Source organism: Phascolarctos cinereus, unplaced genomic scaffold, assembly GCF_003287225.1.
Source record: "Phascolarctos cinereus isolate Bilbo 61053 unplaced genomic scaffold, phaCin_HiC Scaffold_2;HRSCAF=192, whole genome shotgun sequence".
Taxonomy (NCBI): domain Eukaryota; kingdom Metazoa; phylum Chordata; class Mammalia; order Diprotodontia; family Phascolarctidae; genus Phascolarctos; species Phascolarctos cinereus.
Window position 1 is genome coordinate 218,836,911 of NW_027555625.1, and position 288,358 is coordinate 219,125,268.

Consider the following 288,358-nt stretch of genomic DNA (forward strand, 5'->3'; position numbering starts at 1 on the left):
ATTTGTCAGAGTCAGGTCAAGAACCTTGTGGAATCATATGGTACTGATCCTCCAAAGGTAATGCTCTGACTGACATAAAGAGCTTCCTCGGGCAGAGGCCACTAGATCATCTTGGTAAAGGGAACTGTGCCTTTGGACCCACCACACTGTAGAGTCATGGCTCCCATGTCCAGATTGATGATGAACCCAATCCTCAGTTTGATCTTGTGAAAGCATCAACTTGGGGATTCAATTCAGCGGAGGAGTATTATGTCTCTGATAGTTACTAACATGTCTCACAGACAACTGTATGCTATAAGAAGTATCAACCAAATTCTTCCACTGATCCTGATCCCAAAGTAGAAAGGTTTTAATTATCTAATTCTGTTCTTTCTAGGCCCCAGACAATTCAACCAAACCCATAAACACTGTCCATGAATCAATAAAAATGTTTAAAAAATTATCTGCTCCATCCCTCAAGGCTTTTGCATGGGCCAACCATGCAGCTTGCCCCCCTGGAAAGACTTACTAGGACCCACATCTTCAGGCTTCATCCCCATTAACCAGTTAATTATATACCTTTTAGTAAGAACCATCAGTAAACCCATCAAAATGATGTGCTTTAATAGTTGGGACCTCATAGACAGGTCTCTCTTGGGCCTATTGAGTCCCTGTCTATCAGATGGTAAAGCATTGGGTCTGGGACTGGAGGTCTCAGCCATTGGCAATGTCACAACTTGTTCACAAAGGGCATAAGTGACTGAACATGATATTGAATGTACTGTTTCAATGTAGCAAAGTGCATCTACTGTGCCCTTCCTATCTTGCTAGAGGACTTATCTTGTGTAACCCAAATCATGACAGGCCATTCTGGATGAAGGATAATCAGATGGCTTTGTGCCATCATTACAATAGCAACCAGGGCTCAATAGCATGAAAGCAATTGTTTCTCAGACATAGTATAGCGAGTGGCTGCTTTAGGGAGTTTATGGCTCCAGAAGCCCATGGGACATTTAATTCATCTACTTTTTTTGTGTGTGCCTGGCAAAGTCTCCACTTAGCCTGGCCCTTATAAACAGGGATTTCCAGTGTAACCTGAGCCCTTTAGGCCCATGTGTTTGAGACTCTCTCTTCATTAGTAGAGATCAATGCTCTGCACTCATGTTGGGGCCATACAGAGTTGGGGTGAGCAAGAGAGAGGAGAGATCCTGTTTTGTTAGTCTTGTTAAGCACTTTGTTGGCTTCTGGCTTCAAGAGAAAAGATTCATGATGCCATATTCTCTCTTCGGGCCATGATAGGAGAAAAGGACTCTGGGAAGAAGCTGATGTGAAAGGATCTGGCAGTCACCATTGTGACCCTATCCCCAGCTTACTACAGTAGAAATTGTGAAGAATTTCCCCCAAGAGTTGCTGAAGGAAAAGATTCTGGAAAGACACGAGAGGAGCTGGCAGCCTTCATCATGTCCTCATTCCCAGCTTGCTGTACTAGACACTTTGAGGATCCCATTGAAATCTAGGATTCTCGTTTGGATGAGCTGGGTTTCCTCTCTCCTAATGGCAGAGGTCTTTCACTCTGTTTTCTGGTATACATTCTCTTGTATTTACTTTCTCTGATTCCTGTTTTGCTATTGATTTGGATAAATGGGTTTTTTTGATATTTGCTATGTGGGTGTCCATTATGGAACTAATATTTGGTGGAAAGGTTGGCTAAGTTTTAGATCTAAAGCTTGGGGTACTCCTTTCCCCATTAATGAGTAGTGACTAGAAGTTTAGCTTAAATCTGCAAACTACATCTTCTAGACCAGAGGTATTAAACTCGGTGTCTTTGGGCCTCAAGCAACCTATAAAACTCCCCAATGTGGCTAAAACAGATTTAAATGTAGTTGAGAAATGTTTAACAAAATACAACTTAAAAGTACAACATATATAATGCCAATTATAGTTTTCTAAGTTAATATGTAGCCCACAGAGATCCATTTCTATTTGAGTTTGTCATCATTACCCTACACTAATAATATATATCTATATCTATATCTATAGATATATAGATATATAGATATCTATATCACCTTTTTGGTGAGGCGATTGGGGTTAAGTGACTTGCCATACAGTTAGTAAGTGTCAAGTGTCTGAGGCTGGATTTGAACTTAGGTCCTCCTGATTCCAAGGCCAGAGCTCTATCCACTGTGCCACCTAGCTGCCCCTAGACTAATAATATTTAAGGGAGATATAATCCTACCTCAGTAGCTCTCTGTCTGAGGAGAGCAGAGCAGTAGCCTCCAGTCCTAACTTCCTGCTTTCTTTCCAGGCAGGAATTAAAGTTTGGAGAAGGTGGTGGGGGGAAGAGGAGCTTAGAAATGTCCATTTTGCCTTGTTTTGAGCCACACAATGATAATCTCATGTGAAAACACTCTAAAGCCCAATGCCATTTGGAGGTAGTTGAGGGTGGGGAGTGTTCACCAAAAAGAATGATCTAATTACACCTGAAACAAACTGGTCATAAAGAGTGGGAGGTGATGGGGAAGGGGCATAAATCCAGCCCACTAAATCTAACTCTTTAAAAAATTTCAGGGGCAGCTAGGTGGTGCAGTGGATAAAGCTCTGGCCTTGGAGTCAGGAGGACCTGAGTTCAAATCACTCCTCAGACACTTGACACTTTCTAGCTGTGTGACCTTAGGTAAGTCACTTAACCCTCATTGCCTCACCAAAAAACAAACAAAAAAAAAAATCATCCCCTCCCTTGCCATCCTCTGCTCAAGAATTCGTTGCAGAGGGAATTCATCTTTGAGACCTCATGTGCAGACTTCTCTACTTTATCCACCTGAAAGGAGTAAAAGGAATCAATTGATTCAACTGATTTTGTAGGAGCAAATCATATATAAGTTGTCCCAATCAATGGAATTCTTCCACTGACAAATAATCTAAAACTTCTCCATTAGACTGTATCTTCATTACCTATTGTTCTTAAATTTCATTAATATGTGGCTTAGATTTCTCTTACCACTATCCAAGTTCCTCAATATTAAAAGCCTGGGGCATTTAGGTGGTGTAGTGAATCCAGCACTAGCTCTGGTGTTAGGAAGACCTGAGTTCAAATTCGGCCTCAGATACTTACTAGCTATGTGACCCTGGGCAAGTCATTTAATCCTGATTGCCTTCCCCCTCCCACAAAAAAATGTTAAAAGCCTGACCACTTGCTGACTCTTCTACTTTACTCCATCCCCCAATCAGTATGGGGGGGAGGGTAGTAATAGGATAAGTTGGAGGCTCTTTTACCACTTGCTCTAGTTCCAAATTATAATTACCCTCACATTCCTATTTTATAACTCAATTCCATTGAGTTCAAGGCATTCTCCAGAATAGCATTTTTCAAACTTTTTAGTCTCAGGACCCCTTTACATCCCTAAAAATTATTCAAGACTCCAAAGAGCTTTTGTTTATGTGGGTTATATCCATGGATATTTATCATATTAGAAATTAAATCTGATAAATGTTAAGGCACTGTATCCATTTAAAAATTCATTTTAAATTAATAAACCCATTATATATCAACATATAACTTTTTAATGAAAAAATAAATGTCTTTTCCAAAACCAAAATATTTAGTGAGAAGAGTAGCATTGTTTTACATATTTTTGCAAATCTTGTTAAAGTCTGACCTAATAGAAGACAGCTGGATTCTCATATTTGTTTCTGCATTCAAGCTGTGGTGATATGTTGTTTCGGTTAAAGTATTTGAAGAAAATCTGGCCTCACTCAGGTATGTAGTTGGAAATAGGAAGAGTATTTTAATAGACTGATTATATCTTAGTATTATTATGAAAAGAGTTTTGACCTCATGGACCCACTGAAAGGGTCTTGGGGAGCACACTTTGAGAACCACTGCTTTAGAGAAATCTCTGGAGCAAAAAGCTTACATTCCTCAAATAATTCTGGCTGTCCCTCATGCCTGGAATATTCTTCCTTCTCATCTCCAGCTCCTGTCTCCCCTAGCTTCCTTTGAGTCCTAACCAAAGTTCCATCTTTTAAAGGAAGTCTTTCCCAACCCTTCTTAATTCTAGTGCCTTCCCTCTCTTAATTATTTCCTACTTATGCTGAACATAGTTTGTGGATATTTGTTTGCATGTTGTCTTCCCCATTAGAGTGTGAACTCCTTGAGGGTAGAGACTATCTTTTTATTTTATATTATTTTATTTTAAATATATGGAATAAAACAAGCATTTCCATAACATAAATGATTGTACATGAAACTGCAAATCTGCTATGCACAACTTGCTATTCCTTTCAAATATGCAACAAAATAATCATGTAAATTTCTTTTTTTTCTCCCCCTTCCCCACCCCAGAGATGGTTATCATTGGACACAAATAAGTATATATGTGTATAATTATTTTATATATACTTCTATTTATCAGTTTTTTCTCTGAGTGCAGATAGCGACTTTCTTTATATGTCCTTTATAGTTAAGTTGGATATTTATAACAGTATAAAATAACTTATTTGCTCAAAGTTGTTCTTAAAACAATATTACTGTTACTGTGTACAATGTTCTCTTGGTTCTGCTCATTTTGCTCTTTATTATTTTGTGCAAGTCTTTCCATGTTTTTCTAAAATCACTGAGTTCATTATTTCTTATAGCACAATAGTATTCCATCACAATCATATTCACAACATGTTCACCCATTGAGGATAGGGACTATATTTTTCCTCTTTTGGTGTCCCCAGCACTTAGCACAGTGCCTGGCATATAGCAGGTGCTTAATAATTGGTATTGAAACAAATAGAAAAAGGCAGAAATAGCTAATACTTTACAGACCATAGTGCAATAAAAATAGAAATTGGTTCAGGGGCCATAAATAAAAGGTGTAGACCCAAATGGAGCTTTAACAACAAAATTCTAAATAATGAGCAGGTCAATGAACAAATCATAGAAATAATAATTGTGTTCAAGAAAACGATAATGATCATATCCTTACAAATATACATTAAAAAATAGAAGAAAAAAGATGAATGAACTGAATATGTATTTTTTTCTTTTTTTTTTGAATATGTATTTTTTAAAAGTTAGAAAGCCAACAAATAAACAAACCTAAAATAAGCACAAATGAGGAGATATTAAACATCAGAAGGGGATTAGATATTGGGAATGAAAACACCCATAGAAATGATAAATAAACCTGAAAGCTGGTTCTTTGAAAGGAGTATAAAATTACCATATCCTTAGGCAATATGATTTAAAAGAAGAGAGCAGAAAATCAGATCAATAAATTAGCAAATGAGCAAGGTGAAATCACAGCAAAACCAGAAATAAAAAGAAAAATCAGCACATATCTTGCACAGTTATACATTAACTAAACTAGGAACACAAAGAAATAGAGAAATGCCTTCAAAAATACAAAATACCCAAACTATCAGAAGATCAGATAGAGATTTTAGATAATCCAACCTCAGAAAAGGAAATAGGTCTAGGAGGAACTCCAAAGGGGAAAAAAACCCCAACTCCTAATCCTGATGGACTCACAGGGGAATTCTATTAAACTTTTCAAAAATATTTTTATTAGTATCTTTTTTAAAAAAATCACTATAGTTTGCCCCAGTATCCTTTCTGCTTCTTCTCAGAGATTATTCCATTTAACAAATAGTATTTTTAAAGACAAAAAAAAATAGTGGGGAGGAGAATCAGTGTAACTATCTATCAAACTTTTAAAGAACAGTCAATACACATGCTTCACAAATTATTCCCAGAAAGCCCCCTACTAAAATCCTTTTATGAAGCAACTGCCTAAGAAAGATAAAATACAGAAAAAAATGTTTGTTGACTGACAAGTAACCCTCATTAACATTGACCTCTTCACCTGAGTAATCAATAAATTCATCTGTGGTTCTCTGACTTTACTAGTTTTTAAATTAAAAACTCATTTACCTTTACCTGTAATTGCTTAATCTTTAAAGACAACTTATATTCTTTCTCTTTGCTTTGGCAATATAATTTTCCACAGATGACAGCAGGAACCAGATATTGTTTCCAGCATTTCTGGCAGCATTTTCTTCTATGTATCTTAATAATTCCGCTGCATCAGTAGGAACCTTCTCCTTATTCCAAAAAGGAGCTTCTCCATATGTTCTAAACAAGGTTTTGGCAATGAAAAAAAAACCTAACTCATTATACAGGGTTCCCTTTCTTCTATAGCACCTTTTCCCCATTTGAAAAAAAAATGAATTTAAGCATGATGCTATTACAAGAACCAAAATGAGCAACAATAATTTTTTAAAGTTCTCTACTGAAAGCACCAAATATTGTTGGTTAAGCCTGAATTTAGTTCAGTCTAGAAGGTTCAAGTTATTTTAATGCAATAGTCACTCATGAATTATAAAAATCCAATTAAAACTACTTCAATAATTGAAGTTTAAAAGCACATAATACAAGAATAAAAAGAACATAAAACACAACTTCCCTTCTGTACTCAGGAGCTGAAGAAAGTGCCCTGCAGTCAGTTTAATATCTGGAAAATATTTCTGACAAATTCTCTGCCTTAAATCCAATCTTTTCATATTTCAGATCACTGAGCTTGAAAAGAAATAGGTGGGGCCTGAGACAGGGGTGGGGAAGAGGATGAGCTGTGGCCACTGCAGCTTTTGCTACTCCCTGGAGACTGCCCAAGCTCCTGCTAGACCCCCTGACTTTCTGGTCATGATGGGGAAATTGGAAACTCCTTGGTTCGCACTGCTACTTCCAGATTCTTTCTCCCCTACCACCACTTAGCAGCAGCATCCTTCTTTGAGGTTCGTTCAATCCAAATTTATCACCTAATCCAGATTCTTGTAGCAGCTATTTAGCTGCAGGAAATACTCACTCCTTATACAACAACTTCAGTGCTTCCTTCCCATCTGAACTCTTGCCCTCATTTTTTTTTCTCAGTCAGTTAGCAAGCATTTATTTATTTATTTATTTTTATTGATCAGCAATCACTTCCATAAGCTTTCGAGTTTTAAATTTTTCCCCCTCCCTCCCCAAGATGGTATGCAATCTGATATAGGCTATACATATACATTCCTATTAAGCATTATTTTCACATTAGTGATGTTGTAAGGAAGAATTGGAACCAATAGGAGGAACCATAAGAAGTAAAAAACAAAACAAAACAGAAGAAAAAAATAGCAAATAGTATTCTTGCCCTAATTTTAGGGAACTTCAACATACATGTTGATGTTCTTTCAAGTATTCTAACTTCTCAAGTCCTCAATCTCCTCATCTCTCATGACTTACTTCTTTTCTTCACTTCAGCTACATTCAGGGATGCATATACCCTTGATCTTGACATCATCCACAGTAATTCTCCTTCCATGTTCAAGAACTCTGATCATAATTATTATTAATTAATAATAATTAATTAATCATTATCTGATCATAATCTTTTTCTCTGTTCATTATTCTCTATGTCTTACCCTTAATAAATCTACTCTTCATCCTTACTATGACTTACAATCCCTTTATTTCTCAGTACTGGCCCAGACTGAGGTATATGGGATGTTCAGGAGGACCAGCACCTCTGGTGTGAAGGCTTGCTGGCCCCTTTTCAGGTCTGGTCATTCACCTTTGGTGTCCCCTTTTCACCTCTGGCTCCAATAAGCTGTAGCATGAGCAGTGGCCACAACCTGATAAAACCGTCTAGGCAGATGGGCTAAACTAGGTTGAGTATAACCAAACCTTATTGGTGAATTAAAGGACATCCACCTCAAGCATATGAAGACTTCTCTTGGTGGAATGGGCAGATGAAAACAATTCATTCCAACAGCCATGAAGGTGGCTGAAGTGCTTTGGAGCACTTAGAGCTTGGTAAGACATTGAAAATGACAAAGTCATCCATTTCATCTTGGGCCATCACCAGTCATCTTGACTATTTTTTTTTTGCTTTTAGGAAATTGGGGTTAAGTGACTTGCCCAGGGTCACACAGCTAGTAAGTGTCAAGTGTTTGGTCTGAGGCTGGATTTGAACTCAGGTCCTCCTGACTTCAGGGCTGGTGCTCTATCCACCACGCCACCTAGCTGCCCCCATCTTGACTATTGTCTTGCTACTGGACTTTGTTAACTCAGGAAAAGAGAGTGAGGCTGATGACTTTTTGCAACTCTGCCTTACTTAAATCCAGTTCATGTGGAAGTCAAGACATCAGCCTATGATGTCATTGGTACTCTTCAAAAATGAAGGACAAACAACAACAACTATCCCAGATCATCACCTTTTCTCTAACTATAAACTCTCTTCCCTCCCTAATCTTGACCCTCAGTGGACTAGTCCAACTCTACAGTATTCTCTACTCTTGAACCTCTTGGTCCCTTGTCTTACCATGCTTTACAAACTCCCAACCCTGAATGTTCCAACCATCCACCTCCTTTGGTCCAACTCACATGCTATTGAACAGAGCTAGAGTACATCACTAAACAGTGCTGAGTTTCTATCACACTCATCACAACAGTTATTCCAAAGTTTTCTCTCCTCAATCCTTCTCTGCTTTTCTCTCTCCCTACCTCATATTATATACACATACACATACACATACACATACACATACACATACACATACACATACATATACATATACATATACATATACACACACATATATATAATATACACATACATATACATATATATATATATAATAAAATATACATATACACACATGTGTATCATGCTTTATACTTCACCAAAAGATTGAGGTCATTAGCTAAGAGTTCTCTTTTCTATCCTCTACCTCATTTCATATCCTTCTAGCATTATTGCCCACCTTCTCCTCCTTAACCAATATCACAAGAACAGATTGTCCATTTTTCTTACCCATGTCAATCCTTTTTCATGTAGTCTGGAACCCACCTCCTCCTGTCTTCTCAAGGAGAATGTCCCCGCCATCATCCCCACTGTCTCTCTAATCTTCAATTTCTCATCTACTGCTTCATTCTCTATTGTCAACAAACATGTCTAAGTTTCCCTATCCTTAAAAAACCCCACACCAAATGCTTGTTGACTTGACTACATCCTACATGCCTGCCAGTTTTCATCCTATATCTCTTCTCTCCCCAATTAAACTTGAGAACGCCATTTACAATTAATGCATCCATTTCCTCTCTCTTGCTTTCAAGACAAAACTTCTGTAATCTAACTTACAACTTCATTATTCAAACAAAACTGCTTTCTCTAAAATTGCCCGTGAACTCTCCATTGCCAAATCCAATGACTTCTTTCTGACCCCCCATTCCTCTTGACTTCTCTGTAGCACTTGACTTTGTTGAAGACCTTCTCTTTAATTTTCTTCTCAGAGTTTTTGTTTGTTTGTTTTTTGGTTTTGGTGAGGCAATTGGGATTAAGTGATTTGCCCAGAGTCACACAGCTAGTAAATCCTCTCTGAGCTTTTGGGATGCTTATCTCTCTTGATTCTTCTACATTTCTGAATATTCCTTAACAGACTCTTTGGAAATCTTCATCTACATCATGCTTACTAACTTAGGGTGTCCCACAAAGCTTTGTCCTGGGTCCTCTTCTCTTTTTTTCCTCTATGCTATTAGTTGGTGATTTTCTCAGCTCCTATGAGTTCAGTTTTGATTTCTGTGCATATAATTCCCACATCTATTTATCCAGCCTTAATCTCTCTCAGTCTCCAGTTCTGCACCACCAACTGCCTATTGGATATTTTAAACTGTGTGTCTTAGGCATCTCAAACTCAGTATTGTCCAAAACACAGCTCATCAACTTTCAATAGGCAACCTGGTGGGCCAATAGATAAAACATTGGAGGTGCAATCAGAAAGACCTGAGTTCAAGTCCAGCCTAGGCACTCCCTAGCTGTGAGACTCTTGGCAAGTTACTTAATCTTTGTCTGCTTCAGTTTACTCATCTGTAAAATGGGAATAATAATAGCACCTAGTCTCCAGAGCTGTTAAACATTTTGAAAAATACTTATATAAATGTGCTTAAAGTACTAATAAATGTTAATTATTATTTTTCCCTGCCCCCATCCTCCCTTCTTCTGAACTTTCCTATTACAATTGAAGGCACTGCTATCTTTCACTGAGACTTAGGATCTTGGTGTCATCTTCCACTCCTCATTGTCATTTGCCCCACATATCCTATCAGTTGCCAAAATTTTGCCGTTTTTGCCTCTGCAACATCAGTTACATCTGACCCCTTCTCTCTAATCATGTAGCCACCATCAGGTGGCTCATCACCTCTTTTCTGGATTATTGCAAACTTAATTCATCTCCTAGCTTCAAGCCTTTCTCCACTATAATCTATCCTCTGCACATCTTCCAAAGTGATTTCCCTAAAGAGTGCCAATGTCACCCCTACTTAATAAACTCCAGTGGCTCCCTATTACTTCTGGGACAAAATATGAAACTTTTTGTCTGGCATTTAAAGATTTTCATAAACTATAAACTTTAATAAACTATATTCTTCTTACCTTTTCAATTTTCTTACATTCTATTCTCTTCCATGCACTCTACATCCAATCATACTAGCCTATTTTCTGTTTCTCATATATGGCACTTCATCATCTCCTGTGCACTGTCTACACAAAATCTCTAAGTCCTGAAGGGATTGAGTAACAGCCTTGTGTTGGGAAACCAACCTGTCAGCAAGAGTGAGATAGTGGCTCCATAGTATACACTGTTTTGTAAAAGTCCTGAAATATTTCTATATTTTATGTCAAATACTGGGGGGAAATAGATTCATTCATGATGATTATAGCAGATAGCTCTTTTGAATAACTATTTTGTTCTTGGTTTTGTAATTGTATTCATTTTCTCAGACTCAAAAAGAGGTTTTCAAAATTATAGTCTAAATATGCCCATTTTCCTTTTCAAAATCATTTGAGACATTGGATTTGTTTTTATCCTCTGTTTTGTTTTTAAGCAGCATTTCTAGAGTTTGTATTAATAGGGATTTTCAGTGACCTCAGGGTCTTCAACTTTTCTCTCTTTAGATTTTGTTAACTCTTTGATTTCATCTGATATAGGCTTAGAGATGAAATTATTTCTTATGAATACTCTGAACTGGTCAACGACATGTTATGGTATGATTTGGAGCTGAAAGTACCAGTTACAGAAAGTGGCATGAAACTCTTGACTTTTACTAATAAAAGTTTCTGATTTTGTTGAATGAATGAAGGAAAGTATTTATTAAGTACTTACTATGTTCCAGGCATCGCGCTAAATGCTGAAGCTATAAATACAAAAATCAAGACAGTGCATACCTCTAAGGGACTTGCATTCAATAAGGGAAGACAACACAATAAGAGTGGTAGCCAGGCAGGAGTGTTTGGTTGGGGAAGTCACAGGGAAGGTGAGTAGAGCCAAAAGGTGGTTTGATTGGCATGTTCTTTCTATGATTGGTAGAGTTAACTTGATTATTGTTCCCAGAGGTTAGAGGAGGAAAGTGGCGTGTGTTGAGGAAGAAGGGGTAAAAGAGGAGATATGGGGCATATTGGAGAAATGTTGCAAAGGTGAACTCAATGGGTGTTGGCAATAGCTTGGACATGGGGCAGGGGGAAGGTGGAGTGAGAGATAATGAGATGACTCCTTGGTCATGAGCCTGAGGGATGTTGTAGTAACAGGGAAGTTAGGACGGGAGGAAGAGTTAGGGAAAAGATAATAAGTTCTGTTTTAGACAGGTTCAGTTTGAGATGTCTATTGGACATTTAGTTTGAGATATCTGAAAGGCAGTTGGAGATATGAAATTGTAGGTGAGCAGACAGGTTACAGCAGGATAGGCTGGTTTGAGAATTTTCAGCATAGAGAAGGTAATTAAATGCACGGAAGCCAATGAGATCAACCAGTGAAGTAGTATAAAGGGAGAAGAGAAGAGGGCCCAGGACAAAGTCCTGTGGAACACTTATGGTTAAAGGGCATGATCCAGATAAGGATCCAGCAAAAGGGACCAAGGAGTGGCACATGGGTAGGAGGAGAATCAGGAGACAGTGATGTCCCAAAAACCTAGAGTGAAGAGAGTATCAAGGAGGAGAGGGTGATTAGTGGTGTCAAAGGTTGCAGAGAGGTGGAGAAAAATGACGATGGAGTAAGACATCAAATTTGGTCATTAAAAGAGCAGTGTTGGTGGAATGATGAGGTTGGAAGCTGGATTGTTATGGGTTAAGAAGAGAGTGAGAGGAGAGACAGTGGAAGCACCTAGCATAGGTGCCACCAAGGGCAGAAGAAATATAGGACAACAGTTAAAAGGGAAGGATGGATGAAGGGAGGATTTTTTGAGGATGGGGAAGGCATGGGCATGTTTGTAGGCAGTAGAAAAAGAGCCAAAAGACAAGGAGAGATTCACTAAGTGAAAGAGTGGGGAAGACAGAAGGGGCTGATGGATGCCTGAAAGGCAGTTGGAGATGCGGGATTGGAGGTCAGTGGAGTTTGAGGCAAGAGAGGTGGGCCTGCAAATCATTACCATAGAAGTGGTAATAAGTGATCGAGTGAGGATGACAGAGGGGACAAGCTGTTGAAGGAGACAAGAAAGAATGAGATCGCTTGTGCAGGTGAAGGGGGTTAGTCTTGATAAGGAGTAAGGCTTCTTTTTCAAGTGAAACAGAGGTGAAGGAGGAGATAGTGGAAGAAGGCATCTGAGTGATAGGAGATGACAAAAGGAATTTTTATTAAAGTCCTCACACATAATGAAAATATTCATGTGTTCAGTCCATTTTATACACATTGCTGGTTTGCCACCATTAGTGTTGAATGCCATTTTTACTAAGATAAAGTACTAATCTACTAGTGAGTGTCATCTTTCTAGCAAATGGGATATTGGTATTTCTGGTTTGTCCTAGTGTATCTTTCCTTCTTGTGGTTCAATTCAGTTATTCTTCAGTCATGTCCAACTCTTTGTGATTCCACTTGAAACTTTCTTGGCAAAGATACTGGAGTGGTCTGCCATTTCCCTTCTCTAGCATGTTTTACAGACGAGAGAACTGAGGTAAACAGGTTTAAGTGACTTGCCCAGGGTCACACAGTTAGTAAGTGTCTGAGCCTGGATTTGAACTCATAGAGATGAGTCTTTCTAACTACAGGCCCAGCATTCTGTCCACTATGGTGCCACCTAGCTACCCTTCCTTCTTGTGGTACCAGAGCACACAGCAGTACCACTCAATCTATTCCATCTTAAGCTGATCAGCATGGTGATTTTGAATAAGGCCAGCCTACAATCTCATGTCACCTCATCAATTTCCTTGACTCAGGAATAGTGGCATCAAACTGACCAGGTTTCCAAAGCAATCAGTAATATTGCTAATCCCAATTTGACAGAGTTTCAGGGGTCTTCCAGGCCTTCAAAGTTGCTGTAGTAGTCTCTGGGTATATATACCCCCACTATATGTCACCTTGACTAATACTCTCCTATTTTGTTATGCCATCTTCCCGAAACCTCACCTTTCCCCATTCCCTTGATTGCTTTTTTTTTTGGGGGGGAGGTTGAAGTCCTTTTTTTATTAGTTATTATTGGTATTATTATTTTATTGGTATGATTTTTATTATGATCAAAGAAATATAGAAATGGTTTCTGACTTCCTAGAGCTCGCAATCTAGCTGGGACCATCTAGAATTACACTCAGGAAACAGTTGGGGAGCAGTAAAAGATAATATAGTAATTAAGGCCTAAATACCACAGTAATGACTTCAAGTATGATTAGGACACTGAGAAGGGAGAGAGATTTGTCTCAACAGAGTAGTCAGGGAAGGTTTTGTGGAAAAGGTAAGACCTGAAAAATGGGTAGGGTGTGGAAAGAGGAGGGAGAATACCCCAGCAAGAGGAAAAGGCAGGAGCAAAGGTGTGGAGTTTACACAGCGTAGAAAGAGGGTGTGAAAGAGACCAAGGTCAAAGCACTATAATTTTTCCTTTGAAAACATTTGTTGTTGTTATTCAGTCATGTTAGACTCTTCATGATCCCAGTTGGGGTTTTCTTGGCAAAGATACTGGGGTGGTCTGCCATTTCCTTCTCCACCTTACTTTATAAATGAGGAAATTGAGGCAAACAAGGTTAAGTGACTTGCCCAGGGTCACACAGCTGTTAAGTGTCTAAGGCCAGATCTGAACTCAGAAAGATGTCTTCCTCACTCCAGGCCCAGAGCTCTACCCACTGCGCCACCTGGCTGCTCTTTCAAAACATATAACGAGATTAATTTGAATCCATTTTGGAGGACTGCTATGAGGTGATATGGGGGAGGAAAAAAGATCAACAGGCAAAATAACCTGTTATACTCATTTTAGCCCCAAACCCATTTTTTGAAACCTGAAATGACATTGTACAGCCAGCTGCACTGTGTCAGTCCCAACTTACCCAAAATGTCACTCCCTGGAGGGAAGCAGGGAGCTGCTGGCACTGGAGCCCTCCTTTTTCTCTCCTGTTCTTTGATGTTGGGTCTTGCAGGAGAAAGCCCTGAATCTAGAGCCAGAAGACCCTGTTTCAGATCATTCTTGACACTTGTCACCTGTGTTACTTTGGATGAGTGCCTTCTCTCCCTTCTGAGCCTTATGTTTTTGTCATTTATAAAACTCAGGGACCTTTTTCATATGTGTTATGGACCCTATTGACGGTCTGGAGGAACCTATGGATCCCTTCTTAGAATAATTTTTTAAAAACATAATTGAAGGAAATACTAAATTTCAGCCAGAAGTTTATAAAAATAAAAGTGCATCTTTTCCTGTCACAGACTCCTTGAAATCTATCTACTCCCTTGAGAAGGGGATCTGTTGATTAAATAGAAATAGCTAGCATCTAAATAGGAAAGCATAAAAATAGCTTTTAAGTTTTGCAAAGAACTTTACCCATATGAGCTCATTTTATCCCCATAAACCCCCTGGCAGGCAGGTACTATCATTATCCCCGTTTCAAGGTTGAGGAAACTGAGGTAGACAGAGTTTAAGTGACTTTCCTAGGGTCACATAGCTAGTGAGTGTCCGAAGTGGGATTTGAATTCATGCTAAGTGCCTTGTGGTGCTTAGCTGCCTAGATTGGCCATTTCTAAGGTCACTTCAAGTTCTAAGTGAATCCTATGATCCCATGAAAGAAGACAAGAAATACAAGTTTCCTGAATACCTTCATCTATGAAACCAAGCTACCTGCCCCGGAGGTGACTCTACACAAAATTCTAAAATAAATGTGATCTATTAGGGCCTCTCACCCAGGTGTCCCTTCTCCCATATGTTTCCTCTTATCTTCTTTTTCAAATGGACCTCTTGGGAAAAGACTGAACAAACTCTTTTACAATAATAAATGACTAATGAGGTTTGATGTGTTATCTTTCCCAGAGGTATTTGCTACAAAGAAGAAGGCCAAAGGAATGAAACTGTTATGGTGGTATTTCAAGAACCAGTTACTGAGTATGGGGCAAGAAGGTTTCTGAGAACCTCTGACATCACACCACACTGTATAACCCCTTTGACATCCCTTTCAGGAAGGGAACTAATAGTTCCAAAACAATTACTAGTGTTTCCATCTATGTGACTTCTTTTGTTCCTGAGTTAGAGAGGAAAATGTTAAATCAGCATATCTTCCGCCCACCCCTACCCACCACCCCCTTCCTGTGACCTATCTCAGATCTTCTCATGTTTTTGCTCTTCCCTTCTCTTGAAGATGGAGGCTGCAGTAAAGGTTAGCACAGCTGGAGCAGCTGACCTAATATAGAGGAGTACACATGAGGCATTCTCCAATCAGGTCTTGGAGCGTGTCCACTCTTCTTTGTGATGGCTCTGCAAATACCTGAAGACAGCTCTTACACCAAATCTCCCCCTCTACTCCACCCCCATTGCTAAGTTTTCTCTTCTCCCAGTGAAACATACCCAGGCCCTTCAGATCACTGCTATGGCATAGTCCTTTACCATTCTGGTTGGCCTCTTTTACCTGAACTCCAGTTTGTCAATAGCCTTCCTAAACTATAGTGTGCAGAGATGGACATAGCACTCTGGATCTGGTCTCACTAGGCAGAGCACAGCTGGATTATCTCCTCTCACCCCGGCTCCTGAATGTCTGTTAGTACAGTCCAGGAATTTACATTTATCTTTACTTATTTTATTAGATTTGATAGATCGTTCTGGACTGCTGAGTTCTTTTTGGATCTAATCTCATCCATGCTGGTGTTTTTTGTCTCTTCTATCTATGTCATCTGCAAATTTGATAAGCATGTCCTCTACAGTCTTCATCAAAGTCATTGGTAAAAACATTGAACAGTTTAATGCCATAAGCCATATGGCCAAAGATATATCCTTGGAACACTATAGTGGAACACTTCTACATTGACACCATCCCATTAATGACTACTCTTTGTTGGGGTCTGGTCATTCAACCAACTCTGAATCTACAAATCTCAAGTATTTTCTGCCCCACATCTGTCCATCTTGTCTATGAGAATAGTGTAGCTTAGCGACAAAGATAAGGAGTGGTTTTAGTTTTCTTTATTATCTCTGGAGTATAGAACATAGTAGGTGCTTAATATATGCTTGTTCCTTTCCTTTTCTCCATGCTAGCTCTTAGTGATCAATGCTTCTCCAGCTACTGCTTCCTTCCTCTCCCTGACACCCCATACATTACCTGGTACTTGCTATATATCTATATGTAACTCTCTCTCTCTCTCTCTCTCTCTCTCTCTCTCTCTCTCTCTCTCTCTCTCTCTCTCTCTCCCCTATTTATATGGATTCATATTGTTATCCCCATAGAATGTAAGCTCCTTGAGGTCAGGGGCTGTTTCACTTTTGTCTTTGTATCCCCATGACTGAGTCAGGTACTTGCCACACTTAATAAACATTTGTTGATTAATTTCTAAATAGTTACAAATCACCCCTTCAATAGAACTATCCTAAAACTCTGACAAGAATAAAAGCCAAAACTCTCTGGCCTACAGTTTATTTGTTTTTTTTTTCTTTCTTGGCTAGGCAATGGGGTTAAGTGACTTGCCCAGGGTCACACAGCTAGTAAATGTTGTGTGTCTGAGGCCAGATTTGAACTCAGGTCCTCCTGAATCCAGGGCTGGTGCTCTATCTGCTGTGCCACCCAGCTACCCCTTTGACTATAGTTTAAAGACGAGCCTTTCTTTCTTCTTTGAGGAAAAAGCCCTCTTCATTTCTCTGCCTCCTTTTTCTTTCACCTTCCTGCTTCCCCATTCCCCACTCAGAATCACAAAATCTGAGTGTTGGAAAATAACTTTGTGGTTATCTGCCTAGCCCTTACACAAAAGGATTATTCAACAAGCGGTCATATCCAACCTCTGCTTGAAGACCTCCAAGGAGGGAGAACCTTACACCTCTGGAGATAGCCCACTCCTCACCTTTTTTGTCCCTTCCTTTTTTTTTCTCCCCATCTTCCTTTATTCTCCCCTACCCAGTGATGACACTTGTACAACCAAAACAAAGAGTTAAGGGCTCTAGGGCTGGGCCTATGTAGTTCTGGGAAGGGTTGCCTCCCCATCTAGGAAGATTTTCTACCTATCCCCACATGAAAAGTGTCCTTTTTCTGAAAGTAGGATGCTCAGGGTCCCCAAATTTGAGATTGGGATACTCCAGGGAGCAGTCTGCCCTGGTTCCCACCCCGTCCTTCCCACATCTGGAGAGCTGTAAATATCCTCAGGGTACAGCAGGAGCTCCCAGAGCTCTTGTTCTAGGCCTGGTCAGGATGCTGGGGGCTGGTTTGGGAAGGGGAGGGGGGGAGTGAGCATTGAGGAAGAGGGGAGTGGGAGGGTTGATTAAGGCTGAGTCAGCTCCTCTGCCTCAAGGCCCCAAGGTGGGGGTGGGGGGCGGCGCCTAGGCTCCCTCCTGGAGGAAGTTCTTTCCTTCCACTTACCTAAGTAAACTCACAAAAACTGTGCTTAATGAGCCTCCTTAATGTGTAGAAAGGGTGGCTCACTGGAGAGAAGGTCTAGGGATGACAGTGTGGAAACCAGGAACTTTGAGTGAGCCCAGCTGAGCCTGGGACCCAGATCTGAATTTCACTGTATTGTACAAGTGTGTCATTCACCCCTAGGAAACAGCGCTGACTGGTTAGGAAGAGGGGGAGCAGTTCAGAAGATGCTGATATGCAGGGAGGGAAGGAGGAATACTTATGCAAAATCCCTTTACTTAGAATGGGCACTAATGGAACCTTGGCTTCCAATGCCTGTGTACAAGTGCACAAAGTTAAAAGGAGGCAGAGAGCTTAATGCAGTAGGAGAAGCTCGATGTCACAAGTTATCACTGAGATATACTGCATGTGACTCATGCCTAGAACATGGCAATGAAGAGTACAGAGATTCAAAAGAGACAGATTGAAGGAGGTGGTGGGATACCATCATATGTAATGATAATAACTGAAAATTTGTAAAGCACCTTATGTGCACCATCTCAGTTAAGCCTTACAGCAATACTATGAAGTAGGCGCTACAGGTATTATTATCTCCATTTTACAGATGAGAAAACTGAGGCTTAGACACACCCACACATACATGCTTACACTTAGGTATACTCATGTAAGAAAACATGCAACATGGCGAGAAAAACAAATAATATTGTGACAGGAGTAGACTACAGACTACTTGGGCTGGAGAAAGTGGGGGGAATTCAGGAAACAGATCACAATCTTGGCATCAAAACATCGCATAGTAGTGATTCAGCAGCATCTAACATCTGCTCTCCTAAAAGAGAATGAGATAGCTAAAAAAATTTTGACTTGCCTTACTTGGGGCTCTGATTGGTGAGTTTCACTCATTTTGGCCGGAATGAGGTCTCCACTTCATTTTCTTGCCATTTCCAAACCATGCTTGGGGGTGTGTGTGCGTGTGCATGTGTGTGTGTGTGTGTGTGTGTGTGTGTGTGTGTGTGTGTGTAACTCTCCTTTCTAGCTGCTGTATCCATGTACCTTCTCCCCCATGAGAATGTAAGCACCTGGAACACAGAACAGTCTTATTTTAATGTATATGTATCACCAAGTCGTTAGGACAGTGCCTAGCATAAAGTAAACATTTTATATATGATTTTTCATGAATTCATTCATTTGTTTGTCATTCTGTTCTTCAAAAGGTAGAGGATGTAACAAGGGTTGCTGCTACCTGAGTTTGACCTCCAAGAAGAAGCTAGTTGCTGAAGTAGAATCATTATGGCATCCTAGCGATGTGTGGTTACACTGACCTTGGATATCAGGAAGCCTGGGCTGAAACCTGACACTTCCTACTTGAATGAGGGCAAGTCACTTGCCTGCTAGGTACCTCACTTTCCCTATCTGTTAAATGGGGATGCCAATCCTTGTCCTTCCTAGCTCACCAAGTTGTTGTGGGAAAAGCAGTTGATAAACCTTAAAGTGGCCCAGTGGAAAGAATTCTGACTTTGGAGCCAGAAACCCTGAGTTCAAATGGTGGACTCTCAATTACTTCCTGTGTGGTATTAGTCAAGTCACTTCTTCACCTCTCCGGGCCTCATTTCCTCATCTGTAAAATGAAGAGGTTGAACTAAGTGACTTGTAAAGACCTTTAAGGCTCTAAATCTATGATCTTATGATTAGAAAGGCTACTATAGAGAAAAGAAGACTGAACTTTTATGAAAGAAAAGCCTAGATTAAAATCCCACCTCAGAAACTTGCTAGCTGAGTGATCATGAGAATGTCACTTAATGTTTCTGTGCCTCAGTTTGCTTATCTGTAAAATGGGGTCAACTCTCTTAGTGCCTACCTCATAGGGTTGTGAGACTCAAATGGGATAATGCATGCATAACAGAGTCTGATACTTGCCTAGACCACCTAAGATAGAGTCATCCACAGGGAAGATGCTGGGGGAACCTGCTTCTGGAAGACTGGAGCATGTGAGGACATTCTGCATTGGCCTCCCCTGTGGTTGGGAGTAGCCTTTTGCCAATGACAGACTATATCTTTAAAAAACAACCTAATTAAGCAATAGCCAGGGGCCTTTTCTGGATTTGGATCTGAGGGTGAAGGATTCCTTCCCTCATACCATATGGTAAAGGGGAAGACTTAAGGGCCAACTCCTCTCCGCCCCCTCCTCTCCCACTACTCCACATACTCCCAAGAAGCCTCTCTGGGGTTCTGGCCTATTCTGTCATTTTTTTTCTTTTTTTGTAGGGGCAGAGAGTAGACTCCAACCAGTAACTGTGAGCCGTAGGGATAGAGGAATCCAGGTCAGATGTTATATAGCTAGCCTAGTGGGCCTTTGGACTTGAACTTGTTGGGACTAACGCCTTGTAGGAATAGAACTAAACTGAAAGTCTAATCCCCCTTCCCTCCCCAGAGACTGAGGTGGTATTGAGATAACTATGCCTTAAAGGTTTTGTGTATGTGTATAAATGCTATATATAAATGTATATAAATGTTTGTTCTTGCTATAGCTTTGAATATTTAAAATATTAAAATAAACATAAATAAATACAAAGAGAGACTTTAAAATACCTAAACTAAGCTGGCTATTGCTTAATTAGGTTGTTTTTTAAAGATGTAGTCAGTCATTGGTAAAAGGCTACTCCCAGCCACAGGGGAGGCCAATGCAGAATGTCCCTATGTGCTTCAGTCTTTCAGAAGCAGGTTCCCAAAGTGTCTTCCCTGTGCATGACTCCATCTTAAGTGATCTAGGCATGTATCAGATTAACTGGTTCTGTAGAACTGGGGTTCTAGTCACTGGGACCCTAAAATGAGGAGAACAAAAAATTAATACGGGTTGGTGTCAAACGCAGAGGGGAAGAGAGAACTCAGTGAGGGATAAAATGTGAATAGGCTTGGCCTGAGCAAAACCAGGTTACCCCTGGAAAGTGTAAATTAAATAAAAGGAGCCATATCATAGACTTAGGGCTGGAAGGGACCTCAGCAACTGTCTCAGTCTTCTTTATTTTTTAGTGAGGAAACTGTCATGGAGGGAAGCTGGGGACTCCAAGTTAGGTAAATATGGAAGTGGAGGAGAAACGCTGTGGCTGGGTTGTTTCTAAAGTTATATATTTTTAAATAATAGTAACAAATGCCCTTCATTATGGACTTTTGAATGAATTAGTGTAAGATCGAAAGTAATAATAATATATGAAGTGTCATCTCTGATTTCATCACTGTGGAGAGTTCCACCCACTTGTCAATGACATAGTACACAAATCCTAGGGAGTTGCCTGAAGCCAGTAGAAACTAAATGATTTGCCTAGGGAAAGAAAGCTGCTTAAAGTCAGAGGTAGGACTGATTTCAGGTCTTCTTGTCTCTAATACCAGCTTACTGGAAATAATGACTGACATTTATACAGTGCCTTAAAATTATGAATCTAGAGTTATGTATGGGAAAGAGCTCTGAATCTTAGAATCTGATGTTCTGGAGGCAGTCATGAGCTCGAGTAAAGAAAGCTGGATTTGGAATCAGATGATTTGGGTGAGATCTCAGCTCTGCTGCTGACTGCATGTGTGACTCTGCACAGGTGAATTAACTTCTCTGCAGTTTCCTCGTCTATAAAATGAGAGGGTTGGGCTAGATGGTGTTTGGGGTCTCGTTATGCTCTAAATCTAGGATTCTGTGATTTTTATCTATGCACTGTTCCAGTAGGTAGAAAAGCAAACTGTCTCCTGATGTTCCCAGGGCACCAGGGAAGAGATTATTTATTGATGTGTAGGGCAGGCTGGAGGAGGAGAGGGGTGTCTCAGATGACATCTCACTACATGAGCCTCCCTGTTCAGTTCTCCCAGCCTCTCCACCTCCTCTCTGCCAACCCGATGGCCTAGAGAGGGGACTGATAAATCACTCTGGCTGTCTCTCAAGCCAAAAGGCCCTAACAAAAATAGGTCTAGGGCCAGCTAGAGAAAAGGTATTTCCCGACACTGACTTCCTGTGTCACTTGAACCAAGTTACGTCCTTTCCCTGGGTTGTAGGGTCAGAATAGGAGCCAAAACAAATTAGGAGTAATAATCATGCCCTTTACTTTGAAGGGCAGAGCAAGCTGGGACTCTCCCCCATCCTTTTTCTCTCTCTCTTTTGACTCCTCTCCCCTAGCCCTGTCTGTTCTTCTTTCTCCCTTCCTTCCTTTCCCTAGCATTCTCTCCTCTACCAATAGCCCCTTCCTCATCTCTTTCTCCTTACCCTTCTCTTGTCCCCTCCCTTCCACTGCCCTTTCTTTTTCTCTCCCAACACTGTCTCCTCTTCCCCATCTCTTTCCCTTCCCCAGACCTTTATTCATTCCTCTCCTTTCCACTTTAGTCTTCTCCCTTGGGCCTACTCCTGGGATCCAGCCCTTCTACCAACTAGACTGAATCTCTCCTGTGGGACAGAGATTCTAGAAGCACATGGAGAGTTTTAATTGTCCCGGGGAAACAAGAGAGGAGGCTGGGGAGAACTTGGGTTTTTCAGTGCAGGAAACTCTCTTAATGTGCAGTTTTCTGAATTAGGAAGGGGAAAACGTGAGGAAGAAATGTAGAAGGAGATTGGAAGATATTGCCTGTTCCAGAGGTCAACGCAAGTCTTATAGACCTACTGGAAAAACCAGACCTCACACACTTATATATACACAAAAAAAGTAAGGAATCAATCAGTCTCCAAGCATTTATTAAGTTTCTACTATGTGTCAGGCACTAGGTTAAGCCCTGCAGATACAGAGAAAAGCAAAACATTTTCTGCCCTGAAGGACTTCACATTTTAATGAGGGAGACAACATCCATTAACTATGTACAAAATATATATGTCTATATACACATATACATATGTGTGTATAAACATGTGTATGTATGCATGTGTGTATATATGTATGTGTGTGTGTATATATATATACATACATAGTGCTGGAGAATATGAGATGGATCACAGGATCACCTGTGCATTTAGAAGGGTTTGCCTAGGCAAGGAGAAGGGCCAGCTCTTTATGTAAGACAAGAGAGAAAGAGAAAATAGTGGCAGAAAGCATCTGAAGGACTACAGCTCTTGGCAAATAGCTTTTTTTAGTGAAATATGAGGCAAGGTTCTGCTGGGGGAGTGGAGATAGGTTGGTTTAAGAAGGGATAGAAAGGTTTGGAAAAGCTGCTGCTGTGAGTGGGAAGGTGACTAGATTAGGGAGGTGTAGAAGAGCTGCCTTCGTGCAGTGAGGGCCCACTTGAGGTGATGTAATGTAAATTTTTAATGGACCTAGTCAGCTTGGTTTTGTTGTTTTTCTCCAGCTTCATTCAGCAACATGTGAGTCAGAGCAAAAGCAGTGGGTAATCCAAGACTGAGGCTCGACAGGATAAGATCAGGGATAGGATAAAGGGGCAAATGATTTGAGAGGAGAGGATAATGTCAAGTTTAACCGGTTCACCAAGAGGTCGAGATGGGGAAGGGAAGAGAGTATAGCCAGTGCAAGAGTGATGGCCTGGGAAAGAAATGAGGGATGAAAAGATTGTTACAGATAAAGAACAGGGTTAAGAGTTGTCAGATGGAAAGATAGAATGATAAAATATAATGATCAGATAAAGCAATTTCAAGGTCATGAATATGGAAGTGGAACATTTGTGTGGATGATGATAAGATCAAAGGTACCATCATTTCCATGTGTAGCTGAATTGGATGGAGGACTAGGTCATGGGAAATGAATAAATGGAACAACTGGGAAGTTAGGGGCATTCAAAGGTATATCAATATACTGAAGCTCTTTAGTATAAAGGCAAGAGCTGGGGAGGAAATATTATATGCCAGTCACTGAACTTAATGAGGAAGGAAGGAGTGAGGTATACTTGTTATCTTTTTATACTGCTTTACTGATATAATCATATTGCCATCACTACATAGAATCATAGAATATTGGAACTGGAGGGGACCTTGGAAAGTGTCTAGACCAATCTCCTTCTCAAACCACCCAGCCAGAAATGATCTCTGCTTCCCCTGAGCTCCCATAATACTTACTACTCTGAGAGGTAGTTATGCTGGTGAGTCTTCGAGGTTGGTAGAATACAACTACTGGAACCTTGCTTGGGTGATAAATATGGATTGAGTGAACGTCAAAGGAGAGGTTCCTGAAAGATGGTGGTAGAGGGAAAGTACAGAAGTGGCAATGGGAAGCAAGGAGTATTCCAACTCTCCCACTGTGACCAGTGAGGTGAGCATATGTCAGAAATGGCAGCCTGTGCCAGAAAAAGTAGCTCTCGGTGCCAGGTTATCAGGAAAAAGCCAGGTCTCAGTAAGTGCAAGAAAGCAGATCTAGTTAAAAAAGGAAGATTCTAAGGTGAAAACAAGCATTACACATGGATTCAGGCATTCTAGAGAAAACAGTGGAAGGAGTAAATAAGACTGGGGAGGGTCTTTGGGGCTGGGGTAGGGTTGAAGGGGATTGAAATAAGGGAGTGGGCAGTGAGCAGTGGGGAACAGGGTTTGTACAATGACAACTGAGGGTTCAGAAGTATTACAGTGGGGAGAGGATGACGGGGTGGGAGTATGTTAATCACTGAACAATAAGTTCAGGTAGATTATCATCTCCTGGGTATTATTGTCCCTATTTTCCAGAAAATAGATCTCTGAGAAGTCAAGTAGTTTGTCCATGGTCACACAGCTAATGAGTGCCAGAGATGAGATCTGAACTCAGGTCTTCTTAGTTTCAAATCCAGCAGTTTAGTCCTCTACCCACTGTGATCTGCTACATAAAACTAAACTTTTTTTTTTTAGAAATGAAAACTGCCTATCCTCTCCTTGTAGGCCAGGTGTTTAGAAAACTAGACATCATAGTGACCATTGAATCATAGCATTTAGAACTGTAGGGGCATCCTAGAAATTCTCTCACCCAATCCTCATTTTACAGAGGAAGAGACTGAGGCTTAGAGTGTTTAAGTTGTTTCTCCAAGGTGAAACAGTGAGGTGTACTTGTTATCTTTTTACGCTGCTTTACTGATGTAATTGTATTGCCATTGCTACATAGAATCATAGAATCACAGAATATTGGAACTGGAAGGGGCCTTAGAAAGTGTCTAGACCAACTGCCTTCTCAAACCACCCAGCCAGAAATGATCTCTGCTTCCCCTGAGCTCCCATAATACTTACTACTCTGAGAGGTAGTTATTGCCAGTATTATTAGCTATGTGGCTTTGGGGGCAATTTATTTTCTCTCTCCAAAGCTTAGCTTCCTCATCTTGATAAATGGGCATAATAATTGAAGGGGCTTGTACTCTAGCATGTCTTCTGATGACAAGTTTGGTGAGCTTTTTACCCTATGGGACTTGCCTCTTTTTTTGTTCCCTCCCACTTTTCAGGTCTGAATTTTCCCCTTCAAATCATTTCCTTTTCCCAGGTATCTAGTACATTCGTGCTGCCCTGCCACCCCTCCACTGCTGGGCTCTATGATGGCCTGCCTTCTCTTGTCAGTGCCCTGGCTTTGGACCCCCGTCACCTGTCTTGCCTTCAATTGAAACTTACCTCTTACGTCTCTGTTCTTAGTTGGCCAAAAGGGAGCCGATCGATGAATTCCTACCCAGAGGCTGACATTAGAGCAGGCTAAATGTCTTGCCTTTTCCAGACATCTACAAGGGACTCTTTCTTTGACCGAAAAGACTGGACTTCTAGGGTCCCCTCTAGCTCTAACTTCAGGCATCAGCTATAGGACAGAATGGTGGGACAGAAATTTTGGACACATGGGGTTGTCCTGCACCAAGAGGAGACTATTTACTGTACCTACATATAACACTGCTCCTGGCTGTGACCAATGATGTAAGTTACAGGAGGATATATATGAGGTAACATGACCTGGTAGATATCTACTGCTCAGGAAGGGCGCTGTGCACATTGAGTACCCAGCTGTCTATGGAGCCCTTCCCTGACCTTCTCAGTAGAATAACATGACCAGAACTTAGCTGAGAGCTTTGTGCTAAGCCTTTTGTGCCCTGACAAGACAGCTAAGAAAGGGCAGCAATGAAAGAAACAGAATTCATTTGACCAGAGTAGGGAAAGTCGAGAAGAGAAAATTAATGCACCTCTCTGATGGGATTTTTTCCAGGCTTCTGGGACTGACCTCTCTATTCCAGAGTGAAACCAAGGGACCAAGGCTTAGGATCACAGATTTTGATCTGGAATGAACCTTAGAGGTCACCCAGGTGAACCCTTTTGTTTTACAGAAGAGACAGCTGAAGCTGAAGGAGGTTAATGTGATTTGCTCATGGTCACCCAGGTGCCCAAGATGGCAGAGCTAGGGATTCAAACCCAATTTTTCTGACTGCAAATCTGGCCCTCTTTATACTCAACCATTCAGCCTCCCCATTTGTTGTCTCTCTCATGGCTTATCTTCTTTTGCCTAGAGGCTTCTAACAGAGTCTTAGTTCTATTTTCAATTCAATAAACATTTATTAGGTGCCTACTATGTGCCAGGCAGTGTGCTAAGTGCTGGGGATACAAATATGAGAAAAAACAGTCCTTGCCCTCAAGGAGCTTACAATCTAATGGGGGGAAACAAAACGCAAAAGGAGGCTGAAATGCAGCGGTAGACAGAGGGAAGACAAGATACCCAGCACTGGAATATGGTGAGGTCAGTCAGAGAAATCCCGAAATAGTGCAGCCAGGTGAGAAATGAGGTGACAGTTTTGCAAAAGAAATAAAAAAAAGCAAGCTGAAGTTTTCTTGCCAATAACCCTCTCCTCTTTCAACAGTATCCAGGCCTCTTGTCCAGTAGATGTATTCTCCTGGAGGGGTGGAACTGTTTTCATTTTTGTCTTTCTATACTCAAAGTCTAACCTAGTGCCTGGCACATAGTAATTACATAATAGATATTCAATTAATTGAATCAAGCTGTTCCCAGCAGAAATCTTCAGCAGCTATTTGCTGGAGGGCAATCTGTTCTGTCCAATAGATCTGGATTACACTATTATTATCATTATTTCAATATTTCAAGGATCTATGGTTTTGTTAATGTGGGTATTCCCTGTAACAATGCAGATGTTATGTTTTTAAATCTTCGTGAATAGTCTTTAGAAATGTTGTGGCCAAAAACTTCATCACTCTGTGGCCATACTGTCAACAAACTTCTGAGCTCTGGACTGGCCTTAGATGAAAAGCTAGCTTCTCTTCAAAGCATTCCTTTTGTTTTTTCCAAATGCGCATAAGATCTTAGAAAGAGAGCAAGAAGGTGTCCCAGAAGAAAAAAAAAACAACTTTGGAAGACTAAAGAATTCTGTTGATAGCAAATAACTTCAGAGAACCTGTGATGAAGCATGTCACCCACCTCCAGACAGAGAAGTGATGGACCCAAAGAATGTTTGTTTGTATGGTAAGTTCACAATTTTAAAAATATGAGAGGAAAACCAAACCTTTTTAGCATCATAGATCTGGAGCTGAAAGGAACCCCAGAGCCCAGCGAGTTTGCAGAATTGAGGCCAGTTAGTTTGCAGAAGAGAGAAAAGAGGCCCAGAGACTGAGTGACCCGACCAACGTCATACATGTAATAAGTATCACCTGTAGAATTTGAACTGTGGACCTCAGACTCCAGAGTCGCTGCTCTTCCTATTATACCAAGTTGTTTTATTCACGTTCTTTTTTCTTTTTCTAAACATTCCATTACTTCCTAATGATTCCCTTCCTCCTCCTACCCCATCCCAATAAGTTCCTTCTTCATAAAGTCAAGTAAAGGAAATCATCCTATGCGCCATCTGTGAAAATGTTATATCTTGTTCCATAGCAATAATCTACCACCTCTCTGCTGAGTGGTGTGAGGTATGCATCATTAGTCAAGATCAGTCATGGCACTCAATTTGTTCGGAATACTTCCAGTGTAGTTGAAGCCTTTATACCTTGATAGGATCTACATGTTTTTTGCAGGTAGGATTTGAACCCAGATTTTCTTGACTCTAAGGTCAACATTCCACCTACCCTACTACACAGCCTACTACACTGGTGAAGCTTTGGCAAGTTTTTCAAGCCTAGTATGTAAAGACGACCCTGGATTCAGAAAGACCGAGCCAATACAGGTCCTTCCAAACTGAAAAAGCTTCAGCTATGGACTGGGTAGTGGACTTTTGGTCTGTTATTCAAAGATAGCACTAGCTAATTTCAAAGACATGTTATAGCCATCAGAAAAATGATACCAGGCAATGAGTTTTTGAAGGAGTGGAGGAGTTCCGTTCTGTGTTAGTGAAGAAAGTGCCTACAACAATGAAATAGTGGCTCTTTAGCATTATTGGAGAAATGTAACATGGTACAATGGAAGAGGCATTGTCTGTGGAGTCAGGAAGACCTAAATTAAAATCTGGCCTCAGACACTTACTAGCTGTGTGACCCTGAGCAAGTCACCTAACCTCCATCTGTTTCAGTTTCAGTTTCCCATCTGTAAAAATGGGGATAATAATAGCATTTATCTTACAGGGATGTTGTGAGAATCAAATGAGTTAACATATATAAAGTTCTTTGCAAACCGTAAAGTGATATATAAATGTTATCATTAATTTTTATTACTACATTTAGACAGCATTCTGCATTCTCTCTTCAGTTCCCTCATTCCCTTTTCCTGACAGTGGTAGTTTAAGAGATAATAATAATAATAACAACAACAATAATAACTCTGATTTATATAATGTTTTGTATGGGAATGTTTTCTTCATAGCAGCTCTGCCAAGTAGGGAAATATGAATATTCCAGTTTTTCAAATGAAGAAATCAAAGCTGAGGAAGCAAAGTAACTAGCCAAAAGTCAAATTTAGGATTAGAAAGGACCTGAAAGCCATTTAGTCCAAGCTCCTAATTTTTTTTTTTTTTACAGATAAGGACATTGAGGCCAAGAGATGCTACGTGACCTTCTCAAGGTTATGCAGGTCGAGCACAGCAAAGCCTAGACACACACTGTTCTTCAGAGGCCCACAGTTACTAAGTACCGGAAATGTGAATTCCAGGCCAGGTCTCCTCGAAGTCTGAGTCAGAGATGTACTGGAGCCAGCTGGTACCGGCTAGCAAGAGCTGATTGTTTAATTTTCGTTGTGAACATTTATACTTTTGAAATGGGCAAAGGCTATAAATCAGGGTTTGATTTGTTGTGGGTTTTTTTAAATTGTCTAAACTTAAGGAAGTGATGGAAAAAAGTTAATAATTCAGATTAAACTTAAAAGTATACTGTATGCACATTCCCCTTCCCCCTACCCCCAAAAGGTGATTACTAAACATTTATCTGCACACTCCTGCTGTTGCCTCCCAAACACAGGTACCTTCAGAGCAGGGCCTTGAGCACAGAACTCTGGCTGGGAAGGACTCTTTATGAAAGGTAATATCTCCTATAGTTTTAGGTGCTTTTCTATCCATTTTTGCTTTTAAATTCCTGTTAGGCCCTAGGCTCTAAGGTTCACAGTGAAACATCTAGGCTTTTTGAGAGGGTACAGAAACTTCTTCAGATATCCCCCAGCCAGACTTCAATGATAGCAGAGGTTCTCTCAGGATTTTAAATATGGGCCTCATAGCCTGCAAAAGGCTGTGCTGGTTAATATGAATTAAACTGGTTCCTTCCCTATGTAGAGACCACCCTATAGTCATCACTATCCAAGTGCTAAGGATACAAATTAAAAAAAAAAAGGAAACAGTCCCTGTGAGCCCTCAAGGAGCTTACAATCTAATGGGGGAATACAAAACACAAAAGGAGGCTGAGAAGGAGGGAGGAATACCCAACACACAGTGGACAAGTCGGTTGGAGAAGTCTCAGTACAGTGGAACCAGGGGAGAAACGAAATGAAGAAATGTCTGAGCTGAGATCTCTCCTTAAATGGAGATCTAGAGTTCATAACTCCACCCCCCTCCAGTCAGAGAGACTGAGAGTAGCGATGAGGTGGAGTCCCAAGGCTGAGGAGATCTTGCAGGATGTCGAGGTAATCCCAATAATCAATCATCTTTCCTGGACGTGGTGAAGTGGGTCAGAGAAATCCCAAGACAGTGCAGCCAGGTGAGAAACGAGATGTCTGATCTGAGGTCTCCTCTGGCATTGGGGTACGATAAAGTCCTCCCTTTTACCCCCAACTTAGGGTTAATTGAGTGGACCTCAATTTAGGCAAGAGACATGTAATTTTTGTGTACCCCTGATTTGTTGGATTGAAAGCCAATCAGAGGCTTCCCATGTCATCCTGAAGGATTCTTCAGCTAGAGGCACATTCCAGCCATCTCCTTGATCTTCCATCTAACCCTTGCTACCCCAACCAGTGGAATTCCTGAGCCGAGTCCTTGAGTAACAATCTGCTCAGCTTTGTAATCACCACCCTGGAGTCACGCTGTCTGGATTCTGGAGTCAACCAGTTGCCAACTCACATTGTCAATTCTATCTACCAGACCCCAGACAGCACTTCATATCCCATCCAACCATACATCCCAGCCATCTGCCCATTATGACTCCTCTCCTACTCCGCCCTTTCCGTCTTTCCTGCTTTGTACCTCTTGTTCTGGGAAGAATAGTCAAATGAACACTAGCATGGCTCCTTGAGAGGGCATGCCAATTGATTCCTGTATGGCTCCATTCATTGTCCCTGTGAATTCTCAGACCTTCCTTGGCCATCGCTCCTTTATATGTGTCAGTTCCCCCTACTAAAATGTAAGTTCCCTGAGGTCAGGAACTGTTTTGCACTTAGCACAATTCTTGACACATAGAAAGTGCTTAATAAATGTTTTTCATTCATTCAAAGCTCTGTATCAGGTTAATCTAAGAGTAGGGAGGCTCTTTTGCCTTTATTTTTAAAAAAAAATTTGTCTTTGATTTTAAATGGCTCGCAAAGTGGTGATTTCAGGAGACCTAGCCCCAGAATGCTGATGCTGTTCCCTGAGGATTCCAGTGGTCACCAGACATTGAAATTAATGATCTGGATGTTGGCAAGGGATGGGTGAGGTACAGAGAACCCTGGGGGAGTGCCTTTGGGGGAGGAGTTTGATATGAGATAGTTCCAGTGGGAGATGATGCTTAAAAGACTCTGGACACAAGGTTTATAGGGCTCTCTTCCCTCCTGGAGCATCTCTCGGGCCTCCACACCATCACCAGCACCACGCCAGCCACGAAGCTGGCAACAGCAGCCAGCAGCACGGCCCAGTAGGGAACCCTGGAGGACTTGTCGGTTTCCTGTGGAAACAGCCCACTATTCCTCAAGGTATAGAAGTAGGGGTTATCCTGTGAAATGAGCATATAGTAGGGTTCAGAGGATTAGGAGTTCACAAGAATAGCTATCAATCAATTGATTAACATTTGTTTAATCGAAAAGTATTTATTGAGAGCTTACTCTGTGCCTGGCATTGGACTAAAAACACTGAACCTAGACAAACAAAAGGGAAAGTCCTTCCCTTAAATGAGCTTGTAATCTACCCTGGGGAGAGAACATCTACATATAAAAGGGCGGGCAAGCCAGCTTGATTGGAACAGCAAGAAGTCCTGAGGGAGTGATATGGAATGGCATAGGGCAGGCAGCCCAAATCCACACCATCCCTTGGACCAACACCTTCTCTATTAGACTCGGGTGGAGATCCCTAGGGCTCTGACCCCTCCCACCCAAGTCCCGTGAGCAGCAGCACCCTATACCCAGACCACTAGCCCTGATTCCAGCCTGATCATCATCCAGGGAACAACCCTTTTGGAGATTTGACCTGGCAAGAGGTTGAATCTCCAGCCTCTGTAGATGCTATAGCCCCTGCCTCTTCAGCAGTCAGGGCTACTGAACACCGAGAAAAGGTCCTAACACCATTAAGTGGTTTAACACCAGAAACCGATATGGTTTTATCAACCAGACTGACATCAGTCCTGCAGTCAAAATCTCATACTTGTGTTCTCTCCCTGCTCTTGGCGCTCAGTGATTTTGTCTTGTTTTTCTATTTGTATCTCCGGCATTTTGCATAATGCTTTGTACATAATGCATGCTTAATAAGGGCTTTTTTTCATTCATTCATTCATTCATTCATTCATTCATTCATGCCCAAGGATCAAAGTGGACTTGAGAAAATGGATGATACAGCCCAACTGGAATAGTAACTGCTTAGTAAATACTGAATTGAAATAAGTTATAAAACTAGAGATAAAGACCCTGAAGATGGGGGAGATTGGGAATGGAGGTGGTCTTCTTGCTCCATGCACATAATTCTCCTTTTGACCCTGTTCTTGGTAGCTCTGCTCCCTAAATATCTAAAGAACAAAAGCACTGATCTCCAGCTATCTGCCTGCTCTGGGGACACTCACTTGCTTGGCTGGATAAGAGTGAGGATCACAGAATCATAGGATTTAGAACTGGAAGGGACTTGAGAAGCCATCTAGGCTAACCTCATTTTACAGAGGAGGAAACTGAGACCCAGGGAGGTCAAGTGACTTGCCCAAGGTCAAATCAGGGGAAGAGGGGAAAGATTAGGGAAGGGAGGATGGAAGAGGAGGACAATTAAGTAAGGAGGAGGGCAGAATCCCAGCTGCATATCTCTGAGTCACCTGTTGGATGCTGCCTTACTGGTCACCATTAGCTGCTCCTTGCAGCAATTAGTGGTTCACAAGGGTATTTCTTCTGCCTAACACTTCTTTCCAAATGCCTCAGTTAAACTATAGTAAGTTTAGCCTTTTCACCCTATGGCCCCAAGAAGTTTCAGTAGCTGTTTGTAACCTATGATGTGTTTTTTCCCCTTGTGGGGTGGTGGTGGTAGTAATAAATTAGTTTATTTCTAATCTCCTCGGGGGAGAGAAGAAAGACAAGTAGGCCCTCATTCCCATATGCCCTATCTCATCCATACCTTCATAGGATCATTGATGGAGCTAGAAGGAACCTTAGAGAACATTTAATCCAAACTTATTTTACAGATAAGGAAACTGAGTCTCTCCTGTCCTCTTTGCTGCAGATACTTCTTAAGGTCTTTAGTAAGAAAAGACAGAGCTGGTCAGCCAAGGTTTGGAGTGAGGAGGGCTTTCAGGAGTGGGTATGGTAATGGTGGCAGGTGTGTATAAGTGTGTGTGTGTGTGTGTGTGTGTGTGAGATAGCTCAGGGACAGCAGCCTGGTATAGCAGATAGAATGCTGGATTTGAGCCAGGAGGACCTGAGTTCAAATTCTGCCTCACATAGTCACTAAATGTGTGACCCTGAGCAAGTGACTTCCTCTCTGCCTTAGCTTCCTCACCAATAATTTGAGAAGATGAGACTAGAGGATGTCTAAGGTTCCTCCCAGGTTTAATCTATGAACCCACAATAAGTCCTGCTCTGGCTAGGTTCTTCATATTCAACCTTCCCTCAGTGAAATCCCAGGACTGCAGGAAGTAGCATTAGGAGTTTGGGGGAAGGGCAGTCTTTATTTCCTTGTTCTCTTTCCCCCCCTCTCCCATTCGATCATCAGTAACAAAGCTCTTTGCCTTGGAATCTCTAAGTACTTTCCATCCAGACTTTCCTTTTAAAGTGCATTAAAAGTATCGCCTCTTCTTGACTCCCTCCTCTGAAAGCATGGGGAAACAGAAGCTGTAATGGGGAAAGGAACGTGCTGACAGTGAAGGTGACAGGAAGTGGGTGATTCCAAGGGAGCTCAGCCAAAGGTCCGTGCACCTCTGCTACAAGCTGCTGTTCCAGTCCCTCAACTCTGGAATTCAACATAGCTACTGAGATTTTTCAAGGTTTGAGAGTGGAAGCTCCAGGTGAGGACCTTGCTCATGCTCAACCCATCAATCAATCAATCAACAAACATCTATTAAGCCCTACTATGTGTCAGGCCTTGACATGAGACCTGACATGTAGGTGCTAGGGATACAGAGGATAGCCTGCAGCAGAGTCCTAACCTTTTTTTTTTTTTTGAGATGGGGAACCCTTGGGCAGTCTAGGGAAATCTATGGACCTCTTCTCAGAATAACGTTTTTAAAATGAACAAAATAAAGTACATGCAGTTACAAAGGCAATTAATTATGATTTGATATAGTTAATAAATTTTTTTTTAAAGTTTCTGGACCAAGGTTAAGAAGGCCTGGATTTATGGTTTATCAAGAGTCTAACCAAAGAGCCTTTGGTCACTTGGAACTGAAAACCCTTCCCCCATTGGACAGACAGTAAAGAAAGATGATGTCACACAGGGAGGTGGGATGTGGGGAGGGAATGGGGGGGCAATGAGAGCTGGATGGACTTTTACTTACAGATGTTGGACACCTGACTTTTGTCCGGCTGTAGGTAAAGTTGTTGTAGTTCTGCTTCTGGCCTACTGGTTCCAACTGAAACAGAGCACAAAGAAAGTGGATCCTACTGACTTCACTTATCCCCAGAGCTGCCTGACTTAGAGGCCCACCATACATACTTTCTTCTGCCTCTGATAGACTGGGAAGAAATTGATAGAGTGGCAGAAGTGTTAGAGGAACTCAAACAATATAACACTCAAACTCTTACATTTTGAGAGAATTCCTGGAAACCAGTCCATCAACTCCACATCATCCTTGCATGAAAATAAAACTAAGTGTGAGGAGTCACTTTCAGTGTGGTGGTAGAGGAATAAAAGTCAGTTCCCTGCTTTGCTTTGCCCCTCTCAGAGAGAAGCAGATTTTTCTTCTATAGGTCAGAGGGCTTGGTAGACTGGTCTTGGAATCAGAAGACGTAAGTTCAAAACCTGGTTCTACCACTAAGTAACTGTGTGACCACAGGGAAATCATGCATTCTCTCTGGACTTCAGTGTCCTCATCTTCAAAATGGAAACAATCACACTGGCATTAATTACTTCACAGCATTGTTGCAAGAAAAATGTTATATAAAATAAGTTATCAAATTATCCATATCAAAATTTTAATTGTGTGTGTGTGTGTGTGTGTGTGTGTGTGTGTGTGTGGTAGTAATGAACTGGGAACAAAGTAGTTGCCTATCCATTTGACATACGAATGTAATGGTATATTGCTGAGTTCTAAAAAATGATAACTATGAAAAATTCAGAGAAGCTTGGAGAAGTCTTCTATAAACTGATGCAGAGTGAAGTAAACAGAATCAGGGAAACTATACACAATGACTAAAGCCATGTAAAAAAACAAAAAAAGAACAATGCAACAATGAAAATGATGAAATTGAATGCTGTGTAATTATAATGACCAATCTTGTCTTCAGAGAAGAAATGAGGAAATGCAACTTCCTCCTGTCTTTGCAGATGTGGAGGGCTGTGGCTGTGGAACAGTTCACATGCTGTCAGACTTGGTTGATGTGTGGGCGAGTTTACTAAACTTTTTCTTTTCTCTTCCTTTTCCATTACAAGAGATAGTTTGACGGTGTGGGTGAGAAGAAAGCTATAATTGGAAATGATGGTAATGTAAAAGATATCAGTGAAATTTAAATCTTAAAAGTGAGTTATTATTATAGAAAGATAACATCAAGGCAGTGGGGGAGAGGGTAGAGAATGGGGGAAACCACTCAGAGGGACATGAAGAACAGACTAGCTAGAGCTATAGCTTAAGAAATTATCACTGATGTTGATGATTGTGGTGAAAGGACTATGCTGATGAAGCTTTGATGTACTTCAGTTTCTCCACCTTTAAAATGGGGATAACAGCTCCTTATCACCTTGAAGTGCTCAGTGTTAGACAACTACCGTTACTGAGGGACTAAGGGAGTTAATGATCATACTTTATGTATATATGTATGGTCCTTAAAGAAAAAAAAAACTTCCTCAAAGCACTTTTCCCATCTGTTATTTCCATTTACCTTTCCCCAAATCCAGTTGAAGTAGGCATTTCAGGGCAAATCTCCTATTATTTTTCCTTACATAGAATCTTACAGTTGGAAGGGACTTCAGAGGTCATGTAGTTTACCCCCTACCTTAACCCTGAGCCTTTTTCACAAGATCCCCAACAACTGATCATGCAGGGACCACTTGAGCACCTCAGGGGACCCCCTGAGTGAGCTGCTGCTTCTTCTGGATGGTTCTAACTGGTAGGGAATTTTTCCTTACTTTAAACCAAAAGCAAATCTGACTCCAGTTCTAAATCACAGCCTTTCAAATGCTTGAAGAGGCTTTTGTGCCTCCCCGTCCCCCACTCTTCTCTTCTCCAGGCAAATGATTCCCAGTTCCTTCAGCCAATCTTTGGATGGCATGATCTCCTGTTCTCCCACCATTCTGGTTGCCTTCCTCTGGATTCACTCTAGGTTGTCAGTGTCCTTAAAGACTTGCAATTAGAACTGATCCCAGCTATGGTTTGATCAGGGCAGAGTTCAGCAGGACTATTCCCCGCCCCCCACCTTCTTTTCTGGACATTCTATTTCTCTTAGGACAAACAATGACTTCAACAATTTTTCTTAATGTAGTCTTAAGATCTTGTTAGTGTTTTGGCAGCCACAGATCATACTTTATAATTCCCTAAAACCTTAGATCTTTTTCTTTCCTTTTTTTTTTTTAACATGAACTGTTTGTTGTTATTCAGTCATTTTCCAGTCATGTCCGACTGTGGCCCCATTTGGGCTTTTCTTGGTAGAGATACTGGAGTGTTTGCTATTTTCTTCTCCAGCTCATTTTACAGATGAGGAACTAAGACAAGCAGGGTTAAGTGACTTACCCAGGGTCAAACAGTTAGTGTCTGGGCCAGATTTGAACTCATGAAGATGACTCTTCCTGACTTCATGACCCAACACTCTATCCACTGTGCCACCTGCCATACCCCCTCTAGCTACATTTCTTCCATCTTGTATTTAATACAATTGTTCTTTTTTTAAAGCCAAGTGTAGGATTCTACATTGATCTAGATTAAATTCCATTTTATCATAAATATAAATATGTAAGTAAGTTTCCAAAAGCTATCCTTCCACTAGGGTATAGTCATAGAAAGAAAGGGGCAGGAAACAAAGACAATGAAGTATTAATGTTTTATATAGATTGCAAAGATACTTTTTCACCATGTTATTACTTTCTGAATTATAAAGAAATCTCCCTAATGGAACTGGAAGGGAAGCTTTGGCTAACTAGCCAAAGACTGGCCATTTTCCATGGTGGCCTTTAAAAAAACTAAGCTTGCCAATCCTAGAGTTAGTTGAGCTTAGTGTGACCGTTGCCAGAGAGAAACAGTGAAGGGAAGGGGAGTTCTCTCATCTCCCCTGCTTCGATGACCATAGAGTCTTTAAGTGGAAGTACTCTCTCAAAATAAGACATTGTATCCAGAGGTGGGGTGTGTGTGTGTGTGTGTGTGTGTATGAGAGAGAGAAGAAGAAGAAGAAGAAGAAGAAGAAGAAGAAGAAGAAGAAGAAGAGAAGAAGAAGAAGAAGAAGAAGAAGAAGAAGAAGAAGAAGATGCAGCTGCTGCTGCTGCTGCTGCTGCTGCTGGATGAGGGAGGGAGGGGTCAGAGAGAGAGAAAAGAAGAAGGAGGAGGAGGAGGGAGGGATGGAGGGAATGAGAGAGAGGAGAGAGAGAGGGAGAGAGAGAGAGAGAGAGAGAGAGAGAGAGAGAGAGAGAGAGAGAGAGAGAGAGAGAGAGAGAGAATTGAACTTGTTGGCAGGGCAGAGCAGGAAGCAGATTCTCTAGTGGTGGTAGGGAAGAGAGCCAACTTTGTATCCAAGGGAGAATTAGCCCTGGTAGCTGAGCCATAGAGAGGAACAGGTCCAGGAATTGATGAATGGTTCATGCAGCAGAGATACTGTGCCCAGTGGGAATAGCATAAGGACACCAGCAGGGTGCTGGTAAATATTTAAGAATCACTATGTTATTACTTTCTGAACCAACATACACACACACACACACACACACACACAAACATACACACATACACATATATACATATATACACACACACAATTGACTAATACACACACGCACACATATGCATGATATACTTTAAAGTTTAATCTGCATCATTAACCTTTCCTCCATCACCTTCCTAAGTCTAGATGACCAGCAAAGCAATAAATCAAGCCCCAATTTGTAGAGTTTGATAATTTCCAAGGTGAAATGCTTACCCTGAAAATTTAACCATCAGCTGGTTTGAGGTAGCTCCAGCACACTCCTGGCAATATACTCTAAGTTTCTGTTCACTCTTCCCACTGATGCCATGTGCATTTGTGGGAGAGTGTACCCCAGGTTTATGAAAGGCAGATATTTTATACCTTCTCTTCTTACTGTCCCATCTTAGTAAATGTTTCTGCTTCCAACTAATTGTGTCTACTGGATGACTATTAGATGTAAGGTCTTTACTGGTGGAGGGTGGGGTTGTGAGCTATAGTTTTAGGTGCATGTGTAACTTTCCAAGGTAGGTGCTATTAGTATCCCCATTTTACAGATGAAGAGACTACGGCAGACTGAGACTAAGTGACTTTCCCATAGTCATATAGCTAGTAAGTATCTGAGGTCATATTAGAACTTGGGTCTCACTGACTTCAAGGCCAAGTGACTCTGTCCACTGTGCCATAGAACATTAACAACAAGGCAGAAGTTATAGATTCTAAAGAGAAGATGATAGAGTCGATACATCATTGCCACACTGTGGTACACCAGGAGCATAAACCAATAATTGAAATGATGCTATAGACTGGCATGATAATTATTAGACACAAATTCAAGGGGTAAATTTGGGTTATTCTAGAATGAAGGAATTTGATGTTACTTTAGCTTTGTAAAAAGAGAGAAATGTGGCATATTGGAAACAGTATCAATCTAGCTGTCCAGAGGCCTGAGAATCTAGAAGACCTTGGTTTTTTACAGAGGGAGTGTGGAGAAAATGCTGGACATGGAGTGAGAAGAAGCCCAAGTTGGACTCAGATACTTAATAGCTGTGTGACCACAGGCAAGTTAAACTTTTCACCTCAGTTTCTCATCTATAAAATAAAGATAATAATGCCTGTGATAGCTGCATCATAGGGTTGCCAGGTCTCATTATTATTATAGTTCCATCTTTTCCTTCAAAGAGTTTCTTGACCTTGAGTAAACCACTTCATTTCTCTGGCTCTCAGTTTCTTTATCTGTAAAATGAGGTGTTTGGGCTAGATAGAGACCAAGTTTCTTTCTGACTTTATGAAACTCTTATAAAGCATATGGCTTCTACCTAAACTAATCTACTTACTCAGTGCCATCCCAATTAAGCTACCAACAATTATTTTTAGCAAGGTAGGAAAAACAATAACAAAATTCATTTGGAAGAACAAAAGGTCAAGAACATCAAAGGAATAAATGTTAAAAAATGTAAAGAAAAGTCTAGCAGTTCCAGATCTTAAACTGCATTATAAGGTAGAGATTATCAGAACTATCTGCTACTAGCTAAGAAACAGAATGGTGGTTCAATGGAACAGAGTAGATGGATAGTACACAATCGTAAATGATTATAATAATCTTGTGTTCAACAAACACAAAGATCTAAACTTCTGGGATAAGAACTCCCTATTTGGTAAAAATTACTGGAAAAGCTAGAAAGCAGTCTGGAAGAAACTAGGTATAGACCAATAAATATCTTATGCCATTTGCCATGTTAAGGTCAGAATGGATATATGACCTATGCATAAAGGGAGATATCATAAATTAATTAGAGAAGCATGGAACATATTACCTATAAGACTTATGGATAAGAGAAGAATTTATGGATAAACAAGAGATAGAGAGCACTGTGGGATATAAAATGGATAATTCTGATTACATTAAACTGAAAAGGTTTTGTATAAATAAAACCAATACAGCCAAGATTAGAAGGAAAGAAGAAAGTTGGAGAAAAAATTTTACGACCACTTTCTTGGGTAAAGGCCTCATATCTGAAGTATATAGAGAATAGCATCAACTTTATAAGAATATGAATCATTTCCCAATGGATAAATGGTCAAAGGATATGAATAGGCAATTTTTGGAGGAAGAAATCAAAACTATATACAGTCACATAAAAATGCTCTAAATCATTATTGATTAGAGAAATGCACATTAAAACGGCTCTGAGATATCATTTCATACCTATCAGGTTGGCTAAAATGATAGAAGGGAAAATGACAAATGCTGGAGGGGATGTGGAAAAATTGGGTCACTAATACACTGTTGGTGAAACTGTGATGATCCATTTTGGAGAGCAATTTGGAATTATGTCCAAGAATTATTGAACTATGTATACTCTTTGACCCAGCAATACTACTATTAGGTCTGTTTCCCAAGGTGAACAGGGAAAAAGGGAAAGAACTTATATGTTCTAAAATATTTATAGCAGCTCTCTTGGTGGTGGCCAAGAACTGGAAATTTCCATCAACTGGGGAATGTCTAAACAAGTTGTAATATTTGCTTCTGATGGAATGCTACTGTGCCAAAAGAAATGATGAGCTGGTTGGTTTTAGAAAAACATGGAAAGACTTGCATGAAATAACACAAAATGAAACAAGCGTAATCAAAACAATGCTGTAAATAGTAACAGAAATATCATTTGAAGAGTCACTTGTGAATAACACTAGGCCGTTCTGAGTAATATGATCATTCACATCAACTACAAAGGACTTACGAAGGGAAATGCCATCCACCTCTAGAGAAAGAACTGATATATGGAAGTATGTATTGTACAGTTCCACATATATTTGATATGAAGTGTTGGCCTTCTCTAATGCAGGGTTGGGAGGAAGGGAGGGAGACAGCTCGTAACTCAAAATGTTACAATAAATTAAAAAGAAATTTTTAAAAAAATAAAGCATGTGGCATTCAGCAGGAGGGGCATGGGGGGTGACATACAAGCAAGGAGAGAGCACCGAGTAGTTTGCAAGATTCCATCATGTTATCTCTGGGCAGATCTTGAATGAAAACATTCAGCTTTATCTTCTTTTCCAAAAGTAAGAAAATAGGTGGGGGAAATATATTCTCCTGGTGAAAGAAAGGCTATGTCCTAGCCCTGTAATGCAAGGTCCTTGATGGATTAGGTCTGGAGATAATAGAAGAACTCGCATTCACGTAATGGTTTGAAGTTTACAAAGAGCTTTCCTGCCTACCTCTGAGCCCAACAAGGTGAAAATGTCAGGATTATTATCTTAGTTTTCTAGATGAAAACCAAGAGGTTTAAAAATGTGCCCATGGGCACAGAGCAAATAAATCTCAGATTCAATATACTCCCATCCAGATTTCTAGTCTCCAGGATAGTTCAGATTTCCTGACTCCAAGTCTAATACATTACACCACCAATTCCTTCTCCCTGTGCATGGAGGAATAAATGTGGTTCTGAGGCAGGGGGATTGTCAGCCTGGTTGTTACTGTCCAGTCAAGGAAGTACATATCCAGGACAACCTCACTCACACTTGGGACATCTGTGCCTTACCTCAAAGGGTTGTGGTGAGGATTGAAGGTGATGATGTATGTTAAGTGCTTTTTACAGTCAAGTATTACTGTGATGACAAATCTCAAAAGAGGAGTGGAAAAAACAGAGATAGGGAGTACAGTTCTTGGTATGTGACCTTAGGCAAATGACTTAACCTTTATGGGTAGGTGTAGCATTAGAAGTTCAGAACAGATGATCCCTAGGGTTCTTGCTCTAAATCGTATAGAAGTTGAGAGAAGAATGAATGATTCAGCAATAACCAATAGAGACTCTAGACAACTGATGAGGAAATATAACTCTCTTAGAAAAGAGGTTGGCCAAAGGATCATATACGTACTCCAGCCTCCTCATTTTACAGAGAAGGAAACTGAGGCCCATAGAGGTTAACCAAGAACACTGGAACCAGGAATGAAGCCAGTCCCCTGACTCCAGAGTTAGTGGTGAAGAAGGAGGCATAGGCTACCAGATACAGTGAGTGTTTCAGTTTATTTTTCTTAAGTACACTTCTTTGCTATGAGATAGAGTTTATTCTGGGGGAAAGGGAAGCATGGTATTGGAAATGATAGCATTGCTAATTTTTTTAAAGTACCAATGTAATGATTGCGCATTATAACCTATATCAGATTGCTTACCATCTCAGGGAGGGGGGAGGAAATAGAGGGAGAGGTAGAATTAAGAACTCAAAATTAAAAAAAACTGAATGGCAAAAATTGTTTTTACATGTAATTGGGGGCAACACAATATTATTATTTTTAAAAAGTACCAATGTGATCTTCCCTCCCCCCCAAAAAAAAAACAACGGATGGGAAAGGAGAAGGAAAGGTAACGGGAAAGAGGAAGAAATGAGGAGAAGAAAAAAAAAAGTGTTTCTGGTTTTAGTACTTGAATCTTTTGATTTCCCTAAGTTCCCAAGAGAAAGAAAGGAAGAACAGAATAGGGTGAAGCATCTTAAAAGGAAACAAGACAAATTGGTTGTTGAAGCAGAAATGGTCATCCGAAACAGATTTAGGGGAGAAAGCTAAGTATCCAGTGGATTGGATTATGAAAATGCTGCTGATAACATAACTGTTGGTGACTCATAGATGTCCTGGTGGTAATTTGGCTCCCAGGGCTGAAAGAATGGCGTCAGTCTTCTAAGTGGGATGATGTTTAAATGACATCATAATACCCTTTGGAAGAAATAATTAGATAAAAGCAGTGTGCAGGGCAGGCTGATTTTTGTGGTAACACCATCAAGGCAGACTGAGATAATACTCGCCTTTGGCCACAATCCCCTGTTAGTAGCTGAGCTGAGTCAAGAATACAGATGCCCTGCCATTCATTTCTTGTGCCATTTTGCTTCTCTGCTCTTGGGCTGCAGCTGATATCACACTGTGGATGTTTTATTCACATACAAAAAGGCTGCTGGAGAAGGCACAATTAATCGTAAAGCCAAAGAGAAAGCCTGTGTTATGAGTCAGCCAGGCAAACTATGAGACAGAAGTACTGGGCTGACAGATGTGGGGATACAGTAACATCTGGCATGCATCATCATCATCCATGAGACCCGAAAACACAAAAAGGGAAAGATAAGATTGCAGACTGCTTAGTTGCTATGGGAAAAGATGATGGGATGTACTCAACAGGTGAAAAGGATCAGCTTACCACTGAGGCCAGATGAAAGGCAGGCTATAGACAAGAAGGAGATTTTATTTGTCCTTTTGAGAACACAAGTGTAAGGGTTATCATGTGCCCTATGAAAAACAGGAGATAGCACTATATAATTATAGCCAGTATTCCGATAGGGAATATGTCCATTGGAATAGATAATAGCAACAAAGATAAATAAATTGAGAAGATAAGAATGTCCATAAAGTCACACAGTTGTTGACCATGAACCAAATATTTGTGAAGTCCTCAGTCTAGTCATTCCATCATTCACTTATTCATTAAAACACACACACACACACACACACACGCACACGCACACACACACAAACCAACCCAAACCACTTAAGTGATTACTATATGCAATTCACTTTGCTAGGCTCAAGGCACTTTTCAATACTTGGAGAAATACAAAATCTCATCAGTATGGGTATTCCCTTCAGTGGTACTGGTCACAGTGCATTCATATTGTCTCATCTTGTATGACTGAAACATGTTCTCCTGTCAGTCTGCCCTGGGAGGAGAAGGGGGTCACCTGATGTGCTAAGAGGCCTTCCACTATACCTCTTAAAATTGTGTGAACACAAATGAAGCATGATGGTTATCCATCAGTTGTCCCTTGCTTTCATTGCAGGAACGGCCAACCTCAATTTCTGGTTATATACTTCTCTGACAATATCCTTTATACCACTTTCCCTGCCCAACTCCTCCTTGGGAACATGATTCAGCTTGCCCACATCTACCACGCACCTTTTTCTTCATTGTTGTTTGGGTGACTCACAACTTTAATTTTTCAGTGTTAAGGATATTCCATGATATGTAACCATGATATGATATGTATTCCATATGTAGATATGTAACAACATTGGCTGTTGATGTCAAAAAGATGGGCCTTTGTTTTAGGGAGAATCTTGAGGTCATTAAAAGTACTATGCAATTTCCCAAAGGTAATCCATCCTACTCTTTTCTTTTGATTCAGTTCTGGTTCTAGTTCATGCACAGTATCTATCTAATATACACCCATATAATATACATATATGTATATATATATACGTATATGTATTGTGTATCTCCCTCTATACATGTTATATATATATATATCCATATCTGGATCTATATCTGTATCTGTACATATACATATATCTGGGGCAGCTAGGTGGAGCAATAGATAAAGCACCAGACCTAAAGTCATAAAGAACTGAGTTCAAATCTGTCCTTAGATGCTTATTAGCTATGTGATGCTGAACAAGTCACTTAGCTTCTATTTGATTCAGTTTCTTCATCTAAAAAAACAGGGAAAATAAAGGAGGACCAAATGTTGTGACAATCAAATGAGATAATAATTGTAAAGTGCTCAGCATAGTGCCTGACACGTAGTAAGTGCTATGTAAATGTTAACTATTATTATCAAATATCATACTAATTATGATCAATATTACATATATATGGATTAGAGATATGAATTATCAATCCTACTGGTATGGTATGGACAATAGGTATTCTTCATCCACTTAGTTTTTCTTGGAATAGACTCTTTTGAGTGATTATAAATCTCATTTAGTAGACTCTGCAATGTTCTAGGATTTGCTGCAATCAGAATTTTTACCTGTAAACAAGATCATATGTAGGACATCACCATCTATAAGGAAGTTCTTCAATCTGTACTTTGCGCTGGGTAGTTTTCATGACAGTGACAGACATCTCTACTGGGCATGTGTCTCATTGTTTTATGCCTTTCTTGATATTAATAATTATAAACAAGTGAGTCTATATTCTAAGCACATGTTGCCTTTGGCTGTCACGTATTTTTGGTTGGCAGAGAGATAAATGTTTGTTGACTATGGCAGTTTCTAGGTTATTTTGATCTCCTCCCTGTGGTGATTGATTTATTATCTGCTAAAAATCTCCTGGGACACAGCGATAGTCTGTGTCAATATTTATTCTTTTATTCACTTCCCATTTTTTGGTGGCGATGGCTTGTTTAAATTGGTCAGGTTGGAATAATCTCATTCTATTTCTCTATAGAGAAATAGTGTCTATAGAGAAATAATCTCTACTATTTCATATTTTTACTTGGTATCAATTTTGATCTATATGCTAACAATTTTGTGATATGTAAGAGATCAGGCTTTCTCTCTGAGTTTGTTGTTCAGTTGTTTCAGTCATTTCCAACTCTTCATGACCCTGTTTGGGGTTTTCTTGGCAAAGATACTGGAGTGGCTTGCCATTTCCTTCTCCAGTTCATTTTACAGATAAGGAAACTGAGGCAAAGGGACTTGTCTAGGGTCACACAGCTAGTAAGTGTCTAAGGCTGGATTCAAACTCATGAAGAGTAGTCTTCCGGACTCCAAACCTCACAATCTATCTACTATCTGGCTGCTCTTCTCTTTAAGAGGGGAGACATTTTTCTTTTCCTTTTCTTTATTGTTTGGGATTGGGGAAGGGCCTTTTTGCAAGCAACAATACAGGTGGTAGCCTATTAGAACTTTGTAAAGGTTTGTTTAATTATATCATTATGTATTTGGAAGTCTGGGGAAATATTAATTACTGGATTTGGTTATGAACCTTACCATGCAGACTTTTCCCAAGATGTCTTAGTGATAAGGCTCTGGGGAAGGTGGTGTTGCTACTGCTTGTCCTTTGTTCTCGAAGAGGACCATGACATCAGGAAAGTGAGGGAAGGAGGGCAGTGCAAAGTCACCGGCCTCACTTTTTCCTCTGGAGCCATCTGGGTCCAGTGGCAAGATATAGATCAGGACGACTGGAAATGGCCCCCTTTGTGGAAGGTATCCAAAAGCAAGCTGAGTATCCCCAAATCACTAAAAAGATAGCCAAGATTTAATCTTTGCCAAACACATTCCAGTAGATTTGCTGAGGACAGCAAATATTAAAACTGGAGGGAGAGTGCAAGGGTGGGGTTGAAACTACCTCACTGAATTTTAGTGTTGCTATCTTCACTAGATGACAAGTCTCAATCGATCAATCATAGACTTAAATCAAGTCAACTGGAATGGATTACACAAAAATTGTGTTTGGATTGGCCAAGAAAACTTGGCCATACTCCAGGTATCATCTATAAATTATCAACCAAGTTGAGAAAGGAGGATTTCCAGAGATTGGAGCAAGTGTGGCTTTCCAGCACATCTCTGGAGAGGGAACCACTTGGGGAGGAGAGGCTTTGGTTTCAGGCAGGGATAGACCATGTAAACTTCAAAGAGCACACAAGATTCTGGATTTCCCATCTTTCTAGCCTCATGCTGAAATCAGTGGGTGGCAGTGTCTGCACAGGGAGCCAAGGACTGATGGTCAAAAATTTATTACACTTACAGAGAAATTCCCAAGTACTCCATGAATGGGAGAAAAGGATTTCCAGCAGCAAGGTGTGGTGAGTCATCCTTTTGCCACATGGTCTCTAAGCTTGAACCTACTTTTCCATGCACTCTGTGTGTACTTGCTGCAGATAGTTTATATTCATAGACCCAGTAGTTTGTAGATTAAATATTTTTTCTTAATTTTTTTTTGTATTGTAAATTAGTAAATGCCTTTCTCTAAACTCTACTTAAGGAGGGGTGACTAAGTGATTCTCAACTGGTAATATTTGGGGGAAGGGAAAGCACACAGGAATGTGGGCTTTAGTCAATGACAGTAGAGAATCTCTCTTCTGGGGTATGAACCTAGAACCCAAACCAATTCTAGGAACTTGATTTGTCAGTGGCAATGGGAGTTGATATAGGGCTCCTCAGAGCTTTCATGGGCTAGATAATATACAGACACAAGATTTATACGTATATACATATACACACATATACATACATACACACATACATATATATTTACATATACACATACATATATATACATATATACATACACACACACACACACACACACACACACACACACATACACACACCCAAAATAATCTCAGATAAATAGTCACAAGCAGCTAGGGGGCTCAGGAAAGGTTCCCTGAAACTTGAAGGAAATAGGAGATTCCAAGAGGTGGAGAGTATTTTCACAGCATGTAGATTGGCCAACATCAAGACAAGGAAAACACTGTTAGAAGAACAGCAACAAGGCCAGTTTGACTACACCACAGTGTGCATGCAGGGGAGTAAAGAATAAGAATGGAAATATAGGAGTCAGATTATGAAGAGTTAGTTATATAAGAACAGTTATTAAATGCTAGGGATATTAAGTAAGGCCAAAAAAAAAAGCTTTAAATGCCAGAAATATTATCCCCATTTTAGAGTCGATGATACTTGAGACTCAGAGAAATGGTGACTTGCTCATGGTTATATAGTTTATGAGGTAGTCAGAAGTGAAATATAAACCTAGATCTTCCTGATTCTAAGACTAATATTCTATCTACTATACTACACTACGAAGGATATAAAATATTTTTAAAAAATGATCCCTGTCCTCAAAGCGTTTATAATCTAACAAAGATGAAAAGATATGTACAAAATAATGATAATATAAATTAGACTAAATACAAAAAAATACAAAATTCTATAAGATGAAAAGAATATGAGAGTCCTGTATACATATATTCTGTGATTTATAATACTTTCCTTTTTTCTCCCCCAATCTCCTCAGTAGAAGGTGAAAGAATTAAGAAGAGCCCAGTAGAAGCCACAATGTTATGATGTAATAGGGAGAAGGTGGATCTCTACTTTCATATCTATGCCAACAAAAGAGATTGCTGAGGGTAAGTAAGGGGATTAAAGGGAATCAAACGAGAATTTTTTAAAGGAGAAAGGTAAGAAGAAAAATAAAGGAAGAAGGGAGTGGACTTGGAAACTTGCTGCTTTTGTTCAGCTGTTTTGAAATGTGGATGTTTAAAGAAAGAATGGAAAGTAATTGATCTTACTAGGGATACGTTCAGGCTTGCCTTGTAGAAAGGTAGACCTGGGCCACATGTGCATTGTAGCCCTATATTAGAAGCAGGGGCTCTTGGGACATGTAGTTTTCCCAGGTGGTAATAGAGACTGAAAGATCATAAAATGAAGGAGTCTTGTGGGAAGGAGAAGCCCTGGGGCCTCTCCATTTCTTCCAAGCTCCAAAGTTTCCTGCCTTCCAGAAGCTCCATCCTTCAGTGACTCCTTCTACCTGGGAAAACTATACTTCCCAGATGCCTCTGCTGCCAATATGGAGCTATTTTAAATAAACAAACCTTTGAGGACAAATAGGCTTAGCTCTACAATCAAATTAAGCTTTTGGAAAGAAAGGCTCCCCCCACCATCACCATAGCTGCCCAGAGCGGAGAGGGAGTGTTGTGGCACTGGAAAGCATTCTCAACATGGAGCTGTTCACGGTAAAGCTGAACCATTGCCCCCCCTTCCCCGCCATCACTTACCATGTTGTTCCAGAGGGCGATGGCCATCTCTGCATGTCCCCTCTCAGAGAAGTGGAAACAATCCACAGAGAAGAAGCTCAGGTCTGGCTTTCCTTTCTGTGAGCAAACACAATGGAATTATCTTCCAGGAAAGAAAGAAGTCTCTACACTTGAAGGTGAAATGGGCATTTATCCTATTCACCTGTCCAAGCTTTGAAGCTAAGGAAGACCTGCCAACCAATTTAACCATCAACCCACTTATGCTTAGATAAAGCAACTTAGATAAAGCAGAATAAATGTGGGTTTTCGAAGTTTTTCTTTTAATACATTGGTCTGAATGCTGACCATCTGCATACCACTTGGGTCCTTCCTTCCTCTTCTTCTACACTTTTACCTGGAGAGGGACCAACCATTTAGGTAATGGTTTAAGTCTAACTCAAACCAATAACCACTAAGAGTTTGGCTAGGTAGCTCCTCCCCTAAAGATTTCCCTTGCACCCGCTCCCTGCCATCATCATGTCCAACTTTGCAGAGAGGCTTGGGGAGGTCAATTCAGAAAAAGCTGTACTCATGTCTAATTTCACAGTCAGGAGGGGACTCTTGGAGAACAAAGAGTCCCATGTGACATAATGCATCTGAACAGAGTTACCTCCTTCCACCCTGGAAAAGCCCCAAACTTACATCATCAAATGGGACCATAGTGTTTTGAAAGAATGGCTGCACCACCACAGCAAAGTCCTCCCGCTCCATGTATCGTTGGCTGTAGGCGATCATTGAGCTGCCGCTCTGGGAGTGGAGGAAAGAGGCCCCAGATGTCAGTTTACCTTTTGTGCCACCCTGAATCTTCCTGAAGTCCACTGCCAATCATTTGGGAGCTCTGCTTGCTAATAGCTGATTGGTCAGAGGTTCTGTTACTGCCAAACTTGGATTGGGCTGCTGCTTGTGCCTGGAATACTCTTCCTCCTCATTTCCACCTCTAGGAACCCTTAGTTTCTTTCTTTCTTTCTTTCTTTCTTTCTTTCTTTCTTTCTTTCTTTCTTTCTTTCTTTCTTTCTTTCTTTCTTTCTTTCTTTCTTTCTTTCTTGGCTTGGCTAGACAATGGGGTTAAGTGACTTGCCCATAGTCACACAGCTAGTAAGTGTTATGTGTCTGAGACCAGATTTGAACTCAGGCCCTCCTGAATCCAGGTCTGGTACTCTATCCACTGTGCCACATAGCTGCCCACCCCACTTAGCTTCTTTCAAGGCTCAGCTGGAGTACTACCTCCTACCAGGAGCCTTTCCTAATTCTCCTTGCTGTGAGTGCCCCCACCTTCCCCCCACCAGTGTATTTTTTTGTGGGGGCATTTATTTATCTGTGATTTGTTACTTTCCTCTAGTAGAATGTAAGCTCCTTGAGGGCAGGCACTGGTCAGACTTTTTGAATTGCATCCTCAGTGCTAAGTACAGAGTCTGGCATACAGCAGGTACAGTACTGAAGAAATGCTTGCTAACTGAAGGAACTATCAACGTACCCTTGGCAAGTAAGGGCAAGGGTAGTATTCAAGGGCAGAAGGGCTGTGGTTTCCATCCCATAAATCCTCTGTAAAGCTGGGTCTGTAGAGCTGACCTGGTTGTGTGTGTACATGGTGACCCTTGATCTTTTTTAAAAGATAGAATTATATTGATATCTTTTGTTTTTCTTATTTATCTTTGTAAACCCAACATTTAAAGTACTGAACTTGGAGACAGAAAGATCTGAGTTCAAATGCTGCTTAAGTTGTAGCTATACCCCTAAAACATACATACTCTTTGATCAAGCAATGCCACTGCTAGGCATATATTCAAAGATGTCAAAAAAGAGAGGGAAAATGCACACAAATATTCATGGTAGTGTACGCTGTACTGCAGCAAATAATTGGAACTGGGGTGGGCGTATTCATCAATTGAAGAGTGCCTGAACAAATTTAAATCCTGTCTCAGATGGTTTACTAGCTGTGACTGTGAGCAAGTCATTTAACCTCTGTCAATCTCATCTGTAAAATGGAGATAACAATGGCATCTGCCTTAGAAAGTGGTTTTGAGGACAAAATAAAATAACATATGTAAATTGCTTTGTAAACCTTAAAGTGCTATGTAAATGCTGTCTCTTATCGTTGCAGTTGTTGTTATTCACTGTTAGAAATAATGAATCTAGGGGCAGCAAGGTGGCGCAGTGAACAGAACACTGGCCCTGGAGCCAGGAGGACCTGAGTTCAAATGCGGCCTCAGACACGTAACACTCACTAGCTGTGTGACTCTGGGCAAGTCACTTAACCCCAATTGCCTCACACAAAAAAAAATGAATCTAACAGATTCAAAGCAACCTTAGAAGACTTCAATGAATTCATGGAGTGAAGTGAGCAGAACTGGGGAAACAATTTACATGATGATCACAATAATGTAAAAGAAAACAACTTTGAAAGACATTTTAGGGATGAAACATTCCGCCGTCCCCCCATCCAATATCTTCACAGAGAGGTGATGGACTAGAGGTGTAGTAAAAGACGTATATTTATAGACATAGTCAATTTATTGATTTTTTATTTTGTTTCATATTTATTGGTCACAAGAGATCTTTTATTTGAAAGGAGGGGAGTTGTGGGATAGTAAGAGTGATGTAAGAAAAGTACATCAAGGAAACACTTTAAAATACACAAAAGTGGGGGCAGCTAGGTGGTGCAGCAGTTAGGGCACCAGCCCTGAAGTCAGGAAGACCTGAGTTCAAATCTGGCCTCAGACCAAACACTGGATACTTACTAGCTGTGTGACCCTGGGCAAGTCACTTAACCCCAATTGCCTAAAAATTAAAATAAAATAAAATGCACAAAAGAGCAGAAGGAAGTTTAGAAGGGGGCATAGACAACCAAGGCAGGATTTGTTCTAGCATGTTAAAGTTAATGTAAAATTTTAAAACTGTACATCATAGAAGTTCATGGTTTCAAATACACTTTTCTACTGATATACTGAAATGTTGGCCTTTGCTAATATTTGGTAAGTTCAAAATAATAAATAAAAATTTAAAAAAAAAAGCCCAGGGACTAGCAGTATCATAAATATCTATTTCTTGCCTACGTCTGTGAGTGAGAGTGAACCATGGGGTAGGGGGTGCTGAGATAGAGATTTAACTAGTGTATCATCCTGGGTTTATGCTGGTAAATAATGTTATTCACTCCATCAGGACCATTATTGGCCTCTATGCTTGGAGGGGAGTAAGTCTGGGCTGGAGCTATAGGCAGGCACTGGTGCCCCAAGTACCTGAGACTTCTATTAAGTCAATAAACAAGAAAAGGGAGTGAGAGATAGAGATAGGCTGGCTACCTCTACCATTTCCCCTGCACACTTTTCAGGCTATATGTATCTTTCCATGACATCTTTGTGTCTTCTCTTTCCATCCATTCCATCCATTCCATAGCCATCTTCATCATAAAGGCTAACATTTAAATAGTGTTTAAGGTTTGCAAAATTCTCTCTATACGTTACATCAGTGGTGTCCAACTCAGATGAAACAGGGCCCACTAAACCATATATAAAGATCCCTGTGGGCTACATATTGACATAGTAACATTATCTATGTTTAATTATATTTTCATTCACTTTGTTAAATATTTCCCAATTACATTTTAATCTCATTCTGGCCATACTTGGCAGCGGCCTGTTGGGCATCTGTATTGTGTCATTTGATCTTCACAAAATCTTTGTGAGGTAGGTTCTTATTATTATCCCCATTTTACAGATGAGGAACCTGAGCCTGAGAGAGGTTAAGTGACTTTCCCAGCGTCACACAGTTGGTAAGTATCTGAGGCAGCATTTGAACTCAAATCTTCCTGTCTCCGAGTTCAACACTTTAAATGCTGGGTTTACAAAGATAAATATGAAAAAAGTCTTTGCCCTCAAAGGAGCTTATATTCCACTGGAGAAAAAACATGTAAACAGATAAGCATATGAATACATATGTATATGTAATAATAATGTTATATATGCACATATTATGTCAACATAGATATATTATATTTAATTACTAATATAGTATCTAATTATAACATAATTAACAATTAACACATACATACATACACATATATTTGTTCCAGACATGCGATCCATTGGTGTAGGTAACTACTCCCCAGGGAGGAAACTCCCTCTGCTGATGCATAGTAGCAACTGCTGTTCCTCCGGGAGGAAGCCCTGGAGAGTTCACTGCCAGTATGTATGTATCTGTCAAAGGTGGGGCCTGAACCAGGGGTTCCTAACTCAGAGGCAGGCTCCCTTCACTGTACCCTGCTACTTTCCTTTGCAACATATACAAATTATATACCAAGTACCTAGGAAGATCTTCAATTAATTAATTATTTAGGTCGGGAGAGCAACGATTGAAAAGGGGAGTATGATTACCTTTTAAATCTGCCACTTCAACCAGGTTTCACCTGATGGGTGTAGGGACATACGTGTAGTATCATTGGCCAGTCCTCACCTTTGCTAGAATCAAAGTTTCAGAGCTGAAAAGAACCTTGGAGATCTTCTAGTTCAGGGGTGGGGAACCTGAAGCCTCGAGGTCACATGTGGCCTTCTACATCCTTGGATGTGGCCTTTTGACTGAGTCCAAGTTTTAAGAACAAATCCTTTTATTAAGGGGATTTATTCTGTGAAGTTTGGATTCAGTCAAAGGGCCATACTCAGAGGACCTAGAGGGCCACATGGGGCCTCAAGGCCTCAGGTTCCCTATCCCTGTTCTAGTCCAACCTCTTCACTTTACATTAGATGGGAAAGAGACCCAGAGAGGCTAAGTCACTTGCTCAGAATCTCACAGGACTAGCAAAGAGCTGTCCTAGAATTCTCACCGAGTTCCCTGACTGCAGACCCAGCACTTATCCTTTCATGCTGCCTTGAGAATGGGCCTGCTCTCAAAAACATTTCTTGGACAGATAACTTGGGTCTTTCTTATATGATTAAGGAACTACTCATTCCTGGGACAGGGAAAAGGGAAAAAACAATGAAAGAAAAGTTTGGAAGCTTACCTGGAATTGTCTATTAATGTTCTGCATTTCTTGCAATTCAGAATCATCCAGGGAATATCCAAAGCAAGGGCAAACGAATCTGTGGAGTAAGAAGCCTTGAGATAAAGAGTTCCACCAAACCCAAGTCCAGGTTAGCTGGTCCCCAGCCTGGCTCAGTCTCACTTAACAGGCTGACATCTCCACCATGAAAAAGTGCTGATTTCTACCACATTCCTCCCCAGGTGGTTTCTGGTCTCACTTTCCCCTGAATTCTACTAGTTTAGGGACTTGCTGAAGGTATATTTGGCCACTTACTCAGTCGTCACTTCACATTTTTCCCCTTTTATCTGACGTAGACCAACCAGCTCCATAATTTGTACCACGTTAATGAAGGTTCGAGGCAGCTGTAGGAGGTACAAGAATGGACTTTGTTGATTCTCCAAGAATAGCAAGAGGAATGGGGAAAGAATCTTATGGAATCACAGAATTTGAGAACTGAAAAGGACCTTGGAGATCATGGAATCAGATTTAGAGCTGAAGGAATCTTAGAGGTCATTTAGTAAAACCCTTCATGTTACAGATGAAGAAACTAAGGCTCAAAGTCACAAAGTTAGTTCCTGCCAAAAGGGTTGCTGGACTCCAAGTTAGGTGCTCTTTTTAATTTTAATGGGAGGCAGAATAGCGACTATAGGGATGTTTGGTTTTAAAAAAATTAATTTTTCAAAGAAAATGAAAATACTGATTTAAAACATTTTAAATGAGATTATTAAATAGTTATTTTTCAATAGCAGCAAAACACCCCTCTGTATAAAGACACAACTATTCATGAAATAAAGTCTAATAATAATAATAGCTCACATTTACATAGTATTTTATAATATACAAGGTATTTTTCTTATAACACCCTAGTGAGGCAGGCAGTACAATTAGCATTATCCCTACTTTCTAGATAAGGGAACCAAGATTCACAGTATTTCCATAATTTACCCACAATCACATGGCTAGTCTCTTCCATAACTCATCCACCTCCCACACCTTCCAAGATAGTCTTCTAACACAGTTCTTACCGTGTTACCTTCTGCTTAAGAAATTTAAATGTTTCCTCATTGTCTTTAGGTTAAAATACAAGCTTCTGTGTTGATCATTTGAAGCCCTTCCCCGTATGACTACAGTCTATCTTTGCAAGGCTGATTGCAGCATTCCATCTCTTACCTTTGAGTTTCTGTCTCTTGGAACCTCTAGATTCCTTCAAATTCTATCTTCTTCCAGGGGCTTTTCCCATAGTTGTTCATGCCCCTCCACTATCACTGTGGATTTATTTCACCCATATCCAGTATTTGCTCATGTGTAATATGTTGTCCCCCTAACATAACATAAGCTCTTTAAGGCAAAGGACTTTTGTCCTTTCTGTCTTTGACTCTCGTATGCTTCCCACACCATTTGGGACACAGTAGATATTTAGTAAAAGCTTGCTGATCAATGGATTGGGAAATGGCAGAGTCGGACTCAAAGCAGTCTTCTGACTCTGGATCCAGGACTATTTTCACTACCTAACATTGAGTCTATTTCTATTCATATAATATTTGAAATAACATATTCATGTAACTTTTAAAAAGGAAGAGGGAGGTGAAGATTGAGTCACTTGCAAAACCCAATATTTTAAATAGTTCATGTTGATTTGGCTGAAGGAAGTATTTTTAAAATCCCCTTCTATGACTAAATAGTTAAAACACACCAAAAAAATCCATAACTAATTTTGTGCTAGCTGACACACAGATCTTGCTTTCACATTGGCCAAATGTTTCTCATGCATTTTAAAAATTTGAGCCTCACAGCAACCTAATGAGGTAGATACTACAGATATTATTATTGTTGTTGTTGATAATTTATAGATGAGAAAATGAAAGCTCATGGTTAAGTGACTTGACCATTATCATACAGTTAAGTGTCAGAGGGAGGATTTGAACCTAGATCTTCTTGACCTCAAGTCCAGCCTTCCATCCATTTCAACATGCTGACCATACAGAGAATCATGGGATCACAGGGCTAGAGTTTGAAGGGACCTCAGAAGCTCTTTACTTTAGTCCAATCTCCTCACTTCTAAAAATTTAATTTAATTTGTTTTTGAGACTGATTTTCCTTATCTTGCCCAGTCTGAAAGTACAGTGGCCACTTACAAGCCCAATCCCACTATTGAGGAACTTTGATCTGTTCTATTTCTAACTTGGGGTGATTTGTCCCTCCTTAGGCAGCTTGGTGGACCCCAACTCCAAGGGGTTTACCATGTTGGTAACAGAATGAGTGCAGACACCAAACTAGCTTAGCCCACCATAGCTCATAACTCCTGAATGTACAGGCAAGCCTCTAGCCTCGGCCTTCCAGTAGCTGGGATTATAATCACTCTCCTGACCAGCAACCCCCTCAATTTACAGATGAAGATACTGAAGTCTATGGAGGTTAAGTGATTTGCCTAAGGTCACATAGGTTGTGTCAGACACAGGATCTGAACCCAGATCCCTCTGATTCCAGAATCAGTCCTTTTTCCATGGTGTCATGGTTTTCTGTTGAGGAAAATAGATAGAATATGCAAGATTGTTGTTTCATTAAATAAAATAATTTGGATGACTTGTTTTTAGGGGTGTTGGTTTTCCTATTAAAACAAGGCAAAAATCCCTCAACTATCCTCTACTGACCTGTGGAATTGTAGCTAGCTCACTGTCCATGACTTCAAAAGCACCTTCTCAAATTAATCTTGGCAAATAAAGTAAGAATATCATCACTGTTTTCTGCTGGACATGGAAAATTCAGCTGGAAAAAAGTCACATATTCTAAAAATGAGATGGGCCTACATATCTGATTTAGAAATTACATGAAAATAACAAGAAGGTGCTTTCTGTAGAAAAAAAACAGTGAGCTTTTCTTTTTGGCTAGGCAGCAGGGTTAAATGACTTGCCAAGGGTCACACAATTAGGAAGTGTTATGTGTCTGAGGCTGGATTTGAACTCAGGTCCTCCTGAATTCAGGGCCAGTGCTCTATCCACTGCACCATCTAGCTGCCCCCAGCAGTGAGCTTTTCTAAGGAGCAGCTTAAAGCAGTGTTGGCTGGGCCAATGTGATAAGCAGGCTAGAAGAAAGACAGGAGGGCACAAGTTTCATGCTCTGTTCTATTCCTTAGGAATCCACTAAGATGGAGGTGGTGGTTGGGGTGGCATTTGATTACAGTTGAAATGGATTTAGAAGGATGACTATTAACTGGAATGTACGCAAGGCCAACTATACAGGCATACATAATGATGTGATGGATGCCTGGAAACATCTCCCTTTCCACCTCACCCATATCTTCTGTCATCATTGATGATTAACATTTTCCTATTAGAGGGTAGATTTCTGAGCTCATAATTCACATATGCAAACAACCCTTATTATGCTAGGTCTCAAGAGTTTGTGTCCTTTATTTTGAATTGTTTTATTAGCTCTCTATTTTAGTACAGCCCTGTGTTGAATGACTGGTATATGACTGGTCAATTTAAATAGGGTGGAAAGATAGGTCCAGAGTTGGGGCACTGTCTAGGAGAAAGAACAGTTCAAGTTGAAGGATGCTGAAACTGGAGATGGAAAGGACCAGAAGATAATCACCACCTACTTGACAAGGGCCAAGACTAGCCTTGTATGTGGGGCTCTTCTGCAGGGGGTCCTTGAAGTAGGTCACTGAGCCCAGCCATTTAATTTGGAAAACTGGGTTTCAAGCCTTGAAGTTCATGGCAAATCAGCTGACAAAATTAGGTCCCTTGTAGGCCCATAAAGCTGATTTTAGGGATTTGTAGCTGACTCATAGGTTTTTTTCCCACGTAAAAAGTAACTAGTTCACTCAAAACAAATGAGTCACAGTGGAAGAGTGGGATTATTTCTTTGAATTGTTTCATCATATCCCTTGAGCCTAGGATGGTCAGGGAACTATTTAGATCAGTAGATACTAGGGCAGTAAATATTCTCCTTCTATGAAAAACATCTCTACCAAAGTTGAGGAGAGGTTCCATGTGCAAATAGGGAATTAGTAGTTAGGATTCAATTCAACTTTATTAAGTACCTTCTATGTGCCAGGTACTGTGCTAGGCACCAGGGATACAAGACAAAGAATGAAACAATAATGCCTCTCAGGGAGCTTACATTCTACTGGGTTGGGGGGACTCCAGGGTTCAGATGTATATGTGTTGAGGGGATGAAAGATTGGCATTAAAAGAGTGGAGCATAAACAAAAGGGATCAACTATTTTATGGGGACTCAAGACTCTGACTACATGAGGTGGATTGACGTTTAATTCTATGGAGGCAGTAAGAAGTCAAAATAGATGAAGAGACAAGTTACATACCAGGGAATAATGACAGTCAATCAGTACACTGGAAAAAATGCAATTTCTCTTGCAATAAAAAAAAAATGCACATATTGGGAGTTTTAAGATATTGCATCTACCTATTACAGTAGATGTTAACAGTGTATCCTTTGTACTCGAAGAAGATCAAATGACATCATGATGTTGAGGTCAAGGTACTGTGTGTTTGACTGTGGCTGATCAGACCAATGTGATCTCAGAAGGCTCTATCACAGATCGGGCACCAATAGTCCATTTCAACATTTGGGATGGAGATTTCTCTAGATCTGCCCATCTCATATTTCTTTTATAGTAAAACGAAATTAAAATGGTGAAATGTAAAATTGGTGGGACCATGTGGAAGAGATACTTTTTTGGTAGCATTAAAAATTGAGTCTTTCTGACTTGTATGGATTGTTGGCAGGTGAAGTGAGCAGAACCAGGAGAACATTGTACACAGTAACAGCCACATTGTGTGATGACTAACTTCGATAGACTTAGCTCTTTTCAGCAATGCTAGGATCTAAGATATCTCCAAGTCTCATGCTGTAAAATGCTATCCACATCTAGAGAAAGAACTATGGAGTTGGAATGCAGAATGAAGTATACTATTTGCTCTTTTTTTCCTCTTCTGTTTTGTTTTGTTTCTTCTTCCTTCTAGTTCTAATTCTTTTTTACAACATGACTAAGGTGAATACACATTTAATAGGAATGTATACGTAGAGCCTATGTCAGATTGCATGCCATCTTGGGGAGGGAGGCAGGGAGACAGGGGGAGAAAATTTAAAACTCAAAAGCTTATGGAAGTGAATGTTGAAAACTAAAAATAAATTAATAAAAGAAAAAAAGGGGAAAAATGAGTCTTTCTGGAGGATAACCTAGCAATGGGTAACAAGAGTTGTAAAACTATTTATGTTCTTTAAGTTGATAATGATTTTTGAGGATAAATTCCAAGGAAATAACTTAACAATCACGTGCAACATATGCATGTACCAACACTTTTAAAGAATGGAAGATAATTTGGAGTGACTATTTAGAATAGTTGAACGCTTATTAGTTTTACTCTTATAAAATTGCTTATGTTCATATATCATCATCATCATCATCATCATCATTATCATCATCATCATCACTGAAATTGAATTACTCATAATATTAGGTCATTCTGTCTAAATTTCCTTACTTCTTAGTGTCTTAGTCATGGCACAAAGTGCTTTCTGAGTATCTTCTACCCAACTCCTCTCTTAATTTCAGTGAGTGAGCTCTTCCTTGTGGGCTCTACTGGCTTTGTACTATACCTTTTGGTATCTATTACTCTGAACATGTGTGAAACTAACTGCATCTCCATAGTCCTTCTTTTATAGTCTGTAATGTGAGCTGTGTGTGGAACTCTTCTCTGCCTTTGCCTGTGCTATGCCTGATGCATGAAGTGCCCTCCCTTTTCCTCTTTGCCTATTGATCTCTTTCTTCTTCTCCTCCAAACCAATAAAAATAGCACTAAATGCGTACTATGTGAGTCATTGTCCTAGTTCTCTCAGTGGACGCAAAGATGAGTAAGACAGGGGCAGTGGATAGAGCACCAGCCCTGGAGTCAGGAGGACCTGAGTTCAAATTCGGCCTCAGACACATAGCACTCACTAGCTGGGTGACTCTGGGCAAATCACTTGACCTCAATTGCCTAGCCAAAAAAAAATGAGTAAGAAGTTTCTACCCCCAAAGAAGCTACTTCACTCTAAGGTATTAGTGATTACCTCTTGGAATCTTTATCAGGAAATCTTCCTCATAAGCAACAATCTTCCCCTCAAAGCTCACATAGCACTTTGTTTTGGGTCTCAGTGCATTTATCATATATTGTGCATTACAGTTATCTGCATTGATGCCTTATTTCCCTGCAGCTCCTTGAGGGCAGGGATATGTTTTACCTAAATTTTGTATCTTCTCCCAATGTTTAGCATAGTAGTTAATAAATATTTGTTCTATTATCTCTCTGTCCATCCCTCTTTCATTCCAGTCATCTGTCATTTGCTATGCTCCCCCTAGTCTTCCCAATGCTCCCTGTCAAATCACTGTTCTTCATATTTCATGGCCCTGAGCTCATGCTTTTTGTATGGAGGTGTCTGGTAGCTTGGATTAGTATGTTATTTAAGCCTAGTCTAGGGTGCTTTTGGAGGAGTGGTCCAGGTCAGGTTATGAGATATGACTACAGATATATCAAATCTTGTAGCAGCAGCAGCAACAGTGAATTGCTAAAACAGAGATTACTTTGTTCAACAATCCGCTGATTATCAATAACGAGTCAGGCGTAAAACAAAGAGAAGCATGCTCGTGAAAGGTGTTTGTTACTGTCCTGGCAAATGTACAGCATGGAATACAAAAAGAAGAATCTCTCCTATGTAGCCACTCCTTCCAGTATCACAGACCTCAACTCAGCTATGCTTTCTTACCTCACACAACTTTTGTCTTTCATGTCTTTCCATAAGTCCTCTGTAGGGATTCTTGATGGGCTGAAGGAAGGCTTTCCTCTATAGAGGTCCAGTGTAGCCAGCCCTAGTCATCTGTCCATTTGTCATCCTTCCCTGTTCTAGATCTCTTTAACACCTCTCCTTGTGCAAATCATTGTGGGTAATACATTACAACCAGTTTATGGCCACTAGCCACCCATTCCCTTTATCATTCTTACAATTCTGATTCTTCAGAGACTGTTATATTCCATGATTTGCAGCCATCTAGTGTCATGGAAAGAATATGGATATTGACAAAGATGGGTTTTTGTTTCAGGAATTAGCTCAATGTTGTCAAAAGGACTGCACAATTTCCCATTTGTAATCTAACCTGTCATCTTCCTACCCTACAAAGGCTCATTGTCCACCTGCAGGGTTTTTCCAAGATACACATACTGAAGGACTAGTTCTATTGGTTGTCCATCCAACTGTATGTCAAAGTCCAGACAATGAGCATCCACTTTATTTTTCCCATGTGAATGGCTAGGATGAACCCTTTCAGATATTTCCTCTAGAAATTATTGAGAAGACTGAAACATTTTAGGATTTGATACAATCAATATTACAAATAGGAAAATTAAATTTGTATTTCATGCTGGACTTTTGCCAGGAGAGTGGCAAACACTTTACATGAGCATGTGTCTCCTTGTTTTATGCCTGATTTGTAATTAATAATAGTGGATTGTTGAACAAAGTGGTCTCTGTTACATATTTCAAGGAATCCTCTATGATACTAACACATTAGTGGAAGATAGCCTTTTGGAGGAGAACCTTTAAGGTGAAATTTTGGTCAGCCAAATCAAATGCATTTTTGCAGTCAATGAACTTAATAAGCACAATAAGTGGGATCTTGTATCCTCTATATCTTTCATCATTTGTAAAGAGGTAGTCTCCTAGAGATTATCATTTAAGAAAACCTGACTATTCATTGTTATGATTTCATTAAAGATACTATTATTGTTTCTACAAAAGGAAATCATTCACCAAAGGAATTTATAAAGATTTTTTAGAAGGTCTGTGAGTAGGCAGTTTTTAATGTTCTTTCAATCATCCCTCTTGGTAGCAATCCCTATACTCCAAATTGGTGTTGCCCTTTGCTGTCACATCTCTCCACTTGGAGGAGAAAAATTATTTGTTGCCTGAGGTGATTTGGGGACTTTTATATTCTTATTGTGGTGCTTGCTTTATATCAATTAAACTTCCTCAGGAAATGGTGGTGGTCTACATTGATCGTGGATCTGGAGCTAGAAGGGATCTCAGAAGCCATCAAGTCTAACCTGCTCTTCATGAGGAAACTGAGACCAGAATGTTGAAGTGAATTGTTCAAGGTCACACAGGTGCTAGGTGTCAGAGGTGAGATTTGACCCAGGACCTCTGACTCTTGAGTTGGTGCTTTCTTCAAAGCCAAACATCAAACCAAAAGTGTTCTTTCTTCTGAATCAACTAACATGCTGGCTCCGTATCTGTTTTTTTTTTTAATCTATTTCCTAATTTTTGGCAGCAATAGCTTATTTGAATAGGCCAGATCAAAGCTGTTTCAACATCTTCTCAACTACATACTTTCCTTTACTTTGATTTTGCTTTTCATTTTTGCTCTAACAAATTGATGGCTTGATTGTACACAGGTAGCTGATTTGGAAATAACTTCTAGAATGGTAACCAGTCATTTCCTGTATGTTAAGATATAGTTAATTTCTTTTTTTTCCTTTTTTTTTGGGGGGCATTCTTTTCTTGAAGCAAGTATCCATTAAATACGAGCATTTGGCTTCCTTTGTTTCTTGACCCTGATCCATTATTTCCCAGAATACTTTTTGATGTCATCGCCTATATTCACTTTTGCATCCAAATTACCAAGTAATAAGACAAATGCAAACACACAAATGGATTTGCAGTCTCCTAGACTTGGAAGTTCCCTCCAATGATGCAATTTGCAAACCATTCAAGCTTGTCCATCTTGGGTGATTATTGTCTACTTCCTTCTAGCAGTTTGCTGTGGGGAGGTCAAGGAAGAGAAAAAGGAGGGTCCACTTAATATGCTGGAGGCCTTCCTCACTTCACCCTGGCACTGTGAAAGAACCAGTGGAGCCACTGGCCATCAGCCTGCTATCCTTCACCTTTACCACATGACCATTGCATTCTCTCTTCCTATCATATAGCTCCTCAATGATGTGAGGGAATACTCATGGGAGCATAGCTTACTATGTACAGAGACACGCAGGTACCCTTTGTTATAACTGGGCCCTCTTGCCTTAGGGCAGGGACTTTTAACTTCCTCATGTCAGGTCGTGGACTCCTTTGGCAAACTGATAAAGCCTATGGTTCCTTTCTAAGAAGAATGTTTTTAAATGCATAAAATAAAATAAATGGGCTTACAGGAAACAAACAGCAGCTTTTACCTCTTTGTAGAAGATGTCCAGTGCTTGTTGGAGGGACTCTACGTAATTTTTCACTGAGTGGGCCTCCTACAGGAAAAGAGATGGAGAGGTCACCTGTTAAATGTTCATTCTCTGTGAGAAAGAAAAGAGAAAGGCCCAAGTTCTCTAAGATGTTTGGACTCAATGCTCTTTGATGCAGGGCAATTCAAAGGAATGCATGACTTCGGTTTTAGAAAGAAGATAGCAAGTTCTCATTAGGTTTGAATTCAGAAGTCCTGGGCACAGTGTATATGTTCAATAAATATTATATTCAATAAATAAAAATTTCAAATAAATATTTTTTGGTTGATTCAGTAACTGTCCCACTGCCCTTGGGGGCAAGAGGTGTCAGATGTACAGATGATCAGGTAAGCACAGAAGAAGGCTGTAGATCTGTGGGAGCTAGCAGTGAATTTGATGGAAAAAAGAGAAAACAGCTTCCAAAAGGGTAGGAGAAGGCTGTCTGCTTTATCCTCCACAAGCACAAAGTGTAAACAAGACCTAGGCACCCTTTTCACCACCTTTGTGCACGGTTGTGGTTTCTCCTTCATTCTTGAAGAGGATCATGATTTCAGGGAAGTGATGCCATGATATGCAAGTGAGTTGGATTTAAATGAGGGAGGACTGTGCAAAGTCACCAGCCTCACTTTCTCCTCTGGAGCTTCTGGGTCCAATGGCCCAGCCAATAGATCAGGACAACTGGAGATGGCCCAGCTTCCCCACCTTTACTTACTCTAGGATTAATCAGAGAGAGAGGGAGCATTTATGCATATAGTGAGGTGGGGCGGGAGATAAAAAAGAGAGTGAACAGATATCAACCTGCTGTCCAGTGGGCAGGACCTGGCAAGAAAGTATGCCAAGTAGTAGCTGTTACCTCAGAAAAGGGCGTTAGGTATGCTGCTTTTTTGTAGGTGCTAGGGCTAGCTTGTTTCCTGAAACTAGGCCTGATGCCTTTATATCCCTAACCCCATCCTGGTATATCTACACAGAGGGTTCCATCTTCTTTTTTCTCCACTCTTCCAACACTTCCTAGGGCCTGCTAGAACCAGGAACCAAGGGATTGAGGAGACAAGTGTGGGATCAGAGGGCTCCCCAGTAGCAAGGGTCTGCAAAGGGAAGACAAAAACCAAATCTGAGATCTGAGTTGAATGGGCCAGGGAATGAAATACTGCTTACTTAAGGAATTGAGCCCATTCCCTCCAATTGGTTTGGACTAAGTTCACACCTACCGGTGGCAGCATTGGAGTGTTTCTGATAAATGCTAAGGAACTAGGATTAGAGTTTAATACACTCTGCTGGTATTCCTTGGTCACTAGTCACACTTTGCTAACACAAGCAATAGAGTCAAATGGATATCTTCAGAGACTTAGAACATAGGGTCATATATTTGGTGCCATAAGGTATTTAGAGGGCACTTCATCCAGTCTCTTTATTTTACAGGTACTTAGGTGATTATATACTTGTCATTTGAACCCAGGTCCTCTGACACCAAATCCAGGGCTCCTTCCATTACTCCCCAGAGTTACTGACACATTATGGTCAAGGAGTTAGGTGTCTGTACAAAATAATCTACCCTTTTCTTCATTCACTGTTCATTCAACAAGGATTTAATAAGTACTTACTATATATTCCACCTCCCTGTGAGGCCTTCTCTTGATCTCTCCAGCTGCTGGGGCCTTCCCTGTTCCCTCTGAAACTACTTTATACATATTTTGTGTCTCCTTATTTATTGCATGTTGCTTTAAAAGGCAAGTTTCTTGAGGAAAGGTACCATTTAATCCCTAGAACCTAAAACAATGCCTGTCTCATAGTAGGTGATTCGTATGTAAGGGAGGTTGGTGTAATTTTTACCTTCCCTTAACCTCTCCCCTCCATTGGTGTAGTAACAGAATAGAGTCACACACCGTAAGGTTTTAAGGTATTAACAAATTGTAACACCCTCAGATCCCTTTATGAGGTATGAACACGGCTCTGATTGAGTTAAGAAGGGAACAAGTTGATTGAGCAAACAAATTAGTCATGCCTTTGGGGATTTCAAATAGCTAAGACCTGGATGAATTTCAGCAATTTGAGAGTGGGAGAGATTGCAAGCTGGGAATTGCTTGTGGAAGGGGGAGGGATGTGAAAGGGAATTTCTCCAGGCCATGTAACTTTGAAGGGGAGTTCCTGGGCCAGGAAGCAACATTGCAGATATTGTGTCCAGTGGGGAACAGACATAAACATTGGAGACAGAAGGGATACAGAGACAGTCACCCATGAGAAGAACTATTGTCAAGGAGCATAATTTCTGGCAGTGTGCACTTGAACCCTAAGAATAGTTGTCTCTCTAGGGTTCTAAATTGTGAGTTGAGGGATGACTATAGAGGGGGTGCTGCACATAAATGCTTTTTGGTTGATAAGAACATTCCCTGCCCTCCAGGAGCTAATATTCTCCTGGTAAGAACATGTACATTTGCAGATGCTACAGGGAGAGTCTGGAATTATTAGAATTGCAGCATCTCATAGCTGGAAAGGACCTCAGAGGTTATCTAATCTATTTTATATCTTCCCACCAATCACCAAGGACTTGTAGTGTCTAACTAAACTCCAGTCATCTTGGGTAAATGGTAATGACAGAATTTGTAGAACACCTTATACCTACTAGGTGATCAATTAGTGTTTATTGAATTGAATTTATAAATATGAAAGGGCTTTGAAACACTAAAAGCTTTGGAAAACTAAAACATCAAGGGTAATTAGTATTATTATCAAGCTCCCACACAGGCTTTTTACAAACAATGACTACTAATGTGACTGCTCTTTGTGACCAGCCACATACTAGTTACTTCTTTCAGACTATGTCTTGAGAATGACTATACGCCTGCCCTCTCTCCCTTCGGAGTTGTCTCTTTCCATTAAGATAAATACAGGCAGGCAGCCCCCAACTTGCCAGTGGGACATGCAAGTCAAATCTTATAATTCAATTCAACAAACATTCAGTAAGCACCCACCACGTGTAAGGTAGGGGACTAGGCACTGGATATACAAAGACAACCCTTTTCCCCACTTCCAAAACCAAAACAGTTCCTGCCCTCAAGAAGTTTACATTCTATGACTAATATTGTTAAACTGAACCCTTCGCAGCATTACAAGGATCTAAGACATCTCCAGAGGCCTCGGGATGGAAAATGCTGTCCACATCCAAAGAAAGAACTATGGAAGTCGAATCGCTATCACTTATTTTTACCTTCTGTTAAGTTTTGTTTCTTCTTTCTGATGGTTCCTCCTATTGGTTTTAATTTTTACTTACAACTTCACTAATGTGAAAATATGTTTCATGGGTATGTAAATGTAAAGCCTATATCAGATTGTGTGCCATCTTGGGGAGGGTGGGGGGGAGGAAGGGGGAGAAATATTTTAAACTCAAAAGCATATGGAAGTGATTGTTGATAAATCAAAATAAATTAATAAAATTTTTTTAAAAGTTTACATTCTACTGTCATTTATAAGTCAATTGTTAGGAACTTCAAACACCTTTTTCCATAGGAACAATGTCATCCAGGGAAGGTGGGCTTCCTGGCCTCTATTGAAAAAGCCTATGTAACTCAGACTGGGCCTGAAACATAGTACAGTTTTAAAATCCCAGACCTGTAATTTCATTGGCATAGAGATTCCCATGAAGAAGCTTTCTTTCTACCAATGTGAGTCAGCATCTGTTCTCCATTATGGTCACAGGATTGCCCGGAGTCAGTAACCAGGCATGTGTCAGGGCAAAGATCTGTATTCCCACTTTTCTGATGCTGAAGTCAGTTGTCTCTCTCCACTACATCAGGCTGACTCTGATGGCCTGGTTCTCTTGGTAGGAGCACCAGGAGAGAGGGACTCTTTCTGAACATTGGAATGGCAGAGGCATAAAGTAGATATCCTTTCCTATTGGCCCAATTGTTATTTGCTAGACACAACATGCCATCATTCCTTTCTGTGCATTTTTATAGGCTGTTCCCCATGCCTGGAATACTCTCTCTCCTTAATGCTCCTTCTTGGAATCCCTTATTCCCTCTACGACTCAGTTCCAATGCCACTTCTTATACAAGGCCCTTCCTGATTCTACCAATTCTTAGTGCTCTCTCTCCCCAAATGACTTTGTATTTATTTTGTATGTTGTTGTTGAGTTGTTTCAATTGTGTCTGACCCAATTTGGGGGTTTCTTGGCAAATATATTGGAGTGGTTTGCATTTTCCTTCTCCAGCTCATTTTTACAGATGAGGAAACAGAGGCAAACAGGGTTAAATGACTTGCCCAGGGTCACATAGCTACTAAGTATCTAAGGTCAAATTTGAACTTGCGTCTTCCTGACTCTAGGCCCAGTGCTCTATTCACTGGACCACTTAGCTGCCCCAATCTATATATTAATATATTTCACATGTATTATATATTACACATATCATATATCTCCATATTATATAGTTTATATATTTCACATATATTATTGTCACATTTATTATATTTCACATATATATATTGTTTTTATATATATCTACATGTATTATCTATTTTAACATATATTTGCATATGTTATATATTTTGCATATATTATATATAATTTTGCACATGTTGTATATTTACTATCTGTGTGTAAGGTCCTGCCCTTTTGTATGTGAACAGTTTGGTGGCTGAAAATGGCGATGAAAGAACATTTTATACAAGGAAAATTGATAAAATCCATTGTGAAGAAACAGCCTCTCAGGTAAACATCGAGGAGACACCGACTGCTCTATGAAGCAGCTGGAGAACTTCCCCTTAGAATTCAGCACTTCTTAAACTGTGGGTTGTGACCCCATAGGGGATCAAAAAAAAAATAAGGCAACAGTAGAAGGTTTCTGAATGCACAATAGCCAAAAATTAATTCAAAATCAAACGTGCAGTGAACACAAGGCGTTTCTGGCTGTGCTTGCATGTGTTGCATCACACAACTTCCCTGCAGCCTTGGTTCTGAACACACAGCATGTGCACTTTGCACTGTGCATGCCCTCAGGCCACACAATGCCAATGAATGCTCCAAAATGCAGTGGAAAAAGTGTAAGAAGCCCTGCCTTAGAGGAATGTATGTAGAGAACCTCTTTGAAGGTAGGGTAATGACTAGAGTTAAGTGGTTTCAGGTCATTGTGACCCATTAGTTCATCTACATTGTACTGTTTTTCAGACTTTTAAAAGTTACAACAGACAAAATTATAAATCAAATAACTGTCCAAGAATGTTGGGAAGATTTTATAAGGACTGGTGGATTCATACTTAACAGAAACGCTTATGAATTTTACCTGATAAGGTATGAGTCACTGATGACCAGGAGGCTCTGATTTGAGGCATTAGAAGCTGTAAAGATGCCAGAGAAGAAGCTACAGGAAGAGATAAACAGAAGAAGAAGCAAGAGAGTAAACTGAACAGGTGAGGAGTCACGATGAGGTGGCAGCATAGAAGGCTGGAAACAGCTGGCTCTTCAGCTGCTTTGCCGCAGACTTACTGATTAGAAGAGAGGGATAGCTTTGTTGATTGGCTAGAGATAGGTTGGAGGGAATGCTGGAGGAAGCTTGCTGGAAAATAGTTAAATCCTGCTTGTGCAAAGAGCTACCGGGAGCTTATTATTCTCTTGAGTGTCACCTATAAAGTACAAGTGGGGAAACCTTTCAGGAGTGCCTGTGTTGCCCTCTGCTCACTTCTGTGGCTTGAAAAGAGGAGATAAAGGGGGAAAGATAGGCTTTGTGTCTATTTTATTGTGAGCTGTGCTTTGCTGTGAGAAGAGGCTTGGAAGCTATTGGATAAAGTGGCATCACTTGCTACCTGAGGAGCCTAGAAGTTCCCTGGCTGAAAGGAGCTGTTTGTCAGTACAATAACATACCACTTTCTCCATGCCCTGTTAAGGGTGTCTATGAGTGAAAAGAGCATGTCACTGCTTCATCAGCTCAAGAGCAAAAGAAGAATGGCTTTGCTCTACAGGTAAGTAGTAAGGACCAGAAGGAAAGCATCCAGCATAGAATCTTCTTTGTGTGGTGTACATTATTCCTGAAGGGACCAAGGAAATCAAGGCCTGCAGTCTAGAGTTGTGAGTTGCCTCAGGCATGGGTTTCCTCACTCATGTGCTTCCTTATTATGAGTCTATAAATGTATACCTATTCTTCCCTGTAGACATTACCCATATTAAAGGAAAAGTGTGACCCAGATTTATGGGTAGACTGTGATGTTTTGATTATTCTTGTTTTAGCTTTCTATTAAGCAACTATGATGTTCAATTATGATTGCTTTTGTCTTCTGATGAGTAAATGTCATGATTATTCCTTCTTCCACCTTGTCATTTAGTAGATATTTTATATCTGAGAATTAATGCTATCATGGTGACTGATTTGGGGTAAATGAGGAGTACGCTGGTGGGGGCTCAGGAGCTATGGTAGTGAATAGTAGGACTACATCTGCCCCACAACAGGGTTAACTCTGGAACCCTGTAGCAGCATAGTGATTGACCCTCTCTTAGAACCCTACACTTGCCAGTTTGAATGTAGGTTGGGTGAACTAACCAGCCCAGAGATTGAAGGTAGAGAGATCCACATGAGTGTTCTTCTCCTACCCCAGGTAGGAAGCAAGATCCTCTCAAAGGTACAAGGACTGCTTCTTTTTTGTCTTTCTACATCCAGGGTTTAGAACAGCATCTGCCATTAGTAGGCACTTAATATATGCTTGTTGAGGGGCAGCTAGGTTGTGCAGTAGATAGAGCACCAGCCCTGGAGTCAGACACTGGACACTTACTAGGTGTGTGACCCTGGGCAAGTCACTTTACCTCATTGCCAAATGTGTGTGTGTGTGTGTGTGTGTGTGTGTGTGTGTGCACGCTTGTTGAGTAGAATTGAATATCGTAAGGCATCAGTATGGACTCTTTCCATTCAGTATAAGAAAATATATCTCTTTATACCTCTACATCTTCAAGTGATAAAGATACCTTTCTAGAGAAACATTGCTCAGCAATTCTAAATTGGAGAACAGAGGTCTGTGGATATTTAGGGAATACAGGAGGCTAAGAACTAGATTACTTGTTTCTAAATGGAGTATTTGTAAATCTGGGAGTGATTAGTACGGTTACAGTTTTGTAAGGGAGAGGAATCAGGGAGAATTAGGTACCAAGGGTTCCTTGGCCTGGGATTTGAGCTAGTGCTTACCGGGTTTTCACAGTAGTGACAGAGGTCATTGCTTCCAACAAAGATGGTGATTAGCTTCCAGTCTTGTTCCAGGTTGATTTCCTGAGGGGATGGAAGACCCAGAGGTTTAGAACTCAGGGGTGTGAGGGGGGCCTACAATGGTGACATCTGGGAGGCAACTTTTCTTCCATTTTTCACTTTAAAGTAAGATCCAGGGAAGAGCTGGCTCTTCTTTGGACAGATCCTGAAGTGAACAATGAGGGGAAACCCAGAATTTATCACCCCACCCTGACTCACTGAGACTAAGCACCACACAGTGAGTGTCATGGCGCAAGTGCATAGATAAGGGGAATGGGAAACAGATTTCATGCAGAAATTCCCTTCAGAAAGCTTCTGGGTGAACAGCCTGGCAGCTGCTGGGCTCAGAGACTTTTCCTTGAACTTACAAGGGTTAGGTGGACAGAGATGACCCAAGGTCTCACAATTGCTGTGATATTGGGGCCAAAGGGGAAGATGAAAAAGATGAACATAGAAGCAAACCCTCCAAGATGTCTCTTGAAGAAGAGAGAGTAAGCAGAGAGAGGAAAGGAACTGGTGCTTTTACAAGAAATATTGGAGGGAGAGGGGAAACCTCCTGGGTCCTGGTGCTTGAGAAAGACCTCAATGAGGTCCTATAGCAGGGCTGGGAAGCTTGTTTCCCTTTTAGCTGCCTCCATAACAGAAGCTTTGCTGCTATTGTCAGGAGCTAAATTCCAAAGGATAAGTCATGGAGAAAAAAATGTGCCTGCAAGGTTTCAGGGGACAGGGCTGAGGAGCTGAAGGAGGGGGAAAGAGGAAGCATGGAATGAGAATTCTATTTTTAGAATGCAGCTTTTACATAACAGGTCTGAATGAAGTAAAATCATGATTAAGGTGGGAAACAGCTAAAGTCCAGGGCCAAGGAGACAGTCCCTCGCCAATCTCTTTTTTTTTACAGTCTGTACTCTCTCTTCCCCCAAAGATGCATAACCTCTAAAAGTTAGACTCATAGAGAAGGGAAGCAAAGTCCAACATGCTCTGGGGAAGGTGTTGCTTTTCTTGCTCCCTGACTCTCTTTTCTTCTCACTGTTCTCTGAGAGACGCAGAAGGTGAAGTTGGGGGAGAATCCCATGCCTTTCCCTAATTCAAGTCGCCTCCATACCTTCCCAATGCTGACCCCAAAGACAAGCACTCACCAAACTGTTCTTCATTCTATCCACCAGTTCACGGGCCTGGCTTGGCATGTCCCTATTCAAGGAGAGAAACAAGAAGAGCTTAGATGAGGTTCAGAAACAAGGGCTGCCTAGGATAGAACTGGAGGTGTAATGGTTATGTACAAAGGGCAGTGGATTCAAAGGCTAGGAACAAGGGGTTGTAGACTCCCACTCTGCTGTAAACTAGCTGTGTGATGTAGGGTGAGACACCACCCCTCTGGTCTTCAGCTGCCTCACTGGTGAAGTGAGATTGATGTCTTACCTGCCTAAAGGCAGAGGTTTGGGTCCCTTCTAGCTCCAAGATCTCTGATCCTCTGGCTTGTGCTATAGGAATACTTACATTCTCACTAGCTGGTTCCAGTTATCAAAGGGAAGGATGAAAGTGGAGAATGGGTATGCTTTAGGATAGAGCTACAGACTGGGCCTGTGAGTTCCTTTTATATTTATTAGAGGTGAAAGAGCAAAAGATTGGAAAGCAGAAAATCTGGATTCAAATCCCAATTCTGATACTTACTATTTATGTGATGTTGAGAAAATCATTTCACCTTTTGGTTTTCAAGTCCCAGCTAAAATCTTACCTTCTACAGGAAACCTTTCCTAATCCCCCTTAATTCTAGTGCCTTCCTTCTGTTGAATATGTCTAATTTATCCTGTATATAGCTTGTACATCATTGTTTGCAAATTGTCTCCTCCATTGGATTATGAACTTCTTAAGAGCAAGAATAATCTTCTGCCTTTCTTTGTATCCCCACTGCTTGGCACATAGTGGATGCTGGCACGTAATAGGTGCTTAATAAGTGTTTATTGACTGATTGACTGGCTTACCTGGGCTTAAATTTCCAGGTTGATTTGTAAAATGGAGGATGGGGTGGGTGGAGTTGGATTTTCTCCAGGGTATCTAACAATCCTAAATCCTTTGACCTTGTGAGGACTAAGATAGGAAAAGGTAGGAACATGAATGAGAAGGAACAGAAACAGAGAATTTGAACAATCAACACAGTGAAGAATCAGCTTCCTGGATGATCAAGGCTTAGCTTTATAATTATATTAATAATGAGCAACAACAACACGCAGAAATATAGTGCCTCTGAGACGCAGCTTATTTTGTGAGAAGGAAGCTCTCACTGTTTGACATTGAAGAATTGCCATCTTTTCCTCTGGCTCTGGAACTCAGAGGGTGGTACAGTCTGAAAAGAACACTGATGAGAAAGGGGAAGTGAATCAAACCAATTAGATTTCCCCAGGTGATACAAACTCAGTCTTCCAAAAGGCAAAGAATCAGCATGTCTGGAGAAAAAAAATCATTGGACTGTGTCAAGCTTTCCAGTTTTAATTAATCAGTACAGTTGTTCACAGCAGAAAGGAAGATTAAAAACAAGCAAACAATTGCCCATGATCTTTGGGAGGCTCAAACAGTTAACTCTTTATTGGTAAATATGGTTGGTATGTGGCTAAAAGCATTGAGGGACAGAGAGACATGGCAGAAAAAGGGGGAAACCTTGTTGAAGATACCATGGTAGCATGCAAAGGGAAAGGACAAAGGAATCAAATTGAATGCTCCATAATGACAATGACCAAGCTTGGCACCATAGAAAGTTTGAAGAAATGTATCTACCTCACTTCTTGGCCAATTTGGGGGACTATGGGTATGGAATATTGTACATTTATCCACAGTTAATGTATTGGTTTGCCTTGCTAAATTTCTTTTCTTTTTAAATTTTCTGTCTTTTATTATCTTCATTACAAAGAATGATTTGATGGGGAAGGGGGAAGGGAGGGATCCATTTTGGAAATAAAAGTGAGATAAGAACAAAAGGAGTCAATAACAATGGTAATTTTTTAAAAATCTGGTTGTATTGATTAATATTGCTGCTCCCTAGTTCATTTAGAGATAGCAAACTATAGATGCCAACTTCACTCATTTTCTAATCCTATAACTTTGGGCATAAGGTCAGAGGGTACAACAAGGAATAAAGAGGAAGTTCAATTCTACCCTTCCACCAAACTGGCTTACTCGCTGTTCCATGGTGCTGCTGCTCTCCCCTTCAGACTGGATCTCCTGAGACGATGTCCAGTGGGGTTAAGACACCTAACTCCAAACTCCCACCCTGGGACCATGCTTCTTCCCTCCTCTCCCAGACACCAAGATTAACACTGGAAAAGTTACTGAAATCAACACTACCTTGCTTCTGGAAAGGCCAGGTCAATCCATAGACTTATTGCTCAATTCATCATCCCTGAAACTTCCCAGCCCAAAATACATTTTCCTGGTCACCAGTCCCCAACCTCTCCCTATTAGAATGTAAGATCTTTGAGGGCAGGGCCGTCTTGCTTTCATATTTGTATTTCCAGGGTGCAGCATAGTTTTTGTAACATAGTAAATGCTTAACAAATGCTTTTTCAATCATTTTTTTCCATTCTCTAATTCCTCATAGGTTGCATTGTACCTTCTACCTCCCTGGCTTTCCAGAGTCTGTACCCCACTGCTGTGTTCTACCTACTTACTTTTTAGTATTTGTAGTTTCCTTTAAGGCTCAACTCAAATACCACCTCCTACGTGAGTTCTATTCTGATCCTGCAGTTGCTAGTGCCCTCCTCCCAAATTACTCCTTGCCCTCTACCTTAGCTACCCCTCTTTTCACTGAATCAAAAACCGTGCCCTGAGGAACTTAATGCTTTCAGCTCTGGAGCTCTTGTCCTAGGGTCCATGATACCCTAACTGACAAGTGTTGCTCACAGCCCACCATATGGAAGCCTGCTCTAGCCGTCTTTACCACTACATACCAACCAGCCAATCAACCATCCAACCACTATCCCTTCTCCCACCCTTCAGATAAGTGGGCATGGTCTGATCAATGCTATCATTGATAAAATCGTTATTACCATTACTATAGGAATGAGTATCAATCTATATCTCTGTGGCCCCACTTACCATTCATGTGACTTTCCAAACTGAACCACTCCTCCCCTTTGCTACTTCCCTATATTTGTTGTCATCTATTTAGAATACAAGCTCCTTGAAGGCAGGGTCCATCTAGGTTTTTTAAAATTTATATCCCCCAGGGCAGATAGGTGGTGCAGTGGATAGAGCACCTGCCCGGGGGCCAGGAGGACTCGAGTTCAAATGTGGTCTCAGACCAGACACTTGACACTTATTAGCTACGTGACCCTGAGCAAATCACTTAACCCCATTGCCTAGCCAAAAAAAATTATATCCCCAGTGTTTAATACAATGTTTTGCACCATAGTGAGGATTACATAAATGCCTTTTCATTCATTCATTCGTTTGGATTTTATATTTATGTGTATACATGTTTTTCCCCCAGTAGAATGTAAGGTCTTTTTAAGGGCATTCACTATTTTGTTTTTTTTAGGCTCATAGTTTGCGCTTAATAAATATTTGTTGGAGAAATAAATGAAGATAAATGAAAGGCAGGGTTAGGCTTGATGGAATAACTTCTAACAATTAGAGGCATTCAAAAATAGAATGAGCTGCCTCAGCAAATTGCAAGCTCTCTCTCTCTCTCTCTCTCTGTCTGTCTCTCTGTCTCTCTCTCTCCCTCCTTCTCTCTCTCCCCCGGAGGTCTTTAAGGAAGAGCTAAATAACCATTTGAAGGCCATATTGTAGAGGGATAGAATAGACAGGTGTTGAGGTCCCTTCTAACCCTCAGGTTTTGTGATTCTCCATTCAGATTTGGAACCTTGGAAAGGAACTGAGAGACCATCTAGTCTAAATATCTTCCTAATGCACAAATCTATATATATTTTCCAACAAGTGCATGTTCGATTTCTCTTGAAGACTTTAGAAGTCTTTTATAACCTCCCTGAGCCTCAGTTTCCTCAACTGTACAACAGTAGTAGTACAATAGTAATCTGTACAATTCAATTACAAAAGTAATAACCTTACTTGTAGGGTTATTTTGAAGATCTAATGAGATAAAAAAAGCACTTTGTAAACATAAATTGTGTTACAAATATAAAGGATTGTTATTGTAAAGGCTTCAATTACCCCACATTTGACCTCATTCTCCACTATACAAATTAGGGACAGCGGGTCTGATTTATGAATGCCAACTACTTGGCCATTGGGCTATGGATTTGCTCTCATTAATTAACTATCCGGGCCTGGAAACCAAGAAACCCAGACTTTGATTTGGGTTCTTTCACTAATTTGCTATGTCCTAGGTCACTTTATCTCCTGGGCCTCACTTTCCTCATCTGGAAAAGGAGATGATTAGCAGAGATGATCTCTAAGGTCCCTTCCAGCTCTATCAACCTGGGCTTCAATTTTTCTCCTCTAGCTGCCTCAATGTGCTCTCCATTTAACTCTCTATTCCCCTTTCCCCCTTTTTTCTTTCCCATCCTTCTCCTCACTGGATCAGAAATTGTTATATTTAGAGCTATAAAGGATCATAGAGACCATCTAATCCAATTGCCTCGTCTTAGAGAAGAGGAGAAACTGTGATGTAGACAGGATGAATGAAGTGCCAGAATTAGAATTTGAACCCAGGTCCTCTCACTCTGAATCCTGAGTTCACTCCACTGCTTCCATTAAATTTACTCACTGTGCCACGGCTCCTCCTGCTGCTACATTTAGTCCAGCTGTCTCTTTCTGGGTGCCGGTGGAAAATCCATGGAGATGGGGGTTAAATTTCTTCAAAATATCTTTTCAAAAGGGAAGAGACAGATAGTATGAGTGAGAGGCAGCAGGAGACTCAGTGAACTTGAATTAGAGGGTCTTGAGAAATGACAGTTCTTTTGGAGCTCAAGGTTTTTAGGTCTTTCCATTTTATAGAGAAAGGCCCCCCTTCCCCCCCCTTTTTTTTTTGGTCACAACCTTCCAGAAGGCAAGGCAAACTCTCTAAATCTGGGTTTCCAGAAGGGGTGTTTCTTGCTTATGTTACTTACTTGGCAAAGTGGTGTGAGTTTCCAAGACTCCATCTCCTCCAATGCTAGGGGAAGAAAAGTAGAATCATTGAAGTAGAAATCAGTAAGCTTTCTCTAAAAAGTCAAAACCTCCAATATTTTTAGACACCTGCTTTGTATAATAATCCCTGCCCTTAGGGAGTTTATTGTCTAGTGAGGGATAACTATCCTCTCAGTGCCCCCAAGCACCCTAAGACAAAAAAATTGCAGATGATATGCTAACCTTCATTGGCTGTGGGAGTTCCTCACCAAAACTCCTTATATGGAAGAAATCACAGGTTCAGTTTTTAAAAAGGAGGTAGGGATTCCCCTTTCCTTGAAGAGGTGGGGGGCTATGGGTTTAGAATATTGCATATATCATGAAACATAGGCTTTATTCTTTATGACAAGGAATGGCTTTCTGGGTAGAGGAAATGAAGGTAATGTAAAAGCAAAAGATATCAACAAAAAAATATGATTAAAACAAAACAAAAAAAAGCAGTTCAATAGATGGGAATAGGTATAGGGTATAGGGTATAGGGAATAGCCTGGGTGGGGACATGGAGATGTAAAACTATACGGCATTTTGAGGGAATTTAAAGAGAGAAATGCCCAGTCTGATTAGAGCATAGTGTGCAGGAAGAGAAGTAACATGACACGAGGCAGGGAAGGTATACAGTGGTGTCAAGTAGAAGGCCTTAAATGCTAAACCAAGGAATTTGAACTTTATTTGCATGGCAGTAGGGAACCATTAAAAGATTTGGAGCTGAGGAATGACGTGACCAGATTTATGCATAGGAAAGATTGTTTTGAAGGGACTGGAAAGCTGGATTAGGGGAAGACAAGAGTGGAGGTGGGCTACTGTAAAGAGGCTGTGCTATAGTTGGAAAGGAAGGCCTTGAGGTCTTGAATGACGATGGTAGGAGTGGAAACAAGGAAAAGAGAACAAAACCTCTTTGAAGAGACAGGGCTTGGGTCTTATTCCTGCACAAAGTAGTCAGTGGGTTGAAGAAAGCACTGTGTAAACCTTCAAGTATTTTTTAAATGTTTTCATTCTCGAAAGAAGCGTTCGTTGAACGGAATACCTTCTATCCTGGGCTCCCCACGCAGATTCTGAAGCCCTGACTTTGCTACAGGCTCCATTTCTTTATCTAAACCTGTGGACCAGCATCCCTTGCAACATCCCCCCTCCCCCACCCCCAAGATCTAACACGAAGGAAGGCTCCTAAGGATGTCTGGAGGTACCTCAGTTCTGGATAGATGCTAGGCATAACTCATATTCATATTGGGCTTCAAGGTTTACAAAGCACTTTCCTCAAAACAACCCCATGAGGTAGGTATTATTGTCTCTATTTTATTAAATGATTAATTAACAGCTTTATATTATAGATGAGGAAACTGAGGCTGAAAGATTAAGTTGCCTGTCTAGACAGATAGCAAGTGTCAGAGCTAGGATTTGAACTCAGGTCTCCTGACTCCAAATCCAGAGGTTTCTACTAGATCATGCTGCCTCTTAAGGATCCAAAACCTGCCTTTAAGAGGGATAAGGAGGGGCAGATAGATGGTACAGTGGATAGAGCACCAGGCCTGAAGTCAGGAGGACCTGAGTTCAAATCCAGCCTCAGACCAAACACTTGACACTTACTAGCTATGTGACCCTGGGCAAGTCACTTAACCCCAATTGCCCCCTCCACCAAAAAAAGAGGGGTAAGGGATAATTTCCTTCTGCTCCAGATGAAACACAGCAAAGGTGCCCCTAAGGACCTGAATCATCAACAGAAGAGTCAAGAGGAGCCTCACCTCCAGGACAGTCCCCTCCAAGCTGTGGACAGGTTAGCGACGTTTTCTGCTGCAGCTCCTACAGCTGTCTGGGAAAGGCAAGTGGAAGAGTTTGTGAGTAGTGTGGGCTCAGGTCCTGCTGGAGGGGACTGAGAAAATCCTTGTGCTGCAGATGAACTGACTTTGGCTGAGTGGTATGGCAGAGAGTGTCCTGGGCTGGGAATCAGAAGACCTGGATTCTAGTCTTTGCTGTGCCATTCACTACCTGTGTGACCTTCAAGTCACTTAACTTCTCTGGGCCACAGTTTACTCATTTGTAAAATGAATGGGTTAGACTTTTATGTTTTCTAAGGTCCCTTTCAGCTGTATATCTATAATCCTAAATACTAGAAAAACAATTCAGTGGGCACTTGTTCAGTTGTGTCTGACTCTTTGTGACCTCATTTGGGGTTTTCTTGGCAAAGATGCTGGAGTAGTTTTCCATTTCCTTCTCCAGCTCATTTTACAAATGAGGAAACTGAGGCAAACAGGGTTAAGTGACTTGCCCAGGGTCACACAGCTAGTAAATACCTGAGACCAGATTTGGACTCATGAAGATGAGTCTTCCTGACTCCGGACCTGGCACTCTATGCACTATGGCTCCACCTAGCTGTCCTGTCAATAGGCACATCTGACTAATAATAGTCAACCCCTGCTTGATGTATAAAATATTTCCCAGTGTTATTATTCCTTTTCCTTCCTCACCAGGAGTTCTCTTCAAATAGGGATGTTGTTTGGCTGTGAGTTTCCTAATCTTTCCTTCTCACCACCTGAAATATGACTGTGTCTACACCCAATTTCTTTTCCTCTTGGACTCATCCTTTCTAAGGCTAACCCTTCTGCCCTTCCCTTTTCCTAATCTTAATTCCACCCCTTTCTACCTCCGAGTCTTGATTTTCTCAATTTATTCCATTCCTTGCTTTCATTTTCAGTCTCTTCCTCTCTACTCATTCTCTGCCATCAAACATGCACAGTTCTATACTCTTGAAAAAACACAAAAACAAACCCACCCCCTCCCAAACCCAAAACTTTAAAACAAAGCCAACAGCCTTTCACTTGACCCAGCTTCTTCCTCTGCATAACCACTGTAATTTCTCTCCTTCCTTTCGCTGCCAAATAAATTTCTATAAAGGTTCATATTTATATCATTCCTTAAATGGTCTAAACCAGCTGCTTCTACTTGCTACCTCCATACCCACTTTTTTCTTAATCCCTGTCATACACACACACACACACACACACACACACACACACACACACACACACACACACACACATTTAAATATGAAAAGAAAAAAAAGAAAAAATATGAAAAGAATACTGGTAGTAGCTATGTTTTTACTGCATAAGTAACTCCTGGTGTGGTAAAGTACTAACAAGGTTCCCAAGTAGGTCTATTTCTATTTAGTGGACCATTTCTAAGCAAATTGTCTGAGGCCCAAAGAGGTTAAGTCATTTGTCCATGGGTCATATAGCTAATATCAGAAACGGAAAGTGAACCCAGGTCTTCCTGACATTAAGCCCAAACTCTATTCATTACATCTATTATTAGTAAATTTCTATTATTCTACATGATAATCATGATAAAAAATATTAATAGGACCTGATATTTATATGGCACTTTAAAGTTTACACAATGCTTTACACATTTTACTGAGATAAAAACAACTCTCAAAACCTCAAAACTACTTTTTGAGATAGGTCCTGCAGAAATGTCATCCCATTTTACAAATGAAGAAACTGAGGAACAGAGAGGTTAAGTGACTTGCCTATGGTCATACAGCTTAGAAGTATAAGAGATGGGATTTGATACTACATCTTTCTGACTTCATCTCTAGCACTCCATTTAATAAATGTTTAATAAAGAGAGTTAAGTAAAAATAAAAGATAGTGGATGCTGAGTGACAACTCAGAGTTCATATAGCACCTGCCATAGAAGATCGGTAGCATTTGACCCTGCTGACCATCTCCTTAACAGCTCTTTTCTCCTTTGATTTCTATGACAACACAATATTCTGGTTATCCTACCTCTTAATCCATCTGTTTCTTCTCTGTCTCCTTCAAAGGCTCCTCTTTCTGCTCCCTAAATGTAGGTACTACTCAAAGTAGAGTGCTAGGCCCTCTGATCTTTAATTCTCCCTATCTATTAGCTTTTCCCCTACTTCCTGTAAACATGCCCCTATCTTCTCCATTCTTCACAACAAAACAAAACAAGCAAACAGAACAATCCTCACTTGATCCTATTCCTTCTACTAGCTATCATCCTGTATTTCTCCTCCCCTTCTTGGCTAAACTCCTGGAGAAAGTTGTCTTCCTTCCACTCACTTCTAAACCTGCTTCTCCAAGAAGCCTTTTCTGATCCCTTTCAATAACTAGTTTCTCCTCTCTGTTAATTATCTCCAATTTTAAAAAATTACCTCTCCAATAAAAAAAAATCTTGTTTATACATGGTTTCCACTGTAGATTGTGAGAGCCTCTAAAATAGGAGCCATTCTTTTACTTTCTTTTTATCCTTATCCATTACCACAGAGCCTAATGCTTAATCCTTGTTGACTGACTACAGTCTTGCTTCCAACCTCATCACCAACTGAAACAGATGTCTCCAAAGTTAACAATGATCTCTTAATTGCCAAATCTAATGGCTTTTTGTCAGTCCTCATCTTTTTGACCTCTCTGCAGCCTTTGACCTTGAGGAACACGGTCTTCTTGATATTCTCTCTTCTGTGGGTTTTCCTGACATTGTTCTGTCCTGGTTTTTCTCTTTTTTTGTCTAACTATTCTTCCTCAGTCTTTTTTGCTGGATTTTTGAGGTTATACCCTCTGACTATGGGTGTTACCTAAGACTTTCCAGAGCCCTCTTCTCCCCCTATACTATTTAACTTGGTGATCTCATCAGTTCCCATGGGTTCAATAATCATCTCTTTGCAGATGATTCAAGAATTATATATCCAGCTTTAATCTCTCTCCTGAGTGTCAGTTATCATCATTAACTGACTCTTGGACATCTCAAACTTCAACATATTCAAAACAGAACTCATTTTCTCCTTCCCCTAATCCTTCCTCTTTTCCCAACTTTCCTAATATTGTTGAGAGTGCCACCAATCTTCCAATCACCTAGGCTTACAACCTTGGTGTCATCCTTGACTACTTACATTCTTCCCACATATCCAATCTGTTGTCAAGTATTATTGTTGCTACCTTTTCATGTTCTTTTTTTTTCTCTAACACTGCCAGCACTCTGGTGCAAAGCCTCATCACCTCCTGGACTACTCCAATAGCCTTCCCATTGGTCACCCTGCCTCATCCCTCCCCATTCCAATCCAACTTCCTTTTAGCTGCCAAAATGATCTTCCTAAATTTAGTGCAAGTCTATGTCACCACTCTACTCAATAAATTCCAATGTTTCCTTATTACTTCCAGGATCAAATATAAAATGCTCTATTTGGTTTCTAAAGCCCTTGCTACCTTTTCCATCTTCTCATACTTAAGCCCCACCCTCCACCCACACATACTCTGTGATTCAGCTACACTGGCCTGCTTGTTCAGGGAACTCCTGACCGGGATGTTCTTTCTCCTTGCCTCCACCCCCTGGTTTCCCAAACTTCCTTCAGGACTCAGCTTCTACCTTCCCATCCACCCCTGTCTCTTCCATCTGAGATTACCTTCCATCTACACTGTTCATATTGTATATACAGTGTTATTTGCATGTCGTCTCCCCCATTAGAATGTGAGCATCTCAAGGGCAGGGACTGTGTTCCCTTTTTCTTTGTATTCCCAATTCAGTGTTTTAAAGACAGCAGCAAGGAAGATCGCTGAGATCACTTAGTAAGCTCCTCCCTTAATGAGTCAAGACCATCATTTTCACCCTCTGGTCCCGGTTCTGTCCTTTGGAGCCAACCAGAATAAACTGAATCCATTTTTTTACATGACAGCCCTTCATAGACTTGAAGGGGGGCATCAGATTCTCCTCAACCATCCACTCCTTCAGGCTGTGCATTGCCAGCTCCTACTATCTATCAGAGCAGGGAATGGTCTTTAGTCCTTTTGGCATTCTCATCGTCTCCCTCTGGGTGCATCCCAGCTTGTCACAGGATCATAGATCTGGAGTTGAAAGGGCCTTTAGGAGCCCTTTGCTCCAGCCACCTAGTGCATAGTGGAGCTGAGATTTGAACCCAGTTTCTTTAACCCTAAATTCAGCATTCATTCTATCATTCCGTGCAATGGATACTGTTTCTAAGAAGAGAACACAATACATTAGCTGTGGCAGAGGACTATGGGACCAATATCTCCCTTCCCCCTCCCCACACATTGTACTTCTCTTAATGCAACTTAGGTTCATATTAATTTTTTTAGGCTGCCATGCCACCATTGACCTATGAGGCCAGGTTGAAGGCAATGGGGATACTCAGACTGGAGAAAGGAAGACTTAAGGGGACAGATGTCTTCAAGTGTTTGAAGGGCTATGAGGTGGAAGAGGCCGCTTCACTTGGCACCAGAAGGCAAGCCAGGAACAATGAGCAGAATTTACAAAGGGAGAAATTTAGGTTTGAAGTCAGGAAAGACTTTCTAAAAATTAGAGCTGTTCAACAGGGGTATAGACTTCCTCAAGAGGAGGTGGGTCCCCTTTCCTCCTTTGGAGGTCATCAAGCGAAGGCTGAATGACCACTTGTCAGGTACGTTATAGTAGGATTTCTTTTTCAGGTATGAGTTGGATTAGATGACCTCTGAGGTGCCAGCCAACTCAAAAATCCCATGATTCTCTGAACTTGTAGTCCACTAAGTCCCCCAGATCATTTTTGCAATACTAACTGCCTAGCCATAACTCCCTCATTCTGTGTTTGGGCCACCGATTTTTAAAAATCTAATTCTTGTCTTTGCTTTTTGTCCCTATTAAGTTTCACCTTATGAAATTTGCCCCCTCCTTCTAGCCTATTGAGTTAAGATCCCATTTCTGTCATCAATGCATTAACTGTCCTCTCCAGCTTAGTATCATCTGTGAATTGAATAAGCACGCCGTTTCTGTCTTCGTCCAGTCCCCATCCTCCTTCCCAGCCTTGCACTCCCTGATTCTCTTGTACAAAGTTTCTTTTCCAAAGAAACCAGCCTATTTCATGTCACTGAAAATATTTTTCATTTTTCAATCATTGTCTTCAGCTATCTAAATCCAATTTGCCCTTTAAGTCACCCCCATCTTCCCTGAATCTCTCAGCTCCAAGTGACCTCTCTTTTTTTCTGTAACAGCTGTTACTATTCTCATTTAGTATTTATCACACATCACCTTTCCCCCTCCCCCTCCAACTCTCTACTTGTGCAAATCTTTTTCTTTTCTTTTCTTTTCTTTTTTTGGTGAGGCAATTGGGGTTAAGTGACTTGCCCAGGGTCACACAGCTAGTGTGTATCATGTGTCTGAGGCAGATTTGAACTCAGGTCCTCCTGACTGTAGTGCTGGTGTTCTATCCACTGACCCATCTAACTGCCCCAACTTGTGCAAATCTTGTTTTTCAAAATGACTATAGGCTCCTGGAGGACAGGGGATGTATCTTATTCATATTTCTCTTCCCTCCACCCCCACCCCACCATCCCAGGCTCCTTTGCATGGCAAAGGACAGAGCTTGACATCAAGTAAGGATCCCACAAAATATTTGTTCAGCAACTGATTACGTTGCAGGGCTAAGGATGGGCAAGGGACTGACTAGCTACTGGTTGGCTGACACCTAAAGTGTCTGGTTCCCCAGGGCAGGTGAGGGTGAAACAAATATTTCAGGCTTAGTACTTACGGTCAGTGAATCTCCCAGAGCTGAAACCACCTGGATGTCAGCCGGCCCGAGCTGGTGGACTGAAGGAGACAACAAAGCAGGACATTTGCTGCGCTGTCTAATCTTTAGAAGATAATGTGGAAAGGGAGGGGATGGTAGGAGTCAGGGCTGTCTGCACTCACCTGATGTGGGAGCACTGCTGGATAACTTCTGCTCAGGGCACAGGAAGTCACTGCCCCAATTCTTTAAAAATAAGCAAAAGAAGAGAAATCCACTTTGTATGTGAGAAGGAAGGTTATTATGCATTATTATATTATGTTATTATAATAGATTATTATGCATATTACAAATTATGATCAACATTCCCAATGTAGAGAGATCAGTTCCAGCCCAGAACTACCCACCAATCTTTAGCTAAGTCCAGACCTTGGCAAAGTAGGATTGTATTGGTGTAGGGAGCATATAAGGTTAAAAGCTATATTTAAACATTCTGATACAGTGCCTAGAGAAGATGGAATGGGTGAATGCATCCCACGTGTAGATTTACTTACATCACTCTTCTAAGTCTCTTATATTTTACAATGCCCTCTGCTTGACATTTCAGGCCTTCCACGACATGGATCCCCCCTAACTTTATAGCTTTTGCCTCACATTCCTCCCATTTGTGTTTACCCGTACCCCAGCCATTCTTTGAATATATTCCCTGACTTTCCCACCTCCATGTCTTTGCTCTCCCTTATCCTTAGAATGCCCTCCTCACCAGTTCTGCCTGTTGAAATCCTACTCACCTTTTAAGGCTCAGCTCAAATGTCACCTCCTTTTTATAGCTTTGTCATATCTCAGGCAGCAGTGACCTCTCCTAATGCCTGCTTGTACCTCTCTCCTGCACTCTCACACTCCAATTTGCATAATGTTTGTGTACCTTTCTTAACCTCTTCTACAATTATTATAATTGTTTGCTCCTCAAGGGGTAGGGCTTTCTTTTTATCCACTTTGGTGTACCAGCTTTGTGTATTGTAGGCTTGCTGGATTGAATTATAAAGGCCTGGCAGTATCCCAAGACAGGCAGGGGCTGGTCATTGGTATTTTGCATAGTGGATAAGGAGGAAAGAAACAAGCATTTGTTAAGTACCTACAGTGCCAGACACTGTGCTAAGCTTTTACAAATATTATCTCATTTGATCCTCGCAATGACCCTGGGAAGTATATGCTATTATTACCTTCCCGTCTTCCAGTTGGGAAAACTGAGACAGATAGACATTAAGTGATTCGCCGAGGGTCACACAGGTAGTAAATGTCTGAGGCTGGAGTTGTACTCAAGTCTTCCTAACTCCAGGTCTAACACTCTTATCAGCTGCAAGAGACTGATGCTACATTATCATCAATTTCGTAAGACAGCACCTTGCCGTATTCTCTCCGAGGAGAGTTGTCATTATTATTTTTATTTTAAAAATGAAGCTAATTGCAACGCCGAGGCCTAAGCAAGAAATAATTTGTAATTAGGAATTTTTATTTCTTGTGCTGGTACCACAGAGGTACCTAGAAGAGGAAAAGAGGAACAACACCACTCCATGGAGGAAGACTGAGACCCTGGAAAAGCATTGAGTCTGTCAGTGAGGAGTCTGCTGAATGTGAGGGGAGGAACAGGCTCAGAAGATGCAGAAGTAGCCCCCTCCCCACTCACTGATTGGTAGCTTCCTATTTTAACTGATTATTCTTACAAAGTAGCTCCTGAGCACCATTGTTTCTAGCTGTTGAAGGACTACAAGAGGTGTCAGAACCTTGTAAATCTGATGCCCTGGGGCAAAGCCCTCATTGTGCCACCCTAGTTACAAGAAATGTTTTTAGAAAAGCATGAAGATTTCACAAGCATAATGCTACCGGCTTTTCCACATATTCTTGGCTGTAGAGTTAAGCAGTGCTATTTCTCTGGACACACAAACTTAGGGATGAATAGAGGAATTCCTGCAATATTGTAGCTTCATCCAAACTCGAAGCAGTGTGCTTGTCATACCTGAAATTCAAGAAGCAAGTTTTTAAAGTGACAGGGGCAGAAGCTGGTGAAGGTCTTCAGATGGGTGGTGGCCAAAGCTACACATGCATCAAGGCCCTACAGCATCAAATAAAGGGTGTTATGCTGTGGGCCTCCCTCTTTCTCCTGAAGAGCCACTCCTAGTGGCTGCCGGACTTTAAGGCACACAGCAGATTCTACACAAATGCTTACTGATTGAGGATTTGATTTTCTAGGGGGGTCCAATGGTCAACACCCTTTGATGCATTCTTTTCTCTATTTAAAAATCTGGCTGAGCCCAATTTTGTTAAGATGTCTTAATTAGATTATGGGGCATCAAATATGTAATCAGTTTCAAATAGATTTAATTTAATCTCACTTGGGGCAGCTAGGTGGCACCGTGGATAGAGAGCCAGCCCTGAAGTCAGGAGGACCTGAGTTCAAATCCGGCCTCAGTAACTTGACACTTACTAGCTGTGTGACCCTGGGCAAGTCACTTAACCCCAATTGCCTTAAAAAAAAAAAAAGAAATCTCACTCTGATGTTCCCCCATCATTTCAGGTTGTTTGGAAGGTTTTGGGAAGATCTGACCCATCATTTAGCTTGTTCTTAGAGACTGGTCAGTTTAAACTCAATGACATATTCCCTATGTTAGTCTTGAAAACTAATCCAAATAATGAAGCTTGGTTTTAAATAAGAAATGCAGGAAGCAGGGGGAGCTAGGTGGCACAGTAGATAGAGCTCCAGCCTTGGAGTCAGAAGGACCTGAGTTCAAATTCCTCCTCAGATACTTGACACTTACTAGCTGTGTGACTCTGGGCAAGTCACTTAACCCCAACTGCCTCACCAAGGAAAGAAATGAAGGAAGAAAATAGGGTTTTAACATAATATAACTATCAGCACTGGAGAAATATCTCAGTGACTTGCTTTTGGCAGGGCAGTACAAATTTCCCTGCATCAGATTAATGTTTATGACGTTAACCAGGCTACAGAAATCAAGAGGGTACATGGTTCTTCAATGAGGTAGAATGACATGTTGTATATTTAGCAAATGATCTATATTATGTATACATGGCAGAGAAGTAAGGACTGCCTTATCTTCACTAGCTTAGGAGATGTACAAAGTAGCTTGGTAGCTCAATGAATAGAGTGTTAGACTTGGAATCAGAAAAACTCGAGTGCAAAACCTGCCTCAGAGACTGTCTAGGTGTGTGACCTTGGGCAAGTCACTTAGCCTCAGTTTTCTCAACTGTAAATTGGGGATAACAATAGCACCCACCACAGAGGGCTGTTTCCTGTTAATGTATGTAAAAAGCACATTGCAGACCTTAAGGCACAGTATAAATGCTAGCTATCTGTATAATTACTGATTCAATTCAACAAATACCTACTATGTACAAGGGACTGTGAGAGGTACTGGGGCATCTCTGTCAATCTGCTGTGCTTACATTCTGCTGGTGGGGATGGGATTTCATGTATATATATATGTGTGTGTGTGTATATGTGTGTATGTGTATATATATGTATTTGTATGTATGCTTGTATGTATATGTAATCTATCTGTATGCCTACATACATACATACACACAGAAGAGTGAATAAAAAGTAATTTCAGGCGAAATTAACCACTAACATCTGGGGAAAGGAAAAAGGAGGTGTGTAGGAGGTGGCATTTCAGCTCTGAGAGAAGCTGGGAATTCTGCATTCCAGACATGGGCCTGGACAAAGGTGCAGGGGTGGGAGAAGGAATGCCATGGGCAGGAAAAGAGCTAGCAGACCAGTTTTACTGGAATAGAGACTAAATGATATGAAGTAATATGAAATAAGACTGGAAAGGTAAGTCCCCAACCATCCAGCACCTGGAGGCTTAGCATTTCTAGCAACTTCCGAGTTTTTTATTCATGGCTACAATCAAATCTTAGGCTCCCTCTCCCAGAAAGAGCAACTTTATGCTACTTGGCTTCATCCTCAGAAAGGCAAACAGTAGGTCCTAGAGAAATCTTCTTACGCTGTAATCTCCCCTCCTCCCTGCAACTTACTCTATGATGCAATGACACTGGCCTCCTTGCTATCCCTTGTACAAGACATTCTGTCTCAGCACTACATATGGCCTTTTCACTGGCTGTCCTACATGCCTGGAATTCTCCTCCCTGCTTTCCTCTGCCTCCTGGTCTCTCTGGCTTCCCACGAGTCAGTTAAAATTCCACCTTCTGCAAGATTCCTTTCCAAGTCCTCCTCAATGCTTCTACCTTTCCTGTGTTGATTCATTTCACTTTATCTTGTATAATAGCTTGTTTGTATATAGTGTTTGTATGCTGTCTCCTCTGTTAGATTGGAAACTCCTTGAGAACAGGAACTTTTTTTTTAGCCAGCCTTCTTTCCTTCCTTTTTTTTCCTTCCTTCCTTCCTTCCTTCCTTCCTTCCTTCCTTCCTTCCTTCCTTCCATACCTGGCACATAGTAGGTGTTTGATAAACTCTAGCTGACTTATTGACTTTTCTGATTCTAAATAGTCAATGAAACAAGAAGGAAGCTTGTTATGGATCCAGCAATGGGGATTAAGGTTTCTTTTAGCTCAGCAGTCACTGAGCAGGAATTCACTGAAATTTCTCCCCCAGCTCCCCACTGACTCCTCCAGAAAGGTTAAGCTTGCCTGATCAGAAACAGATAACTGTGAGAACACAGTTGCAAATCTTAAAGAGTAATGGCTAAAGTGGTATTTTTTCCAGCAGTAATCAGGAAATGGACGATGACGATTCACGAACATGTTCAGACCAGTGTTCCAGTATTTACTTTCTCTGATGTGGTCAGATCTGAGTGTATTCTGCTCATCCTGCCTGCCTGGTACCTCACAGAAGAAAAGGACATTTCCAAGTATGCAAATATACCGAACTATTCGATCAGAACATTGCCAGGTGGAAACAATTGGACCTTGTGAAACACGAACACATAACCTTGATCAATTACCTCAATAGTAGGATTGGCTGGGTATGTGTAGTTACTGTTCCTGTAGGTCCTCAGGAAGGGCTCCTCCTGTTGGAAAGAGATGGCTACAGTGACTGATCATTAAATAGCGACAAAGGTGAATAATGAGAGAAAAAGAAAAAGTATCTAATAATGAGGAGACTGATCTTTGGATGGATTGAATCCTTTCTGAATAGCTCAAACTTTCATATTCAATTCAATTCATTCATTCATTCCATAAGTACTTATTTATTAAGCACTTGCTGTGAGTGAAGGATTTTGCTAAGTACTGGGCCTACAAAGACAAAACCAAAAGTTTCTTGGCCCTACATATGGATTTCCCTGATGTCCTCCAGGTGCTCATGTTCCCCTACCCCAACTATCTTTATATACACATGTCGTCCCAAAAGCCTGAGTGCACATCTTCCACTGAGTATAAATTCCTTCAGGGCAAGGATTGTTTCACTTTTAACCTCAGAATTTAGCACAGTTTCAGGCACATAGGAGGTGATTAATATGTGCTTGTAGATTGATTACCCTCAAGGGGCTTATATTTTAATGGGGGAAACAATGCATATGCAGATAAATATTGAACATGTACAAAATAGCAGAGTACTTTTGAGGGGTGCAGTGGAGGTTAACAGTTTATGGGGGGGGGGAGACCAGGAAAGGCCTCCTGTAGGAAGTAGAGTCTGAACTGAGCCTTGAATCATTCCTTTCAATCTTTTCTGTCTCCCTAACCTTCAAACCCTTCTTATTTCTGGCTCCTTCTTAGCTGTCTATGAAAATACTCAGAACTATTTTAGAGAGAATTTCATTCATTTTAGAGGGTTTTTACTCAACAGCTTTGGCTTGGTGTTTTACAATAAGAGGACCTAAAAATTTCACTTAGTACATGCCAGAATGAAGGCTCCATTCACAAAGCTTAACATGTCTCCATATCCCTCTGTTACATTTATAATGTTCCTAAAAGAAATGCATTCCAAAAATGTAATGCAAGAATGACAGGAGGTCCTTCCCCACAGCAGGGGATGGTTCTATCAGTGAAGAAGGGTTATTTAATATGGAAGGCCTTGGAGTGTTGGGGACTTGGAGACTCATTCATTCTCTAGATACCTTCTGCCCTACCCCTGCTCCTCGCCCCAAAGAAGCCTGGTGAGAACTTCTGCTTCTATAAGCACTGTGTGCTGGGATGCAGATGCTTCTTCCACCCTCTCCTTACTGACATTCACTTCAACAGGATGCAATACTAATATCAATAACACTGCAGATACCTATCTATTGTGCCCATCCCCTAGGTTTCCTCTTCTCTCCATATCTGTGTAATACAGTAGAAAGCTGCCTTAGTGGAGAGGCAGTAAATGGAGAAGTGGCTAGAGCGCTGGCCTTGGAATCAGGAAGACCTGGGCTCAAGTGTTGCCTCTGACATGTACTGGCTGTGTGACCCTGGGCAAGTCACTTAAGACTTCTTAGTGTCCTCAGGTGAATCTCTGAGTCTAAGTTGCGAAAGTAAATGCTAATCAGCTTTGAAAGAAGTACCTTACTGGCCGCTCCTACAGAGATGAAGTCACAGGTGAAATCTAAACAATCACAAAATTAAAACTGTGGAAAGAGCAATGGCTCTGGGTCCAGAGGCCCTGTATTTAAAGCCTACCTTTGTCTCTTACCACCTACCAGACTTTGGGCAAGTTAACTTCTCTGGGCCTCAGTTTCCTCATCTGTAAAATGACAGGATTGGACTGGGTGGTCTTTGAAGTCTTACTTATTGTTCTAAATCTGTGATCCTATGATTCTCATTTCCCCCGTAGGGAACAGTTTTTTTTTCCAGTAGTGCTGTGATTCTATGTTCAGTTCTCTGATTATTTTTGAGCCATTAATTTTTTTTCTTTGAAAGAATAAATCACATATAAATTTGTGATCTTAAAAATAGTTCATTCTTCATTGAAATCCTTCTCCAAGGCCTCATTCACTCATTAAGCATTTGTTAGGTTGCCTACTGTATGCCAAGCACTGTGCTAGGCCCTGGGGACATAAAGACAAAAATGAAATAGTCTCTGCCCTCTAGGAGATTTCCTTCTATTGGGAGAGGGGGAATCAATAGTTCTGGAGATAGGTAAATATAAAATGCAAAAAAAAAAAGTGCTAACTTGGGGCAGGAGGAAACAGCTCAGAGGATCAGGAAAAGGCCTGGGGTAGGAGCTGCCAATTGAGTTGAGCCTTGAAGGAAGCTAGAGATTCTAAAAGGTGGAGGTGAAAATCAAGTACATGCCAGTCATAGGGCACAGCCTATGCCAAGGCTTAGAGATAGAAGGATATATCTGGGAAACAGCAAGGAAACCAGTCTGGCTAGAAAGCTGAATATGTGAAAGGGAGTCGTGCCATTAAGGCTGGAAAGGGAGGCTGGAGCCAGATTGGGAAGGGATTTAAGTGCCAAACAGAAGGGCTTGCATTGTATTTTAGAAGCAAAGAGGAGCATGTCGAGGACTCTGTCTGGGTTCTCAAAGGCTCTGCCTGTGGAGTGAGTGCAAACCTCAGCAGCTTCTGGAAAAGGCGCATTGAGGTGTAGTAGACAAAGTGGGTGCATTGCTTAACTTCAAGTCAAGAAAGCTGGAGTTAAAACCTGCCTCTGGGGCTATAAAATTCTGCATACCCTTTGATCCAGCAATACTACTGCTAGGTCTCTATCCCAAAGACCTCAAAAGAAGGGAAAGGGACCTATTTGTACAAAAATATGTATAGCAGCTCTTTTTGTGGTGGCTAAGAATTGGAAATTGAGCTGATGCCCATCAGTTGGGGAATGGCTGAACAAGTTGTAGCATATGATTGTGATGGAATGTTAATTATTGTTCTATAAGTATTGATAAGCAGAATGATTTCAGAAAAACCTGGACTTACATGAACTGATGCAAAATGAAGAGAACAGAACCAGACCATTGTACACAGTAACAGCAACATTCTCAGTAATACAATGACCCAAGACAATGACAAAGGAGTAATGATGAAGCACACTACCTGCCTCTGGAAAAAGAACTGATATTGTCTGAATACAGACTAAAGCATGCTACCTTTCACTGCCTTTTTTCTTTCATTCTTTTTTTTTATTTAAGTCTTCTTATGCAAAATGACTAATATGGAAGTTTTTTACATGATTGTACATGTATAAACTATATCTGATTGTTTATTGTCTCAGGGAGGGGGAAGGGAAGAGAGGTATAGAATTTGGAACTCAAAACTTAAAAAAATTACTTTTTAAAAATGTTTTTAAATTGCTATTGCAGAACACCAAGTGTAAGGTAAGAAGCCTGGATTGTTGTAATAGCAGAGAATGGGATGAAATAGAAAGGAGAGACTTAAGAGACTTTAGGCAGAAAGAATCACTCCTTGAGGGCAGGAGTAGTTTTGTATCCCAAGCAAGTAGCACAGCCATTGGCAATAATAAGTAAATGCTTAGTAAATACAATACCTGTTGATTCCTGGGCACCTAATGGATAGAGTACCCAGCCTAGAGTGAGGAGGACCCGAGTTCAAATCCAGCCTCAGACAGTTACTAGCTGTGTGACCTTGGCAAATCACTTAACCCTGTTTGCCTCAGTTTCCTCATCTGTAAAATGAGTTGGAGAAGGAAATGGCGAACCACTCCAGCATCTTTGCCAAGAAAACCCCAATAAGGTCACAGAAAGTCAGACATGACTGAACAACAACAACTTGTTGACTCACTCACTGACTGACAATGGGTTAGATAGGAGAAGCCAATCAATCAATAAGCATATATTAAACACTTAGGCCCAGGCGGATACAAAGACAAAACCAAAACAGCTCTTGGTTATATTCTATGGGCTGGAGTAGGAGGATTATAAAGGATTTAAAAATCCAAACTGAGGAATTTGAGTTAAGGTGACTAAAGTTCTCAGGCTGGGCCAGTGGTGTAAGGCAGAGTAGGAGACAGATGGGCCAAGGAGGGTCTAGTTCTCAGAGCATATACAAACAATGTCCACACAAAGTCTTGGGGAGCCTGCTTCCAGAAATGCGTGATGGAGGGACCTTTTCCCTTTAGGCTTTAAAATATGCACAGGTATCCTCTCACTGTTTCTTATTGGCTTACTGTGCAGTGATGAAAAGCCCTTAAATGGGCTGCTGAGCTGGAACTGTGCTCATAACAAAAGGCTTGGACAGAGGAACTCTCCCTTTTCCTCTACTTCCTTTTTCCCAGAATTTGATCCTACTCCAGTCACACACACACACACATACACACACACCCTCTGAGTTTCTCTCTAAAACATCCCTGCTGTGAATTCTATGATTGCTGTGTCTTGCAAGGATATGTTACACTGGGAAAATAGAGTCTTATTAATAAAAATATAGAAAGTCCAGTGTGGGGTAGAGTTGATTTTGAGAGGAAAGTAAAGGGCACATTGAGTTTGAAGTGACAAGAGGGCATCCTTCCATCACTCTCCTTGTCTGTCTCTGTCTATACCTCTCTCTGTCTATTTCTCTTTCTCTTGTCAGTCTCTCTCTGTCTGAACTTCTCTCTGTCTGTCTCTGTGTCTTTGCATCTCTCTTGCTTCTCTTTCTGTGTACCTGTCTCTTTGTTTATTTCTGTCTGTGCCCATGCCTCTCTGTCTCATTCTCTATCTGTGTTTTTCTGTCTCTGTCTCTCTATCAAACCCCACCCTCCAGCCCTGATCTTGAATTAGTTTCCTTTCTGTCTAAGCCAGGAAGAAGAACAACTCTCAAGGTCTTTAGGGACTAAGGCCTCCTCACAAGGAAGCCAGTCCAAGTCTTACTAGAAGGACCATCACATATGTAATTGTGGCTATTTCATAGAGTTCCCATGGGGCTAGGTGTGAGGATAGATCTGTGCCCTGGCCACTTCTGGGGACTTGTGCTCAACACTTTTGGTGAGGGGAGGGGGGCAGGGGGAGAGACAGCATTTCATAGGTAGCACCCTATTCAGAACATGTATTCCTGGAAAAAGCAGACGTGATGTGGCCCCAGACCTATCCCCTTGCACGCTCCATGGGATGGCCACTACTATATATAGATAATCAAGAGCCAGCTTTTAAAAAGTTGCCCAATAGAAAGTGCTTTAGAAATAGCTAAAAATGAGAAGCCATTCTGCCTGGCACAAGGAGAATACATCTACAGCTTGATTAGGGGTAGGAAGAGAATGAAAGGACTTGGCAGCCACCTCTTCCTCCTCGCCTACCCCTACTCAGGTCCTGCCTGTTACCTCTATGTTTAGATTTGGTTCCATTTAAAACGCTTGCTGCCTGGCCCCCTAACACACATGCAGATTTATATAGCTTTACATCACAGAGGAATGTAGCAGACGGAGCCCACGGCTGCCAGAGTGAGTTGTCTTATGTAGCAAAATATGTGCTTGCCAACAGATGGACCCTCTTGGAATGGATTCCAGAGTTACTTAGCAACCATGCGTCTTTGAAATGGACCTCTATAGGTTACTGGAAGGAGGATGTGCCCACTGGACTTTGTAGCCTTGGACTTGCTCATCTCACAGGGGAAAGGGATGGCTATATTGTCTTTCAAAGAGATGGGGGGATGGGGGTAGGGAAAACAGAGTCAGGGAAGCCCAGGTTTAAATCCTACCTCTGACACTAGCTGTATGACCATGGGAAAGTCACTTAATTTGGGGGCCTCAGTTTCTTCACACACAAAATGAGCCTATAAGATCCTTTATAAGATCTATAGTACCTATCTCACAGGGTTGTTGTGAGGTTCAAATGACATCATGTTGACAAAGTGTTTTGCAAACATAAGTACATGTCAGCTATCATCAATGGGTTATCCCAGCAGACTTCTGGGAAGGAGGAAAAATTAGATTTCTGGGGCATCTCCCCTTTCCCCCACCAACAGTGAAGACTGTAATGGTTGCCTAGAAAGGCAGAGGTACTGCTTGCTGACCAATACTTTTCCTGCCTCCAGGCAGAATGACTATCTTGGGATCATTGCTTAAGCCCAGTAGAGTCTCTTCAAGAACTGACTCCTCTGGAAAGCAGCAAGTTTCCAAGAAAAAGTAGGGTGGTATCTGTGAGTGGAAGGAAGGGAATGGATGTGAGACACAGGGGCAAATGTGTGGATGAAAGAAAGTGACCAGCTGAAGATGACACTGAGGTTGTGAGAACTTTGGTATGTAGAAAGATGGTGGAGAGAGAGTTGGGCCTGGAGTCAAGAAGACCTAAGTTCAAATCCAGCCTGAGACACTTATTAGTGACCTGACCCTGGACAAGTCACTTAGCCTCTCTCGGGTCCAGTTTTTTTTATCTGTAAAATGAAGATAAGAGCCCCTAACTCATAGAGCTGTTGTTAGAATAAAATGAGAGAACGCATTTAAAGCGCTTTGCAAACCTTAAAATGCAATATGAATGCTAATATTTATCTTTGTCTCTTCCGCAGGATCTAGCCTTGCATGTATTTCTAGAAGCTTGTTTCATAGGTGTGGGTGCCACTCAAGCTCTGAGAGAGGCTGTGGCAGGAAAGATCTACCCCCAGTAGACCACGCCATGACAAGATTCTTAAACCAAGGCTGACAATTGACTTGAAATCCCTTGCCAGTCAGCCTGGTGTCCAAAGTCTTTCCAGCTTTGCAGAGCTCCAGAGCTACAGACTTCAAAACTGAGTGCCACTGGCATGCCAGAGTGTCAGAAGGGAGATTTGAATGATAGACCTTGCACAGAGTAAATGCTAAAGAGATGTTGGTTAAATTATGGAACAAATGATGGCTTCCTCGTGTGGCTCTATTATTATACCCATTTTAGAGACAGTAAGAAATTAAATAATTTGCATGATGCAACCCATTGAATGTGGGGCAAAGCCTGTTCTCACACAAGATGGTAGGCGGTGGGCAGAGGGCAGAGACCAAAACCTCCTGGCTGAGCTTGTAAAGAATAGGGGAGGGCAACAGTCCAATCAAAAGGACCACTTATACATATCGTGTAGTTATTTGCATTAGAATGTGAGCTCCTTGAGGGCAAAGAATGTTTTACTTTGAATCCTCAATGTTGAGTATAGTGTCTGACGCGTAGTAAGTGCTTAATACATGTTCATTGACTGACTAAAGATTTGGCAGCTAGTTCAGTCCTCCATCCACTCAGTAAGGCAGCAAGGCCCACAACTATTACCTCTTCCTCTACCTTATAAGACTTCAAGCCCAACTCCTTTGTTTTACAGGAAATTGAGGTCTAGATCAAAGGCTCCCAAACTTATTTAGCCTAATGTCCCCTTTAAAAAAAAAATTACTTAGCACTCCACTGGAAATCTACTTCCTTTAACCTTTAAATGGCCTTTATTTTTTTGAAATTTGCATAATTTCAAAAATATGTACATATTTTTGAAATGACGCATCTTAAATTTAATAATTCATTGTAAATTTGTGGGGGCTTTCCTGCGTTAAAATTTTGATGATGTACTACTGAGTATCGTATTGTAAACAAATCATTACGTGCACATATGTATTTCTGCCAATACATGCTGGACTGCCCACAAGCTCGTTTGCCAACACTTGCTTGTTAAGACCTGTTGGTGGACCTGACCACTGATCCATTATAATTTGCATTTTGTGTATTTATTTGGAAAATAATGTAATCACTATGACTTTAACTGTTACACTACAGATGAAAGGTTTTTCACATTTTCTTATCTTCTTTCCTTATGTTTCCACCACCCCCTTATTTTTATTCAATGTCCCCCAATTGCACCCAAGGCTACTAACACCCCCATGGATTGTTAGTCCATCAGGGGGGCCATATGGCCCACTTTGGGAACCTATGGAAATGACTCTTCCTCCTTCCCTCTGTCTCCTGACTTTGACTTCAAGTCTCAATTAAAATCCCATCTTTACTGGAAGCCTGCCCTAACTTATCTTAATCTTTTACTGGAAGCCTTCCCTAACTTATCTTAATTCCAATGTTTTCGCTCTGTTAATTATTTCCTATTTATCCTGTACACAGCTTGCTTTTTTTGTTTGCCTGTTGTCTCCCCCCATTAGACTGTAAGTTCCTTGAGGTCAAGGACTGCCTTTTGCTTCTTTTTGTATCCCCAGCACTTAGCACTTGTGCCTGGCACACAGAAGGTGCTTACTAAATGTTTATTGATTAATTGATTGACTAAAGTAACTTGCTCAAAGTCACAGAATAAGTAGTAGAACTGGGATTTAAATGGAGGTCCTCTGATTGCAAAGCTTACCCATTTTTCCATTGTATCACTCTATCCTACATCTTATTATCTCTCTGATTTTGACTAAATTTGGTTTCTAAAAAAAGCTACTAGAGGCAGACTAGTTGGGAAAGCCAGAAACACTGTGAATTTCAAATTAGTCTCCTAACCCACTCCCATTTCAAAACCAGTTTTTGAGTCACTGCTCAAATACTCGTCCTTAAAGAGAAGGATTCTTTCCAACCCTTCTAGTTTCTCTCTGCATACAAACAAACAAAAAACCCAACTCCTCCAGACTCCATTTCTCCCTCCTAGAGGCAATGGGGCATCACTAGGGTTTAGAGTGATTCTTTGGTATTTTGCTCCCGACCAACTACCCCAAATGTGTGTTCGCTCATCCTCTTCCAGCCAGCTTTACGAGGAGCTTTCTGGGCAGATTCTCTTATAACATCACTCTGCTTCTCAAAGGCCTGCCCACATTTCTCTTTCTTTTTTTTCTCTCTGTCCTACTCACATCCCCTGGATTATAGAAATCTTGTCTTAAGTTGCTTTGGCTCTGTTCTCCCATTTCCAAAGCTATATTTACCATTCCCTTCTCAACCAAATTCCTTGGGGGCCTATCTCAAATATCACCATTTCCAAACAACCTTCCGCAATTTAGCAGAAAAGGGAAAACTAAGGAAATGGGCATTGGCAGTATCTGAAGGTAAAAGGGGTTGAGATAGGACAGATGAATGCAATCAGTTCAAGGGAAAGGGGATCCCTCTGAAAAGAACTTTATTACCTGGGTTGGGCAGGATAGAGCTGTATCTGCTGCCAAATCCAGGAAATCTGTCTTCTTCCCTAATGGTTCAAGCTATAAAAAGGAAAAACAGAAGCAGTAGTGGAGATTAGTGGATTTGTTTCCTCTGACATTTCCTTGGCCCTATCCCAGGTAGAGGGTTCCTCCAGGAATTGCCAAGTTCTGTGGAGCTGGGCTTCTCAACAAAGCCATTCCAGAGGGGGAGAAAAATTTTCAACTCAAAAGCATATGGAAGTGATTGTTGATAAGTCAATAAATTAATAAAATTGAAAAAAAAATTATTTTTCCACGTGTAAAAAATACATATATAGCAGCTCTTTTTGTGGTGGCCAAGAATTGGAAACTGAGGGGATGCCCATCATTTGGGGAATGGCTGAACAAGTTGTGGTATATGAATGTAATGGAATACTATTGTACTATAAGAAATGATGAACAGGCTGACTTCAGAAAAACCTGGGAAGACTTAGATGAACTGATGCTGAGTGAAGTGAGCAGAACCAGGAGAACATTGTGCACAGTAATAGCCACATTGTGCGATTACTAACTTTGATAGACTTAGCTCTTCTCAGCAATGCAATGACCTAAGACATCTCCAAAAGACTCATGATGGAAAATGCTAACCACATCCAGAGAAAGAACTATGGAGTCAATGTAAATGGAAACATCCCATTTGCTCTCTTTTGTTTTGTTACTTTTTTCTTGTGGTTCCTCCCATTCATTCTGATTCTTCTTTACAACATGACTAATGTGAAAATACATTTAATAAGAATGTATATGTAGAGTCTACATCAGATTGCACGGTGTCTTGGGGAGGGGAGAGGGCAGGGAGGCAGGGAAAATTTAAAATGCAAAAGCTTATAGAAGTGAATGTTGAAAACGAAAAACAAATTAATTTTAAATTAAAAATAAAAATAATTAATTTTTTTAAAAAAAAGCCATTCCAGGCTATGTCCATCCTAGAACAGAGGTTCTTCATCTGGGGTTCATGAACTTGTTTTTTAAATATATGATAACAGTATTTCAATACTATTGGCTTTCTTTGTAATTCCATGTATTTAATTTACACATTTAAAAATATCATTCTGAGAAAGTGTCCACAGGCTTCATTAGACTGACAAAATAATCCATAACAAAATAAGGTTTAAAAACCGTTCTACAATATTCAGAGGCAGCTAGGTGGCTCCGTGGATACAGTGCTGGTCCTGGAGTCAAGGAGGCCTGAATTCAAATCCTGCCTCAGACACTTCCTAGCTTTGTGACCCTGGGCAAGTCACTTAACCTCTATTTGCCTTAATGCACTGGAGAACAAAATGGTAAACCATTCTAGTATCTTTGCCAAGAGAAGCCCATGGATGGTATTTGCATGCCATAGTCTATGGGGTCACAAAGAGTTGGACATGACTGAACTGCTGAATTATAATATATACTATTCAGCTATGGTGTCTTCCATCAATACTATATTCCCATGTCAGTCCATGAGGCCAATCTATACATTGTCTCCTCTCTTCACTCCATCTTCTCTAGCTTGACTGGGAAGAAATCCATCTTCTTACTCCTTTTCTCTCTGTGTGCCATGATTTGATTGGCCAATTATGTACCTTCTCACACAGATGAGAGCCCATTCTTATTTACTATACATATAATAAAAAAAAGTTTGAACAGAAAGAAAAAAAAGGTGGGATGTTTACATATCCAGATAAGGAATAATCAATGAATAACTCGTGTGTCTAGAGATACGCATCTGATGTCAAAGGTCTAAGGCAGGGGTTCTTCACCTACTTATGTTTCATGAAAATATGTGATTCCCTTTGGCAGTCAGTCTAGTGAAGCCTATGGGCCCCTACTCAGAATTATGGTCTTAAATGCATAAAATAAAATACATAAGATTATAAAGGAAACCAATTACATTGAAATACAGTAATCTAAATTTTGCCATCTTGGGGAGGAAGGGTGGGGGGTAGGGGGAGAAAAATTTTCAACTCAAAAGCATATGGAAGTGATTGTTGATAAATCAAAGTAAATTAATAAAATTTTTTTTAAAAGTTCATGTAGCCCAGGTCAAGAACCCCTGGTCTACTAGAAAACCCCCAGCATGATAGATAGACCCTCAGTGGTGAATCAATGGGAAGATTGCTGGATCATGAGATCACATATTTAGAGTCAGAAGAGATCTCAGATGCCATCAAATCATTTTATAGATGAGGAAAATGAGGCCCAGGGAGGTTAAATGAGTTGCCTAAGGTCACACAGGTGTCCCAGTAGCAAAGCTGGGACTTCAACTTAAGTCCTCTGAATCCAGAGTCAACGCTTTGTCTCCTGCGCTGAGCTATCACCTCCCACTAGGACAAGGAGGCATGGTTGGATTATGATGGGCATCATTGGAAGGAATACCGATATCAGTGAGATCACAGATCCAATAGTGTTGAAGTATTCTCTAGTCACATGACGGCAATGAACTTGGGGATTCTGACTTGTAGTGTGACCCAAGTATCAGTCGTCATTATAACCCTCTGGGAGCGTGGCTCCTCATGTGCAATGGAAGGGTCAGAATGAGATGTCTCTTTTGCACAGAGTTTGGGGAAAGGCTAGAGATTTAATGTCATAAACTTGTTCATCTTTGGCATAAAGGTAAGCATGCTGGTCATTTACCATACTGTTCCAAAGGGCTCTGGAGAGCTGGGAGTGGAATTTCTGATTTGGGTGGATACAGTCTGAGGCAAAGAAGGAGACATCTGGGCTTCCATCCTGATGGGGGAAATTAATTAAATTACACTTAATTAATCAATTAATCAACATATAAGAACAACAAAAATTATATGCTTATACCAATAGGTACAGAAGGCTTTTTTTCCTTTTCTTTTCTTGTCTTTTAGTGAGGCAATTGGGGTTAAGTGACTTGCCCAGGGTCACACAGCTAGTAAGTATCAAGTGTCTGGTCTGAGACCGGATTTGAACTCAGGTCCTCCTGACTCCAGGGCTGGTGCTCTATTCACATGCCACCTAGCTGCCCTAGAAGAAGGCTTTTGACAAGATAAAAAACTCATTCCTGTCTAAAAAAAAAATCACTAGAAGGCATAGAAATAAAATGAGCTTTCCTTAATATGATAAATAATATCTCTTTAAGACCAAGATACAGCATGATCTGTAATGGAGATAAACTAAAGGCCTTTCCAGTAAGATTGGGGTCCATTACTACTATTATTATTCTACCTAGTGATAGAAATACTAGTTATAGTGATAAAAATAAGAAAACAAGATTGAGGGAATAAGCATAGGGCAAGAAGAAATAAAAATATCGCTTTTTTTTTTTGCAGGTGATAAGGTTTATTTAGAGAACCCTAGGGAGTGAATTAAAAAAAAACTAATTGAAAAAATCAACAATGTCTGCAAAGTTGCAAGATATAAAATAAACTCATATAAATCATCAGTATATATGCATATTATCAACAAAACCTGGCAGGAAGCAATAGAAAAAAATCAATTAAAAATAATTACAAAAAGTATAAACTATTTGGGAGTCTACCTGCCAAGATACACACAGAAGCTATACAAATACAAATACAAAATACTCTTTGCACAAATAAAGATAGACCTAGGTAATTAGAAAATATTACTAGCTTCTGAGTAGGCTGAGTCAATATAATAAAAATGACAATACCATTTAATTTATTTACTCAGTATTATACCAACTACCAAAGAATTACTCTGTAGAGCTTAAAAAAATCATAATCAAATTCATTTGAAGAAACAAAAAGTCAAGAATTTCAAGGAATACAATTTAAAAAATGGGAAGGAATGGGGCTTAGCAGTACTGGATCTCAAAACTATATTAGAGACCACTTATTATCAAAAAAACTTGGTGCTGGTTAAAAATAGAAGGGTTGATCAATGGAACACACTGGGTAAAAATAAGATACAAACAAGCACCAAACAAGTAGTGTTTGGTAAACCCCAAAGGGTAAGAACTCACTATTTGACAAAACTGTAGAGAAAGCAAAGAAGCAGTCTGGTAGAAATTAAGTCTAGACCAATATCTGACACTTTACACCAAGATAAACTTCAAATAGGTGCATGACTTAGAGATGACATCATAAAGTAGAGGAGCAGGAAGAAATTGTCTGTGAAGTCTATGGCTGAGGAAAGAGTTCATGAGCAATCATGAGATAGAAAGGATCACAGAAAATAAAAGACAATTTTGATTACATAAAATTTTTAAAAGTTTTTGTATAAACAAAAGCAATGCAGCTATAAATAGTAGAGAAGCAGGTAAATGGGGAAAATCTTTGCAGCAAATTTCTCTAATAAAGGTTTAATTTCTAGGATGTATCGGAACCAATTCAAATTTATAAGAATTAGAGCCATTGCCAGGTGATAAATAGTTAAAGGATATGGATGGACACAGACAGTTTTCAAGAAAAAAAAAATCCACACTATCAAAATCTACATTAAAAAATGCTCAAAATCATTAATAATTAGAGAAATGCAAATTAAAACAACTCTGAAGTTCTACTTCCAAAATAAAGAAAAAGGGAAAATGACAAATGTTGGAGGGGCTATGGGAAAACAGGTACTTTAATGCATTGTTGGAAAAGCTGTGAACTAGTCCAAGCATTCTGGGAAACAATTTGGAACTATGCCCAAAAAGCTATTAGGGTGTGCATAACCTTTGACACACTCATACCACTACTAGGTCTTTATTCCAAAGAGATTAAAGAAAGAAGAAAAGGTCCCATATGTATAAAAACAGTTACAGTAGCTCTTTTTTTTTTTTTGGTAGTGGCAAAGAACTGGAAACTGAGAGAGTATCCATCAAATGGAGGACGGCTGAACAAGTCGTGGCCTATGTATTTGATGGAATACTACTGCGTTACAAGATATTGAAGGGAATGATTTCAGAGAAATGTGAGAAGACTTGCTTGGACCAATATAGAATAAAGTGAGCAGAACCAGGAGAACAATTGATCTATAACTATAATCTTGTAAAGACCAACAGTTTTGAAGATTTAGTAACTCAGATCACTTTGATGACCAACCATGATGTCACAGCATGCCTAATGAAACATGCTTACCACCTCCTGACACAGAAATGATGGAGTACAGATTAAGGTAAATTTTGGAGGGATATAGACAATTGGGAAATTTGTTTTATTTAACTATTCATGTTTGTGACAACTTTTGTTTTCTTGCTTTCTCAATGGGGAGGGAAAGATGGGAAAGAAGGCAGATTTTCACTGACTAAAAATACAATGAAAAAAACCCCAATGGATAAGCATGTATCACAAGCACATACCACGTATAAGGGACTGTGAAGGGCACTAAGCATTCATTCAAAGACAAAAATCGCCAAAAGGTCCATGAATTCAAACAGCTTACATTCAGTTAGGTTATACAACATGCAGCTACAATATTTGTTTGTGGGGGCAGGATGTACTAACAGCTGAAGGGGTGGGAATTACGTATTAAGCATCTATCATGTGTAAAGGCTCTGTGTTAGTTTGGGAAAAAGTGAGAAGAGTAAGACATAGCCCCATCCTGAAGGAGATTATAGACTAATAAGATAAATTCTATACATAAAGAATATATAATACCAAACACATACAAGGGCATGAGAGGTACAAGCCAAAATGCTTTTAGAATTCCAAGGGAGAAAAATGGACTTTTGATTGGAATTCTAGTATTTAATTTAAACAAACATTTATTAGGTACCTACTGTGTGAAAGCTGCTTGAGATTCAAAGATTAAAAATACACGGAACTGTCCCTGCCCTAAAGGAGCTTCCATTCTTCGTACTCTGAACATAGGTGGTACCATGTAATATTCTGAAGGCTAATGAGGATGGACAAGCAGGCTAATATCTCTACCTCTCTTACAAAAGATTTGTGAGTCATTAGCCCCTTTACAGATCGGACTTGTTTTAAAAGGGAATCATTTGTTCTCTGTTTCTGCTCAAAAAAAGAAAAAAAGAGGGAATCGTTAAAAAGTTCCATGCTTTGACAGCCTCAAGTGACCTACTTAAGCATCAGATGACATGTCCTCCTCTCTTCCTTTTTTCCTTTAATTTCCCTTTTAAAATCCAGGAAAAACAATTCATAATTTGTTAGGCACATAATATCCCACCCTAGGGCACAAGTGAGACAAAAACTGTTCAGTCCTATGGGAAAGCAGTTTTCTGCCTTTGGCAGCCAATCAGAAGAGATATATTATGGCCTTAGGTTACTTGGCCCCTGGTGGCCTCAGGTTAGGATAAATGGAGGCTTTGGCCCAAGGGACAGAGCCAAGTGGAGCTGTTGTGACTGTTAGTTCTCTGCCCCATGCCCATTCCCCATTCTTTCTCACTCATTTCAAGGACTTGATCGTACCCAACATGAGCAGTCAGTGTTACTCATTCCTCCTTCCCATCACCCATCACTGAAGAGTGGGTTTAGAAGGGGTGGAGGGAGAGGAGGGCTCCAGGCCACTTTTAAATCTCTCTCTCTCATGTTCTGTTTTTCAGTCCTGAAAACACAGTAGACACTTTCAGATCTCTCTCATGTTCTATTTTTCAGTTCTGAAAACACAACAGAGTTGCTCCTTTACAACCGAGAGATTTCCTGTTTCCATTTCCATTAAGTAGTTCATGCTATCACTTACTCTGAGAACATAACTTCAACTCATTTGAGCTTTGAGCACAGTGCTCAAAGCTGGGGATATTGAGATGAAAAGCAATGTGATCCTTGCCTTCAAGAAGCTCATGCTCCTAATGGTTACAGAATTAAGTGTGAGAGGGGCAGAGGAGAGGTCTAGGCAAAGTGCTCTGGGAAAGCAGAGCAGGAAAGAGAATATTTTTAGCTGGGGAATAGGAGTTGTTGGTGGAGAATCCCAGAATCTCAGAGCTGTTTAGGGCCTCAGAAGCCACTGAGTCCAAGTGCATCTGAACACAAATGCCTCTACGATACTCCCAACGAGTGAACATCTAACTTCTGTTTGAAAACCTTCAGTGAGTTGGAGCCCACCATCTCTGGAGCGGCCCATTCTAACTCCTTAACGGCTGTACTTAGAAAGTTTTTTCTTATGTGATGCCTCAATTTGTCTCTTTGCGACTCCTACCCATTCATCCCAGTTCTGCCTTGTGGGGCCAGGCAGAACATGTCTACACCCTTGTTCACCCGACAGCTCTTCAAATACTCACTTATTGTGTCCACCCAGGGGAATGCTGGGAAATATTTAACAACTGACTCTTCCAAAAAAAATGCACCAATGACACACTTTAATGTGTAATCTGTATTGTTAAGATCTTCATCACTCCAATCACTTTGTTGATTGCAGACAGTCAAAAAAAACCATAAATCAAGCCCTGATTTGTAGCAATTTCTTAGGTGAAAATGTCGCACTGAAAATCTGACAACAATCTCTCCTAAGCTGGCTCCATTCCATTTCTGCCACCCCTCCCTATTTTTGCACCCTAGCAAGTCTTTTTTTTTTCAGAGGCATCTAGTTGGTGAAATAGTGGGCTGAACCTTGAGTCAGGAAGACCAGAGTTCAAATTCTGCCTCGATACTTACTAGCTGTATAACCTTGGACAAGTCACTTGACCTCTTTAAACCTCAGTTTCTTCATCTGCAAACGAGGTTGTTTGAGGATAAAATGAAATAATATTTGTATTGAGCTTTGCAAGCCTTAAAATGTTACATAAATGCTAGCTATTATTATCCAGGGCCCAGTTCCTTTAACTAATTCTCATGTGGTAGAAACTCAAGGCCTTTCACCGTCCTGGTTGCCTTTCTTTGAATGTCTTCTAGGTGGTCAAAGTCCTTCTTAAAATGTGGTATCCAGAAGTTAAAATACTCTAGATGTGGACATACCACGGCAGAGTTATAGCAGGACTATTACCTTCCTAGTCCTTGACACTAATCTTTCGATATAGCCCAAGACTATATTAGCTTCTTAAGGCACCTTGCAATGTTGTCGACTGATGATAAGTTTGTGGTCCACTGAAATCCCCAGGTTTTTTTCCCTCAGAAAAACTGCTGTCTAACTATGCTGCTTTCATCTTCTACTTGTGAAGTTAATGTTTTGAACCTAAGCGTAAGACTTTGCATTTATTCCAGGGCAAGCTTCATGGAGAAGGTGAACTAGACTTTGAAGGAAGAGACATGAAGTTATAGAGGGAGTATAAAAAGATGAATTCAAGTGAATCCCCCAGAGGAAGCTTGCTGGTGAGCAGTAAAGACAAGAGCAGAAGCAGGAGAAGGTACCATACCGGCTGGAAGGGAAGGCTGGTATTTTCCAAAAAAGGCTGCAGTACCACTGTGAAGTCCTCTCGAGTGTCATAGCGGCCCGACTCCACTAACTCTCGAATACTGATCTGGAACCGGGAAAGAGGAACAGCCTGGTCTCAGTGCCCATGTTAGCATTTCTGGACAGGAAGGCCCTTCTAGACATCCTGCTCCCCAGGCCATCAGCTCTTCACAGTGAGAAAGCTACCCCCCATCCTCATTATGCTACGAACCACCCACATCTGGGAAGGTGGTACCCCTACCCACTCAACCTAAACCTCCTTCCAAATCCTCTATGCCCTTGTTTCCATCCAGCATTGGGACTTGGCTCAGGAACACTTCTTGAGCAAATTCATTAACTCTTAAGTGGAGATAGGTCTGGTCACCCTTTTATTTACGGTTTTACAAAAAGCTTGTGGGCAGCATGAAATGATAGAAAGGGACCTGGATTTAAGGCAGACTACCTACGTTTGAAGGTGGCTCAGGCACTTACTATTTTTGTGATCTTGGTCAAGTTATTTCACTTGTCTGGGCCTCATTTGTAATATAAGGGGATTGGACTAGATGACTTCTAAGTTCCCTATTAAGTCTAAATCTATTATTCTATGAAACTACATGAGTCAAGGAGAAGGGCAAATGGGTAGCCTTTTCCAAGAAAATTGTCATAAGCATCATAAGTTTATGACATCACAAGAGCAGAGGATTTAGAGCTGGAAGGACCTAAGGAATTACTTAGTACAACCTTGGTTTTACAGATGGAGGAACTGAAGCCCAGAGGGGCCTCACACAAGCTTACCCAGAGAAACCTTCTCAGGGCTGAGCTTGGTACAACCTTGACTTTCTGCTTTTCCCTGCTCCATCTCACCTCATCCCTTCTCAGGTGGAGAATCCATTTGTGGTGTGTTTTTATGGACATTTTAGCTTGATAGTACGTTTCATAGTAAACTTACCAGCTGAACCTGCTAACTCTAGGACTGAAAAGGGCCAGTGATGAGGCAAATTTCATTACATGGAAATCTGGCAGGAAATTGCAGCTTCAACTAAGAAAGGCAGATCAATTCTATTAAGTTCAACATTGATTTAGAATCAATACCTACGATGATTTGCACAAGGTGCTGAGTAACAGCAAACCATGACTCAGTGAGTGCCTGCCTTCAAGGAGCTTACAATCAAGTAAGAGGTATGTGACACGGACATAAATTTAGAAAATGATTAGAGAGCATGGGGTGGCCTGAGATTCAAGGAGGAAAGGATTACATCTGAGAAGGGGGGATGAAATGCCCATCTCATATAAACAAGTTGATGTCAAGAGGGTGCTGAATTGGTGTGCCCTCAAGTTCTATTAACTGGCTCTTTCCCTTTCTCTTGGGGGTCCCAACAGGGGTAGTATTGGTCAGTGGATGAGGTGGACATAAAGAGATGCTCTGTCTCCGTATCTTACGTGATAGGACTTGATGACTTCTTTCATTCTGGCCAGTTCTGGAGAACCTTCTCTGACTGTCAGGAGGCAGTTACATGAAGAGCTGCAATATAATGGGAGAGGAAGAAACAGAAAGGCCATCTTGGCATGAAGGAAGACTGGCTTTGGGCCAGGGCACAGAGTTTTGGTTGCACTTGGAGATGTTGCCCAGAAAGCCCCCTCAGGGCTCTACTGGGGGCATTGGTCAGGTCTGGTCCCTAGACTACCACGTGTGTGCCTTAAAATGTTTTCCTGACATAAATGATATTAATCACCTTTCTGGCAGCTGAGTAGTCTATTGAATAAAGATTGAATAAAGGGAAGTCAACAGATTATAAAAATAGACTGTCATGCAAATTAATTGGGAGCCATTGAATGTTTGGATATTTTTAGGATCATAGATTTAGAACTGTAACAGATCTGACAGGTCACCTAGTATGACCTCTTCATTTCATAGATGAGGACGCTGAGGTTTGGGCTTTACCCAAGGTCATTCAGGTGGGAAGGAAGTTGGACACCTGGGATTCAAACCTAGGCTTTCTACCTCAATATCCAGCCTTTTAAAATATATAAATATATATGTATATATATGCACATATATATATATATATATATATATATATATATATATATACTTTTTTTAACATTCATTTTTTAAAAACTTGAATTCCAAATTCTCTCTCCTTCCAAACCCTCCCTTACCCATTGAGAGGGTAAGGATGAGATCCCTGTTATCCGTGCAATGTCATTATCTAGCACTTTCTACAGCACCATTTCATGGCTGTGCTTCAAGGACTGAGAGGCAACCTGTATTAACAGTAGAAAGTGAATGGCATTTGAAGTCAGAGGAACTTTGTGACTTTCAATTTCTTGCAGTCTCAACCCTCTCATCTGTAAAATGAGGAGACATGGTGGCAGCCCCTTCCAACGCCCAGTCTAGGGAGTTCATAATTTCATCTGGTGTCAGTGCCCCTCCCTCCAGGACAGATCCATGACTGCTGCACAAAATTAGGAGATAGCTTTCCTGAATTGCCCTGGATGAAAATATATCCCACATGGGCTAGCCTTCTGGTAATAAGCTTCTCTGAGCCTTGCTAGGCTGGGCCTGGAAGGACAGTCTGTTATTACCAGGCCTGACCTTGGTGCTTTTGTAACTTGGTTAGAACCTGCTAGAGCTGGAGCTCCATAATAAACCTTTCAGAACTCAGGGTCACCTCCAGACTGTCAAAAGAGAACGTGAACAGAGGAAACATTTTAATGCCAATTTAAACTATCCCCTTCTCACATTAGAACATCTCCTGGGCTTAGCCCTACTCCTCATGTGAGGGGCTTGCCCTTCCTTGGCATGTCCAGATCCCTTAACATGGAGTAAACCTGCATCTTGCCTTCTCCTGCTTTATGGGTGGGAGTGACCTCTTTTGACTGGCTGTGGAGACAGAACAGTCTGCATCCTTAAAGCTGGCCAGACTGAGACAGTCTCTCTTTTGACTGCTATTACTATGTTCAGAGGGTGAAGATCACAATTCACCCCACAAGATGAGTGCCATGGACTGAACTGGGAGGAGGGATAACTTCCCTCCCTCTTTTGTCCTTGCCTTCAGCAATGGACCAGCGGGTGTTTGTTTCTCTTCTGTGTCATTTGTCCTTCTCAGTTTCAGGTGCTGGACTACCAGAACTATGGGATTTAGGATATTGCAGCCAGCAGCCCAGCAGGGAAGCTTGGAGAAGCTGGGGTACCTGGGATTCAAACTTGGGAGAAGGGGATGGACTTGGATCTTAAAATGCTACTCTACGGGAACCGAGCTAAGCTGTTTGTACATCTTATTATATCTTAGAAATAAATATTTCTTCGTAAAAGCTAAGCTATTAGTGGTTAAGTGGAACTGGAGTACAGAGGATCCACCCTTACCCTTGGGAATGTCATCCCTGGGAGCTGGAGCTATTGGCAAAGAGCCTAGACGTGCCCAAATATCTCTAAAGGGACCAGAAAACCGTGGAGGAGGGGTGAGATATAGCAGACCTGGCCTTCAGGCAGTAGAAGCCAGAATGGTCAGTGTTGCACTAGCAACTCACGTTAGTATTACCAATCATGTTTTACTCACAGTGGCCCTATAAGGTAGACACTGTAGGTATTAACTTCATTTTACTGGAAACTGAGGCTTGGTGAGGTTAGGTGATCTACCCAGAGTCATATCAGTAAGAAGCAGATCAGGTACTTGAACTCAGCTCTCCTTAGGCTAAATCCAACATCTTTTTTATTCCATAATAATAGCAATGGCAATAATAACTAATGTTCACATGATGCTTTAAAGTTTATAGGGCAGCTAGGTGGTGCAGTGGACAGTGCTGGGCCTCGAGTTAAGACCCATCTTCCTGACTTCAGATGGAAAGAGGTAGGGACAACTTTGTCAAGCTAGGGAAAATTTGGACAGGAAAAAAAAGCCCCTAAAATTCACTGGCCAGATGCATCCAGAGTAGTCACATGTGCTATGTAACACACATGTAGCATGTAGCATACATGTGGTATGCAGCATACATGTAGTATGCAACACACATGTAGTGTGCCCACTATTGTGCTCTGGCATGCTGTCATGTGCCAGTATTCTGTGTGACTGCTACTGCCCCCTCTTTTTTGATAACTCCATTCCGCAAGCATTCAAGAATCCTTTCTGTTCCCTAAAATCCATCTCCAAATTTCAAGCCTTTGCAGGAGCTATTTCATGTGCCATGAATTCACTCCCTCCTCCTCTCTCCTCTTCAGGATTCATAGCTTCCTTCCTCAGCTCACACACTACATGCTCTGCCTAGTCCCCCTATGTGTCAGGGCCCTCTCCCTTTTCAACTTATCATATAAACACTTATTTGTATGCATGCTGTATTCCTCAGAAGAATGTAAATCCCTCAGGGGAAGGGACTGGTTTTCATCCTATCTTTGTATTCCATATGCCTAACAGATGTCATTCAGTTGTTTCAGTCCTGTCTGACTCTTTATGACCCCATTTTGGTTTTTTTTTGGGGGGGAAACATACTGGAGTGGTTTGCATTTCCTTCTCCTGCTTATTTTATAGATGAGGAAACTGAGGCAAAGTAAGTGACTTGCCCAGGGTCACACAGCTAATAAGTGTTGGAGGCCAGATTTGAACTCATGAAGATATCTTCCTAATTCCAAGCTCAGTACTCTAGCCACTGTGCCATCTAGCTGCTGCCTAGCAAATAGTGGGGGCTTAATAAATATTTGTTGGGAATTGGATTCCTCCCTTAAAAATCATCTTTTGGGGGCAGCAGTGGATAGAGCACTGGCCCTGAAGTCAGGAGGACCTGAGTTCAAATCTGACTTCAGACCAAATACTAGACACTTACTAGCTGTATTACCCTGGATAAGTCACTTAACCCCAATTGCCTTTAAAAAAATCATCTTTTGCTTCAATCTTGTGCACACAGATATAGATGTCCCCAGCCTGGCATCTTGGGTGTCCATAATCTGTGCCAGGGCCCATACATCAGTGAGAAAGGAGTAGGACCAGCATAAATCAGAATAGGTGGTTCCAGAAGTCATAAGCTCCCTCCAAACAGCTGGCTTCCAAAAGGGATGGAGCACGATATGTAGAACCAGATGAGCCAACAGCTGGATGCCAGCAACCCTCATGAACCAGACCAGCAGATACAATCCTGCTGCCAATACTATGCTTACCTCGCCTGCAGTATTGGACACTTATCTTGGTTACCCAGGAACACCTCCCGAAGGATAATTGGGTTCATAAAGTCCACGAGGTTGACCAAGGCTCTGGGTACCTAAATAGAATGATGTAGCTGAAAGGTGGGCCACAATTGCTTCAAATCCCTAGTAATTACATCTCAAATTGATAGTTACTTTAATTTTGCAGAGTGCTTTTCTTACGACAATGGCAGTGGGTTGTCCAAGTATTGTCATAAAATTTATTCTACAGAAAGGGTAAGCTGAAACTTACCTTTGTCAGAGAGATAAAGTGACTGACCCAGGATCCCACAGCTAGTAAGCGAAATCAAATACTCTGTGAAATCCATACTCAGACTCCAAGGCCAAGAATATAAAACACTCTTTCTTACTTAATAGCCCTAACATGGGATCTGCAATAGGGTTCTTTAAGACCTGGGTTCATATCTGACTTAGATTCCATTTAATAGCTGCGTGTGACCCTTGGAAAGACACTAAGCTTCTCTTGGCCTCAATTTGCTTATCTGCAAAATGTGGATGATAAGATTTGTTGTTCTTACCTCTTTGGGTTTCTGTGAGAATAAAAAGAGACAATGTGCTTTGCAAATCTTAGAACATTATATAGAAGTCAGTTATTATTTTTGTTGTTATTAATAGAACAGTGGAATAGAAGAGTGGAATGGAATAGTGGGAAAACATCTTATATTCCACTGACTGTTGAGTATAGCAAATAGAAAATTCTTAAGTTTGGCTGGAATGAGTAGCATGTAGGGAATAGTCGCGTGAAATCAGTCTGGAAAGATAATAATAACTAGTATTTATACATCACTTTAGGGTGTGCAAAGTACTTTACACATTATCTTGTGTGATCCTCATGACAAACCTGTGAGGTAGTTGGTATTATCATCCTCATTCTATATTCAAACTTGAATATTCCTGACTCCACGTCTAGCACTGTATCCAATGCTTCCAGGGATGCAGGCATTTATAAATTACCTGGGAAGCCAGAGGGATTTTCTTGAGCAACGTGGTCAGATCATTGAGCCTGGTGAAAAGATGACTCCCCTTGACCTCCCACCCAAAGCCTAACCTCACAAAGCTTGAAGATGCTATTCAGAACTAGATCGATTCCAATTCACAGCTGGGTCCCTTTGACACACATTTAATTGCTTCAACCAAGGAGCCAAAGGGCCTCACTGGGGAGGGTCTTTGAAAGTTCCAAAGCATTTTTCTCACAACCACTTTGCAAAAGATGTTATATATTATTGCCCTTCCTTAATATTGAGAGAGATTAAGGCTGAAAGAGATGAAGGGGACTTCACATTCAGCTGTTATGGGATCCTTCTAATTCCAAGCCAAAACTCACAGCCTCCAGGAGGCGTTTGAGCTATCGGCTCTATTTCCAGGTTTGGAGGTGGAGTGAGGATTCTTTCTTTCTTTCTTTTTTCTCTTTTGGTGAGGTAATTAGGGTTAAGCGACTTGCCCAGGGTCATTCAGCTACTAAGTGTCAAGTGTCTGAGGCCACATTGTAACTCAGGTCCTTCTGACTCCAGGGCTGATGCTCTATTCACTGTGCCACCTAGCTGCCCCAGGACTGGGGATTCTTTTAGGATTCCTTGCAGTGCTGTCACTGGGGATGCAGACTCAGCCTGTTGTGCAGGAAGCCGGAAGAGTACAGGTAGACCTAGTGCCAAAAGCTCAGCTGCAGGAGGCCCCATCCTGGTTTTTGTTGTTCAGTGGTTCAGTCCTATCTGATTCGTTGTGACCCCCTGGACCACAGCATGCCAGGCCCTTCTCTCCTCCCCTGTCTCTCAAAGTCTGTCCAAGTTCATGTTTAGTATTTCCATGACACTATCTATCCATCTCATCCTCTCCTCCTTTTGCCTTCAATCTTTCCCAGCATCAGGGTCTTTTCTAATGAGTCCCATCTTCTCATTATGTGGCCAAAGTATTAAGCTTCAGCTTCAGTATTTGACCTTCCAGTGAGTAGCTTGAATTAATTTAAGTATCAACTGATTTGATTTCCTTGCTCTCCAAAGAACTCTCGGAAGTCTTCTCTAGCACAATTCAAAAGCATAGATTCTGCAGCGCTCAGCTTTCTTTATGTCCAACTCTTACAGCCATACATTACTACTGGAAAAACCACAGCTTTGTTGACAAGGTAATGTCACTGCATTTTAGTATACCATTCAGATTTGCCATCGTTTTCTTTCCAAGGAACAAGCATCTTTTAATTTGATGGCTGCAGTCACCATCTGGAGTGATCTTTGAGCCCAAGAATCTGACAGTACTTCCATTTTTTTCTCCATCCATTTGCCACAAAGTGATGGGGCCAGATGCTATGATCTTAGTTTTTTCTTCTTTCACGCTGGAGAGTCAACCAAAGTGGCCTTCACTCTGTTCTGCACTCATGATGCTGTATCTCCCATCTCTGTGCTTTTGTACTGATGGTTCCTCCAAGCCATGAATGCCCTTCCTACTTACCCCCGCCTCACAGAGCCCCTCTTCTCCTTTTAGGTGCTGCTCAGGCACCAGATTCTGTACGAAGCCTTTTTTGATACAGTCAGTTGCTAGTGCCTTCCCTCCCAAACTACTTCATATTTAAATATTTTATGTGTATGTGGATTTTTTTGTATATATACACACATGCATATACACATATGCATACATATACATACATACTGTGGTGCTGCTAATGTTTCTACATGTTCTTGTCTCCACAATTTTTGTGAATGGGGAGTCTTTCATTCTTCATATTTGCGTCCCCAGTGCCTGGCTTAAACTTAAATAATTAAACACTTGCTAATTGAGTGCCTGATTCATCCCAGCTTTCAGAATATGTGGGCTTTTTTCTTTCTCTTACAAGATATGTGGTCTCCGAGAACCAGGGTTCCAAAGAAAAGTAGGAAATACGTAGGGATGTGAACCTCAATGAGCTGCACGTGAACCCCAGCCCTCTGCTAGCTTCCCCTGGTCCATCAGAACATAAAGTTGAGCTCTCCCTGATGTATGAATTCCTGCTAGGGAGGCGAAGCTGCTGAACTCACCTCTTTGTGCAAGACGTCCAAGGCGTCTCGGAGGTGAGCAGAAAATTTGGTGGCTGAATATAAATTCTGGCAAAAGAAAGGAGGGAAAGAAAGAGATGGTTAGGGTAAGAGAATATGAGAGATGATTCAGTCTTCATTCATTACTCTGGAACTAAAACCTTGTTCTCTGCTCCCATCTCTGGCTATAGCCAGCTGATCATGCTTCATCTCCAACTGGGTCTGGAATCACAGGAATATAGTATTTACAGCTAGAGGGGACCTCAGAGTTCAAGCTTCTCATTTTATAGATGAGGTTCTGAGAAGTAAGAGGATATGCCCAAGACAAGAAATAATGACAAGATTTGATCCTGTATCCTCCGATTTTAAATTGGGTACTCTTTTCTTCTGTACCAGGGACAGGACCCTTGAGGAAAATGATTGAAAAACAACAACCAAAAATGGGAGTAGCCCAGGAGGCTGCTAAATGGCCTTGAAAGAATTTTATCTGAGAAGCAGAAAAAGGCAGGTTCTCTTCACTGAAGTCTACAGCAACAACCCACAGTTTTAGTTCACATATACATAAATACCCTCTTGTGACCACAAAATACCTTCAGGATAATCCTCACACAGTCATTGCAAGCAAATCACTTTGAAAATGTTAAAGTCCACTTGTGTCTTTTCATTGTTGTTATGCTCTCCTTGGATACTCATAGCAATGCTTAGATGGACAGAGGGCGAAGAAGAGCTGTCATTTTACAGATAAGGAAACAGGGACTCATAGAGGCTAAAGAATTTGCCCGGGACCGTGCAACTTGTAAATAGCAGATTCAGGAATTAAGACCTTAGTTTTCCAAAGCTCCCAAGTCCAGTGCTCTTTCCAATATACCCTGAGTTCTTCCTTTCCTGTGGGTCCATCAGAACTGAAGGGATGACAAGTATATTAGCACTTAGCTAGGGGCATGAGCAGGGGCACTGAAGTGGTTCCCTTGTCGCAGTGTTGGGATGCTTTGAGATTTAAGGCAGCATGATGAAGTGCTAAAAGCCTTGGATCCAGAGCTGAAGGACATTGGTTCGGATCCTGCCTCTGCTATGAACTGACCACTGGTAGCACTTAGGCAGTCACCTCTCTGGTCTTTGGTTTCATCTGTGAAATGTTGGAACTAGATCAGATGACCAAAAAATTCCTTGACAGCTCTAGATTAATGATCATGACATCTTTAAGGTCCCTTCCTATGGAAAGTTCTATGACTTCGTGATGGTTTATTTATTCAGGTAATAGAGTAAAATACAAACTTTTCTGTGTGGCGTTAAAGGCCCTTCACAACCTGGTCTCATCATATCTTTCTGCCTTTATTATACATTATTCTCCTTCATGCGCTCTACATTTCAGCCAAACTAGACTTTTTGTTCTATCCCCTGCCTCCATACCTGGAATACACCCCCTCCTCACCTTCATCTCTTGGAATTTCTAAAAGGTCCACATCACTTCTTGCATGAGACCTTTCTTCATTCCCCATCGAATTACCTTATATTTATGTATTTATTTTATACATCTTTATATATGTGCATAGTTCCTCGATTAAAACATAAGTTCCTTGAGGGCAGGATTGTTTCTTTTCTGTCTTTGTATCTGCAGTGCCTAGCACAGTGCCTTGAACATAGTAAGCTTAATAAATACTTATTGATTGATTGAGGCAGTCACCATGCTAGGTACTGGAGGAAAACAGTGAGTATACAGATAATAAACAATATAAAGTATGTACAAAATCAATACAAGGTAATTTCCAAAGGGCAGCTGAAAGAATCAGGATAAGTCTACCTAAAAGGAAGCACCAGAGCTGAGCCTTGAAATGAGATACCTGATGCCAGGGTTAGGGCTAGGGGTGAGGTAGAAGAGTGAAGGTATCTTGTGAGTCAGGCACTGATGAATTGGGTTCTAGGGAATTTTCCCAAAAAGTTTTCCCAGGACCTGGAACTCTACATTGAAAGCCTAGGCCAGAGAAGTCCCTAGTGTGGTTACTTACTGAGTCAGTACAGTAGTTGCAAAGGTCTTCAGTCCTGATAAGCACAGTGACCACCTTCCAGTCTCCTGGGAAATCAATTCTCTAGATGAAGGAAGGAGAATGCTAAACATATCATTCCATTATACCTTTGCTATCTGATAAGAGAAATAGTGTACCCCAAGGAGTCCACTGAGCCCCTTGGGACTTTCCAAGCTCACTCCTTAGAATGTAAGCTCCCTGAGGGCAGGGACTATTTTTATTTTTGTTCTTAATTGTCATCTCAGTACTTAGCAGAGTGCCTGACACATAGTAGGTGCTTAATAAATGCTTCTTGACTTCCCAAAGCAGCACCAAACACATAGATACCACTCTATATATCTTTGTTGCATTAATGCATAGAATTGCAGTTCTGAAAAATATGACAGCTGTCATCTAGACCTTGTAGGAAGCCTATCTTCAACAGATCTCTTAATTAACTCCCTGGGCCCCAATTTCCTTACTTATAAACTGAAGAGGTCAGTTGAGATGTCCCCTGAGGTACCCTTCCTGCTCTAGAGCTATGGACCTAGGGACAGCTCTGGCAGATGCTAATTCATATTTTGCTTGGGTGTTTCCAGTGTGGGACAACCACTATTTTTAAGGCAGCTCATTTCTGCCCTCCCCTTTTATTTGGATGGATTAAATTTAGGAACTTTTGTTTTTGTTTTTTCATAAAGCAGTCTAACTCTAACTTACCTGGTCAGTTTTCATCTTCTGCACCAGGGTCTGGACTTGCTTTATAAGTTCCCTGTGGAGCAAAGACAATTGTTCTTTCTGATAATGGGGAAAAAACAGACTCATCTTCTTAGCCTCTCAAGGCCACTGCACTGGAAATCTCACTGGAATTATCTCCTTTGGCAGGCAGAAGGCAGAAAACATGAGACCAAGAGGTGAACGCCACTTGCCTTGGTTCTGATGGTAGCAGGAGTAAGACTGAAGCCTCCTAAGTCTCAGACTAGGTCGTGTCACCTTCAAAAGTCTGAGCTTAAGTAGATAAATGGGACAATCCTAAACCCTGTTTGGGGAATGGACTATGGTGGAGTCTAGGGGGAGAGATTCCAATCCAGGATTTCTGATTCCCAATCCGGGGCTCTCTCCAACCTACACTGTTCTTTGTTCAGGCCAATCTGCTAAAAATAGTCTTTATGTGTTTGGAGCAGGCCTGGCTTTAGTACTTACTACCTATGTTGTGCAATTGTGTAATACAACCGTGTATTAAATGTATTACATTTAATACATTTAACCTTGTGGAATATACATCCAACTTCACTGTGACTCAGCGTCCTCATCTGTAAAAGAAGGGTTTAAATTACATGAGCCCGGGGCAGCTAGGTGGCGCAGTGGATAGAGCACCGGCCCTCAAGTCAGGAGGACCTGCGTTCAAATCCGGCCTCAGACCAAACACTTGACACTTACTAGCTGTGTGACCCTGGGCAAGTCACTTAACCCCAATTGCCTTTAAAAAAAAATTACATGAGCTCACAGAATCTCAGCCTTGGAAGGGACCTCAGAGACCTCATACCTTTGGAGTTGGAAAGGACCTCAGAGGTCACCTAGCACAACCTTTTCATTTTACAGATGAGGAAACTGAGGCCCAGAGAGGCTAAGTAACTTGCCCAAGGTCATACAGATGGTAGAATCAGGATTCTCATCCAGCCTGTCCTGAATGAGCATCTCCCTTCCACATAACTGACAAGGATATGCTTTAAAAACCTCCAGAGAAGGGTGAACCCACTATCTCCTAAAGTGGTTCATTCCACTTTGGGATAGTTTCAATCATATGAATTTTTTTTTTTTGCTTATAGTGAGCCTAAATGTACCTCTTTGCAGCTTCTACTCACCACTCCTGAGGTGCCATCTAATTCTAGATCCCATAATGCTATGCTTTGCCACAAACAAGGCTCTGAAGGAGAGGGGATCCCTTTAGCATGATTATGCCATGCTCTTTAGATGGATTCTTTTTGTAGTTCAACTCAGTAGAGGATTTTTTTCTGTAGTTGCTTAACTCAGACAGCCAGAGAATAGGGCCATGTTGGTCCCTGAGTACCCTCTGGGACATGAGGTACGATGATGCAAGGGGAAAGGGCACTGGATTTAGATTCCGCACGTGCTTAGTGCATGATTTTGCTAATTACAATTGATTTCGTGGTCTTAGGCTTTGGTCTTGGCTGGGCTGTCTCGAAAATACATTGGTTGTAAGTGACGTCAGTCAAGAGAGTGATTAGAGACTATTGAGGGGGAAGCCCTGTAAAGCCCATGTGAAACAATAACAAAAGGTGAGGATTGCTGTTACTATCAGAAAGGGGCTTCTATGATGAGCCATTCCATGTCCCCTCTCACCCTTCCCCCAATGCCATACTCAGCCTTTGCTCCTGGGACCGCCTGATTGAGGAAGGTGTTGGCATCATCAGCATTCCCCTCGCCCAGTGCGAAGCCTGTTAGGTTCCCATTAAACTTTCGTAGGATATCTGGTAGGGGGAGGGGGAGTAAAAAGCAAGCAACTCTCAACTGAGGAAGTTATGAGATCAGAATGAGCATCCCTTCCCCAAAGCTGAGCTTTATTTTTAGCCCCATGTCCCAGTGCAATAATCCATTGAAAGGCAAGGAAGATAAAGTATCTGCCAGGTCTGGACCAGAAGCCATCAGCTGAGCAGACTGACTCCAAGGACTGGTAGGTATGCACAGCACTAAAGTGTTCCAGCTATGGAAGTGTAAACTCATAGACCAGGTTCTGGAGATAAATGGAAAGAGATCATTCTTCCTCCCCTTTAAAGGCATTCAACGTTGTGCCTTTCTTGGCTCAGATTTGCTCTCAGGGTGTCTAAGTCAGGAGAGCCCACACCCAAATCTCTTGATAGACCCAAGGGCCAAGTCTTTACTTACTAGGCAAGGTGGTCACACTTTCTAGTGAGGCATCACCTCCTGCACTGCAACCAGAGAAAGAAATACTGTCAAGACATGCATTTCCTTACTAAATTCCAAGCTGGTTGGTGGCAAGAGTTATGTCTTAATCATCCCCTCCCTAACTCCATCTCTTCCACCTCAATGCCTGGCATATAATAGGAGCTTAAAAAACACATGTTGAATTTCCTTTATGGAAAAGCAGAGTGTGACTTAATACAATGGGCTCTTCTTGGTGTCCAGATGAGTACTGAAACACCATTTCTAGTGGCAGCTAGGTGGCAAAGTGAGAGAATTGGGCATGGGGTCAGTAAGATCTCAATTCCGATACTGTCTGTAGACAATTGCTAGCAGTGTGACCTTGGGCATGTCACTTAAAACTCTTTGAAACTCGCAATCAATGAACACTTATTAAGTGCCCACTATGTGTCAGGGACTGTACAAAACCAATTAGGGGTACAAAAAGAGGCAAAACAGACTCAACAACATTCTCATCATGGTTTAGCCATCCTAATCATCGCCAATTTCGAGAATGGCAGTTATAGCTGTGGTCTTTGGCTGTTCCTGAGAAACTTATTCAAGTCATAACCCATAATTTCGGTTTTTCAAAATCTGGAATGTTCAATGCTAAGTCAGGACTAAGCCAGCCTGTGAACTAAAGTGACTGGTCTGGAATTCTTCAGAAATCAGATGAATTTTTGTTTGTCTGATAGAATTCTGCTTGGGGGGGACCAGGAGAATAAACTATCTGACATTAAACTCCCTTTCAGTAAAATGACCCCAAGTCAATCTGATTATATTTAACTTAGTATGGCAAATGTTCTTTAAATGCCTACTATGTGCAAATCAATGCTCTAGGTAGGGTCTAGGATTATTTTGGGGGGGGGATAGGGTCTGGATCTATGAATTCATCGGTATGGAGAATTCCAAGTGTGAGAGTTCCCTTCACAGACATAAATCTTAGGATCATTAATTTAGAGTATTAAGGACCTCAGAACCCATTGAGTCCAACTCTGTAATGTTAAAACAGAGGAAACTGAGGCACAGAGATAGCCCAGATTCACATAGCTAGTAAATGTTTCAGATTGGATTTGAAACTAAGATTTTTCTAATACAAATCCAATGCCCTGTCCACTAAATATCATGCTGCCTCCCCGAGCCTCAGAGACATTAAGTGATTTGCCCAAGGTCACATGGATTATAAGCATCAGAAGTGGGATCAGAAGTCCTTTGGCTCCAGAGCTAATGGTCTTTCCACTGTGCCATTGCTGAACCCAGACCTTCCTTATTTCAAGGGTAGCCCTTCAGCCACCAGATGCTCTGCTTCTCACTACACATCAAAAGGCACTGGGCATAGAAAGATGAACCCAAACGAGATCCTACACTCAAGGAGCAAGAACCTGTAGTTGATCTCAAACTTCAATTAAGTCTCTAACTGCATATAGGTCAGGGAGAATAAAGAGAGAAACATCGAACTCCCACATTTGCAAAGTACCATTTTTCACACGTATACAAATACTCTCCCTTAGCCCCAAGAAAATGCCTCTAATTCCCCAGTTTTTGAGAAACTCAGGGACAATATTCTGTGGTGTAACTCTCACAGCACTCTCCTCCACATATATTTGCTTTTTCCCAGCTTTGAAACAGAAGCCAGACTTTGAGCAGAGGCCCCTCAGAGGCTCGAAGATCTAGCTTCTTCACAGCTGCTCCTTCCATTGAGAAGCCTTTTGAACAGAGCAGGCCGCCCTTTGTGAAAACCCAGAACAGGGGTTAAATCCTTGAATTAAGGCATCAGCTGCTCCAAAGAGGGCGTCAGCATTCACTCTTTTCCTTCCAGCCGAGAAGCTTCCCCTCTGGCTGTCTCTAGTCCAAACCAACAAGCATTTACGGGGTGTTAAAGCACTGGGGATATGAAGGCCCAATTATTTATTGAGATAATGGGGGCCATTTGCAATGAGATCTCTCTCCTCTCCTTTACATCTCAGACCCCATTCCTTTGCCTCATTCCCTATCTGCTCACTATTTATTCCAGTCTCTGAAGAGGTGGCCCATCTCGTCATTGCTTCTGCAACCATGCAACCATAGCCCATTTCTCTTTATATTGTTCAGCCCACTTCCACTTTGCAAAAAACTCTTTTCTTTATCTTACCTCCTCTAAAGCTATCATTCTCAATCTTTTCTCCATGTTATAGCTAAATTCTAGGGGGAAAAAAAGCTGTCTATAGAGCTTGCATGCAGCTCCTCTCCTATCACTTGTTAACCCTTTGCACTTTGGTCCCTGACCTAATCTTTCGACTGACACTGGCCTCTTCAAAGTTACCAATGATCTCTTACTAGGCACATAAAATGACTTTTCCTGCTCATTCTTTATTTCTGCAAAATCCGACACTGCTCCCCATCACTTTTTCTTACATACTGTTTGCTCTTACTTGGTTCTTTTTCCGGCCTTTTTAGCCAATCCATCTCAGGCTCCTTTGCGGTATCATCATACATGAGTCATGGTTGCCTTTCTTTTCTACTTGTATGTCCTTCTTCTTGGGGATTTCATCAACTCCCACAAATTCAATGATACTCTCTCCCTTTTCTGAAAACCCAACTCTTCTTCCTAACTTCCGTATTTCTCTTATGGGAACCAATACTCTTGTTTATAACCTAAGAGGAATGTATCATTGACTCCACTCATTCACCCCCATGTCCAATTATATGCTAAGTCCAGTAATTTTATCTCTTCAATATCTCTATCAATCCTTCTCTGACAGCCATAACTTCAGTTCAAGCCCTCTTCACTTCTTGCCTGTCATATTGCAATGGCCTTCTCGTTATTCTACTTCCATTCAGTGTTTCCAGCTCATCCTCCATACAACTACCCTGGCTATTGCTCTAAAACTCAGGTCTGGCCATGTCACTCCTCCGCTCAGAATGTTCCACTGGCTTCCTATTGCCTCTATGATAAAGAATGAATTCATTTGTTTCACATTTAAAGTCCTTCACAATCTGCGTTCAGTGTACCTTTCCAAATTGTACTTCATTTCCCACAGTGAACTCTACATCCCAGGCAAAATGGTAGTCTTCTATAGGTCATGTCACCTTTCATGCTTTTGAACATTCTGAACAGAAGGCCTAGAATGCACAACCCCCTTGCCTCCATCTCTTGGGATTCATACCTTCCCTCAGAGTTTATTCTAAGTACTACCTCATATGTGACACTTTTTCAGCTTCTTTTCAGCTGTTGGTGCCTCATTCAACGCACTACCCCCGGCCTTCCCAACATCATTAAGTTGTATTACTTTTTATGTGTTCTTTATTTGCTTGTGTGCAGGCATGTTTCTCTCAACAGAATGTAAGGTCCTCGAAATCACTGACTGAACTTTTTGGCTTTGTATTTCCTATTTCTGGAACATCTATTGTTGATTTTTTGATATAACAGTCCATGCCCTCAAAGATTCTACTGAGGAGATACAAAGTGGAAACAGGTAAGAACATACATAATTATTTGAGGTGAGACAGACAGAATGGGGTGGGGGGAGAGAAGAGGGAGAAAGGGAGAAAGAGAGAGAGAGAAAAGCTCTGTATTAACAAGTAGTGATCAAAAAAGGTTATCCATAGGAAGCTGCATGTGAGCCAAGCCCTGAGATGCTGATGCCAAACTTGACTTATAGTATTTGGGCATAGATTTGTGGTTCTGAGGAACTTCCAACCACTAGAAGAGATAGGGCAGGGAACTTGTATTAGCTGCCCACTTCTTTGAATCAAAGAACTGTAGGCCTCGAAACTGACACTTGAAAGGAAAGGAAACCATGGATTTAAATACATACACAAATATACTTTGCCATCTCCATTTCACCCTACACATTTTATACATATATCTGCATCTCACCATTACAGCCCTACATACTCCTATAAACACATCATCATGCCCACATTGACACCCTTAATGCTCAAGAAATTTCTATCACAATTCCATGTGGACAAATTTTCCCCATGCTAAGATAATGGTTCTGGGAGAATAGAACCAGTATGCTTGGAGTAGTCCTCTGCCCTATTGACAGTAAAGGTTAAAAAAATTGTATAAAGAAATGTGGTTATTTGGAATACTTTAACTTTTGTACCAATTATATAAAATGTGAAAGGAGAGAAAAAGATGGCTCAGATTCTTGCAAGTTCAGTGACATAAGCTCAGATTCTGAATTAATGAGGCAGAGAAAGGAATTTCAAAATGGTGATTTTTATTTTGAAGCATTTAAGCAACCCCAAATCAAGCAATTTATTCCTATGCAAGGCAAGACCGAGCCATAAAGACCCCAAAACAACTTCAGAAGGATTTAACCCCTTGAAGACAAACCAGTAGTTATTTTCCAAAGCAGCAAGCCCAGCAGGTATATTCACAGCCAAATTGCATTCTGAAGGTCACACACAGTAATAACCAGCTAAACATGAATTCTGGCTACATCTCTCCTTTCCCTATCAGTGTAAAACTAGCTGCCTCTCGGCTTCCTGTTACCCAGAAGGAGTAGGTTAGTCTTTTCAAACCGTTGCTTCCCTTATCATTTCAAAAGCTCCTGATTGACTTTTACCCAAGCCAGGTGTGTGTTTCCCTAAGTGGCACCCTCTGACTGAGTGCAGTCACTTTTTGTGCACCTGAATCTTGGGACAAGATGATGTCTCTGTAAGTCAACTACTCAACTTTCTGCTCATATATTACAGAAGTTGAAAGGACCAATGGCAGATCAATGATGGATTTTAGGAGATTAGCTGGGTGAGTCAACTCGTCCACCCATCACAGACTTCTGGTTCATCCCTAGTTGAAGATGGGGAATTGGTTAAAAAGTAAAACTCTTTACGGACAATACTTGGTGCAAAAGGTTGAATTACTCATATATGAAAGCTGGGAAGGATCCTTCTTGCAGTAAGAATGGGCACACTTACTCCTTTCTTTTGACTGCCGCACCATTTCTATCTTCTTTCACCAGTTTGTAGGGCTCATTCATTCATTTGGGCTTTACTCTCAAATTTCTAGCACCATGATATGACATAACTGCCATGTTAAGGCTGCTCAGAACTTCTATCATTGTCCTGACTTCCTTGGTTTGTAATTAGTTTGGGGTCATTAGTTTTCTCATACTCTTTTTATTCTAATGGCAAAGATGTCTTATCTTTAGTCACAACCATGAAGGAGAGGAATAAAAAGAACCGGAATTGTGAATTCAGAACTGAAGTGGAATGGCTTGGGCATCCATTTGAAGTACCAAGTGTTAGTCTCTATTAGCCACTTGATAAAAGAACTACCTCCTAAGGATGGTGACATGCATCAAATCCAGTGGTCTCAGCTGCCATGACACTTAGGGGACTGATACCTTGTTCATTACTGAGAGAGTTCTGAAGCCTGAAAACCAGAAGCCTCCAGGTCACTTTCCCTGTCCACCTCTCACTTTGAGACTCTCCTCAGGTAGAATCAAAAAGCATGATCACAGAAACCCCCAATATTCTTTTTGATTTTGGAGGAAAATGGGTTTCTTTTGAATTAACTCTGTAACAGAAATAGGCTGGAAGAAATCACTAAAGAAGAGACAAGTAGTTCCTTGTGTTGCCAAGGCTTTTATGACCACCTTACACCATCTTGGCTTGTTTATCTTGTTAGTTGAGGAGGGATACTCAGATCTATTCTTGGACGGCTGCTTGGTGAAAATAAAGTTTCTCAGGAGAGAAAGAAATCTTAAAACCATGGATTTCCTATCTTGGTCTGGTTCACGGATGGGGTAACGGAAAATGTCCTGGATTTGGGGTGAGAAGACACGTGTGTTGAATTCTTGGTCTTGTTACTAACTATATACGTGACCGCCATAAGCCTATTTCCCTATTTGGAAAATAATATTGGGTAACACGTAGCTCTTCAAGATTTTGTAAAATGCTTTATGTGCATTATCTTATTTTAACCTCACAATAAATAACAGCACTATAGCTGCCATCATCCCTATTTTAGAGTTGAACAAAATGAAAAAGAGATTAATTGACTGAACCAGAGTTAGACAACTAGATAATATCTGAGGCAGGATTTGAACTCAGAGGCTCTTGACTCTGTGCCTTGCATCCACACTACTATGCTACCAAGTAGACAGAATGGGCCTAGATGACCTTTTATTTTAAGTTCCCTTCCAGCTCTGAATACTATGCTACTATGAACGCAACATAAAGCTTGCACATGGGCATAGGTATGTGTATGTGTATATGTAGATTATTTTTATATTTCAATAACTATAATCAACAGATGAATAAATACTAATAATTGACCAATACCAGACCCAGAGGGATTTCTATGAGAATATAAATTGTGTAATGAGTTTATTGTTGGCCTTTCTGACTTGGGAATCAGGAGGAAACCCTTATTTTTTTGTACAATTGAAAAAATATGAATAACTTCAGGTTATTAACGAGATTTTGCCAGAGAGGAGGGATGCCAGGGGCAGAAAGCTCTACCCACTGTCAGACATAGGCCCTATTATGATTGTTGCTGAGCATTTTTTTCTTCATTACAAAGGAAGGTTCAATGCTGCAGAGCAGGGCAATCAGGACAATACTGTGATCTAAAAACAAAAGGCATCATTAAACACAACTTCCAATATGAATTCCATGATTAATCACGGTACCATGGCTATTTTCTTTCTTTCTTTCTTAAAAAACCGACCCCAGCCCAATCCTTTTCCTTCGATGCCCACCTTTTTCTCCCCCTACAAGAGTTAAGCCGTTCCAATTCCTGTGGTGGGGAGGACACTCCTCAGATCTAGTAAATCCAAACTTTGTATTACCTGTATGATAGTCCCCGATATTGAGTAGTGACATCAGAAGGATCGTCTGGTTTCGAGCGAATTCCATTTCCAGCCTTAAAACCCCAAAAACCCAACATGTGAAGACCAGAAGAAAAATCAGAGAGGCAGTGAAAATAGAGGAGTGAGACCATAGCATATTGTGAAGGGTGCCAGAGTCAGGAGGACCTGGGTCCAGATATGACCCTGGGCCAAATCATTTAATTGCTCAGTACCTCAGTTTGCTCATCTGTAAAATAGTGATAATACTAACAACAACTATGGGACTGTTGAGGCTCAAATGAGATTATTTATGTGAAGTGCTTTGCAAACGCAAAAGCATCAAATAAATGCAGATTTGGTGGGAGTGTTAGTTATTGGTATCAACGGTATTATTTACTGGGGGGCAGTTTGGTATAGGCATAGCACCAAATTAGTACTTGAGAAACTTGGGGCTAATCTTATTTCTTCTGCTAACCAGATAAGGTGTGAGTTAAGTCATCTAGCCTCCTTATGTATCAAATTCTTCATCTTAAAATATGGATAATAATAACTAGCTTTTACGTAATGCTTTGAAGTTTATTAAGTTTTCCATAAACATATATATGATCTTATTTGAGAAAGAAAAGAATGTCTCATTTAAGCTTCCCAACATCCCTGCAGGGGGTAGATATTATCTCTCCATTTTAGTTAGGGAAACTGAGGCTCAATGAATTTAAGTGACTTGCCCAGCTTCACAAACTAAGTATCCGAGGTAGGATTAGAACTCATGTCTTCCTGACTAAAAGTGCAAAACTCTATGCCTGCTCTGTCTACTTAACGGTTTTGCTGTGAGAATTTAAATGAGATTAGGAATTATAAAATCATTTTGAAAATTGTTCAAGGACATACAAACACAAACATTCTTATTTTCATCACCATCAAAGCTTTTTATATCCTAGAAGAATGTACCCTTTGGACTCAGGGAGGCCTCTTCCAAGATTAAGTCACTGTAAATAGAGAGGTTTAGCTTAGACATTTAATCACCTCCCCTCTTTCTTTCTGTGTCATTCTGTAATGATGTCATATAGCCTTGGGAGTCTTGCCAGAAGCAGTGGGTGTTTCTGGGAATGGAAAAAAAAAAGGCCTTCTTTCCTCAGATAATGGGAGTTTAGCTGTGTATAAAGCAGCCACCACCTGGCTCCTTCCTGGTGACAAATCAAAGAGGCTAACAGATGGGAGAATGCTGACTGAAACTATTAGGAGGCAGTCCTGTCCATCCCACCCTATTACACAAAAGCTTGCCAATGGCATAAATTTCCTTACGGTCAGAGAATCACCCACAGCTGCAACAACTTGAATGTCTGCTGGCTTCAGAGCATGTACTAGAAAGGCAAGTGGACAAGTATGAGTCTTTAGGAAAGAAATAGAAGTCAGTCATTGCTTGTTTAACAGAGATAGTAGTCAGTGGGGCTGTCCTGGAGGCAGTGGGGGAAGCAAGGACATTAAGGGAGGCTAGGAGTACAAAGGGTACAGGTAGGTGGAATGGAGGTGATGCTAATGAGCTAAAGATGTAGATGGCAATTTTCAGGAATAAGCAGCACCAACATAGGCTGAATACATATGAGGATAGTCAACTAATTTCTGCCATTAGAGGGTAACGTCCACAGGTTCAGATAGGAGACTTGGCTTGACCATTAAGCCAAATCTTTGAAGGGTCTATCTGTACTGGGTTTGGATATGGGTGAAGACTTGGGGTCAGGAAGACCCGAGACCATGTTCTGTTTCTGACACATATTACATATATGACCATGTGTATGTATGTTACTTCTCAGCGTACTTAAGTAATCCTCTAAAACTACAAGAGTCGCAGAGGAATTGCAGATCTGTATCAGTGGAGGACACTTCCAAAATGGGAGTTCCTCACAAAGATGAAATCACTAGATGCTGTCCTCCTCCTCTCCATCCCTTCCTGACCCATCCAGTTATAGAAAGTGAATTTGTGCCTAAGTTTTGCCACTTGGTCACATATGTGACCTTGGGCAAATCACTTAAACTCTTTAAGACTCAGTTTACTTGTCTGTAAAACAAGTGACTTGGACTAGATGACTTCTGAGGTCGTTCCTATATCTAGATCTATGATTCAAAGTGGAGGGAGAAATCTATGCTTTTTACTGCTTACTGTTCGGAATTGACAAGGAGATCCTCAGTAAGTCAATGACCTTTCCCTTATCGCTCTCAGTGCCTTTGTTCATGTTGTCATTAAATTTCTACACACACATTAAAGTGCAGCTCAAATAATAATGCCTTTCTAGACCTATCCCCCCAAAATTTCACACAAAACTTTCTACTGGATCTGTTACATGCATTATCATATCATATCGTGCATTATTTTTATAATTTCTATTTGTGCCCAATGTTTGTATCTATTAGATCGTTAGTTCCATGATAGAAAGCATCATGTTTTATCCAAACTTTGCCTCTCCCCCAAGTTATAGCAAATGTCTTGCACATGTGAAGGCTGGGATTTGTCAGTATAAGGAAATATATCTGAGTTAGAGGAAGCTTAACGCTTTGGCCTTGATAAGTCCTAGGTACACAGAGTTTAACTGACTCTCTCAGGGTCACACAGTGAGTACATAACTTAGGTAGGAACACTACCAACTACTCCTGTGGTCTCTTTCATGCACACACAAATGCTTGATGTCAGCACAATTTTGTGGCACAGGGCTTACTACTCAGTGGAAATTACAAACAAGGAAACTTTAGGAAGATGTAGAGAGGCCTCAGGGGGCTGACCAAAAAGAATGTGAGTTTAAATGATGAAGCAGGAGAAATGTACAACAGCAAGAAACAAGATACTTTTTAGGGATAGGTAGGTAGATAAGCAGTAGCCAAGACTCATAATGGATAGGGCTCAACCTTGGAATGTCGCGCACGTGTGTGTGTGCTGTGTGTGTTCAATTGGAGCTCAGTTTTAAAGATACACAGGTCAAGTGGACACTAGACAGTCTCTAATAAAATCAAAACACTTTGATGGAATGCTTTAAATTAATTTCTGGATTTCAGCAACCTAATAATGTTGATGCTGCCTGGGAGACAGCAAGAAGTGATAGGGAAAACAATGAGCTTGTGTTTAGACAACTTGGGCCCTTCTACTTAACTTGTATTGCCTCAGCCAAGTCACTTCATATGCCTTTGCCTTAGTTTCCTCCTCTATAAAATTCAGGATTGAAGAACAACACTGAAAGGCTTCAGAACTCTGATTAATGTGGTGGCCAGTTGTGACTTTAGAAGTCTGTGGTGGACTAGGGGTACAGACTGCAACATGTATTTTCCTTAATGACGAATGCATATGGGTGATTTGTGCCTGACTTTTCTTATTTGTTACTATTCACTGGGATAGAAGAGGTGCATAGGAAGGGTAATAATGTAAAAGGAAAGATCACTAAAATATTTTCTTTAAAAAGAAAAAAAATCAAAGTGGTTGAACCAGATTACTTTTAGACCCCTCCCCCACCTTCAAACTCTAAAATTCCATTATTTTATTACTCTCTTTTGAAGGGATCCAGGACTTTACAGACCCCACCCCACCCAATAGACATATAGTTTTCCTCCCACATTCCTGCAGAGTAAACAAAACTGTTATTCTCAGGCAACAACTACTATTTTAGAGAGAGAGGTTCCCTAGGAATGGGTGCCACCTCTAGATTTATTACAAAATGAAGTCTGCACCAACTGGATGCTGACTCTACTGACTAAATGAGATAATATTTATAAAGCTTATAGCATGCTGTCTGGTATCCAGTAGGTACTGAAATTGAGCAGGCCAATGAGTGACTCCTCTTGATTACCCCTAACAGGCTGAGAAGACAATGGAGCCCAACTGCTATGGGCCCTAAGAGCCTTGAGGAGTGGACAAATAAAGCAAACAAAGGTGGGCAGAGGAGAGCCACACAGTGTTCAGAATTGCTACTGGGGTCTACTGGAATTCAGGTCATCTTCAGTGATCCAGACTGGCAAAAGCAACTAATTCAGCTTTAAAGATTTAATTAAAATAGTAATTTATGCACAACACAATTGCTCCAAGAGCATTGAAGAAACAAGCATTCAGTCGCTGTGTGTCCTAAGGTGCTTACCTGAGGTGGGAATCGAGGTAGAGGGGGTTGTGTCTTCACACTTCAGCTGGCTCCCCAAATCCTAAAGGAACAGAAGAAGCTGAATGACATGGGGACAGGCAGGGATAAAGACTCATCACCAGCACAGCTGAACACCACACAGAGCTTCCCACCCTCCTTTGGAAAGGGAAAGATTATTAGCTCTTCTGGTGTTGACAAAAGTAGGATTCGATCAGTTGTGTTGGGCAGAAGGGTTGATAAAGCCTTGCCTGTTTTACTCATGTCTAATGTCTCCCCTAGTCCATCTGGAGGATCAAAGATTGAGAACTGGAGGGTATCTTCAAGGTGAAGGCAGCAAAACCTCCAGGTTTACAGATAAAGAAACTGGGGCCCAAAGAAGTTAAATGACATGTCTGAGGTCACCGCAGGTAAAAACTTAGTTCCTCTAGGTGAGTAGATAACGACACTGCAATCTGTAGTACAAACCATTCAGATGTCACGGACAAACCATTCAGACAGGCACGCTGGAGGCCATGCTTTATAAACCAAATAAAACCAAAAGAGCAGTACCAGGTTAGGGCTGCTGGTTGTTGGTGTTGCTGTGGGTGCTGCTGCCGTTGGATACGTGTAATTACTGTTCTTGTAGGTTCGAAGGTAGGGCTGATCCTATAAAAAGAGAACGGTCAGCTGCTAGCTACAAATGAGCAGATTTTGTCGGCTTCCTTCTGAGACCTGACGTGACCTTCCTCCCTGATAAGAACTGACTTTTACATGAAGCGCTTGAAGGTTGTAAGATCATAGATTTAGAAACATTCGTCAATATCTATATTGCTACTGTCATACTTCTTGTTATTTCTAATGATGCTTTTACCAATGTTATTACTGTTCTTGTGACTGTTGTCACCCCTCTCATTGTTACTATTACTGCTTTGCCATAATTACTTCCTAATCCAACTATTGTTATTTTAGCTATTGCTACTAGTATTATTTACACTATTACTATTATTACTGATTAGTGTTGCTATTGCTACTTCTGCTATTACAATCATTGCTACTATTGCTATTATTAGTTTTTTCGTTTTTTGGCAAGGGATACTATTCCTACTGGTTCTGCTATTGCTAGCACTGCAGTTACCATAATAATACTACTGCTATTATACTTTACTGCAAGTACAACCACAACTACTATTGCTAATACAAGTCCCATCAGTAGCTTTATAGATTAATACTGCTAAAAGTACTACTAGGACTTCTGCTGTTATTGCTATTACCATTTTTATGTTCCTCTGTCATTGACAGATTCTAAACAGTAAACATAAATTAGAAGGCCCTTAGACATTGACAGAACTCTTCACATGGATTATTTCATTTTGGTGTTCGTAACAATCCTGAGGAAAACACAAAAGTTTTATTCATCTTCATTTTACTGATGAAGAATCTGAGGCTGAGAGTGGTTAATTGACATAAGTCATGTAACAAGTAATAACAACAATAATAGCATTAATCATATGCAAAGATTCTTCTAGACACTGGAGGAGACATAAACACTCTCTGCTTTCATTGACCTTTCAGGCTGGTGGATATTACACATGTTATTCAAAGGAATATGCACACGTATGTAGATAATGAGGAGACAAATTGTCAGGTGGGGTCTGAAAGAAAAAGCTCATTATTTTAAGGAGCTGAGAAATTGGACTGGGAGAGAAGATGGAAGGTTTCCTGAAGGATGGGACTTTGTGATTTGTGTTGGGCTTTGACGGATGGTTAGAAATTCAAGAGAAGACATTTCAAGCTTTGGGTTCAGCATGAATGAAAAAGCATAGGACATGGATGAGGAAGACAATGGCCAGTTGGTGAGAGCACAGAGTGAAATGATGGTAGCAGTAGGAGAAAAAAGCTGGCAATGTGTGAGGTGCCAAGTTTTATAGGGATTTGAATAACAAGCTGAGGAATTTGGCAATAGGGAGCTTCTGTCTTCCTGGGCCACCTCAGCATCACTTCCAGGTACTCACATGAAACACATTAGTTATTTAAGATTATGAGTAATGTGGGCCTAATAATAATAGAACAATGTTTCTCAGAGTGGCACTGGGGACAGGTAGAGGGCTGGAGTCTTCTTTTAAGACTTTGGAGAGCATTGCAAGAACTCTAAACAACAATTTAGTATGTGGCTGTAGGAGATGCCACAATAGAGTAGGCTGGCATCAACAACTCAACTTCCGGGGCAGCTAGGTGGCGCAGTGGATAGAGCACCGGCCCTGAATTTAGAAGAACCTGAGTTCAAACCCAACCTCAGACACATAACACTTACTAGCTGTGTGACCCTGTGCAAGTCACTTAACCCTATTGCCTAACCAAAAAACAAAACAAACCAAAAAAAAAACCCCAAACAACTCAACTTCCTATGGTGCTCCAAAACCCCCAGCTTCCAAGTTGGGAATCTGCACTTGGACCTGCTCCTAATACCACAACCCTCTCTCTAGTCCGGGACACCTGATTCTTAAATCTTGAGAACTATCAGTGAGCTAATAGTCCCTGTTCCTGCTAAATTAAGTCTCCCTCACTCAATAACTTGCAACCTGTGCTTAGCCCTAATTCACAGGTGGGCTTGAGAGTCAGTGACTGACCTTAGATCATCCTGACATGCCCATGCCCATAGCAATTGGATAAAGTCTGGCAATATGCCTTGAGAAGTTCCCAAGATCTCCTCTACTATCTGCTATAGTGCTAAGGGAGCTACACAAATAGCCATTTTGCTTGAAATCAACTGAACAGTTTCATAGTCTCCAAGTTGGGACCTTAGACGTTATCCAATGTGCTATGGGATGGTGGTGGTTATGGAATGAAGCACGGTCCCAAGTTACCCAACTAAAGGAGAGGTGTAGAGAGACAAATTTCCATGAAAGTACAATACCTGACTAGGGCAAATTAGATCCATAATAACTTCAAACTGAACTTCATCATTCTTCTCTCCAACTGGTTCCAGCTACGTGAAGAAATAATGGAGAGAAGAGTAAGAAAAATGGAAATCTTGTCATTCAGCCTCTGCTTGAAGACCTCTAGTGATAGGGAAATCATCACCATTTGAAACCTGCCTTTTGAAGAACACTTAAATGGTAGGAATGAAATCTCCTACTCAGTTTCCAGCTTTGTATTCTGGGACCAAGATTACCATGTCTTTTGCATGATATTGTTTCAAATACTTGAAAATATCTCACATATTTTGTTTCCTAAATTTATTTTTTTCCAGAAAGTTCTTTCAGCTAATCAATCAGTCAACAAATGCCTGGTCTATGACAGTGAAAAGGCATTTATATTCAAATAGACATTTATTGATTTTTTTTAATGCTTTATATTAGTATTTGCTCCCATATTTCCTCCACATGGCCAGGACAGTCCTTTAAAGTTAAAAAAAAACACAAACAAACATGTAATACTTACTCTGTGCCAGGCCCTGGGCTAGGTGATACAAAACAATTCCAAAATAATGCCTGCCCTCAAGAAACTTCCATTTTAATAGAGCTTACATTCCAGTTTCCAAAATAACCATCTCAGCCACCCTCCTTTTGAATGGACAGTAGTTTTTGAACGTCCTTCCCAGAACTGGGCATCATGCTACAGATGTGGTCTGTCTTCTGACCAGAGCAGAGTAAGACAGGACTGTCACCACCTTCATTCCATATTTGACTACACTAATATTGATATAGCCTGAGATTGCATTAGCTTTTTTCCTTTTTTTTGCCACGGCATTGTTGTCTCATGGATCCTGTAGGCCACTAAAAGCATGGAGGTGCCAGTGAATATTTACCAGCTCTTAGGATTGGGGTGGGAGAAATGTGCGTGTAATACACTTTAAAATTTAATATTATTAACATTTTCTCCATGATTTCTTAACACTAGACAATTAAAAAAATAAATCAACCTGATTTCTAAACTGTAGATGCTTCTATTAAAAATTTTAGAATTGGTTCTTGCTGGCCAATTCAAACTCTAATGCTCCCCCCTCCCCACCCCTGTCAAATCCCTGGGGGCTTTATGAAACCAAATGTGGTTGCCCCACACCTACTCCACCCTGTACCTAACAGATGGATTTTCTGAACCAAATATACAACTAATTAGGTCAAAAAGGTCAGGATTGTGAACTGGAGGTGGAGTAGAGAGGAATTGCATGGATTTATTACCTGCACTCATCTCTATAGTTTTCAGGGCAAAGATGATGAGCCTTCAAGGCAGGCAAAAAGAATTTTCTCATTGCAGGACAGATGGTCCATCTTACCATGTTGTTCCAGAGAGCTCTGGCTGAACGTGCATGTGTCTTGCGGTCAAAATGGAAACAATCTGGGGCAAAGAAAGAGGTGTCAGGCAACCCCTCCTAGTCACAGAAAGAGGAACATTGAGAATCAGGGAAATCATGTGGCCAAGCTCACTAGAGTCAAAAAAGACAAGAAAATCATGTTCTGAAGTTCTTTTTCTTTACCGTGGTCTTGGGCATATTCACTTTCTCCATAAATGGCTGCAAAACCACTGTGAAATCCTCCTTAGTATCATATCTCCCACTGTCAACCAGCTGATGAGTAGCCACCTAAAGGGGGGGGGGAGGTGGAGGAGAACAAAAAAACAAAAACAAAAACAAACCTAAAACAAGAGCCAAAGAATTTTCGCAGATTCCCCTGGGCACTACCTCTGATCAGGCAGTAGGGCTACACCCCAAATTTCATTTGGTATTGCCTGAAAATAAAAAATTAGAAAACTTGAACCCTAACGTATACCACCCACTAGCCAAACAGCCAACCAAGAAAAAAAAACAGATGAGCACTTCTTGTTGCGGATTGTGACCCCGTTTGGAGTTCTGCCAAAGATACTGGAATGGCTTGCAATTTCCTTCTCCAGCATATTTTACAGATGAGGAAACTAAGGCAAACAAGTATAAGTAACTTTCCCAGGGTCACACAGCAAGTAAGTGTCTAAGGCTGGATTTGAACTCAGGTCTCCCTGATTCAAGGCCCAGCTCTCTACACACTACACCACCTAGCTGTCCTAGTTCAATTATTCAGAGCCCAATTACCTAGTCTGGGGATTGTCTGTACCTCATACTTTTGTCCCCAACTGCTTTTGATCACACGTGTTTCATATAATGGGGTATAAAAAAGAGAGGGAGGAATTAGACATCACAACCTGGCAATTTTTTTTTTTTGAGGCAAACAGGGTTAAATGACTTGCCAGTGGTCACATAGCTACTAAGTGTCTGAGACTGAATTTGGACTCCTGCCTTCAGGGTCAGTGCCCACCCCCCCACCCTACAGGGGCTGCTATATAAGGGCTCTGATAAAAGGCTTAGCATGAGAGCAGGTAGAAGATACAGACACAAACACGGTTTTGTAATATCTGTGCATTTCCTTGATGCACACTCCCTCTGTCCTTCCTTGGTACAAAATATCCCAACCACCTATTCCTATGGGCAGTTGGAAATGTTTTGTTGCATTGAACAGAAAATTCACCAGATCCCAGCTTTGCCAATTCCCATCCCTATCATCCCTTGGGATGATAATTTCCCCACTATTGGCCTTTCATGCTTTAAATCAATGAGATTCAGAAGGCCTTCAACAGTCCTGTTCCACATAAGAATCACAAATCTTAGCAGCTAATGGATATACTGTCCAGAGGCATAGCAGGGCTAGGTGGTGGGACAGATCCCTTACCAGGAGCAAGAAGATCCCATTTCTGCTCCCATTTCAGCCTAGAATTTTCAGCAAGTCACTTCTTGTATCTGATCCTCTACTTCAGCTGCTGTAAAAACTGAGGAGATGGGACTGAGTGCATCCTTCCAGCTCTCAGAATCAATGAGCTTTATATCCAAACAGCTCACAGCAGTATTTACCTCCTGAGCCAAAGTCAAATTTCCTTGAGCATTAGAAGGGCTCTTTGAGGAGTCCAGAATTGGAAAATGCCTTCACCCTAATCCCTTAAGCCAATCTGCCTCCCTTCAATCTTACCTGGTATTGTTTATTCAACTCAATGAGTTCCGCGAGTTTCGTAGAATTGTCTTCAGAGCTCACCACACAAGGGCAAATGGTGCTGTGGGATGAAACCGAGAGGAACCCCCCCACCCAACCCAGGACATCACATGGAATTTGTGTGGCTACAGGAGAGGCAGCAGCTTTCATTTCAAGCTCAGCCAACCAGGGCACAGGGGCTCAGGAAAGAAATCCCTCTGAGTTGGGGAGGCTGGGGGAAAGTTGGGATAAGAGAGAGGCATTTCTGTATTGGCTCGGGAATAGGAAGAAAAGAATATATCAAACATGTTGGAAAACACATAACAAAAAGAGGTGGGAGACAGAAAGAATGATCAAGGCCAATTTTCTTCATGAGGCTGAATCTCTTTCAGTCTTTGGGGGAACAGAGTTCCATACCTGAGTAGCCATTTTGGACAGTTAACTTTCTCCTCCTGGTATAGCTCCCTCAGGCTGTCGATTCTTAGCACACTTACAAGATTCACAAAGGCTCGGGGAACCTGCACAAAGAGTAGAGTAGTGATTACAATAATGCATGTTCATGTGACAAAAATAGCTAAAATTTGGATACAACTTTGCAAAGAACTTTAAATATACTAGTTCATTTGATCATCAAAATGACCCTGTGAGGTAGATGCTATAATTTTATCCTTATTATACAGCTCAGGAAACTGAGAAGGAATGGTTAAGTGACTTATCCAGATACATATAGCAACTAAGTATTTAAGCAGGATTCAAACAGGGCTTCATGACTGCAGGCACTCCTCTATAGTCACTGTACCACCTAGCTGCCTCTATTACATCACAACAACATTATGAGATAGGTAGTACAAGTATTATTCTCATTTTACAGATAAAGAAACTGAGGCTAAAAAAACTGAGGTAAAAAGCCTTGTCCATGGTTACATAGATAGTAAGTATGACAGCTAGGATTCAAAGAAAAACCTCTGGACTCAGACACAAAAGAACTCTGAGGAGCTACGTAGATCTCTTCATTTGTGTGTCAAGACATCGTAGGCTTGGCCTCCCTTGGAAGTGTGCCTCGTTTCATAGAGGCCAATGACCTTTAACCACCCTGAACCTATTGTTTCTATCCTGCTTTCTCTGCTTTCCTTCCTTTATCCTCAGTGACTTTGTGTCAGCCATTAGATTTGTCTGCCAGTCCAAATGCCTGGTGGTAATGATTTAAGGATGGCAAATGGCAGTTTTGTGACCTATGAAGTTTATCAGAGGTGTAATTACTGCAGAATAAAAACTACTCAAGCTGTGGGGCAAAATAGAACAGAACTACAATGAACCATGAGAATCATCAGGTCCACCCACATCATTTTATTGATGTCCATCAGTAAATAAAAATTTATTAAGCTCCTATTATGTGCTAGGCATTGTGTTAAGTACTAGGGATACAAAGAAAGACAAACACGGCTCTTAAAACATGCAAAAAGTTATGTACAGATAAATTATTTATAATTTATAAGATAAAATATAAATAGGAATTAAGAAAGATTGTGGACAGCTACTTGAAGAGGGTGGATTTGAGCTCCGATTTCAAGAAAGCCAGGGAAGCCAAGAGAAGGAAATGAGGAGCAAGGGCCAAAGAAAAGGCCTGGAGTCAGGAGAGCCACTGGAGTATATTGAGTAAGGAGATGACATAGTCAGATGGGTGGTTTAGGAAGATCAATTGTAGCAAGAGACTTGTATCAGGAAGACGAACCAATATGCTATTGCAATAGCATAAGGTAATAAGGACCTACATTAGAAATATGAGGCCTAGGTGACCTGTCCAAGGTCACCTGTGAATAGCAGAAGGGGAGCCAGGTTTTCTGCCTCCAAAGTCAGCTTTCTTTCCATTGCAGCAGACCACTGGAGTTGGTATGCAGGGCTGGTATGAACCAAGAGAGTGAAGGCAGAAGTTCATTAAGAATATAAAACATGGATTCCATACCTCTTCATGGAGGATGTCCAGAGCCTTCCTAATGTTTCCTGAAAAGTTCTGAGGAGAATAGCGAACCTGTGGAAACAAGATTCTTAACTCTTTGGATAGATGCACAGTTTTCAAAATCCACTTTTCTCTCCTGGATTCTGCTCTTTACTGTTATCTGAGGACTGAGTAGAATTGCTAAGTACATACTAGTTTAGCATCACTTTCAATCCCTCCAACCCTACTTGTGAGCCCAGAACTACACTGAGACCTTTGGAGTGCCTTGTATCATCTCATTTGAACTTCTTAATAATCCTGAGATACAGGTATTGAAGAGAATGTTCTCATTTTACAGTTTAAGAAATTGAGGCTGAGAAAGATTGACATTGTCCATAGCGACATATAGGCAATAAGTGGGATCTGAATCTGGTACTGCAGCCTCCATGCTGTGCAAGTGTGCATAGCTAATATTGATGGGTATGTGAGGTTATAGGGAGGCAGATTTGTGTTCAATAAAAAGGAAATAATGACAACAGAATAGTTAGTACTTATGAGGTACTAAGCTCCCTGCCGCTGAAAGTATTCAAGGAGAACAGGATGAGCCCCTTCTAAGAGATATTGTAGAGGGAAGGGACTCCCTACATGGGGAGTGGGGAGGGGACAGTTTAGGTGAGATGAGCTCTCAGCCAAATTCTTTCAACTTTGAGATTCCATGATTCTCACCTGATATATTATTTCAACAGGCAGCACAAAGGTGGAGAGGGCACAAAGGACATGGAATGCAAGAGAGTAGAAGGGAGGAATCCTTTGTCTGTTTATCATGATTAATAAAGAAATTAAAGCTTTCCCATGATCACCAAAATGTTATCTCGTTTTCTAGCAAGATATGATCAAACTGCCATTATAGAAAGTTATCAGAATCAAAACTATGATATCTATTCCTGTTTTATCTACCTAGAGGTGAATGACCTTCCTATTTCCTTGTTAATGACAAGGCTAGGAGGGCACTATTGGATTTGTATACGTGACTAGCTGAGGTGCAATGAGCCCTGAGTCCTGTATTATCCCAAACCCAACTGTGCTATTCCACAAATCTGCTAATCAGAGGCTATGGAAACCCCTTTCCTGAGAGTGGAATATTGGTTCCAGGTTCTGTACATAGAGAACAGGGACTTACCAGGTCATTGCAATAGCCACAGAGGTCATTTCCTCCTATAAAGAGGGTTATTATCTTCCAATCCTCTTGGAAATTGATGCTCTGAAAAGATTTTAAAAGCAAATGAACAAAACACACAAAAACAAGTCATAGTAAAAGGTGAAATGAGAAATAGCTGAGCCTTCAGGAGCAATATGATCTTAGCAGAAAGCAAGAAGTTTAATGACCTTAATGACTAACTAAATCTAAAATGAATTTGAAAACCCAGTAATAATAAGAGCCATTCAATCAACAAACAAGAAATGGCACAAGGCCTGAATTTAAATCTTGAAAGTGCTCCTAAATTACCTTCATCAACTGGGCCAAATTACCCAACCTCTCTGGGGCTCTCACTTTTGTAGGATCACAGATTTAGATCTGGAATGGACTTCAACGGCTGAGTCCAATCCCTCTGCTTTACAAATGAAGTAACCAAGTTTCAGAGAGATTATATAACTTGCCCAGGATCATATAGCTATTAAGTGTCTGAGGTTGGATTGGAACCCAGGTCTTCCTAATTCCAAATCCCACTTTAGCCACTACATTCATTCTGAATATCATTTATATAATGATGGTGTTGGACTAAATCAATGGTGTAGAATGTCTGCAGGCTGCATTGTGGCAAGAAACAATCCAGACCAAGGCTATAACAAAATGGAAATATCAAGGGAAAAAGTTTAACAATAAAAATACAATAACATAGATAATGTTAATATTGGCCACTGTTTCCATTTGAATTTGACAACACTGGACTAGATAATACTATGGGGCACTTCTCAACTCCAGATGGATCTTGCTATGGTAAGGCTGATAGGTTTAACTTTGCAGTTCAGAACTTTATGTACTGAAAGTGGAGACAGATATTTGAGTTTTGCTAGGTCTTGGACGCTTAGGTATATACGATATCAAAAAATTCTAGAGTTCTAAACCTTAGATATCATCCTGTACATCTCATTCCTTTACAGATAAGGAAATTAAGGTTCAAAATGCATTAACTGACTTGTCAAAGCTCAATTCCTTCACTAATTTAAAAGATGCTGTCATCTCCTTGTGGTTGCTCACTCCACTGGTACAATACACACTGCAAAGCTTTTTCATGATTTTCTATCAGATCCTCACAGAGGATGGATTCAACCTGAGGTCTTTTATGAGTTCTTTCTGTGGTTTTGCTGTTCAGCTGTTTCAGTCATGTCCTCTTTTGCGGTTTTCCTGGCAATGATACTGAAATGGTTTGGCATTTCTTTCTTCAGCTCCTTTTACAGATGAGTAAACTGAGGCAAACAGCTTTAAGTGACTTCCCCAGTATCACACAGCTATTAAGTGTCAAGAGGAAGGATTTGAAATAAGGGATCTCTGGCTCTGGCCTAAAACTCTATCCACTGTGCCACCTAGCATAGTTCCCAGCATTAATATTCTGCTTATCTATTGTCTCTCAACTTCACCACAGGACTGTTCCCCTGCCAGCTACAGTCATTCACATACCTTTTATTTCTTTTATGCTACTTGGCATGCACAGGTCATCCTTGTCAAACACACTCCATAACTCTATTTACACTCGCCATGAGTTATCCTTTTGCCATTTGGGTCACCTGGAAGCATTTTCTTTCTCAGATTGAGCTACTCCATGATAGTGATAATTTCATAAATTAACACCACAAAATGTTGGTGTTAAAAAGGTTGGCTTTTGTAGCAGCAAGCAGTTAGGTATCACTTAAAAACTCTATACCATGGACCAAATGGCATCCAAATCAATCCTTTTCCGTTGAGTTCTGGGCCCAAATCAATGTCGATCTGTATAGGCTGATGGACTGCTTTAGTGAATTGACCCTGAACCACATGCAATAATTTGAACAATGCATCTCTCAGCTCTTTGTCTTTTTTTTTTGTGTCCGAATCTCATTGAGAAGGCACCATAGTGTGAAAAATCTTGCTGCACTCAGCATGATGCTGGTTGAAAACAACAGGATCTGTGAGAGGAACTCTCCATCAAAAGGCAAATTGTACACCCTGGTGACAGTGGGCAAACTCCTTTGGTGAGCACATACGTCACGATTTGATGTGTTAATTGATCATGTTGACGTTGAAAATTATTGAACAACGCTGTAGCTGTGGTCATATGTGTTATGGTATTTTATACAGTTACTTTTGGATGGCATTAATACATTACATGTGTGGTAGATATCTTGCCCAAGAATTGATGGGTACCAAGTGGTTGAGTCAGGATTTGAAGCCATGTCATGGGGATGAAAAAAAACAGGTGGGCCTTAAAGGCTTGGCAGCAGTAGCTGGAGCAGGTGTATTGGGCATGACAACTGGTCCTGCAGGTGATTCTAATCAGCTACACCCAGTAAACAGGCCAGTGCCAAGCTCAGGGCTGCCAAATCACCCAGGCAGCCCTCACTCCCTCGAACACTGACACATGCCCTAACGTGAATGCAGATGCCCATCCAGAGTCATTGTTTCTGGAGCTCAGCCAGGATGAAGGGTGCGGTAGGAATTACCAATAATGGGAAGAGTATAATTTGGCAGGAGATTACAGCATGCAGAGACTTATGAGATAATATGAAAGGAACCTTCAACCTTAAGGGAGGTTGGGAAGAAGTTGTTCTCTAGTGTCCTAGAAACCAAGATTTTCACTTTGAATGAAAGGAGAAAGGCATTAACTCCTATTGAAGTCCTTCGGAAATGGCCCACTGAACCTAGAGGGCTGTAATCATTCTTACAATTTGATACTAATTGAGAACTAAGACTGTGGGGTGCATGGGGTTGTGCAGAAGACAGTGAAAGATCCAGCCTTGCTAAATAAGCTAACACTTTGGATTGCTTGCCAGAGTTGAAAACACCTTTCCCTTGGAAAGCACAAAGAAATAGGGTGTGGTGGGTACAGGATTGGTCGGGAGGGCTCCATCTTTTCTCTAGACCAAACTGCTCATTTCCAGAATGTGGACAGAGCACCATCAGGACGGTAGGGAAAATTCTGCAAAGCCCTTGCTATCCCTTTATGCTGTATCAGCTCTGTGTAACCTTGGCCTCTCTAATCTGTCTTCCTTAAAGAGGGTAAGGTGCAAAAGAATTGAGGGGGAAAAACTAACAAATGACTACATTAATGGTAGCAGGAATGCTGAAATAATTTAAACACTTAGACAATACAGGCTATTCAAGCATTTCAACAATGTACAACAAAATGAATATTCTTTTTTTGACAGACCTGGGATTTCATTTGCATATGGAATTCACAAGGGAAAAGATTCTCTCTGACAAAGCAGATCAGCAACTATTACACAATTTATACTTTTGGAGAGTTGCCTGTAGTATGGAGAAGTTAAATGACTTGCCCAGGTTCACACAGCCACCTTGTGGCAGAGACTGGTCTTGAATTCATGTATTATTCTAGCTCTCCAACCATTACTACGTGATGCTTCTCAAATAGATACATAGCCTCTTAATTATTTCTTTGATCTATTTGATGTGGCCCCAGGAAAACATTTTAACAGGGGCTAACAGGACTAATTTGATGACAGCAGAGAAGAGAGCAGGAAAGCTTTTTGTACAGATGTAGGATTCATTTTAAGTTTCAAATAGGCTGCTACCTATTCATCCATTTGTCCATTGCTCCATCCCACAAATGGCCTTCATCTGTGTCTCTACCTGACCCTCAGGCCTAGCATTCTATTCAAGGCATTCCATAATCAGTAACTTCAGAGGCACCATTCAGTCATTCACTGAATCCATACTTACTGTATCATTCTTCATCAGGTCCACCAATCTTCTAGCCTGGCTAGACAGATCCCTACAACAACACAGAAAGAGAGATACTTTAGAAGTAGTGATGATAACTTGGGATTAGAAAGAGGGAAGTTATAACAGAGAGAAGTTAGATATACAGAGTCCAGATGCATGTAGACAAAAGGAGGATCTGGAAAGAGGGTGCCTGGTGCACCTAAATTTTGGTGGAAGGTGAAAACACAAAGAACAAACGGATGGGACTAGAAATCCCTATGTAGTCTCTTCTGCCACTCCTTGGGTCAATGCATAGTTTATTATAGCTTTCTCTCTGTTTTTCTAAGTTAAGCTTTCAAAATGTAACATGAAGGGTGCCACATACTCTGCTCCTGCCATCTTGGACATAACAAGCTTCTTAGTGCCTATAGATTTAGGAGAGTAGGTGAGCAGTATTTTCTGTTGTGTAAAGAGGTAGTAGGGAGCTGGATTTAGAAAGCTGAAGTAGAGATTAAGACCTGGGTTCAAATCCTACCCTGACACTGTAAGACCCTGGCCAAATAATTCTAGTCTCTCTCAGCCTCAGTTTCCACTTCTATAAAATGAGGATAATAATACCTGTAGCTCCTACCTCAAAGGGTTGTTGAAGCTCAAATACGATAGTGCTTTACAAACTCTGCAATACTATGTAAATGTCAGTGATAGACTGATACATGCACATCTTAGGAAGAAATACTACTTTCACCTTTTGACCATTTCAACTCAGCTAACTTTTAGTTTATTAAACAAATTGGTTCATCCCCAGAATTCCTTGTACAAGGAGGGACCATGCCCCAAAAGAAAAGAGGCCATGTTCCATAGATATTCTAGCTTCACTGAGATGACTCTTCATGTCTCAGTTCCTCAATCTATAAAATGGGGAAACAATTACAAATCTATCTCACAAGGATCTAGTACTGAGTATAAAGTGCTTTTGAAGTTTGGGGGAAAAAATTAATACTGAAATCCACTGCATTAATATAACTACAGACAGGTGTACTCTCTGCTGGAGATATTGATTCTTTATAGGAAACATTTAATCCCGTCACAGCTTCATGGGCCAAGCAGGCATCAGGGCGTCATCCCCTTCAACATTTTCAATTGGTGTGGGCTCAGGGAATGCAGGAGATTCTCAATATTAGCCTAAACCAAATAGACAGGCAGATCAATCCACTATAAAAGGAAATCACAGAATTCCTAGCAAAGCTTTAAAAAGCTGAGCCAGAAACCTGTCAGCCACTGACTTGTGTCACTGTTCCTTTTATGGTACAGAGGGTGAAGAGTTGGGTAGATCATGTTAGCACAGGTGACTGCACCTCTAGATCTATTCTAAAGGTCTCCTGGAGCAAATCTGAACCAGGGGTTAAGGGTTTGGTGTAAGTTTACGTAGTCAGTGAGTGAGTGGAGGTGGTGGAAATTGAAGCCAGGTCCTGTGAATCCAAATCCAGCATGCTTTGTACTACCTCTCAAATAAAAGCAACTGGCAGTGACCAAAAAAAAAAAAGGTGTGGACACATTGCAGAAATTAAGTTTATTCTGATTCTTCTTCTTCTAGCAGTAGAGTAATAACTATAGAAAATATACTTTTCTTCATTTGCTGCACTCTGCCTTGGCAGCTGGTATACTTGGGCTGCCCCTTCTTGCTTGAGCAGGTAAAGAAAGGCTTCCACAACTTGTTAGCCAGGTCAGCCTCAGCTCGGTGGCTGGGAAGTCTGTTCTGACTGGATGAGGCAGCAATCATTTGAGTGAATAATTGGCTGGAGATAGTTTGATTAAATTTTGCAGTCCTCCTGGTGTAAACAGAAGGATTAATACTATTAAAACCTGAGGTTTTCTAAACTCCCTTTAAAGGATGAGGGCTTATAAAAATGCTATCTTCATATGGAGAAGATGAGAAGTGATGAGGGTGAACTGCCATCCAAAGTTGTGCTTTCCTCTTAAGCCCATGTGTTTGACTCCCATGTCTACCCGCTTCTCTGAAATTCCTCTAATGTGTATCTAGTTTTCACCACCTCTCAGGTGAGGTGCTGTAGCATTAAAAAATTATGCACAGGTCATTTTCAGTCTCAAAACTGTCCATCTGAATGTGGACATTTGAAAATTGTTTCTTCATGCACATTTAATAGCAGGCTATGGTGTGTATTAAGAGAGCGTGACGTGTATTGTGATTATGCCTTTTGCTTTAACATTAATATCTATGGAATTTATTTGGCCTAATTGTTAAATAAATGGTTATGTCTGAAAAAAAAAAGAAAATATAGAAGACACCTTCCTTCCCCCTCTGACTTCCACTCTGAAACCCCTGCCTCCTACACTTGGACACACAAGTTATGCATATGAAACACATATATAATATATGGATGGACATTCATACATGCACAGCCACAAAATGCATAGAAACATAATATATCCAAAAGCATAATACGCATGTGTACACATGACGTACATATAATACACATGCACACTAAAGATGCTTCCAGCAATGAGCCAAGGGATCCCCTGAAAGTGAATGCTCTGACTATCCTGATACTCCCAGATCTCCCTTGTGCAGCCATAATCTAGTCCAGGAAGCTGCCAAGCAGTGCCCCCAAGGCCATTACTTACTCTGCTCGAGCTCCTGCCACAGCCTGATTTAGGAAGGCATTTGTGGTGAGATGGTTTCCAGTGCCAGTGGAGAAGCCAGTCAGGGATGGGTTGAATTCCCTGAGGATGTCTACAAACATAAGAGCAAACTTATGAATTCTGCATGAAAGCTCCCTAGGAAATCGATTGAACTTGGAGTAGAAATGGAGGAAGGAAGGGAAGATTACCCCGAATTTCTTGCTTCAAAAGGAATGGCACACAAAGAATGCCCTTAGGGTGGTGAAAATGTTGGGAGCAGATATTGAGGGGTACAAGGAAAGAAGCAAAAGGCAGAGTGACCGGGCTCTAGGAGAGAACAGAGTTCGATCTCGGTTTGGATCTTGCTGGTGTGAACTTGGTCAAGTAATTCAACCTTTGTGGACTTCATCTCATTAGAAAGTTAGGAAAGGTGATTTCATAGGCTCTGTCCAACACCAAATCTATGATCATAGACCTTAAACTGAAATAAAAGAAATCCCATCTACTTAGGAAAGGCACATGGCTCTGGCCCTTCTTACCCCTAACTGACGACCATTTTAACCAGTTTTGGTTTTGGTTTGGTTTTTTGGGGGGGGGACCCAGTGGGGTTAAGTGACTTGCCCAGGGTCACACAATTAGTAAATGTCAAGTGTTTGAGGCAGATTTCAAATCCGGTCCTCCTGACTCCAGGGGAGACCGGTGCTTTATCCACTGAGTACATAGCTGCCCCTTTAACCAGCTTTTTAAAGAGCATGACATATAGAAATGGTGAGAGGGAACAGTTAAAATGAACCACAAGATGGAAATAAAGGTGGTCTAAGGTCTGAAAAAGGTTATAACTAGAATATTTGAAAGAAGATCAACTGTAAAAGACTTTAAGTTAGCATCACGTGGCATACTTCTGAAAGTACTTCTGAAATTACTCACATTAACACAATGACCCAAGACCATTCCAAAGGAGCCATGATGAAAATGCTATCCACCTCCAGAGAGAGAACCTATGAATTCTGAGTGTGCATTGAGAAATACTTTTTAAAAAACTTTATATTTATTGTCTTATTTTTTAGTTGTCTTTTGCAACATGGATAATATAGAAATGTTTTGCATGACTTAACATGTATAATTCATATTAAATGGTTTACCTTCTCAAGGACAGTGGAAGGGTTAGAGGGAAAGAAATTGGAACTTCAAAATCTTTAAAAATGGATTGTTAAATGCAATTGGGAAATATTTAATGAAACAAAAAAAATTTTTTATAAGTTATTGCTAAAAGAGGACTGGGATAGCAGGAATGAGCAAGCTCCAGGTAGGGGTTTGGGGGATCTCATAAAACATCAGGCTGCATAGTTGGGGTACTGGCACAAGACAACAGTGAGGCAAATATTTCTAGAAGGGTACAATTATAAGGTTACATTAACATTGAATCGAGAAAAGGAAGAGTGGCTAAAAACTTATGGACAGAGGCAATTTTCCCAAAGGAACACAAACATGTGGCTTCTTCTATCATAGAATCATAAATTTAGAGGTGAAAAAGCTGATCCCCAGAGATTAAGTGACTCACCTAGGGTGACACAGCAAATAAATATATGAATGAGGATTCAAACCAAGGTCAAGGGCCTTATCCTCTCCACCACATTGGCTTTCTATCTGCAATATAACAAGGCCCAGGATATTCTCCATCAGAGCAGGGCAAGGGCCTAGCTGAATGTGGTATAGTAGAATGTGCTGGAGTTGGAGCAATGAAGACCTGGCTATTTATTGCTCTACTAAAAATAACAGCTAGAATTTATAGAGTCTCAAAATTCATAGTTCATTTTTAAACTTTAATAGCTTAAGCTAAACAGCCTTAATACCTTAAATTAAATAAATTTTGATAGCTCAAACTAAAATGCTTTTTTAAAACCACATTATAGCTTTTTTTTGACACCCTGTAAAGCACTTTCACGAAGCACTTTACACAAACATTATCACACTTGATTCTTACCACACAACCCGGGAGGTAGGTGCTATTATAATTATTCCTATTTTATAGTTTAGGAAACTGAAGTACACAGAGGTTAAATGACTGTGGAGGTTCCCACAGGTACTGAGTATCCGAAGTCAGATTCAAAATCAGGTCTTACTCTCTCTATCCATTGGTCAACCTAGCTGCTTCTGCCAATTACTAGCTTCACGATCAGGAGCAACTCACTTCACCTTTCCAAGCTTCAGTTACTTAACCTTTACAAAGCAGGAGTTGGACTTGTAAAGTCCACTGGCTAGATGTCAGAGGGATAGAAATGGCAGGAATTGTATCTCCTGTAGTAGTAAAAATTATGCTGGAAATACAAATGTTAGGTCCCAAGAAACATACAGGAATGGACTTTTCTAAAGCATCTACTTCCATCACAACCTGGTTCTCTCACTGGTAAGGCAAAGAAAGGAGGTGGGGGGGCTGATTCGATAATTCACATTAGGGCAATAAGAAATACCATTAAAAAAAAAAAGAAAAGAAATACCATTTCATGAGGTAATTGCTCACCTTACCTAACCGTGTTTGTAATGAACATGAGCAAAGGAGCAGACAGCTATAGTGGCAACTTAACGTAACAATCGATGTCTGCTGCAGTGGCTGAAGTAGAGAAATTATAAGGAGAACTTAAAAACATGAGCGTCAAGCTCACTCAAAGTATACAACAATAAACATCGAGTCCACCACAAAAATAGGCAGAGGAGAAAGAGGGGCAAAACATTGGAAAGTAGGATTCAAGAGAAAGAGATAAATGAAGTCAAAGGATTTAGTGTCGATAATTTAGTTATGAAGAGAATTGGAAGGTATTGTTGAGTGCTATCAAGCATGACAAAACGAAAATTGGCTGCAACCATTAAGATACAGTTTCTTAAAAGAAAAGCAATAGGGCAGCTAGGTGGTGCACTGAATAGAGCACCAGCCCTGAAGTCAGGAGGACCAGAGTTCAAATCCAACTTCAGACCAAACACTTGACACTTACTAGCTGTATAACCATGGGCAAGTCACTACTTAACCCCAATTGCCTTAAAAAAAAAAAAGGCAATGGTCTACATGTAGTCAGACCATTTACTGGTTAGAATGGAGGTGAAAGTAAACACTAAATTAAAAGAAAATAATAATATATGAAAATATTGTGTACAATTGCAGGGCCTCTAATAAACTACTGACTCTGAAAATTAGTAAATACTTTTTCCATTAATTTTGATTATAAACATTTATTAGTGTTCAATATAAATCAAATATCAATATAGTCATCACAACAAGAGGCCAAATGGAGCCCACAAAACACCTTCGACAGCAAATACATTATCTTAATTATGCAGTATGTAACTTAGAGAGACATAGCAGCCAAGGGCAAGGTTTAAGAACACAAGTTCTTCTTCAAACAATTTGAAAAGATGATGACAGATGATAACAAACACAATCATCTCACAAATAATGAAGAGCAGGCAAAAACAAGTCTGTCCAAAGTTTTAGCACAAAGGTCAGCTGAACCAAATCATCCCAAAAGCATTTCTTGTAGAAGTAGGAAAACAAAAAGATGTGGAATGGAACGGGAGTCCCAGTACTTTTACAGTTGTCACCTCTCATTGCAGAAAGTGGAACCACCACATTTGAGCATTTGTATTCAAAGTGGTGCTTGAAAATGTATGACTAGAACGCAAAAGTATGAATTCAGACTATTGTACTATAAGAGATTATGAGTAAGATGCTCCATACTATGTACAAAGTAACAGCAATATTTTAAGATGATGAGCTGGCAATGACTTAACTATTCTCAGGAATAGAATGATCCAAGACAACTGTGAAGGACGGATGATGAAAAATGTTCTCTATTCCCAGACAAAGAACTGATACTGCCTGAATACAGATTGAAACCCCTTTTTAAAAACATTTTTTCTTGTCCGTGTTTTCTTTCACAACATGATTATTATAAATAAGTTTTGCATGGCTACATATGTATAACCTATATCAAATTACTTACCTTCTCATGAGGGTGGGGTAGGGGGAGAAGTCAATGTTTTGAAATGAATGTTGAAATTGTGTTGACATGTAAGTGAGGAAATATAGCCTACTAAATAAAAGGTTAAGAAAAAGAATGAATTCAATAAGGGCATCTTGACATTACCAAATATATTAAAAAGATCATGCAGAGGTAAAGATCATAGAATCGCAGGGTTGTAAGACACTTCAGAGGCCATCATATAGAACCCTAACTTGAATAATGTCTACAACATTACTGGAAAGTAGTCATTCAGCTTTTCTTTAAAGACCCACAGTGAAAAGGAAGCCCACACCCTATCATTAAGAGACTCTACTTTCTTCCAACATTTGAGAAATTAGAACAAAACATGGCCTCCAAGCCTATTTCGTTATACAGTTCAGTAGTTCAAAGATAACAGACAGTGGTCAGCTGTCAAATCTTCCAAAATATAAATAAACTCAGGGCAATATTTTCAACATATCTTAAAGGGGAGAAAACTCCTCTGAATGGAAGAGATATCATTACTCCTATAAAGGCAATAGGAGAAAACTGCTGACTTGTAGGTGTTATTTTGTTCAAATCTAGTGTATATCCAAGGTATCCTTGATAAAAACATGAGAAGCGAACAAAAGCAGGCTGGCACAGATGATTCACAATAGCAATTCACATGTTCCTAGTTACACAATTGATTGAGGAGTGTGGCTAATACAAGATCCCACTGCTTTTATTTTTTAGTGATTTTAAGAAAGAACAGGCAAATTTATTGGGAGAACAAAAGGCACCCTTAAGAGCCTTCCTTCAACAAGGTATTTCCCATTCATATGTGACAATTACAATAAATTCCTCCACAGATACAACCACTAAGGAAATTTTGTTCAAATGATCTTGTTATTGATAACAAATGAGGCATAAAACAGGGAGACATGTTAAAAAAGGTATTCACCACTACCGTGATAATGTTGACCACTAGATCCAAATGGCAGCACAATTCCCTATAGATGGTGAGGTTCTTCAAATGCACCAATGTACAAATGGCTTTGGGTGGTTTACATTGACCCACCTCCAGAACATGGCAGCATCTCCTTAATGACTTCCATGACCATTCAAAAGAGAACAAGGGGATGAAAAAGGCCAAAAGAAGTGAATGAAGGTCTTGACTTACAACAGATTTATAGTGTTATTTATTGTGTTAATCTATCAATGTAAATGTCTTGGACCAGCACTAAGATGTATAATGAGCTAGCCTGAGTGTTAAATATGATGAGGAAAAAAAGCTGAATTTAATTTGGGAAACCACACAGGATGCTCCCTACTGTCAAAATGCATGTATGTGTATCAACAAAGGCAGGTATTGTCTTTTTTTTTTACTACCAGAGAACTCTGCATATAGAAGAAGTCTAATGAATGTTTGTTGAAGCAAACTGAATCACTATGTAACACTTCAGATTGTTGGTTGAGACTTTTAGAGGTAGAATTTACTTTAGACATCATCTTCTGGTCCAACCTCCTCATTTCACAGATTACAGAGCTGGAATGGACCTCGTAGGTCACAGTCACTCCCTTTATTTCACCAAAGAGGAAACGGAGGCCTGATCACACAAAATAGCAGAACAGAATTCTCAAATCAAAAATCAATCAAAATTCCAAGTCAAGTCTGCGGACTTGAATTCCAGTGTTTTTTTTTTTCCAGTGGTGACACAAGGCTCAGACTGCTCAGGCTATTTTGCCTTCTCTACTCTTTGAACAACGTCTTTGGTTAAAGCCCTTTGAATTGTAGGAGTCTTTGTTCCTGTTTAACCCAGGCACTACAAATCATTATTCAAGATGCCAGCATAAAGCACAGACTGCTCTGTTGACTATTGGAAGGCCTTGACAACCTGACTGTAATCTATCTTCTCAGGTTTCTTACACATCACAACTATTCATCAACTCCACAGTTTAGCGAAATAGGTCCTTTTGCTATTGCTTGGAGAAAACATGCCATCTCTCATAGTAAACCTCAGCACAGCCTGTAGAGCTTCCTGCCCATTCCTCATCCCTCTTGCAATTCCTAGCTTTTGTAAAAGCTAAGCTCAATTGTTGCCTCCTACAAAAGACCTTTCTCCTCATCACCCCAGCTTGGTATTGCTTCCCCCATCAGATATTACCTTGTATCTATTTCTATAAGTTATCTATAACTTGCATTTACTTACATGTGCATGTATTATCTTCCCTGATAAGACATTACTTCTTTGAAAACAAAGATTCTTTCTTTTCTTAGTCTTTGTTTCCCTACTGTTTAGCAGAGACTGTTTCTTTTTTGCATCTGTATTCCAGAGTGCTTAGCACAGTGCCTGGCACGTGGTGGGCACTTAATAAATGCCTGATGATTGATGGAAAAACCAGCTGCTCTGGGCTTTAGCTGCCAATTCAAACTACAGCACACTCTGAAATGGTTAGCAGCAATGATGCTGTATAGGATGCTGATTGTACAGTGACTCACATTTACAGAGCATCCCAAATAAGCCCTCCACACCAGAGCTTATTTATAGCTCATTTGTACAGACCTTGAAATGAAGAAGTCAGGGAATGCATTTGGGCACAGAATCATGCCTATTTCAATTCCCAGGGTTTGGGTTGGCCTCCAAGGTCTTGTCGGTTCTGTTTACTCTTGGTTATGACATCATTTTCTGTTATTAAGGATCAAAGTCTTAATTACAGATTTTCAATTGGCTTAAAGGTATCATAGCTTGCAAAGAAATACTATAAAGGGGGTTAAAAATAAGGATTGGTACACATAGAATTCTCCTTATGAAGAATGCTAAACGATTTAGGAAGGACAGACTGTAGTCAGGCTTAAAAATGAAACATGAAATAGTTGGAGGCTTGTGATGGGCCCCAAATACGGCTATGTTTGCAGAATGAGATCAAGATAACAGACTCCCTTCACACCTCACTGCTGGGAAGACAACATTACACGATGCTTGGTACACACACCACATCAGTCTTAGCTCTTTGTTTTTCCAGGAACCAGGGTTTCATTGCACCCAAAAACATTCTAGCATTACCACCCTGTAGATGGTAGTCGTCATTTGTTTTCTTAAGTACAAGGGGGTAAATACTCCCACCACCTTCCTCAATCATCCCCCAATCTCCTCTCCCTCCATCTTTTTTCTCTTCTCTTTTCTTGTTTTCCTTTCTTCCTTCCTTCTACCCCTATATGTAGAGTTTAAAGGTACCTCAAAGGCTATCTAAGTGCAAGCACTCCAATAAATAGATGAAGCCACTGAGGTTAACTGACTTACCCAAGCTAACACAACTAAATAAGAGGCAGGGTTAAAACTTGGGTCTTGGGACTCCAATGATGCCTGCCTTCCTTCCCTTAGACTGTAAGTTCCTTAAGAACAGGGACTGGGTTTATGTGTATATGTATGCATTAGAGGAGGAAAGGTGCTTTTCTTTTTATCCCCAGTGCTTAAGGCAGTCTCTATCACATAGAAGGTGCTTCATAAATCCTTTCCTCTCTTCACATTATCTTCCCTTTCCTTCTAGATTTCTGTCTTCATTTATGTCCCAGACAAGAGGCAATATGTAATATCCTCATTTCACTCTAGGCTGAGTTGATGCCCTCTTCTTTCATTTTCTTGTTAAGAAACTGTTCGGGAAATTACCTCCCCACCTGCTCACACATACTCAGTCACAGGTAGCATTGGGAATCCCAAAAGCCCAGTCCAGCTTGAAGGGCAGGGAGAGGGGAAGTGGGACACCAGAGCCAGAGACCACTGCCCCGCGCTGCATTTCCACAGTTCCCAGAACAGGACCCACACTATCCATGGGTGGCAATTTGTGCGTTGCAACGTTGGAAACACTGCCTCAAGCCAGTGTGTTGTAGCCTGAAAGAGGGATAACCCTTTGCTGCCAGATGCCTGGACTAGAGCTACCTGGGTTGCACAGGCCACCCGCAGTATAAATCGTCCCACAGTTCCCCAGCAGCAGGTACTCACTTGGTAGGGTACCGACGGTAGTGATGTTCTCATTCCCTCCAACACTGTTCCAAGGTGACGATGGGGTGGGAAAGTGGGGATAGAAAACAGTAATTAGAAATACAGGAACACTCTAAAGAATCACTCCCAGGGGAAAAGACACTTCTTGTCCCTGGGTTAACAATATGCATTCATTCTCTTACCTATTCTCGCAATAAATAGAATCCCTTTTCTACTCCTGCTTACTCTCCTCAAAATCTGACTTTTAGATGTTCAGGTTGGAGCTAACATTTTAAGATACTTGAAACCTTCTCGTTTTACAGACGAGGAAATTGGGGCCCAGAGAGGTTAAGTGTCATGTCCAAGGTCATAAGGCATAAAGCTGGGATTTAACCAAAATTCATTGCCTTCAAATCCAGTGTACTTTCCATTACTCAGTGTTTGGAGCTTGGAGTAAAGAGACTAAACTAAGTAACACTTTTTCCTTTGCATTTGAAGCCGTTTGCCTTTCAGGCTCTTGTGATGCACAGGGGCTTCCTATCACTTGAGTTTCCACATAGTTATTAGGAGGGTGGGGGTAGGAGCAGAGGAGGACACCCTGGGGCAGGTGGGGAGTTAGCTGGGAATGCTGCCTGGGGTCATTTCCTTAGCAGAAGGTATGAAATTCAGGGGCAGCTAGGTGGCCCAGGGGATACAGTATCAGCCCTAGAGTCAGGAGGACCTGAGTTTAAATCCAGCCCCAGACACTTGACACTATCTGTGTGACCATAGACAAATCACTTAAGTCCAATTATTTCCAAACAAAAATCACGAAATTCAAAATAGCATCAAAGAGAGGATGCATTTGGAGTTATGGACCTGAATCAGAATCTCATCTGCTCTTCTATGGCCTAAGAGACATTGTGTAAGTCACTTTAGAGCTGGGCTTCAGTCTCATTGGTAAAATAAGGTGGTTGAACTAGATGCCTGCTGAGGCACCTTCTACCTCTTAAAATTCTATGATTCCCTTGGAAGGGGGACATCTTTAGGGTCCCTAGAAGTCTAGGACACTCATAAGGTCTGTTATAGGAAGAAATCCTTGGAAGCAGTGAGAGGCCCTGGAAAAGAGTAGCTATGTGATTTTTCCAGGCCAAAGCTTTCCCATCTTCTGCAATTGGTGCCCCCAAATTAATGCTCACATCTCAGTCCCAATCCTTGGGGTTGCTGATCACATCTTTCAGGTGATAAGAGGATTTCATCAGTTTGAGCTCAGGGTGAAGAACATCTGGGCATGTCTTCCTTCCCCCTTTCCCCCAGAGGAGGCTCCTCCAAAACACTCCTTATGTCACAAAGAGGGGAAGGTGGTGTCACACTCACCTCCAAGACAAACCTCGGTACTGAGTTAGGACATCAATGATATCGCCAGGCTGGGATCCTGCACCATTACCTGCCTGACATTTAAAAAGGAGAGAAAGGGAAGTGAACTCCATAGAGAGAGCTCATATTCTTGTCCATCCAAGAAATGCTCATGTATATTAGGAGGCGATGATTTGCCATATTGGGACTTGGTGTTTCGCCTTTGTCCTCCCCAGGTCAAATTCTTTGACTGAATGTGTCAACCAATACATTTAGAGATGGAGAGGAATTGGACCTTCATATTCATTACTATGAGAAACTTTCTCTACCAATAGAAGTCTGTATCTTCTTTGCAATTTATACTTTCCAGGAGTTACTGATATATGTATACACAGCACACACACACACACACACACACACACACACACACACACACACACCCCTCTATTTCTATCTAAAGGTGGCTATCTCTTGGGGAGGGAGGGAAGGAAAAAAGGATGAGAAATTTAAATGTTAACTGTATTATGTATTGAAAAGGAATTTTAAAAAAAGGAATAGCAAGTTATACATAATAGATTTACAGTTTCCTGTGTAATTATCTTTTTTATACCATGTTAAAGAAATTTCTTTTCCATAAATTGAAAGAATTAAAAATTGCAAGAAGCAAACTTTTCTTTGACCTTTCTGTCCTGGTTTGGTGTCCAAAATGGAAAATACAAGTGTTTCTTAGCCAGGCCTGTCATGCTTCACTACAAATAGTTACAGTCTACCAGAGAAGTTAATAACCCCTCAAAGCATACACCTTGGTGGGGGTTAGATGTGAGCGAGGGCTGTCTTCCTGCGTGGGGCCAATTCTTTAGCTAAAGTTCAAAGTAGGATCCAGTGGAAAGAAAATGGAAGTTGGAGTAATAGAATCTGAGTTTTAATGCCATCTCTGTTGTTTACTACTGCAAAAAAACCCTGAGGCTATTAAGTTTACTGCTCACTTTGGTCTGACTGTTAGTGGCAGCAGTTGGGGTTTTCCTGGCAGAGCTACGCGAGTGATTTGCCATTTCCTTCTCCAGCTCATTTTTACAGATGAAAAAAATGGAGAGAAACAGGGTTAACTGGGTCATATAGCTATTAAGTGTCTGAGGCAAGATTTGAACTTGGGTCTTCCTGACTCCAGGCCATGCACTCCATGAACTAGTCATAGCTCTGTCACAAATTAACTGGGGGACACAGTTGCCTATGTCTTGCCATCCGTAAAATGAGGGCGTTGGATGGTGTGAGATGTTCTTAAATTATGATCCACAGATTTCTTTGGGTCCATGAACTTGTATGGCGAAAAAAGAAATACTTCGTTTTCACTGACAACTGAAATATAGCATGAATGTAGGTAATGAAATGTCATTCTGTAAATTGGGTCCATAGGCCATGGTGCAGATGGCCAAGGGAGTCGACCACACATACAAGGTTAAGACCCTTGTTAAGATCTGTGGAGTCTCTCCCAGGTGGAACATTCTACATATTTTTAAGCACTCAAAACTGGCATGCTGTGCTTTGAAGAGTAATCTGATCTCCTAAATAGAGGAGGGGAGGGAGGAAGCTCAGATCTGTTGTTTTCCCCAGGACTCCTGCCTCTTTCCTCCATCACCTAGCTTCCCTGTTCCGGTTATGCCAGGAGCTGTTGCTTCATTGGAGAAACTCCTTGGCAATCATCCAGAATAAAACCTATAAAACTTCGCTGAAACCTGGTGACTCATTACCCAGCCTGAAAGGATGGTAAAGAAGGCGGGGGCGGGAGGGGGAAGAGAAGGAGGCAGCAACAAGTGGAGGGGCCCACAACCAAAGCAGCTCACACTGTTCCCTCTGCTTGGGTAAGAGCTGCCTGTCACCATGAAGGGGGAAACCTCAGAAATCTAATGAAAAGCATTCAGCTGTTTCTGCCTGGTGGAGGTCAATGTGGCATTTGTAGTGTATCTAAGCCCATGCTTGGGGAGGGCTTTCAAAGCAGAGAAAATGGTATCAAATTGCCATCTGAAGACCTCTGTTATCAGAGGAGTTATGAATCTCCAGGAAAAATGTACAAATAAGCCGAGAAATCTCCCTTCTACGGATGGGGCTTTTTCCCATGTTGAGCTGCTTCTTGATATACTTAAGGACTCCCCAGATGAATGAATCTGTACTGTCTACATAGTTTTCTCCCAGAGCACCTGGAGAGGTACAGGTGGCAGGTAAAGTTCCTTTTAGAGGAGAGTGAATGAAGAGTTTGGTACAATTTTATTAGAATCACCCCGTCATCCAAACACCCTGCTTACCAAAGCAGCCTAGGAGTGTAGTGGTAAGAGCACTACTCCTAGACTTAGGAAAATCGGATTTCAAATCTGACAGACACTGACTACCTGTGTGACCCTCGGCAACTCACTTGACTTCTTCATACCTCACTTTTCTCATCTATAAAAGAGAGAAAATAGTGAGGATCAAATGAAATTATATTTGCAAACTTTACAAATTATAAACTATATAAATGAGCTATTATAATTATGATTATTATCATTGCTAACCATTCATTCCTTATCATTCTATACCCCCTGACTAATCCCTATCTCCCTTATCCAAGCTTTAGATTTCAAAACTACCTTCCTCCCCTGTACCACAAACTGACGGTGGCAGAGGGTTGATGTGAACAGCATGGTAGGGATGAAGGAAAACACCTTGGAAGTTTAAAGTATAAGAGGCTTAACTACTGCAGTTGAGAGGGATTTGCTCTGGAATAAGCTTTTGTTTCCAAGTTTCATATTAAGACTTCCTCAACCTAGCCCAAACCTAATGCGTGGGTCTGACCACATCACTCCCCTACTCAAGAAACTTCAGTGGCTCCGTATTACCTCTAGAATAAAAGACAAAATGCCAGTTTTGCATTTAAGACCTTTCATTCTCTGGCTTCTCCTGCCTTATTACATGTGCTTTTCTCATGCCTAACCAGCCAGCTTGCTGGTTTCTGTACAGAACATTTAATCTCCAATATCTAAGCCTCTTCAGGAGCTGTCACCTATACTGGGATGCTCCTCTTCCTCATATCTGAGTTAATAGTATCCCCCTCCCAACCCTGAAATTACCTGGTAAAAGTATTTTATTATTTACTTATCTGTATACACACTATTGTTGCACCAGTAGACTATAAACTCCTTGTTGACTGATACTGTTATTTTTTCATTATACATCTGCACAGTTTAGCACAGTGTCTGGAAAACAGTAGACACTTAACAAAAGCTTATTAAATTGTATTGAACCCAGCCAGCCAAATTCCCCTGCCCCCAATCCAAATGACTTACGGTTAGTGAGTCTCCCAGCGCTCCTATCACCTTGATATCAGCAGGTCTCAAATTATGAACTGAAAAAAAAAAAACAACGGAGGTAATGGAAAGGGCTTAGACCCCATGAGACCTATGGGACACTCTACTGCCACAACTAATCAAGAGGACCTAGAAAATTTGGAAGAATTTTTTTAAGTGCCTTTCAGCGAAGATAGTAGATAAAAGTTTTCTTTACTGCATTCACCTTCAGGATGGAATCACGGAACATGAGAAATTTGCTTTAGTGGACTGAGGTAATGAGAGCTGACATTTACATAGCTCTTTAAAGTTCACAAAGCCTATACCTGGGATAATACAATCATAAACCTGGAGGTGGAAGGGTCACCTAATACAGCTTTCTCATTGTACATTTGAGGAACCTGAGACCAGAAAGGCTAAATCAGGGCACACTGTTTATAACCATGGGAATTAAGCATCACAATTTAGTCTCTCTCAACCTTCTTTCGCCCTTCATTGGAGCCGCTCAACAATCTGGGGACATTGGGACTGGGTATATTAATTATTCCCCCTCTTACAGTGAGGAAATGAAGGTTTAGAAAGGGGAAGTGACTTGCTTGTGGTTTCATAGCTATGATAAAATCCATAGTGGAATCACCAAATTGGCACTTTTTCCATTACGCCATGTTGCTGCCCTTGGTGGCTGATCCCAAGTGTGGGGGTTAGAAAAGGTGAACACATTTTCCCAAGTGTGGAAGACTCTTTGATGATAGCAGATACTATAAACTGAGTACTCATTTTTCTAATATGAGGGAAGTGGTATAGTTGTAGTAAGGGCACCATGCCCAAATACCTATTTCTTTCATCCACCTACTATCTTAGAAGCTACATAAAATCTATACAACAAAAAAAGAAAATACTCATATTACCTACATTTTCTTCTTTCTGTCTCTGGGTCTATCTCTGCCTTCATTCCTTCTTTCTTTCCTTCCTTCCCCCCCTTCTCTTTCACTTTCATCTCTTCTTTCCTTCCTTCCTTCCCTCCCTTCCTCATGAGGCTAAAGCATATACTAAATAAGGCATGTAAATGTGATTGGTGGCAACAACACAGAATGTAGAATCAGCAGATCTGAGAGGTAGCAATGTAGAGTGCAAAAGAATGCCAGATTTGGAGTTAGAAGATCTAAAAGGTAAAGCCCTGGCTTTGCAGTCAAATAACATGGGTTTAAGTGAAGGCTCTAACACTAATTGTGTAACTTTGGGCATGTTTCCTAAACACAAGCTTCCTAATCTGTTAAATGGGTAGAGGTGGACTAGATAGCTTCTAAAGTCCTTCCTTAGCCCTCAATCTATGATATTACTTACTAGCAAAGTGACTATTCAAATTATTTTACCACTGTGACTCAATTTCCTCGTTGGGCAAAATGAAGATGATACATACCTCATTGGGATCTTGGTGAGGAGAGCATCATATTCTCATAGAAATGAACTTTGAGATCACAGTCAAGTAATTTAATCCTCCTAAGTCATCACATTGTCAGCATGATGTGCTGAATTTGGAGTGCTAAGGGCTAGATTGAAATCCTGATTCTACATGTATCAGACTATGCTTTCACTTAACCTGTCTGAATCTGTTTTCTTATCTAAAAAGAGACATTTGGATCTGGCCTCAGAGGTTGCTTTGTGCTCTAAATTCTGTAATCACTCTCATGAAGTGTTCTCTCTGCCTTTCTTAATCATTCAACAAGTCAGTAAATATTTGATTAAGTACCTACTATGTGCAAGGCACTGTGATAAGCACTGGGGATACAAATAAATGACAATCCCTGTCATAAAGGAGTTTACAGTTTAATGAGGGAGACAACATACAAATATCTCTTTACAAGATTAATTGGGAATAATCATTTCAGGGAATTATTCAAATTAACAGGGATTTGGGAAAGTCTTCTTGTAGAAGCTGGGTTTTAGCTGGGATATGCAGGCATGCTGGAAGTGGCCCCCCAAGATGCCTCATTCACACCAAAGCAGAGTCATAGACGCTGGGCTAACACAGAAGGCTTACTGGTTTAGTTGCCAATCAGTCAATTGGCATTTATTGAGCACCTAGTTTAAAGCAAGCAATTTGCTAAATGCTATAGATACAATGGCAAAAATTAATCCACACTCAAGGAATACACAGTCTAGTTCTCATATACAAATAACTATATACAAATAAGACATATATGAGATAAATTGGAGATAAACCAGAGGGTAGAAACCTGCATTAAAAGGGATCTAGAAAGGCTTCTTCTGGCAATTGCCCAAGACAGGAAGATAAAAACTGCTAGAACATTGAAGAACATTGTCTCCAAGGAGGCTCACTTTCTCCTGGCAAAGAGCAAACCTATTTCATAATACATGAAGAATTACAGCAAGGAACTAGATCCTTCCAACAGGACAGGACAACAACATGCGAGCTCAATAAAATCCCAATCCCAGAAGCATAATTATATTAACTGAGGGGCAGCATTAGCATTTACTGAGAGAAAAGTTCAAAGTGTTCCAAGTTGAGACTCCTGGCTATAGAGAAAACTTGTCTAATTTCTCTGCAATCTCAGCAGCGAAGAAGATCCTGTTCACTTCAAATCATTGCTTTCTTTGGGAAAGCAAAAGTCATTTTAATTTTTTTTCATGGCAGGAATGAAAGCCAGCTTTCACTGTCACTTCTGTCAGAGCTCTGCCCTTTTGGGGGCCTAAATTACTGCTTTTCATGTTTGATTTAAAGTTACTGACAAGAGCCATCACTACTAATTCTGTTGTGCAGGGCAAAGAAGTTAAGGGTGGGAAGCAGACCTCAAATCTAGGGGAAGAGGGAGAGACCTTGGACTTCAGGACACAAGACCCTATCTATGTAGCACAGAGGTCTTGAGATATTGCTCCATAGTGGGAGATCCAAGAACCCAAGATATGACAGAAAATCATGTGGTTGCTGCAGGAGAGAGCACCACCAGGAAAAAGGGGCACAGTGAGATTATGCTGAGTCAAGGAGGCACTTACTTTTTTTGGGAAAGAACATTTGGAAGAAGCTGCCACTGGATAACTTCCCCCCCCCTTTTTTTTAGACAATTGGGGTTAAGTTAATCCTTGGGTCACACAGCTAGTAAGTGTCTAAGGCTGGATTTAAACTCAGGTCCTCCTGATTGCAGGGCCAGTCCTCTATCCACCTAGCTGGCTCCTTAAAGAAATATTCTTACTGAGGAAGTATAACTATGTTTAAATGTTGGCATCTTCATGCGAAGCCCCACTCAACCTGTCCTAGGTATGATTCTCACTGTTCAATGTTCAAGACTAACGTGGATAACTTAAAAAGACTGATGTACCACCATTAGTTCTTCCTACAAAGTCCATTTAAATATACTAACACCATTTATTAAAAATAAGGATGGGGCTAAGGACTGTACCTATAATTTCATTGATATGAGGAACTTCCCAATGAGAAAACTTCCTCAGAGGTTCTGTAGTCCAATCTGCCATAGTGCTGAGAGTTGAGTAACACCCTCAAGATCACAAAGCTAGGGACAGCTAGGTGGCACAGTGGATAGAGCACTGGCCCTGAGGAACCCAGGAGGACCTGAGTTCAAATCCAGCCTCAGACCAAATAGTTGACACTTACTAGTTGCGTGACCCTGGGCAAGTCACTTATGCCCAATTGCCTAAAAAGGAAAAAGAAAAGATCACAAAGCTAAATAACTCCGTTTATAAGGATCACAAAGCACTTTGCTCACAACCATTACGTGAAAGGGGTAATGCAATTAATATTCTTATTGCCTTTGCTGGAGACTCACAACCAACTAGTCTGATAACTGCCCTCTAGGTTCATGCTTTTTCTCTGCCTATATTTCATACTTTCGATGTGTTTTTTGAAGCATATGAAGTGATGTGGCTGGCCATAAGAAATGGGAATAGGTGTCTAGGTAAACAGAGTAGAAGGTAGTAGAAGAGAGTAGAAGTACAGAGCTGAAAGAAGTCAGAATTTGGGCAAAACAAGACTGTCACTTAAGATTGGCAATTGTACCTGCAACTGCGTGACAAATCCTTTTACTAAGAGGATTTGTTCTGTGAATTTTGGATTTAGTCAAAGGATCACACTTGATGACCTGAGGGCCACATGTGGCCTCCAATCCCAAAGTTCCTCACCCCTGTAACTAGGTCCTTCATAATAAAGCCAATGAGTAAGCTATTGAGACATAAGTGCCATGAGAAGAGTTTGACCTGTTATCTGAAAGTATAGGAAGGTAACACATTTTTTGGTTGACCTTGACTGCTGGTTAGGGTTCATTAACATCACGGATAGCTAGAGGCACAGCCCAGTGTTTTATAGATGATCTAGGAGGAAAGGACAATTAAGAGATAAGATGAAATCTGTGGGCTGATTAGCTGAATACTATGGTACAAAACGTCCACACAAAATGACAGTGTGTTGATAGATACATCATTCAGACTTTCAAGATCTTGCAGATTTCTCAGGGAGGAGCTTTTGGACTTTTGTCGGAAGATGGATTGTATACCATAATAGCTCACATTTATATAGGCTTTAAGGTTTACAAAATGTTTTTCATACCTTATCTCATTTGCTCCTCACAATAAACCAGTTAGGGAGGTATCACTGGCCCCAATTCAAAGATGAAGAAGTCGAAACAAGCAGTGTAACACCACAGAAAGTTAGAGAGTCTGATCAAGATTCTACCTTTCAGGCTTTGGACAAGTCACTTAGGCTCTCTAGGTTTCAGTTTCCTCATTTGCAGGATGAGAGGACCAAAGCAGATGTTCTCTGAGGTTTCTTCAATTATCTCACCTTTGATACAAGGCCAGTTGTTTTCCCTGAGATATTTCAAGTTTCCTCCTATTTTTTGGATTATTTTAACTTTATTTTATTACTTCATGATGCCTCAAGAAGTTATCAGCTTCCTGTTAACCAATTCTAATATTTAAGGAGTTATTTTCTCCAGTGAAGCTTTGTACCTCTTCTACCATTTGGCCAATTTTTATTCTTAAGGAATGATTTTTCCTCAGCAATTTTTGGGCATCTTTTACCAAACTATTAATTATCTTTTCATAATATTCATATTTGTCATTTCTTTCCCCCATTTGGCCTCTACCACTCTTATTTTACTAAAAACATTTTGTTTTCGCTTTTGAAAAAAATCTTCCTTTAGCTCTTCTAGTAATTCTTGTTTGGCTTGTGACCAAGCTGGATTTTTCTTTTGCATATCATTGTCTTTTTTTATATTGTTGTGTTGAGCTTCCCTGTCACCTTAAAAGCTCTTTATATCCGTGTTATCATTTTGTTGTTATGCAAACAACAAAATTTTTCTAGGCTACTTTGCAATTTTATGTTAGAATTGGACTCTGCTCATTTGGACATGGGGAGGGGGATGACTGGTGTGAATATCTGTCTGGAATTATGACCTAGACCTGCAAAATGGGTGACAGAGCTGCCAGACAGCACTTGTTCCAGCCCCTAGGACTGGTAAAGAAGAGCCATGAAATCTCTTTCTGACCAGATGTTCAGTCTCCTTAGCATAGAAGAGGTTTTGGGGGAGGCACAGCCGACTTGCTAAGCTGACTGCTTTTGAGCTCCAATTTGACGTTTCTTTTAGTTCAAGATCTATGATCTCCATTAGACAAGTTAAGGGACTTGATTTTAACCCAGAGTTTCTAGAGCTCAAGTAGAGATTCCAAATCCAGGTTGACTCTTTGTAACAAAGTATCATGTGTAATAGGAAACTTGGCCATTTAGGATTTATAGGAAACTGTAAGCTATGTATTAAAGTTTAATCCCTGAAAGAGACTGAAGGATTCTAACAGCTAATAACTGGAGGAAGGCTCTGCTGTTTGTTTGTTTTGTCTTTTCTAATTTGGAGAGAGGGGCTGGTTTGAGTTAAATCACTTAAAATCACTAGGACAGGAGTGGGGAACCTGCACTAGGATCTGGAAGCAGAGAAGCCAAAGTACTCCTCATTAATCACTAGTCAGGTCTTTCAAACTCACTCACTTGCTACTAAGATAACATCAACTAATTGCCTTAGCTAAAGGAGCTTTGTTTTGGAGAACAAGGTAATTACTGGGCTTTTTTCCTTCCTCTCATCTGTTTTGGGAGGTGCTGCTTTCCAAGCAGAAGGTGATAGGCAGAGGGTTCTGCCGGTGAGCTGGAAGGGCCAGATAATAATGAGCAATGCAACAAATCCCCTAGACAAAGCAGGAAAGACCTTAGAAATCAATGAGCTGAATACCATCTATACACACAGGAGAATACTGAGGCTCAGAAAAATTAGGTGATTTTAGTCACACAGCCAAAAAGTAGCAGGGCTAGGATTACAAGCCAGGTTCCTCCCAAATCCAGAACTCTTTCCACTTGCCAAAGAAGAAATAATTTGAGAGTTTTAATTCACTGGAGGGAAGCAGCCTTTCTAATGATCCTAGAAAATGTAAAAAACTATCCTGATCCCTGACATTAGAAAGCTGTCAACATGATGAAAATGGAAATATGTTTTAAATGATTACACATGTATAATAATACATCAAATTGCTTCCTGTCTTAGGGAGGGGGAGAGAATTTGGTAATAAAATTTTTTCAAATGGATGTCAAAATTTGACTTTATATGTAACTGGAAAAAATCAAATATTAATAAAAAGGAATATAAGTACAAAGTAATATAACTCTACAAAAAAGAAAGAAAGTTGCCAAGTTTATGCATAGGGAGAGGTAATGGGGAAGGGTAGCAGCCTTCCTCCTCATTGACTGGCATAGTAGATAGGAGACCTAGAATCAAAAAGACCCAGATTCACAATTGTGTAACCTTGAGAAAAATCACATGATCTCCATGAGACTCAAATTCCTCACCTATACAGAATAGAGGTGTGGGCAGCTATTTGGTACAATGAATACAGTATACAGCCTGGAATCAGGAGGACCCAAGCTCAGATGCAGCCTCAGACACCAGCTATGTGACCCTGAGCAAGTCACTTTACCCTGTTTGCCTCAGTTTCCTCATCTGTAAAATGAACAGGAGAAAGAAATGGCAAACCACTACTGTTATCTTTGCCAAGACAAGACAAATGGGGTTACAAAAAGTTGTACGTGACTGAAACAACTGAACAACAATGACATAGAATGGGGGGTGGTATTGCCTGTAGTAGCTACTACCCAGAGTTCATGGGAGGCTAATAGGAGATAAAAGTAAAAGCACTTTGGAATTTTGAGTTATCATTTGATTATCATTTATAATTTCAGTTATCATCCTCATAGCTATTTTCACCTTCATCATAAAATGCTAAAGGTTTGAGACAGATAACTTATTTACCTATCATCCCAAAGAACTCATTGGCCCACAGAACTATCTCAGGCACAAGGACTCAATCAAATTTCCAAGCAAAACTCAGGTCAGTTTATGCTGTTCATTTTGGGAAAACCACCAGTGTCTGTTCTTAAAAATGAAAAGAGGGGGCAGCTAGGTAGCGCAATGGATACAGCACCAGCCCTGGATTCAGAAGGACCTGAGTTCAAATCCAGCCTCAGATACATAACACTTACTAGCTGTGTGACCCCGGGCAAGTCACTTAACCCCACTGCCTAGCTCCCCCCAAAAAAAAGTCAAAAGAGGCTCTTTGGAAACCATTGTCTAAAGATAAGAAAGCCATCAAAGGGTATTTGTTTAAAAGCTCTTATGTTAACATCATTTTAACAATCTACAGAGAAAAGTCAAATGTGGATGCACCTTACAAGATGCTGATTATAGTATTTAGAGCTTGAAGGAACCTTAGAAATCATCTTTTGTAATCTCTCAGCAGGGATTTGAAGTAGGAGAGGACAGGGTTCAAATTCCACCTTAAAGCAAACGTTGTGAGACTGAGGATAGGTCACTTAAAACTGGCCAAGCATAGTTTCCTCATCTGTGGAATGGGAGTAGTAATAGCACCTACTTTACTACAGGGTCACTGTGAAGACTAAATACATGGCATGTGAAATGCTTTGTAAACCACCAGAAAAGCATACGTAGGTAGCAACATGGTGCAGAGAGTGCCAAGCCTGGAGGCAGGAAGAATCCTCTTCCTGAGTTCAAATCCAGCCTCATACTCTTATTACCTGGCCACCAGCAAGTCATTTAGCCCAGTTGCCCCAGTTTTCTCATCTGTAAAATGAGCTGGAGAAGGAAATGACAAATTCCTCTAGTATCTTTTCCTGGGAACCCCCAAAGGGGATCATGTAGAGTCGGATTTGATTGAAACAACTGATTAACAACAGACAGGAGGAAACTAAAGAGACAGAGGAAGTAATTTGCAAAGTAAGGAAGCCAAAATTAAAATTAAATTAAATGCAATTCAAACTGACTTGCCCACGATCACACAGCTATGAAGTATCTGAGGCAAGATTTGAACTCATGATGATTCGAGGCTTGGTGCTCTATCCACTACACCAACTAGCTGTCCTAATTCAAACTTAGCCCCTCTTAAGACCAAATTCATTTGACCTCACATTGCCACCTTACTAGAAAACTAAGTAAACACAAAGCTAACTTCAAATGATGATATGGTCAAGAGTGGTGTTGAGCACTACTGTGGGTGATTTAATCCATTTTGAGAGTCATGCCTTCACTCATCATTGTTAAAAATATCACATTTGGGGCAGGTAGGTGGCACAGTGTATAGAGCAGGAGGACCTGATTTCAAATCTGGCCTCAGACCAAATACTTGACACTTACTAGCTGTGTGACCCTAGGCAAGTCACTTAACCCCAATTGCCTAAAAATAAAATAAAAACAAAAATAAAAAATATCACATTTGTCCATGGCCGAAGAATGAAATGGGCTAGAGAAATTCAGTGTGTCCCTTTCACTATGGCTTATCTTTCCCATGGGGCAGGATTTTAGATTTAGACTTAGCAGGTATTCATTAAGCACTTGGGGTGTGTGTGTGCTTGGTATTGCGCTCAGTGCTTAACAAATATCTTCATTTGATCTTCACAACCACCTTTGGAGATAAGTGCTATAACTACAGATGAAACAAAGTAAGCAAACAGGGGTCACACAGATAGTGTCTGAGGCCAAACTGGAACGTGGGGAACACCAAGATGGGCCCATCATTCCTATTAGGATGGTCCCACCAAATGGGACAGTTGGAATGCTCTGCTACCATGGCTTGTTCATTCTGACCAGACAGATCTAATTGTGTCCAGTTATTTATTCTCCCAATACCTGTCACCATAGTATCTCATATCACGAAGCACTGAGATTTCTGTCTCATTTTATATGGTCAAACGTCAGGAATCTTCAGGGTCAGATAAGCAAAGAAGCTGATATCTTATCTGAGGGAAAATGCCAGTTAAGTATAAGACATAGTCACGAAGTTTAATTTTGACATATTGTGATGTAGATGATCTAGGTAAACGGCCAAGTGTACTTTGAGAGTAATAAGATTATAAGAGGTATGACTACTATCGGGTTAAAGGGTATCTCTTTATTAAATCACTGGGACAATCGAGAATCATCTCCACGTGAAGATCTTAATTCTTTTAAATCCTATCAAATGAGATAATAGCTACAAAGACATTAGCACAGTTACTTGAAATAGTAGGCACTAATAAATGCTTGTTCTCTTGTCTCTTGTTCAACCTTCCTTCTTCCTTAAGGCAAGATGGCACACTTACTGGACAGAGAGATGTGAGTATAAATCCTACCTCTAACCTTTAGCCTTTGACATATGGCTCGTTGAAGAATAGAAAATGCTGTTCTCCTCATTTATTTCCCAGGATAATGTAAGCTCCTGGAAGATGAAGGCCCCATCTTAAATTTCTTCTATGATGAATCATGTATAACATGTCAAGGCTGAATTGGCCTACAGAGGCAAACCCATAGAAGCAGTCTCTGAATCGTTACTCCTGGTTCCAGTTGAAGTACTGGGGCTTACATTATAACCCTATACCATTCTGGGCTAATGGGCATTCCTTGAAATAACAAAGAAAGCCCTTATTGTCTGTGGAGTCAGAAGAGCTGGTGAACAGGAGATATTGAAAAGGGGGTCATTGCTCCAAATCTCTATTTCCTTTTCCTACTGAAGTCAAGTCAGGACTTTTTTGAACTGCTTCTCAAGATGGGAAGGATTAGGGAAAAGGGTGCTGTTATCATTATGGCAATGAACTCATATGACTAGGCAAACCTAAACCAGGGTTTAGGATGCTAATCTAGTGTTTTTACTTTCTTGCTTTTAGACAACCAAGTATTCTGAAATAACTGAGTCTAGGTTCAAAGGCAGTTAGGAGTTTCAGAGATCCAGGGGCCTTGGGTCCCACTGGATTAGATGTAGATGGTGGAAGGAGAAGTGTCTACAGTGAAGAACAACCATTAAGGAGTATCCTGAGGCCAGCTATTTTTACAAGCAGACATGTTGGTGGGGCAGTATAGGACAGATGCAATTTAAAATTCCTACTTAGTACTCCTGCAAACATCATAAAAGTAAAAAGTTGGGAAGAGGTTTAAGTATTAGCTTGCTAACTATTATAACAGTAGTCATCAGTTTAGTTACCGAGCCCTATTTGTTGTGTGTATGTTTGCACAACGAAATCACCCATCACTTATCTCAGCAATCATTGTATACTGAATACAGTTTTTACTTCCCTTTTTGTGGAAAAACATTAGGTATAACCATAACAGAAAATATAAAAAAAACTTACCCCAGGGAACCAGGATGGGGATTTAATGAGCCAAAGAATAGAAGATTAATATCCCACCCACCCGCATCATTTTCATTAAACATTAGGTTAAAGAACTAAACCTGATCCAACCACATGTCTGGGTGCAGGACAGAGAAGTCCTCCGGGTGGAGAATACAGTACCTCTGCCTCATGGGCCCAGCAGCAGTTCCCCAAGGTAAGAAATGAAGAATTCTCTAATTTCATAAGGAGGGTAATAGCCTATGGAAAGCAGCCTGAAGGTGGCCTATGGGCCAACATTTACTGGTACATGGGTGGGTTTCCGTGACTGGGTTCTCCTGTCCTTATGCTCCATGAAGGAAATTAAATTCCTTTCAACCTTCAAAGATCCCCAAACCTCTTTATTGCCAACAGAACACAATGAAAATGACCGATATGCAAAAACAGATGCTTTATTTGCTGTATGGGCTACATGATTACATTCTGCTCACAAACTCTGAGGATGATTATGGGGTTGGACTGATTATTTTGGGTTCATGATCCCACAGACTAGGCTAGCACTGCTAGCCCCTTATGGATCTGGACCAGGGATTCTACTTGTATTCCCTACATCTAGTCAAGTGCCCTATAGATGACAAATAACTATTGATGATTTCTCACTTTCTCCTAAATAATAGTAGCCAGGTTGGCAAAGCCCTGTATAAATATTTTATTTCCTTTGAGTGTTACAACATCCCTAGGAGTGAGGAATTATTGTTTTCTGTGTAACTTTCAGAAAAAAAATGACCTTACTGTGTCTCAGTTTGCTCAGTTGCTCTTCTGCCTCCATATCTATGAGTGTATTACTGTCACTCATGAATGTGAAAAGGCCTAATTTTCCTTACTTGGTTCATATTCAGGTTTCCCATGTGTTTAAAAATACTTAAAAGTCTGTTTACCTGAAGTGGGCACTGAATTGGAAGGATCCATATGAGGACATCGAATTTCTGCTCCTTCTCTCTTCTGAAATGACCAAAAACATTTGTAGTTACCCAGCTGCAACATGACCTTAGATTTTAACTATAGGAGACATAGAGGTTTCCTGTCTGGAGCCATGGCTTTCAGTAGCCATACAAAGGAGCACAAATGTATAGGCTGGAGGACTGAAAGAAATCACGCTTTGGGGAGGAAAAAATAAACAGTACATAGAAAGTCTGACTCATTGGCAAATATATTCTTTCATATTTCAGGTTTCCCTCCTCATCAGATGATTCATAATCACCATGTTATTTGCCTGGATAGGGAAATTTGTATGAGTCAAAGGGCTTGTAAAGCCTATCTGCAAAGCTAATTTAAATACATTCTAGATTCCAACACTTGGCTGAAATAAGTCTCACTCTAGTTCTAAATAACAACAGCTAGTGAGGCTCTAGTCTGGTTATAAATAGGGCCAGACCACAGCTAGGGATAAATTCCTACTTTTTACAGGCACAACTCAGGATGGCACTCCAGGATAATAGCACTTGGGACTCCATGAGGAAGGAGCAAGGAAAGTATGACTAAGAGTAATTGTGTGGCTAAGTTGGGCTGCAGAGTGAGGAAATTTTTTCATCTTCCTTTTATTAGAGTTCTATGCTTTACTTTATTTCCCCAGTCTTCCTAAGTCTTTTATCTATTTCAGAGTGATGACAATCATCAGACAGAAAAACCTGGGGTTAATGGGTATTAAAAGAATTGGGGTGTGGTACAGTGGATAGAGCACTGTCCCTGGATTCAGGAGGACCTGAGTTCAAATCCGGCCTCCGACACGTAACACTCACTAGCTGTGTGACCCTGGGCAAGTCACTTAACCCCATTGCCTACCAAAAAAATAAAGAACTGGGGTACGGGAAATGGGGCTGTCCGGCCAACAAGGCTGGTGAGGTAGAGCAATTCTGACATACAAGGGTGTCTCCATTGGGGTGCAACAGTAAACGCACTGAACTTAGCCAGAGTCGCAGGACCTCGAGTTTGAATCTCAGCTCTGTCCCTTGCATTCTGTGTTTCCTTGGGCAAGTTAGGTCACTTCTCAGTGTCCTCATCTCTAAAACTAGGGAATTAGGAATAGATGGCCTCTCAGCACAGAGATGCATGATTCTAGTATCCATAAGACATCCCTCAAGCAATTTTTCAAAAGTGAATATGATATCTTTGAAAAAGCTTAGACTTCAAAACAATAGATATACTTGACACCTAACTTCACTAGCCATGGTTGATCCAGTCAAGTTTCCTCATGTGAAGAATGGGGAAATTTAAGCAGTATTTGTCCAGTGATGTACTGGAGTCAGGTTGAATGGAATGCTGCAAGAGCTGATTATTTCATTTTTAGCATTTAAATCTCAGAAATTGTCAAATGCTATTAATAAAGGATGACTATATCTATCATTCTGTTGATTGTATAGGCTTAAGAAAGTGATTGTGAAAACTCTAATGCAGATTAAACTTTTAAGTACACTCTACCTCCCTTCCCCCCCCATCAGTTGTTAAACCACCTCTCAATCCAAGGATAGCACATCCCTATATTTCTCCCACCTACTTTACAGTTGTTATGAGGAAAAAGCTTTGCAAACCTGAAAGAGTTGGATAAATTTGAGTTGTTGTTATATTATCATTTAGGTTAGGGATTCTTAATCTTTTTATTGTTTCATAGATGCCTTTGGCAGTCTCATGGTCAGAACAACATTTGTAACTGGAAAAAAATGCTAAACTTCACTTACAGGTTATTGAGAATAAATGTCACCTTTTCTCATGCAAATTCACAGATACCACACCCTGAAATATATATCAATAGACCGCCCTCCCCATTTAGCAAAAATTCTCCAATTTATTGAAGAGAATTGCTTTCAGGCCTCACTCTGGCGCCATACTAAGGACTTGAGGTTCTAGGTCTTAAAGAACAATGCAAAATGCTTTCAACAGCTTCTAAAGAACAAGCATGTATACAGAATGTGTATTTTTTCTTTTTGGTTCAATCATTTTGCATTCATGCCCAACTCTAAGTGAACACATTTGGAGTTTTCTTGGCAAAGATACTGGAGTGGTTGCCTATTTCCCTCTGCAGCTCATTTTACAGATGAGGAAACTCAGGCAAATGGGAAGTTAAGTGACTTCCCCAGGGATACACAGCTAGATTGAAAGCCTAGTGATCTATTGACTACACCACCTAGCTGCCCCTTTGTGTATTTACAAGCAACAAAAAACTAATACCTCAGGCTCGTTGGTGGTTTGTGGTGAGTCAGGGTGGTAATGACTATTTATGTAGGTGAATAGAGACGGTTGTTCCTGTAGAAAGAAAGCAACATAAGTTATGACTATAACACAAGAGTAAGGGTAAACCTGATAGTTATTAACCTTTATCATGGAACTCAGTTCCTTGTGAACTATGGAATTTATGCACATCCTTTAGTTGATGACTGAAACACTCACCGTCTTCCCTTGGGAATTCTCTTGGGAAGAAAGGGTCATATTTATTCTTTCATTCTCTATAGGTAGTGAATGATCACCTTTCATTTCTTTCTATGGCACACTCCATACACTAGTGGGCTGAATAAAGTATTCTGTCATTGCAGATTTCCTCTCCTATCGTGTTGGATAGCACAGTAGGGACTATGGCACCTCGTGTACAGCAGCCCTGCCCAATGTCCACCTCCCCAGATGTAGTCACCTGGGCAAGTTTGTTTGCCTATTGAAAATTTTTACTGGTTCTGCCAAAATAGATTTTGTCTAGACCTATGACCCTACTTGTAGGTTCAGTTTGTTTATTCAACTTTATCTTTACAATCTCTTTTAAAAACATTTTTATTAATATATTTTCTTTTCATATCACCTTCATTTCCTGATCTATTCCTTCTGTCTACCCTCCTAGAGTCATCCTTTGTAACAAAGAAAGAATGAAAGAGAAAAGAACAGTTCAGCAAAATAAGCAACAGACAAGTATGATAGGCTATGTAGTGTTCTTTCTCTACACAGAAGGGAAGAAAGTGAATCCTCCAACATTTTTCTTTGAGGCCAAGCTTTGTCATCATAATTTCACAGAATTCAGTTTCTGTACCTTGAGTTGCAAATAAGAACAATAATAGCTAACATTTATACTGCACTTACTATGTGGCAGGCACTATGTGGAGTATTTTTCAAATATATCACTTGATCCTGGGAGGTAGGTGCTATTATCTCCATTTTAGAGATGTAAACAAGTGTTAAGTTGCCATGCCAGGGTCACAAAGCAGTAATTGTCTAAGGGCAGATTTGGACTCTGTGACAGAGGGGGAATCCTACCATTCAATCCAGTACACCACCTAGATGAACAGGGGAAAATATTTTATCTAGCTGAGCCTCTGCTAAGGTGAGGAGTAGATAGGACTTTATACAACTGCAAAAGTCTCTGGCATATTCCTTCATTTCCCTCATTCCCTCTTCTATAAAGCTACAGTCTGTGCTAGTCCTACGTCAGGGTTGATCCAGCCAGCCTCCTCCTAAGAGCTTTATTTATTTGATGAATAAGAAGTGGCAGGCAGGTCTTAATGTGAAACATAATGCATTAACAGACATCAAGCATCAACAGCAATAAGCCTTGGGCTTGTGGGAGAATGCAGACAAATGCAGAGATACAAATTTGTATCTCCCATACAAACCTGATGCTCTGAAAGCCTGAGGCTCCAGGAGGGTCAGGGTAGAAATGGTCAACTCTTTGGCCCTGCTGTGCTTAGCTTAAGGAGGTTCTTCAGCTAGGATGGGGTTTGTTTGTCAGAAACAAATGGGCGTTATAATCGCAGGTGTAGATAAAATAACATTCAAAATGGAAGTGGCGAGGGAGAAATAGGATGTTGCTCTGTGTGTGTGTGTGTGTGTGTGTTTCAGAGCTCAGTTTTAAAGCTACACAGGTCACGTCAATTTGTGACAACAGGGAGTACAGAGGAACAGGAATGGACAGAGTGATGAAAATACACAGAGTGTGTATCCACTGCAATCACCCAAGGCCAGGAACTTGTAACAAGGAGAACCTGGGAGAGGTAGGTCAGTGTGAAGACCTTTATTTTATAGAGTATGAAACCAAGGTCATTAGGTCAAGTGTAGAGCCTCATTTGGCCTGTAGATGATTCCTAGCCAGCACAGCTACACCATCAAAGGAAGTGCTTTGGCTTTACAGTGGTGGGTCATCATCCCTGATCATTTGTCGTTTGCCTAGACCTCCACTCTGATGATTCATTTTGGCATGGATAAACAGCTTTGGATTCTTCATGGTCATGCCAGTTGAGTGTAATCACTCATCCAAGCTCAAAAAGGACAGGCCAGATTATAGACCTTACGTCCACTATTCTGCGACCAGTCTTGCCAAGTATGAAGAAGCTCATTGTCAGAGCAACAAAGAAGAGCGGTTGTTTGGGCCATAGGAATGCTTCTAAGTTAAAGAAGATCTACAATCTGCACAGGAAAGTAGCACTGAAAGTGATGATGTCATAGGTCACCAAAGTGCTCAAAAATCTCCACAAGTGGTGGATGAGTATGAAAGTCTCCATATTTTAGACTGTGATACTAAGATACCAAGAGTAGAACTGACTTTTTCAGTGATTGATGCTGTGCTTCTAGGACCATGTTTCTCTCCTTCTGAGCCCATGAGCTTTAAAAAAATGCCATCAAAATCACAACTTCAAGTTGCCCACCCTCTTGACCACACAACAAGCCAGCCCCTCACATCCTCTTCTTCACCCCCATCTTCAAACTGAGGTTTGGAAATGACATGCCCTCACAAGGGTCTGGGGAATGGGAAGATAGCATGGGGAAGCATATGAAAGTAGAGATGAGTTCTATTGGATCTGCTCATCATGCCTCCCTCCCCATATGAAAGTGGAAGGAAACTAAATGGTCAAAAAAGTACTGGTGTTGGGAAAGGCTTTAATAATTACATTTTTGGTGTTGAAAATAATAGAACCAGGTGACATAGAGTACCTCAGGCCATTAATGGGGAAAATGGACTAGCCAGAAGAGGAACCTGCCTTGCTATTTGCAATTACAAAGCTCATTTGCTACAGACACACTCAACCACTCCAATCATCAAGAGCATTCTCCCTACCCAATGGAACCCCTGTTTACCTCGGTAGGACACTTCACTGTAATTCCTTCTTCATCTGAAAATAACTTTTCCTTCCCAAGCGTTGGATCCATCTGGAAGAGAAAATGACGTGGAAGGTTCTTCTCAGCATGACACCATTCTAGGGTACCACTAATAGGCACAGGGTAGCTCATAGCAGGCATTGTCACATTGAGGGACAGCTCAGGAGGGATATGGCTTCAAATCACACCTCAGACACATCCCAGCTGTGTGACTCTCAACTGATCCCTTCACCTAGCTGAGCCCTAGTATCTTTATCTGTAAAATGGAAGTAATACTTGTACCACCTCCCTTGCAAGAAGGCACCATATAAATGGCAGAGATTTCACTCCAAGAGGAAAGACACCAATGTTCTGGGAATGCACTGTAGTGATCCCTTCAAAGCCGTCAATGTAGCTTTATTCTACTTCCCCAGTCTTGACTTCATGCATCCACAAATAAAAATATCTATTCCCAGTTTTATCCTTGGCTCTTCTGAGTCTGTGTATTTGGTCACTCTAACTTCCCTTTCTACAAGATTTCCTCCACTGATTTTACTTGACATTTTATGTAGTTCTCAAATACTTAGAGTTTTCTTCCTGCTACTAAACAATCAACAAGCATTACGAAGCACCCACTATGCCTGCAGTTTCCACCTTGTAAGGTTATTGTAGCATGCATTCCATTGACCCAATAGATAGAATTAGTTACTTGAGGGCAAGGACTTTGGTTTATGCTGATGTGAGCCCCAGCACTTCACATAATACCTGAAAACATTGTTCTTGCTGCTGTAAAATGGCAAACCACTCTAGTATGTTTACCTCCAACCTCTAACAGGGTCATGAAATGAAGAGATGACATGACTGAAGTGACGATACTACACTACAATACTAACAACATTACAGGCACTATACAAGGGGCTAGGGGTTCCTTAAACAAAAACCCAACAAAGAAGTTCCACCTCTCAAGAAACTTACATACCATCCTGCAACCTTCTGAGGTGGAACACTGTAGGCATTATTATTCTTATTTTATACTGAAGGAAAACGAGGTTAAAGAAATGACTTGCCCATGGCCAAAGCTATTAAGATTCAAAGCCAGGATTCAAACCAAGACTCCAAATGTAATACTGTTGTGCTATTTAACTTGTTGCCTTCCTTCAAGGTTTGAATGGAGGGTCACCCCTTTCATGAAACCATGCCTGATTTTCTAAGCCAGAGAAGATCTCTCCCTCCCCAGTCTGCTATGCCTCTCCATTTGATATCCGTTGAGAATGTGTCTCATTCTAAATTACATTATAGTTATCTGTCTACCTACCATTTTTTTACCTTGTATCCTAGTACTAGTGATGGGACCTGGTGAAGTACAGTGACATCTACATTTCCATTACAATAATTATGGCCAAGTTTTGATCATCTGGGGCTCATTATGTAGTCTGTGAATCATGGGATTCCTCAGTGTTTTCCTCTTGAATCTTCCTGATGGAATTTTGGGCATTGCACTGATTATTAGGGATGGGAAAGGAAAACAAAATTTTATGGAGGGGCCCAAAAGAGCTAGATGATTTCTAACTAGTTTGTAGCTTACAGCAAATTACTTTGTATAAACCTTGCATTTATTTACTTGGACATGTCAGGTTACCTAGCAGAATATAAACTCATTGAAGACAGGGATTGTTTCATTTCTTGTTTTTGTATCACTAAAGCAGGGGAACTTGAATTTGGATTTAAAAAAATTTTTTTTGACAACTTCAATATAACTAGTTTCCTTTGTTAATTCAGTGTATTTTATTTCATGCATTTAAAAGCATTATTCTGAAGAGTCCGTAGACTCTACCAGAGTTCCAAAGAAGGCCATGACAGACACAAAATGGTTAAGAACCCATGTTCTAGGGAACAGCACTGTGCCTTGCAAATAGTAGATGCTTAATAAATATTTGGTGAATTGAATTTTGTCCCTCCTTCCTTTTATTTTCTGTACATACTAAAATATGCCAATCAATCTTTTATCTCATCCGTTTGGCTAATTCCCACCCTGCCAGATACAAGGACATATCCTGGGCAGAGAGCCACTGGTGTAAATAAAACTTTCTACCTGCTCTTCCTTTCATTTTCTTGTTCAGTCACTCTAGCCTTAGACAGAACCAAGTTCTCCAAAAGTGTCTTATCTTATCTTTGCATAGCACCTGTGTTCCAGTAAATGAGGAGAAAGGTGAGAGAACTTTAACCTTCTTCCAATTTTCTGTGAAACATCTGATTAGAAGGGGTTCCAAATAAGTAGGTTCTGATCATGATACCCCATGGAGTAATTACAGCAGCCCAAAGCAAGGGATGGAAGAAGGAAAAGACATTGCAACCTTCATGCAAGAGCTAGTCACATTCCAGATTTACCCAAGACTCTGTGTGGGGCTCAAACCAGAGCAAGGCTGTTCTTCAGGGCAGGAAGGGGCAAGCTTGATGCACAGAATACTGACGGGAGGGCTTTTATCCTCTCTATGTTTGTTATGGCCCATAGCCAGGCCAGAGGATCGGGGGACCATAAGATTCAGAGCTGAAAGGGCTTTCACGCAACCTGCTAATGACCTAGGTTCAACCCCCTCATTTTAAGGGTATGAAAATTAAGGACCTAAGAGGGGAAGAAACTAGTTTAGTCATTAAGAAAAAAGGCTTCACCAGTTTTCACAACAGCCTTGAGAGAAAGTAAAGGCCGTATAATTGGGAGGCAAGATGGTATTGTGAAAAACATAGTAGACTTCTAAAAAACACCTGATTTCAAGGGCTAAAGGTCATTTTCTAGCTGTGGGATCTTAGGGAAGCTATTTAATATATTGTCACAACAGTCAAATGAAAAGATATATGAAAAAAGAACACACATGTAATACATATGAAACAAGATCATGTAATAGAAAGTGTGTGCAGGAAACTTGAGCCTGCTCACAAGAACCTATTCTCAGAATTACCATTCACACCACTGAATTTGGCTAATGCTACAAACCAGGGTCTGCCTTACTGTTTCATTGATTATTTAACACCTGAGAAAGTGATGGAGATTATATTAATGATGCAATTTAAAGTGAAAAATGTATCCTGAGTACATTTCTTTAGAGAACAGTAAACATTTACCATTACTGTCCTGAGTATAGAGCGATATAATGCTAAGCTGCTGTCTTTCCTAATTGATAGTTGGGGAAACTGAGGCATAAAGAGATTAAGTGAATCACCTCAAATTTCAATTAATAGTAGAATTAGAATGAGAAGCTAGGCTTCATGGGTAGAACACTGTGGTGGAAAGTATACTGCTTTCTGGAGTCAGAAGATGAGAATTAAAATCCTACCTCTCACCCTCACTACTGGTGTGACATTGGGCAAGTCACTTAAACCTCATTGGGTTGCAGTTTCCTCCTGTACAAAATGAAGGGGTTAGATTAGGTAGCTTGTGAACTCCCTTCTGTCTGTAATTCTATGAAATGTAATTAGAAATAATTGTCCAGCGTCTTTTCCATTCAGTTTCCTGGCCTCAAGTTTCTCATGGAGTTGGCAATGGTCTGGCAAGTGGTAGGAGAGTATGGGTAGGGGTGGGGATGAACAAAAGGGAGGCTGAGTGAGACTTCAGTCAAGATTTTTGCCATGTAACACTCAGACCTGTGAGGGACATTTGCCTCAGTATTCTTGGAATGTTGCACCTGCCTGCCCTCCCCAACTCATCACCTAACTTAATAACCAGTGTTACAACGACTTGTTCCTGAGAAGCACCGTGGGAGATGCAGGGACTTGTAGAAGATTGGGAGGACAGTTCTTGAGGGCAAGTGGTAGGTACGAGTGAGCTGTAACAATCAGCTCTCTGAGATATCCCCTCCCCCAGCTCCACTCCACGCTTGCTGTGGTATCTTCCTCATTTCAACATGAATAAAATTGTTTGGTTCCTAGCCTATGCCCCCCAATATATATTTTGGGGTATCCTGATCTGAAATTTCACCAGTGTGAGAAAACCCAAATATGGAAACTCTCTCTACAAATTGGGATCAGTAATTCATCTGTAACTTATCATCTTAAAGAGTTTACTGAGCCACTTGAAGGTTGTGACTGGCCCAGCCAATATGCCAGAGGTAGGAGCTAAAGGCAGGTCTTCATGACTTCTGTAATAGCTTTTCATCCATTATGCGATGTTACATGATAACTTGCACGTAATAGTCACTAAATAATAAATGTTTATTGAACGAAATTGTTTGTTCAGCAAGCAAAGGAGAGAAAGGACATTGCAGTAGTCATGAAGTAGGCACCGTGTAATAAATGTTTGTGGAAAATTATTTGTTGAGCAAACAAAGGAGAGAAGAAATTCTAGGCAGAGACAGTAACAATACAATAACTTACCTAGTATACCAGGCACTTACAATTATTATTTAATTTAATCACCATAATAACACTAGGAGGTAGGTGCTATTATTATTCACGTTTTACAGATGAGGAAATTGAGGCAGAGGAAGATAAATGAATTGGCCAGGGTCACATAGTATCTCAGGCAGAATTCGAACTCAGGCTTTCTGGGCTCCAAGGCTGGAGTCGGGAAGATTTGAGTTTGAATACTGCCTTACTAAATCACTTAACCTCTATTTATTCAGTTTCCTGATCTGTAAAGTAGAGATATAATAATGATACTTCCCTCCCAGAGTTGTAAAGATCAAATGAGTTAACTTTGTAAAGCATTTTTCAAAGTGTAAAGCATTACATGAAAGCTGACTATTATTCACTGCAACACCTTGCTGCCTAACAACATGAACAAAGGCCTGGAGTTAAAACACCAAAACAAAAACTTAGGGCATAATTGTTGTATAAGGAACAGTCCAGTTTGCCTGGAGCACAAAGTACTGGGTAGAGAAGAATATGAGAAGAATGGACAGGAAGGATGGTGACAGATGGAGGGTCTTGAACATAGGCAAACTCATTTGAATTTTCCTTGGAGGAAGTAACAGGGAACCATGAAGGGTTTTCAGGCAGAGGAGGGTCATAAGTACATAATAGGTACTCAGCAAATACCTGAATAATTTTGCCAGAGAGAGAGAGAGAGAAGAGGGGAAAAGGGAGAGGGAGAGGGAGAGAGAAAGAAAAGAAAGAGAGAGAGGATAGGGAGGAGAAAAAGAGGAAAATCGAAGGAGGAGAAAGGAGAGAGGGAGTGAGGCTGGTAAAGAGGGAGAGAGGAAAATGAAGTAATAAGAGGAAGACGGTTTGTGATAAGCATCATTAACACTTCTCACCTCCAGGGTGACAGGCAATGAATGGACAGGGAGGGCGGCCCACAAGGGGCAGGCCTTGCCTGACTATTTCAGGATCACATAGCATGTTAGTAACAGCAGCGTTTTCCTGAGCAGATTTCTCCCTCCAGCCAAGGTCAGTGAGGCCGAATAGAAAAGACTTTGTAAGACAATCTGCCCCTTCAAACATTTGACCCTAGAAAGAAATCCAGCACCTCTCCCCAGGGGCAGTGTGTTTCTCATTTGCTCTGGCTGCCTTGGTGGGAACTTTTCTCCCCTCTACAAGATTCCCTTCTCAGGCCCCTTCCAGGTTGACACATGTCGAAATGCAGCTGTTCCCATCAGCCAGCCAACAAGTCCCTCAGCTGGGAGGAGGGAGGCCCTTCTCTAAACCAAGGGAGAAGAAAAACATGTTTCTGTCACTGGAGTTCTAAAAATAGGGCAGCTTGGAAAGGGGAAAAAAATGGGAACCAGCAGCTCTCTGCCTGAACCTGGAGAGTCACAGAAAGGAAAGGACTTGAGGTGGGGGCTTGAATACTAGTGAGAAACAGAGACCTCTGAGGACAACGCTCAGGCCTGTCAGGATTGTGAGCAAGCCCAAGGCTAGCCCCTTGTCCAAGGTATTCATCAGTCTGTGCTTCATTTCACATATTTGGTGGCAGAACAGTTTGGCTGTAAGAAAATGGACTCTGGAAGCCACTACATAGCTAGTAAATGCGTGTGGCTGGATTTAAACTCAGGTCCTACTGACTATAAGTCAGGCACTCTAGCCACTGTGTTACCTAAATCACTGTGGATAGGATCACAGCTGCAGAGGTGAAAGGGAGCTCAGGGACCATGTATTTCAACTCATTAATTACAAAAGAGGAAACTGAGGCAGAGAGAGGTTAAGTGCCTTGGCCAAAGTCACATAAGTAGCAAGGGTGAGAGTTGGGATTTGAACCCAGGTCCTTTGACTCCACATGAGACAGCTAGGTGGCACCATAGTGAACACAGCCCCAGGCCTTAACTCAGGAAGACTTACCAACCTAAGTTCAAATCCAACCTTGGATAGCTGTGTGAACTTGGGCAAGTCACTTAACCTATTTGCCTCAGTTCTCAGTTCTCTCATGTGTAAAATGAGGTAGAGAAGGAAATGGCAAAACACTACGCTATCTTTGCCAATAAAACCCCCAAAACAACAACCACCACCACCTCTGGGGAGTATGAATCCTAGCCATTACTTGTGTTCTAGGGCAACTGGGTAGATGACAGAGCTCATAGGTTCAATTCGACCATTTTGAAAAGTGTTTATTAAGCACCTACTTCACATAAAGAAAACACTTTATAGTAGTGTTCTCAGGCAGTCATATATCTTTTTCTTTTTTTTAGGCAATTGGGATTAAGTGACTTGCTGAGGGTCACACAGCTAGTAAGTGTCAAGTGTTTGGTCTGAGGCCATATTTGAACTCAGGTCCTCCTGACTCCAGGGTCGGTGCTTTATCCACTGTGCCACCTAGATGCCCCATCGTAGATCTTTAGAGGTGGAAAAGGGACCTAGGAAATCACCTAATAATCCATTCCCCTCATTTTCCTTAGAAACCTGAGGCTCAGAGCTGGCCCATGAGTACAGCTGACAAATGGTTGAGCTGGGAAGAGAACCCACCTCTCCTAGCTCTTGTTCTATTGCTCAGTTAACTCCACTGAGAGGTTAAGTGTGAAACACACAGAAATTCTGGGAAGAATGGACATGAGATATCCAAGGAAGATTGCTACTCCACAGCCTGCTCAATGTCTAGAATAAAATGCTGCCTGGCGTGAAGCACTAGGAAAGAGGACCTTGTCAAACAATCACATGTGGACCCAGAAGAGGGCTGAATAAAAAGAATTAATGCTAACTCTGAAGTGTACCACCTCTACCGACCCCCATGCCCTGGGACCTCCAGCAGGGCAGAATTGTCAGAACACACAAAGCCGAAAACAGCTTCAGCCAGGGCTTGGCAGAGCTCCACATGGCGCCTTGCCAGCCAAGGTCACAGCCTAGGGAATGCCCATCTGCTTTCCCTGTAGCAATTAGTGATAAATTAATTGGGAGGTATGCAGTAGTTGTACATTTTGCCCCTCTAGTTCTAGGCCTACAGCAAAAGCCTCTGGCCCTGCACCACAGTTCTAGGACAAGCGTGCCAATAGGGATTGTGTTAACTCACCATGCCATTCCAGAGGTTCAAAGCAAGCACAACTGATGACTCGTTCAGGGAAGGGCCAAAAGTCTCATTGCCCTGCAAAAGAACCCATGAGAGATGAAACTTCAGAACTTGGGAACCAGACAGGGTGCTACCCTGAGCAGATTTTACACTAATGGAAATGTTTCTATTCTGATTCGTGTAGACTCTTACCCTACCAGCACACAGGTAGGAGTACTTGCCCCTGTGACAAATGACTACAGGTGTGAGATCTAGGTCAGGGATCTAGGATGTTTCTGTAAAGGAGCGTGTACATTGTTACCTATAGGAATAACAAAACAAAATTCCTGTACTCATTATCATGGGGCTTTGAACAACTGAACTCCCAAAATCAAGGCTGAATGACAGGCATTTAATATAACTTATATTATACCTACATATAATATACAGTTTAATAAGGTAGTTTGACCTAATTGATCCCTGAGGATCATCTAGAATTAGGACAATATGTAGAACAAAGGTCATAGCTTATTGTTCCTGGAGTAGGCTAGTGCTCTGGAATCTGTTTTTAGAGGTTCCAGTTAACAAAACTGGAAAAAAAGAAGCTACTAGCATCTTACCTCTCTCCCCCAGCACTTAAACTCTAGATAGAATGAATATAGCTAAATATCTTTCCTTCTCTGGGCTTCAGTTTACTAATACTTCAAATCAGAGCTCTGGACTAACTGATCCCTAATGTGTTTATCAGCCATGGATTTGGGCCAGAAAGCAATATGTTACAAGAGTATGGCTGTGAGCTCTTTCTTCACTCCCTTCTATCTTTGGTATTAGCCCACCCCCTACACTCACCAGGAAAAGAGAAGCGTCCACTTCCTGGAAGAAAGGTTGGTAAATTACTGTGAAAGTATCCTGTGTGTCATATCTGCCTGAGGCCAGGAATTTTTCCCATGAATTCTGGAAAAAGAAAAAAAAAACAAATACGTGAGGGAGGGGTCGAGCAACTGGGTAAAGTGCCAAGCCTCACCTGACCACATGAAGTTTTCTTTTTGTTGTACTTTCTGGGGATCTTGAATAGACAGTGACTAGACAGCATCTATTCTGGCTTCAATACTGACTTGATATGTGGCCTTGGGCAAGTCACTTCAATTCTCTGAGGCTGTTTTCTCCTCAAATGAAGAAATGTACTACCTTTCCTATAGGACAGTAGTTAGGAAATATATAAGCCTTAAAGTGGCAATAAAATGCCATTTTAATGCACTTAAGATTTTGCATAGCCATCACTTAAAAAAAACATTCAGCAAATGTCATATAGAAAGGAAATCCCCATTTCACAGGTGAGAAAATAGATTCCAGAGGAAAGTACAATAGCTCCTGCCACCCAAGTAATTTCAGCAAGTTGGAGTGCATGGAAGGTTTGTTATGCCTTTGCACCAGTGTCAGGGAACGGAAATTAGCATCTGAGGGCAGGGCTTAGACAGGAGACTCGACATGAGTGGAGCCAGAGGCAACCTCCTCCTCTCAGGCTTCTTGGCTCTTTCTGAGCCAATGCTTGATGCCATGCCCCAAAGGTGGCATCTCACCTGATAGTACCATCTCTGCAAAGCTGTGGCCAGTTCAGAATAATCCTCTGAGCATTCACACACTTCCTTCAGGTCCCTGTAGATCAAAACAGAAACAAAAGCCCTGGGTTTCAATCTGGCTTCTAATGCTTATTCCCCCAGTGACTTTGGACAAGTCATTGAACCTCCCTGGGACTCAGTTTCCTCATTTGAAAAATGGGAGACTAGACTAGATGTAAAATTCTTAACTAGCATCTTTGAAATTGGTTTGTGTTGATAACTCTATGTCTATGATTCCTTTATCTATGTGATATGTCTATATGGTACTTTGTATTCTATTTTATACATTTAAAATCGTTATTCTGAGACAGGATCAAAAAGTATCATCAGATTGCCAAAGATGCCCATTACACAAGATTAAGAAGCCCTGATCCATAGTCCTTTCCAGCTTAGATCATAAATCTATGATCCTTTGCCCTCTAGGGGACAACAAGCTGCCATGGACCAGACAGATGGGAGCCCAGGAGTAGGGCTTAGGAGAAAGAGCTGAGGCCCATCATCAAAGGGAAATTAATAAATAAGGAGAGATGAAGTGAACAAAGGTGAAAAGTCACTGGGGCTCAAATTCTCCCATCCCTATTTCAATTTTAAAGACAGGTATGGGGTTGCAATGGGTAGAGAACCAAGCTTGGAGTCAGGAAGATCTAAGTTCAAATTTGAACTCACATACTAGCTGTGTGAAGCTGAGCAAGTCACTCTAGTCACCTCAGTTCCTCTTCTGCAAAATAAAGGCACACTAGAGAAGGAAATGGCAAACTAATCCAATATTTTTGCCATGAAAGTCCCATGGACTAAAGTCTGTGGGGTCATGTAGAGTCAGACGTGACTGAAAAATAAGAACATCTCATTTCAGGCTTGTAGGTTACCATTAATTTAGCTTAAAAAAAAAAAGAGCCATCACTGTATGGTATTCCTAGTTAGTATGCACACTTTTTTGATACAATTTCTCTTAGGAATAGCTTTTACTAGGTTAGTCAATTATTACCTGCTATCTGGCAGAGGAGAGGTTTCCTAACTCTAGGCCAGGTAGGAAGGGCATAAGAACTGGGCTTGGTAGGTAGGATAGCCATACGTACTAAGAGTGGAAAAAAACGCCCGACTATAGGTTGAGATGGGGGTGCTGTTCCTTATTTTTTTCTTAGCACTTTTTCCCTTGGAGTGCCTCCTTCCCATCCATTCTTTCTTGTTCCCTCAGCTCTTTCCTTTCCACTTCTCTCAGTTTTATCTCTTGCCCCCTCTGTTTCTTCAGCATCTCTTATGTGAATATTGACTTGGCTCATTCATTCCTAGAGGTGAAACCTAGAGGTCTGGTGATGTGAGCCATCATGTGATCATAGGATCAAACCTGTAGAGCTGGAGGTCATCTAAACCAACTCTCTCATTTGACAAATGAGGAAACTGGCCCAGGAAGGGGTAGTGACATGTCCAGGGTCACATCCTGTCTGAGGAAGAAGAATTTAAACCGTACCTTCCTAATTCCAAGTCCCATGTTCCATTCACTAAGTTAGAGGTGTCAAACATGGAGTCTTTAGCCCCAAAACTCCTGTCTGGCAATCAGATTAAAATGTAATTGGAAAACATTTAACAAAATATATAAAAGGGACAATGTCAATATGAGATTTTTTTTAAGTCAATGTGCAGACTATGAGGTTACTTATATACAGTTTAGTATCCCATATCTTTCTTTCCTTTGTTTTCACTGCTGCACAAGATATGTTTGAAAAACCCTGGTATCAGTGTTAAAAAAAATTTTATGATAATCTACTATGAATAACTTAGCTATTCTCAACAATACAATGATCCAAGATAATTCTGAAAGACTTATGAAGAAAGATGCTGTCCATCTCCATGGAAAGAACTGATGGAGCCTGAATGCAGGTAAAAAATACATTTTATTCATTTTTCTTGGGTTTTTTTGTCTGCATTTTCTTTCACAGAATGGCTTACATGGAAATGTGTTGTGTGACTACACATGCATAACCACTATGTCAAATTGCTTACCTTCTCAATAAAAGGGAGTGGGGAAGGAGGGGAGAGAATTTGTAACTCAAAATTTGAAGAAAAAAAAAGTTGTTATTACATGTAATTGAGAAAATAAAATATTAAACAAGACTTTTAAAAAATGAGTATTTCAGGTAAAATTGGCTATCCAGTGATCAAGGTTTCACTTAAAATCATAAAGGGAAAATTTCATGACTTTCTGACAAAATTTAGCATGAAATCCTACTCCTTTCCTTTCACTAGACTGAATTGATCTTAGATTCTTCAAGAAGTAATAAGAGCTGAAATTCAGATGATCCTATCAGGGGTGGGAAACCTGGGGGTTTAGGTTCTGCACCCCTGTTTTAGAGCTAGAAGAGCTATCTAGTCCAAACTCTTCATTTTACAGACATGGAAAAATGAGGCCAAGGAAAGTGAAAAAAGTCAGTGGCCTGAACCAGGGTTTGTTTACATGTGGATCCTCTAAAACTCCAACAATGTTCCTTCTACAGTTCCATGCCATGTGTTGCATGAGGATTCCAGTAGAAAGTTTAGCACTTGATTCCAAAAATGTCATCTCAGGACACTCGTGGGCTAGGCTCACCTGGGTCCATCCTCCAGCTGTGACATAATCCAAGCTTCTGAGGCATCCACCAGATTCACAAAGGCTTTGGGGACCTAAGAGACCATAGGAGAGAGAGTGATACCTGTAAAATCACAATCATTCTGCAGGAGAAGTGTGTTGACCATTTGGTGACTGCTTTGGCAATGATACAAACCCTAGTGTGGAACACCTTAAACTCATGGGCTGCCGTGCTTGCTACATTCATTTGGAGTAGTCATCTTTATGCCTATGTGCATCACACCAAGCTTATTTGTCAAACAAAAAGGATTCATGGTAGCATGCTTGGGCATTAGATTCTATTTAGAATAAATGTCAAAACCCACCCAGTCAGATTCACAAGGAGGCCACTGACAAAGTCAGGAACCATAAGCCACAACCATTTTTCTTCCCATTATTTTTTATAATCACATACATTATAATGCAAAAAAAATCGACTCACCAAAGCCAGTCAGTGTGTCAAACCTGCTATCTATAGACCATACAACCAGGGAGGCAAGAATCACATTAAGATGTAATTGGGAAATATTTAACAAAATAAATAAAAATTAAATAGAACATAGATAATGTTAATAAATGGTTGTGAAAGTTAATGTCAGGCACACAGGTTGTACGATTTAGTGGCCCTGTTTCTATTTGAGTTTGATGCCATTGGCATAGAGGATGAAGTGCTAGAAGCAATAGGGTTAAGTGACTTGCCTAGGGTCACGCAGATAAATAAGTATGTAAGGCTGGATTTGAACTCAGGTCCTCCTGACTTCAGGGCCAGTGCTCTATCCATTGTGCCACTTAGCTGCCCCTATCACTGTGTATTCTTCAATAAAGCCTGTGAAAACAAGGCACATGACCCAGGCTCCACTATCTCAAATCATGGGAATCCTTTGAACGCAAGCCGAAAGTCTCCACTGAGGATAGAGTTTTTAAAAATGAAGACAGGGCAGGGAAGACAAAGTTTCAAATGCTTTAACCCAGTTCCGCAAGGTATCCTGTCCAGTCCATTAGAGAGTACATTCTTTTAGTTTGAGGCCAGAACTTTATCTGAGATGACATCATCTCAGGATGGTGTCTGGAAACTTTCTCCTGGGGAGAAGAGCAAGACTCAGCCCATAAAAATCCCTTTTAGCCCTGAGGAAGCTTTTCTCACTGAGAGAAAAACTGTTTGGATCAAGTGAACATGTAAGAATGAATGTGTAGAAGAACACCACAGAGCTCACTCCCAGCCTAGTGTTTGGAGATTCACAGAGCACTTCCACCACAACACTCTTGAGATCAGTAGCACCTCATTCCAATTTTAGAGTTTAGGAAACTGAGGCACAGAGAGGTATACAGCCTTGCCCAGGGTCACACAGCCAGAAAATATCAGTATTGTGGAACTTGAACACAGGTACTCAGTCTCCCAAGGTAGTGCAGCAGATAAGAGGATTGGGTAGAGTATTGGGTCTAAGGTCAGCATGATTTGAGCCTCAGGATTCTTGACCTCAGGAACTTATAAGCTGAATGACCATGGGCAAGTCATTTAACCTCAGTCTGTTTCTGAAGTTTTAAAATGGAAATAATGCTAGCATTCAGTTCCCAGGATTGCTGTGCAGAGCAAGAGGAATATTTGTAAAGCACTTAGCACTGTGCTGGCACACAGTAGGTAGGTGCTTAATAAATGCTACCTCCTTCCTTTTCTCCCTCCCTTGCACCAATGTTCATTCATCTATACCAGGCTACCTTCCAAATTCTAAGTCTTAGAATAGGAAAGTACAAATTGGTGGGTGTTACCATAGGCAACAGAATGTTGCAAGAGAAAACAAAGTGGTATAAAAAAAAAAAAAAGGAGATGGTAAAACATCCATCCCTTTCCAGGTTACCCCGACCTTCTCACATGCCAGTAGGTCAGCAATCCTTGGGAGCATAAGAAGTCACTGGGCTCTGTGTTTTAATCACTCACAACCACTGGCCACCAGGGTTTTGTTATTTATTTTCCCACACAGAAATTTATCTTGGAAAAGTCCTATTCAGAGGCCCAGAACTTGCTGCCAAGCTCCTAGGGTTTACAAGTTAACATGGTCAAAGAACTGACTGAAACAGCTCTGTTAGGTCTTGATCTTGGGCATGATTTAGCCTTCAAAACACATGCAGTCAGATGCGGTATTAAAAGAGCCACAGTATCCACGACAAGAAATGTGATGCCCTAAGATCTAACACCCACCCCTTTGAAAGACAACTTCTAGTCCATGGTACTTGAGTTTGTGGGAGTACGTGCTTGGTTCATTGGGTAGATATGTGTTCCTGTAGGTGACTAAGAGGCTGAGGTCATACCAGGGTACTAGAAATCTGAGAAATAGAGTCCTGAAAAATCCTTACCTCCCGATGCAAATAGTCCAAGACTCCTGTTAGTTCTTGCATGCTGCTGGTCATGTGATCATCCTACAAGAAAGAGATATGCCTTGGAGGAAAAGGTTTCTGCAAAACATTTCTTGCCAGAAAAGAACTTTCCTGGAGACCTGTCTCCCTCCACTGGCCAAGAGGACAATCCTACTCTATATGATAGTTCTCCAGCAAACAGTGGGTAATTCTTGAGGGGTCTTCCTATTTATGGCTACTTCTGAGTTACCTTCATCTCTCTTACCTACCAAGACAACTTGAGTGAGGTAAGCACTGTCTGGCCAGCTGTGTAGCTAACCTTCACAGGTATTGGCAATAGGAATTGTTCTCCCAAGGTTTGGTAGGTAACAGTTTTTCCCAGAGAAAATCAGTCATGCAAAGAATTCATCCATAGGGGCAGCTAGGTGGCGCAGTGGATAGAGCACTGGCCCTGAAGTCAGGAGGACCTGAGCTCAAATCTGACCTCAGACCAAACACTTGACACTTACTAGCCATATGACCCTGGGCAAGTCACTTAACCCCAATTGCCAGAAAGAAAGAAAGAAAGAAAGAAAGAAAGAAAGAAGAAAGAAAGAAAGAAAGAAAGAAAGAAAGAAAGAATTCATCCAGAGGTTTCCTGATTCATCCCAAGGTGTTCATTCATTCATTCAATCAATCATTCAGCAAGTATAAAAGCTTACTGTGTGTCAGGCCCTGTCCAAGATCCTGAAGATAAAGAGTAAAAAATGAAATAGTTTCTCCCCCCATGGAGCATCCCCCATGAAAAGGTAAGCCCTTTGAGGATAAGGAGAAGAATTTGGTTTCATCCTTGCATTTCTAGTGTGCTCAATACATGTTGTTATGAATAGAATTTTATTAGCCCCTCTTCTCCTCTTTATTTTTACTAAGACAGAAAAAGGGTCACCAGAGTAAGAGACAGCCTAGGTCCCTTTCTAGCATTGGTGCCTGTTTTTAGACAGGTAAGTAAAACACATCACTACATATAACACATTTCTTCCTTCCCTGTAGCTGGGAAAATGAAATTATCATTCAGGGTTCCTCAAAATGTTTGTGAGATTGACACCATAAATGAAGACTCTCCCTTTTTCAGTGGAAAAAATCAAACCAACCTCTACCCAACCCAAACCATATGCACATTGGCTGGCTGTCCCCTGAGGCTACAGGGCCCAGGCAGGCAGCTAGGGCTGCTGGGAAAGAGGGCTGACAATTATTTTATTCCCTTGGGGGACACTAACAGAGAAGCTAGGACAGCTGCCAATTCCCTCAGGTATTGATTCCACCCAGAAGGGAAGTGGGCCAACTCCCCTCAAAATAAAATTGCCCACTTAGAGGAAAACTAGACCTGTCCCATTAACAGGTTTCAGCTGCCTGAAATGAAGGATTCAGGAACATGTTTTTCCTTAGCTGATGGAGACCCATGTTCTCTCTCTCTAAACATGAAGCCTTTCCTGAGAGGCCCTCCCATAGTTAAAAATGGTTTCCCCTTCTTTCTTTTCCTGGCTCTGAATTCTGTTTGCACCTCTGTGGTTGACCCTTCTATTTAACATTTATTATGTGCCTACTATGGGCAAGTTGCTATGCTTGAGGCTGGTACTATGAGCAAGGTGCTATGCTCTGAGATGGATTTCAGCTCAGTCCAACAATATTCTACATTCTATAGTGTTTTATAATTTATGAAGTCCTTCCCCAAGGATGCCATTTTGAAGCACAACATTTTATGATTCCCATTTAATAAAGAACCAAACAAAGGTCACTCAGAGCCAGTTAACTATGGGTGGTGGGATTTAAATCCAAAGCTCCCAATTTGAAATCTAGTTCACTTTTCATCATACCACCCCTCTTGGAAAGGGCAATAGAGATCACCCAATCCAACATCTGCATTTGACAGAAGAGGAAATTGAGGATGGAAGAGGCAAGGAGCTGGCCCCTAGGTCAAGAGGTAATAAGAGGAAGAGTCAGGATTAGAATTCAGTTTTCTTTTTGCACATAGGATTTCAAGTGGAAAAGAGCTTTAAAGGTTGATCAGTCCAACACCCACACTTAAAAGGGAAATGAAACCAAGGGAAAGCAAAGTCACCTAACTAATAAAAGTCTGAGATTAGATTTCAACCTTGATTGCATGATTCCAAGTAGAGCACTCAGCCTGTTGAACTTATCTTTTAGAACACATGGATCTCCTATGTGTAGGCGTGGGGGGTGGGGGTAGGGTATGTAGGTATATGTAAATGCATACGGTCCTGAGTTCATAGGGTGAAGTCAACTTCTTAGATTCCTTTAGCGTTTGCTAATCACTTACAAAACAAACAAACCTCTCACACTGGACATAGGTACTGCAGGAAGTAAGTATATAACAAGGAGAAGGCATACTCCCTGCCCTAAAGAACGATACACTATCGCTTGTCTCTGATTTCCTACTGCATGTGAATTAGAAATAATGAGGACCCTTCCCAATAGTGGTTGTGAAATTTTCAAAAGTAGCAAGCCAAGAATCTAACTTATAGCATAAGTGTGCTGTTCAAGGATGGTTTGAGAGTGGAATAAGCTTGAGTGTTAGCCATGGGGTGTTTGCAAATTAGAGGGAGGTCAATTATAAGTGGGATTCTGCAGTCATAGAGAAAAGGAGGTAGGAAGGCAAAAAAAACCACACCCCTTCACAATAGTAAGAGCAAACTAGATGTTATGGAATCAAAATATGCTGGTTTTAGAGTCAGGAGACAGGTTGAAGGCATGGCTCTGACATTTCCTAGCTGTGTAACCCTTTGCTTCTTTCAATTTATTTTTCCTTAGCTGTAGAATGAGATTATTAAAATCCATTATTAAAATTTCAATTGGTTTCTGTGAAGAATATCTGTACAATTTATAAATATGTAGAAATGAGTTACTATTACTATTCCTAAACCTTGTTTAATTCTAGCAACCTTATATTCTTAGGAAATCACGATATTTTTTTAAATGAAAGATAAATATATACTGAGTGGGAAGTTGGTTTTTCTGGGTTCATTTTTGCTCTATCACCAGTTGAATTTATTCAACTTTAGTTTCATGATGTGTTGGGGTGGGAGTACCATGGAGCCTTTGTTTTCCACAGAACAGATGTATCATAAATGTTAAATTGGTCTCCTTCACATTTGAAAGTTCTTTGAGTCCCTTGTTGCAGGAAGAGACTCTGAAATGCTTCTTCGTTTGTTTATTAAACTTCTCAGGGCTCTTTGAAGAAAACACTAAGGAGCTGTGCTACTTCATACCCCATACCCTCAGGTGGAACGGCAGATAAAACCAGGGAAGGCAGTTTTCAGACAGCGCAGCCTCAATTTTACCTGTTGGGTGGAGAAACAAGGATGACACTGGATCTGGGCATTGAAGAAGACACTGATGAGCTTCCAGTCATTATGAAAATTCAGTTCCTAAAATGAGAAAGATATCAGGGCAGAGTGAGAAGATGGTAAGGCCTTATGCCAGAGCCATAAATTTGACCCAAAGCATGAAAATTGAAGAGGATATTGATAGAATTGGAGTTCCTTCAACAGCACAGAATAAACTAAACTTAGAATTGAATAAACTAGAATAATTTTATTCAAACTGGAGAGCTATCAATTGACTTCCTCTCCCTAGCTGACCACAACCAGTTGAGCTCTGACCTAGGCACATGCTCCAGCAATGTCCTTGAAGTATTCCAGGACCTCTCCTTATGTACCCTACCCTGTTCAACTAAATTTACATTTAAAAGGTTGAATTAGGAATATGTTCCATGATGTTTATTTGAGGAACCAGTTCTGAAAATATCTGAATATGTCAATTATAGACAGAGGACTCTAGAAATTCATGTGGCCTATTCAAGTCTGTTGGATAAAAGTCTCTACAGCACCAACCGAATTTTCATGTAAAATGGGTCTAACATTTGCTTGCATATGGTATAGCACCTATATTTGAGATCTAATTCTGCACAAACTGGTTTTGCTACCATCTTCAAGTTCAGATTTACTGACTCTTATTCCAAACCACTCAATGAGAACTTAAACTAAACTATTCTTGGGTTAATGTATGTTGACTCTGGACTAGGAGGTCCAAGTTATCTCAAACATAACCAGACCTGATTTTCTACTTTGCTACCTTTTATCCATCTATAAGACATTTAACAGTGTTTACAAAAGTAAATCACCAAGGCAATAAATAACAGACACGATCTACAAATCTACTGGGTAATGTTACAAAAAGCTTCCCTCTCAAAGAATCTAATCATTAAGGCCTACTATTTGAAGTGACAACGAGAAGTCAACCAGTAATCCCCCTAATTTTATTTAGATACCCACATGAAGCATCCGAGACAGGCAACCTATGGAGGATCACCATACAAGGGTCACTTTAAAGTTCTGAAGACAAAACAAAGACCTGTGGGCAAGTCAGGATGGTCAACCCTGGGTGGGAATAGCCTATTCCCTTTTCAGTTGGGCCTGACTGCCTTACAGTAGCTCCTGAAAGTGAATTTGATAACTCCTTACCTTGTTCTTTTTCATATCTTGTACCAGTTCTGTGGCCTGTGCCATCAGGTATCTAGGAAGCAAGAAGAGAGGGGAAAAAAAGGAAGAGAAGGAGGGAAAGAAAAATCATTGAGGTGTAGATCTATAATTCTATAAACATTATTCTAAGGTTGTAAAGTGTAAAGGATGGGAAGCTCTTAGAGGGGATACCTCTGTCCTACTGGGAAGGCCTTTGATGAAGGAACTGGAAACTCCCACCTTCACCTAGTTGAGGGTAATAATCTCAGTGACTGAGCCTACTTTGTTCATTCTCTTGATTTCCAAAGATCAGCACGCTGATCTCATTAGAGAAAATGGGCCCATTTATCAAGTCAGCATAGGAAAGCCATTTCAGGACCGGATTAATACCAGTCTCTATTTTGAAAGACGATTTGGTTAATCCAGCTTGAGTCCTGAGAGGATGCCCTCATCCCACTGTCCTCAGTGGACAGCTTAGGGTTTCTGAGGCAACAGAGAGAAGGGTAGTAATGAAAGAAATGGCAAAGGAACTTACTCATTTCCAACTCTTGGCAAAGTCTCATCAACAGGTGGACATGAAAGTGGCAACACAGATGGACTGAACCTCTTGATAAAATCTGAAAGAACTAATTATCAAGCTGCTTTTAGGTCAGGTTTGTGAGGATGGACCTAACTCGTTATCACTTATGGAATAATTGATAATAGAATTTCAGAGTTGTAAAGGACTTGAGGCCAAAGGAACAAGTCTTCAAATACATAAAGGCAATTATAATGTCCTGTCCTCCTGACTAAACACCTCCAGTCTCTTCTTCTAATCTTCATAAGACATGGCTTTGAATTTCCTAATGTGCTTAAGCTATATCTCCTGTAATACAGCAGGCTGGAATTCCTGTCTTTCTTCTAAATTTCAAAAGTTCTATCCTTCACTCCCTGACTCTCTGGTAGGAATCCTCCCTGTATTAACTGGAGAATTGGCCTATAAGTGGTGTATGGAGGAGAGGAAAAAAAAATTGGTACTAGACACAGTGCCCATCCCTCAGCGTAAAACCTGTCTTTCGTCGGCTCCCATCCTCCCTCCAGAGAGTGATGGCAAGGAGTGTTTCAGAACACACACATAGAGAACATGACCAGGTGGTAATTGTGCCAGAGTATGGCTAAAAATAGTACTTTCCAAAATAGTAAGCTACATTTTGCTCCCAGGAAAAATGGAGGCAAAGCTTCCAAAGACCTGTTTGAAGAGAAAGAAAGATACCTCCACAATCCCTCTCTCTTCTATTTTCTTTTTCTTCTTGTCCCTGTCCAATTGCACCTTATGTATTTAGAGGATTTTAAAGGTCCCTTGAATTTGTCTCCCTATTAGCATACAGAAGTTCATTAAGCTCAACTAGAAAGCTGAGGCTCTGCTGGCGGCAGAGTAGAGAGAAAAGACTTGGGCTGGAAATGAGGAAACTGCTATATTTTAATCTTTCCTCCCTGCATTAACATTCTTGGGCAAATTGCTTAACCCTTTTTTGCCTCATTATTAGAAATCATGAATCTGAATCTCTGACCTATAAATGAAAGATACCTTCTGTCCCATGGATAAGAAATGCAAGATGCTTTGGATATAGTCAAGGCTGGAGTCTCTGCTAGGGGATGGTATACACACATAAATGCACATGCATGTATATGTACGCATGCACATACAAACACAAATAAACCTACATCTACATATTATGTAAATGTGCACTGGTATGTTTTATATATAGACAGCACAATAGATTAGTCACAGTGGAAAGGGGTGTGTGTGTGTGTGTGTGTGTGTGTGTGTGCGCGCTTCTCTTCTTTGTGTTTCTGCTACTGTATTCTTTGGAGCAAGAAGAATGAATCAGCCTGAGAAACATTTTCACTACACTTCAGGTTTTACTCTATGAGAAGAAAAGAGATTATCTACAAATGCAAAAGTTCTTAAAAGATGTTTTGTAAAGCAAAGGTATTGACATTATTTCCTGACTGGTAATCAGCTTGTTCTTGATTATGACCCACTGATCTTTTTCATATGGATTTGAACAATCATTTTTGTACAGTCTCTGAAGTATACTACTTTGCGCTTCTCCCCACTTGACCTTCATTCTGCTTGTTTCCCAATTCCTCCGGCTCCCCTGGGGCTTTTGGAATTCATATCTTAGCTTTCCAAACAGTAGTCAGTTCTTCCACTTGGTGGAGTCAAGTTTTCTCCCATTAGACAGATTTTAAATTGACTCTCTCCTTTGAAGGAGCTACACTTCCATCATCCCTAGTCAATATCACCTCTTCTAGTAAAAATATGGAATGTTAGAGCTAGAAGGGATAGACCTTATGGATCATCTGCCTGGATTCTCTTAATTTACAAATGAGAAAACTGTGGGCCTGAGAGGCTAAATGATTTCCTTAAGGTCATGCAGGTAGGAAGTGCATTGGCCAGACTCCCCCTCCCCCCAAATCTCCATTCCTTTCCTAAGGGTGGATAAAGCACAGGACCTGGAGTTAGGAAAACCCGAGCTGAAATTCAGCCTGACACATCCTAGCTGGGTGACCCTGAGCAAGTCACTTACTGTCTGTTTGCCTCAGCTTCCTCATCTATAAAATGGGTTTATTAATAGCACTTACATACCAGGGTTGTTGTGAGGAAAAAATAAGATAGTAATTATGAAGCCCTTAGCAAAGTACCTGGCACATAGTAAGGGTGACATAAATGTTAATTATTATTATTTCTCCCCCTTAAACTAAAGAGAAGCCAAACTCATGCCTACAGTGCGAAGCTCAATAGTTCCTGTATAAGGCAAGGTGCTTAGGAAGCAAGGAGAAAATACAGATGTGAAATTGCGACAATAACATGGGGGTCCTTTGCTGGTAAGATGATCGATCAGGGAAATTATCTATAGTGGAACAGTCTGATTAGAGCCCCCATCATTGGATTTCCTGATATGGCTCCCTCCCAGGCTATAGCTGAGGTCTCTGAAACTCTGCCTTCCCTATGGAAAAAGGTGGAAATGTTTGTGGCTAAATTGACTAATAGAAAGGTAAGTGAATGCCTTCAACCTGAAGTGTTCCTTCACCCAGGCATTCCACTGCAAGCCCTTGAAAAGCAAGCAGGTGTAGCAGAAAGTCAGGACCTGACTTCGAACCTAGGTTCTGCTACTTACTGCTTATTTACTACTTGCACCAGAATTCTCATCGATGAAGTGAGGAGGGAAACAAGGATTTGACTAGAGGGATGGGGAACCTATGGCCTTGAGGTCACAAGTGGCCCTTTAGGTCCTCAAATGCAGCCATCTGACTGAATCTAAACTTCAGTGAAAGGAACCACAGGGCCACGGGTGGCCTGGAGGCCACAGGTTCCTGACTCCTGTAAATGACTCCCAGGCTCTGATCCAAGCTGGCCTGGCAATCAGAGCACCTGAGATCAAATCCCGACTCTGCCATTAGCTGCCTGTGTGACACAGACCAAGTCACATCCCCTCTTTGGGTCTCATTGGATTCATTTTTAAAATGAAGGTATTGGACTGGATCGTCTCCAAGCTCCTTTGCATCTTTAAAACCATAAGGCTACAACCTCTAATTGTGGAATGAAGGGTTTAGGGCACATCCCTGGATCTAGTGAGTAAATCTGGCTAGTAACACATCCCATGAAGTGACAAAGCTATTAGGCCCATTTGTGGAGTCAAAACTCAAGGGTTTCGATTCCAAGGAACCAGATTCCTGAGCATCAGGTTTCACTGGTAGCCAATGTTTGGTACTCTCGTCTCTTGGAACCTTTGTGTTTAAGGGAAGCAACTGGATACAATGAAAAGACTTCTGGACTTGGAGTGAGAGGACCTATGTTCGAATCCTGAGTCTTCTATTTACTCTCTGTGTGACCTGGGGCGTTGGCTTCAGTTTTCTTTCCTGTAAAACAAGGTTAGGCTAGAGAGATGAGGGATAAGGTCCTTTCAAGCTGGAGATCTATGATTCTGTAAGTCATTTCATTGCAGCCTCAGTATCCTGTAAAATGAGGAGGCTGCTTGGGATAGATGTCAGCTAAGTTCTCTTCCAGCTCTAAACCTAGGGTCCTCTGATGGCAAGTCTGACTCCCTGGCATACCTGGCTGTGCCCTTCTAGGGTCTAAACCTCAGAGTGACCACTGATTGGCCCAACCTGAATCCCTCACTTTTCAGCTAAAGGAGAAAACTGGTGCTTTCTGATATGCAAAGCTCCTTTATATGCACAAGGTATCACAAGAGAAACTAAAGAAATATTCTTCAGAAATCATGCAAATCAGGGCTGCTGCCTTTGCAGCTGGGTGACAAAAATACCTCCAAGTACAACTTCAGTCTCTCCATACCGTTTTTACCCAAGGGCCTACAGAAAAGTATAAAGTCTGGAAAATTTGTTGGTCTCTTCCCAGCCTACTTCTAGGAGAAATCTTCCCCTTTGTGGGTGACCTGCTGGCCTTTCCTCAACATCTCTAACTCACTTCAACCCCTTCTGACACTGATGGGAATATTTGTAAAGTCTCCAGCACAGCACCTGGCACATGGAAGGTACTCAATAAATGGGCAGTAAACCAAGTAAACTATGAAGTTTTGAGGATAAAGACATTTCTCAGATTTTTTTTTCATCTGTAGATCTCATAGTACCATATTTAATTTGAATAGAGGACTTAGCTACTGGCTTAGGAGAAAAGACATTTGAGGGGCAGATAGGTGGCCCAGTGGATATAGCGCCAGCCCTGGACTCAGGAGGACTTGAGTTCAAATCCAGGCTCAGACACATAACACTCACTAGCTGTGTGATTCTGGGCAAGTCACTTAACCCCAAATACCTCACCACTACCCCCCCAAAAAAAGAGCAAAGATATGTGATTAGCATATTGGGGTATTCCCAACTCTAGCACTTAACAACTGATGTGACCCCAGGGCAAGTTGCCTCAATTCTCTGGGTCTCAGTAAAACGAGAAGGTTTAGCTAGATTATTGCTAAGGCCCCTTTCCAGCTCAAAATCCCAAGACTGTTGTCATGAGAAGAAACAATGTAGCATAGTGAACGGAGGACTGGATTTGGGGTCAGTGAAGAGATTTAGACCCTTCCCATCTATCTCCGGTAGAGGCAGCTGGTGGTCCAGTGAATAGAGGGCTGTGCCTGAGTTAGAAAGACCTCAAATAGTAATTCTTAACTCTGTGAGCCTAGACAAGTCACCTAATCTGTGTGCCTGAGTTTCTTCATCTGTAAATGGGGATAACATCATCTACCTCCTGGTGTTCTTGTGAGAATAAAATGAGATAATATTTGTAAAGTACTTTGTAAATCTTGGCTATTCTTGTTATTTGTGTGATCATGGGTCAGACACAACTCCTCAGGCTCAATTCTTTCATCTGTCAAATGGGGGTAATATGATGTTCCTGCCACTTCCTTCAGGGCAGCTGGGTGGTGCAGCAGATAAGAGTGCCAGGCCTGGAGTCAGAATACTCTTCTTTCTGATTTCAGATCTGGCCTCAGAACATTTACTAGCTGTATAACCCTGGGCAAGTCATTGAACTCAGTTTGCCTCAGTTCTCCCATCTGTAAAAAAAGCAGGAGAAGGAAATTGCAAACTGTTCCAATATCTTTGCCAAGAAAACCCCAAATGGGGTTGTGGAGAACATAACCGAAACAACTCAACAGCACTGAATTTCTCACAGCATAATTCTGGAAAGAAAGCCTTAAAGCACTGCATATGTGAATTATTATTTAGTCCTTTCACCTGTCTGGGTCTCAGATTCTTTACTTCTTAAGAGAAGGTTGAGCTAGATGATTTTTAAGGCCACTTCAGCCCTGACATTCTATAGGGCCTGACACATAAGAGGCACTTAATGTTTGTCAATTGACTGATTGATTGATTGATTGGGAAGAAAAAGTTATTAGAACTACATAAGACAAGAGACCTTACCTGTCACCACTTCCGTGCATGTCTCAGTTTGGTTTCTTTCAATCCTGCAAAAAGAAGTAAAGATGGAATTATATTTATCAAGTGCAATGCAATATGATCAGGATATTGCTTGCATTTTGTATATTAAAGTATTTCTGGAATCAACAGTTCAGAAAACTAGGTTCTAGGCTTATCCTTGAACAATAAAAGACCAACCAGCATATGCCTTGAGTGAGAGAATTAGTCCTACTCATACAAAGTGAGGTATTAAAAAGGCATTTGCTTGGTTTTTTAACTTGGATAAAATCAGATAGCGTCCTTATAAAACTGGCACATGGCTTGGTGGATAACACACTGGATGTTGATAGTTCGGAAAACTGAGTTAATGACACTGAGAAGAAATTTAATAGGGATGAATGTAAAGTATTATATCTGGGTTAAATAAATTGACTTCATAAGTACAAGATGGAGGAGGCACGCTTAGAGAGCAATTTGAAAAAGATGTAGGGTTTTCGCTGGACTATAAGCTCAATAAGTCAACAGGCCGGTAGAACATCTTTGCAAATACAGTCACGGGTTGTACTAAGAGAGGCATGGACATAGTTCTCCTGATCTCTGCCTTCATCAGATCATACACTGTACTTGTATCTGAAGGGCTGCTGTATGGAAGGATGAGACTTCTTGTATTTTGCGCCAGAGGGCAGAGCCAGGAAGAAAGGATAGAAATTGCAAAGCAGAAAATTTAGACTCTTATCAGGAAAAAATTTTCTATACCTAGAGCTTCCTGCAAAAGGATAGGCCTGACTCCAGGGTTCTCCCTCTCTGCAAGTCTAACCATTGGCCAGACATTGGGGATTCTTGTTCAGGCATGAGTTATAGCTGGCAGTCTTTGAGATCCCTTCTAACTTTGGAATTCAGTGACTTGCTTCATTTTCTCGATCCAGCCTCCCCTTTCTCCCCCATCTGTCTCTTCTCTGACCCCAACAGGCCGACCCCAGGCCTGCCTGGTGATAGGCCCCCAATATAGCATGAGGCCTATGCCAACTGTCACAAATATGCCAAAAACAATTCCTGTTTACCATTTTTGCTGTTTCAGGTCGATGCTTGCATCTGGGGTCTGGAAAAGACACAGGAGATGAATCATCTAATCAAAGGATTGCAGCAGTGATGCAGAGGCAAATTCTGAGCCTCAATTTCTCTCTGAACTCAACTGGTTATCTGAATCGAGGGGAAGAACCCCTGGGATCCGGGAAAGGATCAATGGTACCCTGTGCCTGGGAGGAAGGGAGGAAATAGCCAACTGCCTCCACTTACCAGACATCTGTGTGAAAGGGTCAGAAGAATAAAAGATTGGAAATCAGGAGGCCAGGGATCGAATCCTGGCTTTGCCACTGCTAAGTAGCCGTGTAACCCTGGATGATTCATTACCCTCCCTTATCTGGGCCTCACTTGACTGAAACAATCAGTTAACAAGGGCTTATTGAATACTGTATGCCTCTGCTCATAATTCAGGTGTTAGATGGAGGATTTTTGTTCAGGTACAAATTAAACTGGACAGCCTCTCAGGTTACTTCACACTCTGAGATTCTGTGATTTCTTTGTATCCTCTATACAGTCCCTAATACATAGTAGGTGCTTAATAAATGCTTGTTTACTGATTCATACTAGCATCATGATAAGGATTGTAAATTTTTTTTAAAAAGGTGCCATTACTCTATTTTCCCCTTTTAAAAAAAAGAAAGTTCTTTTCCACAGCTTGATTGATTTAGAGATAGGCCCCAAATCATTCAGACCTCAGGTCTGACCAGAGCTGGTGATGACCCCTGGTAGGCACGAAGGTCCCTCCCTGAGCCCTCCTCTCAGGGCCTGACAGAGGCAGAAACCAAGTAACATGCTTTCGCTTCAGGGGGGAAGCCGAAGGCTAAGCTAACCTTCAATTCCCCATTAAGGATTCCAGCTCTGGTTGGAGAGTCACTAGGGAGCTAGCTATTCTGCTCAGTGGAGATGACAGCCCCCAGGCTCAATCAGGGAGGAAGGGGGCCTGATTGACAAGAACTGTCAGCTCAGACAGTTTAAGAACAGCAGGGGAGAGGGAACTGCTTTATGTGAGGGTGGGGGTGGGGGCAAGGGGGAGGGTAGGTGGAGGGGTGAAAGAACTTACTGTATTGGCTTAAGTAGAATGAACTAGGTCTTGGAAGACTATACTTCCCTGCCTGATGTTACTCTGGCATGGAGTGAAAATACACAAGCAGAGCCTAGTGCAATTCCTGGGCTATGAAATGTAACTAGTATAATTCACAAATCTTTCCCACAAAGCCCCTTTCCCCTCAATTATTTCAATCTCTACTTTTGCATCTTTCCCAATAGCAATTCCCACCTTACTCATCCCCCACAACCCCAGACAGCCTAAAAACACCTGCGTAGATATACATATATGTGTATATATATATATATACGTATATATTTACAAATTTTCACCATTCGTTCTCTCTCTACATATATAAATGTACACACATACATGTTTCTGTGTATGGCTATATGTTTACAAACTTCCAGTGATCTCTCTCTCTCCCTTATTCCAGGTATGTGTATATCTATGTATGTATGAATATACATATTTATAAACTTCAAGTGTTCTCTCTCCCTCCACATATATCTGTATGTTCATATTTATACACTTCCAGTGTTCTATCCTCTCTTGCTCTCCACATATGTATGCATGTATATATAGATATATTTATAAACTTCTAGTGTTCTCTTTCCCTTGCTCTATCCCCATATGTGTGTATATGTGTGTATGTGTATGTATTCGTATATATTTATGTACATGTATTTATAAATTTCCAGTGTTCATTCATTCATTCTCTGTGTAGCTGTGTATATACCTGTAGTCATAAACTTTCAGTGTTCTTTCTCCCTCCCTCCACACATATGTATGCTTATAATTCTCTTTGCTCTCACCTGCCTGCCAAATATGTGTATGTGTGTACATATATTTATAAACAAGTATTCTCTCTCTGTCCCTCACTCCCTCCGCATGCCCCTCATTCCCTCCACATGTGTATTTATATACATATATTTATGAACTTCCAATGCTCCTTCATTTATGCTCTCATACACATGTGTATACACACACAGACACAGTCCATTTCTTGGCATAAAGTAGGGGGCAAGAAGGTGTCAGCTTTCACTCTAGTCAATGGGAAGTTTCTAAAACTGTTTTTGGTCCTCCCTTCCCCATAGTTTGGGAAATGCTGGAAAGAATACATTGGAAAGAACACTGGGTTCAGAGTTGGAGGAGCAGGGCTCAAAAATTCCTCCCCCATAATTTACTACTTGTGTGACTTTGGGTGCCTAGGATGGGTAAGCCACGCAGTGATTTTGGACATCTGCTAACATGAATTCACTTTCCATCTCTGGGCCTGTTTCCTCACATGTAAAATGAGAGGGTTTGACTAGATGACTCCTGAGGTCCTTTCTCGTTCTAAATCTATGACCTTATAAATCCTGACTCTGTCATTTACTATCTGTGGGACCTTGAGGAGGTTGCTTCCTTCCTCTTACATTCAATTTCCTTTCCTACTTAAAAAAAAAGTCTAGGTTTCTAAAGTATCTTCCAGCTCCAAACTTTTATGATTCTATGATTAACATGCACAAATGCTGATGCATTTTCCTTTACATTTAGCCCCCAAAACTGACTTGATAAGCACAAAATAGGATGAGGCCTGGTTGGGAGACTGAAGCTGGGTGTGGTGGTGCATGCCTATAATCTCTGCTACTGGGGATATGGAGGCTGAAGTTACTGAGCTCAGGCGCTCTGAGGCTCTGTAGCACTAGAGCCAATCCAGTGTCCATCTGCCCCAATCTAGCCCCAATACCATGAGGCTGCCCTAAAGGAAGGGCAAAACAGTCGATGTAGAGGAGGTCAAAGCTTCTGGGCTGCTCAATAGTGGAACTGAGCTCCAAGATGGGGTCATTCAAAAAAAAAATTAAGAGTCAACAATGAAACACAACATAATTTTCAGAACAGTGGATATGATTGTTGCCTTGCTCTCTGCCCCGAGTCAATCCACACAATTATGATTTTAGTCAGTTCTGGACACTATATTTTAGGAAAAATATTGACAAACCAGAGAATATTCAGAGGAGAAACAACCAGGAGAGTGAAGAGATAATGTCTAGACTGTAGACTTGAATTCATTAAAGGAACTGGGGAGATTTCCTTTTATTTAGATGGCAGAAAGTGCCACCCCAGGCTCTTCTAGGATTTCTCAAATACACATATTATTATCCTCTCTTATGATCATAGATTTAAAACTGGAAGAGACTTTACAAGTCATATCCTCAGTTCATAGATGATGAAAATGAGACCCAGAGAAATTAAGCAAACTATGTAAGGTCACACAGATACTAAGTGTCTGAATTGGGATCTGAACCAAAGTATTACCAACTCTAATGCCATTGTGTTCAATGCTTGATCTTGTTTTCAAGTTTATAGCCCTGATTATCATCCATGCTAAATGTAAACCTTCCCAAGTTGCTGTAAGTACTTACAATTTCCAGGTTCCCAATGGCCCCGACGACTTTGATATCAGAAATTCTCAGGGTATGAACTGTGAAGGCAAGAATCCTATTTAGGAAGAATAGACTCACATTCCCAGGCAGAATCCACGTGGAAAATACCATCCTCACAAGAACTAATGCTTAGGATTAGAAGAAGGAAGGCAGCATAAAGAGGGTAGAGATTGGAACCATTGCGATCTAGATTCAAATACCACCCATTACACTTACTAACTGTGTGATATTGGGCAGGTCACACCCTCTCTGGGCTTCATTTTCCTGAACTATAAAATGAGGGAATTCTGAGGTTCCTTCAAGCTCTAGATTTCAAAAACATTCAAAGCCAGGGCAAGAAATAAATGAAGGGGACAATGGAACCAGGAAAGGGGAAAAAAAATCCTCATTTTCATAATAAGAGATTTTAATTTCTAATATGACAGGTATCAATAGATATAGTCCACATAAATAAACTCAGGAGTTCTCAATAATTTAAGAGTTTAAAGAGGTCTCGAAGACCAATAAGTTTAAGAACTAAGATACATGGTATAGTACAGTGAGTGATTTCAAAAATCTCAGCAATTTTCAATTCATAGGAAAGAAAGCTAGATAAGATGCCCCATCCAGGCAAAAACTAAAGGTTTAGTGATGGTTTAGTTCTTTCAGTGATGGTCTTGGATAGCTGTGTTGATGACTACTGTTTGTCCTTCACTCTCAAATATAATCAATGACATCAAAAAGTTGGGGTAAAGTAATAGTGGGTGATAGCTTGATTTAAGGATGAATTGAATTTAGGTGAGGCAGAGTTGCACAGAGTTGTCAGTCTGACTCTCTACCAGTTGAAGTGCGATAGCAAAACAAAAGTCAAGATGACTGGCAATGACCTAGGATGCAGTGGGTGACTTTGGCATTTTCAATGTCTGACTAAGCTCTAAATGCTTCACAGTAAGTGTTTCAGCCACCTTCATGGCCATTGGAACAAAGTGTTCTCCTCTGCCCATTCCTCTGGGGAAAGTCTTCACATGCTTGGGGTAAGCATCTCATCAACAGATTAAAGGCTTGTTGGTTACTCTCAACCCACATTTAGACTTGGCTAAATGCCTTGTATGTAGATAATAAAAAGGACGGATGAGTGGGCTAGTAGCAGCATCCACGTAACTAAGAGGCTAGATTTGGTATTGGCAAAATTGATGAAATATCAATGATCAATCAATAGCCGACCCAGCTATAGCCTTCAAGCACCAACCTGACTCTGAGGGAGAGTTAGATTCTATCTCCTCTGGTCTGCAGGGAAATGAAAAATTCTTCAGAATCTGCAATGAGAAACGAACATCAGAAATACTGGTGGCATTGTATGGAAACCACACACAAAAGGGTCCAAAGAAAGAACCACAGTCTTCTCTCCAGAAGCTGTAGCTGCCTACTATGGAACCTTACTCACACGAGGATGCGAATATATGCCCACAGACCTGCCAGTGGTACTCAGGGCATCACCCTAGGAGAGAGTATGTGGGGCAGGAGGAAGAGGATGATCAAATCTAGAAGACTTAATTTTCTGGCCTTTATAGTTACAGGAGGAGTTATGTGAGCAAGTGCCATCTGCTACTGGAGAAACCAAGGGGACTGAAAAGCTAATGTAGCTTTAGCCTAAGGGGAGAATAAGGTTGGCCAAGTACCATTCATTAAAGAGACAGGAACAATATTAGAGTACCGGCAAATCTTTTTGAGGTAGCCTAATGGAGAGAGGGATGGACTCACAATCAGGAAAACCTAAATTCAAATCCTGCATCAGACTCTTACTATCTGTATGGTTCTGGAAAACATTCCACTTTTCTCAACTTTAACTTCCTCATCTATAAAAACGGGGATGATATGATAGAAGCACCTACCTTGCAAGGCTATTGTGAATGTCAAGTGACTCTCCTTTGAGAGTCAAGTGTATGTGTATAGTATTTTGCAAATCTTAGAGAGCTATAAGTGCTATAGTTATTTTTCGCCAAGCTTTTACAATGTTCTTAGTAATTTTGTATATTTTGGATTTAATGATCTTTGTCAGTCCCCCATTGCTCACCCCCAAATATGAGCTCTCTCAAGCAAAGGGCTGTTTTACTTTGTCTTTCAATCGCCAGCCTGGCATATTGTAGGTTTTTAATAAATACTTATTGAGTGAAAGAATAGATGAATGTTATGTTCCCCAATAGAATAAGGCCCCTGGGAGCAGGTATTATTTCTTTTTTGCCTGTCTATCACTAGTACCTAGCACAATACCTGATGCTTTGGAGTCACTTAACAAATGCTTGTTATTTTTGTTGTTTTCAAGTAAATTCTGATACTGTTTCGACCACAGTAGACCCCTTGTAGGTGGAGAAACCATTTTGAGGAGAAAAAAAACTAGTGATTTTTTCATCAAAGGGTACAAGGGGATAATCCATTGTTAGGGAAAATAGTCAAATAACAAATTCTTGGATGAATATTTTGGAGTCAACCTCTCTCCAATTGTTGATTGCATAGAGAACTAGAACTGACAGTGCAGGTGCTTGCCTTGTAAGTGTTCTAGAAGACTTTAACCAGATGGATATGAATAAGTCACCTTATTTGTCTCAAGGTTCAAAGAGATACCAGAACCATTCACTAATCCTTTTTGAATACTCCTGGGAGTTGCCTTTTCAAAGAGAGGATATCAAGAAGGGGAAGGGCCAAGTGACAAAAGATAGTACAGCCATCACCAGGTCAGTGGCCTGAATGTCCCCCTGGGAAACAAATTATTGACACCTAATAATCTTTATTGACCCAAGGAGAATTACAAGTAAGACCTGGTTCTATCCCTCTATACTCTGCAAGGCCCTCACCTCTGACCATGTTTCTTCTTCCCAGGTGTCATTTCCTAGAACAGCTTGGGTAGTGGTCACTAGAAGAAAAAATAACAAATAAGAAGTTTAGAAGGATATCTAATCATGCAGCCTCTGCACCCTCAGCTTGACCTCTTTGGTGTCCTTGACCCATTATCACATTCATTCTCATCTCTAAGCATTCCCTAATGTCATTGACTTTGCTTTGAATGCTCACCCTGCTCCTCACTGCCTATGAAAACTCTTATCCACCTTTCAAGGCCCCTCCTCAAATATTATATCTTCTAAGAAGTCTTTTCTGACTGCTTCAGTCTCACTGATTTCCCTCATCTCTGAATTTCTAGTTTGGTCTAGTAACAATAACAGAATAAGGGAAATAGTCAGGAGTTGGTTCCAATCTTGGCTCTGCTCCATCTACCTCTATGACCTTTATCACTTAATCTGTGAGTATAGTTCTCCTTTCTACACAGAGACTTTCCCTATCACAGTTTGAATATATCATGGGTCAGCATAAGAAATTAAATGGAGAGTTTTACGGAAGCTGTAGATGACACAGAAAAAGTTTAGAAACTCAGCAATGTATAATGCTGTAAGCACCTCATGAAAGAAAAAGAAAAAATTCAGACTTATTCTCCGGTACAAAGGGAGGGCCAAAAATTTTTATGCAGATTTTCCAGATCCACAGGGATCTGGGGTTAGGGGCACCCAACATGGAATGGATAACTGTATTCCCATCTTTAAAATGGTAATAATATACTTACACCTTATAAGGTTCTTTCTGGGCCAATTTTTGAAATTGCATATGTTGTAATATCATTTAATGCAAGTCACAATAATAGTACTATATACCTCAACATATAACTATATGTAATCATATTATTGAAGAATTTATCCACTCCCACCACGTAAATCCTAGCATACCCATAATTTTCATCACCTTTACAGATGTACATGGCAGGAGGCTGCACACGTAATGACAACCCTCTCATAGGGAAGCTATGGCCTTTCAGGCCAAGCGTAACAGCTACAGGTGCCTTGATCCCCTTTAGAAATAAGCATCCTATCTGGATTGTAAACTCAACCTTGATACAACACTAACCTATCCCTTTGTAATTTCAATCCACCAGAATTTCTCTTATTATGAAAGTTTGCCTTTAAAAGGGTGAGATAGCATGACCCAAGACAGTTCTAAAAGACTTACAGAAAATGCTAACCACATCCAGAGAAAAAACTGATTCTGAATGCAGATCAAAGGATACTATTTTCACCTTTTTTTGTTTTTGTTTTTTCTTTCAGAACGTGACTAATGTGGAAGTGTTTCCATGATTGCACATGTATAATCTATATTATATTGCTTGCTATTTGGGGAGGGGAAAAGGAAGGGAGGGAGAAAAATCTGATAAAAAAAATATCAATCTGATAAAAATGAATATTGAAAACTATTTTATCATGTAATTGGAAAAGATAAAATACTATTTACAAAAAATAAAAATAAAAGGTTAAATGAGGTCTGAGCTTGGTACCAGGCTCATTATGTATGGCCCTTTCCCATAGTTTGGGAAATGCTAGAACGAATACATTGGAAAGAGTACTGGGTTTGGAGTTGGAAGAACCACATTTAAAAACTCCTGCCCTACCATTTACTACTTGTGTGACTTCAGATGCCTGGAATGGGTAAGTCACAGTGCTATGATTTTGGATATCTGCTAAGTCATTTTCTATCTCTGGGCCTATTTCCTTATATGTAAAATGACTCCTGAGGTCCTTTCTAGTTCTAGGTCTATGATCCTATAAATCCTGACTGTCATTTACTATCTGTGTGACCTTGAGGAGGTTGATTCCTTTCTCTTACATTTAATTTCCTTTTCTATTAAAAAAAAAGTCTAGATTTTTAAGGTATCTTCTAGCTCCAACATTTTTATGATTCTATGATTAATATGCACAGATGCCAATGTATTACACATAAGTTTGCCATGTATGTAATAGTAAACTCCTTTTGTTACATTTTCCTAAACCTGATTTACTAGGCTGAAGCCCTAATGAAGATTTTTTCCTTTCCATATCATATTTGTCACTAATGATTGTCTCCCCAACTAGATGGCAAGGACTGGGTCTTATTTAAGTAAATAGTCATTAACAAACACAAATATTTGAACATATAAAGATGAATTTGAAAATAGTATAAAAACTCTGAATTTCTATTATATAAAGTTCGTATCTATCTTGGTATAATGTATACATGTATATGTGGGGATACCCTGTATAACTTATTCTCTGTATATGTACCATAAATTTAATATCATAGCAAAACTGCTCTTTTTGCTTATACCTTCTTCACCACTTTTGTTTTCTTCTATAAATTTACAAATGTTTCATCAATGCTTTTTTTTTGCCAGAAAAAGAAATACCCATTACTAGAGGCAGCCAAGCTGCAGTGGATAGAGTTGTCCAAGGAGCCAGGAAGAGGTGGGTTCAGGTCTGTGTAACCCTAGGTCATCATACCTCTCAGTGCTCTAGAAAACCCTCTTAGGCTTGGAAGTTGCAGAGAAGGTACTGAGCTGGGTTCATAAAGTGTTTCTTATGACAATGAGATCATAGGTCACATCATTGCCACTAACCATGAGCCTATTCCTTCCTCCTCAGTCCCAAGAGAAGCCTTCTCTTGTAATAGATGTCTGTAGTGGAGCAACACATTGCTTAGGTCTGAGAATGCATCTCACCCTGCATGACTACTCCATCATTACTTCTCTACCAAGAGATGCGAGGCATATTAGACATTTTAAAATCATATTTGTTTGCCTTACTAAACAAGTTGAGATCTTTCATTGGCCAAACAATTATGATATGTATGAAGACCTTTATAAATTTTCTGATCTCCTACAACAATTTAATTCAGCAAACATTTTTGAGTCCCTAATGTGCCAGGCACTGTGCTAAGCACCAGCGATACAAAAAGAGGCAAAAGACAGTCCTTGCCTTTAAGGAACCTACAATTTAAAGCAGGATCCATTCAAACAAATGTATACAAAGTAATCTATATACAGGATAATATAATATAGAATAACAGGATAATATACAGGATAATAGAAAATAATGAAAGGAAGGAAACTGGAATTAAGAGGTGTTTGGGGATGTTTCCTATAGAAGCTGGGATTTTAGTTGGAACTCAAAAGGAAGCCAGTGAAGTCAGTAGTTGGAGCAGAGGAAAGAGAAGTTTTCAGGCATAGGAAACAGTGAAAGAAATGTCCTGCAGTGAGAGAAATGTCCTGAGCTGAGGAATAGAATGTCTTGTTTGTGGAAATAGCCAGGAGGCCAATGTCATGAATTGAAGAATCTGAGGAGGAGGTCTAAAAAGACTGGAAAAGTAGGAGGGGGTTAAGTTATGACCTGGAATCAGTAAGACCCAAGTTCAATCCAGGATCAGAGGCTTATTTGCTGGTGTGTGACCCTGGGTAGGTCATTTAACCTCTACCTCTACCTGCTTCAGTTTCTTCAACTGAAAAGTGGAGATACTAATAGCACCCACCTCCCATGGTTGTTGTAAAAATAAAATGAGATGATATTTGTAATGTGTGTTTTGCAAACCATAAAGACCTATCTGAATGCTGGCCACTACTACTAGTAGAACATATACTAAGAAATTACAATGCAGTAGAGGTAAGGGGGAAATCAAGAAAGGCCTCTTGTAGAAGGTAGAATTTGAGCTGACTTTTGAAAGAAGCTAGGGATTCTGGGAAGTGGACATGAGGAGGAAGTGAATTCTGGGTATAGAAGACAGCCTATGGGAAGGGGAGATGGCAGACAGACGTTATTTCTTCTCTTTGAGACATTTGGCTTTGTTCCTGTCAAATGGGGATAATCACATTTGCACCACCTACTGTAATGACTTGCAGTATCACTTTCAATAAGAGGACCCAGCTCAAAGTTCCAGGCACTGATTTGAGAGTAGAAACTTTTTTTTTTTTGAGACTGGGTCTCCCTATCTCTCCCAGGTTAAAAGTGCTGGGGTCACTCATGGTTCCAGTCCCACTGCTTTTTTAGCATGAGAACTTCTAACCTGCTTCATTTCCAAGCTGTGACAGTCTGCACCCTCCATAGGCAGTCTGTTGGCTCCCTGCTATCAGGGCTCACCATATTGATGCTAGATTTAGTGTAGATCAGATTGGCTTAACCTGCTTCAGCTCAGAGCTGCTGAGCTCAAGTGATCCATCAGCCTCAGTTTCCCTTGTAGCAAGGATTATACCTGTGCTCAAACCCATTCTCTCCAGATCTTCTTCATAGCTTCTAGCCATTGCCTCTCCCTTTTGCATTTGTCAAATGGCTTTTTTTTGATTCTAGGTATAGGAAAATGCTCAAGTGATTTTAAAGACATTAGAATCACAGAATCTTAGCTATGGCACAGAGAGGGAGTGGAATAGAATGGAAAGCAGAGAGAAACTAGATTTGAGAGATATGCATTCAAATCGTACCTTACTCTGTCATAAGCTGTGTGATTATGGGAATTCAAAGGAAGCTGAGCATGATAGTTATAGAGAGGCAAAGTAAGCATTGAGTGCAATGGGAATTTTGAAGTAACCCACAGAGAGTGCATTATTTCTACATTTATATCAGTAGTAAGTAGCATCTCTGAATAGACAAAATGCAGGTTGGTCCCTCTACAGTAATGGAAGACAAACACCTCTTTACACTCCAGATTATCTGGTGGATTGAAGTGTTCCCTGAAAAACTGGAAGAGCCCCACCACACACACACACACACACACACACACACACACACAAACCCAACAAGAAGGAAAAAAGAGGGAATTTTCATCTGCAGGGTTATCCACCACCACTGACACCTAAACATAGAGGCTTCAGAAGAGGGGCAGATTTGGGAATTGAACAACTGGTTAAAAAGTGATTTGGAAAAGATATTTTAATTTCTGAATCATAATTTAAAATTGGAAAGGGAGGGAGGGAGAATATTTGTCTATATATAGGTGTCACAGAGAATAGCAGGTATAACATACGAATCAATAAAGAGCTGATAATTTGAAAAAGAAAATTTCCAAAAAGATAGTCCATAATTCCAATACTTGAAATACAGAAATGGACAAAATTACATGGGTAATAGGCAAGGTCAAGTGGAGATTCTAAGCCAAGGAATCAAATTTGACAATATAAGAATCCCTGAAACTTGGTCTAATCAGAAATGTGACTGGAATATGGCTCTAGAAGGATTTACTTCACTTAAGAACACAACAGATAAAAGCACTATACAAGGCATACCCATTGTACAATAAGAATGTGTACTCAAGTGAGAGAGAAAAGAAAAAAGAATACTCTTATTTTGTGGGAGTATACCACAAGAACAGAAGAAGGAAATGAGTGATGAATCCAGCAAAAGGAGGCCACTGATCTGGCACAGAAGTATAATATAGCACTAATGGGGGATCAGAAACATCCATGTATCCGCTGGAGCTCATTTTTTGCCAAAAGCAGAACAGCTGAGAAATTTTTCATTTTCTTAATTATAATTTTATTTTCCAAAAGGTACAGGAAGCAAAAGGGAGAACTGCTAGTCTAGACTCAATTCTGACCAAAAAGAAGAAACCCATTGCTAAAGTAGAAATGGTGAAAACTTTGGGAAAAGGTGACTATTCCATGATAGAATTGTAATAGAGAAAGGGATGAAAAATCATAGTGTGGCATAATAGATCAAGTATTGAAATCAGGAGGACCTGAGGTCAGATCTTGCCTCAAGTATTTGCTAGCTATGTGGCCTTGGCAAGGCAATTTTTCAATGCGTCAGTTTTCTTATCTTAAGATGGTTTAATAATATCACCTCCCTCACAAGGTTGTCTCCAGGACCAAATGAGATAATGGATGTGAAGTCCCATTATCTCCAAACCAAGCTGCTTCCTTCCACTCACTCTCTTGGATTCCAACCCTGGGATGCCATGCTCTCATGTGAAAATTCACCTTATCTTGCCCAGAATGTGACTTCTAATTTACTTCTGAGCCATCTCCACATAAGGCTGTCCCCCATCATTTCTAGCTCCCCTTTATGTGTTGTCTTCCCTCACTAGAATGTAGGTCCTCAACAGCAAGGACTAATGTTTTGTAAAACAGTGCTTAGCACAGTGTGGTGGAGCTCCAAGCCTGGAGTCGGAAATTCATCTTCCTGAGTTCAAATCTGGCCTCAGACACTTACTAGCTGTGTGACACTGGGCAAGTCATGTAACCATGTTTGCCTCAGTTTCCTCATCTGTCACAAGCTGGAGAAAGAAATGGCAAACCAGTTCAGTATCTTTCCAGAAAAAAATAAAAACCAAATAGGGTGGTGAAGAGATGGACACAACTGAACAACAACACAAATATGATGGAGCACGTAAAACCTTTGTTTTTGTCATTTGCCTGATAGGGGCATATGCCTAGCAAGGAATCAGTGAATGAAAAGGTATAGACATTTTTATGTCCATTTATTTGCATAATTCCAAATTGCTTTCCAAAAGGATTAAATCAATTCATAACACCTTCACCATCAATGCATTAGGGTACCAGTATTTCAACAACTCCTCCAAAATAGATAATTCTTATATTTTGTCATCTTTCACATTTTTCTGGTCTGATATGAAACCTAACAGTTATTTATTTGAACTCTAATTTCTCTAGTTATTAATGATATGAACAAAACAAAGAGTCCCAACATTTAATGATGATTTGAAGATACTGATTATGATTTAAAAGAAAACATGTATCAAGGGGCAGCGAGGTGGTGCAGTGGATAAAACAGAGGCTCTAGAGTCAGGAGGACCCAAGTTCAAATCTTGTCTCAGACATAACACTCAGTAGCTGTGTGACTCTGGGCAAGTCACTTAACCCCAATTGAATCACCAAAAAAACAAACAAACATATCAAAGATGGGGGTCAAGGCACGTAACTGAGTATGAAGACAAAATGGTACCATATTCTTGACAGCTAGGCGTCAAAAATACCAAAGATCTGCCTGAATGGGGCTGAAAATGTCATTTGAACAGGTGAATGGGGAGGGGATATTCCTGTCAGGCATAAGTTGGACCAGATAGTCCTGTGTGGTATTTGGAGATTCCATGGTTCTGTAAGGCAACTATGGTATTTGGGAGTGAGAAGACCTGAGTTTGAATAATAACATCATTATTTACTAGTCATATGACCTTGAAGGGGAAGACATTTAGCTACTTTGGGTCTGCCAGTTTGCAAATCTGTAAAGTCATGGGATTGAAACAGTGACACAGTTCCCAAGGCAATCCATTCCATATTGGGGCAGCTCTAATTGTTCTGAAAATTTTTTTCCTTACACTGGAACCAAAAATCACAGCTGGACATTTACAGTGATAATTTCACCACAGGAAATCCAACCCATGTACTTGGTTACAGCTCTTATTGTCACCAACTGCCTCTTGGACATCTCCAATCATGTGGTAGCTCAAATTCACGTTCCAAAATGAAGCTTCTCATTTCCCTCAAATCTACCCTTCTCCTTAACATCCCTATTTCTGTCAAGGGCACCACATTCCTTCCAGATACCCAAGTTCACAACCTTGGAATGATCTTCAAGTCCCCTCTCTTTTTCACTCTACGTATCTAATCAGTTGCCAAGTTCCATTGTTCAACCTCCATAGTGTCTTCCCATGCCTCTTCTCTTCATTCATACTGCAGCTTTTTTCATCATACTATTCTCTCTTTATTCCCCTTGCCGGATGCTACCTATATGATGTGATTTGAGAGGCAAGTCACCAGATCTGCATTCATCAACTACCCTGAGTCTGCTTTTGGTTTGAAATTATTTACCCTTTTGGTAAGGGCAACTAGGTGGCACAATGGATAGAGTGAACTCATCTTTGTGAGTTCAAATCTGGCCTCAGACACTTACTGGCTGTGAGGGCAAGTCACTTAACCTTGTTTGCCTCAGTTCCTCATCTGTAAGATGAGCTGGAGAAGGAAATGGCAAACCACTTCAGTATTTTTGCCAAGAAAACCCCAAACGGGATCATCAAGAGTCAGGCATGATTGAAAGGAATGAACACCACCACCTTTCTGGTTAGGCGTAGCTTCCAGCAAGCTCTTGTTTGTGATTCAACAGTGTTACCTGAGAAGTACAATTTAATCCTTTATTACCTATCAGCACATTAGCAGAGATTAGTTTATCAGTCGCCTGACAAACACTATGATTCATTGGAATATGGCACAATATAAGAAACCTGCTACCATAGTGTCCAACTGTATTTCTAGTATAAGAAGCCCTTTTTAACATAAAAAGGAGGGGTACCTCCTCCCTCGAAGTAGGTAACTATTATTATCCATTGATTGAAAACATACAGAAAGTGATTCTAGCATCCACATAGATTTGAGAGGCACAATGGATAAAGGGAGGCAGCAACATGATCATTGCATGAATATACATGATGACAGTCAACTCATTCCTGTCTTTGGAGGGGACCTATGATGACAGTAACCATTAGGACAAACCTTATTAGGAGTTTGGCTGGAGTTGTGTTTGGATTTGGATAGAGTCCATAAGAGTTGGAGCCAAGAAGACCTGACTACAATTTCTGCCTCTGACTCATTCTAGCTGCGAGACCATGGGCACATACCCTTTTCTGACTTAAGCCACTGCCTAAGACACTAAGTTTCACCGTCAGTAGAGGGCTTACCACCCTGAGTTTCCCAATACCAAAGAAATCACAGGTCCATACCAGAAAGGAAAAATACATGGCTGCACAAAGCACCATTTATTCAGTCTACAGAAAGTATCCTTGCTCATTAATTATCTTCCAGTAGCATGAGGAACGGTGCAGTACTGATTCACCGCTTCCAGGGCATGGAAGGCAGTGAAAGTGTCAGCCTCTGCTTCTTCTCCTGGTCTCATAATGCTTTCCTCTAACAGTTTTGTCCTCATACACTTCTAGTTTGCCGTTTGCTGGGAAACCAGATAAACCAGCTTGTTAGGTAAACCCAGTTTGCTAAATAAGTTAAAAAGTTTCAACCTTAGACTGACTGGTTGGACCTCCAGCCATTTGTTTTATCAGAGATAAGTAAATACCTAAATGGTGGTTCTATTATAAATTCACTCATCACAGACAGGAAATATCTCTCTTGGCCATAGTTTTCCCATCTATAAAATAAGGGATATAAATTCTACGGTCTTTATAAGCTCTTAAAAAGATTAGAATGCTAAGCTTGGGGGTTACCCAGGAAGATGGCTAAATAAATAGTCTGGAAAGATGATGAAATGGGGCACCTGTAATGGTAAATGGGGCATAGAGATAACGGAAAGTGAAGAGGAGGCCAGTAAAGGGGACCCAGAAATCTGGCTTCCTTTCCTTCACGTGGCTGTAGTCCATTTAAATCTCTATCAGGTCAGAAAGGCATCCTTCCTCAAGAGCATTTCATTGAACGCTCAAGTTTGGAAGGGTTCATAAAGGCAGACGCTCTGTGCCTTTATTTTAGAGATGATGAAATCAAGCGCCATAAAGGTGAGGTGACTTGCTCAAAGTCCCTCCACAATCGGATGACAGAGCTGAGACCAGAGGCCAGCCGTTTCCCAGGCCAGGACTCACCCAGATTCAGTAGCTCCCTGGCCTTGTGGGCATACTCTAATAATGACCCAATTAGAGGCAGCCTCAGGGTAGTGGTGACCTGGATTCAAATCTTGCTGTTGACACAGCTTGGCTGGAACAAGTCACGCAATCTCTTGATGCCTCCAGACAATTCTAATTGCAAAGCAGGTGCCTGAACTGAGTTTCCTATACCAAAGAAATCACAGCTCTGTATCATTAAAAAAAAATTTTTTTAAAGGGACAAACAACCAAATCTGCACCCCAGAAATTTCCTTAGTACAGGACTAAACTGACCCAAAGGAAAGTCAGAGCAAATCACAATGCCCCATGGAAGCATTTGGAGTCAGAGGACCCAGGTTCAAAGCCCATCTCTGCTCCTTACTCCCCCCGTTTGACGTTGGGCAAGTCACCAACCTCTATGAGCCTTAGCCTCCTCATCTATAAAATGACAAGTGTTGGACTAGATGACTCTTAGGCCTAAATCTATGAGTCTATGGCTCTGGAGTCATCCTAGATTTCCCAAGAGATGGGAAAATTATTATTATCCCCATTTACTAATGATAGTAACTAAGGACATGATTGGTAAATAGTGAAACTAAAGATTAAGCCCAGATCTCTTGATCCCTGGAGTCTAGTGGTTCTTTCCATCAAAAACACAGGGCTTCTTTGATCCAATGGATTTGACTTTGACTGATCAATTTAAGATTGCTTCTTTTCTTCTTGTCTAAGACAGTTGCCATATCCCAGTAGAAAGAAGCAAATGGAATGTGGCTCTATACCTTCTTTTGTGTCTGTGTGTGTTTTAGGCATAGGTAGGAGAGAGGGGAGTAGGAGACAGCTAGAGGTCTCAGTGGGCTTAAAAGTCTGAAAGACCTGAATTGAAATCTGCTTCAGACACTTACTAGGTGTGTGACCTTGGGTGAGTCACTTGATCTGTTTTCCTTTATCTGCTGGAGAAGGAAATGGCAAATCACTCCAGTATCTTTGCCAGGAAAACCCAGTGGACAGTATTTACACATCCATGAGGTCACAAAGAATCAGACACAACTGAACAACAATAAAGGAGTGGGGGTAACTTAAGTAGCCCTCCACTGAAGTCTTGTTGGGATTCCTCATGGTGGTGAGGTCGCCCCAAGTCTCCAAAGCTATGCTGAGCTTTGACAGGACTTGCCTGCAGACACTGATAATAACTACCACAATAACAATGAATACTAACATTTATTTAGCAATTACTATGTGACAGACACTATGTAAGCACTTTACAGTTATTATCTCATTTGATCCTCATAATAACCCTGGAAGGTAGATGCTGTTATTTTCTCCGTTTTTATAGATGAGGAAACTGAGGCAAACAGGGTTAAGTGACTAGCCCAGGGTCACACAGCCACATGTCTGAGATCAGATTTGAACTTAGGTCTTCCTGACTTTTAAAGCCCAGTGGTGCACCACCTAGTAGGCTATGTGTCTATCCTCAAAAGAGCAGCCTACCTAAATTTGAAGAGTTTTATCATAAGGTAGACCATGTTCTGTGTGCAGAATACTGCTCTAGGGGACATATGAGAAGTTCCAATAAGATACAGGGAGAGATGGAACTAGGGCAAAGTGAAAGGGGATTCGCTGAGGGGTGCTAAATTTAGTAGACACCAAGTTTAGAGGCGCAGAAAGCTCTTACAATCTTTTGGCTCGTAGAAATAATAGGACTTTAGCCAGAAGAGAAGGCTGAGAGATGTCAGTTAAGCTGAGCTCCTCCCCGACATCCTGTTCTTCTCCTTGCCCTCTGTAGTACTTTCCCTGGTACTGGCCAGGGTCCTCTGGTCCCTGTCTACCCTTCCCCCTATGGTACCACAGGCTATAGGCTTGACTTCAAATAAAGGTCATAGGTCCAGGAAATGGTTTGTTGCACTTGCCTTAGCCACACAAATTCCTAGTTATGTATTGTCCTCAGGCTCTGCCTTTAAGGAGACTTTAAGAAGAACCTAGGAGTTCTAGTAGAACCATAGATCACAGCAAAAGGCCTTAGAGAACTCCCACTCCCACTCTATTTTTATACCAAAGGAGGAAACTGAGACACAGAGTGATGAAAGTGCCCACTTTATCATACAGTTACTAAACAGCAGAGCTGGGACTACACTATAGTCAATACTTTTTATTCATTTTTTTTCTATCTCAAATGTCATAGATTAAACATGCCAGAGATCAGTCTTCTAAACCACATGCCTAGGACCTTGAATGTTTCTTTGCAAGTGGTTACCAAGGGGATCCATTATCTCTGTAATTAGCAACATCTTTGTCTCAGGGAAGTTCCGAGCTTAGCCCATAGACCAAGGGCCCAGTTGAGAGACTGGGGGATGCAGATAATAGTGATAATGTACAGTTAAAACTCCTTATGGATTACCAAGTGATTTCCTTTTTCTCCTTCAATTCTTACCACTACACTGTGAGGTAGGTAGAGTAAGTCTTACACAAATTAGGCAACAGAGGCTCACAAAGCTGAAGTGACTTGACCAAGTGGTGATTCCTGGGATCAAGAGATTTAGTGCCCTGCATCTAGCAAGTACTTTTCAAAATGTTTGTTAATTGATTGATGATAGAAGAATCGAAATTGGATGGAAGAATTGGAAGGGATGTCTAAGAGATTGTCTAACTCAGGGGTTCTTAACCTTGTTTGTGTCATGGAACCCTTAGTCAATCAGATAAAGCCCTTTTCAGAAAAAAAAACTTAATGCATAAAATAAGATTCACAGTATTACAAAGAAAAACAATTATATTAAAATTGAGATTTTTTCCCCCTTCATCCAAGTCCATAGACCCTCTGATCTATCCATGGACCCCAGTTAAGAAGCCCTGATCTTAACTAATGCACTCATTTGATAGATGAGGAAAATGAGGTTAAGGGATTCGTCCAAAGAGACATTGCTAGTAAGTAGAATTAGGATCAGACCCAGGTTTAACTGGAGAGATCACCAATCTCCAGTCCCATTTATTGTCCCTACCACTTCCTCTATTCTTGCTCCTTGGTTTGCTGGAATTCTATGAAGTCAAGGTATTCTGGGGAGATGATAGCAATCCCTCTCCCATCCTGCTCAGGGATGGGACTGGCTCCACCCTCCCCATACCTTCAACCCACTGTGATCTCAAAGTTTAGAAAGAATGAAGAGGAGCTTTTCATCACACAAAAGAATGAGGACCCCTGCCTTAGATGAATGATCATCTTTAACATGGCCCAATGAAGATAGCTTCATAACCCAACACATGTATCTGTAATTTCACAGGTAGGATCAGAGATTTCAGTCTGTCTGGGACCTTGGAAGTTAGCTTCTAAGCCCTTCATTTGAAAGATGCAAAAGCTGAGCCGAAGAAAGACAGTCTTCCACTCTCCCAGGGATTTGCTGCATGTTCTCCCTGGACAAGATCCCCTGGCCAGAACCAGGATTATTCAATCCCCTGCCCCCACAAGAACTAGGCTAGGAGTTTCAAACTCATTTGCCCCATGCATTTCCACAGGGCTTATTGCTAGTAACTAGGCAACTGGGGCGGGAGTGGGTGTTGTTATGAGTGCCTTATCTGCCCTTCAGCTTTATCTCACATTACTCCCTGCAGCCAGAGGTTGCAGTCAAACTGTACTATTTCAACATTTCCTACTCCCACACCCCCACCTTTCACTCTGTCCTGTTCTGTCTCTCTGCTTTTGGTATCATTGTTCCCATGCTTGGAAAGGTCCATTTGGTCTCCTCCACTGACCCCCACCCCCAATCTCTGCCTTTTGAAAATCCTCTCTTCCTTCAAGGCCTAATTTTGGTCCCATTGCCACAATGAATAACTATTTTGCACAACCAAAAGCAATGTTTCCCTCCTCAAACATCCCTTAGCAGTTTGTCTAGACCTCTCCTCTGCACTTGTGATACAAGATAGACTATGGGTAGATTATGGTAGAGGTCATGGGATCCAGTCCCCTCATGTTTCAGATGAGGAAACTCAAGCCCAGTTTGGTTAAGTGACTTGGGTCTTAAGTCTGAAAATATGATAGGAGAATGAATGCCCCTGGATCCTACTGAGGCTTCTAGGTGGTACAGCAGATACCGTGGTACACAGGGCCTGGAGTCAGGAAGACCCCAGCCTCAGATACTTACTAGCTGTGTGATCTTGGACAAATCACATGACAAATTTGCCTCAATTTCCTCAGCTTTAAAATAGCACTTAACCAAGGTCACTTGTGTGACCTTGAATAAGCCATTTAAGTAGCTTAGGACTCATCAATCTCCTCATTTGAAAAATGAAGGAGCTTGGACTAGATGACCTCTATGGTTTCTATGTGAAGAGGCTGGTGCTGGGTCCTGGAGAAGATACTAAGACAAAACAAGACTTTGTGAAGACCCTGATGGAACTTACATTGTAACACTGCAACACAGGGAATACAGGGAATATGGAAGCTCAAAGACAGGACAGGATGGGTTTCACTGGACACAAATCTATAATAAAGGCCTTAGAGGCAGCTAGGTTGCACAATGGATAGAGCTCTGGCCTTGAAGTCAGGAGGACTCAGACACTTGATACTTACTAGCTGTATGACCCCGGGCAAGTCATTTAACCCTAATTGCCTCACCCAAAAAAAAAAAAGAGAGAGAGAGTGTTCTCATTAAAATAAAGGCCTTAGCCTGGAGACCAAGTTCTAGTTCTTTGCCTCCTGCCCTTCCCTTTACCCATCACTACCTGGTGATCTGATGGGAGAATGGAAGCCTTTGGGGAACTAAAAAACTGGAAAACCCTGAATCCCAGAAACCTTTCCCAGTTAGCTGAGAGAACAGCCTCTAAAGTAAAATGCTGATTAGGTATAATCCAGTCATCAAAGGTGAAATACAAGGAGGTATAAGGAATGCCCATCTTAAGCTAGAATGAAGTTTACCGAGGACAGCAAGGCAGCCCAGTGGATAGAGTGCTAGGCCAGGAATCCAGCCCCAGACACTAATTAGCTGTGTGACCCTGGGCAAACTACTTAACCCCTATTTACTTCAGTCTCCACATCAGTAAAATGGGGATGATAATAATAGCATCTATCTCCCAGGGTTGTTTTGAGGATCAAATGAGAAAATAATGATAAAGACATTTTGCAAACCTTAAAGCACTATATAAATGCTATTTATTATTATTATTATTATTATCATCATCATCATCATCAATTGTATTAAAGAGAATGTCATAGAAGACAGGAGTCGAAAACTTCCTTAGAGCTAAACATCAAGATTTACTGCTTGGGTTTGAATGAATAATCCATTGAAGAGCTTCTAAGAGCTTGTAAGCATCAAAGACTGATTTGTACCAACACAAAGGATATATGCAATTATGTACTTTTTAAGGACCATACAGTAATTATAGCAGCTGCTTCATCATATAAAGAATAAAGTAGCAATAGAACATCAAGAAGAAAAGACACTATTAGAAAAGTGTGCAGAAGCCCTAGAACATAATAAGCACTATATAAATGTTAGTTGTTATTATTATTATTACTACCATGGATAGGCAAACACTAGAGATTAGGTCATTTGGTTCCAAAAGTAGATTTAAACCTGAGGACATTAGCAAGCTGAGCATATTTTGTGTTCCAAAGAGTTTGGTGTCTGGGGCAAGGAATTTCCTGAAGAGGAAATGCCCATTCTAGCCAAGGCTCTGAGAAGTTGACAGATTCTTCCTTATTGGGGAAAAGTGTCTAGAAAGGCATTTTCCTTAGCTCAATCACTGAGTATTTGGGGCATCTAATTTTTTCTAAAAGAGCTATAGCAAAGAGAGCCTCTGGATCATAAACTAAAAGAACTATAGTAGAACTCCCTCTTCCCAAGAGGAAGAAAGAAAGACCACTCCAGATAAGGACTTCAGCTGAAGCCATTTAAAAAAAAAAGCAGGATAATGCTTCCTCCTATCTGAACTCAGAAAAAAAAATGATGAGAATGAGAGGAAGAGAAGATATTATAATGATGATGATAATTTGACAAATGAAACCTGAAGTGCTTTACCTTTCAATGGAGTCTATGAAACACCTAAGGTCCAAGAATAGAATGCAAAGGCCTTCCATGAACAACATCTACAAACTCAGCCAACAATATGTCAGCAAAGAGATGTGGAATAGATGAGTTATAAAGATTTGCTTATAGAAACGGAAGGGCAATTCAAGACCAGGCTATTGACACAAAAGATTGTAGAAGGGTTATCCTTATGGAACCTAGATGTGGTAATCAATGTAGATTATATAAAGATATGATTACCTCTCAGCAATACAAGGATCTCCAAAAGCCTCATGTTGGAAAATGCTATCCACATCCAGAGAAAACTATGGAGTTTGAATGCAGATCGAAACAAACTATTTGCTCTTTTTCTCTTGTTTTATTGTTTCTTCTTTCTTGAGTGGTTCCTCCTATTCTTTCTAAGTCTTCCTTACAACATGACTACTGTGAAAATGTTTAATAGGAATGTATATATAGAGCCTATATCAGATTGCCTTCTTGAGGAGGGAGGAGGGGAGAGAGGGGGAGAAAAATTTAAAACCCAAAAGGGTATGGAAATGAATGTTGAAAACTAAAAACAAATTAATAAAAAGATATGATAAAACATTTCAGACAGTAAGTGTAGCATAACCTAGTAGTTAAAATTATACATCAGAAGCTCGCCATATTTCATGGACTTACAAGGGACAAATACCCATATTACAAATACAAGGCTTGAAATAGCTTTGGAAAATTCAATCAATCAACTATACCATTGTCACAGATCCAATCACTGGACAAACTACATGCTCATGATCTTCAAGCTACAGGGATCAAAAAGCTTTTGAAATATAGAGATCTAAAAGAGGAGATGAGATGATAATCCAAAGGGAACAGGATGAGGTGCATGTCATTCTAGTTGTCCTGGCTGTTACTGGAAATGTAATGATGTTGCTTTCAGTGAGCCTACAGAGCATGTGCTCACAGTCCAATACTTTAACTCAATTACAAAAAACAATCATTTTATCTACCTGCACAATAGTCCACAGGACATTAAATATAAAATATAAATGAATAATAATAGGATAATAACATGGCCCAGAACCAATTCTATCTGACATCCACTGAAAGAAACAAGAATGAAATGATAATGATAGTAATAATAGCAATTAAATAAACATTCTCCTGGAACTGAATTATCATTACATATAGAACTGTTGCCCACAATGATGTGGACAGAACATGGGTTTCTTTTCTTTTCTTTTCTTTTTTTTTTGGCTAGGCAATGGGGTTAAGTGGCTTGCCCAGGATCACACAGCTAGTAAGTGTTATATGTCAGAACATTGGCTTCTAAGAGTTTAGAAATATTTTTGGGGGGCAGCTAGGTGGTGCAGTGGATAGAGCATTGTCCCTGGAGTCAGCAGGACCTGAGTTCAAATCTGGCCTCACACACATAACATTCACTAGCTGTGTGACCCTGGGTAAGTCACTTAACCCCAATTGCCTCACCAAAAAAAAATATATTTTTAATAGATGTTGCTAGAGGAGATTCTAAACTCCATGGAATGATAAAATTTCAAAAATAGAGACTTAGTGGGAGAAACTGAAACCATAAGAAAGTAGGATGAGGAACAAATCATCCCCATCATCCTGTCTGCTACTGTAGTAGCACTGAAGATGCTTTGATTTAAATCTATAAAGATGAGCTTATATCCCAATACTTTTATTCAATTACAAAAAGTAGTTATTTTGTCCAGCTATACAATAAAACACAGGACAGTAAATATAACAGTAACAGCACAATAGGGACCTGTCCTCAGACCGTGTCTGTCTCAACTCCATCAAAAAACATGAGAACAAGATAGCAATAATACCACACAAGTAGCAAAGTGCTTTGCATTTCTAGAGGTCTTCCTTACAATAATCTCATGAAGTTGGGAGGGGTACATATCTGCACCTGATCGCTGTAGCTGATCATCCGTATCTCATTTTGTGTCTGTCTCACAGGTGAGTATATAAGCTCAGAGAGGTTAAATAAATTATTTATGTCAAGTCATAGGGCCCAGTTCAGTGTTTTTCTCATCCACAGCTGATGGAGCAATGTATAGTGCCACGGGCCTTGACTCAGGAAGACTAGTTCAAATCCGGCCTCAGACATTTACTAGCTATGTGATCTTGGGGAAGTCACCTAACCATTGTTTGCCTCAATTTTCTCAATAGTGGGTAATGGCAGTTACTTGACAAATTATTGTGAGGATCAGTCATAAAGGTGCACAGAGCAGGCATTATATGAATGCTTCTTCCCGCCCTATCAGCCCAGTCGGTCTCACTGACCATAACCTAGGCCACCCTAAGCCCTTGGGGGAAATCTCTTCCAGATACAGAAACTAGGTGGAGCTCAAAAGTCAATGATTCAGACTGCTCATACACAATGAAATCTGCTTTGAAAGCCTTTCAGCACCTTTCACTTTGGTTGCCTGCCTTACACAGAGGGAGCTGGGCACTAGCAGCCAGATCCCAGGCCCACCCTCCCTACACAGTCTTTCTCATGCTCAATGCCAATACACAACTGGGGTTTCCAAGCTTTGCCCCGGCCCTGGAATGCTGGGATGCATTCATGATTAACGCTGTCTTGTTAGTGTGGCTAACACTAAATAGGTGTCCAGGTTCTCTTCCAATCTCAAATCAGATTCCATCACACAACTTGAAGGTACCCTCACCACCACAGCTCTCCTTGTGTGTTCCCTCAATCACAGTTTCTGCCTGAGACTATTTCTTGAATTTTTTTCCACTCAACATTTATCACACACCTGCTATGTATATAAAACACTGGCCCAGGCTCTAGAGAAACAAAACCAAAAATTTAATAGTCCCTGTCTTTTAGGAGTTTGAATTCTATGGCCCATTTCCACAGGTAAGTAAATAGAAAATAGAAAATATATATAAAGTTCATTTCAAGTGGGGACAGGAGCAGGAAGACTAGAGGATAAGGAATGGCCCAAGTAGGAGGTAAATACTGAGCTAAGCTTTGAAAAAGCAAAACCTCTAGAGATTCTGAGGTAGACATAAGGGAAAAGTGCATTTGATTGGAGGAAAGAAAGACAGAATGATACTTTTAAATAGCTGTGTCCTCTTGCAACCAACAAAGACATAGCTATTTCTTCCTTTTCTCCTCCTCTCTGCCCCTTTCCCCCAACGGCTCCTAACACTTAGGGAGTAGAATCCAGAGAAGGTTAAAAAAGTCTTTGTGACTTTGGGAAGGTCATTTTACCTCTATGGACTCAGTTTTCCAAATTATTAAAATGGTGGGGAATGAAGAAGATTAGGTGCTCTCTTCTGACTCACAGTATTTTAAATGTCTATATTCTAAGACAAATGCACACATAGTTATCTGTTATATTGTATGCTTCCGTCCTATGGTGCTTACTTTGCTTCTCTGTAGGTAGAACAGAGGCCCCCCCAAATAGCACACATATCAAAAGTGGCATATGACAACTGAACACATAGGTTTAATACAAAAGAAACAGAGGGCCTACACGTAGTGTAATATTAGAGTACCTATCAATATACATATATGGATGTGTATTTTATGTGTGTATATTATATATGTGTATGCATACATGTATATGTGTGTGTGAAAAACAGGAAAGACACTCTAGTTCCTCCTTTTTGGTTCTTAATGCAAACACAGAACTTCTGATCAAATGTAAAACCAAGGCTTATATTAGAATACAGTATTATCCCACCAGTCACCAGCAGTTATCTCCAATTCCACCCAAGGGAAAAGTAGAAGGCCCTAGGGACTAGAACACTAATGAGAGGTGGGACAGCTAACATGGCACCATACTCAAATGAACTTCAAAACACCCTGTAATGAGAAGACAGAGAAAGAAAAAGAGATGGATGGAGACAAAGACCTAGAGGCAAAGAGAGATGGAGAGAGGCCAAGACAAAGATAGAGCAAATTGCCAAAATCTAGTAAGAAGAATGAGTTGTAAACATGTAACTCTGTTACAGAATAGAATATAACTGGTACCCTAAGAGTTAAAGAGCTCTGAAGGAAATCTTTCTACTAGCTTAGAGGGGTAAGAGGAATAGGATGCTCTCTGGATGAGGGGGCATTTGAACTCAGCTTTAATGGATGTACCATAGAGAGCTGGATTTAGGCTTTCTAGTCTGCTTTGGAGTTTCCATCTTGTTTTCAGCTCTGAAAACATGATTTCAGCTTCTGAAATCATGATCTTCATCCATAGGTTCTCCCAGTCCTTCATCCCTTCACTCCTCTCCCTTCACCACCTTGACTGCTACAGCACCCACTTACATTGAGCAGCTTTTTTATCTCAGATCTGTTTCTGGATGACAACAAATAAGAAGCCTTGTAACCATAGGCTGATCTACACCTGAACTTGCCCCTATGTGTTACAAGATTAACTCTGTTGTGGTCACACAATTGGAACTTTAAGCTCCCTTTCCAATCAGCTGCAGATCAGTCAACTCAGCCAACTGCATAGTGGTTGCCAAGGCAGTCAGAGATCATACAACTTTCAGCTGTATAGTACTCTAGCATAAGAAAGCATTGTAGAATCCCATTCATTCTACAATATTTAAAGAATCCATTTTGGGGCAGCTAGGTGGCGCAGGATAGAGCACTGAACCTGGAGTCAGGAAGACCAAGTTCAAATCCAGCCTCAGACCAGACACTTGACACTTAACTGTGTGACCCTGGACAAGTCACTTAACCTTAATTGCCTCACCAGAGGAAAAAAAAAAGATCATTTATCCCCATTGCCTAGCCAAAAAAAAAAAAAAAGAATTCACTTTTGCTAGTAAGGGTCTTTCTTCACTCAGAGACTCCAACTCTTTGCAATAGAAGATATGTTGGGGGAGTTGCTATAAGAAAACGAAAATCTTCATTCTGCCACCAACCTAATGATGAAAAGTCTCTTCAATTATAGTTACACTGGTACTCCCATGACAGACATAAGCCCTATCATTGTCCTATACTCAAACCTTGTACAGATCACTAGGAGTCGTCAAGAATTTGGGCTCTGCTGCCATAACATTGATTAGAATCTGAGAGACCAGGGTCACAACCATACCAAATTGAGGCTTCAAAGAACATGGTAGACGATTATCTCTTTGTTTCTCACAAATTATCTTTGTTTTACAGATGAGGAAATTGAGCTTATGAGTGACTTGCATAAAGTCAAATGACTAAGAATCATGCCTCTGATTTTGGTATTTGTGCCTTTTCTTACAGGCTGCTCTTAGATCTCATCATTTGATGACATCACAGCCTAGATGTGTAGACATTAACTACATCGTATGATAAAGTTACAGAAACCAATTATATTACCACATTTTAAAAAATACAGGCCATCTACAGGAATAATCAGACCTTGGGCCTCACCAAACCAACACTTCTGAGATGCTAAATTCTGCAATTTCCTTCTCTGGCCACAATCTCCTCTCCTCCCACCTCTCCCCACTATACCGTTCCTTCTCAGAGTCATAACTAGAAAATTCTGTAAGACAAGTGGGCAAGGAGTATGAAACATGCCCTCAGTTGCTGTCAGTAGGGTGAGACAGTGGTGTGAGTCTGCTGTTGAGAAGGTTACTGAGGAGGCCATGACAGATTGCTAACCCAAGCCCTCCATTGGTTAGTTTCCTATTTTAACTAATGATTCTTACAAAGCTCTGGATTTCTCTGCTGCTGAAGTCAGTGCCCATATTGAACAAGTCCCATTTGCTCCCATCTTAAGTTAAAGCTCTGCTTTAACTTGCTCTTCATCCTCAGTGTGACCTCTGGTCCCAATTCCTTCCACTTTTCCAACTCAATAACTCCTATTCTCACTCAACTATTTTTCCTTCATGGTCTTCATTTACCTGTAGTCACCCACTTCACTTATGCACTATCCTCTACCCTCAAATCATTTTCCCCCTTCTATATCCCAAAGAGATCATAAAAGTGGGAGAAGGACCCACATGTACAAAAATATTTATAGCAGCTCTTTCTGTGGTGGCAAAGAATTGGAAATTGAGGGGCAGCTAGATGGCATAGTGGATACAGCACCAGCCCTGGAGACAGAAGGATCTGAGTTCAAATCCGGCTTCAGACACTTGACATTTACTAGTTGTGTGACCTTGGGCAAATCACTTAACCCCATTGCCTAGCCAAAAAAAAAAATATAAGTTGGGAGTAGCTAGGTGGTGGTGCAGTGGATAGAGCACCAGCCTTGGACTCAGGAGGACCTGAGTACAACTCTGGCCTCAGATACTTACTAGCTGTGTGACCCTGGGCAAGTCACTTAACCCCAACTGCCTTAAAAAAAAAAGAATTAGAAATTGAGGGAATGCCCATCAATTGAGGAATGGCTGAACAAATTGTGGTATATGAATGTAATGGAATACTATTGGTCCATAAGAAATGATGAGCAAGCAGACTTCTGAAAAACCTGGAAAGACTTGCATGAGCTGATGCTGAGTGAAATCAGGAGAACGTTATACACAGTAACATCCATGCTGTGGGCTAACAACTTTGATAGACTTAGGTCTTCTCAGCAATGCAAGGATCTAAGACATCTCCAAAAGTCTCATGATGGACAATGCTATCCACATCCAGAGAAAGAACTATGGAGGTTGAATACAGATCTAAGCATACTATTTGCTCTTTTTTTTCCTTCTGTTTTGTTGTTTCTTCTTTCTTGTGGTTCCTCCTATTGGTTCTAATTCTTTACAACATGACTAATGTGAAAATAAATGTTTAATAGGAATGTATATGTAGAGCCTATATCAGATTGCAGGGCATCTTGGGGAGGGGGGTAGGGAGGGAGAAAATTTAAAACTCGAAAGCTTATTATGGAAGTGAATGTTGAAAATTAAAAATAAATTAGTAAAAAAAAAATCATTTTCCTCCTTGTCTTCCTACCATTCTCATCACTGAGTAAGCCTCATCCTCTGTCTTTTCCACCCTTATTTCCAAGTTGTCAGATACAACTAGAGAAAGTCACTTGCTGATGGGGTCAGTCTACTGCATACTCAATCTGTGTGAACTCAACTAGGAACTTAATGCACTTAGTGATTACACTCCCAAGAGCAACTATTCCATACCATCTGCCCTTTCCTCAAGGCCCCAGCTCCACTCCTACCCACCCCAAGCAGGTGATTTAACTTCCTGCTACATATAGATGATTAAATAATGTCTGTTGATTAGAAACTGAAAATAAAAAACTCCAATTTTAGATTAGAGCTTCAGTTCCCCCACCCCAGGCATTTAAAGGCCGTTCATTCCCTAATCATAAGATTTTGAGCTTGGAGGGATCATCTGGCTGTAGGAAGCAGCTAGGTAGTGTAAAGGATAGAGCACTGGGCCTGGAATCAGAAGGACTTGAGTTCTAAATCCAGCTTCAGACACTTACTATCTGTGTGACCTTGGGCAAGTCATTTAACCTCCATTTGCTTCAGTTTCCTCATCCGTACAAATGGGGATAAAGACAGCATTTACCTCCCAGAATTGTTGTGAGGATCAAATAAGATACTATTTGTAAAACATTTAGAAAAAAAAAAGAAAAACATTTAGCACAGTGCCTGGCACATAGTAGGATCTATATAAATGTTAGTTATTATTAGTATTAGTTTATAGAGATGGAAACAGATTCAGGGAGATACAGTGAGTTGCCTGTGATTACACAGCTAGGAAATAAGTTGAAGAGCCTAGATTCAAACAAATGGCATCTTGCTCCAGATTCAGAATTCTTTCCATTAACTATGCCATACATTTCCCCTCTTTTGTCAGTCAAGCTCAGTCTCCCAGCATGTGAAAGAAATGAGACCCTGATGAGAAGACCAGGAGGTGGTAGAAGTGGCTTAGACTTTACTCAGGCTGATGCAGAGGGTAGAAGAAAGGCACAAAGGAAACAGCTCAAAGGAGTTCCTGATCCTCTGTTTGTCCCAAATGACTGTGAAGAGGCAGCCAGGAGAGCAGATGTGAGCAGAGAGCAAGGTGAGTAAAATAAAGAGAATGGAAGAGCACAAGGAAAAGAGGAGAGGAGGAGAAAGATAGTCAAGTCAAAAAGCAGAAGGTCAAATCCTATTCCCAGAAAATTCTCTGTATGGCAGCAATGATTTTCAGCATCCACTTATTTCAATCATTTTTAGATACAACAAAATTCCAGTACAAAGAGAAAGGGCGGCCCTAATGACTGTGCTATCCTGGGAGCTGGTCTGCTCATACTCTTGAGATGAGACATAAGACAGTGCCCTGCTCTCCTGACTACCCTCATCCCCACCCTACCTCCATGCCCCTCACTTACTCATTCTTATAACATCCAAATCCAAGCCTCACTTTGGAGGCTCACCCAAGTCACTAAGAAGCAGATTTGTTTTCTGATTATTCTAAATAGTTTCTTCATCTCACCCAAGTGGTTTTTTTATTCTTCAAAGAACACTTTATATTCCCAAAGTCCACACTCAATCAAGATGGGTTAAGTAACAGAGGAGCAAGACAGAGCCCTTGTGGCCAGAATCCCCAACACAGCATGAGCTGAAAACAAGCAGGAACCTTACCTTTCGCCAGAAGCAGCCCCAGGAGGAAGAAGCTTGGCTGCAGACTCATCTTGGTATCCTTGTGAGATGCCTGCTTTTCAAAGACTTTTGCCTCTCGAGCTCCCGCCTGGCCAATGGATGAAATGTTGTTACTCTTCCGTTTCCCAGATAGATGAACTGTTACTCTTCCTCCCCTTTTATACTTTGCTGTGGGTTGATAATGAACATGCTATAAATTATACATCCAGCACCTTTGATAGAGGGCAATGGCACGCTGTAAAGTAATAAATATTAACATAGCTGCAGCAGCAGGTCCCTTGGTTGGGAGAGCATGGACAAGTTTGCTCTACCCACAGTATGGGTCCTATACATGGCTACTAAGAGTCCAGTGGAGTGCAGAATACCTCCCATCATCTCACACTCCCCTCTACACACACACACACACACACACACACACACACACACAGTGCCCAGTCATTGCTAGCTGGACTTGTCACATGCTCTTCAGCACGCATGGTCAGTACAGCTGCCATTCCCAACTAAAGAGGCCAAGCTCTAGGAGGCAGTGTGGACAGCAGATTTCATTCATTTGTTTCAATGGGAGAGGCAGGGTAGAGGGGGAAAGGAGGGCAGGGTGTGCTGTGGATGTGAAGTTTGGCAAATCAGCCCTTTCCATTCCTAGGGGCTCCAATGCCTTCCCAGCCATCTGCTTCTAGAATTCTCTGCCTTGGCTCTATCAGAATAGCTCCACAGATGGAATGCCCAACATTTTATTCTATACTGTGCTCATAGCAGGCACTTAATAAAGGTGAACTGCATTCAACCCACAAGGCACTAGAAGCCAAACAGTCCTTGACTTCAAGGAGCTTACATTCACTCCTTGGGACAGAGAATGGAACATGTGCATGAATCAGGAAATACAATGTAAATACACATGCCAAACAATGCAAATTCAAGAGTAAGAAAACACCAATAAACGGTTGTGAGGTCAAGAAAGGCATCTTGGAGGGTGGCATCTGAGCTGTATTTTGAGTCAGAATTCTAGATCCCAAAATAAAATTTGGGAGTTAACCACAAATACTAAAGAACAGTGAACTTGCCCAGATATTACTGACTGATCCAAATAAAAGTGTTATTATTCATGCCTGCCAACAAACCAACAACCAAACCAACAAATAGATAGCATAATAGGAGGAATCAGAGGACAAAGAGACTGGAAACTTCTAGAAGGTATGCAATATTTTTGCATTGTCTTTGAATCCCCACCTATGTGTGTCTAGTACATAGGAGGTACTTAAAAAATGCTTATTAATTGAATGGATGGTTGATTGATGAGGTGAAATCCCAGCTCTGCTACTTACCACTTGTGTGATCACGGACAAGTCACTTCATGTTCTTTTCTGCAAAATTGTTGGCACAAATGTTCTCTAAGATCCCATCTAGCTCTAGATCCTATGGTTCATGATCCTCTTAAAGTGTCTACTGTATAGTAGACATACTACAGGTGCTGGTGATGGAGGTATGGCATGCCAAACCCGAGGACCTGCTCACACGAGCCCTAAGAAAAGCTACTTATAGTGACCACTGAAAAACCATAGCTCTCAGTCCTTACAAATGTGTTTACTTTTGCCAGCCAGAGGAAATGGTAGTTCAAAACAAAATACACCTACTGAAACAACATAGCAAACAATGTGAAAAGACCTCACCATGGTACATAAGATATACTCTGCCACTGGTTACTACACCATGAGGGGTTAAGAGCTTGCATGCAGAGAACATGTTTGATCAGGTAACATGTGGAGGACATGTGCAGCTAATCAATACCCACACAGGGACACATAGAAACAGTGTGGTCAGGCTATGTGCAGGGAAGGCACATGTTACCAGGAGCCTCTGAGGCTAGGGCACATATATATATATATGGGACACAGAAGGAGAGACATGTTAGCCAAGAGACACACATGAAAGGAAAGGAAGGGAAGGGGAAAAAAAGGGAAGGGAAGAGGGAAGGTGAAGGGAAGGGACAAATGAAGGAAGCATTTATTAAGTGGGCCATTTTCTCATTTGGCCCTCACAACAACTCTGGGAGGTAGGTGCCATTTTACACTTGAGGAAACTGAGGGAGAGAGAGCTATGAGTTAGTTGCCTTGGCCATGCACACTACAAAGCCACTGGACCTCTCGTAATGTCATCATCCTCCTTCTTGTTGTTCTCTGCTGGGCACTGAGCTGCATTTTGGCTAGCCCAAGCCTCCCCAGGTCTCCCTAGAGAAAAATATGACACAGGCCCTCAGAGCTTTTGGTCTAACGAGAATAGAGAGTAAGGAAGGGCAAATAACTGATATGAGGAAAAAGTGAGATGAGGGCAAAGATCACTTTGATGAGGGAGAAGGGGATAGTCAGGAAAGGTTTTACAGAGGAAGTGATTTAGTTGTAAAGACAGCAGGGCCAAACAAGCGTCTTTGGTGACCCAGCAGTAAGTAAATATGCTAGAGCATTTAGGTTACCTATGGCAACCGGATTTTCTGAACCGATTTGCTTTTATGTTAACTCATGAAATGCAGTTTCTTGGCTTTTGTTGTTGTTGTTTGTCCTTTCTTCTCAAAGAGGACCAATGACATCTTGGGGTGATGTAGTGACGTATAGGTGAATTAGATTTAAGTGAGGCAGAACTGCAAAGTCACCAGCCTCACTCTCTCCTCCAGAGTCAAAGTTCAATGGCAGGACAGGAGTCAAAGACAATTGGTCATGGCCCGGGATACAATGAATGACCTTGGCCTTTCTAAATTAAGGTCTTTTAGGGGCAGCTAGGTGGCCCAGTGGATAGAGCACCAGCTCTAGATTCAGGAGGACCCAAGTTCAAATCCGGCCTGAGACACATAACACTAGCTGTGTGACCCTGGGCAAGTCACTTAACCCCATTGCCTAGCCAAAAAATAAAAACAAAACCAAATAAATAAAGAAATGAATGAATGAACAAGCAAATAAACAAACAAATAAATAAATAGATAAATAAGTAAATGAATAAATGAATGAATAAATAAATAAACAAATAAATAAACAAACAAACAAATAAATAAATAGATAGATAGATACATAAATAAGTTAAGGTCTTTTCCAGGCCTCGGTTTATCTAAGGCAATGCCCATTCAATGACTAAATTCTAGGTAAGAATTGAGACAAAAGATGGCATAATTTACCATGACAAAATACCTTGACCAGTCCTCAATACAGCAGCACTACCTACCCACACTATACCATACAGATTTACAAGCATCACAAACATGAACTCCCTGTAGATGTAAATATACTTGTATATACTATTGGTTAGTAGTACACATGTGTTTTCATGAGTAATTCCATCCACATTAAAATAGAAAATAAAATCCACACAACACAGAACGATATAATTAAAAGTAACAGAAAGGGGAAATATTTAAGGAAAATAAGACAGACTAGAAATTTGACATCTAAAATATATAAGGCACAGAGCACTGGCCCTGGAGTCAGGAGGACTTGAGTTCAAATCAGGCCTCAGACACTTGACACTTACTGAGTGACCCTGGGGCAAATCACTTAACCTCACTGCCTAGCAAAAAAAAAATAAATAAAATATATAAGGAATTTTTTTAAAGTCACAAGTGGCTATGCCAAGTTCACAATGGATAAATGACCAAAAGATATGATCAGATAGTTTTCAAAAAGCAAAAATTCAAATTGTTAAGAACTCCTTGGAGAAAATATTCAACCTCCTTAATAGTCATGACATTTCTCCAGCCTGTAATTCTCCATCTGGTATGATTCTCAATCTTGTGTGACTTTTTCTAATGTAATGCTCATTGATAATTCATTTGGTTCATCTTTAGTGAGGTACAGGAATTTCTGGGACATTGATGGACATTGATGTATTGAGACAGTCTCAAAAAATCTAAGTCACTACATTGTTATCCCTCTCAGATCTCTGGCTTTCTGTCTGAGTTGGATACAGTTCAGAAAAATTTCAGGCCACTCCTGCTATGGTATTAACAAATGTAAACTAATTTTTTAAACACAAAAAGTTGACTCCTTAAAGTTGGGAAAAGATCTGCCTTTGTTCCTTCCTGCTTTTCATATTTCCTCATCCTTTATTCTCAGCATCTTGTTTGGATTAGTATTGTTTTGTATGTCTCCATTGTTCAAAGCATCTCAATACATTCTTAGTAGCATGGCAACATTTTAGTTTACAGAATACCAAGAATGTGCCTCATGTAGCCCCTACTAATGGATTTAGCATTCATTTTAATAGGCAAGATAACATAGCACAGGACAGAAGAATGAAAATTCACTCAAGGTAGAGTCAGAAAAGGAGTCATCAAGTATTTTAATAGTTGGATGCATTCATCAAATTGACCACCCAGTGTGATGACTCATCTCACTTCAACAGTGAAGGAAGGACAAGTCTTTTGATTTGGAAAGAAGTGTGCCTTCCTCTATTCAAAAAGATTTTTCCTCCTACTGGGCCTCACCAGAGCTTTTCAAAAGAGCAAAACAAAAACCCTTCTAAAATGTTTTAAAATAGAAATTGTAACATAAAATATTTTAAAATAGGAAGAAAAACCATACAACAAAAAATATAATTAAAAGGAAAAGTAAGAGATTGGTAAAATAAACCAAATCAGAAACTTGTCATCTAAAACACAAGGAATTTTTTCTTAAGTCACAATGGTAATGCCAAGTCACAATGGATAATGGCCACATGACGTGATCAGACAGTTTTCAGAAAGCAAAAAAAAAAATTAACTTTTATTTTTATAAAACTGAAGGGATAGCCTATCTAAAAACAGTCCCCCTGCCACTATTCTTAAATCCAAGAACAACCATCATCTGCTGGGGTAGGACTGGACAGAGAACACCAAACCTGGACAATCACAGAATCATAGGATCAATAGGAAATTACTTGAGAAGCTATTTTGGCTAAGAATACTCTGCAACATCCTCAAAAAGTGGGCGTAGAATTTAGAACTTGAAGGGACTCCATCAATCACCTAACCTCAACCCCGTCATTTTACAGATCAGGGAAATGTGGGCCAAAAAGACATGGAGTAATTTGTCCAGTCACAAGGTAGTAAGCGGGAGAGCTGAGATTCAAACCAGATTCTCTAACACTAAATCCAGAGATCTTTGTATCATGTAATGCCGCCACCTAGCCTTCACTTGAAGACCTTTCATTTCATTAACAATTAAAATGTTCCAGGTGATAGATGGCAATCAGAAATTGGCTATCTTAAGAATCCATAAAAATGCTCTAGCACAATTTAAATTTTTTTTTTACTTTTTATTAAATGTGCCTAAATTTTGACTACCATGGCTCACTTTGATAGCCGGATACTTCAGGAAATTCATGACCCAGTCAACTCCATTTGCTCATTAAAAATATTTTGTCTTTTCAAAGATCGCTGGACACAGCTTGATTGCTTCACTAACAGCATTCATATAAAACATGGTCTAAGAGGTGTTCTAATTGACATATATGTAAATTGTCATGGCATTCAACGGTTCTCAGAATCTGAACTTTGATACTGTGGATTAACCAATATTGTACTAATAAATGAATGAAAGCATTTATGAAAAAATTACTATGTTCCACTCACTGTATTAAGAACCAGGGATGAGAAAAACAAAAATAGTCTTTGCCCTCAAGGAGCTTACATTCTAAGAGAGGAAGAAAATACATAAAGGTTTCAGTGATAAGGTTGGGTATTTTGGTGCACAAAATTTTCCTGTATTCATACTTTAAAGCATTTACCCTTCTCAATGTACTGTTTTAGCATAACTATTTTAGGCTCTTAACAGAAAAGTTAGGAATACACGTGGTAAAATGGCTTCTAAAATGTGCCCAGTTCTATTCTTTTGCCTTTGGATATACCAAGGCCCATATACAAAAAAGAGTCAATAAATGAATGAGTCTATTAAAGTCCAAAGAATGTCTTGACTCAGTTTTTAAAATGTGACATTGGTGGGTTTTTTTAATATTTATTATTTATTTTCTTAAAATTTTTTTATCTAAGTAATATTCTTTTATTGCTTAAGTAATGTCCTTTTACTGCATCTTGCTCCAGGAAGTTTTCCTTTATTTTGTTCTTATTTTTTTCCTCTCTTGTGTATTCTGAATTCCTTTCTTCAATTCGTAGGTTACCCCTCTTAATTTTTCTTTCTTTACTCTATTTGGGTCTCTCTTGAAGGAAGAATTTCTGGAGCACCAAAACTGAACTCCTTGTTCTTTCCCAATTGTATATTATTGTATTTGTAGATCTTACTCTATTTTCCCCTTCTTTTCCCCCTGTCTCTCCTTTGAGATATCAATTAATGACATTAAATGGAAATAGTGTCATGAGTCAGGGGACCTAATCTGAAGCCCTGCCTTTACCATGACCACTCATCATTACTAAGGCTAAATTAATTGTCTGATCTCTAATTTTATGTCCCCCTTTCTACCCCAGTGGCTAGCTGACCTCAGGATCCCATATGTCCTCTCATCTAGGAGGCAGTACAGTTCTGGGAGGCATAACCTTTCTCAAAGAATATAGCTTACTAAAGCACATGTTCTCTTGGAACAAAATCCATTATAAGTTCCTCTAGATCTTACCATGAAGATACAATTATTATGCCCTGCTTTGGAATGTTCATGAGTAACATTTTTTCCTATCCCCTTGCAGGATAAGTCTCCTTCCCCCTCCTAAATCTCAACTCCTTGGGCCATTACTTTCATCCTCTTTTCCCAAAGCCCCAAATCTTGTTGGTATTGGGAAAACATCTGTCCCTTCTCTGTTTATCTATGGACTTGTCAGGAGATGAACTTCCAATTCCTGCTTGTCTCTTACCTCCCCCTTTTGCCTGTTTCACTGTAATTTTTTTTTTACCCCTTCCACAAAATATATTGATTCATCTATAGGGAATGATGAAACTTAGTTCATAGAGTGCTAATTCATTCCTTCCTCCTTCCCTTTTCCTGATTCACTTTAAATTTTAGCCTCTCTAATTTTGAAGATCCTTTTTTTCTTTCTTTTGCTAATTAGTTCAATTTTTCTTTTATAAAGATAAAACTATAGCCTTGAGAGAACTGATTTTCTTGATCATTTTACTTCCTTGTGTTTCTCTTATTTTGGATTATTTGCTAGTCAAATATTCTTTTAAAAAAATTTTGTTCACCTCTGATTTTAAAAATATCTTTTCTTGTCCAGGTACTAAGATGGTGGAAATTGCCTTAACTCTCCCATACTCACCTCCAAACAAGAATTAAATAGTGCCCCAAAATGAATCCTGGAACAGCAGAACCAGCAAAATGATGGGGTGAAACAAGAAACTTCAAAGGTCAGCAGGCAAGGTCTGTCTCACTCTGGTCCAAGACAGAAAGTGTCCCCGCAAGTCAACAGCAAGCCTTGCCACAGGAAACTAGTGGGAGGTCCTGAATCCAGTGTGGCAGAGCAGACAAATGACAACACTAGGACACATCCTCCACCCCCACCCCGTATCTCAGCATAGCCAGGGGAATGGGCAGACACCAGCTCCAGAACCACACAGTGCTTCAGCATAGCCCCAGGCAGACAGTTACATTCACAAGGGCCTAAGCAAAGGGCTGACACGGGTGCCTGAACCACCCGCCTACCCCAAAGGCATCAATTCTAGAACCTGCTAAGTGCTTCAGTGTAGTCCCTAGAAAGCAGGCAGATGCCAGTGCAGGGACACCCCTCTCCATGGACCATAGCACATAGGCATCAGATGCCAGTGCTGGGACTTGCCATTTGCATCAGCAACCCAAGGCAAACAGACAGAAGCCAATGCAGGGACCCTCCACAGACCTCAACACATATGCAGCGCCAGTACTAGGACCCTGACTCAGCACTAGAAGTTGCCAGACCCCTACGACCTCCAACAGCAAACACCTTACACCCCGTACCCTCAGACACCAGACCTGAGTCCACCATGGTCTCAGGGCTACACTGGTAAAGGGTTAGGTAAACAGCCATGGTCTGCAACCCTTGGCACAAGAAGCCTGAGATAGTGCCTCTTCTACCCCAAGAGCAGAGTTCAAATTTAAAAGTAAGGGGAAAAGGCTGGAAAAGATAAGCAAGAAACGGGGCAGCTAGGTGGTACAGTGGATAAAGCACCAGCCTTGGAGTCAGGAGGACCTGAATTCAATCAGGCCTTTGACACTTGACACTAGCTGTGTGACCCTGGGCAAGTAAGTCACTTAAACCCCATTGCCTAGCCAAAAAAAAAAAAGTATCTTTAGGAGAAGCTAGGTGGTGCAGTGGATAGAAGCTCTGGCCTTGGAATCAGGATGACCTGAGCTCAACTCCGGACTCAGACCAAACACTTGACACTTATTATCTGTGTGACCCTGGGCAAGTCACTTAACCCCATTGCCTAGCTTAAAAAAAAAAAGAAAGAAAGAAATAGAGCAGGGAGACTTTAGAAAAATATGAAAAGACTGGTGGAAACTGATGCAAAGTGAAATGAGCAGAACAAGGAAAACATTACATACAGAACAGCAACATTGTGTGATGATCAACTATAAATGACTTAGCTCTCTTAAGCAACTTAAATGATCCAAGACAATTACAAAGGATTCATGATTGAAAATGCAATCCACCTCCAGAGAAAGAATTGATGAATTCTGAATGCAAATCAAAACATACCTTTTTCACTTACTTTATTTTCACGATTTTTTCCCTGGTTCTGCTTCTTCTTTCACAATTGTGACTAATATGGATATGTTTTAGATGACTAGATGACTGCACATAGATAACCTATATCAAATTGCTTACCATTTTAGAAAGAGTGGAGGGGAGAAAAAAATTTGGAACTCAAAATCTTGTAAAAATTGATGCTAAAAATTGTCTTTACATATAATTGGGAAAAAATAAAATAGTTATTAAAAATATATTTTCTTATCACTATGTAGAAGGAAAGGAACAATGAACACTGACTCTTTGGAGCCAGGTCCTAGATATGACAGTCTTCCTGGAGAAGGTGAAGTTTATCCTATCTGAGGAGGAAGTAGTTTATTGAATTCCAAGGAATGCTGATACGGAACCACCAGTGCATTTAAACTAATAATCATCTAGGGATCATTAGTCCATAAGTAGATTTAAAATAAATGGTATGTTAGAAACTAAAGATCAGTCTCCATTAATGAGTGCATGTTAGGCTCTGATGGAGTGCTCCAGGGATGTGAGATTGGCCCCATGCTTAGAGACTTGGATAAAAGCATAGACTACACCCTTATAAAATGTGCAGATCACAGGAAACTAGAAGGGATAGCTAATATTGGATGACAGGAAACAAAGGGAGAAACAAACAGGTTTCACCCATATTTGGGTTCAAAAAATAAATTTCATACATACAGGATAGGGGATTGGCTTGAGAAAGTCAGCATGAATTTATAAAGCACCTATCATGTGCTAGCCCATAGTCTGATATGCTACTTATGTTTCCCCTCCTTACAACATGCTCTACATATAAACTTACAATAAACTCTAGTGGTTTCCTATCATCTCCAGCAGCAAATACAAAATGCTGCATTCAAAGTCCTTTATAACCTAGCCTCTCCTACTTTTCCAGTCTTTACACACTTTTGTTGCCCAACATGATGCAGTGACACCATCCTCTTGGTGGTCTCACAAGACACTCCCATCTCTCAGCTCCAAGCATTCTCTCTGGGTGTCCCCCATGCTTATAATATTCTCCCACCTTTGGATTATTGACCTCCCTGGCTTCCTTTAAGTACAATTAAAATCCCACCCCCCCCAAAAAAAATCAAACGGGGAGGCTTCTAGCCACTGTCTTGGCTCACTTAGGAAACAGCCTAAATTAGTGAATGGACTTTGCCTCAGTCAAGATGAGAACTCTGAAAGACCTTAACTTAAAAAGGCCAATGTGTCCCATTATATGTCCTTGGTGGTCTCCAGTTGTTCTGATTTATATCTGGCCACTGGATCCAGATGGCTCTGGAGAAGAAAGTGAGACTTTGCACTACCCTCCCTCACATAAAACCAATTCATTTTCAAGTCATGGCCTCATCTTCCAGACATCAAGGTCCTCTTCAAGAATGAAGGACAAACCACAACCTGTTGAGCAGTCAGAGCTGCCACATTTGGGATGCAACAGGCGGTTTCAGTTAGCCAACTTCCCTCTCCCTCTCGACCTCTAGCCCTCTCCTCCTCCGTCTCTTCCACTTACCTGAGGGTGCTCTGCTCAATGGAAAGTAAATTTGAGAGGCTGAATACTATCTAGATATCTTGGGGTTTAGAGGCTAGATTTCTTTCTTAAAGACTGTGCCTTAAACCCAAATTCACTCTGGTTGTTCTTGATTGGACAACAGCTGGCCCCAACCCTAGCACCACTTAATGGTTTTTGTTTGGACCCTGAAGTATCTGCATAAATGTAAATAGTAATTGTTTCTCTTTTGGCCAGAAACCCTGAGGTACGTCCTCTCTGGATTGATTTTTTTTTTCTTAAAGAGGCCATCTCTTGGCTCACTTCAGAAACAGCCTAAATTACTGAATGGGCTTTGCCTCAGTCAAAATGAGAACTCTGAAAGACCTTAGCTTAAAAAGGCCAAGATCTCTCATTGCCTCCTGGATGGTCTTCAGTTATTCTAATCTATATCTGGCCACTGGATCCAGATGGCTCTGGAGAAGAAAGTGAGGCTGATGACTTTGCACTACCCTCCCTCACATAAAACCAATTCACTTTCAAGTCATGGCCTCATCACAATCACAACCACAAAATCCCACCTTCTACAGGAAGCTTCCCCAAACCCTCTTAATTCCAGTGCATTCCTTTTTGCTAGTTACTTCCTATTTATCCTGTACAGATCTTGTTTCATATATATTTGTTTGTAGGTCTCTTCTATTAGATTGTAAGCTTCTTGACGGCAGGGACTATTGCCTTTCTTTATACCCCAGCACTTAGCATAGTGCCTGACACTTAAGTACTTAATAAATGTTTATTGAAACAAAAAAGAAACAGTACTTTCATTCAAGGTGTTTGCAGTTGTGAAAAGTGATTGTTAATAACCAATATCTTGGAGATTCAGAGCTTCCCCCAGCCTCCTTCTTCCAAAATCCTGATTTTAAGTTTTCAGTTTTTTTCTTCAGAAGGTCATTATTGATAATGAGATTGCTTTGACCCTCCTTATCCTGGTCAGCCCCCACCCAAATTTGCAAGTAATTTAATCTTAGGTGGGGAAGTCCATTGTGTTCTACTCAAACGTGGGTGGAGACAGATTCTTTTGCCTAGATCAGGGGTGGGGAACCGCCACCTCTAGGCCTTCTACCTCTTCAAGTTTGACCTTTTGCTGAATCCAAGCATTCAGATCCAATGCAGATCAAAGGATTTGTGTCAACTTTACCTCTCTGGGGCTCAGTTTTCTTATCTCTAAAATTAGAAGGTTGAACTAGATAATCTCTAAGACTGCCCAAGTTTTGTGGGGAGAGCAAAATATACTCATGAGGACAGATTTCTCACAGATGACCTTCTAGTAGGGTTGCCACCTAGCTGGTATCTGACCTGTCTGGCCAACATTTTAGTTGCAAAAGCCAGTTGCTTTATACTGATATGTCCCGTTATGACTGGGTCCCCTCTTAATTCCAACTTCAGTTTTGGTTACCCTGTCTTTCAAATGAGAGGCACAGTGGACAGAAATCTAGACTTGGGAATCCAGAAGACCTTCAAGAGTGAAGGTAGGGGATGGGAGTATCAAATAAATCCAAGCATGGTGCCAGGGAAAGAGCACTAAGTCAAGAGCATCTGGGTTCAAATTTGGGCTCCTCTGCTTCCCACTGATGTGGTGTTGGGCAAATAACTTCTCTTTTCTGGGTCCCAGATTATTCTTCTATGAAATGAGTGGTGTTATGTTGTGATAATCATTGAAGATCAATTGAGCCCCAATAAGGGCCAAAAACCCAAATTAATCTTTTTCTCTCTGAGTGAAATAAAAACACCCCTTCCTGTGTCAGCAAATTCCAGGACCAGATAGAACTGATCAACATTCTTCCTGTTAGTTATCACTGGGCCCAGGATGTCTGGGACCAGATACTCTCTTGAATAATGGGACTTTTCTTATCTTGAGTTTCTATTGACACTTGACATTCTCCTATTTTATTGTATTTACAACCTATTCAGTTAGGGAAATTCCGTTCCCATGCTATATGTTAGGAAACATATGGAGGCTGTATTTTTTTGTAACACAGACATCCTGAGTCTGATCACTCTAAACTGTGTAAAAACTCTTCTCATTTTGCTTAATCTCGGAGTCAGAATCACGTTCTGGCTTCCATGTTGACATGATTCCCTAACTAAAAGGGAATGAAGTATATAATCATGTATCACCTAACTTATTTGCCTTCTTTTTTTTTGTTCTTTGTTTTTGGTGAGGCAGTTGGGATTCAGTAACTTGCCCAGGGTTACACAACTAGTAAGTGTTAAGTGTCTGGTCTGAGACCAGATTTGAACTCAGGTCCTCCTGACTCCAGGGCTGGTGCTGTATCCACTGTACCACCTACCTGCCCCCCAGAAGGAAATTTTTTTTTCTAGGCAATGGGGTTAAGTGACTTGCCCAGGGTCACAAAGCTAGTAAGCATTATGTGTCTGAGGCTGGATTTGAACTCAGGTCCTCCTGAATCTAGGGCTGGGGTTCTATCCACTGCACCACCTAGCTGCCCATTTGCTTTCTTTAACCAAACTTTCAGGTCGACAGCTGGGTGACCAGCGATCAATGGGCAAGCTGCTCAACCTCTGTGAACCTCAGGCAGCTTTCTAAAAGCACTAATTATAAACAGGTTGTAGTCTGGGTAGGTGGAATCAGTCCCCACAACAAACAAAAAAAATCTCAGGTCCATTTTTTATTGACCTTTCAATTATCAGGTAAGAATTCCTCCCTCTGCAAAGAGCAACCATGGAAGAAAGAACTCACCATTTGTTTTTTCCAAGAATCCACAAGGTGGCGCTTGACTAAACCTAAATACAGAGCTAATTTATAATGGTAGGGGATTTAAAAGTGTGGATTTAGTTCAATTCAGTTCAACTAACATTTATTAAATGCCTAATGTGTGCAGAATTCTGTGTTAATATAACCTTAATGTTGACAAAGTGAAGCTATGGTTTTCCTCTGGTTAGACGCTGCACCAACCATTCACGTTTAAACAGTTAAAGAAGTACCCAACATGATTGGGTCAGAAAAAGAGGCAATCAATACTTGTTAATATGTTTTAGCTCTTGCATGTGTGAGTGTGGGGTGGAGATAAAAAACATTTAGCAAGACATTAATATATGTTTGAGACATGATTTTTTTTAAATCACCACTGACACTTTTGTTTTCATCTCTTTTCCTTTGCACTTCAGGATGATTAATCTTGTATCATTTTAATATTTAATGATCCTTCAAATGTCTGACTTCCCCCTATCAACAGCCACTGCAATACTTCTAATATTTATTAAGTGTGCTCATTAAGAGTTACAACTTTTGCATATTTCCTTAGTGAAAAATATATGCTTAAAAACCACAGAATTAAAAGGGCAATGAAATGTATGGCATAAAATTTAGCACTGAACCAATAAGAGAACTAACTAAAGGTGGGGAAAATCAGCTTAATTTGCTTTCATCTTGTCAAAGTTAAATGTTTGGAGTCAACCTAGTGTCAGCTGAATCGTACATGCATGACTACTGCTGTCACAGAATGAAAGCATATCAAAATTATTGCTTATCCTAAGTAGTTTATACACTCCTGTAGCAGAAAAGGAATAAATAAGTGCTTGTTGAGGAATGATCCAGGATTTTCTCTTTTTGGTCCTTTCATCTTTGGCAGTTCCCCAACGTACATGGCTCCCTCAAGGGCTACTGGTTTTCTGGAGAGAACTGCAGACAACCTATAGGGAATTAAGTTTATGTCTATGTGTAGCCCCTATCCTTTCTCTCTAGCATCCTTCACCCAGCCAGTAAGCTGAGAAGAAGTATTTGAACCCAGATCTCAGGTAAACCCCAAGAGTGTACCACAGACATATGAACCGGCAGTGAATCAGTTAGTTAATATCAATATGGTGCCAATAAAATAAAAAGCACCCAGGACATGCCAAGAAATCCATACTTTATGAGGGAATTAATCTTGTGAGGAAATTTCACGTCTTGTTAAAGAGATAGAATCAATTCCAGGATAAAGCCTTTGTCTTTGGCCCAAGCACCCAATATTTGTTCTTCTGGCCCCAAGAGAAAACAAATCCTACAATCAAGAGCTGGCAATGGCAGGAGGCAGTGACAGAACAAAGGAGGAATTACTAGACAGTGCTGAGTTCCTGTACCGATTCTGGAATCAGAGAGGAGCCAGATTTGAGGAGCCACAGAAGGTGAGCTCATGATGTGAAAGAGCTAACTCAGACCTTGCCCTTTATTAGTATTTTAAGCTACACTGGGGAAGAGGAGCTGACTTTAGCAAATTCTAGTGGAAATAGATGCAGTAGAATGAGTCATACAAAAATAAAGCCTGGATAGGGTCCTGAGAGAGGCAGGGCTCACTAGAAGGGGGAATGGAAAGTTGTCTTCACTGGAAGAAGTATTAATGTATAGGACAAAAAGCACTCAATTAGGAGTCTGGAGAACTTGGCTTAGAATGTCATCTCTTAGGCTTATTAACTTTAACCCTGGGCAAGTACGTAAGTCACTGAACCTCTCTCAGACTCAGATTCCTCCTTAATAAAATAGGAATCGTGATAATAGTACCTACTTTACAAGGTCCTTGTGAAGAGTAAATGACATAATTACATACATAAAGTGTTTTGCAAACCTTAAAGGACTCTATAATTGTTAGTCATAATTACCTAGAGCAGCATGACTCAGCAGCATAATGCTGTGTAAAGAATGATGGACTTGCACTCAGAGGACTTGGGTTCAAATGTGAGCTTTGTTACCATCTCTGTGATCTTAGACAAATCACTTAACCTTTCTGGGCCTAAGTTTCCTCATCTGTGAAAGGAGAGAGTTAGACTAAATCACTTCAAAGGTCTCTTCCAGTTCTAATCCTAGGAATCCTGTGTGTTTTGCCTTTTCTGTTGAGTGAAATAAAGCCTGTCTTGTATTCAGTGAATTCCTGTTGGCCTGAGTAGTTGCTTTTTTTTGTAGAGACCTGCACATGAAGTACATACTAATATTTCAAGGAGAAACCCATCGATGGTTTCTTTAGCATAATCTGGGGGAAGGAAGACAAAGATGGACACACACACACACACACACACACACCACACACACACACACACACACACACACACACACACACACACACACACTGAAAGAGAGCAAGTAAGGGTCTAGGATGACTCTGAGATTTCAAACCTGGGTGACTTAAAGGATAGTGATATCCTCAGCAGAAATAAAGAAGTTAGGAAAAGGAGGGCTTTGAGGAAAAAGATAACTCGTTCTATTTAGGACATGTTAAGTTTGTGATGCTTATGAGACCCAGATGGTGATGCCTAATAGGCAGCTGGATATGAGGGGCTGGAACTCAGAGGAGGGCTCGATACCTAGCTTTGAGAGTTATCAGCACAGAGATGATAATTAAACCCAAAGAAGCTGGTGAAGTCACCAAGAGAGAAAGAGCATACAGAAAAAAAGAGAAGAGGGTACAAGACAGACCACAGACATAGGAGATGGAAAGTGGATCATAATTAGAAAATGAGACAGATAGGAATGGTTGCATAAATAGGAAGAGAACAATGTCATGAAAAGCCAGGGATCAGAGAATATGCTGGACTGTCCAAAGTGGCAAAGAGGGCAAGAAGGATGAGAACTGAGAAAATATCTTTGGAATTAACAACTAAGAGATCAATGATGACCTTGAAGAAAGACTATTAGAAGCCTAGGTGGAGTTCCTGGACCAAGTGTGAGACAGAGCAGAAGACTATCAAGATTAGGGGAGGGAGCCAAAGAAGGAAACTAGACCACCCTGCTGCCTTCATTTCTCTCCCAGCCCTGTTCTTGACCTTCAGGAATTCAAAATCATGCCTCTATCTTTGTCTCATCCTACAACTTCCTTTAATGCCAGAGGCCTCTTCCAACATAGAACTTCTACCATCCCAAGGGCTTGTTTACCATGGAATATCTTTCCATAAAACCTCCCTCCTTTTTTTCAATCCCACACCCCTATTCAGCTCCCTTTCTGTGTGGTCCTAGCCCATTAGAATGTAAGGGCCTTGTAGGCAGGAACGTTTGCATTTCTGTCTCTAGCACTAAGCACCCAATAAGCTCTTAATCAAAGCTTGTTTCCTTCCTACCATAAGTGGAGTGATGAATCCAGAGCTTGCTTTTCATTGATATTGAGTTATGGGGGGGGGAAGGGGAGGGGAGAGAAAAAGAGAGAGAAAGACAAAGACAGAGAGAGAGGAAGGAGGAAGAGGGAGTAGAGAGGGAAGAAGAGAGAGGGAGAGGGAGTGAGGGAGAGAGACAGACAGACACAGACAGAAGAGACTTTCCAGCCTGACTTAGAGCCATCCTGTAAATTTGGAGGGCTGTATAAATCCCTAGGAGGTGTGGCTCACTAGAAGAATGAGTTGCTAGACTGTCTTAGCAACTTCAAATGCTTTTCTCTTTCATAGTGTGGACAGGAGTCCACCTACTTGGAGTAGTATTACAAGTCTAAAGGACTGTAGGAGTGTTTTTGGAAGTAGTACTTTTTGCTTTCCTCTCCCTTTTTTACCTATTATATTCATTTTGAGATGGTTATACTCTTCCAGAGCCATATAAGGATAATAAGATCATAGAGTTGGAACAGAAAGGACCTCATTCAGTCCAATTTCCTCATTTTACAGGGTCGCAAAAAACACCTAACGCGCAAGAACAGAGACTTTACATTCAGGTGAGGAAACTAAAGCCAAGGAACATTAAAAAATTTACTCAAGGTCAGAGGGGTAATAAGAGGTAGAACCAGGATTCAAACCCAGGTCTGTGGTTCCAGATTGAAATTCCTTTCTACATTGTAAGGTGAATTTTGCCCTGTTACACCACAGCTCTGGTTGACCTTTCTTGCTATCCATACTTTGTGAATTTGTATGTAGACCCCCAGGGCATGGGTTTGATTGCTTTTTTTTCTTGAATTTTGCTTCCCGTGAATAACTGGGCATATAGGCTACTTACCTTCTCCCTAAGTTGCAGTTTCTGTCTATGGTGTCTTAGTTAGAAAAACATACATAGGCAGTATTCTCCACCCATCCCCTTTTTCTTTTCAATTCAATACCTTTATTATATTTGTAAGATTCCAGGCAAATAGATTGTTAAAAGTCCTTGTTAGGCATGCTGGCTGAGATCCATTCTTCCAAGATCTTCAGCTGTGATCTGTAAATGAAAATCCCATTCTCAAATATCATTAAAACAACAACACTTGTTCTTTCCCTAACCTGATTTTTTCTTCCAAAGCTCTTTTAAAACAAAGTCAGAAGCAGTGATGAAAACACCACCTCTGCACTTAAGAGCACAGCTGTACTCTGTAACATATATTTCAGCAAATCATAGAATTTTAGAGTTAAAGGACCTTCCAGATCTCTCATTCTGAAAAAGGAATCCCTCCTACCATGTACTTTTCACATGGTCATCTAGCCTTTGTTTAAAGAGCTCCAGTTCAGAGGTAATCGACCACTTCTGGAGGCAGCCCAGTCCACTTCTGGACAATGCTAAATGTTAGGAAGTTCTCCCTAACATCAAGCCCAGATATATCTCTTTGAACCTCCATCTACCATTCACCTTGCACATGTGAAGCTGATTTGAGAATCTCTTGCCCCACTCCAAATCCGAAGACCACCTCACAAGTAGACAGGTTGTTGCTGATGGTGGTGCACAAATTCCTATCACAGTTGCTTAGGAAAGAGACACAAAAGCAACCCTTCATGAAAAGTTTTGCTGTGCTAAGTTTGGAGCAATGTAGGAAAATTCTTCTTGGAAGGTAGACAATGGCTGCCTCTCAGGGCAAAGTTATCTACCCCCTGGTTCACCAGGAAAAAAACCAGACTTGACCCAGCAGGTGAACAGAAGTACACTTCTCAGATCCATGCCTTAATTTTTGCTGCTTTTAAGTTGTTTTTCAGTTCTGTCCAATTCTCCATGACCTTATTTGGGGTTTTCTTGTCAAAGATACTGGAGTAGTTTGCCATTTCCTCCTCCAACTCATTTTACAGATGAGAAACTGAGGCAAACAGGGTTAAGTGACTTGCCCAGGGTCACCCAGCTACTAAGTGTCTAAGGCCATATTTGAACTCACAAAGATGAGTGATCCTGACTCCAGGCCCAGTACTCTGTCCACTGTGCCACCTACCTGCCCATGCCTTAATACTACATTAGAATTAATCCCTGAGAGGTCCATCCAAACACTAAACAGTCATTGGCAGACACTGCTGTTAAACCTAGTTCTCCTTCCTGGGGTGCTCATCAAGAATGGCAGGTGCACCCAATAGGCATTGGGGCTTGGACTGGTGCCAGCACCTTTACACAATTTCCGTGACCCTGCATTTAACACAGGACCCATGGGGTTTTCCAGAGATGACTGGAGTGGTTTGCCATTTCTTTCTCCAATTAATTTTACAGATGAGGAATTGAGGCAGACAGGATAAAGTGGCTTGTCAGGGTCACACAGCTAGTAAGTGTCAGAAGCCAGATTTAAACTCAGGTCTTCTTGACTCCAGGCCCAGCATTCTGTCTGCCACATCACCAAGTTGTCCACTTAGGTTCAAATCCCAACTTTGGTGCTTACTCTCTGTATAACCTTGGGTCTCATTTCGCCTCTCTACACCTCATTTTCCTCCTCTGTAAAAAGAGGACCAGATGAACTCTAGGTTCCTTCCAACTCTAAATCTATGAGTCTATAATTCTGTGGTAGAGTAGGAAGAAACAGCACTTGGGTTCAAATCCTACTGCCATTTGAGACCCTGGGCAAATCACTTCTCCCATAGAGGTCTCAGTTTCTTCAACTGCAAAAATGGAGGGAGGGAGAAGGTTAGGCTATATGATCTCTCAGGTTGCTTTTGGTTATAAAATCCTGTGATTTTCTGGTCAGGGAGGAATTATCCTATCCACTTCCTTTCCCTATGAATCATCCTCATCAGACCAGAGCCTTCATCTGTCTGAACTTCGCTAACTTTGCTTCTAGCTCAAACAGGAGATGATCCACACGTTCATCCCTTGACCCATATTCAGGGAAAACCATCTGCCATGCAAAGATCTTGCTCCAGACCCCAGAGGCACGCTCCAACTTCCTTCTAGAGAGGAGCCCAGCTCAGGTGGCCCAAGGTGGCTTACCAGTCAGAGGCCCCCAGTGGATCCCAGGTTCAAAGCGGTCTCAGGAATGGGGCTTTTCTCCCAGGCCAGGGATTGTTCTGGTTGCCATCATCTTCTTGCTCCCTTTCACTCCACAGTCAGCTCAGACTCAGGTAGGTGTTTATAGCTTGGCAATGATGCTCCTTTTGTGTTTGCTCTGCTGGCTCACACTCCACTCTGTTCACCTTAGATCAGACCATGGCGGGAATGGGCTGGGGAGTGAAGGAGGGCAAGAGAGGCTGGTCTGCCAGTATAACTGTCCTGAGGCCTCTGATTCAGAGCCAGAGACTCCAAGGCATGGAGCCACAGAGGAAGGCCCTTCTCCATGGTCAGAGGTGCCATTCTTTATGCACTGGTGACCCTGCTCTGCCTTTGATTTCATTTCAGTGATTCAATTCAATGTAAGTCAATAATTGTCTGCTCTGTGCTGAGCACTGGGAAATAGTTCCTGCCTTCAAAGAACCCACATGGGGGGCTTGACATGCATACAAATAAATAAACACAAAGCAATATAAAGTTCAAATGGGAAGGAGTACTAATACCTGGAGAACTCTTCTAAGAGGCAAAGCCACTGCTATACATTTCAGATCAAGACTTGGTTTGGTTTTTTTTAAGGGATTTTTAAACACACACACACACACACAAATCAGTAGTAGCCTGAGATTTCTAGTAGGATAAATACTCCTTCTATTTGCATATCTTACATTTTTCCATGTCACCATCACTAGTGATTTCCCATGTTATTCCTTTTCCCTGTCCCTATTTTGGAGGCAGTGTGGCAGAATGGGAAGAGCATCGGAATTAGAAGCAGAGGACCCAGGTTCTGCCATTAATTATGGTTTCAGTAAAGTGAAGCAAGCCTAGATATAGTGGACTCCCTGGGGCAGCACTCTCTAATCATCATAGCACAGTAGGAACTCCAAATTCTTGGAAATGCAAACACTGCCAGGGAATCTTGAAATTGCAGCTGATCACAGACTCAGAGAATGTTCCAGCCAGAAGGGATTTTAAACATCAACACATCCAAGGATTCTTTTTATTTTTCTTCTTTTTTGGCTAAGCAATGGGGTTAAATGACTTACCCAGGGTCACACAGCTAGCAATTGTCAAGTGTTTGAGGCTGGATTTGAACTCAGATCCTCCTGACTCCAGGGCTGGTGCTCTATTCACTGCACCACCTACCTGTCCCTTATCCAGGAGTTCTTAACCTGGGGTCTGTAGACTTCTTTGTCTTCTTCTTTTTAATATCGTCACCTTGTTTTCTTTCGCTTTTGTTCCAGGCATGTTTGTTATAAAATTTTTAACAAAAACTTTTTCTGTATTTCCCCCTTTCCCATTCCTGTCATCCTAAACGTTAGTTCCAATGACAGACAAGATGATGAGCAATTCTCAACCTTAGAAAGATCCTGGCCCCATGCTAGGTTTTTTTTGTTTTTTAAATTTAGATAGGTAAGGTGGTAGTCATTTAACTGATTATAAAATCCTTTTTGTTTTGCTGTTGTTCAGTTGTGTCTGACTCTTCATCACCCCATGCGGAGTTTTCTTGGCAAAGATACTGGAGTGGTTTGCCATTTCCTTCTCCAGCCCATTTTATAGAAGAAGAAACTAAGGCAAATGGGGAAAAGTGACTTGCCCAGGGTCACACAGCTAGTAAGTGTCAAGTGTTTGGTCTGAGGCTGGATTCGTCCCGCCCCCGACTTTCATGTCATCCCACAACTACCCTTTCAAAGAAGGAATAAGATGAAGAAGCCAGAGAAGAAAGGCCACAGACATAATGGAAGAAGCCAGGAAGAACTCCTAAAAAAGAATGGACAGAGCTGTGTAAAAGTCAAACCCTTCAGTTGGTTGGTGGCTAAATTCATTCAGTGAATCAACCTCCGAGCACCGCAAAGAACATCTTCCAGTCCTTCTTAATAAAAACTGGGAAATCCACAGTCCTGCCAAATGAGAGTGAAAAGTCAATGAGGTTTTGTCTTCAAAATAGCAATCTCCAATGGCGATTGTTTCCCCATCCTCCTGCCAAGGAACCAGAGTCTTAATTCTAAGCTGAGGATGGGTCACATGGGATAATTATCACTTGTGATCTCTAGAGAAACTCAATCTAAGAAACAGATTGGTGAATGTCCTTTTCTTCTGAACATTCAACATCTTATCATTGTTATCTATGTCAGAATGGTCATGAGAAGCATTTAAATTATGGCCACTGGGCTTTTTGATTTTCTAAAAGGGAAAATGATTGGAAACCAGTGCCATAATAGGTTATTATAGTAGCCCTGGGGCTGGAGTAAGGAAGACCTATGTTCAAATTTGACCTCAGACCCTTATTGGCTGGCTATGTGATCTTGGGCAAGTCATTTAACTTCTGTCTGCCTCAGTTTGCCATCTATAAAATGGAGATAATTTAATGTCTCCCAGGGTTGTTGTGAGGATCAAATGAGCTAATATTTTCAAAGTGCTTTGCAAACCTTAAAGTATTATATAAATGCTAGCGATTATTATTATCCTATTAGAGATAATAGCATGAAAGACAGGAGTTAAAAACTTCCTTAGAGCAAAACATTAATACTGACTGTGGGTTTGAATGAATAGTCCATTGAAGGACTTCTAAGAGCTTTTAAGAATCCTGGATAGAGCTCTTGCCTTGGAGTCCGCAGGACCTGAGTTCAAATCCAGCCTCAGACACTTGACATTTACTAACTGTGTGACCCTGGGCAAGTCACTTAGTCCTGATTGCCTCACCAAAAAAAAGAAAAAGAATCAAAGACTAATTTATACAAACACAAATGAATATACACAATACTATAATTTTAAAAGGTGATACAGTAATTATCACAGCTGCTTCATTATGTAATAATAATAACAATAATAGCTAACATTTATATAGCACTTCCTATGTGCCAGGCACTAAATGAAGGACTTTACAATTCTTACTTCATTGGTCCTCACAACAACCCTGGAAAGTAGATGTTATTAATATTTCCATTTTACAGATGAAGAAACTGAGGTTGTGAGTTGACCAGGGTCACACAGCTAGTGATATATGATGCTGGATTTTAACTCTGGTCTTCCTGACTCTAAGTCTGGCACTGTATCCACTGGGCCCCCTAGCTGCCCCCAATAATAAAGAATAAAGTAGTGAAAGAGAAACCAGACTTTAAATGTCATTTTTTCAGCTTTAAATATCATTTGAGTGAATAGGCACCCTCTATTAAAACATTGTGAAGAGGGAGAGTTCAATTTTTGTTTTTTTGGTGATAGGGTTTGGAAATGGACACATTAAAATTCTCTTTGTATATGAAGTTGGTTTCTGTCAGGTAAATTGGATGGTGACAATTTTTTTTAAAATTTCTTGTTTAAGTCAGTCTCTTCCTTCATTGTCTTTTTCTTTTTTGGGGGGGAGGGGAGGCAATTAGGGTTAAATGACTTACCCAGGGTCACACAGCTAGTAAGTATCTGAGGACAGATTTGAACTCAGGAACTTCTGATTTCAGAGCCAGTGCTCTCTCCACTGTGCCACCCAGCTTCCCCATTCAGTGGCTTTTCAAATGTGCTTAGCAAAAGTGATAGATACATCAAGGCCACAAGGGCAAAGACTTGGGATCACCAGATTATTCACCCTCCACACGTCACCTCTGGAGTTATTATCAATTATCAATAGTAGTGATAAGAATATCTGAAAGTTTATTTTGCATCTGTCATCTGGATGAAGTTTCCCTATGCTTTATGTCTTGGGAAATTTGTGGGGTCTTTGGAATGTCTAACATCCTCCAAATTTTCAGTGGCATCACCTCTAGTTTGCTCCCTTTAAGCTTCTCTACCAGGATGCTCTTTGAGGAATGTGGTCAAATATTAGACTTTGTAATTCAGGGTGACCCAGGGGCTTGCTGGGGTTGCACTTCTCAGTCTCCTCCAGGCTATAGGATTTCACATTTGTGTTCAACTGCTCTGCCACTCAGAAATCCCACAGCTCTTTACAGGGAGCAGTATTAAGCACAGCAGACCATGGAATCCTGAACCAAGACATTCTCTCCATGAACTTACTTTTAAAAATATTTTAACAACTGTGTTTCAACCTAATTAGCTTCTTTGGCAATCCAATGTATTTTATCTTATCCTTTTATTTTTTAAAATTAATTTATTTTGATTTATCAACCATCACTTCCATAAGCTTTCGAGTTTTAAATTTTTCTCCCCCTCCATCCCCACCTGCCTCCCCAAGACAGCACCATACATATACATTCCCATTAAACATATTTTCACATTAGTGATGTTGTAAGAATTAAAACCAATAGGAGGAACCACCGGAAAGAGGAAACAAAACACAACAGAAGAAAAAAAATAGCAAATAGCATGCTTCAATCTGCATTCAAACTCCACAATTCTTTCTTTGGATGTGGATAGCATTTTCCATCATGAGGCCTTTGGAGATGTCTTAGATACTTGTATTACTGAGAAGGGTTAAGTCTATCAATAGTAGTCATCGAACAAAGTGGCTATTACGTGTATAGTGTCCTCCTGGTTTTGCTCACTTTACTCAACATCAGACCATACAAGTCTTTCCAGGTTTTTCTGAAGTCTGCCTGCTCATTTCTTATAGCACAACAGTATTCCATTACATTCATACACCACAGCTTGTTCAGCCATTCCCCAATTGATGGGCATCCCCTCAATTTCCAAGTCTTGGCCACCACAAAAAGAGTTGCTATAAATAGTTTTGTACATGTAGGTCCTTTTCCTATTTGTATGATCTCTTTGGGATATAGCCCTAAAAGTGCTATTACTGGGTCAAAGGGTATGTATATTTTTATAGTCCTTGGGGCATAGTTCCAAATTGCTCTCCAAAATGGTTGGATCATTTCACAACTCCACCAACAATGCATTAGTGTTCCAATTCCCCCACATCTTCTCCAACATGTATCATTTTCCTGTTTTGTCATGTTGGCCAATCTGATAGGTGTGATGTGGTACCTCAAAGTTGTTTTGATTTGCATTTCACTAATCAATAGTGATTTAAAGCATTTTTTCGTATGACCTTAGATGGCTTTAATTTCTTCATCTGAGAACTGCCTGTTCATATCCTTTGACCATTTATCAATTAAGGAATAACATGTATTCTTTTAAATTTGACTTAATTCTCTATATATTTTAGAAATGAGGCCCTTATCAGAGAGACTGGTTGTAAAAATTCTTTCCCAATTTTCTACTTTCCTTCTAATCTTAGTTGCATTGGCTTTGTTTGTGCAAAAACTTTTCAATTTAATGTAATCAAATTATCCTTTTGCTTTTTAATGTTCTCTATCTCCTGTTTGGTCATGAATTCTTCTGTTCTCCATAAATCTGGTAGGTAAACTATTCCTTGCTCTCCCAGTTTACTTATGGTATCAGCCTTTATATATAACTCATGGATCCATTTTGACTTTATTTTGGTATATGGTGTGAGATTTTGATCTATGCCTAGTTTCTACCATACTCTTTTCCAATTTTCCCAGCAGTTTTTTGTCAAATGGTGAGTTCTTATCCCAGAAGCTGGGGTCTTGTTTATAAAATAATAAATTACTGTATTCATTGACTACTGTGTCTTGCATACTTAACCTATTCCACTGATCCATCACTCTATTTCTTAGCCAGTACCAAGCAGTTTTGATGATTGTTGTTTTATAATACAATTTAAGATCTGGAATTGCTAGGCCACCTTCCCCTGTATTTCTTTTCATTAGTTCCCTTGATATTCTGGACCTTTTGTTTTTCCAAATGAATCTTGTTATTATTTTTTCTAACTCTATAAAATAATTTTTTGGTAGTTTGATTGGTATGGCACTGAATACATAAATTAGCTTAGGTAGAATTGTCATTTTTATTGTATTAGCTCAGCATATCCATGAGCAACTGATGTTTTTCCAATTATTTAGATCTGACTTTATTTGTGTGAAAATCATTTTGTAATTGTGTTCATATAGTTCCTGGGTTTGTTTCTGTAGGTAGACTCCTAAATATCTTATACTGTCTACAGTAACTTTAAATGGAATTTCTCTTTCTATCTCTTGCTATTGGGCTTTGCTGGTAATAGGTAGAAATGCCAATGATTTTATGTGGGTTTATTTTATAGCCTGCAACTTTGCTAAAGTTGTTTATTGTTTCAAGTAGTTTTTACTTGATTCTCTAGGATTCTCTAAGTAGATTATCATGTCATCTGCTGTAAGGGAAACTGAGGAGGATAGATCCTCCCCAGTCCCCTGTGTAACCATCTCATGACCTAATGGTGTAACTGCCTCATGACCCAACATAAAGATAGATGGGAGTTACCATGCAATGGCCAAAGGTGACCATGGAGATGAAACATTAAATAACCAACAAGCCATGTTACCTGGGAAAGCAACTTATCTCAAGGAACATTTTTCTTGAGAAAGATGTGTAACTGTCCAAGGAATTGATCACTCCCTGGAGATTTACACAACAAACAGTATTTGGGGCTCTGACCAAGCCCCAACTTTTGTTAGAGATGTGTGCGTGCCTGGACATGAGCTCACCAAGGATACGTACACAAAACAAAATATCAAGATTGCCTTTCTCTGGTTTACATGGATGTAAAAGGGGTGATTTGGGAAGGGATTTTTGGAGACTTTGACTTCAGAGATAGGGACGCCTAATCTCTGTTGTGTTCAGAAGTGGACCGCCTGCATGGCTTCCGTTGAGTCAAAGAGGGACACCACTCCGTTGGCCTCCCTGACCAGACCTTTTGGCCTTTCTCCAGTCTCCCTGGTCTATTAGGTATTTGAGCTCACCTGGTCAGTGAGTGTGTATCCTTTCTTTTCTTATTCCTACTTTCCTTTATGTTGATTATTACTTATTGTACTGAATGTTATTCTTATCTTTATGTGTGTTTTGCTTTAATCATTATTAATCATTGTAAAATAAATGTGATTATTTGTTAAGTTTATACTGAGTACGCATCATTGTATCTTGAGATCTGAAACTAAATTGAATTTGTGCAGTACGTAATCCTTTTGATTACATTTGGCATCACAAATAGGATCTTGAGGTATAATGCCATTTCTTAGGAAAGGTAGGGGAAATGGAAATAAGGAAACTTACATACCAGGCTGGGAAAATCCCCTGCATTCCCCATTAGCTAAAGAATGTGTAAAAAGTGCCAGACCTTGTGATGAATGGGAAAGTCGGCTCAACCAAGCGGAGCCATTAGCTGGGGTACAGTGTTCAGAAACAATACAGAATAGAGACAGTTATGGAAGAAAAAGTTGCTTATAAGAAGGAGCTAGCAGAATTACAAAGCAAACTATCTATGCTCCAGTGCCAGAACTTTATTTTGGGAGATCAAATAAGGAATTATCAGGGAGTAGCAGAAAAGGCTGCCATCCGAATTGCACAGTATAAATATCGTAAAAGAAAAGGGAAAATTAATAAGAAAAAGGTGTGTGCAGTACTCGCAACCACGAAAGCCGACTGGGACCCAGATAGATGGGACAGAAACATCTGGGACAAATCTGAGGGGGAGGAGGAGGAGTCCTTAGATGAGAAAGCTTGGGAGGAACATGAACCAAAATATCCAGATGTGAGTATGGAAGTCAGACCAATCACTCGTAGGAAGGAGGAAGATCAGGGAGGAAATACAGTATTTAAAACTAACACTGAGGATTTTACTTAGCAAGAAATAACTGATATTCTGAATAGATTCACTCAGAAGCTTGATGAGCCTCTGATCTCTTGGATGGTTAGAATTAGTGATGCAGGAGCTGGGGGAATTTGGGTAGATAACAATGATTGTCTTAAGTTTGTAGGGATTAGTTCATTTGTGCAACACGCAATAAGAGAACATAGCCTGTCAGGGATATTTGTACATGTGTAGATAATTATTCTAGAGTTTTGGTGGCATGTCCATATAAAAATACAACTCAGAAAAATACCATACGGACTTTAGATATTATTGAATATATTATGGCACCCCTACCCAAATTCAAAGTGATAATGGAACTCATTTTAAAGGAAAAGAAATAAATTCATATTGTCATATCAACATTGGAAGGATAATTTGTTTGAAGTCTTGAAGCAATTAAATAATAGATCCCTAAAAGAAGGATTAACCCCTCTGAACCGAATGATGACACAATTTACAAATTAGGGTCCAGAGGCTGATAGATATTACTTTAAAGTCATGGAGTATAAATCCACATTCTCATGCACCACTCCCTGGAACTGCAGGTTTTGCAGGATATGACTTACATGCTCCAATACCCTTAGATTTGCCTGTGGGCAAAATAGTTACAGTTGCTACAGGAATTGGTATACAAATCCCTACTGGATATTTTGGCCATATTTTACCTCGTTCTAGTTTCTGATTATGTTGGAGAAATTAACATCATTATGCAAAATTTGGGGCCAGAACCTGTGGTATGTTCTATGGATTTAAGAATTGTTCAGGCTCAGATTTTTATAATCTAGCCAGTAGTTACTGCTAAAATAATCTAGTTATTGTTGGTTGTTGTTTTAATGGGTAAACTAGCCAAAAAGCTTATTTGGGTTATGTATGGCTTACTGAGAATTTGCTAATGTATAGAAATCTCTAATAATTGGCTTTTTACACCAGTATAAATTTAAGCTTAAGATGTAAATCCTGGAAAAGACTTTTCCTAAGCTGTAATTAGTAACACTTGCTGTTTGAGGTAAAAGCTCATAGGATTTTATTTTGAGTTATCTGATGGACCATAATAATCCATTGATAATCAGTAATCCACCATCTGACAGAAGTGCCACAAGCTACTCAGAGAATGTGATACTGGTGGGAAGTCAACATTGGGAAAAGCTGAGAGGACAATTTTAGCCCCAGTCTAAGATGGGGTCCTCCTGGCTCAGTTTCCCCATTATGTTCATTTGAAAGGGAATGTTACCCACCTGGCTATTCCTGAGTCTGGCTATGAGGTGGACTTGATACTGCATGGTTGGAAAACTGAATTATCTGAATCCAAACAGAGCTAAGAATGTTTTATCCTCTCAAAGTTGGGCCCTACAGTTTTTTCTGTCAGATTTATGTCTTCCAGACTATGGGCCATTCACCTACAGTTGGTAGCAAATAACGAGTACCAGCCAATGTCCCCACATCATTCCCTGGATACAGCCTGTGCTCCATTCCACTCAATCTCCTCTTTGGGACCCTCTTGAGGCAGGGACATCTCTACGTCCCTTGCCAGCAGGAATCAGTTTCAGAAGCCGAGAACTTCGCCCCTTACTCCAAAAGAATTTGGGTCCCATTTGTTTGAAGGGGGAATGATGGGGTTGGGATCTGGGCCCCAGAAAAGAAAAACCCTGGACTTACCCACATGGCCAAATCTCTGGTGTTCTACTACTAGACGTGGTGGATTTGGAAGTACTGATTTGGTAAAAGGAGCTAAAGTATGGGTTAAAAGACACCCTACTGACATCCCCAAAGCTATAGAGTTTATTGCTGAAGGAGATAGTAATGCAGTCATAGTGGCTTTCACAGGAGATGATAAAATGCATCATTTTCCATTAACCCAATTGTTTTTGTGTGCATAGTGTTGCTTTACAGAAATAATACTATTCTTTGTGACATCGATCCCTGGACAAGCAGTGGCAGATACAGAACACAGGACTGCTGGGTCTGCCAAATTCACCCTCAAATGTGAGATGGATCTCCACAATTCAGAGGAGTAAAGGACCAGCCTGAAATGCCCCAACCATATCCTTCTACCTGATATGCAACATCCTCATTTCAAGTGCAACCTGAATGAGAGACTTTTTAAAATGTACCTTGTTTTAATACTGGACAAAGATTTTATAATCAAACTTATAATGAAAGTCAACATTTTGGAAGTATATTAATCACTATAGAAGGAAAAGCTCAAGTAAGCCCCTTTACATATATTTGTGTAAATGGCGATGTATCCACTTTTTACTTCCCCCAATTTTACTCATATAATGTGTAATAACTGTACCCAGGCTCCAATGCTTTTTAAAAGGACAAATGCTTTCATGTATGGGCCAACTAATTGTAGTTATTGGTTTCCTAATTCTACTGTATTGATAGTAAGCCCCTCTTGTAATAATATTACATTATAGGGACAGGCAGTAGAACATTTATTGATTATTACTATTCTTTTTTTTTTTTTTGGTTTTAGGCAATGGGGTTAAGTGAATTGCCCAGGGTCACACAGCTAGTAAGTGTTATGTGTCAGAGGTTGGATTTGAACTCAGGTCCTCCTGAATCCAGGGCCGGTACTCTATTCACTGTACCACCTAGCTGCCCCAATTATTACTATTCTTAATACCATATGTGCCCCTACTAGATATATATTTGTATGTGGAAGATCTAATATTCCTTTAATAGTGTATGAAGCTTTACCAAATTTGACTCATTGGGATATGATTACTACATTAAATGCTTTCCAATGTTTAAGTCCATATAAAAATTATGATCAATGTACACTAGGAGTAATAAATCCTGGAATGCAATTATATAATTATAATAATTCTGTAATCCATAATAGAAGAAGTTCTTGGGATAATTTTTTATGGTGGGTATGTGAGGCTACTGCTTTTCATTTTTTAAATCCCCTGGGTAGGATATATTGATTATGAAATGGTATTGATTGATATTACCAAAACTATTGAAATTATTACTATTTATATTATTAGTAATATTCTTATTATTGATTTTTGGACCTTGTATTTTTCAATGTTTGGTTTCTTTTGTTTCTGCATGACTACATTTATTTTCTTTCTATAAATGAGCTCATGGTTTCCCCTGTGATGGATGATATGTGAACTTTCTCCATTGTCAGGGTGATAAGTTCTCTTGGCCTCCCCTTTTCTTAGGGGATGATGTGAGATGTTTGTTGTTTGTATTAGAGTTAAAGTTTTGTGTGTGTGTGTGGTTTCTGACCAGGGTTTGGGTCAGATCTAGAGGCCAAGCGTAAGGGAAACTGAGGAGGATAGATCCTCCCCAGTCCCCTGTGTAACCATCTCATGACCTAATGGTGTAACTGCCTCATGACCCGACATAAAAATAGATGGGAGTTACCATGCAATGGCCAAAGGTGACCATGGAGATGAAACATTAAATAACCAACAAGCCATGTTACCTGGGAAAGCAACTTATCTCAAGGAACATTTTTCTTGAGAAAGATGTGTAACTGTCCAAGGAATTGATCACTCCCTGGAGACTTACACAACAAACAGGTATTTGGGGCTCTGACCAAGCCCCAACTTTTGTTAGAGATGTGTGCGTGCCTGGACATGAGCTCACCAAGGATACGTACACAAAACAAAATATCAAGATTGCCTTTCTCGGTTTATGTGGATATAAAAGGGGTGATTTGGGAAGGGATTTTTGGAGACTTTGACTTCAGAGATAGGGACGCCTAATCTCTGTTGTGTTCAGAAGTGGACCGCCTGCATGGCTTCCGTTGAGTCAAAGAGGGACACCACTCCGTTGGCCTCCCTGACCAGACCTTTTGGCCTTTCTCCAGTCTCCCTGGTCTATTAGGTATTTGAGCTTACCTGGTCAGTGAGTGTGTATCCTTTCTTCTCTTATTCCTACTTTCCTTTATGTTGATTATTACTTATTGTATTGAATGTTATTCTTGTCTTTATGTGTGTTTTGCTTTAATCATTATTAATCATTGTAAAATAAATGTGATTATTTGTTAAGTTTATTCTGAGTAGTGTCATTATATCTCGAATTCTGAACCTAAATTGAATCTGTGCAGTACATAATCCTTTCGATTACATCTGCAAAGAGTGATAGCTTTGTTTCTTCTTTCCCTATTCTAATACCTTCAATTTCTTTTTCTTCTCTTATTGCCAAAGCTAACATTTCCAGTACGATATTGAACAACAGTGGTGATAATGGACATCCTTGTTTCACCCCCAATCTTATTGGAAGTGCTTCTAGCTTGTACCCATTACATATGTTGCTTGCCAAAGGTTTTAGGTAGATGCTTTTATTATTTTTAGGAAGACTCCATTTATTCCTATGCTCTCTAGTGTTTTTAATAGGAATGGATGTTGTATTTTGTCAAAAGCTTTTTCTGCATCTATTGATATGATCATGTGGTTTCTGTTAGTTTTGTTGTTGATATGATAAATTATGCTGATAGTTTTCCTAATATTCAACCAGTCGTGTATTCCTGGTATAAATCCTACCTGTTCATAGTGGATTATTCTTGTGACAAGTTGCTGTAATCTATTTGCTAATATTTTATTTAAAATTTTTGCATCTATATTCATTAGGGAAATTGGTCTATAATTTTCTTTCTCTGTTTTGACTCTTCCCGGTTTGGGTATATCTTACCCTTTTAAAAGCATTATTCTGAAAATGGGTGTATGGGCTTCACCAGACTCAGCCAAAGGGTCTAGGCCACAGAAGAAACTGAGGTTCAGAAAGGATGAAGTGATTTGCCCAAGTTGCCACAGCAAATCAGTGATAGATTGAAACCTAAGCTTCTGGGTCTTTGGCTCAAAGTCTATCTCCAGTACATCTTTTATCTATAACCTCCACTCTGTCAGTTCTGCCTATCTCTCACTGCTCAGGCCTCAAGTGAAGATCTGCAAATAGGCAGACTCAGTACTAGATTACCAACTGTCCTCACCACTCTCCTCCCCCCAATTGGATTTCTTCGTTGCTAATTAACCCCAAGCAAGCTATGACTAGATCTCATGGTGTAATCGAAAGGATTACATACTGCACAGATTCAATTTAGGTTCAGATCTCAAGATATAATGACATGTTCTCAGGATAAACTTGACAAATAATCACATTTATTTTACAATGATTAATAATGATTAAAAACCACACAAGCAATAAAGATAAGAATAACATTCAATGCAATAAGTAATAATCAACATAAAGGAAAGTAGGAATAAGAAAAGAATGGATGCACACTCACTGACCAGGCAAGCTCAAATACCTAATAGACCAGGGAGACTGGAGAAAGGCCAAAAGGTCTTCTCAGGGAGGCAAAAGGGAGCTTCCTACCCCGGGACACAATGAAGATCGTGCATGTGGTTGCCTCTGGCAGAGAGTCAGAGTCCCTCTCTCTGCATCAAAGTACTCCAAAATCTCTCTTTCCAATGACCCTTTTTATATCCATGTAAACCAGGGGAAAACAATCTTGATATTTTGTTTTGTGTATGTCTCCCTGGTGAGTACTCAGATCCAGGGTAAGCACACATTCTAACAATGGTTGGAGCTTGATCAGAGCTCCAACTACCTGATTATAGTGTAAGTTTCCTAACAGTGATCAGGTCTCAGGACAGATACATTCTTTTCAAGAAAAATGTTCCTTGAGATAAGGATTGTTTTCCTAGGTGACATAATTTGTTAGATGTTTAATGTTCCATTTCCATGGTATCCTCGGCCATGCATCCTAACCCCAATTTACATTCTTTATGTCTTGTCACGAGGCAGTTACACCATTAGGTCATGAGATGATTATACAGGGGGCTGAGAAGGATCTATTCTCCTCAGTTTCCCTTACAAATGGGAATGGTCTAATAACTTATTATGAAGTATTTGAAACTTAACTACAGGGTCCAGGAACAGCTGTACTAAAATATCTGTCATCCAAGTTGGAACTCTGGGAAATCTCTGCACTGAGATACCTACTCTTTTTTCCTTCCTCTTTGCTTTTACCATAGTGAAGCCAGCACTAAGCTGACATATCCATTTCTTTTACCATGGATCTGAAATTCCAGGTTTCCTTGCTCTTTATGAAATAAGGTCTCTTTTAGGATTCTATTCTGGAGACCTAGCTGAGGATCAGCTGGGGATTAACTGGGTCTGCCATGGTACCTATGATCACCAGCACCACACAGAAGATGCAAAGAAGAAGAAACTCAGCATGAAGCTTGATTGCTTTGGGCAAATACCTTAGAAGACCTAGGCCAAGGTCCTCAAAATGCTGAAAATTGGGATAGTCATGACCAAAATGAGAGCCTATATTCTGGGACCAAGACTAGTTTTTAACAGACTTAGTCTATGAACACAATTACAAAACACTTTTCACACAAATAAAATCAGATCTAAATAATTGGAAAAACAACAGTTGCTCATGGGTAGGCTGACCTAATATAATAAAAATGACAATCCTACCTAAGCTAATTTACTTATTCAGTGCCATACCAATCAAACTACCGAAAAATTATTTTACAGAGTTAGAAAAAATAATAACAAGATTCATTTGGAAAAACAAAAGGTCCAGAATATCAAAGGAACTAATGAAAAGAAATACAGGGGAAGGTGGCCTAGCAATTCCAGATCTTAAATTGTATTATAAAGCAGCAATCATCAAAACTGCTTGGTACTGGCTAAGAAATAGGGAGGTGGATCAGTGGAATAGGTTAAATATGCAAGACACAGTAGTCAATGACTATAGTAATCTATTATTTGATAAACCCAAAGACCCCAGCTTCTGGATAAGAACCCACTCTTTGAAAAAAACTGCTGGGAAAACTGGAAAAGAGTATGGCAGAAACTAGGCATAGACCCAAATCTCACACCATATACCAAAATAAAGTCAAAATGGGTTCAGGACTTAGATATAAAGGCTGATACCATAAGTAAACTGGGAGAACAAGGAATAGTTTACCTATCAGATCTATGGAGAACAGAAGAATTCATGACCAAACAGGAGATAGAGAACATTATGAAAAGCAAAATGGATAATTTTGATTACATTAAATTGAAAAGTTTTTGCACAAACAAAGCCAATGCAACTAAGATTAGAAGGAAGGTAGAAAATTGGGAAAGAATTTTTACAACCAGTCTCTCTGATAAAGGCCTCATTTCTAAAATATATAGAGAATTAAGACAAATTTATAAGAACACAAGCCATTCCCCAATTGATAAATGGTCAAAGGATATGAACAGACAGTTCTCAGATGAAGAAATTAAAGCCATCTATAGTCATATGAAAAAATGCTCTAAATCGTTATTGATTAGAGAAATGCAAATCAAAACAACTCTGAGGTACCACATCACACCTATCAGATTGGCCAAATGATAAATGTTGGAGAGGATGTGGGAAAATTGGAACGCTAATACATTGTTGGTGGAGTTGTGAAATGATCCAACCATTTTGGAGAACAATTTGGAACTATGCCCAAAGGGCTACAAAAATGTGCATACCCTTTGATCCAGCAATAGCACTTCTAGGGCTATATCCCAAAGAGATCAAACAAATGGGAAAAGGACCCACATGTACAAAAATATTCATAGCAGCTCTTTTTGTGGTGGCCAAGACTTGGAAATTGAGGGGATGCCCATTAATTGGGGAATGACTGAGCAAGCTGTGGTATATGAATGCAATGGAATACTATTGTTCTATAAGAAATGATGAACAGGCTGACTTCAGAAAAACCTGGGAAGACTTATATGGTCTGATGCAGAGTGAAGTCAGCAGAACCAAGAGGACTTTGTACACAATAACAGCCACGTTATGCAATGACTAATATTGTTAAACTGAACCCTTCTCAGCATTACAAGGATCTAAGACATCTCCAGAGGCCTCGGGATGAAAAATGCTGTCCACATCCAAAGAAAGAACTATGGAAGTCGAATCGCTATCACTTATTTTGACCTTCTGTTAAGTTTTGTTTCCTCTTTCTAATGGTTCCTCCTATTGGTTTTAATTTTTACTTACAACTTCACTAATGTGAAAATATGCTTAATAGGAATGTAAATGTAAAGCCTACATCAGATTGTGTGCTGTCTTGGGGAGGGTGGTGGAGAGGAAAAGGTAGGAAAATTTTCAACTCAAAAGCATATGGAAGTGATTGTTGATAAATCAAAATAAATTAATAAAATTTTTTTAAAAACAGACTTGGGAGCTGGACAAATAACAGTAATGATAATGGTGATGACGATGATGATGATGATGATGATGATGATGATGATGATGATGATGGTGATGATGATGATGAGAGACAGAGAAAGACAGGCAGATATTTACACAGTTTCCTCAGCTGTAAAAGGAAGAAGTTGGACTGGATAGTCTCTAAGGCCCTTTCCAGCTTGAGATTCTTAGTCCCTGAGCTGTCCAGAGTTCCCTTCTGTAGAATTCCATCAGGCCAAGCTTTGAAGGTCAGAGATCAAATGTGTAGAGGTCTTAGATGAGGTCTTAGATGTCATCTAATCTAATTCCCTCATCTGGTAGATTAGAAAACTGAGGCCCAGTGAAGACAAATGACTTGTCCCAGATTATACAGATAATAAATGGCAGTGGTTAAAATTGAACCCAGGATCTCTGACTCTACAATCCTTTGCTAAACACTGGGGATACAAAGAGCTCTTTTTCCTATATCAAACCATTTCCAAGGCTCCTGATCTTTCCTTCTCTCCCTCCCTTCATCCTATCCAACCTAGTATCTCATTTCCTTAAGGTCCTGCCCTATACCAAGGAAATAATAAGATAATTAAAATCTAAATTTAGGGGAAGGATGGATAATGGTGTGGCTGCTTCCAAATGAACCACACCCCATGCCCCTCTTGCATAGTTTTTGCATTTTAATAGGTACCTTTAAGGAATGACCCAAGGTAGAAATGCCTGATACTAAGATAGGGGAATGAGGAAGTCATCTTTGGTTTTCAGGGATTTTCCCAACACACTTCAAATCCTAGGAGCAGAGGTTTCTAGATTAGAGCTGGCAGGGAACTCAGAGACCATCTAGTCCAATTCCCTCATTTTTCAGATGAGGACACTGAGACCCAGAAAGATCTAGTAACTTGTCTAAAGCCACACAGGTAGTCAGTGACAGAGCCAAGATTCGAACCCAGACCTTCTGACTCTAAATCATATCACGTCTGCAGCTACCTTCATTACACAACCCTTCCTAGCAAAAAGGGAATGGCTGAACAAGTTGTGGCATATGATTGTGATAGAGTACTATAGAGTACTAGAGTACTGTGGGAAATGACGGGGGGGGGGTTTCAGAAAAACATGGGAAGACCAATATGAACTGATGCAAAGTAAAGTAAGAATTAGGAGATCATTGTGCACAGTAACAGCAATGTTGTAATGATGATCAATTATGAGAGACTTGACTACTCTGATCAATAAAATGATCCAAGACGATTCTAAGGGACTCACGATGAAAAAATGTTATCCATCTTCAGAGAGAGAACTGATGAACTGAGTGCACATTGAAGTGCAACTTCTTTTTACTTTATTTTTCTTGGCTTTTTTGGATGTATGGCTAATGTGGAAATATGTTTCACATGATTTCATATATATAATTGATATCATATTGCTTGCCATCTCCGTGGGTGTAAAAGGGCATGGGAGGGAGAGAGAATTTGGAACTCAAAATTTAAAAAGAAAAGAATGTTTAAAATACATAAAAATAATTATTTTTTTAAAGTATGACCCCATCCCCTCCTGTCATCCTCAAGCAGACCTTATCTGAACCCTGCTTATAAGTCCAATATTAACCAAAGTAAAACCCTGCCAAGCCCATTCATTTTCAACAATGTCAGAATTGTCAGAATGAAGACCTTCCAAACTGTATCTTTATGACTTATCATTGAATTCCTATACTGGTCAGAAGGAACACTCAGTCTTTCTAAATGTTCATGGTACTCCCTTTCTTATCTCTAATCTTCCCAAACTAAAGGCTTCTCAAGATCTCTTCTTTGCCTTAAATCTTAGTACAAAAGCTTTCTGATTTCATTTCAGGGCCAGTCTTCTGTTAGTCACATGTAAAAGACCATACTCCCTATTGCTCTGGTCTTTACTAATTCTCCTACATCCATTCTCTCTTCTTTAAGACCTTTTAAAAAAAAATCTCCATGTTGGACCTTTCTCTCTCAATGCCCAGTGTTCCTCTTACCCACCAAGCTGACTTGCTATACTTAGAATCATTAAATTTTAGTACTAGGATGGAAACAAAAGAAAGCAGTTAGTCCATTTCTTTCTTTCTTTCTTTCTTTTCTTTTTTTTTTGGCTAGGCAATAGGGTTAAGTGACTTGCCCAGGGTCACACAGCTGGTGTTAGGTGTCTGAGGCTGGATTTGAACTCAGGTCCTCCTGACTCCAGGGCTGGTGCTCTATCCACTGTGCCACCTAGCTGCCCCTAGTCCATTTCTTTAAGTGAATTCTGAAACCAGATAATTTCTGGGGTGGATCAAATTATCACTGATTGTTAAGAGTTACAAGGTCCAATCTCCTATTTCACAGATGAGAAAATTAAACATGCATTAAACATAAAGTTAGAGGTTGGTTGTTTGCTTTCATATTAATTAGTATTTCACATAATCACAATGTCTCAGAATTGGAAGGGACTTCAAAGCTACTTAGTTCAACCAATACCTGAACAAATTCACTTTTGCTTGAGGCAGTCTTTTCCATTTTCAGATTGCTCTAGTTATTATGAAGCTTTTCCTGACATCAAACCTAAAGTTACTTCTTTGTAGCTTTCACCTACTCCTGGTTCTGACCTCTGGAGCCAAACAAAACAAATCCATTCCCTTTCCCACATGACAACCCTTAATATATTTGAGCACAACCAAAACCTCTCTTCTCCATGCTAAACATCCCTAGTTCAACTCAAGGGTCTTCACCATCCTCATTTCCCTCCTTTCTAGCTTATCAATAATCTTCCCAAAATGTGATTTGAAGAACTGAACACAATGCTCCAGATGTGGTCTGGCCAGAGCAGAGGACAGCAAGTCTATCATCTCCCTAACAGTGGACACTATGCCTTAAGGCACCCAAGACGACATTGGCTCTTTGGCTATCACCTCGTTGACTCATGTTGGGTTTGAAGCACATGAAAAGCTCCAATCTTTTCTCAGATGAACTACTGTCTAGCCACACCTTCTTCCTACTGTATTTCTAAGATTGGTTTTTTAAACCCAAAATGCAATGATTGCAGGATTTTACATTTATCTCCCTAACAGGTGACTCAGACTCTACTCTCTCAGGACCAGACCTGTTATAGTTTAGCTTCTATGAGGTCCTCCAGTACTCTGAAGGGATTAAGAAGTCTCATTTCCTTGTCATTGATCCAGCCCCAACTATCTGGCTTCTCCCCACTTTAGAGGTCTTGACTAGTACCCCAGTTCCATTTAATGACCTAATATCTATTAGTTTTCAGAAAGAGATACTTTAAAGATATTGGAAGAACAAATATACGAACAATCCCCTCCACACCTAAAGAGCATAATTAACCAGGAGAACATTGTACACAGTAACAGCCGCATTGTGCCATGACTGACTTTGATAGACTTGGCTCTTCACGGCAATTCAAGAATCTAAGACAACTCCAAAAGAGTCATGATGGAAATTGCTATCCTCATCCAGAGAAAGAATTGTAGAGTCTGAATGCAGGTGGAAACATGCGATTTGCTCTCCTTTTCCTTTGTTGTTTTGTTTTATTGCTTCACTCTTGTGGTTCCTCCCATTAGTTCTAATTGTTCTTTACATCATGACTAATGGGAAAATATCCTTAATATGAATGTATAAGTAGAGTCTATAACAGATTGCATGCCATCTTGGGGGGGGGAGAGCAGGAGGGGGAAAAAATTCAAAATTCAAAATCTTATGGAAGTGAATGTTGAAAAATAAAATAAAAAAATTAATTATCAAGAAAAAAATTTTTTAGAGTATAATTACCCCCAAAGGGTATATGGTGGTGATTGCCGGGGGCGGGGCCCCGGAGGTGGGGAGAATGAAGATAAAACTCACAATTAAGTTCAGTTTCTACATTGGATTAGTCCTATCAAGTTCAAATCCAAAGAGCCCTATGGATAATTCCTCCACATCCTTGTTCCCTAGGGCTTTTATATTAGGCTGATTGGTTACAAAACCTGACCTAGACTCACAGACCCCTATGGCTAGAACTGTGGGGTTGAAAACACCATGCCTTGTACCTAGAGTAGAAAATGGTGTAGGAAAAGGCCAAAACCCCAGGCCCATTTCTCTGGGCCACATGGCTCAAAATTGGGGAAGGGGAAGGAGAAAAAGGTGGCCCTCAGGCCTTCCCTGATTACTGAATGGTGTGAATAAAGAAATCCTTCAGCCTCAGATACAGATACAGGAAAAAGCCACCTGAGCTGCTGACAGTTTTAAGCCAACCTTTTTGGCTGCACAGTCCATGGAAAGGACTGCTCTCAACCACAGGGTAGGCCAACAGCAGAATATCCATGCTCTCTTCCTCTAGTCTCCCAGAAGCAGGTGAATGACAGCCACCTTAGGAGGTCTAAGTGGGAGCCAAATCCCCATTGCATCCCTATTACATTTTGTCTAATTAGATTCAGCCTAGGATTCCAGCCTATCAAAATCAAAATCAGAATCATGACTTTGTTATAGTGTATTAGCTATCCCTCCTGGTACTAAGTCATTTCTAAATTTGATAAGCATGCTCACTATTCCTTGAGTGACACAATCAATAGAGTACTGGACCTGGAGTCAGGAAGACCCAGGTTCAAATCTAATCTCATACACTTACTGTGTGACACTGGGCAAGTCAATTAATTTCTGTTTGCTTCAGTTTCCTCATCTATAAAATGAGGATAATAATAGGACCTACCTCCCAGGGTTGTTATAAAGATAAAATGAAATACTTGTAAAGTGTTTCATAAATCTTAACGTAAACCTATGTAAATGCTAGTTATTGTTCTTTTTATTTGTAAACCTTTGTAAACCTTAATGTGAACCTATATAAATGTTATTGTTGTTGTTGTCGTTATTATTATTAAACTCATCGATCAAAGCATACACCCCAACAAAGATCCCTGGGGCATTCTACTGCAGACATCTTTCCCAAGATGACATTAAACCATTAACAATTATTACAACCTTTTAACCAACTCCACCTCCACCCAATTATAGCCACATCGTTTCATCCTAGTCATGAGAATAACCTGAGAGACTTTGTCAAATGCTTTTGTAGCAAAAGTGATCACAAAAGTCTCTCCAGAATGACACGAGGTCCTCAGTAACTAGGATTGTATGAGGGTGTGGGATTCAGGAGGGAAGGACTCTTTTCAAGGAACCTCCAACCTCTGTGGTCTATCAAAGCATTTCTACACCATCAAGAAGAGGACTGGGGAAATGTTCTATGCCCAAAGAGAATCCATCTCCAATCACCTGCCAAATCTTGGCTTTTTACCTTCAAAATACCTCTTCAGTGTTGTGAGAGACGAACTCTCAGAAGTGAAGCCTCCTCAAGGTCAATAATTTTTTATTATTATTTTCAAAATCCCCCCCCAGACCCTGTTTTTAAGCCCTTAACAAAAAGAATAAGCCCTGCCCCACCCCCAACCTGAGCCTTTGCCCTTGGTTTCCCGCATCTTTCCTTGTCTTTGAATTTTGGGCCTGGAATGTAAGCCCCACCTCCCGGTTAAGGGGATAGGAAGAAACTTTGAGCTTAGAATGTAAGCCCCATCTCCCAGTTAAGGAGGTAAGGGATAGTGGTGGGTGGAGACTTGTTTGCATGGTGGGTGGAGATTTGCTTTTATAAGACGGCCCCTGTTACTTGAGCTCCCCCTCCCCCTCCCTCTCCCTCTGTATCAAAGGAACAGACAGCCATCTTGCGAGATTGTAATAAAGGCAACCTTTGCTTTCCACCTTGAGAAGGCTCTGAGTTTAATTTGGGTTAGGGTCGCTGTCGCACACAGTATGATCTCTTCTTACCATTCACACAGCTGCCATAGCCCGTCTTGCCCAGATATTCAGCATCCGTGTGCCTTCCCCTGCACCATTCTACCTTTCTCTGCGGCTCCAATAACAGAACACAATGCTTCTGAGCAAGGCAGAATACAACTAAGCTGGATAGCGTTACCCAACTTAAGTTGGGAGAGGCTAATCAACAGAAGGGGGAAACAAGTGTGCTGTGTGATACCATGGAAAAAGGTAGTAAATTCAGAGTTTGGATAAGTAGAGGACAGAGGGGAAGGACACTCTGGGGAGCACAGAGGGAGAGAGTGAAGAACAGCATAAACAAAGTCTTCAAGGCATAATGTAGCATAACATATGCTGGAGAACAGTGAGGTGAGCAGAGAGTTTAGATTTGATATTAATAGGAAACAAGGTTAGACATGTAAGTTGAGGCAGGGTAGTAATAAATAACCAAAACTTAGATTTATATAGTGCTTTGAAGTTTAGAAACATTTTTGTTATAATAGTCCCATTTGGTATGTAATACAAGTATCATTTCCCTACTTTTACGGATGAGGAGACTGAGGCACAGAGAGGTTACATGAATTGCCAAGGTGTATATATCTAGCAAATGGCAGAGTCAAGATTCAAATCTGCCTTCAGAGGTCCACTTAGTGCTATTTCTAGAACCCCGAGTTCTAGGTTATATTCTCTGACACTGGTGACCTGTTGAAAGTTGCTGAGCAGGGTAGCAACGTGAAAAAATACTTTAATCTGGTAGAAATGTGTCATTTCTTATTCCATCTGCTCTAAATTCATAGCCTTATGCCAACTGTGCACACGGTTAATCAATAAGCAATTTATTAAGCACTTACTATGTATCATGCTCTCTGCTAAGTAATGAGGAATCAAAGGCAAAAACATGGTCCCTGCTTTCAAGGAGCTCACATTCTAATGGAAGAAGGCAGACATCAAGCACAATTATGGACTTAGCCTTTATTATGGAGAACAAGGAGGGCAGAAGCAGCAGGATCTCTCCAACTGAAGGAACTTAAAACCAAAAAGCTAAAAGATGGACCAACTGATCACAAAAATATAAATACGAATATAAGCCAACCAAGTGTGATGAATTGGATAATTCTCTGTGTAATTCAAACCTCACTCCCCCTCTCCCCCAATTACCTGGTACCAGTTGTCAGACCTTCGTTTTCAAAGAGGACCAAGGACATCATGGAGTGATGTTTTGACTCCCTTGTGAGTTGGAATTAAGTGAGACAGAGTTGTACTGAGTCATCAGACTCACTCTCCCTTCCAGAATCATCGAAGTCCGGTGGCAAGACAAAAAAATCAGGACGACTGGTGATGAGAAAGCAACAACACACCAAGAGCACAATGTTATACCAATAACACATCACTCCAACAACATGCTAACATCACAATATCATGCCAATGTAAAGTCAACAGAAAAGAGCAGAAAATATTTTTGTGTAGAGGAAAAGATTTAGGTTAATTATTAAATGTTCTAAGATGTGGCTATCAAAGATGATGATCAATAGCTAAAGAGTCACAAAATAAACTAGTTTTTAAAATACACAACTAATATATATGTATGAAAAAACAGCTTTCAGAAAAGATTTGGCCAAAAAAATATCTGTGGTGTATGATATAAAAATCCAAATCCCTTTGTGAATGGTATAAGATTGAAGAGGTCTAGGACTTTGGGGTGCTCCTGGGAACCCCAAGAATGCGACGCCGAGCCCTGTCTGAAAAAATTCAACTCAAATCTTCTTCCAGCCAGAGGAAAAGTTTATTAGTGATTAATCACATAGGCCAGCTAACACTGGTGAGGAAGAGCCAAGCATGAGAAAGTCTCAGCCTTTTGGGCATGAGATTCTCAGCCTCTGAATGGGGGCCAGGGTAGATCTTATATGCTAAAGTGACTTTGGGTAGCCAGAGGAGGGGTCTGGGAAAACGGTCTGGGAAAACGGTCTGGGTGAGAACTCAGATTGGAATGTCTAAGAGATTGAATAGACAATGGGTATAGATAATAGTGAGGAACTGAAAGGCATCTGAATGAGATCAAAAAGGTGGGGCTATGGCTTTCAAAGGGAGATGAGGGGCTGGGACCTGTAGACAAAGGGGAGCCAGATTCCCTTTGGTGCAAGGGGTGAAGACCTCAGCTTGGACCCACACTCCATCAAGATGATGCCTCACTTGTGTGGGAACAATTTAATGTTTTAAGTAGGCAGAGAAAGATCTTTTATTTATTAAAAACTAGAATAAATGAATGCATAAGAACACAGTTTCAAGGTACCAAAGTGACGGATGCTCATGGTGAAGCATTCAGAGCTACAAGCATGATATATATTTCGATTCATCTGTAAGTAACTCTTTTGTTTTGACTCAGAGAAAAACATAAAAAAAATCATATAAACATTTGGAGACTGAAGCATGATTTTTTTTTTAAAAAGGACTATTCTTTTGTTTTTGTAAGTGAAACATGAATCTCTGAGAGTCAGGAGGACCCCATTCAATGTTTAAGAGCTAGGAAGAAGAAATGATAGGCAGAAAAATCTGACATTGGAGTTTAAGGGGGAGAATTGAAGACACACAGGAGGACTTCAAAGGTGCTCAGGTTCTAGCAGTTAGAATTAGTCAATTCACAGTAGGCTTCAGCTGAGTGATTCTTGATTGCTGGGAGAGAGAATTGATTTCTTTGGCCAAGAGCTTCTCATTCAAAAAATGAAGAAACTAATGTTCACAAAGGTTAGGTGACTCACTCAAGGTCACACAGAATTAATGGCCAGTCTGGGAAAGTCTTTCTAACAGTTAGATGTATGCTGAAGTGAAATCTGAGAAAGGTGTAGGTTCCCCTTCCTGGAGATCTTCTAAGCAGAGCACAGATGCCATTTGTCAAGTTTACGATATTGATAGAATTATAAACACAAAATACAAAAATGAAACTATTAGAAGTAAATCTCTCTGGCAAAAACAAAAAGCAAACAAAAAAACTTAAATGATTGAAGGATAATGGCTATCATGATTGTACAGAATTACATCTTGACTGACAGTTGCATCTGCGTGTTAAGGCTTGATTTTAGTGACAGTGAATTGCAGTGAATTGATTACTTCTATCAAAACAGCTTCAAGAAAAGATAATTAGAAAGAAAGATAAAGATAGTAAAAGAAGATGAAATGGGAGTGGTGCATGAAAAGAAATGATTTAGTCCAATTCCCCTTCACATTATAGATAAGGAAATTGAGGCCCAGGAATATGTGGTAATTAACTGTGGTCACACAAGGGGCAAGCAGCAGAACCAGGTATTTTGACTTCAAATCTAGCACTTTTCCCACTGTACTTCATTACTTCTCTAATCTACAATATGGAAAACAAAGAATATAGGAGGAAATGCACTAAAGCCATTTGTTTTAAAGTGGCAACATTTCTACCACCTAGATGAATGCATCAAGATTCACCTTTGACCAAAGGAAGTCTGGGCAAATATCCCAAGAAGGTTTTAGTTTGAAAAGGCCTAAAGGGGTGATCCAACTGATTTTTGTGTGGAATTCTTTCTTATGTGGAATTTCAAACACCATTATGCACAGCAAATATGAAACAGGTACTGAAGAAGGAGAGGGAATGATTTTGGCAGGACTCAGGTAACTATGGAAAGTCCAGCATTTCCTCAGCAGTTCTACCCCAGTGGGGTATGGTTCTCCCCAGCAGAGAGAGCATAGTACTCCCTAGTGAGTAGCTACCAGGTGGTTAAATGTTGGAGTTGACTGGAAATTAATTTTTTTCTTGCATGGATATATGTAGCATATATATATATATATATATATATATATATATATATATATATATATATATATATATATATATACATATACATATATATATTCACACACACACATACTATATATATATATAATATATATATTCACACACACGTATGTGTATATATATATTCACACACACGTATGTATATATATGTGTATATATATAGTTATATCGAAAAATTAGCAAGTTGACCCAGACTAATTTAAATTGTGGACTTTATTATATTAGCACATGGCTGCCAGGGATATTCACATCCAAATCAAGCAGCCCTCATCAGGGGTGGAGCCAGGGTTTATATAGGGAGTATACAGGACAGGAAGGGGGATTTGAAGTCTGGCAAGAGGAAGAGTTTTTTATTTTTTTTTTGGCTGGTCAAGGACACCCCTCTCCCTCTATCTAGATATGATAATGCTCTGCAAACTTTCTCACAATGGAGGCTTCCAGAGATATGATCTGAGGGCTGTGGCCTGAGCAGCCAGATAAGGGTCTTGCTAAGGAATTTGGAGGTTTCCAGAGATATGATCTGAGGGCTGGAGCCTGAGCAGCCAGATAAGGGTCTTGCTAAGGAATTTGGAGTTTTCCATGGCCTAAAGGGTTCTACTACCTAAATGGTAAAATAATGTTCTGCATTACAATATATGTATATATGTTGTTGTTAAGTTGTTTTCAGTTGTGTTTGACTTTTTGTGACCCCTTTTGGAGTTTCATTGGCAAAGTTACTGAAGTGGTTTGCTATTTCCTTCTCCAGCTCATTTGCCAAATAAGGAAAAGGTGGCAAACAGGGTTAAGTGACTTGGCCAAGGTCACACAGCCAGTAAGTGTCTGAAGCCAGATTTGAACTCAGTTCTTCCTGACTCCAAGGCTGACACTCAGGGGTGGAGAACCTGCAGCCTTGAGGCCACATGTGGCCCTCTAGGTCCTCAAGTGCAGCCCTTTGACTGAATCCAAACTTCACAGAACAAATCCCCTGGATTCAGTCCCCTGGATTTGTTCTGTCCAGGCAGTAGATTTCCCACCCTCCACTGCATATATATATCTACACACACACACACACACACACACACACACACATTTATATAGAATAAGCATATGTAATATATATGCATAAATATATATATATATACTTATATAGAATAAGTATATGTAAGGGTATAGATATTACATGCATAGATATTTAAATTCTTCTCGAATATGTCTAAGAGACATTTATACTGTAAGTCTTGGAATTCTATAGATTTCCCTAGAATGGTATTTTGAAGAAAATTTTGTGATCTGAGGGGGAGGTTTTTCCCCACTTTGTTTTATTTGCTTTCCTTCTGGGAAACTTCTTCTGAACTAAATTTCTACTAGTTCAATGTGGCTGAATTTATGAAGATTTCCTTATTACATTCTATAGATATGGTAGGGCAGATAGGTGGCACAACGGATATAGTGCTAGACCCAGAGTTAGGAAGACCTGAGTTCAAATCTTGTCTTAGACACTTACTATCTGTGTGACACTAGGCAAGTCACTTAACTTCTGTTTACCTGAGTTTCCTCATTTGTAAAATGGGGATAACAATAGCACCTACCTCTCAGATTTGTTGTGAGAATAAAGTGAAATGATATTTGTAAAGTACTTTGTAAACCTTGAAGTGTTTTTAAAATTCCAGTTATTATTATCATTATTATTATTGTCATCATAATAATTGTATGTTATTTTACTGTGCATTGTTTTTTATTGCTCCTTAGATATATGTTGAGTAAAATCCAATCCTTTTTTTGGGGGGGGTCTAGGCAATGGGGGTAAGTGACTTGCCCAGGGTCACACAGCTAGTAAGTGTTTTGTGTCTGAGGCCAGATTTGAACTCAGGTCCTCCTGATTCCAGGGTCAGTGTTCTTTCCACTGTGCCACCTAGCTGCTCTAAATCTAAGCCTTTTAAGATCCAACTGTAAAATTCTATTGTGTTACATTATTATTTGTTACATTGTTGTGTCCATTGAGGACAATTTAAGCTAAAATAAGTAGCATATGTATTAAAATTTTGTAGTATTGGTGTAAGGCTTTTGAGTTAAAGCCCTACTAGAGACTTCTGAGGTCATGAGTACCTGAAGGCACTACCCACAAAATGATAAAGGAATCACTGAACAGGACAGGGATTGTGCAGAGTTGTGCCATCCTTAATAAATGTTGTGAGGAGGCAGACAGAGCCCCTTTTGCAGTCCTTTGGCTACTTGCGTCAGCTGCACATTCTGACAACCCTAAAGAAATGGAATCAGTAGTGATGTCTGGCAACTAGTCCTATAAACCCACCCCTCCACCCCCAACTGAAGAAGAGGTGATATGAAGAAAACTTAAGACACCACTGTAAAGGGGAAGCCTGTCTGAAGATTCTGTCTAATGTGTTTGTGAGAAAGGAAAAAAAAGTTGACATATAACAGTGCAGAGTGATCTGTCTACAAGCCACAGCAAGGCTTTCGTCATGCCAAGTTACATTCCTTTTCAGGAGAGTCACCACATTCAGCCAACAAAGACCCAACTGGAATCCTGGATAAGACATAACACAGATATATTGAAAGAAATAGCAGATGACTAAAATGATGAGAAGGAGACTGCATAAAAACCAAAAGGACCATCTTTGGATCTGGTGTGTGGTCAGATATCTGAAAGCCCTGATATTTGAATCAGTATTTGAATGCTTGCAAAGACTACAGAAGCAGTTTGGCATTGCAGAGAGCCTGAAGTAAACTTGTACTAAATTTGTCAACATTTGACATCTCTAGGTTTTTGTGGTGTGAGATTGAGAGGTTGTTTCAAAGGTTAGTAGTCAAGGAGCTGTGAAATTAGAAGACACAAATGGATGAGGCTGCTACAAGTAAGGACTGACAGGCAGCAAGCAGATGCTGCTCTGAGACATATAAGACACGGCCTCAATTTTTTCAGTAAAATAGGAGGTGAAGTTCTCATGTGGGAGAGAGGGTGGGGAAAAGGGAGCAATAGGAGGTTTAAATAGGGACGAAAAGTTTCAGAAGAGCCCCTGCAGGGAGCAAATGGAATAGTGAGTTGAGAAGGGGGTGAGGAAGAATTGCTTAGCATCAGTGAGGGCCCAGTTGAGGTTGTGAAATGAATTTGTGGCAGACCCAGTCAGAACAGTTGTGTGATTTTTCTCCACTTCCTTCAACAATCCCTTCCCTCAAAAGAGTTCATGTTTTTATAAGAACTAATTACATTGTGGCCTCAAAAAGAAGAATTAGGAACAGTGGTTAGAAGCTGATCAAAAAAAAAAAGCAGATTTTATCTCTATAGAATAAAAAACTTCCTAATGATAAGTTGTCCAAAAGTGGAATCAATTGCTGAGGTAGGCTATAGGATCATATATTTAGACTTGTAAAGGACCTCAAAGCTTGTCTACTTCAATCCCCTCATGTTACAGATGAAGAAACTGAAACTAAGGTAGATTTAATGTTTTGCCCAAGATCAGAAAGGTTGTAATCATCAAACAATCCCTCACACATTGAATATCCCTTTGGGACCACTGCCTTCCCATTTTGATTTGGCAAAAGAGGTCTGACAGTAGACTGAATAGGACATAGAACTTCCCCAGAGTATGCAGAATCCATGAACACCATCCTAGAGTTCTACAGTGGTCAGGTCCAGCCATGGAAAGCAGGAGTATGGATAGGAAGACTTATAAAAGTCCCACATACCTATAGGCATTTGTATGTAAGGGTATGCTTTAAAGATCCTTTCAGATTTTGACTAGACGCATCTGTATATGAAAAGGGACAGAAATGTGGTTGAGTAGGTGAAGATGGTAATGACCCGGCAATGACCTGGACCATGTGGCCAAGGGAGAATGGAGACTAGATAGAAATTAAGGGTGGGAAGTGTCCAAGTCCACTGGAGGTAACAGAATTGAGAGACTGGGTGTAGCCACAATGAAAGCTCAGCTGGGTTGGATTACTGGAATGGGTTGATGCCTCAGGCGAACACCACAGATTTGACCAAGTGGCAGAAGGAGAAAACTCTAGGAGTGTTAGGGATGGGGAGTTTCCCAGAGCCTGTACCCTGTCAGGGATACTATACAAAGAAAGTTCTTGCATCCAGAAAAGAAAAGCTCACACCAAGCCTGAAGACATTATTTGTTAGAGTTTCCTGCTCTTTATTCTGAAGAACTTGGTGTTGGAAGTTAAGCAAGAATCTCCTCCTTGGGGAGATGAGAGTCTTTATGAAGGAATAAAACCAGAGGAACAAAGGGGAGGCTTTCTTATGGTTGTAGGCAATGCATAGGCAATATATAATATTTAACTCATGAATGATAGACATAAGCAATGTATATGAACAGATGGCTGACCTGGGAGTTCTCTTAAAATGCCTGCTTTGAAAGGAGTTCTTTACTCCACACTCAACCACTTTAATCAGAGAGAAAGCATGTCCTGAGATTACTGATGAAATGTGATTCCAAAGCTGCTGTAATATGGAAGGATGATGAGTTTCTTAGGGACTTGATGGAGTCAAGTAGGAGTAGATCAGATGAAAAAATGAAGAAATGACTGTCTTTGAATGAAGGCTTTGGAAGGATTTATTACTCTGGCCTCTAGCCCTTCCAGCTCTGTAATCAGAGGGCCAGAATATATTGAATGTCTTTCTTTGTCTCTCCAGGTTGCACTCCTCATTGCAGGGATGGGGAAGCTTCGGCCTGGAGGCCACATATGGCCCTCTAGGTCCTCAAGTGTGGCTCTTTGACTGAATCCAAACCTCACAGAACAAATCCCCTTAATAAAAGGCTTTGCTCTGTAAAATTTGGACTCAGTCAAAAGGCTGGCTGCACCCAAGGACCTAGAGGGCCACATGTGGCCTCAAAGTTGCAGGTTCCCCACCCACTCCCATTAAAGGGGAGATGTCTCTAGTCTTAATCAGGAAGAATAATGGCAAAGCATTTGCTACATTTAAAACAGGAAAGACTCATAAGCGTACATTGACAAATACTTAAAAGATGAAACAGTAAACCATCACTTCCATTATATTATCACTGAGAGCTAGGAAGACCCCCAGGAGACCTGTGGGGCTGCTGAACAAATATTCACTTCAGATGAGTATTGTCTGAGCAGCAACACAACTCCATAACTTTTGGCCATCCAGGAAGATATGGCTCAGCCTCCTGGGAATGCTCCTCTCCTTTGAGTAAGGTGTAGTTATGGGAAGCAGCAGCAGCCATTATTGAATTCAATAACTCTTGACTTCAAACTCATGAGGTTGCTAGTAAGGCTGGACCTCTCCCGCTGTCAGGATGGGTGAGGTAGGAGTACCCCTGAGAAGTTGTGGCTATCCTATTGCTTTGACTCAAACTGCAGCTAGGTGGCTCAGTGCATAAAGTTCCAGGCTTGGAGTTAGGAAGACCTGAGTTCAAGTCCAGCCTCAGACACTTACTAGCTGTATGATCTTTGGCAAGTCACTTAACCCTATTTGCCTCAGTTTCCTCATCTGTAAAATGATCTGGAGGAGGAAAAGGCAAACCCACTCCAGTATCTTTGCTAAGAAAACCCCAAATAGGGTCAAGAAGAGTTGGACATGATGGAAACAACTGAACAACAATCCCATTCTAATGTCTTCTGCTCACTGTTAGCAGCCAGCGATTAACTTCAATTAACTCTTACAAAGGGATATTTACTTCATAGTTATAGCAAGAAGTAGGAACATTTTCCCCTAACACCTGGGGAACATCCTCTCCTCTGAACCACCTTCTGTGACAAGAGAATTTCTGGCTTAGGCTTCTTGCTGCCCCTGTCATAAGAGAAAGACTACAATGAGAAAAAAATTCTGGCTCAGACTTCTGCCTCTATGATAAAAATAGCACACTGCCTCAGTCACACCAAATGCCAATCAAGGTTGAGAAACAAACCATGTCTCCTGCTCTGACCAGTTCATAGGGATCCTTATCAGAAGATAAACCCTTATCTTCCTCTTCTTTAAAATTCCATTTTTTCTATGTGGCTTACATATTTGTATTCTGTATAAGGTTGTTGCAGCTGATGCTCTGGGCTCTCTGGAATTTTCACATAGATAGGTTTATAATCTGAGTGTAAATTAACACTGCAGATTACTATCTCTGCACCATTGATTCAGTGTTAGACAGCAGTACCTAATCAATGGACCGCTTGTATAATTTTTTACCTTACTTCCAAATGCAACATGGCTGTTGGATGAGTCTATGTGTCAGCTGCAGGTAGGGCCGGGTCCTAAAGGTCTCAGTAATGGCTGGCTACCCACAGAACCCATCATGAACTACATTCTTGGACCACAGGTGGCTTGCTCTCCTAACCTTTCAAAGTTCACGAGGTCATATCCATCTCTAATCTCCTTTACCTAGAAGCAAGAATGGTCACAACAGGAAAAGAAGAAACAACAGAGTCAGGAACACTTGGCTTCCCGCCAGCCTGAGGAAGAAAGGGCCAAAGGCCTTTCCCCCACCCAAGAGGCCCTCAGCAACCCCTCCCCCTTCTCCAATGCCAGTGAGGCTGGAAAGTACCAGTGCTGAGACTGGCCCTAGGTGACTAATGCATTTTTGAATGCACCCTATTTCTGACTTCTTAGCCAATCAAATAGCAGACCAGAACCACTTACAGAATGTCTGAGCATACTTATGTGTGGAGGGTATCAAGTAAGCACTCTGTGCATGCTCATAAAGAAGAAGACACAAGCCATACTTCAGTTTTGTTCAAGAGATTTCCCCTAGAGTTCTATTCTGTGGTAAGGGCATACTGATCCAGATAGCTTCAGAAAAACCCGATTTCCTCTCTTTAGGTTTAGCCTACCCCAAGACTTAACCTGATCTTTGAGTCCTGACAGGAGTTCCCTTTTCTGGAAAGGGACCCCCCACCCCCACCCCTGCCCCCAGACTATGGGTTACATCTATATAGTAAAATGTCATTGATGATTGTCAAATTAATAACATATATACATATATATATGTAATTTTAAAAAGCAATCCATTATCAATACAAAGTACTCTTTGTCTTACCTCCCAACAAGGAGGAAAAAACTTTACTTAGAACCATTTAGCCATTCCCAGTCCAAACCTGTATCAAAGGGGAACAAGAGAAAAACACCCAAAATATCTTCACAGGGGATTAACAGATGCTCTTCTCTTACCCTAAAAAAAAAGATCTAGATCACCACCACGGATTTCGTTGATAGCCTTAGCACTCTAATTCTCGGAAGTCATTATCAGTAATCTGTCCTCCCGATAACTTCTGTATAAACACCTTAGGCAGAAATAGATTACCACAGCAATTGGCAACTGTGGCAAAGCAGTATCAAAGGTGTCTAGAGTGCAAAGAAAAGGCCTGCTTTTCTACAAAAGTGGAGCTGGGAGGTCTAGGCATTTGGGGCACAAGCTGGAACCAATTTTAGAGATATCTGCCAAGTATTTCGATCCCAGGGTCTACCTACCAAGTAAACTTAGTGAAATGGTTCCAACTGGCATTATACAAATGCAAACCACACAGCCAGTTCTTAAATGTGAGCTCCACCCTCTTGTATTTACGTTAAGAAACCAGAATCCCTGATGGGTGAATAGATAGCATTATGGTACTTAAAGTTTGTATTAGTAATTTAGATAAGGCTTAGGTGGCATGCCCTTCAAATTTACAAATGACCCTAAACTGGGAGGGATAGTTAGCATGTTGAATGAATGACATAGTCAAGATCCAAAAAGACCTGGACAAGTTAGACCATTGGTTTAAATCTAATAAGATAAAGCTTAACAGAAAAATGTGAAGTATAATACCTGGGTTCAAAAGATTAACTCCACAAGTACAAAATGGAAAGAATTGTGGCTATATAGGAAAAAAAAAAGCAAATGAAGAATGTTTATTATTGGGGCAGCTAGGTAGTACAGTGGATAAAGGTCTGGCCTTGGAGTCAGGAGGACCTGAGTTCAAATCCGACCTCAGACACTTGACACTAGCTGTGTTACCCTGGGTAAGTCACCCAAATTGCCTCACCAAAGAGGAAAAAAAAGAGTGTTTATTGTTAAATAGTCGATCAAGACAGCTCATGCATACTTTGGACAGACACTACAAATGGCCAAGTTGGCCCCAGAATTAAACAGGACAAAAAGAGTCCTTTGGTTTGCTTCTGGGAAATTACAGTTTTTTCAATGATCCCAAACATTCAAACAAAGGCCCACATTTTAAATAATGATATTCTTCCAATGATATTCTATAGTTATGAGTGATAGGACACTATGGCCTCAAAAAAATTGACAATGAATAACTCCTAGAAGGCAAACTCATGGGTGTGAGCACATTATAAATAAGAAATGTGCAGGAAAACAGGAGTCAGGGATATTATCAATCTGTATAAGCCTAAAAAGATTAGCTGGTTATTGGTGAAAATAAAGTACGAGCCTTGTTTTCATAGTCAGGTTGTATACTCCACTGATATCCTCATGATGTCAAAAGAAAGTAAGAAAAGTCCTTAGCATGTCAGGCTGTACCTCTTTGGTGAATTTATGGATCCATGTAGACATGACTTGCAAAAGGTGATCAGGGATGGAGGGGGCACAATTTCTATCACCTTTACCAATGGATTCACAGATTCATTTGAGTGTTTGACTATATAAGAATTAATATTACTACTGGTCCTCTAAATGTGAGATCCTTGTCTAATGATTAGTGAGATGACACAGCATTAGGAAAATTGTGCCATACCTATATTGGCATTGTTGCTCTGATAAGCAGAATCAGGAAAGTTATATAAGCACTGTAAAAAATAAACAATTTAAAAAGACTTCAGAACTCTGATCGATGAAATGATCTTCTACCATGATTCCAGAGGACTGATAATGAAGAATGCTACCTACCTTCCAATAGAGAAGTGACAGACTAAATATGCAGAATGAGACATAAAATTTTTGACACAGCCAAAATAAGAATTTGTTTTGCTTGACTCTACATATTTATTTCAAGTATTGGAGCAAGGGAAGGAAAGAGCTGAGATGGGAGAAAAAGAAAATAAATGCTTATTAATTAAAAAAAACTAAATTCAAAACCAAAAACCATATTTGACTCAGAAGAATAAATTATTTCTTTAAAAACTCCCTTCCAACAAGATGTATCCCTTGCATATGCTAAGATCACGCAATATTCCTTGACAGATGCAACAGGAGAGATAAGTGAGGCATAAAAGAGGAAGACGTATTTTTGCCCAAAGTGTTTGCCCAATTATGGAGCATGTCTAGGGCAAAGTCTAAAAAGGATAGAACTTCTCAATGGATGGTTAAGTCTTCTAGATGCTCCTGTTTGCAGAAAATCTTGAACTAATGCTTCAGAATACTATACCAGTTCCATAATGAGCTTCACAACTATTCAAAATAATTCAACCTCACAGTCCCCATGGGAAAAAGCAAGTGAATAAAAAATGCCTCTTGTCCAACCAGTGATGGCCGATTGTACAGAAAGTCCATAGAGCTGGTCCAAGAGAACATGTACCACATATGAACAGTGAGCTAGACCCTAGACCGAGAGCTCAATCAGAAATGCCAGAGAACGAATTTATTACATTTGAGAAACTGCACTGCTTTTTCAGTGATCTAAGAAACAAACAAACAAAAAAATGATCTCTAGTGGAGAGATAGCTTAGTGTAAACTGGCCTTGTAGTCAGAAAGTCCTGAGTTCAAGTGCTTAACCTCTCAGCACCCCCAAGAAACTCCCTAAAGCTAAAAGTTGCCAATATGCATTGATGGAGAGAGTTTCTTCAATTAGCACCAAAGTGAGATAATCTCTCATCTGAAGGAGCTCACATTGTACTAGGAGGACATCCCACAGATTAAATCACAGGTCTGGATCAAAATCAGCAACCAAAAAGCTATTTCAGTAATGCTATCTGTGCATAAGTCATCAAATACCACAATCTCTGAAGAATCAAAATTGTGAGTGACTGAAATAGCAGTGGAGAAACATATGGTGGCTGAAAATATACTCATCCTATTGCTAACAATAGCTCATGCATAAAATGTGTTATAAAAGATAACATCCAAGTGATGTGTGATCTAAAAAGGAGGTGGGCCAGTCATAAATGTGTATCTGTATATATGAACATATCTGTGTGTGTGTGTGTGTGTGTATATATATATATATATATATATATATTCAGATTTATGTATATACACAGATATATGTATAAATGGAGAAAGAGAGACAGAGACAGAGAGAGACAGAGAGAAACAGAGAGAATGGACCAGGGGTGTGGAACCTGTGGCCTTGAGCCCCTGGAATAGAACAACAGCAAAATGCTGTGCTAGTACCTGTATGATTTTTTAAAACCTAGAAAGCTTCCAGCATGTTGGGTGAACAAATGATAGAATATTTAAGTGAGGTCATGGACAAGAGTCACATAAGATAGAAGACATGAATCATGTATTTTCCTTTATCTATTTCCTATTCTTTTTCATCAATAACTAGTTGTTTTCTGTAATATTTATGGAAGTAGCCACCGTGATGCAATTATACATCTACCTCAGTATTGAAGTAATTCCACTTGGGAAGTTTTTAGAATGGCACCTCTCCTTATCCCTGTGCTGTTTTATGCTTATTATGTTTCAGGCACTATAGTAAGTGCTTTATGATTATTAACTCATTTGGTCCCCTGGAAGGTAGATGCTATTACAGATAGGAAACTGAGGCAAAAAGGGATGAAGTGGCTTTTCCAGGGTCACATAGTTAGTAAGTGTCAGAGGCTGGATCTGAACTCAGGTCTTCCTAACCCCAAGCCCAGCATTCTAACTACTGCACCACCTAGATACCCCAATCTGACAGGCCAGAAAATTGGGATAAATCTAGTAAGATGAAGTTTAATAGGGATATGGTATTTTTTGACCCTTTGATTTATGAGGGCAGTTACAGGGTAAAGGCTCTCTCCCTACAAAGTTTCACTTACGTATACATTAAAATGATTAAAGATTCATTAGATAGTGGAGAGAACCCTGCTCAATGACCCTTCAATCATAGACATTGGAACAGACATAAAAGAGTTTGCCAAAGGTGTTCGCCAAGGTAATGGAGGGGATCCAGTGTTATACCCTTCATCTTACTGGAAATAATTCTACTTTATGGATCTTAATGGTAGCTCTTGGTAGATAAAATCTATTTAACTTATTAAGGAAAGGTTCACAGATTTCTATGCTTTTTAAAATTTTTACCAGAAATGAGTGTTGCATTTTGTCAAAAGCTTCTTCTATGTGTATTGATGTAAGCATGATTTTTATTATTTTTGTTATTACCATAATGGGGCTTGGCTTTGTTGATGCCCAGATACTTTACATGGAAGCACCTAAGTGGAAAACACCAAACACTTGCTTCCAGAAGACATCCTGAGTCCCCCTACCTTGTGAGTGGGGGAAGCCTCTCTCCCACTGACTGCAGAGCTGGAAGAGGCTGCATCTTTGTAACTAACAGATTGGAACAGTCTCTCTTTTTCCAGTTGTGTCCCTGGGGATGAAGTTCAGATTTACCCACAATATGAATGCCATGAATGGAGCTGATCTATTCCTTACCCTCTCTTATGCCCCGTGGCCCCAAGAAATGGGGATTCATTCTGCTTAATTTGTCTTTTTCAGTTATAGACACAGGCAGTAGAGTTCCCAGACCAACACTTGAGCCATGGCAACTGTGGAGCCAGGATTCCAGACCAAATGTTGCAGCCAACCTAGCTAGGAAGTCCTGAGAAGCTCGTGTACCTGGGACTGAGCTCAAGGGAGAGAAGGAATTAGAACTGGAACTTGGTGGAATCATGCTGTATGGGAACTGAACCAAGCTGTAAGCCTGATCTCCATCACCTCTCCAGAGACTGAAAAGGTTAAGGGGAAATTACACCTCCTGTGTGAAGGGAACGTTTGCATATTTAGTCTTATTATACCTTTGAAGTAGCTATTCTTTTGTAAAAGCTAAGTTGACTGATAAGTGGTTACTGGGAAGTGGGGTACAGAGGACTCCCTAAATTTAAGGATCAAGGTAGAAGGTGGAGGCAATGTCAGAGAGACTAGACCACTCTAAACCCCAAAGGGTACTGGAGAAACTTGGGGGAGGAGTGAAATACAACATCCCTGGCCTTCAGGCAGAGTGGTCCAGGGTAATCACTGCTACATTAATATCATGTCGTATTTATGGTTTTTCTAATATTGTCAGAATACTGCATTCCTAGTATAAATCTAACCTGGTCATGCTATGTAATCTTCTCTTAATATGTTGCTGTAGTCTTCTTTACTAATATTTTATTTAATATTTTTGTATTGATATCTATTAGGGATTTTGGCATACAATTTACTTTCTTTGCTTTATGTCTTCTGGTTTAGGTATTAGGACCATATTATCTTAATGAAAGTGTAGGTAGGAGCTTATCTTTCTCTACTTTTGGACATGAGAATACATGTCTATATTGTCTATTTTTTTTTTTACTTTTTGGTGAGGCAATCAAGCTTAAGTGACTTGCCCAGGGTCACATAGCTAGTTAAGTGTCAAGTATCTGGGGTCGGATTTGAACCCAGGACCTCCTGATTCCAAGGCTGGAGCTCTAGCCACTATGCCACCTAGCTGCCCCTTATATTGCCTCTCTTTTCAAGGAATTTATGTAATATTGGAACTGGTTTTTTTTAAATGTGTGACAGAACTTCCTTGTAAATTCATCTAGTCCTGCTTATCCCTCCCTATTCCCTGGAAGTTCCTTTAACACTTGTTTAATTTTTTTTCCTTGAAACTAGGTTATTTAAATTCTTTATTTCTTAATCTGCCTTTTTTAAATTTGTTTTGCTGTCCTATAATTGGATATAATACTTTTTGATCCTTTCCATTATTTCCTCTTCCTTTGTCCTGAATTCTCCTCTTTTTTTCTTTTTATTTTGGCAGTTTAGTTTTCCTCTCTTTTAAAAAGTTAAAGTAGTTAATGGTTTTCCTATCACATTAATATTTTTTAAAGCTCCTAATTTTATTTGCCAATGAAATAGGGTTTTTATTTTATTTACTTTATTTTTGGTTTTCAGATTTTTATTTAGTTGGGCAGTTGACATTGCTTTAAGGTTTTTTTTTTAGTTGTATGCTCAATTCACTTTTCTATTCTTTCTCTTTTTCATTGATCAAAGCTTTTAGAGATATAAATTTGCCCATAAGAACTACTTTAGCTACATCCCCAAAGTCTTTTCTACTATCTCATCATTGTAATTTTCTTTAATGAAATGACCTATTTTTCTATGATTTGTTCTTTGACCCACATATTCTTTAGAATTACTCATTTAGTCTTCATTTAATTTTAGAACCTTTCTCTAAATGCCTTTTATTCAATTTTTATTACATTC

The 288,358-nt window shown here is 40.5% G+C and overlaps 1 protein-coding gene and 1 long non-coding RNA gene across 2 annotated transcripts; one reads left to right on the plus strand and one right to left on the minus strand.

Moving 5' to 3' along the window:
- Window positions 1-29,365: 29,365 nt before the first annotated feature.
- PLB1 (phospholipase B1) lies at window positions 29,366-230,740 on the minus strand. The gene is made up of 59 exons (XM_020983774.2): window positions 230,723-230,740; window positions 230,247-230,454; window positions 206,124-206,182; window positions 204,521-204,587; window positions 203,272-203,330; window positions 199,797-199,834; window positions 198,739-198,782; window positions 193,349-193,439; window positions 192,817-192,868; window positions 191,635-191,721; window positions 188,297-188,359; window positions 185,927-186,000; window positions 183,304-183,379; window positions 182,573-182,677; window positions 181,748-181,819; window positions 174,316-174,387; window positions 171,433-171,507; window positions 169,146-169,209; window positions 157,542-157,600; window positions 154,246-154,319; window positions 152,911-152,954; window positions 144,936-145,044; window positions 142,311-142,362; window positions 138,555-138,635; window positions 137,402-137,467; window positions 135,856-135,956; window positions 135,439-135,520; window positions 133,923-134,027; window positions 133,722-133,817; window positions 132,360-132,431; window positions 130,016-130,111; window positions 129,467-129,527; window positions 126,654-126,712; window positions 125,352-125,425; window positions 118,531-118,574; window positions 118,007-118,115; window positions 116,344-116,395; window positions 115,630-115,710; window positions 113,627-113,692; window positions 110,577-110,677; window positions 106,868-106,949; window positions 105,411-105,515; window positions 99,821-99,916; window positions 97,154-97,225; window positions 88,201-88,266; window positions 83,407-83,467; window positions 83,246-83,304; window positions 77,451-77,518; window positions 75,654-75,697; window positions 75,311-75,410; window positions 70,728-70,779; window positions 69,535-69,615; window positions 62,333-62,398; window positions 53,382-53,470; window positions 53,088-53,166; window positions 48,737-48,841; window positions 48,077-48,172; window positions 33,988-34,062; window positions 29,366-31,020 (listed from the first exon to the last, which is right to left on the minus strand). The coding sequence occupies exons 1-59, from the start codon at window positions 230,738-230,740 to the stop codon at window positions 30,817-30,819; spliced, it is 4,608 nt and encodes a 1,535-aa protein (XP_020839433.2). The 3' UTR covers window positions 29,366-30,816.
- A 25,115-nt stretch (window positions 230,741-255,855) lies between these two features.
- On the plus strand, window positions 255,856-260,340 carry LOC144455853 (uncharacterized). Its single transcript, XR_013484660.1, has 2 exons — window positions 255,856-256,342; window positions 259,107-260,340. It is a non-coding gene; the product is annotated as an uncharacterized LOC144455853 (long non-coding RNA).
- The last annotated feature ends 28,018 nt before the right edge of the window (window positions 260,341-288,358 follow it).

Coding starts and splice junctions, on each gene's coding strand:
- PLB1 (XM_020983774.2), bottom strand. Junction 152,955..154,245: donor TACCGAGGTTTGTCTTGGAG/GTGAGTGTGACA, acceptor ACCTTGGAACAG/TGTTGGAGGGAATGAGAACA. Junction 53,471..62,332: donor TGGACATCTTCTACAAAGAG/GTAAAAGCTGCT, acceptor TACCTCCTACAG/CTGCCTCGAACCTTCATTAA.